This window comes from Trachypithecus francoisi, unplaced genomic scaffold, assembly GCF_009764315.1.
Source record: "Trachypithecus francoisi isolate TF-2019V2 unplaced genomic scaffold, Tfra_2.0 Lachesis_group2, whole genome shotgun sequence".
Classification (NCBI taxonomy): domain Eukaryota; kingdom Metazoa; phylum Chordata; class Mammalia; order Primates; family Cercopithecidae; genus Trachypithecus; species Trachypithecus francoisi.
In genome coordinates, this window is record NW_022681465.1 from 123,029,546 (window position 1) to 123,317,903 (window position 288,358).

General features: G+C 46.4%; 2 protein-coding genes and 1 long non-coding RNA gene across 13 annotated transcripts in view; 1 reads left to right on the forward strand and 2 right to left on the reverse strand.

Moving 5' to 3' along the window:
- Positions 1 to 1,302: 1,302 nt before the first annotated feature.
- WWC1 (WW and C2 domain containing 1) lies at positions 1,303 to 181,217 on the reverse strand. Of its 11 annotated transcripts, none has more exons than XM_033180352.1 (23): positions 181,012 to 181,217; positions 105,162 to 105,271; positions 90,466 to 90,669; positions 78,359 to 78,435; positions 76,243 to 76,322; positions 69,060 to 69,189; positions 67,052 to 67,198; positions 65,701 to 65,774; positions 61,471 to 61,713; positions 48,307 to 48,396; positions 46,326 to 46,861; positions 41,980 to 42,088; positions 41,337 to 41,417; positions 39,619 to 39,705; positions 38,399 to 38,591; positions 27,964 to 28,116; positions 25,538 to 25,629; positions 17,921 to 18,053; positions 16,501 to 16,665; positions 9,766 to 9,858; positions 5,749 to 5,982; positions 3,110 to 3,231; positions 1,303 to 2,125 (listed from the first exon to the last, which is right to left on the reverse strand). In XM_033180352.1, the coding sequence occupies exons 1-23, from the start codon at positions 181,128 to 181,130 to the stop codon at positions 2,059 to 2,061; spliced, it is 3,339 nt and encodes a 1,112-aa protein (XP_033036243.1). In that variant the 5' UTR covers positions 181,131 to 181,217; the 3' UTR covers positions 1,303 to 2,058. The 11 variants fall into 11 exon arrangements, with proteins under 11 accessions (XP_033036243.1, XP_033036242.1, XP_033036239.1 ...); XM_033180351.1 differs by having other exon boundaries at positions 3,110 to 3,234; XM_033180348.1 differs by having other exon boundaries at positions 5,749 to 6,000.
- A 28,365-nt stretch (positions 181,218 to 209,582) lies between these two features.
- The window catches only part of TENM2 (teneurin transmembrane protein 2), a 526,850-nt gene continuing 448,074 nt past the window's right edge, over positions 209,583 to 288,358 (reverse strand). The window contains exons 13-27 of the mRNA XM_033180356.1: positions 283,516 to 283,726; positions 278,740 to 278,859; positions 274,899 to 275,160; positions 273,876 to 274,143; positions 270,219 to 270,362; positions 269,446 to 269,695; positions 258,836 to 259,068; positions 257,167 to 257,321; positions 255,094 to 255,968; positions 247,915 to 248,090; positions 246,052 to 246,287; positions 228,639 to 228,935; positions 224,944 to 226,558; positions 213,333 to 213,463; positions 209,583 to 211,697 (exon numbers count right to left, since the gene is read on the reverse strand). Of these exons, the coding sequence (XP_033036247.1) occupies positions 210,936 to 211,697; positions 213,333 to 213,463; positions 224,944 to 226,558; positions 228,639 to 228,935; positions 246,052 to 246,287; positions 247,915 to 248,090; positions 255,094 to 255,968; positions 257,167 to 257,321; positions 258,836 to 259,068; positions 269,446 to 269,695; positions 270,219 to 270,362; positions 273,876 to 274,143; positions 274,899 to 275,160; positions 278,740 to 278,859; positions 283,516 to 283,726 (5,735 nt within the window). The 3' untranslated portion in view covers positions 209,583 to 210,935. The remainder of the gene's footprint in view (positions 211,698 to 213,332; positions 213,464 to 224,943; positions 226,559 to 228,638; positions 228,936 to 246,051; positions 246,288 to 247,914; positions 248,091 to 255,093; positions 255,969 to 257,166; positions 257,322 to 258,835; positions 259,069 to 269,445; positions 269,696 to 270,218; positions 270,363 to 273,875; positions 274,144 to 274,898; positions 275,161 to 278,739; positions 278,860 to 283,515; positions 283,727 to 288,358) is intronic.
- LOC117065500 lies at positions 244,550 to 247,327 on the forward strand. The gene is made up of 4 exons (XR_004429945.1): positions 244,550 to 244,664; positions 246,106 to 246,297; positions 246,380 to 246,445; positions 246,736 to 247,327. It is a non-coding gene; the product is annotated as an uncharacterized LOC117065500 (long non-coding RNA).

Genomic DNA, 288,358 nt, shown 5'->3' on the forward strand with positions numbered 1-288,358 from the left:
TGTGGTGGCTTCCACCCAATTCGAGCTTCCCCACGGCTTTGTTTACCTACTTAAGCCTCAGCAATGGCGGGTGCCCCTCCCCCAGGCTTGCTGCCACCTTGCAGTTAGATCTCAGACTGCTGTGCTAGCAATGAGGGAGGCTCTGTGGGCATGGGTCCCTCTGGGCCAGGTGTGGGATATAATCTCTTGGTGTGCCATTTGCTAAGACCCTTGGTAAAGCGCAGTATTAGAGTGGGAGTTACCCTATTTTCCAGGTGTTGTGTGCCTCAATTTCCTTTGGCTAGGAAAAGGAATTCCATTCTCCCTTGAGCTTCCTAAGTGAGGCAATGCCTTGCCCTGCTTCTGCTCTCGCTGGTCGGGCTGCACCCGCAGACCAGCGCCAACTGTCCGACATGCCCCAGTGAGATGAACCCAGTACCTCAGTTGAAAATGCAGAAATCACCCGTCTTCTGTGTCGCTCACGCTGGGAGCTGGAGCCTTGAGCTGTTCCTATTCGGCCATCTTGGGCATGCCCTTTTTTTTCTCTTTTTTTTGAGAGTCTTGCTCTGTCACCCAGGCTGGAGTGCAGTGGCACAATGTTGGCTCACTGCAAGCTCCACCTCCCGGGTTCACGTCATTCTGCCTCAGTCTCCCAAGTAGCTGGGCCTACAGGTGCCCACCACCACGCCCACCTAATTTTTTGTATTTTTAGTAGAGACAGGGTCTCACCGTGTTAGCCAGGATGGTCTTAACAGTCCGCATTTTTAATAGGCTGCTCCAGGTGATTCTGATATAGCTGGTGCAACATGCTTTGCTGAGTGGTGCAACAGACTTTGAGAAAAGTTGCACAGGGTAATGTCAGAGAGAAAGGAGGAAGAGATTTGTGGCTGTTGCTATTTGTTAGAAGCTGACTTCTGATTGTCTGCAATAGACCCTGCAAAGCTCTGAGCTGGGTAGGGAGAGGGGCCACAGGAGTAGCATGAAGCACAAGCTGTAGCACCTACTACCCCTGGGTTGGGGATGACACAGAATGGTGCTCATATGAAGAAATGGTGAAGTCAGCTCTCATTGGGTGGGGTGGAATTCCACAGAAGGAGACAGAACAGAGAGCATATCCCCAATGTAACTTGGGCATGTAGATTCCCAATGAGCTGAGCCGTCATTTTAATTTAATGAGCAAATGAAAACAGTGGGCAAAAGAAAAAAATAAATGTTTCCAGGACTGGGGATGGGTGGGAAAGAAATGACTGGAAAGGGGAGAGTCAAAAATCAGGGAAACAGATGAAGTGAGGGGTAGGAAAGAAAAAGAGAGCAAGAGGAAGATTCTTTTTGAAAGGCCACTTTATTGATGGAGATAAAACTTAATGGAGCTCCCCACAGCCCTCCCCTCACTCATGTTAGTGGCTTCACTGGGCATCTGAGACCAGCGTGGCCTGTTACCCACATAGACTGGGCTGCTTAGCCCGCCCAGCCTATCACACCGCCCGCTCCACATTGGGCAGCCACATAAAAACACGTCACAGCTCAAGAAGATCCATGGATGCACCTCTGAATCCCTCCCCCCCACAATGGATTCTGTGCATTTTTTTAATATTGTACAAAATATGTTAACTAGGAAAAGTTAGCTGTACTGTGACAAGTGCGGGGTGTCCTATTAGGATTACCGTCCCCCAGGCATTACTTCTTATTGCAGTAAGACCTCTAAAAGGTGGAGCTGTACAAACTGAAAAAAATCTAAACGATTTTAAGAAGAGCAGCAACTCAATACTGCTTTAGTTCATTTAAATTTTCTTTCCCAAAAATACACTCCTAAATATACAAACTATACAATCTTATTATTTTAATGCTGGTTTTTTTTTTTGTTTCTGTTTTTTTCGTGTGTGTGTGTGTGTTTTGTTTTTGTTCTGTTTTTAATAGCAACAGTAGGACCCAAACTAAAAAATCAGTTCATCTTCAAACCAACAAGAGCACTAGAGGACTTGTGACTCAGTACCTTCATATAACACCACATAAATAACTTTAGCCACAGTCAATGTTCACAGCCTGGTCAGTGGAACAAAAGAAATACTTTTCTGGCGATTAGACGTCATCTGCAGAGAGAGCTGGGATATTCATCCGAGGCCGGGTGAAAAATGCCATCTTCTCCCTGTAAGAGAGACCATCCCTTTAGAGCAGGAGCAGGGGTTTTCAACCTTACTGTGCAGAGATTCTGGGCAAGATAATTCTTTGTCATGGGGGCTGTCCTATACCTTCACTGTGGAATGTTTAGCAACGTCCTTGGCCTCTACCCTCTAGATGCTGGCCATATCCTTGACCTCCAGTTACGACAACCCAAAATGCATGCTCATTGCCAAATGTTCCAGGGGGAAGGGGAGAAATCACCCCTGGTTGAGAACCACTGCTTTAAAGACCATTAGCATGAACAATGACCCTTAGTTCAAATCAAATCAGAGGCTTCTCAGAGTTTAAAAGGATCCTTGGGCCACTTCCAATGTTTGTTTGTTTCAGATTCTCAATTTGTTAAAAAGTTAAGAGATGCCCAAAGATAGTTGTACAAATGTACATTTTAAATGTTTATATTCCACAAAGGAATTTTTTTTTAGCACATACACAAACGTGTACCTTATCTGAGAGGACATCAGAAGTCTAAATGCTAGGGCCTCCGTGGATGGAAGGCCCAGGCCAAATGGCATTCAGGACTCTCCAAGAATACATCCGGGTCCAGCATGGCAAGAAAGCACCTCCCTGGGATCCTAGCAGATGGCAGGCAGAGCCAGGGAGGCCCAGCGAGCATCCATTACCCACAGGCTTATTTATCATTCAGCCAACCCTCCACAATTACCAGTGATGAAAACACTACGAGGAAAGGCTGGAGCAGGTGGCTCATTCATTAAACAAGAGGATCTAACAAATTAGCTTGAGTTGTGTGGGGACCGATAAAGACAGCTGGGGGAAGAGTGCTGCAGAGCTCATGGATCGCCAGGGATGGCTTGGCGGAGGATGAACATCTGTTACAGAGAAAGCCAGTGCTCTGTGAGCAAGGGATGGGAGCAGTAAGACCACAGACAGAAGACTAAGGCCGTGGGTTGGCTGAGAAAGGGAGAGGGGGCTGTTGGGGCCCTCTGCTTACCTGAAAGACTGCACTTCTGGGGGTTCCTTACAGCTCTGGCCTCGGAGCCTGTGCACATCCTTGGCAGCTGCCCTCATCATCTTGTCTGTCTGAAGCTCACCCTTGTGCTCTGCTTGGTCCATCTGCTGGGCAAAGCAAGCAGGGCCCTGAGTCAGTGGAGGGGCCTCCAGAAAGGGACAAGGAGAACTCCCTATCACAACAGAGGGGGCTCCTGCAGGGACGGCACCCTCACTCCTGCTCCCCGTGGGATCCACTTCTTTCAGAACCATAATGGGAAGGGCTCAAATCATCTGTTTGAGTGACTAGATTTTTGGGGCCAGGAAACAGAATACCTGTGTGGATCTGAGGAATTGAGGAGATGAGGGCTGCTTGGTGAAATGTGCACTACCTCTAATCCTCAGGCCACCCAGGAAGGTAGACGTTATTACCTCTATTTCACCCAGGGAACTGAGGCTCCAGCATAGTAAGAAATTTCTTTAATGTCAGACAACTAAGAAGTGGTGGAAACCCAGTCCCAAGCCATGCAGTAGTTCTTAAGAGGCTTGGGTATAACACTATGCCCCTTCCTCCTAATGTAAATGTATGTAAACACTTTTGAGAACAAACCACAGATAGCCCTAAAATATCCATGTACCATATACTTGAAAACATTGCACAAAGACAGAATTTTGGTAAATAAAGCCATCATTTCAATGGTTCTTTGTTAGAAGTCATAGATGTTACTTTTTTTTTTTTTTTACTATTCGAAAGGTCAAGTTTTCTCAGTTTGTTTTTCTTAAGTCAGGGCATGTATTACTTCTCAGTCTTTTGACTAAGATCAAGTGTTAAGGTGGGGCACATAGGCACTTGTTTTCTGATCTCTTTTTGCCCTGGCTACCAGGAAGCTCAAAGATAAATATAATACCTAACTATTATTAGGTTACTTTAGGTTTGGGATATATTTATTTCCTCTCCTCCTTCAAGCCTTCCAATTTTCTATTTTCCCCTCAATGCTCTTGTTATAATCCTGTTTATAAGTAAACAGGGTATAAATAAGAAAGAAATAAACTTTTCTGGAACTTCAGAGCTGCCAGAGTCAGTCTGAAGCTCCCACATCAGTCCAGGCCTAAGAAGTCCAGCATCATCTTCCTGCCGTAGGGCATCACCACCTGCCCTGAGCACTGAGATTTCAGCTGATGGTCCTGACAGTTTAGGTAGGCACCCTCTATAAGGTACTCTCAGCGAGTCTGGCTGTGTGCAGAGAGAACTAGCAAAGGTCTTTCTTGCCGTGGGTGGTGATCACAGAGTGGCAGGTGTTATTTTTCATAAAGGAGTAGAGAATGGCCCTTGGATATTGGCCCTATATTGTTTGTTTCTTCATGGCAGTCTGGGACCTGTTGGGACCTTAAAAGCCTGCTGGTGCCAAACTCAAATTTTTACCCTTCCAGTTGTTTTACATATAGCTCAAATAAGCAACTTTTAAATATACAATCTTCCAGTTTTGCATACCCTGTGAAATTGTACCCAACATTTGCTAGCCACAGATAAAGCCTGGGCCTGTAAGAGACCCCAAGCTGCTGCTGTGCTTTGGAGTTCCCTGACCCAGAGACTCCCCATCGTGCTGCAGAGCTACCTAACCTAGATGGCCCCTCTTCCCCAGCTCTCCCCTGGGGGTTCCCTTGCCTTCCTCCACACTGGGCAGTAGCCCCCAGCACCTTTGGAAGGTCTCATGCTGTGAGGGGCTTCCCCGGCATGCAAACCTGTCAAAGTGCAGCGCAAGCCAGGCACACCGGCTCACGCCTGTAATCCCAGCACTTTGGGAGGCCGAGGTGGGTTGATTGAGCCCAGGAGTTTGAGACCAGCCTGGGCAACATGGTGAAATCCCATCTCTACAGAAAATACAAAAATTAGCCAGGCATATTGGTATGCACCTGTCATCCCAGTTACTCAGGAGGCTAAGGTGGGAGGATTGATAGAGCCTGGGAGGTAGAGGTTGTAGTGAGCCATCATGCCACCACTCTCCAGCCTGGGTGACACAGAGAAAACGTGTCTTCCAAAAAAAAAAAAAAAAAAAAGCACAGCCAATATAAAACTTGTGTGCTAACACCATTTGGAGGTTATATTTTTCTCCTTGATCAACCCCTAAATCCCTTAAACTTATTATAGCAGGGCAGAGGTGCCAGCAGACTTGTACTCCAGGGCACCCTTGTTAGCAGAAGGCCCTGGTGTGACCAGCCCTTCTCCTCCTTTGGCAAGGGCTGCCCTGTGGGATTTCCTGGGCAGGCACCGAGGCAGGTCAGTGTCCTATTGTTACTCTGTTAAAGTGTGTGCTGTGGCATAGATTGGGTCCCCAATGTATTTCATGAAGAGCTGCATGATGAGTACATGTGTGAACAGTAAGGGCTTGCATACAAAAACACATCAACAAATGCAGTAAATGGGTCTTTCAGCCAGGTGAAAGGTTCATAACATTAAGTAGGCAAAGGGATTCCTGGATCCCTCTGCTGATGGGAACAAGGGATGGGTGGAACCCCCTCAGTGGAAGCTGTGGTGGGAATTGTAGGATGCATCATGAGCTCTGGCCTCTCTTCCCTGGGGCAGTGGCCCCTGACTCTTTGGGGCAGAGCGCAGGGCTCCCCTGCCTTCGAGGCTGCACTCACCCGCTTCTCCAGCATCCTCAGCAGCAGGCGGAAACGCTCGTCCTCACGCAACCACTGCGGCAGCTCCTTCTCCCCGTGGCTCTTAGCTTGTTCCAGCTGCTCCTTGAGCTCCTTCAGCACCGAGATCTCCTGGGTCAGTTGGCTGTGCCAGGTTCTTGTCGCCTGCAGGTCTAACTCCAGGTCCAGCGAGGTGCGGATCAGACGCTCGGAGCGCAGGGACTTGACCGAGGAAGGCTGTGGGGGTGGGGATGGCTTCTCTTGTTATTAGAGCTCTGCCCAGTGAGCCCACCCAGCCCCTTCCTCTGACCCTCAAATACCCTGTCTTTGTTTATCTGTAGGCATCCACTCCCTCCGAATGGGGCTTCCCCTTCCCTGGGAAGCCTGTTGTGAATTCTCCCGTTCAGCTCATGTTTACTGGGCATTTATTATGTCCCAAGAATGGTACTAAGCACTTCATTTCCATAACCTCGTTCCATTTTCACAAACCTAGGAGGTCCTGAGGGTTATCATCTGCACCGAGGAGTCTTGCAGAGGTTAAGTCTCACAGGGCATGTGTGGTGGAATTGAAGTTCCACTCCAGGGAGCTGGCTGCAGTCCCCACCCGCCCTCTCTATACACTGTGCCAGCTTCAGTACTCTCAGCACCCTCCATATGTACGTCCTCAGTTATTGATTCCTGTCACTGTACTGTTCTGACGTTGTTTCCCCAATACAGGTCTGTTCCCGCTTGAGGGCAGAAGTCATGTCTTCTTGATTTTGTGTTCCTGTAATGGGCTCCTATTGTTTCTGCTTGTCCAGCATGTGTTTCCCCAGCCTTAGAGTAACAACGCCCTCACCTTCCCTTGGAGATCTCCTCCTCTGCACTCAATCCATCTGGTCTGTGTGGGGCATCAAGGATAGGAATGTGACCTGAACCTGGCCAATCTGAATCTCAGTGACAGATTCAGAGGTGAGTATGTTATCAAAGCCCAACCATTAATACTCCATTCTGGCACTTTGCTGAACTACTTGGAAAAGAGGCAGTGTCTTTACACCGATGTTGCTAAGCCTTTAAGATATAAATCTGGGACTAACCATGATCGTCTTTACTTGTGGGGTGACCTGTTTGAGAATTAAGCTGTACAGAGGGAGCAACGCCATGAGAAGGGGGCTCAGGCCTGATGACATCATTTCAAACTTTGGATCAAGCCATGCCTGAAGGCAGTCCAATATCCTGGATGTTTTCATTAAATTAGACAATAAATTCCCTCTTTCATTTTTAAGCTGTATTTGAGTTAGTTTCTTCAGTTATCTATACGTAAAAGACCCTGATTAATTCGACCATTAACTCTCCTCCCATCACAAATCACTAATGATTAAAAAACAGTAATTCATGACTATGGGAGTCAGAATTCTAAAATGGTTTCTCAAATCCCATTCCTAATATACATGCCCTGTATAATCTCCTCTCCTTCAATTCCAATGCGGCCTATGAATATGAACTATCACTCCCACTAATCAGTTGCCTTTGAGTTAATCAAAAGGAAGATTATTCCAGGTGGTCCTGACTTAATCAGGCAAGCCCCTAAAAGATGGCCTGGGCTTTTCCTGGCTGGGCTCTTCTGCTGGCCTTGAAGAAGTAAATAAAGCATGTTGTAGAGACGGCCACAGGGCAAAAACCTGAGAGTGACCTCTAGGAGCTGAAAATGCTCCCCCAACCCCCCAGCTGACAGCTAGTAAGAAACTACAAGGCAATAAATTCTGCCAACAACTGGAGGCAGTGCCTGGATGCAGATGTTTCCTTAGTCACGCCTCCAGATGAGGATGTGGCCATTTAACACTTAGAGGTTTCAGCCTGCTAAAACCCTGGGTAGAGGGCTCAGCTAACCTGTGCTTGAACTCCTGACCTGTGGAAACTGTGAGGTAAGGCGTTTGTATTATTTTAGGCTGCTAAAGTTTGTGGTGATTTGTTATGTAGCAATAGAAAACAAATACAATGACCAATAAAGAGATCTCAGACACAGCATAAGAAGTATTACCATAAAACCTAGTCTCATTTTGCAAGGCTGGCAAGCATACTATTAGGAACATAAGACAGCTCTAGGAAGAATTTCTAGAACGCTCTTCTAGGTTGAACGTGGTCTGCTCTGTGCTTAAAAACGAGCAGGATCAAGGAAATTCAGCTGAGTGATCTACATGGCTCAAGCACTCAGAGCAACAAATAAAGATTCTTTTGCTTCGTCTGACCCATGTCTAGTCTCAGAAGCTGGGCAGGCTGTAGTAGAGAGAACATAGCTCAGGCAGTGCATGGAAGCAAGGAGCAGTGCCCAAGGGCCCAGGCCCAGCCTCTGGACTCTCCCAACCCGAGGGAAATGTGGGCTCAGACCTACCATCAGGGGCTCCCTTAGTAAGTCATCCTCTTGGTTAAGGGGAACAGGGGGGGATGAAGGGGGCCTGCTTCTGTGGGGCCTGCCTTAAAAAGGAGCTGTGGGAAATGCAGGGGGAGCAAGTAGCAGATCAGTGGCATTTCTGCAGGGGTGGATCATGAACATCTGCTCCAGAAGCTCCTGAGGAGCTTTGTTAAAATGCAGTTTTCAGGGCCCATGCCAGCTGCCTGAATTAAATGGTCAGAAGTGTGGCCTTGCAATCTGCATTGTCACCAAGCTCCTCAGGTAACTTTTGGTGCTCCAGAGACTGCAGTACAAGTCAGCTACAGAAGAGGGGGTTGGGGTGGGGGACCCAGAGTGGGCAGTTGGTTGTCTCTGTCACCTGAGGCCACGTCCACTTTCTCCCACACCCACACACTCTCCCTTCCCTGTGTAGTCTCTCCTGCGTTGCTGTCTCTCTCTTGTCTCTTCAGTTCCCCCTCAGACTTGTTAGGGTGTAGAATGTCAGGCAAAGGACCAGATTCTGGCTGTCAGCAAGCAGTGCAGGAGAGGGGGGTGCCTGCCCCTACTGGGGGCTGTTGGCACTATCTTTTCCCTCCATGCTCTCTTTTGCTTTGCTTTCTTCTTTTTTTCTTTCTGACATTCTGGCTCCTGGTTTCTTCCAGTTCTGCAAACTCATTAGACAGAACAGCTTTAAACTTGTGTTGAAAGCCCAAAGTAGGGAGGGCCCCCTGCATCTGCTGCAGCCCTTAGTGGTCAAACACAAATCAGGGGTCGCTCCTTTGCCTACGCCCACCCCATCTGGATCGCTCAACTCAGTCTCCACTAGGAAAAGCCAGGAGGCTTCTGCAGGGCAAATCTGCAGCCTTTTCCCTGTGGGCTTCCCTGCTTCAGGCTGGTGTTCAGAGGCACCCAGCTTCTCTGTCAGCAGGAGGGTCACCGGGACCTGGATGACAGACACACTGAGCAGAGTCTTGCATGAGGCAGGCTCCTGTCAGATGATGCTCTCTGACTGATGACTGTGACATGTTGGGTTGGTTAGTTCTTTTTTTTTCTTTGAGACAGAGTCTCACTCTGTTGTCCAGGCTGGAGTGCAGTGGTGCAATCTCGGCTCACTGCAACCTCCGCCTCCTGAGTTTAAGCGATTCTCCTGCCTCAGCCTCCCAAGTACAGCCTGGGACTACAGGTGCGTGCCACCACACACAGCTAATTTTTGTATTTTTAGTAGAGATGGGGTTTCACCATGTTGGTCAGACTAGTCTTGAACCTCTGACCTTAGGTGATCGATCTTCCCACCTCGGCCTCCCAGACTGTTGGGATTACAGGTGTGAGCCACTGCGCCCAGCTGGGTTGGTCAGTTCTTACTGACTTTGATTTCTATCTAGGAAGGCAAGGCCAAGTGTACACACTCCTCTTCTAACCTATTTGTCATAATAAGACAAATACATTTACCTTTGGCACCTTCCCCAGTGGCTACACAGGCCTCATAGCTCACAAATATCTGTTCGCAAATACCACCATGCTTGCGAGAGCAACATTTTTCAAGCCAGTGGCTGAGGAGAAATGGCCAGACATCAGGAGATGTGTGTGCAGGACACAGGGCTTGGGGCAATGGGGGAGGAGCAGAAAAATAGCTTCGAGGTGACTCTTACCCGCTTCATCCGGACGCTGCGTCGCTCCAGGGAGTTTCGAACAAAAGGTGGCTTTTTGGACAGAGTGGAGCTGTCACTATCACTCCGATTCAGCTGCAAGAGAAAAGTCACGGAATGTTAAACAGGGTCAGAGTGCATTCCGGAAGGTGCACTGAAGCCCAGAGGGAGGTCAGGTTCCTCCGCTCAGCACAGTCCTTCCTGTCCTTCCACAAACACCCAGACTTTCCTGTTCCAGGTTTCATTCTGACTTTTCCTTTCTTTATAAGTGAACATTCATTGAGCATGTAGTATGCATGATGCACATTGCTTCATCTCCATGCTAGTATCTGCACGATGCTAAATGCCACGAACATCCCATTGAACCTTTCCAACAACCCCATGTGATAGGAGCAAATCCATTTCACAAATGAGGTGACAGAAGCTTAGGGGCTGCAGAACTGGCCCAAGGTTGGCAAGCTGGTCAGTCGCACAGCAGGGCTGGACACTAGGCAGTGTGACTTCAGTGTATCACTGCCCTCTTGACCTACTACACAAAGGGCATTTTTGCATCAACTCTTCCCTGGTGTCTAGAGACTGCCTTTACTGACTCAAATGGAGCCACTGTCAAGATTGATATTTACAAAAGAAAAGGGCAGCTTAAAGGCAAAGCCTCAGGGACCATATCCTTAGAGATAATGGGGCAGATCGTAACTTTCCCGTGGGCATCCCCTCAATCACTGAGTTATCTATACTCCCCCCAGAGGGCTAGTAGTCCCCATCTGAGACCGGAAATCAGGCCTACAGTCAGGATGGGAAGCTTCTGTATTGAGTGTGTCCCGCCCCCCTAGGAGCACAAGAGAGGGTGGGTAGGATGACAGCACCCCTGGGAGGTGGGAGCAGGGTGGGGAGTTCTTTCTGAGTCCTATTTCCAAAGTCAGTGGGGTTGCCAGAGACCGATGCTATTGTGCTTGTGTGCCTAGCAGCTGTCAGTTCACTGCTGCAGGTCTCTTGAGAAGCTGTTTCTGTGGTTATTGATAATTACTTGTGATAATCATATTAATAGTCCTGCTAAGCTGACAAACACAGCAACTCCAGGGACAGACTGATGAAATAGCCACTGGGCTAGGCAGGGCCTCAACCAGAACCAGACGCTGAATAGTAAAAATAATGACTGCCACATGGATAGAGCACCTTCTGCATGCCAGGTGCTTTAGTGACAGTTTCATTTAATCCTCAAACAATTCTAACGTGATAGGAACTGAGGCCCAGAGAGATTACGAAGCTTGTAAAGTTGAATAGCTGGGGAGCATCAAAACCAGAGTTCAAGGCCCAGTCTGTTTGGTTCCAAGGCCACCAGCTCTCCTGGCTCCAGCCTGCAGTTAGGGCTCAGAGATGAAACTAATGTGTAGGTGGAAGGGTGTGCCATCTTGACAACTGGGGTAGATTCATGTAAACTGGTTGCATGGGTACCAGAAGGGGGTTTTTTCTTTTCTTTTTTTCTTTTTTTTTGTTTTTGTTTTGAGACAGGGCCTCACTCCTGTCGCCCAGGCTGGAATGCAGTGGCACTATCTCGTCTCACTGCAGCCTTGACTTCTCGGGCTCAAGTGATTCTCCCACCTCAGCCTCTCAAGTAGCTGGGACTAAAGGCACACGCCACTGTGCCCGGATAATTTTTGTATTTTTTGTAGAGACAAGGTTTCACCATGTTGCCCAGGTTGGTTTCAAACTCCTGGGCTCAAGTGATCCTCCCACTTAAGCCTCTCAATATCCTGGGATTACAGGTGTGAGTCACTGTGCCCAGCCTTTTATTCTACATGGTTTTTTTTTTTTTTTTTTTTGAGACGGAGTCTCGCTCTGTCACCCAGGCTGGAGTGCAGTGGCCGGATCTCAGCTCACTGCAAGCTCCGCCTCCCGGGTTTACGCCATTCTCCTGCCTCAGCCTCCCGAGTAGCTGGGACTACAGGCGCCCACCACCTCGCCCGGCTAGCTTTTTGTATTTTTTAGTAGAGACGGGGTTTCACCATTTTAGCCAGGATGGTCTCGATCTCCTGACCTTGTGATCCGCCCGTCTCGGCCTCCCAAAGTGCTGGGATTACAGGCTTGAGCCACCGCGCCCGGCCTATTCTACATTGTTTTAATCCAGTGGTGGCACTTGAAGGATATGTGTCCTACCGACCAGAAATGGGTATCGGGATAATTGATCCTTAAGTTGTAGTTGTTTATGTGTTAAAGACTATATTATATAAAAGAGAGACAGAAGCTACATTAAGTCCTTGAATTTAGCTTTCTCTAATATAAAGATACTTCAATGCATACTGATGCAGAGAGTAGTGAAATCATTTAGAGTCACAGGAAACTAGTTCAGGAATGAGAATTTAGGACGGGCTGTGTCCATTTGGTCAAAGTCGATCAACGCAAAAATGTGGCAGCACTTCAGATGAAGACACGGGGGCTGAGGAGAGCTGTAGGAAGGGTAATTCATGGTCCCTGGACTTCAAGTTCAGTGGGGGAACTCAAGACAGTGAAACTAACCCAGTGACATAGGCAAAGATGAAGACCAAACAAGGGAGCCACTCAGCAGGGGACGCCTTTTGTGCAGAGGCCAGCAGAAGGGGCTACTCACAATCAGACCCAAGAAGGCCAGAGGAAGCCCCTCAGGAGGTGGCTCTGAGCAACAGAGAGGCTGCAGGCTTTGGAGGTGGACTCCCAGCTTTGCACTTAGTAGCTGTGTGACCTAGAGCACAGTGCTTTGAGTTTCTGAGTCTTAGCTTCTGTGTCCATAAAATGGTGTTCACACAACTCACCTTGCAGGGCTATAAGATTAGATGACACAGAAAATATGTTTTTTGGCTGCAGGGGCTCGAAGTGTTGCTGTTTAGCATTTGAAATCCCATCCTGTGGGTGGGAAAACCCCATCTTATGACTTGGTGGAAAACAAAGCCCACCCCTCAATGATGAAGCTGAAAGTAGCAGAACCTTGCTTTTACTGCCTCCCTTGCAGCTAGAGGCAGGCACAGGACTAGCCTCTGTCAGTTGGATGCAAATGCTCCAGGCCTTGAATCACAACCTGGTGACTTGCATCCAAGTCTGTTACTATGCCTCTTGAATTGAAACAGGCCACTCTTTCTCTCCTTCATTCTACAGATGTGCCAGGTTTGTTGTTATCTCAGGGAAAAGCCATTAATGGTAAGTAGTGGCAGTGGCAGCAGTCACCAGAGCTTCCATGCCAGCTGGGACAGGAAACTGGTGGAGGCATAAATATTGAATGCCAGGGGCAGCAATGGGGCTGGCTGGGACCAGGTTTTGTGGCAGCATGGGTGAAGGTGTCACCTGATTGGCTTTGTGGTGTGATTTTGGCTGTGGTCTGGCCTTTCTAGGTCCTGATTTCTGAGGCTGGTTCTACAGCCTTATCATGAGTGTGTGAGCTCCTCAATTTACTTTCCCCCAAATTTTCCTGCATATACTGCTCACTGTCCATTTCCATTGCTTGCAATGAAAAACCCTGACCTGTATAGGCAGGAAGTAGAATGCTATCAGTTACAGACTGAGACACGTGGAGCTGGCTGTGGAGGGGGCAGGGTGGAGGCATAGCACAGCCCCAGCATGTCTCTGTTGGGAATTTGGTAATGCTCATCTTGTGGCTGCAAAACAAAGGGTTAAATTGTTCCCTGCTATACCTCAGCAGACAGTCTTCATGCCTGCAGAGTTTTAGAGGAAATGATAGAAAATCTTCATGATGTTGTACTCTTGGCTACAGTAAGCCTTCAGTAAGTTTTATAAAAAAGTTTTATAAAAAAAGACATAAGCTTAAGCTGAAGTGGGCCAGCTAAAAAGCAAAGAAGGAAAAATATATGACTTTGCTAAAAAAAAAAAAAAAAAAAAAAAAAAAGGCCCTTTCTACCTGTGGTGTGTGATCTCCATTGACTGGGAATCTCTTAATTTGTGCTCTTGCAGGGTTAGAAACGGTACAAATAATAAAATATGGGAAGTGGAAGCATAGTGCTTGGTGTGTTACAGATGTTTATTTAACTAGGACAGGTGTTTTTTGTTATTTGAAGATGCCAATCCTAGAAAAGGGTCACTTAAAAGTAAATCCATTTAAACAGGGAACCAGAATTTTACAGAAAACACTGGGGAAAAATGTTTGAGGTTGAGTCTATAGGTGGAAAAGATAAACATTTCACCAAAGTTATTCTATTTTATATTTCCCATTTCACAAAATTACAACCACATTCTAATCCTGATGAAAAAGAACGAGTGAAACACTCATATTTTTTGGTGAGATTTTTCTAATGAGTGACATTCTCCTCTTTGTGTTTGATTTCTACTGCACGTTCATAATGGTAGTCATTTCCCCCCCGCCCAAAAAAAAAAATGCAGAGGGTTATCCATTTTCTTAAGGGCTTTTCTAAACCATTCAAATTATTCATGTTTTCTTTTTGAGACAGAGTTTTGCTCTTGTTGCCCAGGCTGGAGTGCGATGGCCCGATCTTGGCTCACTGCAACCTCCGCCTCCCAGGTTCCAGTGATTCTCCTGCCTCAATCTCCCAACTAGCTGGGATTACAGGCATGCGATGAGCCACCACACCTGACTAATTTTGTATTTTTAGTAGAGAAGCACCGATTGGATTTTTCTCTCCTGCAGTTGTGAGCCAGCTTCATTGCAGCATCTTCTACCTATGATTTAGGAAGCCCAACATCACATTCAGTGACTTCAGGAAATCCGGCACCTTGTGCAAGATACGAAGCCAACATGCATTGTTACCTGCATTCTCTTTTCAGCTGCTTACAAGTTCAAACAATTAGCTAGAGCTCTACCACAGAAGGGAGAGGTTTAAGTTGCTCCTGGGAGGGACTGCAGGGAATGTTTCCATGAAGACTCGTTTGACAAGCAGCCAATCAATTAGTAAAATTTTCACATTATAAAGAAATGAGCTTCTCTAATCAATCTTATATACTTGTAGGCCTTGAACACTGAATACTCAGATAATGAGACCCCTCGCTTCCTCTTCCCTTCCCTCCATAACAATAGTCACATAAGTGGCAGACAGAGAACCAAGTGTGGACTCCACAGGCCTCCCCTTCTGTGACAACTTTTTGGATTAGGCAGGAAGGTTCTGTTGAGGGCCTAGTTATTATTCAGTGGTTCTATATGGTGGGGGAAGGAAGGATACTGATATCACTGGAACTCAGGACTCAGGTAAGGTAGGCACATGTCTTACCTGTGCTGCCCCATGGAAGGTCAGGAGCAAGGGCTGGTTCTGTAGCCCCAGCAAAAGCATGACCCCTCAGACTCAGTAAACACTCAGACCCCCCATGCAGGGTAGAATGGTAGAATGAAGGAAGGTGGGCTGGCCTAGGCAGGGGAAGGGTTAGGGGGACTGGAAAGCAAGGAAAGTGAGGGTATGAAGGAACAAAGATCACGGCAGGGCTTGTACATTCCTCTGGGTATACAGGAGCTGGTGGGCAAATGTAACAGGTAAAGAGGGCCAGGTAGAGGCTAGAGTGGACTGGAAAGCTCCCCATCTCCATCAACTAAGGACAGCTGCCCCCACCTTGGTGCCAGCCAATTGCTGCCAATTGTGTGTGGTCTGTGGTGACATACAGTCTCTTTTTTTCAAGAAGAACTGGAATTTTATGTCAAACTCTTCCTATTTTATTGTATTTATTTTATTTGTTTGAGGCGAAGTTTCGCTCTTGTGGCCCAGGCTGGAGTGCAATGGTGCGATCTCGGTTCACTGCAACCTCCGTCTCCCGGGTTCAAGGATTCTCCTGCCTCAGCCTCCCAAGTAGCTGGGATTACAGGCATGCGCCACCATGCCCGGCTAATTTTTTGTATTTTTAGTAGAGACAGGGTTTCAACATGTGGGCCAGGCTGTTATTGAACTCCTGGCCTCAAGTGATCTGCCCACCTCAGCCTCCCAAAGTGCTGGGATTACAGGCACGAGCCACTGCGCCCGGCTTTATTTTTCATCGCCCTTTAGGTTAAAAATAATTTTTTTTAAAGACAGGTCTTACTCTGTTGCCCAGGCTGGAGTGCTGTGGTGCAAACATGGCTCAGGGCAGCACTGGCCTCCCGGGCTCAAGAAATTCTTCTGCCTCAGTCTCCCCACTAGCTAGGACTACAAGTGCATGCCACCATGCCCAGCTAATTTTTAATTTTTTCTTAGGTGGAGGCAGGGTCTCACTATGTAGATGAGGCTGGTTTTAAACTCCTGGCCTCAAGTGACCCTCCTGCCTCAACCTCCCAAAGTGTTGGGCTTACAGGTGTGAGCCACTGCATCTGGCCACCTTTTTAAAGTTTTAAATGTTAGCAGCAGGTTCAATTTAAAAAATAAAACAAACTAGAAGCCAAATAATAAGATCTGCTGTAATTTGGCAGCCTCAGGCTGCACCCTAGAATTGCCCCGGAGGTGGGAAAGAAACGCCTGTGTGTCTCGGGGACACTGAGGGGTCCCCCTCTGATCTCAGCAAGTGGTTGCAGGAGGGCAGGGCAGAGTGTGAACACGGAAGAAGTGAGTTGGTTGGAATTATAATAACATTGACCAAGTACTAACTACCAAGCCTTTTCTATTGCTTGTCTAAAACAATCCTATGAAGTAGGCCCGTGAACTCCACCTGAGGAAACTGAGGCTCTGAGGTGTTAACATGCCTGAAGTCACCCAATAACATGAGAATAACGGGATTTGCACCCAGCCCTGTGTGAGGCTCTCGGCTACTCTGAGGGGAGCAGAAGGGGTCTGCACGCTCACTTACCCGGCAAACGTACTGGCTCTGGGGTCCCGGGGAGAAGGTCTTAGAGCGGATGATGGTGCTCCCTCGAAGAAATGGCCCCGGGGACGGAGTGCCCACCCTCCGGTCCTTGGGTCGCACCACTGTGGGGGATGGGGCCGGGGTCTCCGTATTGGTCTCTTTGTCCACCTGAGGAAGAAGTCACACCTTGAAGCCACTAATGTTCACAGAGTCTCAGCCACCTACCAGAGACCGCTCAGCTGCTCCTCCTCCCTCCTGTCACCTCACCTTTCCCCACAGACACACCAGGGTTTCCTTGGCATTAGCCCTGCTAGATGAGCTCAGCCTGGTGAAGTCAGGACAGTACCCAAGGCTGGGTGCAACGACCCCCACCCCTCTGTGGCACGTGAGGTTGGGGGCTGGTGGGAGCACATTCAGCCTCCAAACAAACTCACATTAGCAGCAGAGGTGTCTCAAAGTTTTGAAAGTGTGATGTCCAACGTCCTGGACGTCACACTCTCAAAACCTATAAACCAAGTGCATTTTGAAAAACCACACCCAAGGCTTCCACAGCCCTGGCAAAGTACTACAGTTGCTTTCATTGAATTCTGAAGGCAACCAGCTAGTCTTGTTTTTAAAACCAACCCATCAGGTTTTTTACTGCCCGTGCACAGTAGTCATCAGGAAAACATAAACAAACAAAAACACCTATATGCAGGACCTTTGTCAGCCTAAATACTGCCTTTATACAATTTTAAGAAAGGGCATCCCCTCTGGCTGGAGAAATTGCAAAATGATGCCCCCTTGGTGTGGAGGAGTTAGAACTGGGGCCCAGATCCCACTGCACCCGCCGTGGCCAGGCACCTCTGTGCGGTACTCCAGCTGCAGCCTCGCTCAAACACGGCAGGTGCTCTAGCTCCAGGAGTCCTGGAGCCAGCTGTCTATGGAGAGTGAATCCTGCTATAACATGTGACCCTAGTGCAGCAGGGGAGCAGGCAGCAAAGGGAGTCTGGCCTTTTTCCTATCGCACTGTGGGCAGACCCACATAAAGACATACATTTTGAGAGCCTATCTGCAAGGTTGGTATTATTGTGCCCATTTTAGAGATGAGAAAATGGAGGCTTGAGAGGGATGAAGTCATCTGCCTAAGACTACACAAGGGAGTATCAGAGCCAGAATTCGAACCCAAACCCATCTGACTGTAAGGCTTGAATTCTTTCCAGAGAAGTCAGGGAAAATGCAGAAGGCAGAAGAAAAGAGATGGGTGAGTTGGTCTCTCCTGGTTTACCATCACCAGAATGACCCAAAGGTGACTCCATTGTGAGGGCTTGTGCCCTGATGCTGGAGGCCAAGACTTAGCTCTGCGTCTTTTCTGACTGCTTCAGCACAAGAATTGAAGGCTCTTCCTCCACAGCAGCCCTTCCATCCCCCCAGCCCTTCCTACCTTTAATGCTGGGTACCCGTCCATATCAGGTGAGGCTTTCTCAGTGAAAACATCCTCTTCTTCCTCCTCCTCTTCCACCTCCTCCTCCTCTTCCTCAGCTACTGCCTCATTTTCACTGGTCTCCTCATACCTCCTGTGATGACAAAGCACTTTGGTTACCCACCCAGAAGCCACTCTGCCTCTGTTCACCTGCCTTTAAGTACATCCAAGGGAGGGCTTCCAATCCTTTTGATGATTGAGGATACATTAAAAAAAATTTTGGGGGGGCCAGACGCAGTGGCTCATGCCTGTAATCCCAGCACTTTGGGAGGCCAAGGCAGGAGTTCAAGACCATCCTGGCCAACGTGGTAAAACCTCGTCTCTACTAAAAATCCAAAAATCAGCCGGGCGTGGTGGTGGGCGCCTATAATCCCAGCTACTTAGGAGGCTGAGGCAGGAGAATTGCTTGAACCCAGGAGGCGGAGGGTGCAGTGAGCCGAGATAGCACCACGGCACTCCAGCCTGGACGACAGAGTGAGATTCTGTCTAAAAAACAACAGCAACAACAACAACAAAAACACGGACAAATGGCTGCTCCAAAGTGATTTTGCCATTTTATGTTTCCCCTGAGCAATGTTCTAAGAGTTCTAGTTCCTCACTACACTTGGTGTCGTTCGTCTTTATAGTTAGTCACTCTACTGGGTGTGTACTTGCATCTTGTTGGGTTTTAATGTGCATTTTCTTTTTTTTTCTTTGTTTTTAGAGACAGGGTCTTGCTCTGTCGCCAAGGCTGAGGCTGGAGTGCCATGGTGTGATCATAGCTCACTGTCGCCTCGAACTCTTGGGCTCAGGTGGTTGATTCTCCCACCTCAGCCTCCCAAGTAGCTAGTACTACAGGCACGTGCCACCATGCCTGGCTAATTTTGTAAATCTTTTGCAGAGATGGAGTTTTATTTTGTTTCCCAGGCTGATCTTGAACTCCTGGCCTCAAGAAATCTTCCTGCCTCAGCTTCCCAAAGTGTGAGCATTACAGGTGTAAGCCACTGAGCCTGGCCTAATTTGCATTTTCTTGTTGAGAAACTCGTCATACATTTATGACCATCTTCTTTGGTGAAGTGTCTGTTAGAACCTCCAGCCCCTTAAAAATCGGGTTGTTGGCCAGGCACAGTGACTCACGCCTATAATCCCAACACTTTGGGAGGCTGAGGTGGGTGGATCACCTGAGGTCAGGAGTTCGAGACCAGCCTGACCAATATGATAAAACCCCACCTCTACTAAAAATACAAAAATTAGCCGGGCGTGGTGGCATATACCTGTAATCCCAGCTACTCAGGAGGCTGAGACAGGAGAATCGCTTGAATCCGGGAGGTGGAGATTGCAGTGAGCCAAGATCGCAGCCTAGGCAACAAGGGCAAAACTCTGTCTTAAAATAAACAAATAAATAAATAAAAATAAAAATTGGGTTGTCTTATTATTGAGTTGTAAGAAATCTTAATATATTTGAGCTATGAATCCTTTGTCAGGTATGTGGACTGCATGATTTTCTCTAAGTCTGTGGCTTGCTTTTCATTTTCTAAGTGGTGTCTTCCAAAGATCATAAGTTTTTGATTATGATAAAGCCCAATTTACTGGTTTTTTTCATTTATAGTTTGTGCTTTTTATGTCCTAAGAAATCTTTGCCTACCTCAAAGTTTTGAACAGTTTCTTTCTTACACTTTCAGAACTTCTATAATTTCAGTTTTTTTGTGTAGCTCAATAACCCATTTGAGATTATTATTATTATTATTTTTTGAGATGGAGTCTTGCTCTGCCGCCCAGGCTGGAGTGCAGTGGTGTGATCTCGGTTCTGCCTCCCGGGTTCACGTCATTCTCCTGCCTCAGCCTCCTGAGTAGTTGGGACTACAGGCATGTGCCGTCACACCAAGCTGATTTTTGTATTTTTAGTAGAGATGGGGTTTCACCATGATGACCAGGATGGTCTTGATCTCCTGACCTTGTGATCTGCCCACCTTGGCCTCCCAAAGTGCTGGGATTACAGGCTTGAGTCACCGCGCCCAGCCACAGATTAATTTTTATACATGATATAAGTGTCCAAGTTTATTTTTTTCCATATGAATACCTAATCGTTCCAACACCATTTGCTGAAGAGACTTTTGGTGATAGTCCTTAAAACTCTCCATTTCCCTTGGACTCCAAGGTTGGAAGGATTTGGTGTGACAAATAGGCTGCATTTGTTAAGTAGTAATTTATCTCTATTCCCATCTTGACTTCTGAAAGACATACAGAACTGCCCGGCTTCTGATCAGCATGAGGCAGTGTTATCATACTGAGCCAAAAGAATCCCAGCCAAAAGCAGAGAATCCAACATCCAGCTAGCTGGCTCGGTGAGCGTGTGGGGAAACACAAAATCTCCCTGAGGATTTTCCCAATGGGGAGAATGCATTTTGGATCTCTACTCACAAGTCTGCAATTCAAACCTCTTCTGTACTTAGATGAGGACTGCACTGTGGAGGGGCCTTGGCTCTCCTCCTTGGCCCCAGCAGCCTCTCTATCTACAAATGAAAGAGCTGTTGGTCAGGCGCAGTGGCTCATGCCTGTAATCCCAGCACTTTGGGAGGCTGAGGTGGGTGGATCACCTGAGGTCAGGAGTTTGAGATCAGCCTGACCAACATGGAGAAACCCCATCTCTACTAAAAATACAAACTTAGCTGGGTGTGGTGGCACACGCCTGTAATCCCAGCCACTTGGGAGGCTGAGACAAAAACAAACAAACAAACAAACAAAAACCCAACTTAATTTTAATTGTAAGGAGAAAAATAATTAAAATCAACAATATCTTTTCATCCACTGGAGTGGCAAAGCGGAAAAAAAATCTGATAATATCAAGTGCTGATGAAGGTACAGAAACAGGCAAATCCCTGTGGGAAGTGTAAAGGAGAGCAGTCAATTTACATTCTGAAGGCAATTTAGCCTTATCTGTTAAAACAAAAAATGTATATATCCTTAATTAAGTTACAGCAGTTTGATTACATTGAGTGTCAGAGAGGCTGTAGATTAGGGTACTCAATCACCGCTGGTGGGAGCATTTATTAATAAAATCTTATTTGAGAACTACTCTATGACGTCTATTAAAACATAAAAAACACACGCCCTGGGATCCAGCAATGCCACTTCTCAGCATCTGCCCTAGACAAATACAAGTTCCCAAGGAAGCAAATACAAAGATTTTTCCCTCTAGTATTGGTTTGGTGTTATATTCTCCTGTATTTTCTAACACTCTTAGTTTTATTTTGCTTGTGGATTAAAAAAAAAAAAAAATCCAGTCTTCTGATTATATGATTTAAAGACATAAAAAAACAAATAAAATAAAAAGAAGGAGGACCAGTGACGTGCTGGGTACTGGGTGCCGAGGAAGGACTGTAAATTGGAACAGATGGACAGCCTTTTGCAGACCAGAACCCAAGACTCCAGAGATGAGCAGGCATGGCAAGGCCAATTAACATCGCAGGACCAAGAGAAGCTTCCAGTCTTGGGGGAGGGGGCTGCAGATGGTTTACCCCACTACAGCAGCTCTGGGATCCCCAGCCCTCTTTGTAAGGGAAGTTTGAATGGCAGGGGGTGTGGAGACAGGGGGCCACAAAGGGAGAAGGAACAGAAGGCAGTTGCTAGGAGACGGCTTGAAAAGTCTCAGCACAAGCTTGGAATTTGGTGGAAACCACTGATCTTGTGCCAGGGTTTTGGGAGATAGGTCCTGGGCCTATTTCTGGCATCAGACCTTTGCCTGTGTGATCCGTAGTAGTGTGGCACAGCAGTGTGCCAGGGAGAAAGAGAGAGAGGCAGAGAAAGAGAGGGGAAAGGAAAGAGAGAGGGAGATGGCCAGGGGTCGGTGGGGACAGACAGACAGACAGAGAGAGAGAGAGAGAGAGAGAGAGAGAAAAGGAGGGGGGGAGAGAAATTGAGACAATTTAGAGAGAACCCTAAACTAACAAAGGAACATACAAAAATTCCAGGAACCTTGCCATCCACTTTATCACATGAAAAAAATAGTAAGGGAGAAGAGTAAAACAAGGATCAGCAAACTATAGCCCGTGGGCCAAATCCTGCCTGCTCCTTTGTTTTGGACAGTCTAAGCCATGAATGGTTTTTATATTTTAAAATGGCTGAAAAAAAAAAATCAAAAGGGGAATACTTGGTGTAAAGGTGCAAATTATATAAAATGCAAATTTCAGTGTCCATAAATGACATTTCAGTGGACCACAGACACTGTCATTGGTTTAAATACTGCCTACGGCTGCTTTCACACTGCAACAGCAGAGGTGAGGGGATGCAACAGAATTCCTATAGCCCACAAAGCAAACAATATTTACCATCTGGCCCTTTCCAGAAATCATCTGCTGACCTCTGGAGTAAAAGACATTAAGGAAGGACGCCTTCTGAGACTAAATATATAATTTGGGGCTCTGAGTGAATAATAATATGGAAGCGTTACTGAATGCTTCCTCTAGGTCAGGGTCTGTGTTAAGTGCTTATCATGCATAATTTTACTGAATTTTGCAAAATACCCCATGACATAGTAGTTGTTTTCTAAATCTCTATTTCACAGATGAGGAGATGGAAGTTTACAGCTGTGATATTCAGCCTAGGCTGCACATTAGAATCACCCAGGGAGCTTTTAAAACTTACTAATGCTCAGTAAGGTCTTACTGATCAGAAACAGAATCCCAGAAGGAAGCTGGCTGAGCTAGACTCCAGATCCATATCTGTCTGAATTTAAAGCACAGACACTTAAGACCAACTTATTCTTCCTTCCAAATGGCAAGATTCATAGGCTGTGGCCATTTCCTACGTGGGATTTACCGTATTTCCAGCCAGTAGTGAGGAATGTTCCTTCTCTTTTTCCTAACAATAATTTCGACCACGTATTGAGGGTCCACTGTGTGCTTTGCACTTGATCTTCATTAGTGCCTTTCCCTTGAGTCTCTTTCAGTAACCTTATATAGTCAGTATTATTTCCTCAGTTTTCAGATAAGGCTCAGACAAGGTTAGAGTGACTTGCCCGGCAGTGACACAAGGTGTCGGCTTTTGGGGTGCTGGTCACATTCTGCTTCTTGATTTGATGCTAGTTACAGAGTTTTGCTTTCCGAAAATTCACTGAGCTCTCTGCTTAGGTGAATTTTCTGTAAGAATTTTACACTACAGGCCGGGCGCGGTGGCTCAAGCCTGTAATCCCAGCACTTTGGGAGGCCGAGACGGGCGGATCACGAGGTCAGGAGATCAAGACCATCCTGGCTAACACGGTGAAACCCCGTCTCTACTAAAAACACAAAAACTAGCCGGGCGAGGTGGCGGGCGCCTGTAGTCCCAGCTACTCGGGAGGCTGAGGCAGGAGAATGGCGTAAACCCGGGAGGCGGAGCTTGCAGTGAGCTGAGATCTGGCCACTGCACTCCAGTCCGGGTGACAGAGCGAGACTCCGCCTCAAAAAAAAAAAAAAAAAAAAAAAAAAAAGAATTTTACACTACAATAAAAAGTTTTGAAAATACTTTGCCTAAGGTGACACAAAAACACGAAGAATCCAAGATTCAAACCCTAGTCTATGTCACTGTTTCTTAAAGTGTATGATGAGAACTTTCTCATAATACAAGGAATTAAATAGCACCGAATCACAAAGTGAGAAAGTTGTCCCCTTTTCAATTCTTGTTCAGACATTTTGATTACAATAAGGAGAAAGTCTCTGGCAATAGCATGTCTTCAACATTGCTGAAATACTTGCTAACCTTTTTTTTAAATTTAATAACGGGAGAGAAGGCTCAGGCTTAGCAAGCAATATCTCTAACTAGACTTTAATAATATTGCTTTATTTTCATTACATTGTGTTTTCCACAGTTACCTTTAGAAGCAGACTTGGCTCTTGGTCTACCCAGTATCCACTTTTTCCCTTAGTAACAGAAATTTGATTTTTGTACCCAAATAACAGATCTCATTCTCCAGTCTCCCCGCAGTTAGGCAGGCTAAGTGGCTAAGCTTGGCCAATGAGAAGCAAGCAGAAGTTGCTGTGCGGGACATTCAGGAATGCTTCTTAGTTAAAAGGTACACAGGCACGCTCTCTTTTATCTTTCCTCTTTCCTGATGGTTACCTGCCTGATGGCTGGTGATCCAGCAGCCATCTTGGGCTATAAAGCAGCCTCGGTGATGGAGGTCACATAGTAAAGACAGCAAAGCAGACAGAGGAAAGGAGCCTGGATTCCCAATAACCCCGTGGGGTTGACAGAATTGGATAGCCTTGGATTGCTTCCTCCGTTGTTTTTTTTTTTTTGAGACAGAGTCTCACTCTGTCACCCAGGCTGGAGTGCGGTGGCGCAATCTTGGTTCACTGCAACCTTTTCCTCCTGGGTTCAAGCAATTGTCCCTGCCTCAGCCTCCCAAGTAGCTGAGACTAAATACATAATTTGGGGCTCTAAGAGAATAATAATATGGAAGAGTTATTGAATGCTTCCTCTAGGTCAGGGTCTGTGTTAAGTGCTTATCATGCATAATTTTACTGAATTTTGCAAAATACCCCATTACAGGTGCCCACCACCATGCCTGGCTAATTTTTGTATTTTTTAGTAGAGATGGGGTTTTGCCATGTTGGCCCGACTGCTCTCAAACTCCTGACCTCCGGTGATCCATCCGCCTAGGGCTCCCAAAGTGCTGGGATTACAGGTGTGAGCCACCATGCTCGGCCTCACCCATTATTTTTAAATTGTTTTTGAGATGAGGTTTCATATGGGTTCAAGCAATCCTCCTGTCTCCTGAATAGCTGGGATTACATTTTTCTTCTTCTTTCTCTTTGCCCCTCCCCTCCTCTTCCCTCCTCTCCCCTCCCCTTGTCTCTCTCTCTCTCTCTCTCTCTCTCTCTCTTTCTTTTGAGACAGAGTCTTGCTCTATCACTCAGGTTGGAGTACAGTGGTGCAATCTCAGCTCACTGCAACCTCCCCCTCCTGGGTTCAAGTGATTCTCCTGCCTCAGCCTCCTGAGTAGCTGGGATTACAGGCGTGCACCACCACGCCCAGCTAATTTTTGTATTTTTAGTAGAGACGGGGTTTCAACATGTTGGTCAGGCTGGTCTCGAACTCCTGACCTCGTGATCCGCCCACCTCGGCTTCCCAAAGTGTTGGATTTACAGACATGAGCTACCACGCCTGGGCCTCTTATTCTTAAGTGAAGAAGAAGTAAACTTCTATCTTATTTCTGTCTAATATTTCTGCTCTCCATTCCTGAAAGTCAAATGCAATTCCCAAGGACTCTTTACTTTATGGCAAACTACACAAATTTTCCATTTAGAGTAACATAAAGTTTCTTCTTCCTTTTTTTTTTTTTTAGCAAAATAAATGTCACTATATCAAGATAAAGAATAACATTAGGTGTGAACTAGCATAGGTGATCCATGGGAAACAAAATGGCAAATTCGAAAGGAATTCTGGGAACCATCGTACTAGGTTACATTGCCTTTTTGCCTGTAGAGAACCCATGAGGAGAGGGGTTCTCAGTCTTCCCAGTGGAACCCTTCTTTTAGTTGCACTGGCATTTGGGGATCTCATTGCTGGGCCTAGATCCAGGCAGGGCAGCTCCTGGGGCCCAAGGGTGTGCTCACTCACCAGCTGTCTTCCAGCGTCTGTGTGCTGCTCCTGCCCTCCTGCCTCTTCTCCAGCTCCACCGCTGTCTGTTCCAACAGAGCAGACACAGCGTCCTATAGAGACAAAGGCTACTGGGTCATTGGGTACAATGTAGGTGCCACCCTACCTGCCAGGAATCAGAGCATCTCAGACCTGTGACCCTCCCAGTGAATTGATGGTCAAACCAAAGACCAGAGTGGTCAAGTGTCTTGCCCAAGGTCACTGATAAAACTGGAAAAATTGTCCTTAATTTCTCCAACGAGCAGTTCTCCAGAAAATAGCTCCTGTATATATGAACTTACTCAGCATCGTGGTGGAAGACAGTCAAGTTTAGCAGTGAAGTGAGAGAGAATTAAGGTCTCTGACTGTAAGGAGACCACAGCATCAACAGACCAACATGTGAACCATCAATAACATAATGCATAATGCACTATCTCTTTTTGGAGTGAGAGACCTGAGTTTGAGACCTAGCTTTGCTGAGGAGATGTACATCTTAAAGTAATTTGGTTATCTCCCTGAGACTTGGTAAACTGTACATAATAAACGGAATAGTGCCTGATGCAAAAGGAAGTACAGAAAATGATGATGATGATGATGATGAAAAAGAAGGTGGGGGTGGGGAGGGAAAGGACAGGAGGAGGAGAAAGAGAAAAAGAGAATAGACTTAATTTATCTATTTGCTACCCTTATCTTTACCTGTATGTCCCAACCCATCCCCTGCATAGAAATTCTAGGCAGTGGCTGTCCAAACTAACCAAGTACCAACAGAAGGAGCAACCTCTACAGAGAGGAAAGGATCACTATAGAGAACTACAAGAAAATCTGAATCTAAAACACTCTCTATTTAACTTTTTGATGTGGTCAGGATCCCATAGGAGTCCAATACCCTATATGTAAGACTAACTTCACTGCTCAACTGAGTCCTGACCAGTCTGTCTGGCCAGTAGGTGTGGGCTTTCCAAATGGGGGAGACAGTTTAAGTATATTTTAATACGTTAAAGCGTACTGCACTAACTAAAATGAAAAAACGTATTTTTTCACTGAAAATACGCAAATGTAAGATTTTTTTTTCTTTTTTTCTTTTCTTTTTCTTTTTTTTTCTGAGATGGAGTCTTGCTCTGTTGCCCAGGCTGGAGTGCAATGGTGTAATCTTGGTTCACTGCAACCTCTGCCTCCTGGGTTCAAGTAACTCTCCTGCCTCAGCCTCCCTAGTAGCTAGGATTACAGACGACTGCCATCATGCTTGGTTAATTTTTGGAATTTTAGTAGAGACAGGGTTTCGCCGTGTTGGCCAGGCTGGTCTTGAACTCAGAGATCGACTCAAGAGATCCTCCTGCCTCAGCCTCCTAAAGTGCTGGGATTACAGGCGTGAGCCACCATGCCCGGCCAAGATTTTCAAGTTACAAAGTCATAATGGAACAGTTACCAAGTGCTCTTTACATGTATTTCTTCAAAGCATCATAAAAACTTTTTTCTTTGTTTTAAATAATTAATTATTATTATTTTTGTAGAGACAGGCCTCACCATGTTGCCCAGGCTTGTCTTGAATTCCTGGCCTCAAGAGATCTTCCTGCCTCGGCCTCCCCAAGTGCTGGGATTATAGGCATGAGGCACCGTGCCCATCCTCATAACAACCTTTTAAGGCTCATGTTAGACATTAAAAATTGGGGCCGGGCGTGGTGGCTCAACCCTGTAATCCCAGCACTTTGGGAGGCCGAGACGGGCGGATCACGAGGTCAGGAGGTTGAGACCATCCTGGCTAACATGGTGAAACCCCGTCTCTACTAAAAACTACAAAAAACTAGCCGGGCGAGGTGGCGGCGCCTGTAGTCCCAGCTACTCGGGAGGCTGAGGCAGGAGAATGGCGTGAACCCGGGAGGCGGAGCTTGCAGTGAGCCGAGATCCGGCCACAACACTCCAGCCTGGGTGACAGAGCGAGACTCCGTCTCAAAAAAAAAAAAAAAAAAAATTGGATGCTCAGAGAGGCAGTATGACTGACCTAGCCCTCTGATTCTCTTCCCATGACTTCCAGCTGCCTCTTATACAAAGCCTCCACTATGGACCTTGAACAAAGTAGGGGTCCAAGAAAGTTCATCTTTTACTTTCCACAGTTTTCTATCTCCATTTCATTTGTGAAAAATCATGAATTAAGTTTTCGTTAGCCAAGTGGTATTAGGTAGAACAAAGGACAGAAGGAGGAAGCACAGATGTGGAAGAGAGCAAGTTGTGGAAGGGGAGCCGCCTGCCCCTTAGTGGAGATCTCTCCTTCCCTGTCTTTTTCTCCTACTTCCTCCACCCCATTTTTCTCCTCTTGTGATGCCCGACCACCTTCAGTTCTGGGAGAGGCTTTCCCTTCCAACATCCAGGTGCTGTCTTGTGGGAGGGTGGCGCACCTGGTCCCAGCTCACCGTGCTTGCAGGCCCTGGGGCAGGGGCCGTGACTCCCACTGGCTTGAGCTCCCTGCTCTGTTTCTTCAAGTATTTGTAGCCAAGGAGGTTGTACCAGCGAGTCGACCTCTCCCCAGACCGGCAGACCTCCGCCAGGCTGATCTGGGCACCTCCCTGTCGGGGATGGAAACAAGGAGAACATAAGTGGGGCAGAGGGGGGAACCATGTGTCAGGGAATTTGGTTCACGGGGACAGTATGGAGAAAACACCACTCCAGATGAGAGGGAGGCAGCCTGGCAGGAAGACAGGCCAAGTTGTTAACATTTCCAATAACTCATTTGTCGTTCATTCACTCGTTGATCGGTTTGATCATTTGCCAAATCTTTATTGAGGACTTATCCTATGAATTTTTTTTAAATGAAAAAAACTATTATAAAAAAACCTTTAGTTTACCATCTTTGCTGCTTTTAAGTGCAATTTCAGTGGTATTAAACATTACGCACATTGTTGTAAAAGAGATCTACTGAACATTCTCATCTTGCAAATCTGAAAGCTTCGCCTCCTGGGTTCACGCCATTCCTGCCTCAGCCTCCCAAGTAGCTGGAACTACGGGCACCCGCCACCGCTAATTTTTTGTATTTTTAGTACAGATGGGGTTTCACCATGTTAGCCAGGATGGTCTCGATCTCCTGACCTCATGATCTGCCCGCCTCGGCCTCCCAGAGTCCTGGGATTACAGGTGTGAGCCACCACACCCGGCAACTCTACACTTACTAAGCAATAACTTCCTTTTTCCCCTTCCCTGCAGCCCCTAGTAACCACCACTGTATTTTCTGTTTCTATGAATTTGATGACTTTAGATACCTCATATAAGTGGAATCATACAGTATTTGTCTTTTTGTGACTGGCTTATTGAACTTAACAATGCCTTCAAGGTCCATCTGTGTTGTAGCGTATATCAGAATTTTATTCCTTTTTTGTTGTTGTTTTTTTGGAGGTAAGATCGCACTCTGTTGCCAGGCTGGAGTGCAGTGGTGTGATCATAGCTCACTGTAATCTCGAACTCCTGGGCTAAGAGATCACCCTTTCTTTTTAAGGCTGAATAATATTCCACTGTATGGGCATGCTACATTATGCTTATCCAGTCATCTGTTGATGGACATTTGGGTTACTTCTACCTCTTCACTATTGCGAGCAGTGCTGCCATGAACATAAGTGTACAAGTAATTCTTTAAGAACCTGCTTTCAGGGCGGGCATGGTGGCTCATGCCTGTAATTGGAGCACTTTAGGAGGCTGAGGCGGGTGGATCACCTGAGGTCAGGAGTTCGAGACCAGCCTGACCAACATGGAGAAACCCCATTTCTACTAAAAACACAAAATTAGCCAGGCGTGGTGGCATATTCCTGTAATCCCAGCTACTCGGGAGGGTGGGGCAGGAGAATTGCTTGAACCCAGGAGATGGAGGTTGCAGGTGAGCTGAGATTGTGCCAGTGTACTCCAGCCTGGGCAACAAGAACAAAACTCTGTCTCAAAAACAAAACAAAACAAAACAACAACAACAACAGAATCCTGCTTTCAATTATCTTGAATATATGCCCAGAAGTACAATTGCTAGGTCATATGGTAATTACATTTTAAATTTTTTAGTGGAACTACTACACTGTTCACATCAACACTTGCTAAGGAAGTGCTTATAATCTCACCAACAATGCACATGAGTTCCAATTTCTCTACATCTTCACCAACACTAGTTATTTTGTGTGGTTTTTTGATAGCCATCATCCAAATATGTGTGAGGTGGTATCTCATTGTGGTTTTGATTTGCATTTGTCTGATAATTAGTAATGTTGAACATCTTTTCACATGGATGTTGGCCATTTGTATATTAATTTTGGAGAAGTGTCTATTCAAGTCCTTTCTCCTTTTCAAATTGGGTTATTTGATTTTTCTGTTGTTGAATTCCCATTCTGTGTTAGTTATATTAAGCACTAGGTTCTATGTTATGTACTGAGCATAATGATGGTCCCCACATGGTTCCATCTTCTGGGAGCCAGCACTCTCCCAAGGAACTCAGGAACTGAACAAGTAATTAATTCCAAGTGAGGTAGAAAACTGCGTTATCATTTCTTCTCCACTAAATTTGCAAAAGTTTAAAAAATGGACAACAAATGCCGTTGTTGGGGTTATGGGAAAATAGGCCCTCTCTCACCTTGCTCGTGGGAATGTAAAATGGCAGAAACCCGATGGAAGGAATTTAGTCATATCTAGTAAAAACATAAATGCATTTTACCCTTCGACCGAGTAATTCTCCTTGTAGCTGTCTATCCCACAGATACACCTGCAGAAATCTGCACAAGTACAAAATGACCCACAAAAAGAGTCTTCATTCTGACCCTCTTTGTAATAGCGAAAGTTTTTTTTTTTTTTTCTTGAGACAGAGCTTTGCTCTTTTTGCCCAGGTTGCTGGAGTGCAATGGCATGGTCTTTGCTCACCGCAACCTCTGCCTCCCAGGTTCAAGCGATTCTCCTGCCTCAGCCTCCAGAGTAACTGGGATTACAGGCATGTGCCACCACGCCTGGCTATGTTTTTTTTTTGCTTTTTTTTTTTGTATTTTTAGTAGAGACGGGGTTTCTCCATGTTGGTCAGGCTGGTCTTGAACTCCCAACCTCAGGTGAGATGCCCACCTCGGCCTCCCAAAGTGCTGGGATTATAGGCGTGAGGCACCGTGCCCAGCCACCCAGCCCAGCAAAAGATTTTAAATGACCCAAAGTTCCAGCAACAGGGAACAGACTGAAAGAACTATAATCTGTCTATGCAATAGAATATTATGTAGCTGTGTAAAAAAGAGAAAGATCTCTTTATACTGATGCAGAGAGATGGCCAGGCTATACAGTTAAGAGAAAAAATAGCACGGTGCAGAAAAGAGTATATATGCTACCTTTTGTGCAAGAGAGAGGGGGATAAGTATATGTGTCCATAGTCTATGTATATATTGCACCATGTTTGAGGTGCAAGGGGGAGTGAACATGATCATACGTGCACAAGAAATAATGGAAAGATGAAAAAGAAATTAATCAAAGTGGTCACCTATATAGGACAGGCGGTGAGGCTAGGGTGGGGAGAGAGCATGATTTCTCTTCAGTAAACCTTTCCATACAATTTTTCTTTGAGTTATGTAAATATATCCCTTAAACTGAAAACAAATTATAACAAACTAACCTGACTATAAGCTCACAGAAAAGGGAATTATTTCAAGTGACTTAATATTTTTACTGTTTTGTTTTTCCCCCCTACATCCTCCCTAGAAATTACTACAAACTAATTAATCATTCCTCAGAGGCTTTATTGTTTTGACATGTCCAAAAATGAGCCCTGGTCAGGTTTGGGAAGGTGGTCAGCTCACCTTCCCCTAACATACCAGTGTCGGTGGGTGGAAGGGGCTACCCAGACTCTGTGCTGATGGGTGGTAGAAAGACCAAATGCCAGTTTGCAAAACGGACCTGTAGCCAAGTGTATTAATCCGTTCTCATGCTAATAAAGGCATACCCGAGACTGAGTAATTTATAGAAGAAAGAGGTTTAGTTGACTCACAGTTCAGCATGGCTGGGGAGGCCTCAGGAAACTTATAATCATGGCAGAAGAGGAAGCAAACACTTCCTTCTTCACATGGTGGCAGCAAAGAGAAGTGGCGAACAAAAGTGGGAAAAGCCCCTTATATAACCATCGGATCTCATGAGAACTCACTCACTATCATGAGACTAGCAGCATGGGGGTAACCGCCCCCATGAGTCAATTACCTCCCACCAGTTCCCTCCCACAACACACGGGGATTATGGGGGCTACAATTCATCAGGATGCATCGGAACGTGGCAGAGCTGTGCTAGGTCTGGGACAGTGAAAGGTGGTTTCTGAGAGCGCAGTGGTGAGTGGGGAGAGGAAGAAAGCACGATGTTGACACTTCACTTGTTTAGCACCAGCTTCCTCATCTGGAAAACAGGGAAAATAACTCCTACCTACCCGCCTATTGGGAGGATCAGAGTGAATTAAATGCTTGGCACACTTCAGGCACCCAGAATAAATGTACATATATATAAATATTTGTCTATTGCTTATTTATTCGTTCATTAAAAACTCCCTAAGCCCTTCGCAGACTCTGGAACCACAGAAGCATGTAAGATATGATTCTTCCCCAAAATGGCTCATGGTTTCCTAGGGAGATAGACAGCTATGTTGGATATTACAGTTCAGAACATGCCAGGCCATGTGTGAGGTATGAGGGGAAAGGACCAGGATCACAGCTTTGAGATGTAACACTTCCAGTAGATTATTATTAATTCTAACAAGATATACTGTTTATCTGGGGCCGGCTCCCAGCTTTGAGTATCGTCTACCTCAGTAAACTGGACGCACTTTTGAAGGCATTTACATATTCATTCATTCATTTATTCAACACACAAAAATGTGCTGAGAAGTCTCATGTGCCAGGCACTGTTCTGGGTGCTGGAGACAGAGCAGAATTGAAGGCAGATAAATATTCCTGCCCCATGACTTTATATTTGCGTCTAGGGGAATCAGATAACAACTCCATAGGTAAACTCCTTACTGTGTTTCATCGAATCTAAGATGCCATCATTTAAAAGTGTACTATTATTTTATGCACCAAGAAAGAGAAATAGTTGCCAATTAAACTATAACTTGTCATCTAGTACACAGTGCATCTTGATTTCAGAAATAAAATGTAAAGATAACATGTACCCTAGAATCTATGAGGTACAGTGAAATGTTAGGTGATAAAAGGTGGTGTAGAGAAAAATACTACAGGGAAGGGGGCTAGAAGGGGATAAGAGAGCAGAGAGGGTAACGGGATTTACATAGGGTGGAAGACCTCGCTGAGAAGGTGACATCTGAATAAAGTCCGGAAGGAGGTGAGGGAACACCTGGGAGGACAGAATGCCAGGCAGAGGACACAGCAAGTGCAAAGGCCTGGAGGGGAGCACATGTTGGCGTATTCAAGGAACACGAGGCTGGAAGAAGAGTTTTGCAGATATAATCCCAGAGATAAGAAGTGGCCGAATCCCAAGAGGCCTTGGAGGCCAAGCAAAGGACACAGGTGTTGACTCTAGGTGGAGACACAAGCCATCATAAGGTTTTAGCAAAAGAATGGCATGCACTGATTTACATTTAAATAGGATTAGTCTGGCTATTTTGTTGAAAAAAGAGGAAGGGGAAAAGGACAGAAGCTGGGAGACCAAGTAGGAGATGGCTGCCATCATCCAAGGAAGGAAAGACAGTGGCTTGGGTCTGGGGAAGTGGTGAAAAGTAGGATGTAGGGTTCTTTTGAAGGTGGAGCTAAGAGGATGGGGTAAGGGAAAGAGAGGGGTTATGGATGACTGCAGGGTGTCTGGCCTGAGCAATGGAAGAATGAGATTGCCATTGCCTGAGACAGTGGACACACAGGATGAAAGGTCATGGGCATTCTTGTGGCCATGTTAGTTTGAGGTCCTATTTTACGTTTAAGTGAAGATGCAGAACAGGCAGTGGAGATACGAGATTCGAGGGGTGTGGGGAGGCCCAGGCTGGAGCCCTGCACTTGGAATGGGTTTGCAACTGGGAGATAAAATGAGATTACCAAGGAAACGAGTAGAAAAGGGGAGGATCAAGGACCCAGCCCTGGGCCCTCTGACATAGGGAGGTCAGGGAAATGAGGAAGAACCAGCAAAGGAGACCAAGATGCTAGAGGTGAGGGGAGAACACTGGAATAGCGAGGTAACCAGGAGGCCAAGCAAGGGCAAAGGATGTTGAGGGAGGTGGAGTCAGCAACTGCAGCAAGTGTAGCTGGCAGGTCCAGAAGGAAGATGGAGAGCTGGCCTCTGGTCTGGTAACAAGGAGCTCACTGATGAACATGATGAGGACACCCTCGGTACAAAGATGAGGGCCAGGCTAGGCACGGTGGCTCACACCTGTAATCCCACCACTATGAGAGGACAAGGTGGGCGGATCACTTGAGGTCAGAAGTTTGAGACCAGCGTGGCCAACATGGTGAAACCTCACTCTACTAAAAATACAAAAATTAGCCAGGTGTGGTAATGTGTGCCTGTAGTCCTAGCTACTGGGAGGCTGAGGCAGGAGAATGGCTTGGACCCAGGAAGCGGAGGTTGCAATGAGCCAAGATCATGCCGTTGCCCTCCAGTCTGGGTGACAGAGTGAGAATCTCTCTCAAAAATTAAAAAATAAAAGTAAAAAAATATAAAAAAGAGAAAGACGAAGGCCAAAGTCCACGTAGATTGGGTTACAGAGAGGAAGGGAACACCTCTTTCAAGTTTTTCTACAAAGAAAGCGAAAGAAACAATGTAGTAGTTGGAAGTGGAAATGGGGCGAAAAAGTTTTAGGTTGGGTGTGGTGGCTCATGCCTGTAACCCCAGCCCTTTGGGAGGCTGAGGCGGGAGGACTCCCTGAGCCCAGGAGTTCAACCAGCCTGGGCAACATAGTGAGACCCCATCTCTACAAAAAATACAAAAATTAGCCAGGCATGGTGGTATGGGCCTGTAGTCCCAGCTACTGGGGAGGCTGAAATGGGAGTATCACTCGAGCCCAGAAGGTCAAGGCTGCTGTGAGCCGAGTTCACAGCACTGCACTCCAGCCTGGGCAACAAAGCAAGATCCTCAGTCAAAAAAACGTTTGTTTTGTTTTGAGCATGGGAGAAATAATAGCAGGATGATATACTGATAGGCTGGATCCAGTGGAAGAGGGAAAACTGAAGACAGAGGAAAGAGCAGAATGGCTGCTGGAGTAATGTCCTTGTGAGAAAATGGGGGCACTGGCCTCAGACAGGAGTGCAGAAGGCCCATCCTCAGAAGCCAGGGAAATGGCAGAATTTACAAGAACAGCTAGATATGGTATGGGGGCCCTCTTCTGAGTCTGTTCTGTCTTCTCTCCCTGAGAGAAGTATGAATTAGTCATTGTGATGAGTGGGTGAGTAAATCATCCAGGGAGATACAGTATAATTTCTGGGCAGCATTCAGGGCTCATGGGAAGTGAGTGATTACCATTTCCAAATGACACCATACAGCGTGGTTGTGTGCATTTTTTTTCCAGTTGCTCAGTTGGAGAGGAGGGGGTGGAGAGCTCGCTTTGACAGGGCTGGGGTTTTGCCAAGTTAGTATGCCAAAGTGAGAGGGAGCAAGGGAACGGTTGTAATGGTGAACCATGGGACGTAAGTGGGGCCTGAGAGGCAGGCTAGCTTGAGAGAGCCTGGGCAGGGTGGCACTGAACGAAGCAGTAGAGCAGTGGGCAACAAGGCCCCCTGCGATGTCATGCTAGGGCATTTGGTGGTACTGTTGCCTGCAATATTGGGAAGGTGGGCCGTGTAGTCCTCCAAACCTGTAATCTGGGTCTGGGGACATGAGAGACACTCATAGTAACCCCCTGAGAAGTGGCATCGTGTGATGGCCACACATAAGGAAGCCGGAGTCTCTGTTCAAATCCAAGCTTCGCCATCTTCTCCTTGGATGACCTGGCAGGTTACTTCGCCTTTCTGGGCCTTGATCCCTTATCTTCCTGGGGCCATCGCGAAGATTAAATGAGATACTGCACACGAAGTTCTTAGCTCACTGGTAGACACATAGACTTGGCTCAGTACAGATGCTGTTGCTGCCCAGCTGAAAACGGACTGGGGATTCCACACACCCTGCTGCCCGGCGTCTCTGCGTGGGAGCGGACAGGCCCTTTTCCTTCCCATCTCACTTCCTCTGCTCCTCCAGCCACCAAAATACGACAGCCTGACACTCCATGTCCCCACCGTATACGGGAAAGGAGGTTTCCCATTGGCTGCAGGCAAAGACAAGCCACAGTGAGATGAGCGCTTTGGCTGCTGCCATGGCAACTAGCAATGACCAGACTTCAATTAGGAAGGAGGAATAAAAGGCATCCAATTAGGAGAAGAAAATAGGATTTAGCCTCTTTTCGTTTAGGAATGCCCAGAGCCAAGGGAATGCTTCGCTGGAGGAGACCAGGCTTGCCAACCCCTTCAAGTTACCACCCCCACCTCTGGGTTCCAGGGAGCCCTGTGCTGGCAAAAAGACAGCACAGAGGCACTGACGTGTGTGGACTTCAGAGGTGGACCCGCCGGGGTTCAAATATGGCTTCTGCCACTTTCCTAACTGTCTTTCACCTCTTTGTGCCTCAGTTTCTCCACTGGAATACGCTACCTATTTTGCAAGGTTGGAGTGAGGATCAATAGAGATAATGGGCTGGGCGTGGTGGCTCACACCTGTAATCCCAGCACTTTAGGAGGCAGAGGCAGGCGGATCACTTGAGGTCAGGAGTTTAAGATCAGCCTGGGCAACATGGCGAAACCCCGCCTCTACTAAAAATACAAAAATTAGCCAGGTATGGTGTTGCACGACTGTAGTCCCAGCTACTCGGGAGTCTAAGGCAGGAGAATTGCTTGAACCTGGGAGGCGAAGGTTTCAGTGAGCCGAGATCACGCCACTGCACTCCAGAGACTGAGAGTGAGACTCAGTCTAAAATAAAAAAAAAACAGAGATAATGCATGTAAAGAGCTTAGCTCAGTGCCTGCCACATAAACTGCATCCTACTGGCATTAATTATTGCATTATTGTCAGTAACAACATCATTGGCCTCACCTGGGAGCTTGTTAGAAATGCAGAATCTCAGGTTCTGCTCCAGACTTGCTGAATCAGCATCAGCATTTCAGCCAGAGCTCCAGGTAACTTGTGTACATGGCACAGTTTGAAGCTCTGCTTCAGCGCCTTGTTAGTCTTCAGAGAACCACCTCCAGGAAGGCAGTATGAGCCAGATTTTACATATAAGGGAACTGAGACAGAGAACTGAAGATTGTGAGGAGACACAGCTGGAAGGGCAAGCCTGGAGACAGCCCCAGGCCACAATCCAAAGATGTGGCCCCACAATGCCATGATAGAGAAGGTTTTACAGAGCATGAAGATCAAGGCAAGGATGGAGAGCAAAGAGATTCCCTTCTCTGGGCAAACGCCTGTGATTTACAGCAGGAGAAAGGGGTGAGCCCTCCGAGAAGGCAGTGAGAAGCTCCACATTCCAGCTTCCAGACATGGAGGCAGGAGAGGCTTGGAGAGGTGTACACATCTTGTTTCTTCCCTTTGCACGCATCCCACATTTTCCTCCATCACTTCAACCCATCCGTTTCCAACACGGCCCTCCTCACAGTTTGTTTACATCTTAGCCATCAATGCTGGTGCCTTGTCTGTTTGGTTCCCCATTGAATCCCCAGCCGCAGACACAGGCTGGGGACACAAGCTCCCAGTGCAGATGAGTGGAGCAACCTTCTAGGTATAATGTCCATGCTTGGGCTCCTTTGTGCTCACAGTTGAGTTATCAATGAAATACTCTAACACTAAATGGCATCAGGGTTAACAAAGCCCTTTACTTCTTTTAATTCACTTGTACATCGTAAGCCCGAGTTAGCTATTATATAAATCCCCCTTCTACAGACGGGAAAGCTGAGTATCTGTCTGCACTTGGGTCTGCCTGTCTCTTAGGATACAATGTACCTGGGCTACTTCATTCCCAGTCCTGACTCCTGCCAATGCAGTGACAGATGGAAGCCAGAGGAGGTCAGTTTCAGGGAGGAGACTAGCAATGGCCCCATTCAATGACAACCCACTGTGGGTCAGACACTTAAATGGTGCTTTACGGGTGCTATCTCAATCCTTATAAAGATTCTTCCAGTGGGCATGATGGAGGCATTATCATTTGCATTTTATAGATAAGAAAAATGAGGATCAGAGATGTTAAGTACCTTGCCCAAGGTCATCCACCTATACAGCAAGTGGTAAAGGTGGGATGTGAAGGCCTATGTGTTTGTTTTCATTATTCTGTGCTTTTTTTTTTTAACACAAGGTTCTGCTGTTGCCCACACCAGAATACTGTGGCATGTCAGCTCACTGCAGCTCAAAGGATCCTCTCATCTCAGCCTCCAGAGTAGCTAGGACTACAAGCATGCACCACCAAGCCTGGCTAATTTTAATTTTTGTAGAGATGGGGTCTTGCTGTGTTGCCCAGGCTGCTCTCGAACTCCTGCACTTGAGCGATCCTCTGGCCTTGACCTCCCAAAGAGTTGGGATTACAGATAAAAGCCACCACACAGCCATAGTCTGTGCTTATCTAATCTCTCATGCTGTATAGTAAAGCTGCGGCATGCGGCTTTTTCCAGGTTCTGGCAGTTTTAAAAGGCACTTTCAGGTCCATTATTCTTCCTCTCGTGAAAGACTTCCTTCCCTCCTACCCTAAGTCTGAGAACAACATTCACCTGTGGAAGCCTTGCTGCCTAGACTCCAAGATGAGCCTCATTGATAGCACAATGTGTCTCCCTCAAGCCTTCTTCCTGAAGCTCAGGATGGACCAATCTCCATAAACACAGAAGGCCAGCCAGCCAGCCAGACAGACACAGCCCTTACCAGGCACTCTTCCAGATGGCTCCTGTCGGTGGTACAGACATCGACTCTTAAGGTCTTCTGGTGAAGGGCTGGGTAGGACATGGATACCCAGAACACCTCATTGAACACTAGAGTGTCTGAGGCGTCCAGGGGCCGGGTCCGGAACAGGCAGGTGGTGCTTTCAGAGCAAGGAAGGACAGCCACGCGGATATTCCTAGAGGGAGACAGAACCGCAGGAAACCTTGGGTCAGCCCATGTCTGGGGCTAAAGTGTTGGACTAAACAGCTGCTGAAATCCCTAAGCAAACACCAGTGGATGAGAGTTTGTAGAAGTGAGGAATCTGGGGAATCAGGCCCCATACACTGGAAGAAACTTTGACAAATAGAAAAAAATTCCAGATGCATTTGTCCTTTGGTCCAGACCCTTCACTTCTAGGCATCATCCCACAGATACCCCTGCCTGAGTACCAGTGAGCTATGGAGAAGGCTATTCAGCCTGGCACCATCTGGGTGGGCAAAAGACTGAAAACGACCTAAGCATCCCATCTTGTCTTCCTTCTGTTTTGTCCGCCTTCCTGCCCTTCCTTCTTCCCATATTCGCCACCCTCACAGGCTGGCTGGGTGTAGACCACAGACACATAAGCTTCTGTTGCCACCCTCTGGGCCTTATGATCCGAGAAAACTTGTAGGCAGATGAGTGCAATAAAGGATAAACCCATCTACCATGGGAGGAGCCCGCATGCGGACAGAGCAGGTGTTTGCATCCTATCAGCATCAAGGTAACACGCAGTCACACCCCTCCAAGAGAAGCACAGTGACTAGTGCTGACTCTTGGAAAGAGAAGACCCACCTCTCTCTGCAAGAAACACTTGAGCTTAGGAGAAGATAAAACAGACTGTGACCATTTTTCTCCACGAGGCTCAAAGTTCAGGAGGGTAGGGTCCAAGAAGGATCTGCTCACCACCCCATTCCTAGAGCTGGCATTCAGCAGGTGCTCAGCACGCAATGGGGCAGGAATTCACACAGTCATCTAGAGTGCTTGTCTTTACAGTTGCTGTGCTTGCCATTGTGCCTGTATTCACATGCACAGCACTGACATTTAGCATCACAGTCATATGCATTACAAACCCACAGTGTCTTGACATGGCCCATAACTGGATCAGGACAGGGCAGAAAAGTGACCCCCAGGGGTGACTCCGGAGGGTGAGAGTATGCTACACACCCATCCAGCTACATACTCACACTTTCTGGTCTTGTTGCTGCAACAGAGCAGAAAGGTTACTCAGCTGGATGATTAATATTGCAAATTGCTTATTCTTCTCATCATACCTGAAATGAAAAGGGGCATATGAAGTACCTATTAATAACACACTCATCTCTCTCATTCCTTCTCTCTGTTAAAAGTCACAGGACGTGGCTGTTGGCTGCCCTGGGGACTATGGTGAGCTCAAGAGCATAGGCCCAGTGCTTTGCTGCCATGCAGGGATGTAGAGCTAGGGCTGTCAATTGTTCAGGGTCTCACTCTGTCATCCAGGTTGAGTTCAGTGGCACGATCAGGGCTCATGGTAGCCTCGACCTCCCAGGCTCAGGTAATCCGCCCACCTCAGCCTACTGAGTAGCTAGGACTACAGATGTGCACCACCACATCCAGCTAATTTTTTGTATTTTTAGTAGAGATGGGGTTTCATCATGTTGCCTGAGCTGGTCCTGAACTCCTGGAATCAAGTGATCCATCTGCCTTGGCCTCCCAAAGCGTTGGGATTACAGGTGTGAGCCACCACGCCCAGTCAGTTGTCTGAATTTTTAAAAAGAACCCATAAATGTGGGTGAAATTTCATGATATGGTAATGTTGTCAACTAATTCCTATTAAAAAACACTGAAGGCCAGGTGTGGTGGCTCATGCCTGTAATCTCAGCACTTTGGGAGGCTGAGGCAGGCAGATCATTTGAGGTCAGGCGTTTGAGACCAGCCTGGCCCAACATGGTGAAACCCCATCTCTATTAAAAATATAAAAGTTAGCCGGGTGTGGTGGCACACGCCTGTAATCCCAGCTACTTGGGAGGCTGAGGCAGGAGAATCGCTTGAACCCAGGAGGCAGAGGTTGCAGCGAGCTAAATCACACCACTGCACTCCAGCCTGGGTGACAGGTGAGACCCTGCCTCCAAAAAAAATAAATAAATAAATAAAATTGAGATCATCCCCCAACAAGAGAAAACAAAAAGAGCAACCATGTGTGTATTGACCCAATCTGGGCTGCAGCCCCCAGTGATCAACTTCCATCCCAATCAATGAAACCTAGATGAGATGGAAAGACAAAAGCCACAGCAACAACGAACAAACACACTGAGAGGCAGGAGGTCTCAGTCCCGGTCCTGGCTCTGCCACCAGCCAGCTCCGTGAGTTGGGTCAAGTCATAAGGTCTTTTAAAACCTCATTTCTCCTATCTGTAAAGCGGACGGCTGGGAGGTGAGGAACGAATCGGCGTCCCTTCAGTTAAGAAGCTGCAATGGGCCGGGCGCGGTGGCTCAAGCCTGTAATCCCAGCACTTTGGGAGGCCGAGATGGGCGGATCACGAGGTCAGGAGATCGAGACCATCCTGGCTAACACGGTGAAACCCCGTCTCTACTAAAAATACAAAAACTAGCTGGGCGAGGTGGCGGGCGCCTGTAGTCCCAGCTACTCGGGAGGCTGAGGCAGGAGAATGGCGTAAACCCAGGAGGCGGAGCTTGCAGTGAGCTGAGATCTGGCCACTGCACTCCAGTCCGGGCGACAGAGTGAGACTCCGCCTCAAAAAAAAAAAAAAAAAAAAAAAAAAAAAGAAGCTGCAATGGCCAGCAGGTCCTGCTGCTGCTGCCTTCCACCCTGGGCGGCTGTGAAGGTAAATGCAGGGGAATGCTGCGGATGAAGAAGGGACCCCACACAGACCGTTCCTTCTATCCTCATCGTCCTTGTCACTTACTTCAGGGCAATCTGAACTCGGGCCGCACCCAATGCTTCCGATTCGTCACTGTCAAAAGCAGCAGCTTCTGAAGCACCCAGTCTGAAAGGCAACAGGGGAGGAGGAGTTAGGCTTCCTTGCAGTGAACAAACTGTTTTGGGAGGCTGGGGTTACATCCCCAGGAAGGAAAGTTGGGGTTTGCTCAGCTTCCCTCCAGGTCCTTTTTAAAATTTTAAATAAAAAAAATTTTTAGAGATTGGGTCTCACTAGTTTGCCCAGGCTGGTCTCGAACTCCTGGTGTCAAGTGATCCTCCCATTGAAGCCTCCCAAGTAGCTGGGATTACAGACTCACACCACTATGCCCAGCTTGGACTCCTCTCTTAAGGTGCCTGGCCTTTCTCTAGTGCTTACTCCTTAGCCATACACCTTTTTCGTAGCTACCACAGAACTAGCACTCCCCTAAACTCGAAGCATCTCTAACCCCAGGAGAAGTTATGCTGTCTGTGCCTTGGTCTGCCAAGAGGAAGGTGGGGTCACACCTTCTTGGGGCTCCTCCCACACACTGTAGGGGCCAAAACCTAAGCCACCCCACAGGCCTAGGCTCTGGATATTCAGAGTTCATGGCTTACATGGCCACAAAGAGAGCCAGCACCCAGACACCCACCTCTGCACGGAAGCCTCGTACACACCACTGTCCCCAGCCACTGACTCGTCCGATACTGCAGCAGAGACACAGGCCACTTTCAGGCCACACCCCTGGGCCGTATTCACAGCTAGAGAAGGAAAATGGAAAGTCAGGTTCAGGAACCAGAAAACTGTCTTTGCAATTCCCAATTTTGTTTTGTTTTTGAGACAGGGTCTCACTCATCCAGGCTGGAGTACAGCGGCATGATCATGGCTCACTGCAGCCTCAACCACTCCGGGTTCTGGTGATCCTCCCACCTCCGCCTCCCAAGTACTGGAACTACAGGCATGTGCCACCAGACTCAGATAATTTTTAAATTATTATTATTTTGTTGCAGAGATGGGGTTTTGCCATATTGCCCAGGTTGGTCTTGAACTCCTGGTCTCAAGAAATCCTCCTGCTTTGGCCTTCCGAAGTGCTGGGATTACAGGCGTGAGCCACTGTAATCCCAACACTTTGGGATTTGGGGAGCCTGAACTCCCAATTTTGATACACTATCTATGGATGAAAGATGGTTCCACCAAATTCCAACCACCTCTAAACGCTAAAGCAAAAAAAAATTTTTTAAAGTTTGCTTTAGGGTGATGGAAGGAGTCACATGTGATTTTGTGTTTTACCATCCCAGGCTCTGGAGTCGAACTGCCTGGATTCAAATCCAGTTCCACCACTTACTGCTTCATGACCTTGAGATACTGACTTAATCCTATTAAGCCCCAGATGCCTCATTTGGAAAACTTGGATAATAATACCTACTTATTATTATCCAAGTTGAGAGGACTCAGTGAGACATTATAGGGGAAGTCCTTAATATAGAGATTGGTGCAGGCAGGCAAAGTGCTCTACACAACTCATTACAGCTATCCTTATTGCCACTACTGTTCCTATCACTGTGGATAGCTATACTTTCAATGGCAAAAACTGCAATTACTTTGCACCAACCTAATAGATCCATCCCTACCCACCTAGGGCAAAATAACAGCCCCTGGACTCTCAGGACAGAGAAGGGAGAGATTAAGCACCCGTTCTTCCACTGCCTATCCCTTTCCACTCCTAATTCAGCTCCTCCTCTTCCCTATCCTTAACAGGGGCCCTTGAAAGTCTCTGATCTGAGGCTCATAACTAAGCACTCAACACGTGCTGCACATTCCTTCCTTGCCCAAGTAATGAACACCCACGATATGCCAGGCCCATTGCCATGTTTGGAACTACAAAGATGAATAAGACAGTTCCTGCCCTCCTTGCAGGGGGGAAGGCCAGATCCAGATCTTACAATCTCACAGCTAACACCTCTGAGCACCTGGGGACAGACTGGAGAAGGGCAAGCATTGAGGGGCACAGAGTCCAGGGCATGGCAGGCTGGGGATGGCGATGGGTGACAAGACAGGTCTGGGAGACGGCAAGTGCTGGCGATGGGGAAGCCGAGCCTGCTGAGCCCGTGGAGACCTCCTGCTTTCAGACCCACGCATCTCCACCCTCCACTAAACCACTTAAGGAGATTAATTTGTCTGCTGACCGAACAGCAGCACTAATCACATAACCTGCTTAGCGTCTGAGCTCTGCCTGGCATTGCTCGCTGTAGGGAAGGCTTCTGGAGATGGCATGAAGGAAATGCCATCCCAAGACCTGTGTGTACCCAGCCTAATGTGCTGTCTTAGGCCCACAAGCCCCAAGGACACTGTTGGGGAGGGAGAGAAGGGGGTCACTTCACAGGACATAGCTGGGGTCTGAGTGTCCTGACTTGGCTTAATATTGCCATTAGAGGCACGCTCCTTGAGCCTCGTTAGAGATTCCACCTGTACCCCCTCCTCTCCAGGGAACAATTTTCTGAAGCTTGCCACCTGCTATAGTAGGGCGCTTGCTTTTATTTTGAGAGCACTCAGCAAGACTCCCTTCCTGATGAGTGAAATCCAGGGATCTCCTGGCTCCTCTTCTAAGGAAACCACCGGCACTCAAAGCCTTTGTTAACAAGGAAACCTCATTTCCCTACCGTGCTCCCCCTGGCCCTTGCACACAAATGGACAATTCTGGGCACAGCAGCAGCACTCCTGCCCATGCCTGGAGCCACAAGGCTAATATGGGTCTGGCTGCTTCTAGCTGGCCTCACCTGGAGCCAGGAACACAAGCTTTTTGTAGACAGAACTCGGCACATGGATAATAGTGTGCATTCTGAGCAGGCGGTCCTTGTGCCAGTTCTGGTCTTGCCATTTCACTCTGTGGGACTAACCTCAGACGAGTCTTTTAACCTCACTGTGCCTCACTTTTTTCATCTTTAAGACGGGGATAAAAGGGACAGGGCTTGGTGGTTCACGCCTGTAATCCCAGCACTTTGGGAGGCCAAGACGGATCAACTGAGGTCAGGAGTTCAAGACCAGCCTGGTCAACATGGTGAAAGCCCGTTTTTACTAAAAATACAAAAAATTAGCCAGGCATGGTGGCGTGCACCTGTAATCCCAGCTACTTGGTAGGCCGAGGCAGGAGAATCGCTTGAACCCAGGAGGTGGAGGTTGCAGTGAGCCAGGATGGCGCCACTGCACTCCAGCCTGGGTTACAGAGTGACACTCCATCTCAAAAAAAAAAAAAAAAAGAAAGAAAAAATCGCACCCACTTCCCAGAGGTGCTGTGAGGCTTAAATGAGTAAATATGCACAGAAGGACCTGAATCCTAAACACCTGTACTCTATATAGCATAGCTATGATTACTGTGAGCTATTATTACTGTGGCCAGGAAAGCCGAGGCCCAGGTGAGTTTACTGAGCACCCTACTCAGTCCTGACCTTCACACCCAGAGCCAGATGGGGTTGGTGGGGCCCCAAGTACCAGGAGTTGTCATGAATGTGCATGCTGAACTGCCTCTCAGCCTAAGGCATGACAATAAAGGGGTTGGGTTCTGGGGCCAGAAAGACTCAGGTTCCTATGCCTGCTTCCTCGCTTGCTGGCTGGGTGACCTAAGGCAAGTGACATCACCTCTCTGATCTCCAATTCCTCATCAGTGAAATGGACAGAATAGAAATAACCAATTTCACCATATATTAAGCACATTGCCCAACTCATAATACATCCCCAATATAAGTTAACTATTATGATTTATTATGTGGTTGCTGCTAAAGATAAAAAGGTTTTCTCCTAATAAATCTTAGCTGTCAATGTCAGCATCATCTTCTGTTTTGAAGATTCCAACTTAAATCCCGACCAACATCCACCAAAGTGTTCTTTCTGACCCCATGCAGAATGAATGGGAGTCAGCTCATATCATTACCAGCTTCAAACAGTCACATGGGTCCCCAGTGCAATTAGGATAAAATCCAAACTCCTTAGCATAGCCCACCAGGCCTTTCAGGATCTGGACTGTGCCTAGTTCTCCAGCCTTGTTGGTAACCCCTACCTCTGACTCACGGCTTCCTGGCTCCCCTTCTATTTCCTTGCTCTGACCTCAGAGATTTTGCTCTTGCTTTTCTCAAGGCTGGCTCCATCTCACCATTCGAGATACCCTCAAATGTCATCTTCTTTCACAACCCAAGCTGCCCCGGCAGTCCCACCTCCAACCTGAAAGCCTGGATCACATTCCCTGTTTTATTTCCTTTGTAGTACTTGTTTGGTTGCAGGTTCATTCCCTGTGCCTCCATCTGAACATAAGCTTCATGAGAACAGGGACCCTGTGTGTCTTCAACACAGAATCCTTAGTGACCAAACCAGTGCCTGACACACAGAATATCTGTTGAATGAATGGATAGATGAATCCATGTATATCCATTAGCACAGGATGACCTGACACGCAGTTTTTTTTTTTTTTTTTTTGAGACGGACTCTCGCTCTGTCGCCCAGCCTGGAGTGCAGTGGCCGGATCTCGGCTCACTGCAAGCTCCGCCTCCCGGGTTCACGCCATTCTCCTGCCTCAGCCTCCCGAGTAGCTGGGACTACAGGCGCCCGCCACCGCGCCCGGCTAGTTTTTTGTATTTTTTAGTAGAGACGGGGTTTCGCCGTGTTAGCTAGGTTGGTCTCGATCTCCTGACCTCGCGATCCACCCGTCTTGGCCTCCCAAAGTGCTGGGATTACAGGCTTGAGCCACCACGCCCGGCCGACACTTAGTTTTATAAGGTGCTAAATGTCTGTTGGAGGACAGAATCTACTACCAAAAACCCTTCGCACAGGACCTCAAAAATACTGAGTTAATAAATATCCCACTGAATAAATATACTTGCCATACAAAGACCCAGCACACAGAAACCAATCAGTAAATATAGACTAGAATGATCACTGGGGGTTCTGAACACACAGTATTTCTTTCCCTCTTCCCGGTTCCCACCCTCTGGGCATGGTGCTCTCTACCTTGGCCCAGCTGCTTGCCCTCCGTTCCTGGTTCCTCCAGCCGGTATCTTTCTTGGGTGCTGTTACCAAGGCTCAGTTCACAAAGAGTGGCACTCAGCTCCGGGTCTTCAAACTCCAGGGAGTTGAGGAAAGCATCACCAGCCAGGAGGGGGTCAGCCATGAGAGGGGAACAGGGTGGGGAGGGGGAGGAGAGAGAGGAACGTGGGGACAGGGAGGTCATGGACTTCGGGGTGCCAGACAGGGAACGCAGAGCCTGCAGGCGGCCACCTCCCTCTGCCTTCTGGGTCTTGGCCACCTCGTCCTCATGGATGGTGGTGATGCAGCCCGAGGGCCGGAAGCCGGTGGCCCCCTCCAGGAGCAGAAACTCCACCTTGCTCTGCAGCTCTGAGTCCAGCTGCTCAAAGGGGTCATAGTAGAGGTCAGTGAAGCTGGCTGAAGTGGAGGAGTCCAGGCTGGATGCAACCAGGGAGCCCCGGCTGGACGTGAGGGATCCGGGGCTGCTGCCTGAGGACAGGGACTGCATGCTGCTTGAGAGACTGGGATACCGGGAGGGGAAGGACAGTGAGATGCACACAGTGAAGTGGGCCCCTGAGACCCTCTGCTGGGCTCTGGAAAGCACCATGATCTCACTAGACTTGCTTGGCAATCTCTAGGCAAGCTTGGAAATGCTTGGCAATTCCCTTCACCCCCATTTCATGGAAAACTGATACCCCAAGAAGGCCATATAATCAAGACATGGCAGAGCTGGGCTTTGGACTCAAGTTAGCTGCCTTAAAAGTTCAGTTTTTCCTCTAGATCTGTTTCCCAAAGCTCCAATTGGCTACATTGCATTTGTGTATTTTTTCATAGTTGAATCCACTATGAAATAAAAATTTCTTAATGTCTTTCTTGAAATCAACTCACTTTTTTTTTTTTTTTGGAGATGGAGTCTCGCTCTGTCGCCCAAGCTGGAGTACAGTGGCACGATCTCGGCTCACTGCAACCTCCGCCTCCTGGGTTTAAGCAATTCTCCTGCCTCAGCCTCCTGAGTATCTGAGACTATAGGTGCCCACCACCATACCTGGCTAATTTTTTGTATTTTAGTAGAGACGGGGTTTTACCATGTTGCCCAGGTTAGTCTCAAATGCCTGAGCTCAGGCAACCCACCCGCCTCGGCCTCCCAAAGTGGTAGGATTACAGGTGTGAGCCACTGCGCCCACCCCAACTCACTGTTTTAATATTTTAAAACATCTATCTTAAAAGAAAACTTTACATCCTAAGTGTAATTTGAAAAGCAGTATCACTTACTACAAAGAGAAGGCCACCATTAGAAAAAAATCTAATGAAACAAAATGTTGTTATTAGATTCCAGTGACGCACTGTTGTTTATGGAGGCCCAGGCCTGAGGCTACTTTCTCTGCGTTGTACAGGCAGGTGGCAGTGTGAGTTTCCTAAGTCTTTTTTTTTCTTTTTGGAGACAAGGTCTGGCTCAGTTACCCAGGCTGGAGTGCAGTGGCACGATCTCGGCTCACGGTAAGCATCCTCCCAGGCTCAAGTCATCCTCCCACCTCAGCCTTCCGAGTAGCTGGGACCACAGGCATGCACTGCCACACCCAGCTAATTTCGTAGTTTTAGCAGAAATGGGGTTTCGCCATGTTGCCCAGGCTGGTTTCAAACTTCTGAGCTCAAGCGATCCACCCACCTTGGCCTCGCAAAGTGCTGGGATCACAGGTGTGAGCCATGACACCCAGCCGAGTCTCCTAAGACTTCCTAGTACCTGCCTGGGGCCTTCTTTGTGCTATCCGTCCGGAGAGGTCAAGACCCCTATTCCTAGCCACACCAGGCCACGCCCGAGTCTGCTGACAATCCACTTGCTGTGCTTCTAAACGTCCACACTCAAGCCACGGAGGACAAGCGAAGGGTAGAGCCTGGGCTAGGACACTGGGGACACCCATGTCTGGCCATGCCCAGGGGATCAGTGGCCTCACCGCCCACCACTCACCTTTTCAGCTGAGAGTGCAGAGTTGCCACCTGCCGAGTGGCTTCCTCCAGTTCTCTCACCAGCTGGTTCCTCTTACTGTTTAACTTTAACCTGGAGGGAGAGAAAGCATGAGAGGGATGCCCTGAAAGGAAGCACAGGCATGCACTCTTACCCATGTACACCCAGACCCACAGGCACAAGAACGTTCTGCAAGCATTTGACCATGGCAACCAGGGAGCTAGAGCATCCACATACATTATAATCCTATGATAACTGCAGTATCACTCACCCACTATATATATATCAGGCACTCTGCTAGGAACCTTAGGACACTGCCTTAATTCAGTCACACAATAATGGTGCATAGTAAGAATGATTTCTACCACTTTACATAAGAGGAAATCGAGGCCCTTAGAGTTGTATAATTTACCTAAAGCTGTGGAATTAGTGGCAGAATTAGGATTTCACCCAACCATACCCTCCTTCTCTTCCTTCCTCCCTCTTTCATCTCATATTTACTGAGTGCCCATTTTGTACTGGACCCTTCCCATGGCACTGGGGATAAAGTAGTGAGTGAGCACAGTAGGACTTGTTTCTGTTCTGATGGGGCTTACACTCTACTGGGGAGAACCGATATTAAATAAATACTCAAATACCTAATTAGCATAGTGTATGACAAGGTCCATGAAGAAAAAGTACACAAAGGTAGAAAAGAACACAAAAGGAGAGGCCCAATTTGAGCTGGCAGGTAAGCCTTTTCCAGCCAAGTGAGTCTGTGGCTGAGACTGGCAGTGTGTACCCCGCCCTGTCCCTGGACCATTTGCCCAGCCTTCCCTGCAGCCGGGTGGGCAGGGCATATGACCAAGTTCTGACCAATGGGATATGAGCACAAGTAGTTAAGAAAAGTGGGTGTGTTTTCTTCACTGTCTCCTGCATGGACTCTCGTGGACTCAAAGGGGGAGGTGTCACACATGGAAAGAGTCTGGGTTCCTGAATGACCACATGGAAGGCTGCCTGTTAACCGGACATACCCAATTAGACATTATACGAACAAGAAATAAGCCTGTTGTGTGAAGCCACAGAGACTTTGGGGGCTATTTCTTGCAGCAGTTAGATTCCTGACTAGTAGAGAAATTTAAGGGTGGATAATGGACAGCAGTTTGCTAGGAAAAGTGCAGGAGGAAAGAACATTCCAAGTGGGGGCTTTAGCAGAGACCTTGTCATCTTGAGGTCACCATGGCTGTGGGGAGGACAATGGGCAGGAGGCTGAAGACTGAACACAGGAAGGGTGGCTGTGAGGTGTAACCGAGATGGGGGAGGCTTGAGCAATGCAGAGACAGAGACAGTGCCTAGGCCGCAGGAGCGGGTGAGGCTGAGGGAGTAAATGGGAAAGACTCTGTGGTTACTGCTATGAGCACCCAAGTGGACCTGCAGATGGCATCTGCTAAGAGGAGAAGGCTGAGGCAGGGGAACCCGGGGGACGAGAAGAGCTCTATTATGGATATGTGGGTATGAATGCTGAACAGGTGGGCTGCTATGAAGGTCAGGGGGGCGGTCCCTATCAGATGGATCACCACCTGAATGAGATTACCATCTGCTCTGGTTTGATTTTTGTTCCCCTGAAATCCTACTCTGAAGTCCTAAGCCCCAGTACCTCCGAATGTGATTGTATTTGGAGATAGGGCTTTTAAGGAGTAATTAAGGTAAAATGAGGTCAGTAGGGCAAACTCTAATCCAGTATGACTGGTGTCCTTCTAAGAGGAGATTAGGGCACAGGCACGGGGGAAGACCATGTGAAACGGAGGGAGGAGGAGGCCATCTACAAACCAAGGGAAGAGACCTCAGAAGAAAGCAACCCCGCTGACATCTGATCTTGGACTTTTACCTTCCAGACTGTGAGAAAATAAATGTCCACTGTTTAAGTCACCCAGTCAGTCTGTGGTACGTTGTTATGGCAGCCTTAGCAGACTCATGCACCATCTTAGGGCAAAATACAGAATCGAAAACAAGGGAAGGTCTAGGACCAAGCTCTGAGTACATACAACATTCCAAGGTTGGGTAGACTGGCAACAGTCAGCAAAGGAGCTGGAGAGAATGGGACCAGAGAGTCGAGAGAAGTTAGTGGATGTGATGGAATGTCACAGAACCAGAAGCAAAGATTTTCACCCAGGCATGCCTGACACCAAAGCCCAATTCAGTAAACTATCTCCCTGGAGGCAAATCCTTCTGTTTGGAAGAGACCTCTGGCTTTAGGACCATATGTCAGCCCCCACCTCTCCTGAAATCCCCCATGGAGGGCAGCTTGGGTGGACTCCAGGTGTCTTTGTCCCTGGAATGGCTCTCCAACCCCTGGAGTGGGTCCACTACAAAATAAAGGACCCTATCAAATAAGCCCGTGCCCTCACAAACTCATGACCTGGGCTGCTCTCGTCTGTCTACTAGACTAGTCTTTCTCAGCTTATGGCCCACAGACTATCTGCATCAGAAAGTGGGGAGTGCTTATTGAAATGCACATTCCTGGGCCCTACTCTGACCTGCTGAATCAAGAAGCCCAGGGGTAGGGCCCAGAAATCTCTCCTTTCATTAAGCCTCCCAGGTGATCTTTAGGCACACCAAGGTTTGCAAGCTGCCGCACTGTAGGGAGATGGCAGAGAGGCAGAGGCTGTGTCTTGCTCACTCAGCACCTAGCACCTAGTATACTGCCCACCATGTAGACAGGCTCAATATTTGCTGAATAGATGACTTTTTCTCCAGATGAAGCAGGCAGAGTTTATGAGCTCTGCTGAAACACCTGCATGTTATTATACATTCCATGGACAGGTGTGTACCACTGTTGGCCTCCATCCCCTCATGTCAACCTGCTGAAGAGGGGATGACTGACTAGCTGGTCCCTGGACTGGGAAGTGAACCTAGAAAGGGCTCATTTCCATGGAAAAGCCAAGTCATGCCATCCATCTACCCACACACCCAAGCCCCCAGCATACGCCCTGCAGTAAAGACCAGAGCTTGCTCTAGACACAATGGAAAAGTGTTGAGGGGTGGGTCGGGCTTGTTACTGGGCAACTGAATCTGTGAAATTACAGAAAAGACAACAGGAGCAGCAGGCAGAGTGGCCTTGGCATGGTTTTTGGTCAGCTCAGTCCCTGGCACTGTTCTTCTAGAGTCCTGCCTGAGGCTGGGGTGGGGGTGCAGAGTGGGTTGACAGACAGAACCCGTAATGAATAAAATCCTTGACTTTCAACAGAATGAACAAGGCTGTGGAATCTCTTGACCCAGTATAAAAGGAAAGCTCAGGAACAGTTGAGGTCCAGGATCAAGGAGCTCATCATTTTTACCTTGGTTTTCCTCTTCTCTGTGGGAGAAAAGCCACAGAGGTGTGGGCTGGGAGCAAATGTGGGTCCCCAATGAAGCCTCAACAGGATGATGAGGGGTCTGCAATGCACAGGTGCCGAGGCCACCTCCCAGTGGCGTTGGGTTTTGCAGGATAGATGGCACACATGTGTGATGCCTGGCACACGCTGGGAGGCCAAGAACGCATCAAGCATGGAGGCAGGCAGAGGATCCAGAAGGTGGGGCTGGAGTCCCCACAAGCTGTAGCTCAGCACCTTGGGTGGTGGTTAAAAATGTAAGAACCTGGGCTGCATCTCAGGCCAGAAGAATCGGTCCCTGGGGTGGGGCCAGGGAGCCCGTGCACTAATGAGCATCCTGCATGACTGCACACCAGCTCTGGGGAGCAGTGGGGAAGGCCCTCGGGAAGGAGGGGGAGGCAGAGGGTAGGATGAGGTTTGTTCGGATGCCTGTGAGTCTGACTGATTTGTGAGCGGGGTTTGGCAGGTCCTGCAGTCAGCCTCTCCTGGATGTGTCTATTCCTGTCCTCAAAGGCACCTTGAATGCGAGGCTGTCGTGTAAAGATGAGGAGCATAATAATCTCATTTTGAGAGAGAGAGAATAGAGAAAGAGGAGCGAGGGGAGAAAGAGAGAAACAGAGACACTAAAAATAAAGATACACACACGAGAGAAACAAAGAGAGAAGGGAAACAGAATACCAGAGTCAGAAGGATGAACACAGACAGACACACATGGAGCTGGAAGGAAACAGCTGCAGACACAAAGACAGCTGGGGCGGCTTTCCAGTCTCCCCACTGTGGGAGACCCACAGCCATGAGCATGGTATGCCATTCCTGTGGGCTTCCTCCTTAGACTCCTTTTAGGGCACACGTGGCTGCCTGCCTGCATGCGCTCCAGCTTCCCTACCACTGCATTTGCCCCAAGTACTCTCCTACCAGGCCCTCCAAGCTGCCCGCTCAGCAGCTGCAGTGGAGTGGAGGTTCTGGCCTCCCTGCACTAGCTATGTGAACTCACTACTCCGGAGGAGCCAGCAGACCTTTGAAAGATGGGGTTGAAGGTACAACAGAAGGCCTTCTGAGTGGCAAGCACCCTAAAGTGAGCACAGCCTCTGGGGCTAGCAAACCTGTGGTCTTCTAATCCCAGCTCTGGCAATTAGGGATCTCGGGTGAGCCTCATCTTTCCTCATTTGTAAAATGGGGATTAACCTCAGGGTTCCTGGGAGGTTTAAATGAGATTTTAAAGGCTACCGCCTGGCACAGGATGGGAGCTTCTACATGTGGTATATCTTAGGGGTTCCTAAGAGCCTCCAATTCGAGTTTCAAGAAACCAACAATTTTACAGAAGGGAAGAGCCTGGTCTAACTGCCTGCCTTCAGACCATACATGTATTTAATGTAATTACAGTAAATCCTCAACATTGTAGATAGGTTCTTGCTAACTGCAACGTTAAGTAAAATGATGTACATCAAGTTATCAAATAATGTCATTTTTTAATAAAGTTGAGGGGGCGGAGCAAGATGGCCGAATAGGAACAGCTCCAGTCTCCAACTCCCAGCGTGAGCGACACAGAAGACCGGTGATTTCTGCATTTTCAACTGAGGTACTGGGGTCATCTCTCTAGGGAGTGCCGGACAATCGGTGCGGGTCAGCTGCTGCAGCCTGACCAGCGTGAGCTGAAGCAGGGCGAGGCATCGCCTCACCTGGAAGCGCAAGGGGGAAGGGAATCCCTTTTCCTAGCCAGGGAACTGAGACACACAACACCTGGAAAATCGGGTAACTCCCACCCCAATACTGCGCTTTAAGGAACAGGCACACCAGGAGAATATATCCCACACCTGGCCGGAGGGTCCCACGCCCACGGAGCCTCCCTCACTGCTAACACAGCGTCTGCGGCGATCTATCCGCAAGGCAGCAGCGAGGCTGGGGGAGGGGCGCCCGCCATTGCTGAGGCTTAAGTAGGTAAACAAAGCCGCTGGGAAGCTCGAACTGGGTGGAGTCACAGCAGCTCAAGGAAGCCTGCCTGTCTCTGTAGACTCTACCTCTGCGGACAGCGCACAGCTGCAGTCCATTAGGGGAAAGAGCGGGGCGGTGCAGACGCGAACGACTCTGTCTGACAGCTTTGGGGAGAGCGAGGATCTCCTAACGCGGAGGTTGAGATCTGAGAACGGACAGACTGCCTGCTCAGTGGGTCCCTGACCCCTGAGTAGCCTAGCTGGGAGACATCCCCCACTAGGGGCAGTCTGACACCCCACACCTCACAGGGTGGCGTCACCCCTGAGAGGAAATTCCAAAGAAAGAATCAGACAGGTACACTCGCTGTTCAGCAATATTCTCTCTTCGGCAACCTCTGCTGCTGATACCCAGGCAAACAGGGTCTGGAGTGGACCTCAAGCAATCTCCAACAGACCAACAGACAGTCCTTCTGACTGTCAGACGGAAAACTATCAAACAGGAAGGACACCTATACCAAAACCCCATCAGTACGTCACCATCATCAAAGTCCAGAGACAGAGAAAACCACAAAGATGGGAAGAAGCAGGGCAGAAAAGCTGGAAATTCAAAAAATAAGAGCGCATCTCCCCCTGCAAAGGAGCGCAGCCCATCACCAGCAACGGATCAAAGCTGGTCAGAGAATGACTTTGACGAGATGAGAGAAGAAGGCTTCAGTCCATCAAACTCTCAGAGCTAAAGGAGGAATTACGTACTCAGCGCAAAGAAACTAAAAATCTTGAAAAAAAGTGGAAGAATTGACAGCTAGACTAATTAATGCAGAGAAGATCATAAACGAAATGACAGAGATGAAAACCATGACACGAGAAATACGTGACAAATGCACAAGCTTCAGTAACCGACTCGATCAACTGGAAGAAAGAGTATCAGCGATTGAGGATCAAATGAATGAAATGAAGCGAGAAGAGAAACCAAAAGAAAAAAGAAGAAAAAGAAATGAACAAAGCCTGCAAGAAGTATGGGATTATGTAAAAAGACCAAATCTACGTCTGATTGGGGTGCCTGAAAGTGAGGGGGAAAATGGAACCAAGTTGGAAAACACTCTTCAGGATATCATCCAGGAGAACTTCCCCAACCTAGTAGGGCAGGCCAACATTCAAATTCAGGAAATACAGAGAACGCCACAAAGATACTCCTCCAGAAGAGCAACTCCAAGACACATAATTGCCAGATTCACCAAAGTTGAAATGAAGGAAAAAATCTTAAGGGCAGCCAGAGAGAAAGGTCGGGTTACCCACAAAGGGAAGCCCATCAGATAACAGCAGACCTCTCGGCAGAAACTCTACAAAGAAGAGAGTGGGGGCCAATATTCAACGTTCTTAAAGAAAAGAATTTTCAACCAGAATTTCATATCCAGCCAAACTAAGCTTCATCAGTGAAGGAGAAATAAAATCCTTTACAGATAAGCAAATGCTTAGAGATTTTGTCACCACCAGGCCTGCCTTACAAGAGACCCTGAAGGAAGCCCTAAACATGGAAAGGAACAACCGGTACCAGCCATTGCAAAAACATGCCAAAATGTAAAGACCATCGAGGCTAGGAAGAAACTGCATCAACTAACGAGCAAAATAACCAGTTAATATCATAATGACAGGATCAAGTTCACACATAACAATATTAACCTTAAATGTCAATGGACTAAATGCTCCAATTAAAAGACACAGACTGGCAAACTGGATAAAGAGTCAAGACCCATCAGTCTGCTGTATTCAGGAGACCCATCTCACATGCAGAGACATACATAGGCTCAAAATAAAGGGATGGAGGAAGATCTACCAAGCAAATGGAGAAAAAAAAAAAGCAGGGGTTGCAATCCTAGTCTCTGATAAAACAGACTTTAAACCATCAAAGATCAAAAGAGACAAAGAAGGCCATTACATAATGGTAAAGGGATCAATTCAACAGGAAGAGCTAACTCTCCTAAATATATATGCACCCAATACAGGAGCACCCAGATTCATAAAGCAAGTCCTTAGAGACCTACAAAGAGACTTAGACTCCCATACAATAATAATGGGAGACTTCAACACTCCACTGTCAACATTAGACAGATCAACGAGACAGAAAGTTAACAAGGATATCCAGAATGAACTCATCTCTGCACCAAGCGGACCTAATAGACATCTATAGAACTCTCCACCCCAATCAACAGAATATACATTCTTCTCAGCACCACATCGCACTTATTCCAAAATTGACCACATAATTGGAAGTAAAGCACTCCTCAGCAAATGTACAAGAACAGAAATTATAACAAACTGTCTCTCAGACCACAGTGCAATCAAACTAGAACTCAGGACTAAGAAACTCAATCCAAACGCTCAACTACATGGAAACTGAACAACCTGCTCCTGAATGACTACTGGGTACATAACGAAATGAAAGCAGAAATAAAGATGTTCTTTGAAACCAATGAGAACAAAGATACAACATACCAGAATCTCTGGGACACATTTAAAGCAGTGTGTAGAGGGAATTTATAGCACTAAATGCCCACAAGAGAAAGCAGGAGAGATCTAAAATTGACACTCTAACATCACAATTAAAAGAACTAGAGAGGCAAGAGCAAACACATTCAAAAGCTAGCAGAAGGCAAGAAATAACTAAGATCAGAGCAGAACTGAAGGAGATAGAGACACAAAAAACCTCCAAAAATCAATGAATCCAGGAGTTGGTTTTTGAAAAGATCAACAAAATTGACAGACCGCTAGCTAGACTAATAAAGAAGAAAAGAGAGAGGAATCAAATAGACGCAATAAAAAATGATAAGGGGATATCACCACCGACCCCACAGAAATACAAACAACCATCAGAGAATACTATAAATGCCTCTACGCAAATCAACTAGAAAATCTAGAAGAAATGGATAATTTCCTGGACACTTACACTCTCCCAAGACTAAACCAGGAAGAAGTTGAATCCCTGAATAGACCAATAGCAGGCTCTGAAATTGAGGCAACAATTAATAGCCTACCCACCAAAAAAAGTCCAGGACCAGATGGATTCACAGCTGAATTCTACCAGAGGTACAAGGAGGAGCTGGTACCATTCCTTCTGAACTATTTCAATCAATAGAAAAAGAGGGAATCCTCCCTAACTTTTTTATGAGGCCAACATCATCCTGATACCAAAGCCTGGCAGAGACACAACAAAAAAGAGAATTTTAGACCATATCCCTGATGAACATCGATGCAAAAATCCTCAATAAAATACTGGCAAACCGGATTCAGCAGCACATCAAAAAGCTTATCCACCATGATCAAGTGGGCTTCATCCCTGGGATGCAAGGCTGGTTCAACATTCGCAAATCAATAAACGTAATCCAGCATATAAACAGAACCAAAGACAAGAACCACATGATTATCTCAATAGATGCAGAAAAGGCTTTTGACAAAATTCAACAGCCCTTTATGCTAAAAACGCTCAATAATTTGGTATTGATGGAACGTACCTCAAAATAATAAGAGCTATTTATGACAAACCCACAGCTAATATCATACTGAATGGGCAAAAACTGGAAAAATTCCCTTTGAAAACTGGCACAAGACAGGGATGCCCTCTCTCACCACTCCTATTCAACATCGTGTTGGAAGTTCTGGCAATCAGGCAAGAGAAAGAAATCAAGGGTATCCAGTTAGGAAAAGAAGAAGTCAAATTGTCCCTGTTTGCAGATGACATGATTGTATATTTAGAAAACCCCATGGTCTCAGCCCAAAATCTCCTTAAGCTGATAAGCAACTTCAGCAAAGTCTCAGGATACAAAATTAATGTGCAAAAATCACAAGCATTCTTATACACCAGTAACAGACAAGCAGAGAGCCAAATCAGGAATCAACTTCCATTCACAATTGCTTCAAAGAGAATAAAATACCTAGGAATCCAGCTTACAAGGGATGTAAAGGACCTCTTCAAGGAGAACTACAAACCACTGCTCAGTGAAATCAAAGAGGACACAAACAATGGAAGAACATACCATGCTCATGGATAGGAAGAATCAATATCGTGAAAACGGCCATACTGCCCAAGGTGATTTATAGATTCAATGCCATCCCCATCAAGCTACCAATGACTTTCTTCACAGAATTGGAAAAAACGGCTTTAAAGTTCATATGGAACCAAAAAAGAGCCCGCATTGCCAAGACAATCCTAAGTCAAAAGGACAAAGCTGGAGGCGTCACGCTACCTGACTTCAAACTATACTACAAGGCTACAGTAACCAAAACAGCATGGTACTGGTACCACAACAGAGATATAGACCAATGGAACAGAACAGAGTCCTCAGAAATAATACCACACATCTACAGCCATCTGATCTTTGACAAACTGAGAGAAACAAGAATGGGGAAAGGATTCCCTATTTAATAAATGGTGCTGGGAAAATGGCTAGCCATAAGTAGAAAGCTGAAACTGGATCCTTTCCTTACCCCTTATACGAAATTAATTCAAGATGGATTAGAGACTTAAATGTTAGACCTAATACCATAAAAACCCTAGAAGAAAATCTAGGTAGTACCATTCAGGACATAGGCATGGGCAAGGACTTCATGTCTAAACACCAAAAGCAACGGCAGCAAAAGCCAAAATTGACACATGGGATCTAATTAAACTAAAGAGCTTTTGCACAGCAAAAGAAACTACCATCAGAGTGAACAGGCAACCTACAGAATGGGAGAAAATTTTTGCAACCTACTCATCTGACAAAGGGCTAATATCCAGAATCTACAAAGAACTCAAACAAATATACAAGAAAAAAACAAACAACCCCATCAAAAAGTGGGGAAAGGATATGAACAGACATTTCTCAAAAGAAGACATCCATACCGCCAACAGACACATGAAAAAATGCTCATCATCACTGGCCATCAGAGAAATGCAAATCAAAACCACAATGAGATACCATCTCACACCAGTTAGAATGGCAATCATTAAGAAGTCAGGAAACAAACGGTGTTGGAGAGGATGTGGAGAAATAGGAACACTTTTACACTGTTGGTGGGATTGTAAACTAGTTCAACCATTATGGAAAACAGTATGGCGATTCCTCAAGGATCTAGAACTAGATGTACCATATGACCCAAACACCGCATGTTCTCACTCATAGGTGGGAACTGAACAATGAGATCACTTGGACTCGGGAAGGGGAACATCACACACTGGGGCCTATCATGGGGAGGGGGGAGGAGGGAGGGATTGCATTGGGGAGTTATACATGATATAAACGTCATGCACATGTACCCTAGAACTTAAAGTATAATAAAAAAAAATAAAAAAATAAAAAAAGAAGTTTTGTAAACCAAAAAAAAAAAAAAAAATAAAGTTGATGGAGCTGGGTGCAGTGGGTCACGCCTATAATCTCAGCACTTTGGGAGGCCAAGGCAGGTAGCTCACCTGAGGTCAGGAGTTTGAGACCAGCTTGTCCAGCATGGTGAAACCCCATTTCTACTAAAATACAAAAATTAGCTGGGTGTGGTGGCGCACACTTGTAATCCCAGCTACTCGGGAGGCTGAGGCAGAAGAACTGCTTGAACTTGGAAGGCAGAAGTTGCAGTAAGCCGAGATGGTGCCACTGCACTCCAGCCTGTGTGACAGGGCAAGACTCCATCTCGAAAAAAATAGAAATAAAACATAAAGTTGATGGAAAAAAATTGGTTTCATTGTACGTAGTTTTGCTTAAAGTCACAGTTTTCCAAGAACCTACTAACAAATGTTAAGTGAGGACTTAATGTATCCTGCTTTTTCCCTATTAGGCAAGTGAAATCCAAATTGGTCAACGACTTGCTCAAAGTCAGCAAGTGAGAAGCGTGTTCGTTTTGACCTAACAAAGAGGGAAGCTGCCATAAGTCTGTTCTCTTCAGCTGCTGGCTGTGGGGACAATGAATAGCTAAGGGCTTCCCAGTGGCAGTTATAGGGTCTGGGAGCAAGTGAGCGACCCAGGGAATGGGTATAAAGACCAGGAGATATGCACAGAGGCCTAGTAAGGATCTGCCTAGGCCAGCTAACCATTTATTCTTTCAACAAACACTAAAGGCATGTGGGCATATAGACACAGGCCTTATCCCCAAAGCACAAAATCCCAGAGAAAGCATAATGGAGTCGTGGTGCTAAAGAAGACTTCTAGCAAGGTGCTTCCTAGGACTGCAGAACACCAATTATTCAAGCTCTGTCCTTCTCCTTCTCCCACCAACGGGTAGTGGGTCAGGGCTAATCAGCTGCTGCTGCCAATGAAGAATGGAAGAGAGGAAATGGATACACTTTGGACATCACTGCTAGCAGTTCTAAGCAACTAGTGGGGAGAGATTCCCGCCATCAACGAGTCACGAGAATCTCTGAAGCCATGGAAAGCTAGGCGAGAACTTGGTGAACCTGATCCACCTGGCACCATGCCATGTGCAAGTGGGGCTCACTCAATTGCTAGGATGGTACTGCAGGCTGAGCGCCTTAGAGCTCGAAGGCTCCCTGGAAGACCCATGGTGGGGTGACAGAATGAGCACAGACAGGCATCTCTAGGACTCCCGACTGCTTCAAATGAGGCACTAGGCACGTTTACTTGCTTCATAAGCTGGGCTTCTTCCTCTGATTTCACTAGAAAAAGGAATTCCCTTGCCCATATTCCAAACACACACCACACACATACACTTGAAAATCACCAGCTTCACTTCTAAGCTCCTTAGGGGCAGGGACCTTGCTGAATAAAGGCTCCTGGGGAAAAAATGGTGAAAATAACTATAATAGATTTCAAGGTCATGGGGCAGGGACCATGTCTTGTTAATTTCTGAATCCCCCAAACTGCCCTGTACACCCAGTCTGTGCAGCAAAGGGTTTCTCACATGAATGAGTAAACATTGGCTGATGAACAGAACGAATGAATGAACTTGAAGCGGGAGAGCGTAAAGCCTATGGTGAACACAGTGTTGCATTTGGTGCAGTGTGGGTGTGGAGGTTGGTGGGAACACTGAAGGAAATAAACAAAGACAATGTCTATGATAAGGTCTAAATTAGAGAATATAAACCAGTGGCTTTTAGGTTATATCAGGCCCATAGATGAGGCTGATTTGCATTTTTTGAAAAAAACTTCTGGATTAGTTCCCAATATTTAAAAATAAAAAATCCAAACGACTCTTTTGTTTGAAGTACAGGCAGCTCTGGCAGCCCGAGGCCTGTACTCCCATTTGCTGCAGCAGACAGACAGCACCTGCTCTAGATCAGTGGGGTCTGTGCACTCTGGTCTGACACAGACCACTGCCAGGTGGGTCTCCAGCATTTCTGTGACCTGCTTGGCTCCTATAAGCATGCCAGTTTGCAACTCCCACCCAGAATAGTGTTTTTCAAACTGCAAACTGCAACCCCTTACTTAGCATGGGGTGAAATCAATTTGGTGAGTCATGAACTGCACGAAACAAAATGCAATAGAAGAGAGAAAACATCAGAGGAGCATCACAGGTAGAAAGAGCATGCACTATTTTGTGAACCTTGTATCAGGTCACAGTATAAAATGTGCATCACTGTCAAAAAATTGGAAAATGACTGCTTTAAATTATTTAGAGTTATGTGGCTTAATTGAGTCAGAAGATACATTTTTGAACACCTGCACCTAAGCAGACTGTTTGGTAGCATGATTCACCATGCAAAGTACCAGGGTAGCTGGTGCACTGGATGGCGAATCATCTTTCCTGATTTCCTATGTCGGCAATCTGAGAGATTTCTGAACTCAGCGTGCTCAGGGTGGAGCCCAGGGACCTGGGGCCCCCTCATCCTTCCGCCATCTGGGGGCTGAGGACAGACTGCCAGTGAGAGAAGGGTCCTACACTCCCTGGGACCCCAGCCCCACCTCTCGGTCAGTGCCTTGCTCTGGGTGTCCCGGGCTGCTTGCAGGTCCTTTTCCAGCCGCTTCCGGGCCATCTCCAGCTGCTCCACCTCCCCCTGTGTCCACTTGCGGGGGCTGATGAAGCGCATCTCCTTTAGCAGCTCCTCCTTCTCGTTGATGAGGATCAGCCGGTCCCTCTCTGAGTCCAGCACCCCAGGCCAGGCCTCACTGTCAAGCTTGGCCAGCTGGATCTTCAGGTTGGCGATCCTGGGGGCCAAGAAAGCAAGCATGACTGGTGTGCCTAATGGCGCTGCGGGAACAGGAGATGTTATGAAGAAACAGACATCTCAGAGCAATCTTTGACAGTTGCTGTCTTCCTTTGATCAGCACGTCATCTCAAGGAACCTATTTTTTTTCTAAACAAACACATGTGGGTGTCTACCATGTGCCAATGAGGAAGTAGGCTCTGCAGGGATGGGGTGCAGACATGAACAAGGCAATGTCCTTGCCCTGTTCCTGGTACAATAGAGATGTGAATTCATCACCAGGCACTAACCTCTTACCACTGGCTGTGTGGCCTTGGGCAAGTTGCTCAGCTCTCTGAAGGGAATAACAAAAGCCCTTTCCTCATGCCATTTTGGTTGAAAGTTTTATGATATAATCTGTAACCTGCAAAGCACTGTACTTGGCACATAGTAAGTCCTCGCTACTGTTGTTATGACCTGGCGTGACCACTTATTAGGTACGTTAACATTGGGCCAATTCCCTAGGCCATACAGATAAGAAAAACGCATTCATCAGAATGATTGGGAAGGGTGTCTGGCACATAGCAAGTACTGAGTCACTGGCAGTTCTGGACCACTAAGACTACAACTACTGACCACGTATTCTCAAGTCAGAGAGAGGTAGTGGCACTGTGTGAACAACCGTGGATTTGGGGTCAAAGGCCTGGAGTTGGAGTCCTGGCTCGCTCTGGCCTTCCTGATGGAAGGGACCGTTTCTCAAGAAATCATTTTGGTATCACAAGCTTCTAGCACAGTGACTGGTATACTGCAGGCACTAAATAACAGTTAAAGGAAAGAGCTGGCAGCCTTATCCCTTCACTGCTCTAAGACTCAGTATCTTCATCTATAAGGCAGAGATGATATGTTACCTATAGGGTGGGTTATGTGAGAACACAGCATTAAGAGCCCTTTATACATTGCCAGGTGTTACATAGACCTTCGGTATTATTATCATTGGGTCAAAATAAGATTCACAGTATAACAACGAATACTGCTACAAATAGCTAACAACAATCATGACATCATCCTTTAGGACTTGGCCTCTGCAAAGTACCATCAGCTCTCATGCCCTGGCCACCCCACCCCTGAAGGGTAAGACAGGAGTTTGTTCACCCAGTTGGACAGATGCCCAGGGAGGATATGATGCACCTAAGACTGCAAATCATAAACGTGGCCCATACTTGTTAAGACCAGAGGACTCTGAACTCCCAGTTCAATCTTACCTGCAGACAATGTGGCCCGTTTCTTACTTTATCAGAACACTGCTAGGGACAAAATTCACCATGATATGTAGCAAAAATTCCACGTAGAGAAACCTAGCTAGATTTGCTTGTTCCCCAGCCAAGTATCCCAGGAGGAATTCTTACACACGTGACCCTTGACTTCTGCAGGGGATTGGTTCCAGGACCTCCCCCAGATACCAAAATCCATGGATGCTCAAGTGCTTTATATAAAATGGCACAGTGTTTGCATATAACCTATGCACATCCTCCTGTATACTTTAAATCATCTCTAGATTACTTATAATTCCTAATTCAATGTAAATGCTATATAAATAGTTGTTACACTATATTTAAAAATTTGCATTATTTTTAATTTTTTTTCCTGGATACTTTTGATCCTTGGTTGAATCCCCGTGGGTAAGAGGACTGACTGTAGTTAGTTATTTAAATTTATATTCATGTATACAGTAATCTATTAAGATTGGCTTTGAGACAACTTTGTAGCTGCTGTTCTCCAGTACTTTGAGAATGAAATGGTATGGTAAGGCCTGGCAGAGGTTCTACCATATGCAGGACATTGGGAAGTGACGGATGCTTTATTGGATGTACTTTCTCTTTCCCTATGCCAATGCTCCTTAAATTTCGGGCCTTACATCCTTTTAAGAATCTGATAAAAACAACTAGTCTCTCTTCTCAGAAATGCATGTGTGACAAAACTTGACATCCAATGATCAGACTCTCCTTGCGTTACTGACACCTCCCTTCCCCTCTTTCAAGTCCTGCAGCTTGCTTTCCCATTGAGCAGGCTGCTCCGTCCTTTACACTAAAATGAGCTTCGGCAGAAGGGGGAAGCAAGAGGCTGGATAAAGTCAGATGAGCTAGGAAGCTCTGTGATGAGAAGTCTAATGGCTCAACTCCAGAGGGAACACTGCAGTCCTTTAGTGTCTCTAGGACTGACCATCTAAGATAGGCATTCCTGCAGGATAGAACAGATCCAAGGTTCAGAGTGGTCCCCTTCAGAGAGGACAAGAAGTGGCTGTCTAAATACAGAGGTCTTGCTGTTTTGCTGGACCCCTGGGGGAGCTGAAATAGTACATAGGACATCTGTTTCTTTCTACCTGACCAGTATTCAATTCGTTCTTCTTTTGTTAATAATATTCCAATTTGTCTTTGGGAAACCACTCCTTTCGTACTTTCAAGTCACCTGGTTCCCATACAGCTGACCCTTCACAGCACTGGAAACATGACACATGCCTAGATCTTTAGAGAATTCTAATTTTGCCCACCCCCAGCTGTCCTGTAACAATGCTTGGTTCACCCAAAAAAGGCAGGGAGTCTCAAACCCAAGGCTAGTTAAAACTATTGGGAAAGGTAGGCCCCCTTTCTGCAGGGATTGCTAACCTGGTAGTGTGTAAGCTCCAAATTGCTGGGAGTTGCAAAGTTGTCACTTTGACAGGAAAGTCTGCTGTAGAGTAAAGCCAACATAAAGGCAAGCAGGGTGAAGAAAGGGAGAGAGACTGAGTCTGTGTAATATCATCTGAGTCTCTGGATCCAGCTGTGCCTGAAACTAGGTATCTCAGGACTTTGGAGTTAAATAAGACAATACATTCCCTTTTTTGCTTTCTCTGGTTTCTATCAGATTTCTGTCATTTCCACAAAGAGTTCTACTATTCACACAGAATTGGCAGAGGGGCAGAGCTGGGCACTGCCATACTTCACCTGGCCTGGCTGAGAAGGTCCATAGGCCAGACAACTTAGTCTAGGAAGGAATGGATGCAATGTGCCTGGCTTCCATCCACACCACAATGCCCAGGGCATTCTTTGCCAGTAACGCTGGCTCAGAGTACAGAAAGATCATGAACTTGAAGCCCGATTGTCCAGGGTTCAAATTCTGCCTCTACCATCTGGAATAGTCATGAAATGTCTTGGTCTTACCTTTTTCCTCTCTAACATGGAGATAATAAGAGAGACCCTGTGCTATAAGGTTGCTTTTAAAATTAAATGAGAAGATGTATGCACAAATGTTTTAGTACAATAAACAATCTCAGCCAAGTGTAGTGGGGCATGCCTGTAATCCCAGCCACTCAGGAGGCTGAGGTGGGAGGATCGATTAAGGCCAGGAGTTCAAGATCGGCCTGAGTAACATAGTGAGACCCTGTCTCTAAAAAAGAAAACAAAGTAATTTAAAAAAAAATTTGTTTAGGCCTATAACAGATGCTCTAAAAATGTCAGCTTTGATTATTATTTTGATTTTATTTGTGGTAGTGGAACCCGACTGCTTAGGGTTCGGCGAAGCCACAGGTCATCTAAATCCCAGAGGTCTATACTGCTTAAAAGCCCAGCTTGCTCCCAGCTGTGCAGGAGACACTGAAGCGGGTAGTGTCCATAATCTTTTTAGCCTGTTGCTGAAACTCCAGTTGTGCTCCTTCAAACCAAAATGCTTACAGGATCATGGGAAAGCCTTGGTTACAGAAATCAAGACAGGCAAGTGGGAAGATAACTCGGCTTTGCGATTAAACAGATCTGGGTTCAAAGCATAGTTCCACTCTCTATCTTGTGAAGTGTCCTGGGTGAGTCATTTCCTCTCTCAATTTCAGAGAGGATGAAAATATAAAGATGATAATAACTATCTTCATAATCTTTGTGAAGATTAAAGAAGACAAAGTGTGTGAAAAGCCAAGCACAGAGCAGGCATTCTACAATAGTAGTTATTATTTTTGGAACCATCCTGCCCCTAGCCCAATTACCTTCTTTTAGCCTCTTCATATCGAAGGCGCAATCTGACCTTCTCTGCCAACTGATTGTTGCTGTTGATGCTGAACTGGAGGAGAAGAACGAAGTCAGGAATTATATGGCTGTTGTGGCCGGTGCTGAGTTGGTTTCAAGGGCTCATGAGAGACTTGGCAGCTTGAGGGGGCAGTAGCCAAGAATAGCCCCCGCTGAAGGGGCTGGCGGTGCAGATCGCAGGGAAGCTGGTGAAGCAAAAACACTTTCCTCCCTTCAGGCCACGGGAAGAGCCGTACACTCAGACATCGATCACTTTGAAAACAGAAGCCAAAGGCCCAGAATATCATCTTGCAGCCCCCAATGGCTTGGCTTGGTGCCAATTCAAGCCACAGAAGCATGGAGGACAGTGGTGAGGAGGAAACAGGGATTGCCAATATCAAGAAAGCCATTCTGGGGGCACTGGGGCGGGGATCCATAGAAAACTCAGAGAGGCTGCAGTCAGGAGTAAAACACTGGGTAGGTGGGGAGAAGACCCCAGCACTCACAAAGAGGGGTACAGTTCCTTTACGAATACTTTGGCCTGCAGATGGCTAGTAGCTGGACACATGGTGGTGTGGGGAAGGAAGGGACAGCCTCTTTTGCTGTGCTAGTCTGTTAAGAGCAGCAAGAGGCTACAAGGCTCACCGGTCACCCTTGGACAAGTGGGAAGACAGCTATGGAACTCAGGAACAGCATTTAGAGGCTGTTTGCCACAGAGGCTGGAAGGCGGATTTGTTCAATGTTGCTGACTCTAGTAAAACAAAAGCTCTCCAAGAGTTACGAGGCACCGTGGGTCAGCCCTACTCTAACCTTTTCCTGAGCCACATCTGGACAGCGCTTTCACTATTCATAACTAGGACTGGACTGAGCTTAGGAACTGGGAGTCAAGCAGCTGCCTGAAAGCTGCACGCATTGTTTTGAGACTAACAGGAGGAAAATATCCTCTGCTGTCCAGTTGGGGAAAGAAAAATGGAAACGGAACTGCAAAATAGTATGAAAAAAACCAAACCAAAACAGAACGCAGAGAAAGACATTTTGTCCTTTAAACATGCTTTCTGTGCAGCATTAAGAGACACTAGCACCTGGCCAGGCAATATTAAGGGCCATAGTGTTCGTCACTGCAGGCTTTTCCTCCACGGCATCACATCATATCCTCCTGGGGCCAGGAGGTCTGTAAGAGAACAGAGCTCCAGAGGGCTGAGGCAGCAGCCAGCCCCGCAGACAGCCCCTGGCCAGCTCCCTGGTGAGCCATGAGAAGGCAGGTGCCTACTACAGCAGCTTCACAGCTGCCATCCTGTGGAAGGCCCCCAGCATCCTGCCCTGTCTACTCACGCTTCCTGAGATGTCTGTCTGGGAGCTCACGTCCAGGTACTGTTTCGGCAGCGGGAAACTCGAACTCTCCAGAGAGCTGCTGCTGGACCACAGGTCTGAGTGAGACCCCCTGTCGGTGCGGAAGCCGTCCTTCAACATGGCAAGGCTCTGAAGGAAGGGAGAGCAGGGTTAGTGATGCGCCTTCCCAGGAGGGAGCTCTGGGTCTGCCATGCTCCCCGTGCTTCCCTCTCTACCCTCCCTTAATTTAGGAACCCATGCCCTCCCCAGACATCCTACTGATCCTGTGATAGAGAGCTAGCACTGAGTGGGTCCTTGCTGTGTGCCAGGCTCTGTGCTGGGCCTATGACGTAGGAGAAACTGGTGTGGATGCCGACTCTGGAGCCACACTGCCCTAGTTGGAACCGCTGCTCTGCTGCTTCCCAGCTGTGTGACTTCACCTAGCTGAATAATCTCTCTTTGCCTCGATTTCCACTCCTGTAAAATGAGAATAATTGGCTGGGTGCTCATGCCTGTAATCCCAGTGCTTTCAGAGGCCAAGGTGGGAGGATCACTTGAGGCCAGGAATTCAAGATCAGCCTGGGCAACATAGCGGGACCCCCATCTCTGAAAAAAAAAAAAATTTTGCTGGATGTGGCGGTGCATGTCTGTAGTTCCAACTACTCGGGAGGCTGAGGTGGAGGATTGCTTGAGCCCAGGAGTTCGACGCTGCAGTGAGCTATGACTGTGTCATCGCACTCCAGCCTGGGCAATAGAGCGAGACCCTGGTTCTTAAAAAAAAAAGGGGGGGGGGTGGGAGAATCATAGGTCCTATCTCACAGGGCAATCATTTTGATTAAATGAGATTAAACGAGATGACAAGTGAATACAGCCCATACTCAACAACTGTCAGCTTTACCAGAGTCTCACTGAATCCTGACAATAATCATGCAAAGAATGACCTATGATTATCCCCAGTTTATTGATGAGAAGCTGGCAATTGACCGAGGTAAGATTTGGACCTGGTCTATCTGGCTTAAGGCTCTGCGATCTCAACCACTAATCAGAACAGGAACACGACTCACTGTCCATGAGTTCCTCATCTAAATGTTTTCACTCGGCTGCTGTCCTGGGCGGGAGCTTCAAAACTGTTCTGTTTGTCATAGAGCATACAGCTTCCTCCACTAAGTCATTTATAGCATCTCTGAGGACTCCTAATCTGCCAGTGAAATATCTGAGGTCAGGGTGGTTCCTGGAAGGGGAGGTGATATGTATAGGGGATAAGAGAATGGGTCTGTGAGTCAGGGGTTCACAGGTTTGAATTATGGCTCTAGCTTCCTCTCTGAGTTGTACAGTCTTTTTTCTGTAGGATGGGGATAAACTCGGGTTGATTAAGAGATGAGACATGATACATGCAAAAGGCTTGGCATAATCACCTGGTACATTACATAATATCTATTATAATTTGTTCATTTCCCAGCATAGAGGCAGAACACACAATGATAATGCTTATAGAGATGCTACATTTTGATGTCAAAGGTTAATGATGTTGAAACCACCTCTCTCCATTTGATTCTTTGAAAAATAAGTCAGAGGCCAGGTGTGCTGGGTCATGCCTGTAATCCCAGCACTTTGGGAGGCTAAGGTGGGAGAATCACTTGAGCCCAGGAGTTACCAAGACCAGCCTGAGCCACACAGCAAGACTCCCTCTCTTAAAAAATAAAAGTTTAAAAAACAAAGAAAAAATAAGTCAGGTAATTAGAGCTAGCGGCAAGGATGTGGCCTTTGGACTAGGCCAGATGACTTCCATTCCAAGTCTGCCATTTACACTAGCTGTGTGACCTTATGCAAGTCACTTAATGCTTCTGAGCCTCCACGTCCTCCTCTATGAAATGGAACCAAAACCCCAGGAAGACTGGTAATGAGAACTCAGCAATGTGTGTACCATGTAGAAATAGTCCACGTAAGACTGGCATACAGGAATACTCAGGAGAAACCAAGATGGCACCCACATCAACAGGAACTTGCATACCTTAATGAGATCTTGCTTTTCCTTTTCCCCACAGGTAATAGCCTTTTTGATGGCTTTTGTTTCTCTCAAGACAGCCTGAGCTTCATCCAGTTTGTAGCTGCCCTGAGCATCAGACATTTTCTTATCGATTCTAGGAGACAGTTAATGGGAAAGGTCAGCCTTAGATAGGGTGAGGGACAGGGTCTCCCCAGGGGAAAAGCACAGACCACAGGACTTCAGTTCCTTAAGAAGGCTTCTCCCTCTGTCCTGCTAATCCTGCCTCCCTAGGTCCCCACTTGTGGGATAAGGCATAGAAGGTCCCAGGCTGGGCATGGTGGCTCACACCTGAAATCCCAACACTTTGGGAGGCCAAGGCAGGTGGATCACTTGAGGTCAGGAGTTCAAGACTAACCTGAGGAACACGGTGAAACCCCATCTCTACTAAAAGTACAAAAATTAGCCGGGCATGGTGGCACGTGCCTGTAATTCCAGCTGCTTGAGAGGCTGAGGCATGAGAATTGCCTGAACGCGGGAGGCAGAGGTTGCAGTGAGCCAAGATCACGCCACTGCACTCCAGCCTGGGAGACAGAGCAAGACTCTGTCTCAAAAAAAAGAAAGAAAGAAAAGGAAAAAAAAAAAAAAGGCAGAGAAGGTTCCTGTTATACAGCCAATGCGTGGGGGTGCAGAAGCAACATTGCTCATGAAGTCAGTGTCCTCTAAACATCAGCTCTTACGGGAAACCTTTCCTGATTACGTCCCTGGCTCCTCCAGGCTGGGTAGCGGCTTCCCATATACATCACACATAGCTGTGACTCCGCAGTCGTTACATTGTGTGACAGTTTATGTATTACAGTTTATGTGGTAGCATCTTTGACGTGACTCTGGAAGGCTTGGGAACAGGAGGCAGAGTTGAACATGTTTGTCTCATTCTTTTTTGGAGGGAGGGCAGGCTGTCCTGTGCATTGTATGAAGTTTAGCAGCCTCCCTGGCCTCACCCCACAAGATGCTGTTGGTACCCTCACCCTGAATGGTGATGAGTGAAAATATCTCCAAGTATTACCTAATGTCCGTTGAGGGAGAGGGAGCAAAATCATGCTGGTCAAGAACCACTGTCTTTAATAAGCATGTGTTGAGCTAATGAACACAATGACGAAAAGGACAGAAGGATGAAAAACTCCCAGCCCTACTACCCATTAGTAGGATGATCCTGGGGTCGTCTCTCAAATACACAGAGCCTCGGTTTCCTCCTCTAAAAAGCCTGGAAAACGTTATCCGCCTAACCCATATTCATGGAGTTGTCAGGAACATCAAATGGAATACGGGATGGAAAAATCTTGTGATAAACCAGGAATTACTGTACAAACATAAGGGATTAAGACGCTTCTAGCCTGGAGAGCTTATTGGCTTATCCAGGCCTTACATACAGGTTCATTTTGATGGGGGAAAAATTTAAAAAAAAAAGTTGGGGGGGGGTCTCCTGATGTAGTTTTCTGAAGGCCAGACCAAACCCGACAGGCAGGGGTGAGCTTCTGAAGAAGGAGGGCCCAGGTGTCAAAAAGGTTCTGGGGGCAGAGATGCATTTTAACTACATCACACTTTCGCCAAAGGCTAGGCCTGAGGCTTCAGTCCAAGGTGGAGAAAAAGGAGTTTTACAGTCTGCGGGAACACCACAAACTCATTATTTCAGCATGAGAAACTGCTCACAGGCACTCCTTTGTGGTTTTCTGCTACAGGCCAAACTGTCCTGGGCTAAAAATAACCCTCATGGGGAATCCTGAGCACGAGCAGGTTTTCATCCTGGCCTCATCGTCTGTGCCTCCAAGCAGAGAAGAGAGCAGGCATGGAGCGAGGTCTCAACACAGCCTCCCTCTGCGGTTACTTCAGCCTCCATGGAGAGAAAACAAAGCCCCGTTTATGTCTCCCCACTAAAAATAGCCTCTCTATTCCTTTCCAGGACTCAGGCCTGGGCAGGCCTATCAGGTCGGCAAGGACTGGCCCCAGATTTAGTCTGAAAAATTAGTCTGAGGGAGCTTAGAAGATGCTCCGTGGCAAGGAGGCTCCCCAGAGCCAGTGTCCGGGACAGGCAGTGGCCCTGCTGCAGATGGGCACAGGAGGGGCAGGGAGACATTGTTTGCTGGAGCATGTCCGAGGGCTGGGGACTCTGGGGAGGGGGCTGTGCCCAGCTGTCCTCTGTCAACAGGGCGAGAATGGCTTCGAATCCCTGGCAGGATGAGACAGAAGCGGTTTGTCTGCTGGGCTTCCGACAGCCTCTACCTGACTTCTTCAAGGGCCTTAGCAACCTGGCCTCTGGAATTTGGCTCCAGACAGCAGCTCTGAGAGGGAACACTCTTGGGATGAAGCTGGGTGGGGAGGGGGTGGGGGAAGAACAAAGGGTCACCATTATACACTCGGTGAATGAATCTTATTTTTTTTTTTTAAGGGAAAGAAAAGTGTGTGTGTGTGTGTTTGTGTGTGTGTGTGTGTGTGTGTATGTGGGGATGCATGTGTTTTAGGATTTCCAAATCCCTCAGCTGTCCTCTCTTCAGGCCTTTAGAGATTTACACACCCGGCAGCCACAGAGAAGTGGGGCAAAGGCTGACAGCAGCCGACTCCTGGTCCTGTCCAGACACCTCCTACCTGGGCACGGCAGGGCGAGGCGCTGCACTGGCCTCCTCCCATAGGGGGAGATGCCTGGTCTCCACTCTTCCCTATTAGAAAGGGAGCTGACAAGTCAAAGTCCCAAGCTTTCATCTTGATTTTTCTTTGCAACCTCCTCCAAGAGACAACCTTTAATCCTCATCAACCTTTTCCCTTCTCTCTTTTTTAAACAGGTTGCTGACTATGAATTGAACCAATATGGATTCGTGGCCCAGAGTAACTCAACTGCCCAAGGAAGCTTAACTGGTATCATCACAGTCATGACAGGTGACATAGCTGCTCTTGAAAAACAACAGAGCTGGCCGGGCATGGTGGCTCACGCCTGTAATCCCAGCACTTCGGGGGGCCTAGGTGGGCAGATCATGAGGTCAGGAGATTGAGACCATCCTGGTGAAACCCCATCTCTACTAAAAATATAAAAAATTAGCCAGGCATGGTGGCATATGCCTGTAGTCCCAGCTAGTCAGGAGGCTGAGGCAGGATAATCGCTTGGACCTGGGAAGTGGAGGTTGTAGTGAACCGAGATTGCGCCGCTGCACTCCAGCCTGGGTGACAGAGTGAGACTCCGTCTAAAAAGAAAGAAACAAACAACAGAGCTTTTGGCTGCTAAAGAGAAATTTTCTAAAAGGGGAAATTACATGTGGTCAAAGTTATCCTGGAAATTCCTTAAGGATAACTTGTACCTTTCCCCATGTTCTGCCGTAAGAGTAGGCACAGACAGAAGTAGAAGTGACTGGATAGCATCCCTCTTAGACTCTGAAAAAGAGGCCTTACATTTTCTGGGAATGAGGAGGGAGTTATCTGGGATGACACTGGGAAGAGAGGTATTGAGACATGAACTTCAAAATCCAGTAGTCCTGGGTTTCAGCCCTAGCCCTGACACCTGCAAGCTGGGTGGCTCTGGGCATGTTTTCAACCCTGCCAGTGCCCTCATCTGTAATATATGGCAGGACAAAAACTTCTCTTAAAAGGGGGTGAAGAGAAAGAAATGAGGTGGCTGGTGTGAAGTGCTTCCCCGGCACACTCTCTAGCCCAGGGCAGACGTAGAGTTCATCCGAGTTCCCTTCCCAATGCAAGCAGGCAACCAGCTAGAGGTCACCACCCCAGCCCACTCTCAGGGAGCTCTTCCCTCATGCCAGACACTACCACACACTTGACATGGATTTTCCGGTTCAATCTTTACAACCCCTAGTTTTTCAAATGAACTCAAAGCTCACAGGGGTTAAGTCACTTTTCCAAGGACCCAGGGAACTGGGATTTGAACCCTGACCACCTGCCTCTCAAGACTCCATTCCTGACTCTCTCTGCCAAGGTGTACATTAAAGGAGGCATCTTCCTCCACACTGGATGCAGAGCCCGGCTTCCGGCTAAGTAGTGTGCGCAGCTGGAGATGCCATGGAGTCTTACCTGGGCCTGATATCAAACATGGGGCAGACGGAGAGGGGAAGAAAGGAGGCTTGTCTTTGGGGTTTCAGCATCAGCTTACCAAACAACAAGAGTTTTCAATGCTGCTACAGGGTGACAAAGTGGTAAAACAGGTTTGCGGTGGCTCAGAGAATAATGGGAAGTGTTCTAACCAGAAGCTCTTGAGGACTGCAGGAGCCAGGAGGCAGGGAGAACCCATTCAGTAAGATGACGGGAGTGAGTAGCCCTTAAACTGTGTGCTCAGAAGCTGTTTTGCTGCAAAGTGGAGGAAGCAGGCTATTGCTTTAATAGATCAAAAATAGCATTTTCTAAGCTTATAACTATTGCTCCAAACTGTCATTGGTGCTACTGAAGATTACCAAGAAGCATAAAGCATGGTTCCAGGTCTTAACAATTCAGAATCTGGTTTGAGAGACAAGATTGGTATATGTATATACACATATATGAATAACATGTATATAACAAAGATGTAAACATATAGAAAGCCATACTTTGTAAGACACAAAAATTACAGACAATTTGTAATAATATAAAGCTATATACATATTTCTTATAGCATGTGTATAGACATCCAAAGCCTTGGGGCTATGGCCACAGAATGATGAGGGTAGATTTGAAATTCATGGAATGAGGAAAAGGTAGAGTAGTCAGGGAGAGACAAAAAGCAAGAAATAGCCATCCATGCAGGTGTGGCCTCCCTGGGAATGTCAGTGAGATGGCCCCTTGGAAGGCAGAAATCTGCCGAGTGTCCTGCCTAGAGCTTCTGAGAGGGTTACCAGTGACCTTCGTAATGATTGTCCAGTAAGCCCATTGGATACACTGAATACAATTCAATGAATGAGTCTGAGTTACATGCTGTAGTTAATAATAACAATAAGCTAACATCTTTCTCTCTCCCTTTCTTAATTTCTTTCTCTCCCCCTCTCTCTCCTTTTTCTCTTCCTTTTTTTCCTTTTCTTCGAGACAGGGTCTCACTTTGTCTCCAGGTTGCAGGGCTTTCTTTCTCTCTCTCTCTCTATCCTTCTCTTTCTTTCTCTCTCCTTCCTTTCTTTTTTTCTTTCTTTATTTGGAGAGAGGGTCTTATTTTGTCACCCAGACCGGAGGGCTTTTTCTCTTTCTCTCTCGTTCTTTCTTTTTTCTTTCCTTCCTTCCTCCCTCCCTTCTTTCCTTTCTTCCTTCCTCCCTCCCCTCCCCTTCCCTCTTCTCCCCTCCTCTCCCCTCTTCTCCTCTCCCCCCTCTCTCTCTCTCTGTTTCATTCTTTTGAGGCAGGGTCTCACTTTGCCACTGAGTGGTGTGCAGTGGTGCAATCAGCTCACTGCAACCTCCAACTCACAGGCTCAAGCGATCCTCTCACCTTGGCCTCCCAAAGTGCTGGGATTACAGGCCTGAGCCACCATGCCCAGCCACGATAAGCTAACCTTTCTTGAGTACCTGCTAAGTGACTCAGTTTTCTCATCTATAAAATGTGGGTAGTTAGATAACAAAGCATTCCTTATAGTGTTGCTGTAGGATCAAAGAGCACACTTGCATGGAAACATTGCAGGGGTTCTCGGGCACAGAGTAACTGCTCGACAAAGCTTAGCTAGTATAGTCACAATTAGGACAGGTAACACAACTACTCTTTTTTTTGAGATGGAGTCTTGCTCTGTTGCCCAGGCCAGAGTGCAGTGGCACATTCTCGGCTCACTGCAAACTCTGCCTCCCTGGTTCAAGCGATTCTCCTGCCTCAGCCTCCTGAGTAGCTGGGATTACAGGCACCTGCCACTGTGCCTGGCTAATTTTTGCATTTTCAGTAGAGACGGGGTTTCACCATCTTGGCCTGGCTGGCCTCGAACTCCTGACCCTGTGATCCACCCGCCTCAGCCTCCCAAAGTGCCAGGATTAAAGGTGTGAGCCCTCACGCCTGGCCACAACTACTCTTAAGAAACAACAAAGTGCCAGGTGCAGTGGCTCACGCCTGTAATCCCAGCACTTTGGGAGGCCGAGGTGGGAGGATCACGAGGTCAGGAAATCGAGACGATACTGGCTAACATGGTGAAACCCCATCTCCACTAAAATACAAAAAAATTAGCGGGGCGTGGTGGCGGGCGCCTGCAGTACCAGCTACTCAGGAGGCTGAGGCAGGAGAATGGCGTGAACCCAGGAGGCAGAGCTTGCAGTGAGCTGAGATCGCGCCACTGCACTCCAGCCTGGGCAACAGCGTGAGACTCCATCTCAAAAAAAAAAAAAAAAGAAAAAAAGAAACAACAAAGCTACTGCATGTTCTCACTTGTAAGTGGGAGCTAAATGATGAGAATACATGGACACATAGAGGAGAAAAACACAGACTGAGGCCTCTGGGAGGGTGGAGGGTGAGAGAAGGGAGAGGATCAGGAAAAATAACTAATGGGTACTAGGCTTAATACCTGGGTGATGAAATAATCTGTACAACCAACCCCCAAGACACAAGTTTACCTGTATAACAAACCTGCACACGTACCCCTGAACTTAAAATAAAAGTTAAAAAAAAAAAAAAAAAGGAGAAGACACAACAGAGCTGTATTTTACCTGGCCACAGCTCAGCTTCTAAAGGTGAAAATTACATTTGGTGAAAGTTATCCTGGAAACTCCTTAAGTCACCCATAGAGCACAATGTACATGGATGGTATCGTGCATACTTTTCTAGTAATTGGTATTTGCTAGAAGAGATCATTATTCCTTCAATGAAGCACTTAGTGAGTGCTTTTAGGGGATGTGGAAAAAAGGAGTGTGTTTTGTTTGCGTGCATATGGGACCCTACTGGATCGACTAGAGATGATTGGTGTGCACAGAAATTCTCGGCAATGCTTGTTTCTGTGACTGGATAGTAACACTCGGCTGAGTGGAACAGATCTTAATGGCTTCAGAAGTCCACAGAACGATGAGAGTTCTGTGGTCTGAAATGACTCCCCTTTCCTCTTTCCAAACCCCACTCTTGGGTGGCAGTATCTTCAGGAAATGCCAGTGGAATAGAACTTGAATGATGAGAGAGCCACATTTTGAGAAGGGAGGAAAAGGACTGAAGGAGAGAGAGACAGAGAGGGCAGGAGGGGAGCCTGGGTGGGGAGCAGCCCCCATGCTCTGCGACGCAGGGTGCACTTACTTCTTCAGGGTCTGAAAGCCACGCTCTTTGAACTGCAGCTCGTGCTGGAGGTGAACCATCTCTCTCTTCAGCTTGTTGACCTGGAGGGCAGCAGACCATACACGGGGCTGGGTCAGAGGCTGACTGCAAGGTGCAGGCTGCCTTCTCCCTAGAAGGGGAACGCAGAGCCTCCCACTGCACCTGCATAATGACTCAGGTCAGCACCCATTGGGCCACACTCATCAGAGCCCCCTCCCATCACTGATGTTGGCCTTGGTCTCTGCAGATGCCCATTCAGTCAGCATCCCAGTGTTTCTGTAGGTCATTCCTAGCCAGTCCTTGCTCCAGGGAAACAGGAGGTGGACAGGAGCTGACCTGGGATGGAGTGGGCCTTCCCACTTCCTTGCTGTGTGACCTCTCTCAAGCCATCTTGCCCTCCTGAGCCTCCCTTTCCTGTTCTGATGGATGCGGACAATGGCAATTCCCAGGGCCGTGGATCACTTAAAGCTGGCAGAGGCTATGCGAGTGCTTCACGTGGAGGCAAGAGGCAATGTAGTAACTTTAGTGGCAAGACGTGCCCTAGGAGTTAGGCTCGGTCTGCTGGTTTGTGTGGCTTACACTGTATTACTCAACTTTTAAAATGAGTTGCTAATAATCAAATCTTCAGAAAGTTCACATAATAAACCTAGACACATAGTTCCTTTCTGAAAACACCTGAAGATCTGGTAACACTGAACTCACATTCCAGCACGGGCACAACAGACCAGAATTCACATGCAATTACCTTTAAGACTGGGCAGACCTCTCCTGGTTACACAGTCACCACGACTCTCTACTGCCTCAGCCCCAGCCCGCATCCCTCATTTATGTCTTCTTGCAGGCATTTGAGTTTGTGGAAACTGTTAAATTCTTTGAGTTTAACTAAACCACTTTTCAAAATACTGACTTTGCCATGAGCAAATAATTTCACTGCTGTGCCTCAGTTTCCATACTGGTAAAAATGGAAATACTAATATTTATTCCCTAAGGTAATCATGAAGTAATTAAAATAAGATAATTCAGAATAATCAGTAGCTAGGAAGACAGTACACTATATTAGAAACTTTGGAGTAAGACTTGAATCTCTTGTGACCTTGGGCCAGTTTCTTAGCTCCCCTAAGCCTCTGTTTGCTCATCTTTAAAATGCAGATGACAGCTTGGTGGTGGCTCATGCCTGTGTTCGCAGCACTTTGGGAGGCCAAGGCAGGTGGATCACCTGAGGTCAGGAGTTTGAGACCAGCCTGACTAACATGGCGAAACCCCATCTCTACTAAAAACACAAAAATTGCTGGGCATGGTGGCATGTGCCTGTAATCCCAGCTACTCGGGAGACCAAGATAAGAGAATTGCTTGAACCTGGGAGGGTGGAGGTTGCAGTGAGCCAAGATTGCACCACTGTACTCCATCCAGCCTGGGTGACACAGTGAGCCTCCGTCTCAGAAAATAAATAAATAAAATAAAATAAAATAAAATAAAATAAAATAAAATGCAGCTGAGTGCGGTGGCTCACGCCTGTAATCCCAGCACTTTGGGAGGCCAAGGCGGGTGGATCACGAGGTCAGGAGATCGAGACCATCCTGGCTAACATAGTGAAACCCCGTCTCTACTAAAAATACAAAAAATTAGCCAGGCGTGGTGGCGGGTGCCTATAGTCCCAGTTACTCGGGAGGCTGAGGCAGGAGAATGGCATGAACCCAGGAAGCGGAGCTTGCAGTGAGCCCAGATCACACCACTGCACTCCAGCCTGGGCAACAGAGCAAGATTCTGTTTCAAAAAATAAATAAATAAATAAAAATAAATAAATTTTAAAAATGCAGATGACAGTAGTTACTTTACAGAGTTGTTGCAAGGACATGGGAAAATACACATGAGGTATTTCGCACTGTGCCTGGTATATGGTGACTGCTTGTGAAATGGCAGCTGCTACAACCATTACTATTACTGGGACTACTGCTTCTACTGTTATTATTTAGGGCCTTCCTAGCACTGGCTGTCATAGCCTGGCTGAAGCATCTGTTCTGGCCTTGTGGGTGGGCTTGTGGTCTAAGACCTCAGTGGCACCCATCACTAGCACATAGCATAGGTGAAGAGGTCCTACCCGGGATTTTGCAGTGGCAATTTCAGCTTTCAGGATCTCAGGGTCATACTTAGAGCTGGATGATGAACCAGAGACCACTGTAAGGAAAAAAGAAAAACAAGAATATCAGTAGAAGAAACAGATTTCAGCAAAGTTGACTCATTCGCCATCTAAATAAACCTAGAAAGGAAGGACTAAAAGTGAACAACCTGAATGTTCAGCAAAGGGGGATTTATTACATACAGATGGTACACGCGCAAATGGGGACTACACAACTTAAAATGAGGATGAAGAATATTGAATGACAAGAGAAAATGTCGAAACTCATTATGTGAAAGCAAGTTTACAAAAAAAGTGTAAAGAATAATTTATATTTGGGCCCACGCATGGTGGCTGAAGCTTTTAATACCAGTCCTTTGGGAGGCTGAGGCAGGGGGATCACCTGAAATCAAGAGTTTAAGACCAGCCTGGCCAATATGGGGAAATCCTGTCTCTGCTAAAAATACAAAAATTAGCTGGGCATGGTGGCAGACGCTTGTAGTCCCAGCTACTCAGGAGACTGAGGTATGAGAATTGCTTAAACCTGGGAGGCAGAGGTTGCAGTGAGCTGAAATCTCGCCATCACATTCCAGCCTGGGTGACAGAGCGAGACTCTGTCTCAAAAAAAAAAAAAAGAATAATTTAAATTTGGAAAATATGCAGTTTCCAAATATACACACACATACGCATTTTAAAAAGACTGAAAAAAATACCAAAGAGAACACTGATATCTAGAGAGTTAGATGGTAAATGATATTATCATCTTTATATTTTTATCTTTTCTTTTTAAAAAAAACAGTAAACACATGCTTTAACAATCAGCAAAAAATAACTAAAAGTATTGTTGATTATACTTTATATTAATGTCCATTCGAAAAGGAAAATAAATTACACATAATCTTACCACCCTAATACAATTATCTTTTTCCCAGGTTGCCTTCCAGTATATACCCATGGTTCTATCATGTAGTTGTAACCTTACTGTATTTTAAAAACAGTATTTATTTATGTCTTGAAAAAGGATTTTGAGGCCGGGCGCAGCGGCTCAAGCCTGTAATCCCAGCACTTTGGGAGGCCGAGACGGGCGGATCATGAGGTCAGGAGATCGAGACCATCCTGGCTAACACAGTGAAACCCCGTCTCTACTAAAAAATACAAAAAACTAACCGGGCGAGGTGGCGGGCGCCTGTAGTCCCAGCTACTCGGGAGGCTGAGGCAGGAGAATGGTGTAAACCCAGGAGGCGGAGCTTGCAGTGAGCTGAGATTCGGCCACTGCACTCCAGCCTGGGCGACAGAGCGAGACTCTGTCTCAAAAAAAAAAAAAAAAAAAAAAAAAAGAAAAAGGATTTTAAGGCTTATGAAAGTGAACACTACATAGTAAAATACATTTAAACTAAGGAAAAGGAGACAAAGAGAAAATAAGGATAAGGAAACAAACTGGCAACAGGCTCTGAGCCTCATAACTGGTAATGTGAGGGGGAAATAGGACCAGATATAAGATTTGTGGTGTCCTTAAGGTAAACACAATCCCACTGTTCAGAAAAGAACAGTTATTCTTGGTCAAGAGGCCAGAGAAGTATTTGTCCTGTGAGTCCTTAATCACACTGTAGGAACCATTTCATCATCTCCCCTGTCTACCTACTAGCATCTGAACACTCTTTCCTGTTCACTCGTAGCCAAATCACCTGCTGAGATCTGGGTTTTTCTTTTCTTTTCTTTTGTATGTTTTGAGATGAAGTCTTACTCTATCGCCCAGACTGGAGTGCAGTGGCACAATCTCAGCTCACTGCAACCTCTGCCTCCTGAGTTCAAGCTGTTCTCTTGTCTCAGCCTCCCTAGTAGCTGGGATTACAGGTGCGCTCCACCATGCCCAGGTAATTTTGTACTTTTAGCAGAGACAAGGTTTCACCATACTGACCAGGCTGGTCTTAAATTCCTGACCGCAGGTGATCTGCCCACCTCAGCCTCCCAAAGTGCTGGGATTACAGGCATGAGTCACTGTGCCTGGCTATCATCTGAATACTCTTTAATGTTCACATGTAGCCAGATCACCTGCTGAGATCTGGGTTTTTCTGAGGATAGAGAAGCTTATTTGGTGATTGCTGACAATTTTCAGTGTCTGGAGGTAGGCATGACAGTCATGAGGGGAATGCTACTGTTTGGCTTTGTTTAAAAATATTTTAATAGGCCTTTTGGTTATGCATAAGGCATTAAAATGTAACATTTGGAAGTTTGGGGAAAGAGAAAACGGCTCTGCATAATAACATAAAAGATGTTTGGCACCATGGGAAGTGTCGTGTTTCTATTGAATTTACAATGATAATGATGATGGAGAAGAAGACGACCAAGGTTTACCAGAAGAGATGAGTGGGGACAACGGTGGGGTGGCAAGGGCCTTGTAGCCTTTGTCTCAAGCGTGGAACAGGGAATCCATGTACAGAGATGTTTTATTGCCAATTTAAAGTTTTCATCTCCTGGTGTCTAATTCCTTTGGTCTTTGCTAGACTTGGGGATTTCAGGGATAGAAATCCCTTTGCTGGTTGGATATTTAGCTGGAGGTATCACCTTAAGCACACAATGTGGGGAGGTTATAATATTATAATGTTATAATAAAATGACCTTGAACAAAATGATGTTATTTGAGGACCTGCTGTATTTCCCAAATAGATACTTTCAACAAAATATTAAGACAGTTAACACCATTTATCACTCACTGATCAACAGTAATAACAGGGTGAAAGAAGACAGGAGTTGTCAGGGTGGCAATAACCTGGGAATACACACAGAAAGGTCCTCAAAGGGTATGGGGTGGAGCGGGGGATGTCTGTTCTACGAGCACCCTGTCCTGCCAACCACCCTGCTCATCAGGCTGTGCCTCTGGACGTGGGTCTGTGCTGTGGGACAGTGTTGAGGTGACTGTGGCAGCAGCATGGAAGAGCCTGTAAAAATGGCAAGACATGACTCAGACAGGGAGAGGTTGGCTGTGGGGACCAGTCATGCCAAGGCTGACTTGAGGCATGCATCGTGTTCCTTGAGCATGCCCAGAAATCCTGGAGACAAAGGATGCCAAAAAGAAGAGATTCTCGCCAACTGGGTCACCAGGAGCTTTAATGTTTACACCCTGGAGTACCACTGTGAAGTGCACAATTTGTACCTAAAGCCGCTGACACGAGATGTAGCCTGTTACTTATCATTTTGTAAGTAAATGGTTGAGGTAAAAAATACATACATAGAAGTGCACACATCATATATGTACAGCTTGAGGAATTTTCACAAAAGAAACACACTCAAGCAATCAGCACTCCAATCAAGAAAACAGGTCATTAGCCTCTCCTTTGTGTCTGCATTCCTTCACTATCCTTTACTATGAGAACTTTTTTTTTTTTCTTTTTTTAAATTGAGATGGAGTCTCCCTCTGTTGCCCAGGCTGGAATGCAGTGGCGTGAATTCGGCTCACTGCCACCTCTGCCTCCCACGTTCAAGCTATTCTTCTGCCTCAGCTTCCCGAGTAGCTGGGATTACAGGTGCCCACCACCATCCCCGGCTAACTTTTGTATTTTTAGTAGAGACAGGGTTTCACCATGTTGACCAGGCTGGTCTCAAACTCCTGACCTCAAGTGATCCACCCGCCTCGGCCCCCCAAGTTCTGGGATTACAGGCATGAGCCACCGCGCCTGGCCTACTACAAGAACTTTATATCCAACAGGACTTAAAATACTGTCTTGCCCCAATGTTTAACGGTTCTTAATTTTTAGTTTTTATTAAAGTTATATATAAACACAATTCATATGAACAGTCCAACATAGGACAAGGTTTGCTATAAAAAAGAGCATTCCACAACCCCTATCCCCATAACTCACACCCTAAAAGAAAATCATTTTCAATTTCTTGGGTGGCTACCTCTATGTGTCTAATAATATGCATGCATTACTGCTTCTTGATCTTTTCTGTTTTTGGCATTACTTATTTACTTATCTCTCAGGAGGATGGGGACTTAGCCTCCCTTCTTTCCCCACCCCCTACAGCACACACATGCACCTCTCCCATCTCCCCATCATCCTAAAAGCAATAGCATACGTTTGATGAAAGTGATCTTCAGTATTTGCATTATTTTTACTCTGCAAACACTATTCAGGGTAGAATCAGCTAGCTGACTTTGCTTACTTTTACTTTTCAGCACTTTTTTTTCCCCTTGAGTTAATTATTGTCACTTTTACATTTGCTTAGTTTCTACAAACTTAACACTAATTCAACCTCACATTCTGCCGGTTACCTAAATCTCATCTCTTAAAGTCCAGACCAGTGTGAATCTGGTGAGTTTTCTATTTTGGGATCTGTTCTGCCAGGGCTTCTGCCCTGCTTCAGTGTGAGCGAGCTGCTGTCTGTGCTCGGCTGGCTTCCTGAGATCCTCCTTTGTGTTCCTCTGCGTGTCTTCTCACCTCTCTGTATACCACGTCTTCCTTTTCGTGGTCTACCCCCTCATTTTGGTAGAACATCATCTCCAGTAGCTTTCTGAGAAAGAAACCATGAAGGAAATGAACTTTCTGAAATCTCACATGTCTGAAAATAGCCTTATTCGGCCCTACACTTGATTAAAGGTAGTTTTGCTGGATATAGAATTCTAGGTCAGAAATAATTTTCCTTAAAACCTGAAGGCATTGCACCATGGTCTTTTAGGTTTCCATCACTATTAGTGAGAAGTCTGGAGCTATTCTGAGTCCTGATCATTTCTGTGTGACCTGATTTATTTTTCTCCGAAAGCTTTTAGGATCTTGAATTATCCCAGTGTTTGAAGTTCCACAGTGAGGTATCTTGGTGTGAGCTGACTTTCATCCACTGTGTTGGACACTCAGTGAACCCTTTCAGTCTAAAAATTCTCCTCCTTCAGTTCTGGGAAATGTTTCTGAATTATTTCAGCGATGCTTTTTCTCCTCTGTTTCCTCTGTTCTATCTGGAACATATTTTCCTCAGATAGTAGATTTCCTGTCCTTGTAGTCTATTTTTTTTCCCACTTATTTTCAATCTTGTATTTTTGCTCTGATTTTTAGAAGGTTTCCTCAGTTTTATTTTCCAGTCTTCCTTTGGAGTTTTCGTGTCTACTCTCATATTTTAATTTCCATGAGCTCTTTTTATTCTCTGAAGGTTCCTTTTTAAACAATGTAGGACCGTGCTCTTGTTTCCTGACCACGTAGCTTCTCCTAATGTTCTCTTCTTCATGTACACTCCTTGTTTCCTCCAGGCCCTCCCTTCACCACATGTTGGTTTGAGTCTCTATTTTCTCTGTTAGAGGCTTTCCTCGGATATCTGGAATCTTGGTTATCTGATCACATTTAAGGATGGGAGCCCAAAATGCTGACTGGAGCGGGGTTTGTGGACTGTGAGTTGCATAGCACATGATTTGTTTTCCATTTTTAGAATTTATTTTATTATTTAAGAGACAGGGTGTCTGTTGCCCTGGCTGAAGTGCAGTGGCACAATCATAGCTCACTGTAACCTTGAACTCCTGGGCTCAGGGAATCCTCCTGCCTCAGCCTACTGAACAGCTGGGCCTACAGGTGCCTGCCACCACACTCGGATAATTTTCTTCTTTAAATTTTTTGTAGAGATGGGGTCTTACTATGTTGCCCAGGCTGGTCTTAAACTTTTGACTTCAAGTGATCCTTCCATCTCGGCCTCTCAAAATGCTGGTATTACAGGCATGAGCGCCTGGCCACAGCACATGATTTGGCTGGACATGATTTGGTTTCATCCAGGAATCCTCAATGTCAGTGTCTTTCCAGCTTTTCTCTAAAGCTCTTCCCTGGTCAGATTTCTAGTAGAGTTCTCTACTGTCCACTCTAGAGGGTAATGACCTGGCACCATTCTGGGCACCAAGTGGTATATGAGGGCTAAGGTCTCAAAACCCTTCACTTACTCACTGTGCTTTCAGGATAGTGCACTCTGGCTCTGAATTTGCCTTGTGTCCTGGAGTCCAGAGACTCTATTTTACCCTCTCCAAAAAATAAACTTCCAGTCATTTGCCAGATTGAAGATGGTGGTTGCCTGACTGTATCAGTTTAAGGAAAAGATTTCATGGTCTAATTGTCTCAGAAACAACTTTTACTCAATCCTCTTTGAGACCCTCCCCGCTTCAGTCTTACTTGCAGAAATAGCTGCTGCCACCAACATCCACGGTTTTTGCAAGTGCTCTACAGTGTTGTGAGCCTTCCTCACTATCAGCCCATTTTCTCTTTTCTCAGGTCTGCTACATAGGTTGCCACCTGTCTGTCTGCTGTCCAGCTTCCAAATTTTATTGCTGCTCCTTCTCCAATTTTCTCTAATCTTATATATATGTATGCCTTAAAAAATATATTCTATCTCATATACTCCTAGTTTTGCAGTGAGTAAAATCAAGTGAGTGGTTCAACTGGCATTTTTTAGTTTTTAGAGATGAGATCTTGCGATGTTGCCTGGACTGGAATCCTGGGCTCAAGCAATCCTCCCACTTCAGCCTCCTAAGTAACTGGAACTACACGTGTATGCCACCATGCCTGGCTTCAACTAGAAGGCCCCCAATGATTTGCCTGGCTTCAACTGGAAGGCCCCCAGTGATTTATTTTCCAAATGGCAAATCAAGGCCTAGGGAGGGGAAAATATGATAAGGTCCCAAAGAATCCAGTTCTCCTGAGTTCTCACCTTTTAGAGGGTGGTGGAACCAAGTGTAGCTGAAGAACCTTAGTATTTGACTGACTGACGTGGCTTAAATTAAGAAAATTGATTTTGAGATCAGATATATCTGGTTACAAAGGCTACCTTGCCACTCTTTACCAATGTGCCTTTGGGGAAGCCACTTCCTCTTTGGAGGCCTCAGTTCCATTGTCTGTAGAATGGGAACAACATTGTCTCAGGGACTGTGTGTGTGATTCAGGAGGGAGGTTACTTAGAGTGCCTAACACATTGGCCTCCAGGCTTACAACAGGTGCATATTAAATGTTAGTTCCCTTCTTCCCCATGGAGCTAGAGATTATACCAGAGAGTCGACAGCAAAGTCTCCATCCCCAAGGCAGGGCCCCATCCGTGTCTGGGACCCAGAGCAGCCAAGTCCAGGCGGCAAAACCCTCACAAGCCCTGGCAAGCCATCTGAGTTAGACAACAGGTATGTGACTTCATCCATCTGTCATGCCAAGAGCTTGACTTGGAAGGCAAACTTGGCTTGTAAAACTTGAAGACAAGAGTCATGATGAGGTTTGGGTCACACCTTGTTTAACTGGGATGCTTGGGCTGGGGGAATCCCGGTTTCTGTGTGGTTTGAATCTCAGATCCAGTTGCCTGAAATGACCCCAGTCCTTTCAGATGGAAGATATTTAACACTGAAAATGGTGATGATGCCTCTGAGGCCAGTGAAGCTCTTGGGAGTGTCTGGAAGTCATATGACAAAGATGAGGAACTGCATTGTTTACTTCCTACCTTTGGTCATGGATTTATTCTTATTGGTTCCAGAGATCTGTTAAAAAAAAAAAAAAACCCTCTTTTTCATTTACAATGCTAATGAATTAATAATAATAATTTACTGAGAGGTTAAGAATATGAAAAATACTATTCCAAGGACTTTACATTTGTTAACTAATTTAGGCCCCATAACACGCCTGTGAAGATTATCCTAAGAGTGGACCAATTTTATAGATGAAGAAAACTGAGGCACAGAAGTGGCATAACTTGTGCAAGGTTACAACAGTTAGTAATTTGCATATCCTTGATTTGAACCAAAAAAGTCTGGTTCCAGAGTCCATAGCCTCAAAATATTATGTGTTTCCTATCAATAGGACTATTTATTGAGCCATTAATATGTTCCAAGGAAACAGTACCAAGTGTCTTACCTAGACCAGTGGTTTGGGCAGTTTTATCCCCTATGACTTATGACAAAATCTAGAGACACTTTTTGTTATCACAACTTGGGTGGGGGTGCTACTGGCATCTAGTGGGTACAGAACAAGGATGCTGCTAAACACCCTATAATACACAGCCCTCACAAAGAAGAGTTACTCAGACCGAAATGTTAATGGTGCTGAGGTTAGGAAACTCTGACATGGTCCCATGAGATGAAGGTACTATTAACATTTCTGCCTGACTGGCCTAGTCAGTAGAGAATGAGACTCTTAATCTTAGGGTCATAGATTCATGCCCCATGTTGGGTGCCAAGAATTTAAAAATTAACTAAAAAAAAAAAAAAAAATTCAATAGTTAAACATAAAGATTCTGAGACTTAAAGAGGGAGTATGCTCCCCTAGAGAACACCCAGGCTGTCTGACGTCAGAGTCCAGCTGCCACCTCCCACTACAGTGCTTTTTTTTTTTTTTTTTTTAGGGAAGGAGTCTCACTCTGTCTCCCAGGCTGGAGTGCAGCGGTGCTGTCTCAGCTCACTGCAACCTCCGTCTCCTGGGTTCAAGCAAGCAATTCTCCTGCCTCAGCCTCCCGAGTAGCTGGGACTACAGGTGTGAGACACCACGCCCAACTAATTTTTGTATTTTTAGTAGAGACGGGGTTTCACCATGTTGGCTGGGATGGTCTCAATCTCCTGACCTCATGATCTGCCTGCCTCAGCCTCCCAAAGTGCTGGGATTACAGGCACAAGCCACCGTGCCTGGCCTCCTACTACAGTGCTTCTCATGTGAATGTTTCATTCTCATAGTGCCCAACTCTGGTTTTTAATTTTGGAAACTTTTTATCTATAGACAATTTGAAAGAATAATATAATGAATCTCAATATATCCTTCTCTTAGAGCCACGAATTTTTAATATTTTCCCAAGCTTCTTCTTGCCATACCTCTTCCCACCCCAGTTCTTTCTTCCTCTCATTAGGGTGGTTCACAGTAAGCCCTCCATTAACCATGATTAGAAATGGTGGCAAAAGACGAAAATCTGGACCATATTGAAAGCCATCAATGTGTCATTGACAATTATTTATTTATTTATTTATTTTTTTAAGATGGAGTCTCACTCTGTCCCCCAGGCTGGAGTACAGTGCTGCATTCTTGGCTCACTGCAACATCCGCCTCCCAGGTTCAGGCAATTCTCCTGCCTCAGCCTCCCGAGTAGCCGGGATTATAGTAGCTGCCACCATGCTTGGCTCATTTTTGTATTTTCAGAAGAGAGAAGGTTTTACCATGTTGGCTAGGCTGGTCTCAAACTCCTGACCTCAGTTGATCCACCCACCTCAGCCTCCCAAATTGCTGGGATTATAGGTGTGAGCCACTGTGCCCGGATGAGTTTTTCCTTTTTTCTTTCCTTTCCTTTTTTCTTGGACGTTTTTTGGAATAAACTGCAGATATGCTGCCACATGCATCTTCATAAAAATCTATGTAGACATTCTCCTACATATTCATAACTCCATTATCACAACTCAAGAAAGTCTCCAATTGTCTGAGAATGTCTTTTAGGGCTGCTTTTCCCCCATTTTATGCTCTAATTCAAGGTACAAACATTTCATTTGGTGATATGCCTCTTTAGACTTAAAAAAAAAATCTAGTCTAATTGTCTTATAGAAAAATCCATTTTATGGATTTGTCTGGCTGTGCTCTTGATTAGATTCTGATTAAATATTCTTATGAGGGATCCTCCATGATGTCTTTATTGCATCACATCAGAAGGCATTGATATCACCTGGTCTCATTACTGGTTATGCTAATTTTACCACTATGTAAAGTGGTGGCTGCACATCTCTCCAATGTAAAAGTACATCCTTCTGAAATTAGTGAGTGATCTGTGGGGTAATTCTCATTACCTGACATGTAATTATGAATCCATGTAAATATCTTGTCCCCCAAAATACAAAGGTTTGTTTTTATTTGTTTTTATATACACCTGACACTTTTTCAAACTGTGGGACTTTAGAGAGAATGAGAGAAATCACTTTGCTCCTTTAAACCTGAGGTTCAACAGGGACAATAACATCTCCCTTCCAGGACTGTTTTAACAATAATGGTATGAACTGAATTGTATCTTCCCCCCAAAAATATAATACATTGATGTCCTAATCCCCCAAGTGACAGTATTTGAAGATGACGCTTTGGGGAAATAGTCAGGCTTAAATGAGGTCTTGAGGGTAGGGTTCTCATGATGGGATTACTGCCCTTATAGAAAGAGGCACTAGAGAAGGCAGTTGTCTGCAAGCCAGGAAGAGAACCCTTGCCAGAACCTGACCATGCTGGTACCCGAAATCTCAGACGTCCAGGCTCCAGAACTGTAAGAAGATAAATGTCTATCGTTTAAGTCACCCAATCTACGGTATTTTGTTATGGCAGCTCAAGTTGACTAAGACAGATTAAGTGCTAAAACCTTCCTAAGAGTCTCCAGAACATTACTTGACACAGAATAGCTAATGAATGTAATACAGTTCTTTTCCACAATCACTGAGATTCCGGGGGTTTTCCTGAGCTGCTAAGGAAAAAGGCAGGGCTGGGACAGTAAGTGCCCTGGCCGAGTTTGTCCTGTCTTGGTAGCAGACAGAACTTCTCAAAGTGAGGGCTTCACACTAGAGGAGAGTTCAATGGCCCAACCCAGCCATGGCCACCCTGACACCATGCCCTGACGCTAGTCCCCCTGGCCTGGCCCACACTGAAAACACTGTGGGGACAACAGAATGGATTTGCAAGTTATCACTATCTCTCACCAGCTCTAAGACCCTGGGCACACTGTTGATCCTAAGCCTCAGTTTCCTAATCTGTTAAAAGGTGACATTAATTGTTCTTGCTCATAGAACTGTTATGAGGATTAACAGAAATAGCATATTCAGAGTACAGGAGAGTACCTAGCATGAAACAGAGACTCAATAAATACAGGAACAATTTGGTTATTAGAAATAGTGAGATTTGGCTTGATGGCTTATGCCTGTAATCCCAGCACTTTGGGAGGCTGAGGCAGGTGGATCACCTGAGGTCAGGAGTTCGAGACCAGCCTGGTCAACATGGGGAAATTCTGTCTCTAATAAAAATACAAAAATTAGCTACTTGAAAGCCTGAGACAGGAGAATTGCTGGAACCTGGGAGGCAGAGGTTACAGTGAGCCAAGATTGCGCCACTGCACTACAGCTCGGGTGACAGAGAGAGGGTCCACCTCAATAAAAAGAAAAAAGAAAAAAAAAAAAAGAACAAGGGGCTTTTGGTGTGCTTTCTCTCCTCCTTTGGGTACCAGGAATAGGATAGAAGCCCCTCCTTTACCAAGTTTATGTTCTGGTGAAGGAAATACCGATAACATACAAGCAGATGTACTGTGATATGTGCCATGAAGGAAACAGACAGCCATGGATGGCTGAGACTAGAGTTGAGGAAGAGAGGCTTCTGATAGAGCTGTCAGGGCAGGCCTCTCAGAGGTGATGACCTGAAGGATGAGACTTGAAGACTGAGAAGGATTTAGCCTTGCAAATGGATGGGTGACAAAGCATTCTAGGAAGGGGACCGGCAAATACTAAGGGACTGAGGTGGAAAATTGCAGGGTGGGGTACGGAAGCAGAATGGGGGGCTGGGGACTCAGTGCATCTGGAGCCTAGTGAGGAGGGCATGAGATGAGGCAGGAGTGGCTGGCAAGGGCCTGACCACGGAGGGCTGTGTAGGCCATGGAAAGAGTGAGGGGAAGCCACTGAAGGGTATTTGACTGTTTTGAAAATTGTGGTAAATATATGCAACATAAAATTTACCATTTTAGCCATTAATTAAGTGTACTGTTCAGTAGCATTAAGTACATTTACACTGTTGAGAACATACTACCATTCACCTCTAAGACATTTTTCTTCTTCCCAAACTGAAACTCTGTACTTGTTAACTAAGAATTCCCCACTCCCAATTCCCCTAGTCCCAGAAAGTTTTTAAACAAGGAGATATGTAACCCGATTGGCATTCTGAGATGATCACAAATGAAATAAAATGAAATGCAAACAGCAAATGAATCACTGCAAGGCACAGGTAGGAGCAGGAAGAGCAGTAGACAAGATGGTGGTTTGGACAAAGAGTAGAGGTGAAGAAAAATGGGCAGACTTGAGAAGTAATATTGGCAGAACTCAGTGTGGCCATTCTCTGTTGGTGGTGGCGGGGGTGGTGGTAGTGGGAGGTACTCACAGCTGACCTGGGAGCCCAGTTTATGCTCCCAGACGGCATGCAGTTGCTGGTACTCCTGCTGTGCAAGCTCCAGGCGCTGCTGCTTCACCTGGTAGATCTCTTTTTGAGCACTCAGAGCCTCCTGGGCCACCACCAGGTAATCCTTCAGCATATGTTCCTGTTCCCGCCGCCATTGTACTCGAGGATCCTCAATCTGAGTGGTTTCTGGAACAGAGATTCTAGGTCAGCATCTCACAAATATCTGTTGGGCTGGTGGCCTGTGGAATCCACTAACAGAAAACAAAAAGCAAAATGCATAGACAAATCACAATAAATATAAGTGGGGTAAACTCATTTACTAAATGACAGTGATTCTCCGTTTGGAGTAGTCAAACAAATAATAAGCCAGGGGGCTGGGTGCGGTGGCTAATGCCTGTAATCCCAGCACTTTGGGAGACTAAGGCAGGTGGATCACTTGAGGTCAAGGAGCTTGAGACCAGCCTGGTCAACATGGTAAAACCCCGTCTGTACTAAAAATACAAAAAGTAGCCAGTATAGTGGCAGGCACCTGTAATCCCAGCTACTCAGGAGGCTGAGGCAGAAGAATTGCATGAACCTGGGAGGGGGAGGTTGCAGCAAGCTGAGATTGTGCCACTGTACTCCAGTGAGACTCTGTCTCAAAAAAAAAAAAAAAAAAAAAAATAAACCAGGATCAATTTCCAAACCCAATGTCAGTCTCTGAGAACAGCCTGAATAAGGATCCGGTTGGAGTACTAATCTAGACAGAGAGGCTAAAGGTAATATCCCTTGGTGAAGACTAAAGGAAAGAAAAATAACTAATGTTTCAGAGAACATGGAGAAATAGGTACCCCACAGCCAGCTGGAAATGTAAATTAGAATAGCCTTACTAGAAGACTACCTGACTACGCAAATTAAGAGCCTTAAAATGTTAATACGCTTTGACCAATAATTCTCCCTATAGTAATTCATTATAAAAAGTAATTTAAATTCAGTCAAACGTATATTTGTACAAAACCATGATAATAATAATATATTATGAAATAGCAAGCACATGTCATTCATTCTACGGTAAGTGCTATTCTAAGTACTTTACATATGTTTACTTCTTAAATCCTTACACTAACCTTATAGATTCTATTACTATCCCCATTATACCAATGAGAAAACTGAGACATAGGTTAAGTAACTTGCTCAAAGTCACATAGGAAACAAGTGTTCAATAAGTAACTTGCTCAAAGTCACGTAGGAAACAAGTGTTCAAATATGTATGCTATATTCACAGAATGCACTATTATAAAGATAATGCCTTTGAAGAAAAATTAATAAAATGGAAAGGTGCTTATAATATGCAAGTCATAAAACTGAACAAATAACTGTATCTATCAAAATCAATATGCACATTCTCAAAAAGATGAGAAAATAGGAAAATATCAATAACTAACTAGGTGGCAGGATATTTTAGGATATTTTACTTTTTACAAAATTATGTATACAAAAAACATACACAATAATGATCTGAAAAAAAAAGCAGCTGACTAGCTATGGAAGAGGTTAAAATAATGTCAAAGAGTCAATGCTCATGGACTATTAACTCCTCAGTCACCCCCACTTGTTGGGTGGTATTAGCAGTGATCAACAAACCAGAAATTGTACAATCAGGGCAATGTGGTGAATCCAGCCACCAGATACATATTGCTTCTGAATTGGTTACTGGTATGTAAAAAATAGAGAGATATATTCATTTAAATCTTGTTTTATGGCTTTTCTTGATCATTCAGAAGTTCTGGCCACCTTGGGTTCACAATTGGCCAGAAATTTCAGCACTCCATCTGTCAAAACCTGGTCAGCTTCATTCACTTATGTCATATGCCTAGCCCTGGGAACACTGGAGTTTATGCCTCCCAATCTAGGCCCTTTAGCTCTCATTCCACCTAAACAGGTCCAATGAGCATCTCCAGTGGAAGAAAGATCAAAGAAGCAGCAGAGCCAAGTTCTCATTCCTGCCAATAATCGCTGTGTTACAACAGAAAGGCTGTTTCACCTCTCTGAATCTAGTTTTGTATCTGTTAAAGGGTAATGAACCCTGCGTCACTACTTCCCAGGAAACAGGAAACGAAAGCACTTGTGCCAGTTAAAGGAAACAAATGATAGAGAAAGTAAAACCCAAACTATTGCCTAGGACCAGTTTTTGTTGTTGTTGTTTTCTTTTTCTTTTTTTGAGATGGAGTCTTGCTCTGTCTCCCAGGCTGGGGTGCAGTGGCACGATCTCGGCTCACTGCAACCTCTGCCTCCTGGGTTCTAGTAATTTTCCCTGCCTCAGCCTCTCAAGTAGCTGGGATTATAGGCACCCGCCACTACGCCCAGCTAATTTTTGTATTTTTAGTAGAGACAGGGTTTCACCATGTTAACCAGGCTAGTCTTGAACTCCTGACCTCAGGTGACCACCTGCCTTGGCCTCCCAACGTGCTGGGATTACAGGCGTGAGGCACTGTGCCCAGTCTAGGACCAATTTATAAATCGTGTATGAAGAGCAATTCTTCAAGCTTTTCCTCCCTTTTCTGAGAAAAAAAGTGAGGTCTGAAGACTGCTGACAGTGGCTACAAAAAAGTGCCCCTCATGAGGAAAGCTTTCCATCCCTTCAAACCAAACGAGAGGCAGCGACGACTGCAAAAGTAATACAAAGACAAAACAAAAAAACAAGGGGGAGGTGGAATTTGTAAAACTGGGCTACAGAACCGCTGCTGTGGGTTCCCATCTCCCATCAGCAGCTGTGGATTCCCTCGGCGTTCAGGACCTGTGTGTCCCCCTGAGGGATCTGCCCTACACCTCCAGCTGGTACAGGTCACAGAAAAAAGCAGCTCAGCCTGTCTTGAGCAGGTTGACAATGTTTCTTAAAGTTTGTAACTTTTAAAAGATCTGATTTTTCACTGAAAAATAATGAAAAATACAAAAAAGAAAAATCCCACAATTCCACCATGACAAGTTTGTGAAATAAGGAGTTTGGGCCGGGCGCGGTGGCTCCCGCCTGCAATCCCAGCACTTTCGGAGGCCGAGGCGGGTGGATCACGAGGTCAGGAGATCGAGACCATCCTGGATAACACGGTGAAACCCCGTCTCTACTAAAAATACAAAGAATAAGCCAGCGTTGGTGGCGGGCACATGTAGTGCCAGTTACTCAGGAGGCTGAGGCCGGAGAATGGTGTGAATCTGGGAGGCAGAGTTTTCAGTGAGCTGAGATCACGCCACTGCACTCCAGCCTGGGAGACAGAGCGCAACTCCGTCTCAAAAAAAAAAAAGTTTCCATCTCTCCAATCCCATTGCCCAGAGGTAACTGTTGTTGAGCCTCACGCAGATACTGCCTTCTGATTATATGTGAATTTTTGTTTATACATACGTGCCTATATAAACAAGGGTTACTTTAATGCAACATGGACCATGCCATACATATTGGTCTGTGACTTGTTTTCATCTCCAAACGATATAGCACGATCATTTTTGCCTGTAGGTGCACCATCTTTTAAACAGCTGTATAGTGTTCCATGCTATGGCATTTGGGTTTATTTAACCTAGATCTCAATGGGAAATATCTGAATTGTTTTCAGTCCTTTTGCTACTACATTCAATGCTGCAGTTAAGGGTTCTTAAAAACATATGTCTATGAACTTGTGCTATTAATTCTGTGGGATAGGTTTCTTAAAGAGAAACCACTAGATGAGAGGGTACACACACTTACAATTTTAATAGATATTACCAAATTACCTTCCAAAGGTAGGTAATATCTGTTCTGAAAAACAGCACACAAGCATGTCTCTCCCGCCACATTCTCAGTGAAATTGCTTTTTTTTTTTTTTTTTTAAAGTCAATGCCTCATCCAGTGATTCTGGGTCTTTGCTGCATGTTAGAATTAGCAGAGAAGCTTAAAAACAAACAAACAAACAAACAAAAGAGAACCCTACCCCTCCTGCCCCAGAACACTTAAATTAGAATTTCCAGGAATGGGGCTCAGGTATTGAGAGTTTTTAAAGCTTCTCTGGGTGACACTGGTGCAGATATAGCTGAGAGTCCCTGGCTGAACGTTAGAATTACCCGGGAGAAATTTTGAAAAATCTCGATCCTACTCTGGACCAATCAAATTCCAGTCTCTGGGAGTGAGAATAAAACAATGATGATTTACAAAGCTCCCCAAATAATTCCAATGTGCCACCCAAGGTGAGAACCAGTGTCTAAGAGATGACAAACACATGGGCCGATTGGTCACTGAGGCCAGCAGGTGTGACGCGGGCTCCGGGTGGAATCACCTGCCCAGGTGCTGGTTGAAATGCTGGGCCCGTGTCAAGTCCCCTAAGCGACACCTAGGTGGATCCTCCCACAGTGTTCTGGATTTCATCTGGAAGGGGCACCCTCCCTTTGGCCTTAGACCTCAGCCCCGCTCTGGAAAATTATAAAGGTATGTGAGACCCTTACCTGAAGGTCTGGCCAAAGCAGATGGCTTGGCGACCATTTTTGGTGACTCATGGTCTCTTTTGTAAACCAACAAGAATAGATGGGTGCACAAACAGACATAAACAATGCACAAACTCACACCAAAACTGGTTCTCTAACTGGGTGCACACTGGAATCACCCGAGAGATTGCCAGTGAATTATCTATAGTGTGAAGTGGGCATCAATTTGTTACATTTCTAAGAATATTTCCTTTACCCCAATGATCCCTTAGATGCTCCCAAGCAATCTCCTCTACCCACCCCTTCTCCCAGTTTACCTGTTTTAGAACTTCATATGCATGGACTCACACAGTATTTGCTCTTAGGGCCTTGGTTCTTTCACTAAGCAGAAGGTTTTTGAGACTCATCCCTATTGCTGGATCTGTTGTACATTTCTTGTTATTGCTGAATAATATTCTATTGTATGAATATATCACATGGACTTTGTGATAAATTGTTAGTTTGCTTCCAGTTAGGGATTATTATGACTAACACTCTTAAGTCTTTGTGTGGGCATGTTTTCATTTCTCTTGGGCAAAAATACCAGGGGTAGAATTGCTGGGTTACACTTGGCAAGTATATGTCGAATTTCATAAGAAACTGGCAAACTTTTCCAAACTGGTTGTACCATTTTACATTCTCACCAGCAGTGTATCCGAATTCTAGTTCTTCCACATCCTTGCTAGCAGTTGGTATTGTTATTTTTTCCTCATTTTAGTCATCATAGTGGGTATGTAATGATACCTCGTTGGAGTTTTATTTTTTATTTTTTGAGACGGAGGTCTCACTATGCTGTCCAGGCTGGTCTTGAACTCTTGGGCTGAAGTGATCCTCCAGCCTCAGCCTCCCAAGTAGCTGGGACTACAGACATGCACCACCATGCCCCTGATTTTGCATTTTTATTTTTGTAGAGATGAGGTCTCACTATGCTGCCTTATGTTTTGCTATGGCTGGTCTTGAACTCCTGGGCTCAATGACCCTCCACTTTAGCACCCTGAAGTGCTGGGATTACAGGCATGAGCAACTGTGCCAGCTGCTTCTTACTATTAAGTTGTAGGACTTCTTTACATACTTGGAATATGGGTTCTTTGTTAGATACATGTATTGCAATATTGTCTCCTTATCTGTGGCTTGTCTTTTCAGTTTCTTAATAATGTCTTTTGAGGAATAAAGGTTTTAATTTGATGAAACAAAATTTATCAATTTTTCTTTTCTGGTTAGTGCTTTTTATGACTTGTCCAAAAAAAATCTTTGTCTATAATAAAATCTTGCAGATTTTCTCCTATGCTTTCTTCTAGATGTTTTATAGTTTTAGCTTTTATGTTTAGGTCTACGGTCCATTTTGAGTTTAATTTTACACATGGTGTGAGGCAAAGGTAGAAGTGGAGGCGTATTTTTTTTCCATGTGGATACCAGTTGTACCAGCAATTGCTGAAAAGATTATCCTTCAAGGGCATTGGGCCTTTTAAAAGTTCTTTACCTGGTTCTAAAGAGCTGTATTGGCTGGGTGCAGTGGCTCACGCCTGTAATACCAGCACTTTGGGAGACCGAGGCGGGTGGATCGCTTGAGTTCAGGAGTTCAAGACCAGCCTGACCAACGTGGCGAAACCCTGTCTCTACTAAAAATACAAAAATTAGCTGGGCGTGGTGGCGCGTGCCTGTAATCCCAGCTACTTAGGAGGCTGAGGCAGGAGAATCACTTGAACCTAGGAGGCAGAGGTTGCAGTGAGCCAAGATTGCGTCATTGTACTCCAGCCTGGGTGACAAGAGTGAAACTCCGTCTCAAAAAAAAAAAAGAAGAGTTGTGTTAATGCTGTTGGTTCTGAACTGTCACACCCTGAGGGGGTCCTCCCACAGCCCAGCCCCTTCTGCTGACGCTACCCTTCCTCAAGTCCGTCTTACCAAAATAGCTAACTTTATAACTGGCAGGCCCTTTGAGATCGCCTTGGCCACTACGTTTTAGTTCTTGTTTTAATTAAAAGTATACATAGATACAGCTTGATAATTCAGTGCACCATAAAATTTCCCACATAAAACATCTCCCTCATATCCCTCTTTCCAAAAGCAGCTACTTCCCAAGCTTGTATCTGCTTTAGTGCAGGCATCATTGAGAACCACTTCTTCACTTTCTTCTGCTCCATGCTCTAAACCTCTCCCTACAAACACACTCCATACACATTCTCCATACAGCACACATGGCAGTACGCTCATGAGCTCTCCATACACCCACCCCTTCCTACACTTGCCACACACCTGTTTTCTCCACACTGCATACACACCCACGCCACTAACAATACTGCATTTTCCAAGGGCCTTAGCAACAACAAAAGCAACTCTCTTACAAACATCTGGAGAATATTCAACCTTGTTACTATGCAAAGGAGTGTAAATTCGAAACAATGAAGTAAGAGTTTAAACCCATGATAAATGTATCAGAAGTCAAAAGAAATGATGATAGCCCCATACTGATGAAGGTCTGAGGAAAACAGTACCCTCATGGCTTGTGGCAATACAGGCTGATATAATCTTTTGGAAATATTCACCAATCTAGGAAAGTATACTAAAAGCTCCCAAAGTATTTATAACTTTGACTTAAAAATCCTATACTTGGAAATGAATTTTCAGGAAATTATCACAAAGAAAGTAACATACACAAAGAATCTTCCCTGAGTGCTATTTGAAGTAACTAATAAATGAAAATAAACCAAAAGGTTGGCAATAGGGGCATTACGGTACTTCCATTATATGTTTTATTTTTTACTTTTTCAAAAAATTTAACTTTTAAATTTTAGATTCAGGGGGTACATGTACATGTTTGTTACACAGATGTACTGTATGATGCTGAGGTTTGGGGTGTGATTGAACTGGTCACCCAGGTACTGTGCATAGTACCCAATAGGTAGTTTTTCAACTTTTGCCCCCATCTCCCTGCCCTCTCTAGTAGTCCCTGCTATCTATTGCTGCCATCTTTTATGTCCATAAGTACCCATTGTTTACCTCCCACTTATAAGTGAGAACATCTGATATTTGATTTGTCTGTTCTTGTGTTAATTTGCTTAGGATAATGGCCTCCAGCTGCATCCATGTGGCAGCAAAGGACATGATTTTTGCTTTTTAATGGCTGTATAGTATTCCATGGTGCATAGGTACCACATTTTCTTTATTCAATCCACCACTGATGGGCACTGAGGTTGGTGCCATGTTTTTGATATCAGGAATAGTACTGTAATGAACATATGAGTGCATGTATCTTTTGGTAGAATGATTTCTTTCCTTTTGGATATATAGCTAGTAATAGGACTGCTGGGTTGAATGGTAGTTCTAAGTTCTCTGAGATAGCTCCAAATGCTTTCCACAGTGGTTGAACTAATTTACATTCCCACTGACAGCATATAAGTGTTCTCTTTTCTCCACATCCTCACCAGCATCTGTTGTTTTTTGACTTTTTAATAATAGCCATTGTGACTGGTGTGAGATGGTATCTCACTGTGGTTTTGATTTGCATTTCTCTGATGATCACAGATGTGGAGCATTTTTTCCTATGTTTGTTAGCCTCTTTTATGTCTTCTTTTGAGAAGTGTCTGTTCATTCTTTTGCTCACTTTTTAATGGGGTTGTTTTTTGCTTGTTGATTTTTTTAAGTTCCTTATAGATTCTGGATATTAGACCTTTACTGGATGCATAGTTTACAAATATTTTCTCCCATTCCATAGGTTGTCTGTTTACTCTGCATAGCTTCTTTTGCTATGCAGAAGCTCTTTAGTTTAATTAGGTCCCATTTGTCAATTTTAGTTTTTGTTGCAATTGCTTTTGAGGACTTACGCATAAAATCATTCCCAAGGCTAATGTACAGAATAGTGTTTCCTAGGTTTTCTTCTAGACTTCTTATAGTTTGATATCTTACATTTAAATCTTTAATCCATTTTGACTTAATTTTTGAATATGGTAAAAGGTAGGGGCCCAGTTTTATTCTTTTGCGTATGGCTAGCCGGCTATCCCAACACCATTTATTGAACAGGAAGTCCTTTCCTTACTGCATATTTTTGTCGACTTAGTTGAAGATCGCATAGCTGTAGGTATGCGGCTTTATTTCTAAATTCTCTGTTCTGTTCCATTGGTCTATGTGTCTGCTTTTGTACTAGTATCATGCCGTTTTGGATACTGCAGCCTTATAGTATAGTTTGAAGTTGGATAATACGATGCCTCTGGCTTTGTTCTTTTTGCTTAGATTTGCTTTGGCCATTTGACTCTTTTCTGGCTCAAAATGAATTTAGAATAGTTTTTTCCAATTCTGTGAAAAATGATGTTGGTAGTTTGATATGAATAGCATTGAATCTGCAGATTGATGTATGCAGCATGGCCATTTAAACCATGTTGATTCTTCCGATCCATGAGCATGGAATGTTTTTGCATTTGTTTGTGTCATCTGTGATTTCTTTCAGCAGTGTTTAGCAGTTCTCCTTGTAAAGATCTTTCACCTCCTTGGCTAGATGTATTCCTAGGTATTTTTTGTGTGTGTGTGTGGCTACTGTAAATGGGATTGCAGTCTTGATTTGGTTCTCAGTTTGAACATTATTGGTGTATACAAATGTTATTGATTTTTTATATTTATTTTGTATCCTGAAACTTTACTGAAATCACTTATCAGTTCTAGAAGTATTTTGGCAGAATCTTTAGGGTTTTCTAGGTATAGAATCATATCAACAGTGAAGAGAGATATTCTGACTTCTTTTCCTATTTGGATATCTTCTATTTCTTTCTCCTGCTCTGGCTAGGACTTCCTCCATTATGTGTTAAAATATATTGACACATCCTTTTGATGTATTAAAAATGACAAATTCGGGCCAGGCATAGTGGCTCACGCCTGTAATCCCAGCACTTTGGGAGGCCCAGGCAGGAGGATCACCTGTGGTCAGGAGTTTGAGACCAGCCTGGCCAACATGGTGAAACCTAATCGCTACTAAAAATACAAAAATTAGCTAGGCATGGTGGCACATGCCTATAATTCCAGCTACTCAGGAGGCTGAGGCAGGAGAATTGTTTGAACCCGAGAGGTGGAACGGTTGCAGTGAGCCAAGATCACACCACTGCACTACAGCCTGGGGACAGAGCAAGACTCTGTCTAAAAAATAAAGAGATGAATATGAAGATTATATAGTATCCCTTAGATATCTATGATATAGTATGAAGAGAAAACAGACATACAATATGATCACTGATTAAAACCATCCAATCATGGTATATGTAGATAATCAGTGGGGATACTGAATACTGACATGAAATAATAAAAATGGCTTATGTTTTAGAAACAGTCGTCTGTAGGCTGGGCATGGTGGCTCACGTCTGTATTCCCAGCACTTTGGGAGGCCAAGGTGGGTGGATCACCTGAGGTTAGGAGTTTGAGATCAGCCTGGCCAGCATGGTGAAACCCCATCTCTACTAAAATTACTAAAATTAGCTGGGCGTGGTGGCAGGCGCCTGTAATCCCAGCTACTTGGGAGGCTGAGGCAGGAGAATCGCTTGAGCCCAGAAGGTGGAGGTTGCAGTGAGCCGAAATCCGCCACTGTACTCCAGCCTGGGCGACAGAACGAGACTCCAGAGACTCCATCTAAAAAAAAAAAAAAAAAAGGAGCCAGGCACGGTGGCTCAAGCCTGTAATCCCAGCACTTTGGGAGGTCGAGATGGGCGGATCACGAGGTCAGGAGATCGAGACCATCCTGGCTAACACGGTGAAACCCCGTCTCTACTAAAAATACAAAAACTAGCTGGGCGAGGTGGCGGGCGCCTGTAGTCCCAGCTACTCGGAGGCTGAGGCAGGAGAATGGCGTAAACCTGGGAGGCGGAGCTTGCAGTGAGCTGAGATCTGGCCACTGCACCCCAGTCCGGGCGACAGAGCGAGACTCCGCCTCAGAAAAAAAAAAAAAAAAAAAAAAAAGGAAAAGAAAAGAAAAAAAGGAAAAAAAGAAAGAGTTGTCTGCATTGCTGCTTCCAATTTCTCCCGTTTTATTTTAGACTCACTCTAGTCAGGCTTTTGTCCCCAGTCCTTGTCCAAAGCTGCCCTCCAAAGTCAGGGTCACCCAGGTTGCTACATCTATTGGTCTATCCTTGGTCCTCTTTGTATTTGCCCTGTCAGAAGCATTCAACACTGTTGGCAATTCTCTGCTTGATACGTTTCCTTCACATGGCTTCCAATACACTCGGTTTCTCTCCCTCCTTTCTGATCACTCTTTCTCAGAATCATTGCTGCTTTTCCTCTTCTTACCACCCTCTGTTGTCTGGAGACCCATGGCTTATTCCTTGGTCCTCTCCTCTGCTTCATTCCCAACCAACTTAATGTCTTTACATACTAGCTATATGCCAGCAACTCTCAAATACTTATCTTCAGCCCAGATCTCTCTCCTAAACTCCAGATTGGTATATCAAACTGTCAAGCCACATGTCCTCTCAGATAGGTAATAGGCATCTAAGTCTCAGCGTGTTCAAATGAACTCCTGCTCTTCCTTCCTAAGTCTACTCCCCCTGCAGTTCTCTCCACTTGGTTGACAGCAACTCCATCCTTCTAGTTGCTCAGCTCCAGAAGTTACTCTTTCCTTTTTCTCTCACACTTTGCATGCACTCTATCGGGAAATCCTGCTGTCTTTACCTAGAAAATGCATCCAGCACCTGACCAATCTTCATCCTGACCATTGCTACAGCCCTGGTCTAGGGTGCCTGGACTGTGGCATCTGTCACTCACAAGTGCCTCCGCCCTTGCCCTAGTAAGGTGTATTCTCAGCATGGCAGTCAGATTGGCCCTTTTAAGGCATAAGTCAGATCATGTTATTCATCTGTTTAAAACTCTCCAATGGCTCACTCCCATCCCACACAGAGCAAGAGCTAGGCCTCTGGGGCAGACCACTAACCGACCTCTACTCTGCTGCACTCTGTCCTGATGTCCTTCTCTCCTCTCCTCACTCATTATGCTACACGTACACTTGCCTCTTTGCTATCCCTTGACCAAGCTATATATGTGATCACACTCTGGAGTGCTTGTTCTATCTATGCTTTCTATTTGAAATGCTCTCTCACCTCATTCAAGTCTTAGCTCAATCTCATTTTCTCAACAAGATCTTCTTCCCTGAAGACCATATTTAATGGTACTCTTGGTCATCATTACCACTGCCCTTTCTTCACCACCCCCAAACACACCTGAGCTCCCTCACTTTGCTCCTTTTCTGTGTACTGAACATTCTCTAACATACTACGTAAGCTATTTATTTATTTTTTGTCTCTCCTGCCAAAATGAAATTTCTGTAAGAGCAAGGATCTTTGCCATTTTGTACTCTCATGTATCACAAGCTCCCAGAACATTGGCCAATAAACATTTGCTAAATGAACGAATGTTCGATGGTGAATGTATGAGCAACCTGTTGTTTGATTATATTGTGCCTATACCTCTTTTTTTTTTTTTTGAAGAGTCTTGCTCTGTTGCCCAAGCTGGAGTGCAGTGGCGGGATCTCGGCTCACTGCAAGCTCCACCTCCCGGGTTCACGCCATTCTGCCTCAGCCTCCTGAGCAGCTGGGACTACAGGTGCCCACCACCACACCCGGCTAATTTTTTGTTTTTTGTTTTTTTTTTTGAGACAGAGTCTCGCCCTGTCGCCCAGGCTGGAGTGCAGTGGCGCAATCTCTGCTCACTGCAAGCTCCGCTGCCTCCCGGGTTCACGCCATTCTCCTGCCTCAGCCTCCCGAGAAGCTGGGACTACAGGCGCCCGCCACCACACCCGGCTAATTTTTTTTTTTGTATTTTTAGTAGAGACGGGGTTTCACCGTGTTTGCCAGGATGGTCTCGATCTCCTGACCTCGTGATCCACCTGCCTCGGCCTCCCAAAGTGCTGGGATTATAGGCGTGAGCCACCGCGCTCGGCCAATTTTTTGTATTTTTAATAGAGACAGGGTTTCACCACGTTAGCCAGAATGGTCTCGATCTCCCGACCTTGTGATCCACCCACCTCGGCCTCCCAAAGTGCTGGGATTATAGGCGTGAGCCAGTGCGCCTGGCCTTTTTTTTTTTTTTTTTTTTTTTTTTAAGAGACAAGGCCTTGCTATGTTGCCCAGACTAGCCTTGAACTCTTGGGTTCAAATGATCCTCCTGCCTCAGCCTCCCAAGTACCTGCGACTACAGACACATGTAACTGTGCCCGATATTATGTCTATAACTCTTACGAGAATTTCAGTCCGTGAACGACGCACACACAGAACTGGTCCAAGTGCATGGCTCTGAATGCCCGGGCCTTGGTGCTCATATTCCTACGATATTGGTATCAATGGCTCCATCTACTGAGGTGGTCCCCCACATCCAACCAGACTACCTCAAATCAAGAGGAAACCAGTAGCCTGACAGTTTATGAAACTACCAGATAGAATTCTTCCTGCTATGGCCCCATTTAATCACCCCCATATACCCCATTTCTGCCTTCATTCCCTCAAGAATAAAGTCTGCCACGGCCTGCTACTTTCTTCCATTTCTCCAACAGCTCCCAGAAGCACCTTGAAATTCCACTCCCGCCATGAGATTTTAATGAGGGGGATGCACTCAGCAATTAGAAACAGGAAAAGACTGATTAGGGCTCCTGCACATCAGTGTTTAACCCAGCATCCCATGCAGCCCTCCAAGCATTAACCTCATTCCCCGTACACACTCAATTAGGCATATTTACTTCTCATTATCCAGGACGCAATCATGAGTGCTAATAAAAACCTTTGCTACCCCCAACAATGCAATTAATGCCATTAGCTGTCTCTCAGAAGCTCTTCTACACTTTGGTGCCAACAACAGTCCACTCATTCACTCATTTATTCATGCATTCATGCACGTATGCCCTTTTCTATTTAGCACAGGTTAAGTTCACACCTACTACGTGCCTTACCAGGCAAAGGCCTGGGACTAGAGAGATGAATTAGACACAGTCTCTGCTCTAGGAGACCTGTAACAACAGGCAAATGATCATAATACAGGGTGATGAAGGGCACAAGAGAGGTGTGGCTAGGGTGCTACTGAAACCCAGAAGAGGAAGTAGATGGAGAAGTACAACTTCATTCTCCAGGACCAGTTCAAATCCCAGCCCTGCCACGTTTTAGCTGTGAGTCTTAAGTAGTCAATTAACTCTAAATCCCATTTATGACATGGGGATGATCATCTCACCGTCCCACCAGGAATTGGGAGGATTAAAAGAGATAATGCCTATCAAGTGCTCAGCACAGGACATGGCACAGAAGGTGTGCTCAGTAAACAGAGGCTATTAGGATTTGATGCCCTAGCCTCAGCCTTCAGACTTTGCCAGGCACATCCCATTTCATTCCATTTTCTTCTTGCCTGAGAGGATTAAGGGGATGCTACAGTTCAGAAGGCTGAGAGTGAGGCAGAAAAATCCCTTTCTTCTGTACACATGGACAAGTGGGACAGCAAATTTCAGAGAACGGTCCTGGCCAACAGGGTGCTCAATGGATGAGACCCAAACACATATAAAGTCTCCCCTGCTGGAGGACTGCTCCCTGGGTTTCTCCACCTGTCAGACAACCTGCTCCTTTTCTCAAGTCATTCCTCCATCATAGTCTGAGACAGAGGTACTAGGAATCTTTGTAATGGATCAGGATACTTGGATCACAGATATGAAGTGAGCATGGGCTGACTGGTATGACGGGCCAGACATACACACACACATGCACACACATACACTCTCTCTTGCCAATCCACTACGGACATATATGCATACGTGCTGTGGGGGGCCTGCTAGGGCTCTGGCTGCTCTAAGATGGTCTGGCAATGACAATGACACATCTTTCTTTTAGCGGGAAAAAAAGCTATGCCCTTAAATTTATATATGTAAATATATATGTGCATATGTACACATACACACACACAAACACACGATTAGAAAATTTCTGGAATGATACACAAGAAACTGTTCGCAATGGCTGCTCCCATAAAATTGGGGAGATGGATTGTGAGAGGAGTTTTAGATTCTATTAAAAACCCTTCTAAACTGTTATTTTTACACGAGCATACATTATCTATCTATATCTACATCGACGTTTCTATCTACATCTATATAAAACAAAATACAATCTGGCTCCAAGAGTCTGCAAGTGGTTCTTCCAGACTTGGAGGGAGGGTGGGCTTGGAGGTAGAGGGATGAAGAGGGCACGGGGAAGGGAGGACCATCAGGAACTTACTGGTGTTGTGGTCTATGAAGTAATCTCCAACCTGTGGGTCATATGCCTCTTCCCATCCTAGCGGCAACTCATCACTAATGCAGTCAGCAAAGGTGAGCGGTTTGGTGTACCTGGCAAGGGAGAGGAGAAACAGACTCCATCAGCCTACAATCCCCAAACGCCTACGACTTGCTGCTTCTCTGGGCCTCTTGCTTTTCTGGGCTGGCTCAACAGATCCAGAAGTTTTGCACTGCAGCAGCACCAGGTCTGTTGTCCCCTTTGTTCCCGGGAAGGTGAACATATAGCTGCAGCGGCAGGATAAGATCACCCTGTAGGGGAGGCAGGGAATCTGTGTTCTGGTCCCAACTTTGCCACTCCTTTGGAAGTGACTGGAGCAAGTCACCTTCCTTCTTTGGGCCTTTTTTTCTGCATCTCTGATTGAGGGTTTGCAGGAAAAGGGTCTAAGGTCAAGTCTTGTTTCTTGACTTGGACTTCAGCCCCCCTTGGCTCTTCCACCTGCAACTCACTCAACCACCCCACCTCCAATCCTTATCCTGGCTCTGTCTCACGCCTGTCATGCTCACTTGCCCTTTGGAAGGCTGGCTTGCCGCAACATCAAGAACAGCAGATGTTCCATTCCTGTGAGTTTGGCCAATGAGCAATATTTATTTTCCTCTTGAGCTGATTCCCAAATGCTTGCACCCACAATGGCGCTTCCCTAGACAATCCAGGCCAAACTGACCTTTTAGTAATAACCGCTCTCTACGTCCCCATCTTGTGGGGAGTGAAATGGTAGTAATCACCAAGTCTCAGTGGCTAAATCAAATAAACAAATCACTCAACTAAACTAACAAAGGCTTGTCAGTGCTGGAAAACGATCACAAACAATTTGTCAAGTATTTAAACCAGAGTATGGGAAGCTCAGAATCTGGGTATATGAGATTCAGCCTGGGTGGCCCCTCCAGACAGTCACTTTGGTTTCTTCCCATTGCTGCCTCTGCCTAAAATACATATTCTACAACCTCCTTCTCCTGTCTGCTTCCTACCCGATCCCAATTCTGGAAGCCCAGAAGGCTCTGCTTCAGATTCTTTCTTTAGATTGGCAAAGTGAAGTACAATGGGACGGGATGGGAGATGACTGGGCTGGGGTCTAGGTATTTCTCATCAAGGGCTTCCTTCCAAGGAAGAGACTTGCTAGATATGTCCCCTCCCAACAGCTCCCCTGCTGCTGCATATGGATCATCACCTTTTAAATTCCTTCCTGTGGATTAATTAAATGATTTTAATCAATGGTGCAACCAAGCTACAGAATCCTGTGTCCAGCACAATTGGTGCTCAATAAATATTTGTGCAATGGGGCCCAGCACAGTGATTCATGCCTACAATCCCAGCACTTTGGGAGGCTGAGGTGGGTGGGTCACTTGAGGTCAAGAGTTTGAGACCAGCCTGGTCAATGTGGTGAAACTCTGTCTCCAGTAAAAATGCAAAAATCAGCTGGGCGTGGTGGCTGGTGTCTGTAATCCCAGCTACTCAGGAAGCTGAGGCAGAAGAACCTGGGAAGTGGAGGATGTAGTGAGTCAAGATCGCACTATTGCACTCCAGCCTGGGTGACAGTGCAAAACTCTGTGTCCAAAAAAAAAAAAAAGCGCAATGGGTGAATAATGTAATGAATACACAGGAAAAACCAAAAAAAGGTGAGGCTTACACTCTCCTGCCCTCTAAAACCTACTCCAAATCCAACTTAAAGAAAAATACATGAAGAAAGGAATGCTGAAAGAGCCCTGGCTGGATAGGACCTGGTGTGTTCATGTACCACTACACACCCAGGGTCTGGCAGGCTATGAAAAATATCTTTTGGTTGAATGAATGAATACCCAGAAGCTTCTGACAGTAATTTACTGCTGCACTGTGGAAGGCTGCTGGTTCCATGAGGATGAGGCCAGAGGTATGTGATGTGCAACACACTATGTGCTAAATTAGCCGGGTATGGTGGTGCACACCTGTAGTCCCAGCTACTCGGGAGGCTGAGGTGGAAGAACCGCTTGAGCCCAGGAGTTGGAGGCTGCAGTTAGCTGTGATGGCACCACTGCACTACAAATTGGGCAACAGAGCAAGACCCTGCCTCTAAAACACAACCACCACCACCACCAACAGCAATAAAACAAATAAGGGTTTAGTAGGCATCACTTACTGGCTGTGTGAATTAGGCAACTTACTTTACTTCTCTGAGCCTCAGTATTCTTATCTGTATAATGAGGACAGTACTAACTCTCCAGTTGTTGGGTGGGTTAAATAAGGCCTGTTTGTGAGTACTTTTAGCACAGGTGCCAGTGTGAATGGGCACTCAAAAATCATTAGTTATCCTTACCTCCATTACCAGAAGGAGAAACTGAGACAAAGAAAGACTAAATAACATTCTCAATGTCAAAGACAAAGCTGGGATTTCAAGCAAGATGGCTGGTCTCTAGGGTCCCTGCAGGGAGCTACCAGATTCTCTTGAAAGTTGACACCTTCAATGCATCTCCTAAGCCCCATGGGAAAACATAAGCCACCGTTTTGGAGCAGAAGGAGGGAAAATGGGCTCAACACAGGAGATGGGGACTTTCCTTAGCTCAGAATGCACTTGGTTCAGGAGCACCTGCTCCAAATGACCTGGATGAAGTTTCCCCAAAGCCATCTCCAGGCCACCTGCCACCGCCCCCCACGCCCTGCCAGATGTCAGAAACAAAAGGCCACTTCCCTCAGTGTCTTGCTCAAAGTTCTTTAAGTGGTTTGTTCCCTCTTCCTTATGGAGAATGAAGACCAGCGACCAAGAGCAAAGCCTCATCTAACATCACCTCATCTAACAAAGCCTTGAAAGGGGCTCTGAGGGAAAGCTCCACACACAGGTATGCCTTCTATGGGGAGTGACTCCACGGCTGATGACAGGTCAATCTGTGGGGAAACAGGCATGGTCAGGCCACCAGTCAGATCATTCTTTCTGGCTCATTCCTCCACCTGCACTGTGCCCAGAGAAGTCCCACCTACCAGCAGAGGTATGAATCTTTTTTTTTTTTTTGAGGCGGAGTCTCGCTCTGTCGCCCAGACTGGAGTGCAGTGGCGCAATCTCGGCTCACTGCAAGCTCCGCCTCCCGGGTTCCCGCCATTCTCCTGCCTCAGCCTCCCGAGTAGCTGGGACTACAGGCGCCCGCCACCTCGCCCAGCTAGCCGCTAGTTTTTTGTATTTTTAGTAGAGACGGGGTTTCACCGTGTTAGCCAGGATGGTCTCGATCTCCTGACCTCGTGATCCGCCCGTCTCGGCCTCCCAAAGTGCTGGGATTACAGGCTTGAGCCACCGCGCCCGGCCGGTATGAATCTTATATAGACAGTCTGCAACCCAGAAAACCATGAAGATACGTCCCCTTCCCAACAGCTCCCCTGTTTCTGCATATGGATCATCACTTTTCAAAATTCCTCCTTGGAGATTAAGTGATTTTAATCAGTGGTGCATCTAAGCTACAGAATACTGTGTCTGGCACAATTGGTGCTCAATAAATATTTGTGCATCGGTGAATAAAGTAATTAATATGTAGGAACAAAAAAAAAAAAAAAAAATGAAGTGTTCTGGCCAGGTGTGGTGGCTCATGCCTGTAATTCCAGCTACTTGGGAGGCTGAGGCAGAAGAATTGCTTGAACCTGGGAGGTGGAGGTTGCGGTGAGCCAAGAGCATGCCACTGCACTCCAGCCTGGGTAACAAGAACAAAATTCCATCTCAAAAAAAAAAAAAAATGAAGTGCTCTTTATTTTGCTAACATGAAAGATGCTCTCAATATACTCTGAGAAAAACAACACTGTTAAAAGATAAAAGCTACAGGATAGTGTTACAGTATGACATTTTGCCTGAAGAGTGTATATGTGTGTGTTAGTAAAGAAACTGGAAAGAGACACATTAAAATGCTATCTGAATGTAGGGATTTCAGTGTAATTTTCTTTTCTTTCTTGCTTTTTTTTTTTTAACTAATGTATTTGCTGTGTTCATATATTAATTATAACTAAAATGTTGACTAATGGCTAACTCTAGGCCTAGAAAGCAAGCTGTGTATGTGACATTCCCTTTCCAGGCAGCAGGTCCTCTTACTGTTTTGCAAATAAGAAAACATGCTTGACATCATACAGTTAGTAAACACCAGAGGTATAACCTGAAGTTCCACTGCCAGATTCCAAAACTCGAGCTCTGCTAATAAAAATTAACAAGATGAAGTGAGTCTCAGAACAATCTGGAACACAGAGCAAGCTCTGCTAGAGGTACAGACGGTGAAACGAGACCAGAGGGACACCTGAAGCAGGCAAAAGGCATGGGAGCTTTAGCATATTTGGGACCTTCAGTTATCTATGTGTTGGTGCAAGGATATTCAAAAGACCTGGGAAATCCATGGCAGCTTAATAAAAAGGCAATTAAGTGTTTCAAAGTCAGCTGGATGCAGTGGCTCACTCCTGTAATCCCAGCATTTGGGAGGCTGAGGCAGGTGGATCACCTGAGGTCAGGAGTTCAAGACCAGCCTGGCAAACATGGTCAAACTCCGTCTCTACTAAAAATACAAAAATTAGCCGGGCATGGTGGCAGGCACTTGTAATCCCAGCTACTTGGGAGGCTAGGCCAGGAGAATCGCTTGAACTCGGGAGGCGGAGGCTGCAGTGAGCTGATATCATGCCAATGCACTCCACAGCAATATTATATCTCAAAAAAAAAAAATAAGTGTTTCAAAGTCATTAATACAAATGATTTACTGAGCTTGCTGGGTGTGAGGATGGAGATGGGGTTAGGAGGATGGGAATGAAACACTGAAAATGTGTCACTATCTGGAAAACCATTAACTCCACTGATTGTTCCAGCCTTACACATTGAGAAGTCAGAGCTAAATACGTTTGTTAGCTCCAAGCATCAGTAATGTGACAGACATGTGGATACTCTACCAGGGCACAATGCTGACTCCACTTGCAGTGAGCCTAGACACTGTGCCCAAGAGCAATAAAGCAGAGGGAGGCAAGAGGACCCAAAGCTAGATGGAGAGGGTAAAGGAAAGAGAAGCACTTTGGGTTTGATATTCTCATTCTCCTTTGATGCAGTCACGGGGGAAATGCCAGAGGGCTGACTGACTGATATCCTGACTCCCAGAGCTCTTCCATGGGGAAACAAGGAAGCTCCTATGGAAGGCTATGCAACTTACAAGAAATCTGGACAGCAAGATTCTCTCTGGAACAAATGCCAAGAGGGAGATGAATTATTCAGTGTGTAGAGATGTGTCATTCAGGATGAAGAGATGTGTTTTTGGCTGCACAAAGATTTAAACAGACACACTCACACATATATACGTGCACACACTCACTCTTCCTGCCAGTTAAGGAGAGGAATTGTCCATTTAAACCAGCCACCCCCACTCCCCCGGAGAACTGTGGGTGCTCCTCTGGCCTGAAATGTTTCACCTTGGGCAAGTGCTAAGGATGCAACCTGGGAAGAAATGTCCGCTTTCAGATGTGGCCAGGACTTGGGGGCCTGCCTGGAACTTCCAGCCCCCACCCTCGGGTGAAGCAATTCACCACCATCCAGCTTGCTTCAGTCGGTCCCTGCTTCCAGCCTCCACATCTCAGGCTGCCGAAAACCCCAATTGTGAAATCAAATGACCCAGATGCTGGAGGGGCAAGAGGGGAGGGTGCCAGACAAGAACGAGTTCTGCCTCTTCTTAATTACAAATCTCTAAAGGAGTACAAACATTCCTGAATATTTCTCAACAGGCCCTCCTGGAAAAAACGGCCGGATGTGTCGCCGTGGAGACAGGTAGGTTCTGCCAGGAGCACCCTACAAACAGCACACAGGCACACCTGTCGGGGAGAGCCGCCTGGGGGGGCTGGAAGCCTCCCTTACCCTCCTCTCAGGGGCAACCACCAGTGGGTAACTGGTAGTCACTTTCCTACGGGCTGTGGGGACATGAGACCACGGTGGGCATTTGGTATTCTGACAATGTGCCTTTTCTAAGGAGGCGGCTCAGAGGAGGAGAGGAAAGCCTTCTGCCAAGTCTAATACTGGGTGGTGATTCTCTCGGGACTGAAGAATGCATACCCTATCTTTCATGTTCCTAGTGTTTCCCGAGCAAGCCCCAGCTTCCCACAGTAACCTCTTTATTACCGTCCAGCAGGATGCTGGCCTGCTCTCTCTGAGGGCTGGCTGGGCGGGATCACTTTCTAAAGGGCTCTCCAGACTCCAAGCCAAGAACTGTCCAAACTCAGCCGAACCTCTCCTCCCCAGCCCAGGCACAATGGCCAGGCTGGTTCTTCCCGCCCCGGGCTGTTTCACACGCATCGTTCCCATAGCTGAGGTTGCACAATTCCTGATAACGCTTCTCCACCTGGGGCTGCTGAAGAGCACCATTTCTTTTTTTTTTTTTTTTTTGAGACGGAGTCTTGCTCTGCCCCGCCCAGGCTGGAGTGCAGTGGCCGGGTCTCAGCTCACTGCAAGCTCCGCCTCCTGGGTTTACGCCATTCTCCTGCCTCAGCCTCCCAAGCAGCTGGGACTACAGGCGCCCGCCACGTCGCCCGGCTAGTTTTTTGTATTTTTTAGTAGAGACGGGGTTTCACCATGTTAGCCAGGATGGTCTCGATTCCTGACCTCGTGATCCGCCCGTCTCGGCCTCCCAAAGTGCTGGGATTACAGGCTTGAGCCACCGCGCCCGGCCGAAGAGCACCATTTCTAAGCAGTCCCTTCACCTTTCGCTCCGGGGACACCAGAGTGAACAGGAAGAAAGGCAATGTTTGAAGTCCTCCTTCCTTTCATTCAGTTTGGTTCAGACGCTTTTATTCATTGTCTAACAAATCTGGGGATGATAAAAATAACCATCTCTCAAGTTTGTTAGGAGAGCTGAACACATGACACACAGCAGAGCCTTCGTTAACACCAGCTACAGAGGAAAGAGACAGATAGGGCCTTGCCCTTACAGTCTAGAGGGCAAGATGCACCCTGGCCAGAAGCAAATCAACAGGGCCATTTCAGAGAGATCCACGCTATTCAGGTGAAGTGGAGGCGGAGGTTGGCTGTGGGGGCTCTGGGGCCTGGGTATGCACTTTGGATCATTCCTCTGAGCACTGCCCTTGTGTTGAGCTGGAGGGTGACCCAGAGACACTCTCTGTCTCACGCTCCACTCTCATCCTTCCACCCTCATTTCAGTCGATCCACCAAACAAGAATTTATCAAGTGGGTATGGCACCCCAGGCCCATGCTAGGCACTACGAGGGCTCAGACACTTGAAGAAGCCATGTTTCTGCCTCCAGGGGCTGAGGGCCTGGCCGGGGAACAAGACTCACACTCCAAACAGGCAGGGAGTCATCCCCACAACATTCCATGGGAGTGTATGTGGCTGTAACGCTACCCGCGGCCTGAGCCACGGGTAATTAGAGGATGCAGAGATATTTAATAAGGCGCTAGGTAAGCAATATAGATGTGAAAGGCCAACGGGCCAATGGACAGGGAGAGAATGCAGCAATGGGGTGTAGTCAGGGAGGGTTGGGGAGGGGAGGAGGAAAGAGAGCTGTGGTCAGCTCCATAAGGAGGAGGCAGGGTAGATGTTACCCACAAAGGCTCAGGAATGGGATGCAAGGCTGAAACCCAGGCTCCGCCTCTTCCAAAACTGTGGGTGGGTTATGTAACCTGCTTGAGAGGAGTTTTCTTCTCTTTGAAACTTACACGGGAAGTCTCACTCTAGTAAGAGTGTTGTGGGGATTAAATGAGATAACCCATACAGTATCTAGTGCTGGGACAGGCACAAGACAAACCCTTGATAAATGTAGGTTGTAAACATAATCAGAGAGTTCTGTGCATCGTGAAGAATCACGTCACCCTTCATCTCAAATCCTTAACACGTGAGCTATCGTCACCACCATCGCCACCCCCACCATTATCAGTCTTCACCCTAAGAGATACACGGTGGTGGTTAAAACTCACAGGTCTGGAGTCAGACATTTGGGTCCCAATGCAGGCGCTATCACTCGTTAGCTCAGTCCCCTTGGGCATTAACTCTAACCTGTGTGGCTTTGTTTCCTCATCCATAAGATGGCGGTGCTCAAAGTCACTGCTGCGTTAAAATGGGCTGTGCTGACCACATGGCATTCAGGGCTCAATCTACATCGGCTGTTAGGATGAGTTAGGTTTTATACCCCTATTTTCATGATGGGGAAACTGAAGCAAAATAATTGTCCTGGCTTGCACAGCTAATAAACCTTGCACTGTACTCTATCACCTCCCTTCCTGGAGGAGCTGGGACTGCTTAAACCATCTTTTTTTTTTTTGAGATGGAGTCTCGCTCTGTCACCCAGGCTGGAGTGCAGTGGCGTGATCTCAGCTCACTGCAGTCTCCACCTCCCAGGGTTCAAGTGATTTTTCTGCCTCAGCCTCCTGAGTAGCTGGGACTACTCATGCTATCATGCCAGGCTAATTTTTGTATTTTTAGTAGAAGTGGGATTTCCCCATCTTGGTCAGGCTGGTCTCAAACTCCTCCTTGGAAGGTAATTGCCTAAAAGTCCCACACCACAGTAGAATGAAGACCCTGGAATAGCTGTCTGCTCCTCACCCAGCTCAACCCCAGCTTCATCCTCATTCCTGAATTAGGAGTTAGGCTATGGAAGCTCCGTGCCCTAAAGAAAAAGCCAACAGAACCAGAGAGGACTCCCAGTTCAATCCTTCCTAACTGTGTAATCTCAGCCCATTCCTCCCTCAGTTCTGAGCCTCAGTTTTCCTGCAGGTATAGAGCAGACAAGAAAACCTGCTTCCCAGGTTCTTGTATTCATCAGTGCATGGAGAAGACTCGACACAGCACCTAGCACACAACCCCAGGCAGGCCTACAGCCCTCCTCCTTTCTGTGTTTAGGACTCTGGGGACACTCAAACCCAAGCCTTAATCCTTCCAGCCTCATAAGCTGGGTTCCCAAGGGCTCTTCCCAGGTGCTGGGCTGTCTAGAAGCCTTGTCAGCAGGAACTGCGGAGGCAGCAGCTCACCCTGCCCTGGAATTTGGCCATTCCAGAATCTTCTGCTCCTTGAGCTCTGACCTTTACCACACAGCTGGAGGAGCTGGTCCTTCTAGAAATGGAATTGACCATGAAGACTTTTCTGGGATCCTGTCTGACTTAGGGCCCCTCCCATGACTGCATGGTTTAGACAGAACACTGGAAGAGGAATGATGAGATCTGGGTTTGAAGCCTGACAATGCCCTTGGGCAAGGCACTCCTCTTGCTGGACCTTAACCCTCTCTCTCTGGGTCTTTCCCACCTACAAAATGAGGAAGCTGGAATATAACACCACTAAGGCACCCTCTGCAGCTTTAGTCTAATATCTGGTCAACCTGTCCCAAAGGTCAGGGCAGCTTCCACTTAAGGCCAGTGAAGCACTAGGCATGGGACCATATGCTCCATGTAAAATAGATTGTTTCCTTTATTCTAACAATATTTCTGTGAGGCAGGTACCATCACCCCAATTTTACCAACAGGAAACTGATGCTTAATAGTAATAGCAATAATAATAATAAAAGCAAAATTTCATTGAGTATTTGCAAAGTGCCACTGCCCAATGTCCTTTACATAGACCCTGTTTCACCAAAAGATGCACATTTTAAAACACATTCAGCATTTTCTGAAACTCTGATGTATGCTACTACTACTGACATCCTACAACTGCCATCAGCTAGGCAGCAGTCCTGATAGAGCTGTCACTGTCTGTGTGTGCACGTATATCAAAGACACCAGCACTGCCACTGGCGGAATGGGTGCCACAGGCTTGGGATAAAAATCCCACAGACAAGACACTGAGGAATTCAAAAATTCCTCAATAAAGTTGTAAGCACTTTTAACCCCTAAGAACCAAATGGTTGTGGAAAGGTGTGGAGAATGTAGTCAACAGACCTGTTTAGCAACATTCCCAAAGCAGGACTCTGAAGCTGGCTACCTCTACAGAATTGCCAGGCTTTGAGTCCCTTTGTGGGTCCTTATAACAAGGCTGCACGGCTAACACTCTTAAGGGCACAAAGGACAATAGTAAAAGCACAGACATTAATAACTCAGCTAAAAAGCTACTCCAAAGAACTGGATTCTGAATGGGAAGACACTGTAGGAACACCAGAGCTTTATTTTGCTCATGTATTCCTTTGCGGGTTTTTTGAACACATAAAAGTGATATGTGAGTTAAAAGAGAAAAAAAACCAAAAAAACTAAGTTTGAAAGATTTATTTCAACAAATATAAAATAAATATTCTAATTACATAAAAAATTTGCGACATAGTTTAATTGGCACAATTTCCCCTTCTTATGGCACATACAATAATGGTGCTTCTTCAAATCAATATTTTCTTTATTTATAATAACCTCAAGCTAGAAACAATCCATATATCCATCAATAGGTAAACGGATAGATAACTGTGGTATAGCCAAACAACAGAATACTACTCAGCAATAAAAAGGAATAAACTATTAAAATACGCAGTAACGAAGATTAATTTCAGACACACATTAGGTAAAAAACTCCATAGTGTAAAGGCCAGATGTGGCGGCTCACGCCTCTAATCCCAGCACTTGGGGATGCTGAGGTGGGTGGATCGCTTGAGCTCAGGAGTTCAAGACTAGCCTGGGCAACATGGTAGAACCCCGTTTCTACAAATACAAAAAAATTAGCCAGGCATGGAGGCGCGTACCTGTAGTCCCAGCTACTTGGGAGGTGGAGGGGAGAGGATCCTTTGAGTCGGGGAAGTAGAGGTTGCAGTGAACCCAGATCGTGCCACTGTACTCCAGCCTGGGTGACAGAGTGAGAGTCTGTCTCAAACACACACACACGCACACACCCACACACCCACACCCCACCACCACCACCAACAGCAACAAAAACCATATACTGTGTGATTCCATTTATATAAAATTCTAGAAAAAAAAATTAATTACAGGGGCAGAAAGCAGGTCAGCAGTTGCCTGGGGAGGAGGGTTAGAGGGAGAGGATTACAGAGAGGCACAAGAAAAGTTTTGGAGATAAGAAGGTTTGTTATACTGATTATGATGAGGAGTTGCCACATGTGTATGTATACATGTATGTGTGTGTATGGCACACATATATATATGCGTGTCAAAGCTCATAAAATTGTTTAAACACATACCATTTAGAAGACTTCAAAAATTCCTCAATAAAGTTGTAAGAAAAAAGAAAATCGTCAATTCAATGCAACATATTAACTGATTTAAAACAATCTTATACATAGTATTACTAGCTCCATTTTATAGATGTAGAGACTGAGGCACAGGGAGGTTAACTGGTTCATCCAAGGACATTCAGCTAGTTGAGAGGCAAATCCAACTGGTATCAACCCTCAGCTATACCACTGAGTGACTGTGGGCACCTTCCCAGCCCCTGGGCTGCTGTTTTCCCATCCCTACCATGAGGTGACAAAGTGATGGCTACAGGACCTTTCAGTGCTGAGTTTCCATGACTGCGTCCCAAGGACGTGTTCGGGGTCATGCAGCCAGAGGAGTGGATCCTTCTGGACACTCAGGTTCCCTGACACTCACTGAGCTCTCCTTGCCCATCCTCATTCATTTTCTGAACACACCTCCTGACATCTCCTTATTGTATAGAACAAGTCATCCCTCCAGGACCACTGTGTGAAGCCTTTTCTAAACCAAGCTGTGCATTGCCTACCAAAGTTGTCCTACCAGGGCCCCAGGGAGACATGACACTGTTTCTCCAGGTCACCCACCCAGATAGACAGGGCCTTCCTGAGACCTGTTCCGGATGCTGCAGCTGACATGTCTGGAAAACCACAAGCCAGCATGGCCCACCATATGCAACGATCCCAAGTCTGTGGATTCCCAAGTGTTCGCACACTCAGATTCCCAAGTGAACACACCACAGTGGGCAGACTGATCTAGCCAGAAGCTCACCTTGTCTGCAACTCGACTGCTATTTCTTTGGTTTTTAGGACCACAGAGGCCTATGGTAACTGATTACAAAGGAGCTCTGCACAAGAGTTGAAAAATGGTTTTCACCTCTGAAAAGTATGACTTGCTTTATGGGTTTATTTTTCTCCCATCATTTCTTTTTAAAGAAGAACATAAATAGAATGTTATTCCCTGAAGGGAAGCCCTACCTGCAAGTCAACATGAAACACCGAAGTGTTCTGAGCTGAAGGCGGCTGGATTAAAGTCAGCAGTGAAACAAATAAGCAATTAAAACAGCTATTTTGGGAAGGCCTAGAAAGAGGCAGATACAATATGAATTATTCATTCATACTGCTAGGATGACTTCTGGGCATTGTCCTCTTTGCCTTTGCTCTTTCTCTTGTTCATTCAGCCGCTCAAGCACAGAAAGGGAACACAATACCCTGGCATGCACGCGTGTGCGCACACATGCACACACACACACAGAAGGCAGGTTGCCACTCCAGATGGTGAACCACACGGAAAAGAAACCCACAGGTTGGCAGACGCTTTCAGCTCCAGTGCCGGGGAGAATGTATGAATTTCCAATTGGCCCAATAAGTGTGTGCGTGCGTGTGTGTATGTGTGTGCACGTGTGTGTGTGTAATAGAGAAAGAGGAAGAAAAAGACAGTATCTTAATATCTTATTAATAGTTGTAACCTCAGCATCTTATGAGTGGGTACCAAATGAATGTTCACTGAATGAATAAATGAACTCACAAAGAAAGAAAGAAAGAAAGATCTCATTGGAATTCCCAGCAGGGTTCACAGCTAGGTCCTCCACTTTCCAAATTTTGCTTGTCCCAACAAAGAGAAACTTGTGATTGAAGAAATATTTAAGGTTCTCAAAGTGCTTTTGGATTCTTGACCTTATTTGATATTCAAATAACCGTCACAACAGTGGCATCATGACCATCATGATTATTCCCCTGTTTTACAGATGATCCTCAGAGACTTTGTACAACTGACAGGGCTCCTGGGGCCCTGGGTAGGGCTAGGATTATTGGACATGAGCCACCTGAGCCTTGGCCCACTGCTCCATCTCGTCCACCAGGAACCGTCTCCATGGGCTTCCCTCGTTCCCAGCTGGTAACTGGAGAAGTGCGACAACAGCCAATTCCCTTCCCCCCGGGAATGCATAGCCCACTGGGTAGCAAACAAGGCCTCTGTCTCCTACTCCTGTTTCATTGTAATTAGTATAATCATCATCATGAAGAAGCCAGCTCTCTCTGGCATGTGCGTTCTGCAGCCCTTGGATAGCTCTACTCGAAAGTCCTGGGGGAAGAAGGTGACACTGAAGGTAGAAAGGATCCTTGTGGATTGTCCACAGGTTTCAGTGATTTGAGAGACAAGGTTGACTCCATTATCACATTCGATTCCCAGATCAGAGCAGGGTATGGGCCGGGGAATTCTCCCAGCTCAGCTGACTTGGAAGACTTTTGCCTGACACCAATGTATGACAGCTTTTTTCCTATGGACACACAGGAGCCTGGAGGCCAGCAGACGGGGCAAAGGCTTTGGAACTCCAGGGACCCAGGTTCGCAGGCACGAGAGCTTGGGCCAGACACCTCGCCTCCATGGGCCTCCGGCTGCACCAGCAAGCTCTGGCACTGAACAGGGCTCAAGTAGTGTGTATTCCTTTGCTTCCTGCTACTTTCTCTCCAGAATGAAGCCTTACAATAAACACACTCTTCAGCGACATAATGAATCTAGTCGGCAGAAATCATGTTGCAGCATTCTGCCATGAATTGGATAGAGCACTAGACAATGAACCAAGATCCTTCCCTTGCTGCTCACTCTCCATGTCCTACCTGGATGGGAGAACCCATGCCCATGCTCTGCACGTTCACAGGCCACAGACTGGACCTTCACCTAGGGCTTTCCAGAAGCCCCTAAGTCACAATAGCTTCTTCTCATCACAGCCCCCAAAAGAATCACTGACATCTCTCTTGGTCTCTCTGGCTCCCCGTCTCTGTCTCTTTCTCTCTCTTGTTCCTTCCCTCTTTGCCTCTCCCTCTCTACCCACTTTGCAGCGCCCTTTCCTCACTTCTCCAGCTGTTTATTTTCTCAGTTTTTCTACCTACACTCCTTCCTGCTCACTCCCTTGCCCACCCCCATAATAAAAACAACAACACGTTAATCCAGTCTTGTCACTCTGTTGCTCCAAACTTTTCAAAGTCTTACCACCAAAATGAGATGGAATAGAACTCCTTGCCCCTGGCCTGCCCCTCCAGCTTCATCTTTCTCAATACTCAGAATGCAATAGTAACCTCATTCCCACCTCAGAGCCTTTTGCTCCCACAGGTCTCCTGCCTGTGACACTGTTACCTGTCCCTGCCCATCTACTTTTTGCATGGCTGGCTCTCAGTTGAAATGCTGTTTTCTGTTTTCGTTTTTGTTGTTCTGTTCTGGTTTTTTTTTTTTGAGATGGAGTCTTGCTCTTGTCACCCAGGCTGGAGTGCAGTGGTGTGATCTCAGCTCACTGCAACCTCTGCCTCCCAGGTTCAAGCGATTCTCCTGCCTCAGCCTTCTGAGTAGCTGGGATTCCAGGCTCCCACCACCATACCCGGCTAATTTTTGTATTTTTAGTGGAGACGGGGTTTCAACATGGTGGCCCTGCTGGTCTCAAACTCCTGACCTCAGGTGATCTGCCCACCTTGGCCTCCCAAAGGGCTGGGATTACAGGTGTGAGCCACCGTGCCTGGCCTGAAATGCTGTGTTTTTTAGAGGCCTTCCTGAGCAGACCTGAGTGCCACCCTCCCCCAATTACTTTCTGTCACTGTATTTGTGTGTTGATATGTTGACTGTCTGTCTCTCCCATTCCAACAGAGCCACGCCTGCAGAGTTCACTGTTGTCTTACTATGACCAAACACAGGCCCTGGCAGAGTTGAGGCTCCCTAATATCTGCTGAATGAACACAGCAGGCTTGTGGCCATTTCCTCCTAAGAGGAAAGCTCTGGGGGCATTTTTGGTCTTGCTTTTTACCTCCTGAAGCAAAGTCCCTGAGCCTATTGCTTACAAAGCCAGCCTAACAAAGACTTCCAGGGATACAAAGCGTACAGCCCTACTCCAGGGCCTGCTGCAGGCCACAAAACTGTTCACTCTGGAAGCTCAATGCTCTCTACACACCCCACAGCAAACTGGAAATGACCAAAGAAGGGGTCTTGAGAACCCTCCCTGGGAAGACCAAAATGATGGAACCAAGGCAGGTCCACAAAGGAGAAACTTATCAGTGGAGTGGAATATACATATATCCAGATGGGCAACAGTCAGACCTGGGACCTGTGTCCATGACAAGGTCTTATAAACCGCAGGAATCATGACTTTTGTACCTAGGACAGCACTAGTGGCTAGGCATATCCCAGGTTCCCCAAAAAGATAGAATGGAGGAGTAAATTAGTTTTTAAAGTAAGCTAAAATATATTTTTAAAGTATCCAAATAGTTTAAATTTTGCTTTTCCTTAATGAAAATACAAGCCAATGAGAAGAGATTCAACGAGCTCCTGATTTAAGTCTGTTCCAGTGCATCAATACTAAAAAACAAAAAATGAAAAAGCACTCAGGCCGGGGTTTGTTTGATCACGCCTGTAATCCTAGCACTTTGGGAGGTCAAGGGGTGCAGATCACCTGAGGTCAGGAGTTCGAGACCAGCCTGGCCAACATGGTGAATATCTGTCTCTATGAAAAATACAAAAAACAGCCGGGCGTGGGGGCAGGCACCTGTAATCCTAGGTACTTGGGTGGCTGAGGCAGGAGAATCATTTTAACCCAGGAGATGGAGATTGCAGTGAGACGAGATCGTGCCACTGCACTCCAGCCTGGGTGACAGCAAGATTCCATCTCTTTTTTTTTTTTTTTTTTTTTTGAGACAGAGTCTTGCTCTGTCGCCAGGGCTGGAGTGCAGTGGCCGGATCTCAGCTCACTGCAAGCTCCGCCTCCTGGGTTTACGCCATTCTCCTGCCTCAGCCTCCCAAGTAGCTGGGACTACAGGCGCCCGCCCCCTCGCCCGGCTAGTTTTTTGTATTTTTTTTAGTAGAGACGGGGTTTCACCGTGTTCGCCAGGATGGTCTCGATCTCCTGACCTCGTGATCCGCCGTCTCAGCCTCCCAAAGTGCTGGGATTACAGGCTTGAGCCACCGCGCCCGGCTGCAAGATTCCATCTCTTAAAAAAAAAAAAAAAAAAAGAAAGAAAAGAAAAGAAAAGAAAAGAAAAGAAAAGGCATTCATTTTTGGAAGAGCCTAAGCTTATTTTCAAATATCTTTTCATAGCTATTATATGTCCAGCACCAAGTATGAGCTTAAACTCAGCTGGAAGTAAACACATAAACTATTCATTCATCCATGATCATGTATATGGAGGAATGAAAACAATGAAGACATCGTTCCAAATGAAACTTTCACAAAAGGTGACACAAGATTCCCAGAAAGGTGAAATCCGTGCATGCTGGACTACTCCCAGGAGGTTCTGTAGAGGAAGCAGGAAGTAGCTTGGGCCCTGACTTGGCAGTGATTGGGCCAAATAAATAAGGCCTTGCATTTAACCTTCCCAACCACATACCAGACAGTGGAGGACACTCAGGCTTCAAGAGGCGCTTGATTGGCCTGATGGCACACAGTGAGCGATGGAGGAACAGCCCTCTAGATCATGGTCCAAGTGCAAAGAAGGCTCCCTGGGTGTCAGGTGAAGGAAGGACAGCAACTCTAACTCTTTGGGGTGGAGATGAGAAGGATGGGGCTGGCAGGCCATTGAGGGGCAGCAGGAGGCCTGAGAGAGGTGGAGGGTTGGCAAGATGATGTCAGGAGTGGCTGATGCCAGGGGCAGGGCTGTCGTGTGTTTGCACACTAGTAGCATCTTGTCTCTTTACTTAAGAACATCATATGCAAAGGGCAAGGACTGCCTCAGGGTCTGGAAGGACAGCTGAGACTGGAAGAAAAGTCTGGAAGGAAGAGTCAGGCCAGTCACAGGGTACCTCCAGGGAAGCCTAGGGAGTAGGGGAAAGGTCAGCTGTGGCCTTCTCTTAGGGAATGCGGGGCTGGGAGGTGAGTAACCTGCTGAGGAGAGTGTGGGAACCTTCCCGGGCCCCCTGGAAGGACCCAAAATACACAAAAAGGGGTTCAGAGTGGGAGGGAGGCTGCCTGTGAGGCAGAAGGAATGTGGGCTTTGGAGCATGCAGGTCTGGGTTCGAACTAGAGTTCAGCCAATAAAGTAACTTCACCTCATCAGTAACAATAATAGCAACAACCAGTTCTCATTTACAGCGCATTACTATGCGACAGGCATTGACCTAAGAGTTACCCATATCAACGCCATTTAATCCCCACAACAATCTTGTGAGATGGTACTATTTTGTATAATTAAAAATTATTATCTGGGCCAGGTGCAGTGGCTCATGCCTGTAATCCCAGCACTTTGAGAGGCCGAGGTGGGTGGATTGCTTGAGGTCAGGAGTTTAAGACCAGCCTGACCAACATGGTGAAACCCCATCTCTACTAAACATACAAAAATTAGCTGGGCGAGGTGGTGGGCATCTGTAATCCCAGCTACTCTGGAGGCTGAGGCAGGAGAATCGCTTGAACTTGGGAGGCAGAGGTTGCAGTGAGCCAAGATCACGCTACGTACTGCATAGGCGACAGAGTAAGACTCTATCTCAAAAAAAAAAAAAAATATATATATATATATATACACACACACACACACACACATACACATACACATGTATATATATTTCAGATGAAAACTGAGGCAAGGAGAGGTTAAGCCACATGCCTTAGGTCCTACGGCTGGAAGGTGGCAGAGCTGGGATTTGAACCAGGCCAATAGGTTCAGGGTCTGAGTTCCTAATCACCATGCACCATGCAATTAATAAAACAGGAACGACAACATCAATTCTTTGTGGAGTTATTCTGACAATCAGGAAAAAGTGCAGAGCTCAATGAATGATATTTGAATAATTACTGGATAAACCCAAAGCACAGCAGAAGTCACCCAGGCAAAGGAAATATTTGCCAAAGACACAGTAAGTGGTTCTTACTTTGTAAACATTATTTGACCATCTGATGGTCATCCCATTTTTCAGATGATGACACTAAGGCTCAGAAAGCTTGAAAAGCCAAAAGGCCCTCAATAAGCACATGTGGGCGGTATTTAAGACTCGTGCTTGTTAGTGTTTATTGAGCTCTTGCTGTGGGCCAGGCCTTGGCTCATTGGATGCTCCCAACCGCCCTTTGAGGTGGGTGCTCAATGACCTCTAAGGAATGGGATAGCAGGTCCTACAGCTGGCAAAGCGCACCTCTGAGATCTGAATCTGCTGCTTCTACCACATCAGCTGCCATGGCAGGGTTATTGCACAGAGAATGTGGGGCAAACAAGGGTGTCTCGAGTGGAGAGGGTGCAGAGAAGCAGCCAGTCCCTGGGCAGACACCAGTCTCAGTTCTGAGTGGAGTCTACTCACCACCACCATTAGGATCCAAGGATAAACAGGACACCCAGAGTGGGCAGGTGGCATGTGGCGCAGAAACAGCCTGGCTGCAACAGGACTGGTTGCTGTTCTCCACCCACCTCCAATCTCCCTGGTCTTTCTTGTTTCCCCTTTGCCTGGGCTGCCCAATCCCTTTCTCTGGAAGTCAAATCCTCCGTAGGCATCCAGGCCTGCTGTAAACACCATCTCCCACCTGCAGCCTTTGCCAGGCCCCAGGACAGCAACCTCTTCTCATCTCCCACAGCCCTTCACCTGCACCCCTCCTTCCATCACATCCTAACTCATGGCACTTCCATTTGTATCCTGCTCTTCTCTCACCTCCTAGAGACAAAGTCGCTTCGAGACAAGGTCCGAGTTGGATTCATTTCTGGATTCCATGAGTATTTTACATTTCCCATGTGTATATGATGCCTTTTGGTGGCACACAGGATGACTTTATGAGGTGCACTTCCAAGGCAGGAGAAAACATTGGATCTCTCAGTGAGAAGGCTATTCTCTTTTCAATTCCCCTTCAGCTTTTCAGATTCAATCAAGAGTGGAGTCGACAGTCTGGAGCTACTGTGTCTTTAACTCCTTCAACCTCTGCCATTGTTAACTAAGGGAGATTGGACTCCAGGCTCATTGTCTTCTCATGTGCTATCCAGCTGGTTTTTTTTTTTTTTTTTTTTTTTTTGAGACAAGGTCTCACTGTTGCCCAGGCTGCAGTGCAGTGGCATGATCTCGGCTCAATGCAACCTCTACCTCCCAGGTTCAAGCAATTCTCCTACCTCAGCCTCCCAAGTAGTTGAGATTATAGGAATGCACCACCACACCTGGCTAATTTCTTGTGTTTTTAGTAGAGACAGAGTTTCACCGTGTTGGCCAGGATGGTCTTGAACTCCCGACCTCAAATGATCCACCTGCCTCGGCCTCCCAAAGTGCTGGGATTACAGGCGTGAGCCACCACGCCCAGCCTCTAGCTGGGAATTGGTATCATCATTTTACTTCTATTGGCAAAAATTGCGAAGAGGGTGCCTCAGTGACTGAAGTTTTGGAAACCCTCATTTAGTTCATTGTTTGCAATGTCTTAGATGCTCAATAAAAATGTGTTAAGCACATAGTTGAGCAGAAGAATGAATGAATGAATGATCATGACAACAACAGGTTTTCCTCCACGTCCTTTTCCTTCTGTCCTGCCCTTGGACAGATGCCCTTCATGTTGGGGTGGAGAAAAACAGAACAATGCTTTAGAGTAAGGAGCCAAGGGAGAGCCAGTCCAGAAGAGGCATGCCCAGCTTCAGTTCAAGCACCCTCCTGGCCCACACCAAACAGCCTCCTGGACTGTGACCTGGGGACCAGCAGGGGAAGGGATGGGGAACAGTGGGATTTTTGCCACCAAGCTCCCATTTGTGCCTCTTTTGGTGACAGCATTGCAAATTTCCTGAGGAACCCACCTCTCTAAAGATTCTCCATCCATGTGCTTTGGTGAGCAGCTGATTTTACACCATTCCTGGACCCCAGCTTCCGATGACCCACTATAGCACTATAGGCTAGTAAAAGTCAACCTCAGGACTTCCATCTGAGCCATGAATAGAAAGACCTCTTTTTGCATTTTTCTTCAATCCTAGAAGATCATCATGTGCAAACTGAGAATGAAACCAGTACGGCAGCAGGCAGAGTCAGGAGGAGAGAAACTAAGACCTGATGATACAGCTGGAGCCCTGTGTCGAACAGTGACCTTTGGACTTTCCCAGTATGTGAACCAATTCATTCCTCTAGTATTTAATGTCCAATTTAGCTGAGAGCTTTTCCATAGGATCTCAGAGGAATGACCTGGAGCTGGGAGGTGAAGCAGGTGTTTTTAGCAGCAAAGGTAAGCTGTCCGCATTTGGAGGGCCCAGAAAGATGGCACCCATGCAGATAACCATCCTTGCTAGGAGAAAGGTGGAGTGCTATTTTGAGGAAACAAAGGGTTACTCAGGAGGCCACTGCTGGTCATAGAATTGGGGTTGGTGGAGCTGCCGCTCCAGACCAATTCTTCCAAAAACAGGAAGGCCTGTAAGCCTTCTGCCCAGTGGCCCAGAGCAGCCAACCCCACTCCCAGCGCCACTCTACCTTCTGTCTGCAAACAGAAGCAAAGGGAAGGAGAGCCAGCCAAATGAGGGAGAAAGAAGGAAGCACTCCTGAGGACCTACTGTATGCTGAACAGCAGACCACGATATAGGTCCCAGCTTGACGTGGCCACTTGCCGACTGTGTGACCTTAAGCAAATCCTTGTTACGGATGCTCAGTAAATATGAGAAGGTGACAGAGCCAGCCTGCAGGGCTGTGCCGAAGGAGAGGATGAGGCTGCTTGGCCAGGATGAGGCCCTGCAGAGTGGGATGGAAGGAAGAAATCTTTTACAAGGAAGGAAAGAAGGCATTTCCTGAGCCCCAAACTGGAAAGCATTAAAAAACAAACAAAACCTTTGTATAGTTATAAGGTGGGGGGTGTCATATACAAAAGATTTCAGGAGGCTTGCTGAGAAACAGGCGTGTCAGAGGGGTGGGAAGAGAACTGGTGCGGGTATCAGAAACCCACATGCCCAAGAGGCCTACACCTGCATGGCTGAATGACCTTACAGGTCTCTGGGACACAATCATGGGAATTTGGTAATGAAAGGACTTTTGGAAATCACTGTGTCTGGTCATCTCATTATGGAGATAGGGAAACTGACACACGGGGAACAGAAGGGACTTGGCCATGACCATTCAACAACTCGCTCTGCCACCTGCCAGCTCTTGAATCTTGGGCGTATTGGTTAACCTCGCCGTGCCTCAGTTTCCTCCTCTGTAAAATGGGGATAACAATCGTCCCCACCTCACAGAGCTGCGAGGAGGTTTATAGGATGATGTGTGTACAGCATGGGGCATTATGTCTGGCATATTGAAAGCAGCTGACACGTGTTAGCTTTGGAATTTTCAGACCACTCAGGAACTTTTCCACCAGAAGAGAAACCCCTTTCTTCTCATGCCCTCAAGCAAAGATCCCAGGCTGCAGTGTGGGGGCTGGATACCCCTGGCCCCACCCCAATCAAATTCCTTCTGGGGAACCTTCAGGATGGCTCTGCTAGGGCCCTTTCCTAGGCTGATAATTTCTTTCTTTGTATTTCTCCAGTGGACCCTGCCTGGACAACTACTTCTTGATCCTTTCCGGATGGTATCTTTGTATTTCCTCATTGGAGAAGTCCTTGTTTGTGATGGCCGCACCCCCAGCGGGCAAATGTCTGTGGCTCTCCTCTGGCTTGTCTGAGGTCGAGGTGGGATAAAGGGAGGCCTGTGCTCACAGCCAAGCTTCCACCCCACCCCGGAACTTCTTGAGAGGTATGCTTCAGGGAGAGGGACAATGACATGTGGCCCTTCCCTCTGCCAGCAGCTCTTCCCATCCGGCTGTGGATTAAAGGAGCCTGGGTCACTGCCCAGGCAGAATAAAGCCTGCAAACATCCTGGGGACATGCCCCTCCTTGGCAGGAAAACAGTAGAGAGGGTGAGGGTGAGGGCTTGGGTCTCCCTGGGCTTCACTCTACCTGAGCCTGTGCACACACCTGTGCACACGCATCACAGTCATGTCCCCCGAGCTCAGGAACCAGCTCTGCCACTTGCCAGCTGTGTGGCCGGTGCACATCACTTCTCTTGGCCACGTTCAGGAAAAGGTGTACATCACATCCTCTAACCTGCCAAATGGGGCTGCCATTAACACCCATCTGGGGAATAAAGGAGCTCAGGTATGCCCAGTGTTTGCACAGTGCTTGGATACAGTAGGTGCTCAATACTCTGTTATCATAGCAGATATTCTAATTACACTGCCATCTCCTGAGCATGACTCCTCTGACCCTTTCAACAGGGCAGATAGATCCCAGCTTAATAAGCCCATGGCCCACCTGCTTCTCCTTCTCAACTCTTCACGATGACTTACAGTCTTTCTCTGGAGATGGTGACCTCTGCAAGGGCAGCGATCAGGACTGTTTAGAGCACTGCAGTATCCCCAGTGGACGGAATCATTCTTGATACATAATCATAAATACATAGGGATTTTTTTTTTTTTTGGACTGACCTTGCTTGACAATGACTCTGTAAAAGAAAAGAGGCCTCCAATTTCACTCAGGCTAATAAATGAAATAGATCGTCACACAGATTACTTACTCTTCACCTTCTCCAGGGCCTTCCCTTACACCAAGGGGGAGGGTACAAGAGGGAACCCAGGGGCTGTGCCCAGATGAAGCCATGAGCTGACAGAATGACAGAAACAGGGTTTCAGTTCTGCCTAAGCAGGAGACCCACAAACACATCTTAACAGAGTGAGCACGGACTTCACACGACCTTTCCTTCAGTATCAGCATCTTCCCAAAAGGTCTAAAGAATCAGTCAGGATTAGGGCACAGAATTCCAAATTCCCTCTCCAGGCAAGGCCAGGGTGATCAATTGAAGGTGAATCAGAAGCGGGGAACGGACCCTTGCGAGCCTGGTGGGCTGAATAAGCAGTATACCCGGAACTGCCTCCTTCCTGAGGTCTGCCCTGGAGGGCACATGACTGATAGTAGTTAACTCGAGAACTCAGGGCATCCCAGGCCCCAGGACACAGCACCCATCTACAGTCAGTGCAACTGAACTGGAGAGATGCTGGCTTTGGCCTCTGAGGAGGACCCTTGTCACTCAGTGGGTTGGGGGCACTGCCAATGCCTGGGGGTGACATCCAAGGACCCTATTAGAAAAGTGGGGAGCAGCCCAGAGTGCGAGCCCAGTGTCACAGACTCAGAATGATCCAGGAACCATCACAATGCCCGCAGAAAACAGCAGCTGCAGGTGTATTTCCTGCCCTGCTCAGTACTCCTGCCCTGCATGAGAGCAAGACCCTAAGACCCTCAAGAGACCCTCAGAAAGTCTGTCCAGTGCCCCAACATCAGAATGAAGGCATCTGGGGAACAGGTCGAAACACAGTGCCTGACATTAACCAAATGGCTCCTCCTCTAACTGTTTTACATGGAACCAAACATCCATTGTCACATTAAAAAATAAGACATGTCTATCATTTCTAAGCCACCACCAACTTACGGAACAACCTCACTCAGAGCATACCAAGCATGGGCCCTGGGAGGTCCCAGCTTTTACTTTTTAACTAATTCTAACTAGTCACACAGGTTTCTCAACAATGGCTCACCTGAATTCCTCTGCTCCTAGCCAAACAGGAGGTATTCAAATGAGTCTTGTATTCTGCATGCACTTATTTTCTCAACAAGCATTTCAGGCACGCCTACTAAGGGCACTGGTGTGTGCCAAGTATCTCGTATCTCCTTACAGTGTTTGTACCTGCAAAACACCGATTTTCAGCCTAACTTCAGACCTGCTGAGATCAGTCTGCAAGAACCTGCCCTCCCCAAACCCTTCTCTTCCTTCCTTTTGACATCAGACTTAAGGCACCCAATTAATCTCGGTGGGCTTCAGGTGGAGGGAGAGCCAGGGCTGGGCATCCCAACCCCAACAGCGTTAACTGGGGGTGCTTCCTGGACCATCTGATTCTGTTATGAAATGGGGTCAGTTCTTTCTCCCTGCCCATGTGGTGTTGGACAGAGCCTCTCTCACCACACAGAGTCCCTGCAGGCTGGCATTGGAGAAGACTGAGACTCCAATAATTTATCTTATCAAGGGTCACACAGATTGTACAAGTAAAAGCTGGGATTCTAACCCAGCCACTCTTGACTCCACAGCCTGCTCTCTTAATCAGGGGAAAGTCAATGACTGGATGTGTATCTTGATTCCTGCACTTAGATGATCACTTAGAGAAACAAGAGTCATCAAAATATAAAAACTATGAGTTGTGTTAAAAAATTAACCCATGGGCCGGGCGCAGTGGCTCAAGCCTGTAATCCCAGCACTTTGGGAGGCCGAGACGGGTGGATCACGAGGTCAGGAGATTGAAACCATCCTGGCTAACACGGTGAAACCCCGTCTCTACTAAAAATACAAAAACTAGCTGGGTGAGGTGGCGGGCGCCTGTAGTCCCAGCTACTCGGGAGGCTGAGGCAGGAGAATGGCGTAAACCCGGGAGGCGGAGCTTGCAGTGAGCTGAGATCTGGCCACTGCACTCCAGTCCAAGCGACAGAGTGAGACTCCGCCTCGAAAAAAAAAAAAAAAAAAAAATTAACCCACAAACTCAGTACTTGTAATGAAATCAGTACCTATACAAATACTGCTCCCCACTTAACATTAGTGTCTAGCCCATGCCATCAGTATTTCCTGTCAACATCTTTATGGGTCTGCTGGATGTCTTAGCATTTGACAAGGCAATGCAAGTACAATCCAAGTCAACTGCAAGGGAAATCACTAATACTCTAAAAGAGGCAGGATTTCATGAAGTTTGTGAATGTCATGTTGAGTAAACTACTCAAGCACACCCAAGGAGTGGTTGAGTTACTCAGGTAACAACTGAAAAGGAGAAAATCCATTAAGATAAAGAAGAAACAACAACCCCATCTCTACTAAAAATACAAAAACTAGCCGGGCGAAGTGGCGGGCGCCTGTAGTCCCAGCTACTCGGGAGGCTGAGGCAGGAGAATGGCGTGAACCCGGGAGGCGGAGCTTGCAGTGAGCTGAGATCCGGCCACTGCACTCCAGTCCGGGCGACAGAGCGAGACTCTGCCTCAAAAAAAAAAAAAAAAAAAAAAAAAAAAAAGGGAAGGATTTCAGGCTGGGTGCGGTGGCTCACACCTGTAATCCCAGCACTTTGGGAGGTGAGGATCACTTGAGGTCAGGAGTTCGAAACCAGCCTGGCCAACATGGCAAAACCCTGTCTCTACTAAAAATACAAAAATTATCCAGACATGGTGGTGCATGCCTTGGGAGGCAGGAGAACAGCTTGAACCCAGGAGGTGGAGACTGCAGTGAGCCAAGATTGCACCACTGCCCTCCAGCCTGGGCAACAGAGTAAAACTCTAAAAATAAAATAATAAAAGAGAAGGATTTCAGTGATACCAAGGGGTTAAACAAGGCCATTAGGAAAACTGATAAAGCCTTCAATATGTTGCAAAAATGACCTTCCTTACGAGCCTGGTGGGAAAGTCAAACAAGAGAAAAATGTCCTTTTCTGCAATGGCTCATTGTATCCAAATAATTACACAAAAAATAAATCAACGCTTTGTGAAAACTAGGAACTGGGGCATGGTTGCAGCACGTTGTTAAATACAGTATAAATATACTTTTAAATTTTTAGTTTTGTTTCTCAAAATAAAGGCCTGATCAAATCTTCCCCCCCAATATTTACTATAAATGTTTGACTTCTATTTTAAGTCATTTCTCTTCTAAATAAAACCTCTCCTTGGAATATGAACCCCCTGCACTGCTTTGTCAAGCAGCCCCTGCTTCCTGCTGTGACAGATGCATTGCTAAGGCTTGAGCAAGAGCACCTGCTTCAGAGATGCTCAGAGTTTCTTCCCCTCGCAGAACTTTCCCATTTACTGTTTCATCTGATGTCTTCAAGAACTCCATGGGTTAGTTCAGGAACCTGTGTACTATTATCCCACACATGCACATCTACTTTGTAGCTTACAAAGCTCTTATCACATTTGCTATCTCATCTTGACCCACAGGACAATTCTGGAGGAGAAAAGTAACACTCACATTCTACAGATGAGAAAACTGAGGCTGAAATGTAAACAATGTGCCCAAGACCCCATAACTCACTGTTGGAAGCTTTAGGATTAGAAGCCAGTTTTCACCACTTATTCTTTCCTATGGGCTACCCAGCTCTCTCAAGCACAGGGAAGACAAATGAAAGTTCTGCAGGCTAGGAATCATTTTTTCAGGCCAGTGAATTCTTTTTAGAAGCTATCTGCAAGGCTGCCTTAAAACACTCAAACATATCTCCTTTTGCAGAAACAGTCCAAGGTATATAAGAAAAACAGCGACAATCAACACATTTCCATTGCCCCTTTATGACTGTTCTAAGTGGAAAATAAGGATCAGAAGAGTTCCATTCCAAATGTTCAGAATGGATACGTCTTGCAAGCTGCTGTTTGGGTGAGCTGCATAATAGCTTGTCAGCTACAGTGGTTTAGATGCAGCAGTGTTCTCCAATGCATAACTGAGCCAAGGGGGAAACACATGAATTACTAAGAAATGTCATCAATGGAAGACTGAGTGGAGGTATGGTGGGGGAGACATCTGAGAGCCCTGAATCCCTGAAGACTAGGAAAAAACATAAACATCCCAGAAGCAAGAGTTCAACTCTTTTTTTTTTTTTTTTGAGACGGAGTCGCGCTATGTAGCCCAGGCTGCAGTGGCACCATCTCAGCTCACTGCAACCTCCGCCTCCTCAATTCAAGTGTTTCTCCTGCCTCAGCCTCTCAAGTAGCTGCGATTACAGGCACACGTCACCACGCCCATGTAATTTTTGTATTTTTAGTAGAGATGGGGTTTCACCATGTTGGTCAGGATGGTCTTGATCTCTTGACCTCGTGATCCGCCCACCTTGGCCTCCCAAAGTGCTGGGATTACAGGCGTGAACCACCGCACCCAGACTCAACTCAATATATATGTCAGCCCCTCCTTTGCAACCAGCTCTGTGTGCTGCTGCTGACAAGCAGCATGTGGTAGAGGCAAGGGATGTCCCAGAGTCCAGCCAACCTGAGCTCTGTGATCTTGGGCAAATTATTTCCCTTCTTTGAGTGTCAGTTTTCTTCATCTATAAAATGGGGTCGTCATTTTCACTTGTCTTGAAAAGTATACGAGATAATGTACAGTTAGCACAGTGCCTACTGCACAGTAAACACTCAGAAAGTTGAAGCTATCATGAATAAATTCAAATGCAGGGCACATGAAAGCACCTAATGAACATTTGTTCCCGTCACCAAGAAAGTATTTCTGTATCTCCTAGCACAGTGAACTTTATGACCTTCAAAACCATGATTGCATGGTCTGTGCAAATGTGAAAGGGAAGTAAAGTTGAGAAAATTGGGAGGTCCATCTGTGCAATGAAAATGCATCCAACCCCCCCAGGCTCTTAGGGCTGGATGGTGGTCATAAAACAAGAACTCCAAGCTTCTGAGAACCCAATCCTTCCTTGGAACATATAAATTGGAAGGAATTGTTTAACACTGGAATTGGAAACACCCTTTGCTCCCTGCCTAGTGCCCAGATACGTGGTGGTGGGCACTTGGATAAACCCTACTGCCCAGAGTGTGGAAAAGCTTGAGGGGCCCCCACTGTGCCCTCAATCCATCCACAGTATGGTCTGTTCTCTGCAGCACTTGCATCCTCCGGTTCTTTGCTCAAGACTTCCCAGTGGCTACCAGTTGTTCATGGGTTTCCTTAGCTGGGTCTTCAGGGCTCTTCATCTACCCTTTGGGAGTTCTTACCCTTTCCATGAACCCCCTCCTCCACACAGTGTGGTATAGTCCCTGCATACCTTCCCACCTCCATGTCTTAGTGAGTCATTCACGACTCTTCAAACCATCCCCCACCAAATCTGTTTCTGCCTTTCTAGATCCTATAAAGCCTACAGCGCCTCCATGAAGTCCACAGAAATCCGGTCAGCATGAATTCAACCTCATGTCTAATGTTACTGCTTCAAACTTCTATGCATGCATCACTGGCTGAACTGTGAGCTTCCGGGAGGCACGGAATATGCACATACTTGTGGGTGTGCATTCTCCCACAGTACCTAACACTGCCACTTGGATCCAGCCAAGTGCCTGCCTTCCTAGAGGTTGACGGCCTAATTTTTGCTCAATAGCCCTACCTTCCATGGTCCCTCCCCTGTTCAACTCCATCAGCTCTGTCAGTTCCTAGAACCTATTACCCTGATCTTTATGTTTTCCCGCTCCCATGCTCTGCTCCAAACAATTCAGAATAAAACCAGGCCAGTTGGAGGTAAGCTGTGCCAAATACTCCCTGCATCTGGAATTCTTTCAGTAAGTCCCCCCAGTGCTCCCCATTCACTTCCAATGAAACTTCCCCATGCCTAAGGTGCCAATTTCAGTGCCTGAAGATGCCCTTGGAACCAGCGCTCTGCACATGGAAGCTCTTTCCTCCCATTACACATGCTGATGTCTGACACAGGACGCCCTTGGAACCAGTGCTCTGGACACAGAAGCTGTTTCCTCCCATTACACATGCTGGTGTCTGACACAGGCTGCAGGCTTCACTCTGGGCACTGAAGCCCACTGGCTAGGGGAAGGGGCAGTACAGCTCTAATTGTGTGGAGTTATCATAATTAGCTACCAATGCCACCTGGGGAAATGGGGTGGACACAAAAGCAGGTATCAAGAGGTAACAGAACTTTCTTCCATTATCTGTGGGTGAATCACCAGGTCCTTTTCACGGTTCACTTAAGGGGCCAGGGAAGGACCAGCATCTGAACACCTGGCAGGTCTGTATCTGGTGACCCAGGTCTTACTTTTTCCAAAATCTTTTTTTTTTTTTTAAATCAGCAAATGACACCTACACCACTTTGAAGAGGAATGATATTCTCCCGCATTTGAAAGGCCAGCTACCTAGAGGAGAGGAGATGAAAAATGCCATCCTGGGTTTAGATCTAAAGCACATCAGCCTTTTGATGTTGAAAATGAGAGGCAGGGATGGGAATCTGGGTCTCTCAGACTGGGACATCAGTGATCTCTGACAGCAAGATGTGCTCCTGCCTGCTGCTTGGGCTGGAGAGATTTTTCTCAGTTAGCAGTGTCCCTAGGACCCATTATCCATGGAGCCTTGTGAGTAATTGCTGAGTAAATGCTTGACTTCAGAAGCCTGCATACTATACTGGCCCTACCCTCGAGTCTTGCACTCTTTTTTTTTTTTTTTTTTTTTTTTTTTTTGAGACAGAGTCTTGCTCTGTCACCCAGGCTGGAGTGCAGTGGCCGGATCTCAGCTCACTGCAAGCTCCGCCTCCTGGGTTTACGCCCTTCTCTTGCCTCAGCCTCCCGAGGTAACTGGGACTACAGGTGCCTGCCACATCGCCCGGCTAGTTTTTTTGTATTTTTTCAGTAGAGACGGGGTTTCACCGTGTTAGCCAGGATGGTCTCGATCTCCTGACCTCGTGATCCACCCGTCTCGGCCTCCCAAAGTGCTGGGATTACAGGCTTGAGCCACCGCGCCCGGCCAAGTCTTGCACTCTTTAAAGCTGCTGCTTTCCTCCATCTCTGCCTGGTTAGCACTTACGTGTCCTACAGATCTTAGAGCAAGCACCTCCTCTCCAGGGAAGCTTTCCTTCCCTGGCCACTGTGATGATAACAAGTCCCAGGGCCCACCGGTCTACCTGCCAGAACCTTGCAACTCTCCACTGTTAATCCTTAACACAGCTTGGCCGGGCGCGGTGGCTCAAGCCTGTAATCCCAGCACTTTGGGAGGCCGAGACGGGCGGATCACGAGGTCAGGAGATCGAGACCATCCTGGCTAACACGGTGAAACCCCGTCTCTACTAAAAAAATACAAAAAATTAGCCGGGCGAGATGGCGGGCGCCTGTAGTCCCAGCTACTCGGGAGGCTGAGGCGAGAGAATGGCGTAAACCCGGGAGGCGGAGCTTGCAGTGAGCTGAGATCCGGCCACTGCACTCCAGCCTGGGAGACAGAGCGAGACTCCGTCTCAACAAAACAAAAAAAAAAAAAACAAAAAAAAAAACAAAAAAAAAACACAGCTGTCACGGTGATTATTTCCCATGTCTTCGATTACTGCACCGTGGTCTCCCTGTAAGTTTCACAAGGACAGGGACATGTCTGCTTTGCTCTCCCCAGTCTCTCTGGCTCCTGGCACAGTAGCTGCTATAAGGAAGTGTTCAGGAGAGGTACTGATGAACAGCACAGACTTTGGAGGCAGACTACCTGAGTTCTAATTATGACTCTGTTACTTATTTGCTGTGTGCCCCAGGCAAATAACTTAATCTTTCTGTGCCTCAGTGTCTTTATTTGTAAAACAAGGAGAAAAATAGTCCCTACCAGATCTCCAAAAGAAAGAAAAATGTTATGTACATGCAAAAGTTTATACGTGAATGCTCATAGCAGCATTAATTCATAATAGCCTAAAAGTGAGAATAACCCAAATATCCACAAACTGATGAATGGATAAACAAATGTGGCATATCCATACAATGGAATATTATTTGGCAATGAAAAGCAATGAAGTACCGCTACATGCCTCAACATGGATGAAAGCCGAAAACATCATGCTAACTGAAAGAAGCCAGACACAAAAGGTCACGTATTGTATGACTCCATTTATATGAAATGTCCAGGACAGGCAAAATTATAGAGGCAGAAAGTAGATTAGTGGTTGTCTAGGGCTGGGGGGAAGTGAAGATTGGGGGATGACTGCTAAGGGGTGCAAAGTTTTTTGTGGGGAGGTGATGAAAATATTATAAAAGTGATTGTGGTGATGGTTGCACAACTCTGAATATACCAAGAGCCACTTAATTCTAAGCTTGAAATGGGTGAACTGTAATAGCAGCACTTTGGGAGGCTGAGGTGGGTGGATCACCTGAGGTCAGGAGTTCAAGACTGGCCTGGTCAACATGATGAAACTCCATCTCTACTAAAAATACGAAACTTAGCCAGGCATGGTGGCGCATGCCTGTAATCCCAGCTACTTGGGAGGCTGAGGCAAGAGACTCACTTGAACCCAGGAGGCAGAGGTTGCAGTAAGCTGAGATTGCGCCATTGCACTCCAGCCTGGGCAACAGAGTGAGACTGTCTCGGATAAAAAAAAAAAAAGAAAGAAAAACAAAAAGAATGGTACTTGTCTCATACTGTCGTTGTGAGGGTTAAGTTAAACATCTATTATCTGCCAAGTGTTTGTTACCTAGACTACATAAGCAACTGAATACTCATTAAACCTTGACTATGGGCTGGGTACTCTGCTAAGTTACAAACAGTACCTTATTTCGACCTCACCGCCCAGGGAAGGAAGTATTGTATTTTTCCCACTTTACAGATGAAGAAACTGAGGCTTACAGAGGGTAAGTAACTCACCCAAGGTGACAGGGCTAGTAAATGGCAGAACCAGGGAAAGCCACCCTTGTCCGAGCCACCACATATAGAACAATGTTCCCCAAACCCAGAGACCGACCCCTTGACTTGGAGTCAGAACCACTTGGCAAAAACAAACACGGCATTTTCCTTAACATTAAATGACTGCACTCCTCACAGCCCCAACAGCGCCTACACTGGCATTCTTTTCCCCAAGGCAACTAGCTAGGGGGAAAGAAGAGCTCCTTCCCTCCCCAGATCCCAGAAACCCACCCTCATCCCTCTGCTTTTAGAGTCCGATTTCTACCAGGAACCCAGCTGGAAAAGCTCCTTGTCATGTCATCCCATTTGTCCTTACCCCTGCTGAGGGACCAACAGCTTCCCTGGGGCCTTCAGTCCCTGTAATAACCAGACACAGACTCCTCTCTCCCCTTAGGGGGAGGAAAGCAAGGGCTTGGTGGGTAGAGAGAGCTGTGTTTGTATCCTGGTTCTGCTAGTTAATTTCTCTAAGCCTCAGTTTAGTAATTTAAGAAATGAAAGTAATCATATCTTTCTCATCAAGTTTTATAAACAATTAAATGAGCGAATGAATGGGACGTGCTAAGAAGACTGGAAATAGTCAAGTGCTGGCTGCTAGGGCTACTTGGCGGTGACGCAGTGGTCAGAACAGAGGTTTAGGAGCTACTAGATGGATGGATCTACATTCCATCCCAGCACTTCCACTTCCAGCTATGTGACTATAGGCAGATCAGTTCAGCTCCTTTAGTCCTAATTCCTCTTCTGTTTAATTAGCATAATAATTCCTCAAGTACAGGTGTACTGGGAAGCCCAGCTCATCCGAGACACATAAAGTGTTTAGTACATTGTCCAGGACATTCTGGATGTTCGTTCATTCTTTTTTTTTTTTTTTTTTTTAAGAGAACGGAGTCTGGCTATATTGCCCAGGCAGGTCTCAAACTCCTGGGCTCAAGCTATCCTCCAGTCTCTGCCTCCTAAGAGCTGGGATTACAGGTGTGAGCCACCACACCTGGCCTAGATGTTCAATAAACACTTGCTATTATCTTCTGTGATTAGGAGAACTGCTCCTGGGATGTCTCTGCTAGCGCCCAAGAAGTACCCACCAGGAATTTCAACTCCTCTAGGGTGTGCAATGCCGAGAAATCTTGGAAGATGCACCTGCACCAGCAAAAAGCAGGCCTGGGTGATGAGTGTACTTAGAAATGATTTATGAGTGACTTAGAAGCCCTCACCTCACAGCTCCCTCAGAAAGAATGTGTTGCATGATGGCACCTTTTATCTTAATTTTTTTTAGAGTGGGAAAAAAAAAAAATAAAGGCTAGAACCTCAAGGTCAGGTTCACTTCCCTGCAGGCTCCTCCTAGGCTGCAGTGAAATTTCAAGAATTCAGCCTCCGGGCCCAGTTTACATTCCCACCCTCTCGGTATCCAGGATACCAGAGAGACCTGTGGCATTCCATCCCACCAATCAGCTTCTTCAGCTGGGTTCCAAGCCCTCAAGCGCTCAGTCACATCCTCAGCTGCCTCCCTGCTGGAAGTTTGGCCTAACCCTTCTTTTGGGAGAAGCATTGCTGCTCAGCAGGAGAGTCACTGATTCATTCAGTTGCCCAAAATATAAGTTCAGAACTCACTAGAGCCAGGCACTGAGGATACAGTTTTGTGGTAAACAGCCAGAGCCCCCTGTCCTTAAGGAGCTTGCAGTGCAGTGGAGAAAGCAGACACAGAAATAATTTGGGCAATTCTACAAAGCAGCAACACACAGGAGTAGGAGACTGTAAATGGGGGTGGAGTGGGGAGGGTCTGATCTTACTCCTCACGGTTAGAGAAGGCTTCCCGAGTGAGTGTGATTAAAGTCAGGGCTGAAGGATGAGTAGGTGTAAGTATGTGAAGAGAGCAGGAAAGAGAACTCCTGTTAGAGGGGTCTGCATTTGCAAGTCTATAATGCACAAGGTTGCAATGTCTCTCAAGACCTGTTGCCAGAGTGTAGTGGGGTGGGGCAGAGAAACAGGATGGGGCTGGAAAGGCAAAATCAGGGTCAGTCCTATGTTGTTGAATGTCCCTTGAGCCACGTTAGGGAGAGAAGAGGCTTTTTTTTTTTTTTTTTTTTTTTTTTTGAGACAGGATCTTGCTGTGTCACCTAGGCTGGAGTGCAGGGGTATCACCACAGCTCACTTCAAGCTTGAACTCCTGGGTTTAAATGGTCCTCCCTCCTCAGCCTCACCAGTAGCTGGGACCACAGGTGTGTACCACTACACTTGGCTTTTTTTTTCTCCAGTAAGGATGAGGTCTTGCTATGTTGCCCAGGCTGGTCTCCACCTCCTGGGTTCAAGGGATCCTCCCCGGTCTTGGTTTCACAAAGTGTTGTGGATTATAGGCATGAGCCCCCTTGCCAGGCCAGGGAAAGTAGACTTTAAGAGCCATGACAGAGCCGGGCGCGGTGGCTCAAGCCTGTAATCCCAGCACTTTGGGAGGCCGAGACGGGCGGATCACGAGGTCAGGAGATCGAGACCATCCTGGCTAACACGGTGAAACCCCGTCTCTACTAAAAAAAATACAAAAAATAGCCGGGCGAGGTGGCAGGCGCCTGTAGTCCCAGCTACTAGGGAGGCTGAGGCAGGAGAATGGCATAAACCCAGGAGGCGGAGCTTGCAGTGAGCTGAGATCCGGCCACTGCACTCCAGTCCGGGCGACAGAGCGAGACTCCACCTCAAAAAAAAAAAAAAAAAAAAAAAAAGAGCCATGACAGAACATTAAAGTATTCTTTGCAAGGAGATGATCAGGCTCTAGTCCTATAAGAATCTTGTAATAAGTTCATCTTGAAGGAGTGGAAGGGGGCCGGTAAGGGATAGCAATTTCTGAGTCCCCAGCATAGAAGGGATAGCAATTTCTAAGTCCCTAGCATAATGAACCTGGGCTGATAAATGGGGAAGCTGTGCAGGTAAAGCCTGGGCGGGGGGATGCGCTCTTTCCAAATGTCCCTCTCCTGGACTCTCTCCTTCAGGACAGACCAACAGTCACACCAGTACAGAACTCAGTGCTTCTGGACTAATAGCACTTCAGAGCAGCCTCTCCAGGTTGCAAAGGTCACAGAGGTGCTGCCCATCATTACGAACCTCTAAACCTACACCTGGCCTCACAATGAGGTCTTGTCTGGGAGAAGAAGTCGCATTCTCCACAAAGGGCTCACAGCACCAAGGTGCATTCTCAGGCATAAAGGTATGAAGAGATGGCCCAGGGTTATAAGAACGCATGTTTTCCATGCATCTCAAGGGTGCAAAATAGGCACCATCCACTCCCAGTTCCTGAGAGGAAAAGAAGGTCTGTAGATGCATGCTTGACATTATACATAGGGGAGGTACTCAAAAAATATTTGAGGAAGGAGAGAAGAAAGGGAAAGAGGAGGGCAAGGAGATACGAATTGGTTAGTAAATTCACAGTTTCTCTGAAAACGCTGTGAGCTTCATGGAGTCCTCGGTCCCCTAGAGATGCCAGTTGGCTTTCAGCCTGGTTAGACAGAGAACAAAATCTGGCTGCCTGGCACCGGGGGTGCCATCCCCAGAGATGCTGAAGTCAGGAGTTCTGAGGTGGGGCTTGAGACTTGAAGGGTTCCCCCACCATTTTTTATAAAAGTGAAAAATGGCCATGCACGCTGGCTCATGCCTGTAATCCCAGCACTGTGGAAGGCCAAGGAGGGTAGATTACTTGAGCCCAGGAGTTTGAGACCAGCATGGCCAACATGGTGAAACCCTGTCTCTACAAAAAATGCAAAAATTAGCCTGGCGTGGTGGCGCACGCCTTCAGTCCCAGTTACTTGGGGGGGCTGAGACAGGAGGATCGCTTGAGCCTGGGAAACAGAGGTTACAGTGAGCTGAGATTGTGCCACTGCACCCCAGCCTGGGCGACAGAGTGAGACTCTGTCTCAAAAAAAAAATAATAAAATAAATAAATTAATTAATTAAATTTAATTAAATAAAAAAGAAAAGAAAAAGAAAAAACCAAAAACATACAGAAGTAACCCACAAATACAAGTAACAAGAAACTTTTCCCTCCTCACCTACTATGCAAACCCTTAAGTTACAGGGAAGTTACTATTTCCAGTGTGCCCTCCCAGAAATGTTTTCACAGACATATCAGCAGGTACACTAACCCAGCGCACATGCATGTGCACACATAAACACATACACATGCTGATCAAATACACACACATACACTCTACTTCATTACTAAGAAAGCATCACTTATAAACGGGATTATTCTAGATGCAATCAGGAAGGTAAACACTACCAATAAGTTATGACCCAAAGCTTTCTTTAACTTAGAATATTTATATGTACTGAAAAAGCTCAGACTTTTTTAGATATGGACTTTATTATATGACTCTCTTTTCCACTTATGACAAGGAAGATAAGTGAAATGAATGAACTAAGGTATAAGATTGAGTCCCTTCTCAGCTCTGAGGCATGAGCCACCGGCAGCATTTCTTGAAAGAGAATTCTGATGATGTTTCCGTGATTCTCTTCCAAGCCACTGACAATTACTTTGAATTTTGATTCTAGCACTTTCTTGACTTCACCAGAAGATGTCAAAGAAAGTTTTTCAGTAAGAACAAAGACCTGTTTGCAAATGGTTTTTCCGTGGTTTTTGATGAAAACACAGAGGGGCCACAGCTATCTCGTTACCTTAACAGGAACGACATCATTTGTGCATGTGCAAGCAACGATAGCAATGGCCAACAGCATTGATAAGAGTACCCACAGACGGTGGCTCAAGCCTGTAATCCAGCACTTTTTAGAGCAGGATCACGAGGTCAAGATCGAGACCACTGGCTTCGAAACCCGTCTCTACTAAAAAATACAAAAAACTAGCCGGGGACGAGGCGGGCGCCTGTATCCCCTCTACTCGGAGGCTGAGACAGGAGATGGCTAACCCGGGGCGGAGCTTGCAGTGAGCTGGAGCCCCCACTGCACTCTAGTTGTGCGGCATAGCAACTCCATCTCAAAAAAAAAAAAAAAAAAAAAAAAAAAAAAAAAAAAAAAAAAAAAGGTACCCCACATTGAAATGTTCTCAGGCAAAACAAGTTCACCTTAAAACTGATCAATTACACTGTAGGACATATACAAATTTCCCTCAGCTCACTGTCAGTTGTCTTGGGGTTGCAAATTCAGATTCCAGCACAACCCAGGCAGGTAACCTAGTGAAGTAGGAAGGGTGGACTGCAGTGAACACAAGCTTTCAAAGGGTGGTCCTGGATCAGCAGCTATTTCAATACCTTGTGGGCCAAACATTTCTATGGAACAGATAATTCCTTGAAGCCCATCTGTAAAACTCTAGTTGATGGGAGTGTATACCTTTAACTCCATTCTCTAAACATATACCCTACTGTTCTGAATCTTGCTGAATGCTCCATCATGTATCTTGGACTCCTTTCCCTATGAGCACTTGTAGCTCTACCTTAGACTTGTCAATGTCCACAAGGCATTCCATTGCATGGATGCCCCAAAACGTATCCGCACAGTCCCCAGGGAGAGAGATTTGGGCTGTTTTTGGGCCGGCGCTCTTACACACAAGGCTGAAGTGAGGAAGTGGCAGGGCTGCAGTTCTGAAGCATGACCCCCTCGAGGAGTGGGGAAGGGGCGGACATTCTGACATCCCCAAACTGGAGAATGGCTATGTTGGTCACCCAGCTCGCGTCTTGGCAGCTCAGCATTGAGGGTTCGAGGCTTCTGGGAAGGTCAGGGGAAGGACTGGTTGTAGAGGATTCTGAATGCACCAGCTCTTCTTACAGTCAGAAGATTCTGCAGCTTTAGGGGAGAGGTGTGGCCAACTCTTCACCCACCTCTGGCTTCCTCAATTGCACAGCCCTGTAGGCCCCAAACCCGACTGCTGCCTGCCAACAGTCCCAAACACCCTCACTGCATCCTTCTCTCTGCTCCATGTCCCTTTTCCTCCTACAGCCCCAACCTCTTCTAGAGGTTTCTTTCTTTCAGAGGAAAGAGAAGAATGAGTGCATGTGGGATGGAGGGAGGTCTTAGCTGTATTGCCCCAGGATCACCTCCCACAACCTCTTCCCCTTCTAGTACATTCCATGCATATATGGTGGGTGCATAGAAGTAGGGGTAACAATAGTGACCTCAAGAACAATTGATTGCCAAACACTGTGTTGAGAAAACACGAGCCAATTAATCCTCATAATTCTGAAGGTGCCTATTGTTAGCTCCATTTTATTGATAAGAAGAAAACTGAGTCTCATAAAAGGTGAATGCCTTTGCCTAAGTTACACAACTCATGAGTAGCCTCCCTCCACAGAACATCCCAGTTTTTCAAGGACTTCTTCCAACGGGATGTTGCTCAGACAGCACAAGGAAACCAGAAGTTTCTTTCCTAGACAGTGTGGGTCCCAAGCCAATTGCCGAGACCCTCCTGTCCACTGCATTGCTGCATTCCTGGTGAGTGAGGGTAGCAGGGGAATGGGACCATTTCTTTTAGTAGTCTTTTTTGGAATTTACATTTTTAACCAAAGCCACAGCTGCTTTTTTTGGAGACAGGGTCTCACACTGTCATCAAGCCTAGAGTACAGTGGTGTGATCTCGGCTCACTGTAGCCTCCACCTCCCGGGTTCAAGCGATTATCGTGCCTCAGCCTCCCAAGTAGCTGGGATTACAGGCGCCACCATGCCTGGCTAATTTTTGTATTTTTAGTAGAGACAGGGTTTCACCACGTTGGCCAGGCCGGTCTCAAACGCCTGACCTCAGGTGATCCGCCTGCCTCCGCCTCCCAAAGTGTTAGGATTACAGGTGTGAGGCACCACGCCCGGCCAAAAGCCACAGCTTTTAAGTAATACTGCTTTCTATCATTTCACTTTCCCCTTTATCTTTCTACCCTTTGAATTACTGTTTTGCTCATTCCTTCCATTTTCATGCACTGACCTCCCTGGCAGGGGAAGAAGCAAGGCAGGCTTTCCTAAACTCTCTCTCATTCCAGTGGGTCCAGGAATTTGCAGAACCTGGCAAAAAGGTTCTAACTCCAGGTTCATTAGCATGGCTTGTTAATTATAAACACTCCCCTTCCTCCCAAACGCCTAAAACAGCAGATTAAGTTTTAACTTTTGCTGGCAGGACACCTGCTTCGGACATTCCTTCTCCCCTCACCTCCTAGGATTTACAACACTAAAGTAAACATTTACACTGGTTAAGATTTACCAAAAGGAAGTGTGGTCTGGAATGCTGCCTTTGAAGTCCTGCCTCACGAGAAAAAGGGAACCCTTTTAAATACATAAAATAAGAAAAGAAGCTCACATTGCTTTTCCAAAACCTCAAAGCCTTCTAGATGATATCCCACTTGGGCTCAGCATAACCAGGCTTTCTGTTTGTCCCTTGGGCCTTGAGGGCAGCGTATGTTAAATCCTAAGAATAACACAAAACTACAAGTCTCTGCTCAAGGTAAATTGGGTTATTAGTCAGCAGTGCAATCAAGTGGTCTCCTGGAAGCTCTTGGAGAGGACTTTCTTCCTGACCGAGATATCACCAAGGGGGAAGGAAGAAACCAAGTACCTAACAGAGGGGGAGCCACTGGGCAAGACCAACTTATCAGGACGGAAAGAGCAACAACGTACACCTGTTCGCGCCAGAAAAAGCTGATTATCTCAAAGAGGTTTTTCTGCTTTATTGCAAGTGGATGAGGGGTGGAGCCCAGACAGCCTATGGTAGATGCCAGCTGTGCTGACTGAGGGCATAACAGACGCTTTTGCAAACAGGGACACCAGACACTGAGGTCATGCAAGTACTTTTGGGGAAAGGGAAGTGAAAAAACTCCCCACAGGCCAGGCGCAGTGGCTTATGCCTGTAATCTCAGCACTTTGGGAGGCCGAGGCAGGCGGATTATGAGGTCAGGAGTTCGAGACCAGCCTGGCCAATATGGTGAAACCCCGCCTCTACTAAAAATACAAAAATTAGCCGGGCGTGGTGGCGCGCCTGTAGTCCCAGCTACTGGGGAGGCTGAGGCAGAATTACTTGAACCTGGGAGGCGGAGGTTGCAGTGAGCTGAGATTATGCCACTGGACTCCAGCCTGGATGACAGAGCAAGACTCCGTCTCAAGAAAAGAAAAGAAAAAAACTCTCCACATCCACTCTAAGATTGCAGGTCAGTGGCAATGCTCTAATAAGGAAAGGAGGAATGACTACAGTTGCGTGGCATTCCTATCCAATCAGACTCTTCACCCTCTAGAGATAGTGCCTCCACCACTATATACATCTATTGATCAAGATTAACCAAGAATCTTGACCATGGGGAGCAAGTCCCAAGTGCTTGTTGTTCACCAGCAAGTGAAGAAGGGGTGCACCAGGAAACAGCATCATTCATAACCCATTCTGTTCTAGCCCCTGCTGACTACTTTACCTGATTAGCTCGCTGGTCTCTATGATGGCCCAGTGAGGCAAATGTTATTATGCACACTTTGTGGGCGAGATCACTGAGGCTAGTTAATGCTCCCAAGGCTGCAACTTATGCCAAAGCCATCCAAAAGGCAGATGTGTTAGAGGCTGCACTGAACTTGGACTCCTAAATTGCAAAAGGCTCAGCTCTGCTTTCTGTTAGCTGGGAGACCTTGAGCAAGATACTCAACCCTGCAGGTGTTTCTGGTCCCACTCTGTGTTGAGCAGCAGCGTTTCAATGGGTTGCACATTTGAGGGAGAAGGCCACATCCACCCACGTGTTCTAACTTCCTGACCCACCCAGCTGAGTGTTCAGGATTTATCAGCATGAATGCAACAAATTTTGGTAAGGCTTTCCCCTCACTCCTGGGTTCCCTGTAAAGTGGGGAGAATATTTCTGCCAACATGAGCTTATATTCTCATTCGATATCCTTTCAGAGTGGAGAAAGCAGCCAACTTAATGCTATACCACACTCAGGCTTTTGTTAAGGGAATATCTACAAGCACTGGCCTTTCATTATTCTTCAATCAAACTGAGCCCCAGCAAGGTCTCACCTTTACTTGCAGAGACAAAGCAGATCCAGAGCCCCTGGGCATTTATTCTTGCTACCTCCAGCTTCCTAGTGTCTCAAAAAGCCACAATCTTACTCAGAGGAACACCGCGGTGCTGGTTCTAAATTTGCTCCAAGGACCATAATTGCAAACCCATTTCTCTGAACTGTGGAAGCTCAATTTCCTAACTTGCCAATTGGGGATGAAACAATTTGCCTTACAAGGTTTTAATGAAGAGCTAAGAAGACCCCCCAAAGGTAAGATTCTTTCCATCATAAACATTCCTGCTCTTAAGTCCTGGGCCCCAGAGCACACTATCCGAGTGAGTCAGTATAAGACATACATGTGAAAAACAAATACAAAATACAGATCACAGGGTGAACAAATGAACCAAGAGGTAAATGAAAGAATGAAGGAAAGGAGAGTCGGAGAAGACTAGGAAGACCAATGGGGGCCCTGAGTCATGCTAAGATATTTTGGGGTTTTCTGTGAGCACTGGAGAACCAAGAGCAATTTCTGAGAAGGAGAGCAATTTGCTCTGGAAAGCCCTGTGGAAGAAAATTCCAAAAGTAGTTGCAACAAGAGATTGCTGGAAAATGATCTTGGAGCCTGGTTACCGTTAGCTGACTGTCGCAATAACCAAAGCAAGAAATGACACCTTAACTCAGACACTGGCCTGCATATGGCCAGTGCATAGTAGGGTAGGAATGAGTCAAGAGACCTCAACCACCAAAGGCTCTCAGCAGCTCCGTCCCTTCAAAAATGCAGATTTGCAAGAATAAACTTTCCCAGATGCTTATTTTTGTTCTAGGTTTCTACAAATGTGAAATAAGACTATTAGGTCTGGCTGGGTGCAGTGGCTCACACCTGTAATCCCAGCACTTTGGGAGGCGAGGCAGGCAGATCATGAGGTTGGGAGTTCAAGACCAGCCTGTCCAACATGGTGAAACTCCGTCTCTACTAAAAATACAACAATTAGCTGGGCGTGGTGGCGTGTGCCTGTAATCCCAGGTACTTGGAAGGCTGAAGCAGGAGAATTGCTTGAACCAGGACCCAGGAGGCAGAGGATGCAGTGAGCTGAGATCGTACCACCGCACTCCAACCTCGGCTACAGAGCGAGACTCCATCTAAAAACAACAACAACAAGTAAGACTATCAGGTCGGTGTCCTGAGCCACTAATTCCTGTCCCTATATTCACCTTATTACCTTAAAACAAAACAAAACAAAAAATCATTGCTGTCCACTCACATTTATAGCAGCATTATTCACAAATAGCCAAAAGGTGAAAGCAACTCAAGCGTCCATCGACAGATGAACAGAAAAACAAAATGTGATATCAACATACAATGGAATATGATTTGCCCTTAAAAAGGAAGGAAATTTTGACACAGGCTACAACATGGATGAGTCTTATGTATGACTTCACATAATGCTAAGTGAAATAACCTGTCACAAAGGACAAACACTATGGGATTTCATTTATATGAGGTATCTAGAGTAGTCAAATTCATAGAGCCAGAGATAGAAAAGTAGTTTCCAGGGGCTGGGGGCAGGCTGGAATGGGGAGTTGTTTAATGGGTGTAGGGTTCCCGTGCAGGAAGATGAAAAGAGTTCAGGAGACGGATGCTGGTGATGGTTGCACAATAACAATATACTTAATGCACTAAACTCTACCGTTGAAAATGGTTAAGATGATTAATTTTATGTTATGTATATTTTACCACAATATTTGAAAAAGGAAAAATCATTTCTCACATGGAATGTCAGTGCAAATGGGACTGCCTGTAAATGATGGAATTCTTTGCCACCAGACACAGCCTATCCAGGAACCTTCTCCTCCTCTTCCAGGCAACTTTTCATTATTGCTTAAAAATTCCCCTTCCCACTGCCCCACCTGGTGCTGACTCAGCTGCTGTCAGTATCTGAATGACAGGAACCAGCCTGAGGGCAGACACTGCCACCTTCTTCTGTGTCCTAGGACACCTGGAGTTCCCAGAGACTGACAGTGATGCCATCCACAACTCCAGGACCCCAGCCCCTGCCAACTTCGGTGAGCATGGCCCCAAGTCCTGACTGGCATCACACGTGAGCTTGGCAGGTTCCAGAAAGCTCTCTTCATGGCAAGAAGAGCTAGGGTGGAGTACCCTGTGGGAGCTGTTGGTAGGGGCTCCTATCAGAGGGTCCCAGGGTCTGCCATCTCAGAGGACAAGGAGGACACATGTGGTCTCAATGCTGAGCACAGAATGAGGCCATGGAGGTCAGCTTGCTTCTGCCCACTTCTGCCCTTGCCAGTGACTCAAAGGAGATGAGGACAGGAATGAGGAAATGGCTCCATCTGTCCTCCCCCCTGCAAAGAGCTGGAAAGCCTGCTCTACTGGATCCAGTCATTTATTCAGGTATTTGAACTCAGCCACTAGGTGTCCACACATTTAGGATGGTCATGTCTTTTTGATGAATCACCCTATTATTGTAAAAGCTCTCTGTATGCCATGCTGACAGCCATTCCAATATTCTTGTGATTAGTATTGGTATGGTATATCCTTCATATCCTTTTACCTGTAATCTATGTGAGTATTTATATTTAAAGTGAACCTGTTATAGGCAGGCTATACACTTGAATCTTGTTCTTTTTTTCTACTTTTTAATTAAAGTATTTAGTCCATTTACTTTCACTGAATTATTGATATAGCTGGTTTTAAGTCTACCAACTTGCCATTTGTTGTCTATTTGTCTTATCTGTTTCTTGCTTCCTTTTCCTTTCTGTTCCGCTTTAAAAAAAAAATCATCCACAATACACCATTATTATGTTTGCTCTAATCAGTCAACTATCTTTTAAAGAAATGAAGACATTTTTAGTTTTTTCTATTTTTGATGCTCTTAATTTCTAATGTAGATCTAAGTTTCCACCTGATGTCATCTTCCTTCGGCCTGAAAAATTTATTTTATTTTATTTTTTTGAGACAGAGTCACGCTCTGTCACCCCGGCTAGAGTGCAGTGGTACAATCTCAACTCACGGCAACCTCTACCTCCTGGGTTCAAGCGATTCTCCTGCTTCAGCCTCCTGAGTAGCTGGGACTGCAGGCACGCACCACCAGCCTGGCTAATTTTTGTATTTTTAATAGTGACAGGGTCTCCCCATGTTGGCCAGGCTGGTCTTGAACTCCTGACCTCACGATCCGCTCATCTCAGCCTCCCAAAGTGCTGGGATTACAGGCATGGGCCACCGCGCCCGGCCCTGAAAAATTTATTTTAACATTTCTTATTGTTAACCGTGATAGTTATACTTTCTCTAAGCAATTTATTTTATCTGAAAATGTTTGGATTTTATCCTCATTTTAAGGATAGTTGTGGTTGGATACAGAATTGTAAGTTGACAGTATTTCTCCCTTTCAGCACCTTAGAGATGTCATTCAGTGATGTTTTGGCTTGTATTGTCTCATCAGAGAAGTCAGCAGTATTCTTACTGTTCTCCTGTATGTAATTCCTATTGTTCTCTTGTATGTTATTCCCTGGCTGATTTTAAGGTTTTTCTCATCTTTTGTTTTCAGCAGTTTGACTATGATGTGTCTAGGTGTGGTTTTCCATATGATTTTCCTGGATTTATTGGGCTTCTTGGATCTGTGGGTGGTATTATTTTCATCAACTTTGGAATTTTTCAGCCATTATGTCTTCAAATATATTTCCTAATCTCTCTATCTCCTTTTTATGGGAATGCAAATACACATTTCTTAGACTGATTAATATGTCCCACAAATTGCTAAAGTCCTTTTTTTTTTTTTTCAACCTTTTTTTCCTTCTGTGCTTCAGCTTGGATACTTTTTATTTTATTTTAGACAGGGTCTCACTCTTTCTGTTGCCCAGGCTGGAATACAGTGGCACAATCGTAGCCTTATTGTGATGTTTTGACCTTGCAGATCTCCTGAGAGGATCTCAAATATTTCCAGGGATCACACTTTGGGAACTGCTGCACTAGAAAAGTTCTAGGCTTCCTAGAATGGAAGGGGCTTAAAAGAGAAAAGAAAAACCTCCTGAGCTGACATCAAGCAGAAATAACAAGAGGTATTAACTAATTACAACTGAACAACTGATTCAAAAGAAAAGGATATTGCTGGGCTGGGCACGGTGGCTCACACCTGTAATCCCAGCACTTTGGGAGGCCGAGGCAGGCGGATCACCTGAGGTCGGGAGTTTGAGACCAGCCTGACCAACATGGAGAACCCCCGTCTCTACTAAAAATACAAAATTAGCCAGGCGTGGTGGCACATGCCTGTAATCCCAGCTACTCAGGAGGCTGAGGCAGGAGAATCGCTTGAACCTGAGAGGTAGAGGTTGCAGTGGGCCAAGATCGTGTCATTGCACTCCAGCCTGGGTAACAAGAGCGAAACTTCCTCTCAAAAAAAGAAAAAGAAAAAAGAAAAGGATATTGCCCTATAAGAGAAGGCAAACACTGAACCTGTCCCTGAAATTCTACAACTTCAGGGAGTTGGAGAATGATTTCTTGAGGAACTAACTTTTAAGCTGGGCCCTGAGAAGCATGTTAACCAGATGAAGGCAGGAAGAGGCAGAAGTTCTTCTTTCCCTCACTACACCTGACCTTCCTGCCTTGCTAAGGAAATTGGATTAGGCTTTAAAGAAGGATCAGAGATGGAGATTACTTTCTCCCATGACATCTTCCCTAGAAGAAGAACCTGGTTCTTCCCAGACCAAGTTGGAAATCTGCTCTGGGAAGAAAAGGGGAAGCTGTAACCTAGGGTCCTTCTGATGCTCATGGAATTAACCCCAGTAGCAGAGAAGCCCAGGTATCTCTGGGATCAGGGGGCTATCCTACCAAATATGGCACTGTATGGAGGCCCAAGTGCTGAGACTCAGGGGACGCAGGCCTGAGGACAGTTATGCACGCCCACAGGGTGCAGCGGCCTACGGTAACCCATGTAGCAACAGAAACCCTTAGCTAACTGCCGTAATTTAAGGCAATTAGGAGGCATTCATCATCCAGATGGCTACTTGCTCTAATCGTTACTGGCTGAAGGAACTATATATAGCAGCTACCTTTCCGCTCCATTCCCAGGCCTTGTTCCTGTCTTCTGGTGGCCAGTTCTGCAAACACTCACTCTTGAAACCAGACACGCCAAGTTCCAGGAGGGACATCGGACAGACACTGCCCGTGTTCTTCTTCCCCTTGACACACCCACCTTTGTGGTATGAAAACCCACCAGGTTCCAGCCACCATCTCACTTCAGCCTCCCAAGGCCTTTGCTTTACTTGAAAAAGACTAAGCAGAAAAGAAAGCCATCCTGGGAGGATGGAAGGCAGCAGATTCTGCTCTGTTCACTGACAGTACTGATGCCCAGCACTTACCAAACACACAGAGTCTTACACATGCTATGGGACTTATCTCTATTAATTCATTGAGTTATCCTGGTAACCTGATGAGATTTGGTCATTTATCCCATTTTACAGACAGGAAACTGAAGCAGAGAGAGGTCTTGTAACTGACTCAAAGTCACCAAGTTAGTAAGGAGAGCAGACAGGATTAAAACCAAGGAATTTGGCTTCTAAGATCAGTTCCTTGAACGTTACACTCTACTGCCTCTCTAGCTTTGAAGTGGCATGAGGAGTTGGCTTTTTAAAAAGCGTATGGGCTGGGTTGAGTGGTTAACGCCTATAATCCCAGCACTTTGGGAGGCTGAGCCGGTGGATCACCTGAGGTCAGGAGTTTGAAATCAACCTGGCCAACATGATGAAACACCGACTCTACTAAAAATACAAAAGTTAGCCAGGCATGGTGGCAGGCGCCTGTAATCCCAGCTACTTGGGAGGCTGAGGCACGAGAACCACTTGAATCTGGGAGGTGGCAGTTGCAGTGAGCTGAGATCGTGCTACTGCACTCCAGGCTGGGCAACAGAGCAAGAAAACGCCATCTCAAAAAAAAAAAGTGTATCTATAAATGCTCAACATCACTCATCACTAGGGAAATGCAAACCAAAACCACAATGAAATACCACTTCACACCCATTAGGTTGGCTACTATTAAAAGCAAAAACAAAAACAACAGTAAGTGTTGATGATGATGTGGAGAAATTGGAACCCTTCTGCACCGCTAGTGGGAATGTAAAATAGTGGAAAACAGATGGCAGTTTCTCAAAAAAATTAAAAATAGAATTACCAGGCCAGGCGCCGTGGCTCATGCCAGTAATCCCAACACTATGGGAGGCCAAGGTAGGTGGACTGCTTTGAATTCAGGAGTTCAAGACCAGCCTGAGCAATGTGGCAAACCCTTTGCTCTACTAAAAATACAAAAATGAGCTAGGTGCAGTGGCTCATGCCTGTGGTCCCAACTACTTGGGAGGCTGAGGCTGGAGAATCACTTGAGCCAGGAAATAGAGGCTGCAGTAAGCTGAGATCACACCACTGCACTCCAGCCTGAGAAAAAGACCTCGTCTCAGAAAAATAAATAGATAAATGACCATGTGATCTAGCAATTCTCCTTCTGGGTATGTACCTAACAGAATGGAAAGCAGGGGCAACGAACACTTAAAATTTTTTTTATTTTTTATTTTTTATTTTTTTTGAGGTGGAGTCTTGCTCCGTCACCCAGGCTGGAGTGCAGTGGCGCAATCTCGGCTCACTGCAAGCTCCGCCTCCCGGGTTCACGCCATTCTCCTGCCTCGGCCTCCCAAGTAGCTGGGACTACAGGTGCCCGCCACCACACCCAGCCAGTTTTTTTGTATTTTTAGTAGAGACAGGGTTTCACCATGTTAGCCAGGATGGTCTCGATCTCCTGACCTCATGATCCGCCTGTCTCAGCCTCCCAAAGTGCTGGGATTACAGGCATGAGTCACTGCACCCGGCCATATTTATTTATTTTTATTTTTTTTGAGATGAAGTCTCACTCTGTTGCCCAGGCTGGAGTGCAGTGGTGTGATCTCAGCTCAATGCAACCTCTGTCTCCTGGATTCAAGTGATTCTCCTGCCTCAGCCTCCCAAGGAGCCGGGATTACAGGCACCTGCCACCACGTCCAGCTAATTTTTGTATTTTTAGTAGAGATGGCGTTTCGTCATGTTGGCCAGGCTAGTCTCGAACTCCTGACCTCAGGTGATCTGCCCACCTTGGCCTCCCAAAGTGCTGGGCTTACAGGCATGAGCCACCACGCCCAGCTAACACATATTTATACACGTATGTTCGCAGCAGCATTGTTCACAAGAGCCAAAACGCAGAAGTAACCCAAGTGTCCACCAACAGATGAACTGATTAACAAAACGTCATGTATATGTGTGTATGTATCTGTATATATTGCAACACATTGTATGTATATACATCTCACATATATTCATACAATGAAACATTATTCAGCTTTAAAAAGGAAAGAAATTCTGACACAGGCGACAACATAGATAAACCTTGAGAACATTATGCTAAGTGAAATAGCCAGTCACAGGCTGGGCATGGTGGCTCATGCCTGTAACTCCAGCACTTTGGGAGGCCAAGGCGGGCAGATCACCTGAGGTCAGAAGTTTGAGACCAGCCTGGTCAACATGGTGAAACCCCATCTCTACTAAAAACATAAAAATTAGCCAGGCGTGGTAGCAGGTGCCTGTAATCCCAGCTATTTGGGAGGCTGAGGCAGGAGAATAGCTTGAACCCAGGAGGTGGAGGCTGCAGTGAGCAGCCCCCAATTTTTTATAAGATTGTATAATTTTTACCAACGTACAGCTCTGTGACTTCTCATTGAACTCCAGCCTGGGCAAGAAGAGCAAAACTCCATCCCCCGCCCCAGAAAAAAAGCCAGTCACAAAATGACAAATACTATAAGATTTCACTTACATGAGGCAGTCAGAGAAGTCAAATTCATAAAGACAGAAAGTAGTTTTCAGAGTTTCAGTTTTGCAAGATGAAGAGCGTTCTCAAGTTGGATGGTGGTGATGGCTGCACAACATGAATGTAGCTAACACCACAGAGCTGTACACTGGAAATGGTTAAAATGGTAAACCATTTTATGTTACATATATTTTGCCACAATTAAAAATACATTTTTAAAAAGTAAACTAAGAAAAGGTATCTGTGTAAAAGATCTCAGAACCTTTATTATTGTAATTAAGGTAAAAATTATACAATCTTATAAAAAATTGGGGGCTGATTACATTTCTGAACTTCTGGAACCGAGAGAACATTTGGAAACAGAGTAAGTGCTGTGGACTTTCCATGATCCACACGCCAAGCCAAAGAGGTGATTAGCAGGGTTAAACTACTGATTTCTAATCAGAAAGTTAAAAAAAAAAAACCCTACTTTGTCAAAGAGAACAGCAACAAACGGCCAATAAACCCAGGAGTTACACAATAGAAGCTGAATTGTGCAGCATACCAAGACCCTCCGGTCTCTCCAGCACTGCCTTCTTGACTGCGAACATGTTCTCAGAAAGTGAGGATTTACATGACGTCACCGGGCTATTGCATTGCACTGATAACGCATCATTCAACACTGTATGACCCCTCACAAAGGCACACAGTGCCTCTGAATGAAACTGAGGACATCTGGAAGGACATATTCTAGGAGTCATTAGCAATTAGATCTAAAGTGTCCCAGTCCACTTGCCTCTCCTTCCCACGTAATCCAGCCTTTTAATCTCTCCGGTAAGCTAGGATCCTGGGAATCCTGAGGAGCAGGACTTCTTTCTCTCTGAAAAGGCCTCTGTGCTCACATTTCTAAATAGCTATAGATCCTAAGAGGGCAGAAGGCAATGGGGGAAATAGGACAGGATGCCTTGGTGGGGGAAGTCCCGGGCTCAGTGCCTGGGAACCGACAAGAAGCATGGGCCTGGAGAGTCATCGCAGCCCTGTCTACTCTGCACCCCACTACCATCCAGCCAACCCCTGGGCCACACCTCCTGTCCTCACTGTCCAACAGAGCAGGATCTGTGGGATCCGGCTGCGGGCTCCAGGAAGGAGGCAGGAACTTCCTCCAGTGCCTGAATTCCAAGCACTGCACCCTGGAGAGTGCGAGAGCTTGACTAATTCTCAAATCAGGACACAGAGACAAACACTGAGAAATGGCAGAGAACTCAAGGAGGGTGAGTGATGTTGCATCAACACGCGCCAAATACCTTGAGACAACGCAGCACTGGCAGGCACTTGGCTGCAGAGTCAGAGAGCCCAGACTGAAACCCCAACCCTCTTGCCAACTTGCTGTGTGACCTTGGTAAGTTCCCTAACCTCTCTGGGCCACAGCTGCCTCATCTGGAAGGCGAGGACAAGGGAAAATGTGGCAGCTGTCACTACTGCCAGGTGAGCTTTCCACAGCATCTAACAAGATTCACTTTACTCTTTTTTGAATATGAAATCTTGACCAAATGATAACAATGTACTATTTTCCTCCTGGAGGCAAATCAAGTATAATTTGGTGAGAAGGGAAGAGAAAGGGAGTGGATTCAGAAATAACATTCTCATAAAGAAAAAAGCACAAAAGAAACTCAGTAATTGACAAAATCTTGTAATACCTGACTCCCTCATGGAATCCCAGCAAATGTCAGAAGGATTCGGATATAGCCCATGTTGAACTAAAGCTGGAGTCTCCCCTTGCACCAATTCAATTCCAGAAGCATTTGCTAGGGCCTGCTGTGTACTTAGCCCTCAGCTGCTCGGCGCTGCTGCCTACAACCCAGCCAGTCCTTTCTTTCTCTTCAAGGAACCAAGGGGTTCTGCACCTACTGCAGATGTAGAGGGCAGGCTGCCCTCACCCAGACCTCCTGGGCTGAGTCCCCTGAGGTCACAGCAGTCTGGGCTGACCCTAGAGTCTCACTAGGTCAGGCCTCTCCTTTCCAAAGCCACCCTGCCCTGAGTCAGCCCCTCAAAAATACCCCCAGCCCTCACATACATGCAGATAAGCGAGCCAGCTTCCAGGAGGCACCCTGGACTGGTAAAGCAGGTTTCTGGTGCTCAGCTTGTTCAGAATAAGGAAATGCATTTTGTTTTTCAGAGCCAGGTGATGGGCAACGTCCTTTCGATCGCAGGCACCTGCTCTCCCTTCACTGACGCGATGAAGATAGCCTGTCTGGGGCTTCTGGTATCTTTGTTTGATTTCTGTTGGGTCAACAGTTACCGGTTTGGCAAATAGCAATTGCGAGCCTCACACAGAAAATCGTGGTCGCAAATTCTGAGAAACGCTGAGGGGGAAGGACTCTTGGGAGTTTCATGGTCCAATAGTTCTATTCTTCAGCTTCTCCTGCCTGAAAAGAGGGGGAGGCCTGAACATTCTAGCTGCCCTGGGTTTGGGGTCAGCCCTGGGGCTGGAAAACTGTTCTTTCATCTGTTTTTCTATAGCAGGAAGAATGTCAAGCTATGGAGTCTCCCTGAAATACAGACAGGGATCTGGACACCTTCCACCAAGGACACCACAGTCCCAAACAGGTGGGCTGTGCCTCCTGCCAGCCAGAGCCTTGGCCTCTTCTTGGGTCTGATGCTCGCCCTCTGGCCCCAGACTTGACCTAGGAGTTCAGACTCACCAGGAGAGGAATCAGAAGGTAAAAGCTTCTTAACGGGAAGCGACCATTCGTCATCCCTATTCTGTGGCCTTTCAGTTGCCGCTCAGCGCTCTTCACTTGCACTGATTCCTTTCTTAGTACCAATTATAGGCAAAACTTTGTGCTGGGCCTGGGGAGACTGGGCAGGATGCTTCCCCATTCAGGGGAGCAGTCAGGCAGAAAGAAACTACTACTTTGTGGTAGATTCATGTTAGGAGAAAACACATATACAAGCCCCTATACAAGGTGGGACAAAGATGGCAAGGAAGGCTCCCAGGGAGAAGTGGCCCTTTAGCTGAAGTTTGCCAGGTGAGGCAGCACAGGGAGGTAGTATCAGAGTGCAGGGGGCACATAGGGTTGACACAAAAGAAAGATTAAGCGAGGGGACAAAGAGAGTGAGAGGTTTTCAAGATTAAGGTGTATTAGAATCATCTGGGTAGCATATTAATAATGCAGTTCCCGGAAGCCCCTCTGAGAATTCTGATTCAGTAGGCTTAAGATGGGGCCCAGGAATCTGCATTTTACAAGCTCCTCTGTAGAGTCTAAAGCAGGAAGTCTGCGGACCACACTCTGAGAAATCCTGCTTTGAAGGAATGGAAAAAAAAAAAAAAAAGCTATTTGTGGCTTTGATGGAATATTGGTTTATTTTCCTGGAATGTTCCCAAAGGGACTTTGGACAGCTCACTAATGACTCGTTCTTCAGTCATGCTACACACACATACATGCCAACGTCAAACGAACTGGAAATGAATCTGGGGGGTGTCAGCAGCCTCCCTCACACTGATGGACTGAGTGTCTTCTGAGACAGGCGGGGGAGTGTTATCTCAGGAATGTGTTGGGGCAAGGTCCGTGCTTCCAATAAAATGCTGTGCACAGGTGAGCCAGGGCCTGGCGAGGGCAGTGTCCTAATCCCTGACGGGAAAGCCCTCTGGAATCTGGCCACACCTCCTTGCCACTCTCATGCCAGGAAAGGTTAGGCGCTTCCCTGGCCTCTCAGACTCTCTGCAGCCTGTGGCTGGCTCCCAGTCCCACACCTGGAGCCTACCTCTGGCTTCCCAGGACTGCTCCAGGCTCAGGTTTCCCCTGGCTGGGGTCAGGGTTTATGTTCAGGGGCCCCGGCTCACCCAACCAAAGCCTTGGCCCAAAGCATCATTGTGCTAGTCCCCTCACAGCAATATTTCTTTCCTTTTTTTTTTTTTTTTTGAGATGGAGTTTCACTCTTGTTGCCCAGGCTTGAGTCCAATGGCGATCTCGGCTCACCACAACCTCTGCCTCCTGGGTTCAACTGATTCTCTTGCCTCAGCCTCCCGAGTAGCTGGGATTACAGGCATGCACCACCACACCTGGCTAATTTTGTGTTTTTAGCAGAGACGAGGTTTCTCCATGTTGGTCAGGCTGGTCTCGAACACCCAACCTCAGGTGATCCACCCGCCTCAGTGTCCCAAAATGCTGAGATCACGCCTGGCCCCCTCACATCAATATTTCTCCCAGGCAGCTTGTGACTTACTTTGCCAGCTCAACTCCCTGCCTGGGAAACTTATTGTAGACTCCAGTTCCTCCTTGTCTTGTTCTTGCCTCTGTTCTCTGACAACTGGAATCCTGCCTCTGTGCTCGCCACCAGTGTCTGCCAAGCCACTCCTCATTGCTTATTAGAGCCAACAGGCACTACCCTGCCACGAGTGCTCCCACCTGTGACTGGCCCTCAGCCCCTGTGCCGTGTTCTGCAGCCCTGGTGACCTCCTGCCTAGCCTGAGACTGCTCTGATCTTTGGCACCTGACCTTCTTGGTAGATGCACTGAGACCTCAGGACCTTGCATTTTCTCTGCAGGTGTGAACCCCTATCAACTGAGCTCCAACGCCCCACCCGGCTTCATCTCTTATTTCACATGGGGCTCTGGGAATGAGCTGTGAAGCTCCTTTCTCTAGATAGTATTTATAGCTGGTTGTAAAAGTCCACTGTTTATTGATACCACAAGTATGTAGTGTGCCCTAGATCTGAACTAGAAAGAGGCACAGGCAGCCACCAAAGCAAAAAAGAAAAACAACAGAAGTAGTATTGAACGGTCAGTGCTACTCAGTGTTAACATGCGGAAGTACCTCTGGGGATCTGGTTAAAATTCACATTCTGATTCAGGGGATCTGGGGTGCAGCCAGGGATTGTGCATTTCTTTTTTTTTTTTTTCTTTTTTGAGACAGTCTCGCTCTGTCACCCAGGCTGGAGTGCAGTGGTGCAATCTCCTGGGTTCAAGCAATCTCCTGGGTTCAAGCAATTACCCTGAATCAGTCTCCTGAGTAGCTGGGATAATAGATGCCCACCACCATGCCTGGCTAAGTTTTGTATTTTTAGTAGAGACGAGGTTTTGCCATGTTGGCCAGGCTGGTCTCAAACTCCTGAACTCAGGTGACCCACCCATCTCGGCCTCCCAAAGTTCTGGGATTACAGGCGTGAGCACTGTGCCTGGCTGGGATTTTGCATTTCTAATAAACTCCCAGGCAATGCTGATGTGCTGGTCCATGGCCCACACTTTGAGTAGCAAGAGGGTAGGAATCACACAGACACACAGGAGTTTGCAACAGGGGGTTGAGGCAGAAACCACCAGGCCCTGCGAACTGCCATGAGCATTCAGAGCAATTTACTTTTGAAGTTCTGAGAAAGAATGTCCTTAGACTGGGCACAGTGGCTCATGCCTGTAATCCTTGCACTTTGTGAGGCTGAGGCGGGTGGATCACTTGAGGTCAGGACTTTGAGACCAGCTTGGTCAACACGATGAAACCCTGTCTCCACTAAAAATACAAAATTAGCCAGGAGTGGTGGCATATGCCTGTAGTCCCAGCTACTCGAGAGGCTGAGACAGGAGAATTGCTTGAGTCTGGGAGACGGAGGTTGCAGAGATCATGCCACTGCAATCCGCCTGGGCAACAGAGCAAGACTCTCAAAAAAAAAAGAATGTCCTTAGGATGCCAATCACCCATGACCTACCCTGAGTGGGCAGCTGCTGCGGTTGGCACCACGTGACCCCTGATGTCTCCCATACCAAGTGAGTCCAGCTCAAGGCTGGTTCTGTGATATTTTCAAATCAGCGTCTCTCATGAGTTGTAGTGGCTGAGCTGATGGGTTAGGAGGCACAGGCTGGGGCCATGAAGTCCACTGCGGTCACCTGCAAACTAATGCTGTGATACTGTAATAACTGTTGACATTTTAAAGTATTTACGATGAGCCTTGCTTCTTGGCTAAGTGCCTTAAATAGATAATCCATGCTTAATTCTCACAACAACCTTTCAAAGTAGATGGCAGTTTAAGAGCACAAGCTCTGGAGCCAGACAACTTGAGTTTGAATCCTGGCTTTGCCACTTTCTAGCTGTGCGACCCTGGGCACATTACTTAATCTCCCCTATGCTTCCATGTCTTCATCTCTAAATGATGATAGTATTAGTACCTTTCTCAGAAGGTTGGTGTGATGGTTAGTTGAGCTACTAAATATAAAACTTAGAGCAGTGCTTGGCACTCAATAAAATCTTGGTTATTATTACTTTTTTTTTTTTTTTTTTTTTGAGACAGAGTCTTGTTCTGTCGCCCAGGCTGGAATGCAGTGGCATAATCTCGATCACTGCAACCTCTGCCTCCCAGGTTCAAGTGATTCTCCTGCCTCAGTTTTCTGAGTACTTGGGATTACAGGCATATACCACCATGCCCGGCTAATTTTTGTATTTTTGTATTTTTTTTTTTTAGACTGAGTCTCGCTCTGTCTCCCAGGCTGGAGTGCAGTGGCGTGATCTCGGCTCACTGCAACCTCTGCTTCCTGGGTTCAAGTGATTCTCCTGCCTCAGCCTCCTGAGTAGCTAGAACTACAGACACCTGCCACCACACCCAGCTAATTTTTTATATATCATTTTTAGTAGAGATGGGGTTTTGTATGTTGGCCAGGCTGGTCTTGAACTCCTGACCTCAGGTGATCCACCTGCCTTGGCCTCCCAAACTGCTGGGATTACAGGCATGAGCCATGGTGCCTGGTCTATTATCACTCTTAGCCTTATTTTTACAAAGCAAAGGAACGGGCTCAAAGTGATTAAGCAGCTTGCCAGGGTCTTACTTACTAACTCTTACACAGTTAGTAAGAGGCAGAACTGACTCATAAATGAGGGTTTTAGGAGGCAGAGGAAACCATGACATGGGTGGGCAGATATAGAGGGAGGTGTGGGGAGATGCTGCTGCCTGGGTTCCTCATGCCTCCCTGTTGCAGCCCCCACCTGCCCAGCAGCAGGGGCCACTATTCCTTGCCTCGGATTCCTTTCCATTTGGTCTAGGAAATAATTCCTTGGAGGGATTTTGAAAATCCGAAGAGCTTCTTTCTAGAGCCATCTTGTATGGGTCTCTGGAGCCTTTGACCAGAAAGGGCCTGACTTGAAGTAGACCCCTTCCTGCTGGAAGTAGGGAGGGAGGCGGATGACGAATATCTCTTGGAGCAGGAGGCACTAGGTGCTGCCTGGTAGGGGAGGGGAGCCATCAAGGCATACAGGTAGGGCTGGGGAGCTTCAGTCCAGCGGTAAGAATGGCAAAGTGCAGGGCATGCTTGGGAACTGACACCAACCCAAGGGGGCTAGAAGCCAAGGACCAATGAGGAGAACTCAGCAACCATGGCTACCAATTATTGGCACCTGCAAGTGTGATGGGCACTCTGCAAAGTGCTTACTTTATTTATTCAGTTTAATCCTCATAAAAACTGCATGAAGTAGTGTGGTTATGTAAGAGAACAACCTTATTTCTTAGGAAATTCAAAATAATGTATTCAGCAGTAAAAAAAAAAAAAAAAAAAAGTATCTCCAAGTTATGTTTTTGTTTGTTTTTGTTTTTGTTTTTTTACGACAGGGTCTCCCTCTGTCACCCAGGCTGGAGTGCAGTTGCACAATCACGGCTCACTGCAGCCTTGACCCCCTGGCTCCAAGCGATCCTTCCACCTCAGCATTCCACAAGATGATGGAACCACAGGCATGCACTACTATGCCTGGCTAATTCTTTTATTTTTTTGTATAGACGGAGGTCTCCCTATGTTGCCCAGGCTGGTCTTGAACCCCTAGGCTCAAGTTATCTTCCCACCTTGGCCTCCCAAAGTGCTGGATTTACAGGCATGAGCCACTCTGTGCCCAGCCTCCAACTTACTCGTAAATGGTGTTTGTTTATACATAAATATTATATATATATCTGTAAATGATATACATTATATGTGTATATATATATATTTGGATACATTATATATACTCAGAGATACAGAAATGGTGTGTGTGTGTGTACATATATATAAACACAATTTAAATTGTTTATATATATAAATAATTATATGTAATATATTCAGAAAGAACAAGAGAATATAAGGTAAATGGTCAACACACACAAAAAAACTGATAAATCTGAGTAAAGGGCATATGGAAATTTCTTGTACTATTTTTGAAATTTTCCTATATGTTTGAAATATTGGCCAGGCGCAGTGGCTCAAGCCTGTAATCCCAGCACTTTGGGAGGCCGAGACAGGCGGATCACGAGGTCAGGAGATCAAGAGCATCCTGGCTAACACGGTGAAACCCCGTCTCTACTAAAAAATACAAAAAACTAGCCGGGCGAGGTGACGGGCACCTGTAGTCCCAGCTACTCCAGAGGCTGAGGCAGGAGAATGGCATAAACCCAGGAGGCAGAGCTTGCAGTGAGCTGAGATCCGGCCACTGCACTCCAGCCGGGCGAGAGCGAGACTCCGTCTCAAAAAAAAAAAAAAAAAAAAAAGGAAATATTAAAATTAAAGAGACACAAAAATGTTACCTGGGAAGGTCTTCTTAAGACACTTAAAAACAGGATGAGGTAAACACTATCATTCTCATTCTTATAGATGAGGAAAGTGAGGCAAAATATGAGGTGCTTAGAAGATGAGGGTGAGACCAGCTTCGAGAAGGTCAGCAGTGTGTACCCCAGCACCCCAAGGGGATAGGGAAGTAGGAGGGCTGGTCAGCGCTGGGTTGTGTTATACTGAGCTGGTACCTTCTCACGGTAATGGCAGAAAAGGCAAGAGGCAAAGTTGTTTGAGACCAGAACGGGATTCAGTTTTCGATTTGTTGTAGTTTGCCGTGCTTGTCTAGACACAGAAATGATGTCCAGTGGGTACCTAGAAATAGACACCTGTGGCTGCATGGTTGAGGGCTTGGGGACACTGGACACCCCTAGGGAAAAGCAAAGAGGGAGAGGTGTCTATTTTCTACTCAGACAGAGGGAGAGGTCTCTGTTTTCTAAGACAGAGGGAGAGGTCTCCGTTTTCTAAGACAGAGGGAGAGGGGTCTATTTTCTACTAAGACAGAGGGAGAGGTCTCCGTTTTCTAAGACAGAGGGAGAGGGGTCTATTTTCTACTAAGACAGAGGGAGAGGTCTCCATTTTCTAAGACAGAGGGAGAGGTCTCCGTTTTCTAAGACAGAGGGAGAGGTCTCCGTTTTCTAAGACAGAGGGAGAGGTCTCCGTTTTCTAAGACAGAGGGAGAGGTCTCCGTTTTCTAAGACAGAGGGAGAGGTCTCTGTCTTCTAAGACAGAGGGAGAGGGGTCTATTTTCCACTAAGCTTCTATAGGAGTAAACAGAAAAGGAATGAGGTGTCAGAGCTTGCAAAATAAAAGGTGGCAGAACTTGGCAGCTAGATGAAGGAAGATGGAATGGAGATGGATGTTTCTGGAAACAGGGGTTGCCTGTGGAGAGGGGGCTGGGTAGGTGGGGACCAGGTGGGAGGAAGACCTACATTCCACTATGTACCCTTTGGACCTTAAGCATGTGAACCATGCCTATGTTGTAATCATTACAGAGGTACCTTCTAACGGTAATGGCAAAAAAGGCAAGAGGTAAAGTTGTTTGAGACCAGGACTGGATTCAGTTTTTGATTTGCTGTTTGAGGTGCTTGTCTAGACACAGAAATGTCCAGTAGGTACCCAGAATTGGGCACCTGAGGCTTCATGGTAGAGGAGGTGGTTGAAGGCTTGGGGACACAGGACACCCCTAGGGAAAAGCAAAGAGGGAGAAGAGTGCAAAATGCTCCACCTCCTTCAGATGAGGATGACCCTGTAAAGGAAGGGAGTTGGGAGCACTGCTAGGTGCTACAGGCAGGAGGTCAAGGAGGATACCACTGTGTGGCCCCTGGTGACACTTCTGAAACCTTGCTCTGAGGCTGGGGTGGGAGAAGGAGGGATGGAGGTGCTGAGGCATGAATGGGGGTGGTGGAGGCAGTGGGTGTGGGACTCTTCTATGTTCTTCAGGTAAAGGGGTACCAGGTGGGGTTTGCACATTGAAGACTTATTCTTGGAGAGGGAGTCCCTGAGCATATTGGAGAACTGAAAGTCTGTGAAAGCCTGAAGAAAGAAAGAGATTGTTTTGACGTGAGGACCAAGAAGTGGGCCAGATTGTGGAGGAGGCTGAAGGAATTCTAGCTGGGTCTCTACATTGATTTGCAATTTGGCACAAATCTATTCCCTTGCTCAGTGGTTCTCAAACTGAAGATTCCATCAAAATCACTTGGAGGTTCTCTTTACAAATGTGGGGTCTGGGTTCCACCTCCAGAGACTCTGGTTATATTGACTGGGATGGGGCCTTGCAACCTGCATTTGAGCCACTCCCTTTAGAGGTTCAGATGCACGTGGCCAACAGATCACACTGCCTTGAGAGCTCCTCTGCCAAGGTCAAGAAAAAAACATTGCTTGTTGCCAATAAAGTGCCATGAACTCCTGCGCAAAATGATGAAAATTCCAGTTGAAGAGGCAGAGGGGTGATCACTACAGATGTATTTTATTTAAAGCTAAAAGCAAACTCAGTTTTTCTGACTACATAACTTTCTAACTTTATCCTTTGACCTCTGGAATCAGTGACAAGGCCTATTATTTTCCAATCCAGCATCCTCTGAGTTTCCTAATCTGTAATTATTTTGCTTGTTTTTATTATTTGTCTATAAGCTCCATGTAGGGTGACAGCAATCTTCATTCACTGCTGTGCCTTTTCCTAGCACAGTTCTCAAAGAAGGGACTGCATTCTTTGGTTTCGGTTTTAACCAGAGTGCAGCAGAAATGGAAGGTAACCCACGCATGGCTAAAGCCACTTCCTGCTTGCAAGGCTCAGCCTGAAGACCCACTTGACTTCTAGCGAACCCTAAACACACATTCTGAAGGATGTTCTATTAGGCAAGCAAGAATGCTGCAGACGAAGCCTACAGGCCGTTCAGGCACCAAACAAAGCAAACTTGGTTCTCACAAAGCCTTTCCTACCAAATAAGCAGATGGAGACCCCTTGAGCAGAATAGTCCATAAAAAGAAGGGTGAAATTGGCCGGGCGCGGCGGCTCACACCTGTAATCCCAGCACTTTGGGAGGCCAAGGTGGGCAGATCACGAGGTCAGGAGATCGAGACCAGCCTGGCTAACACGGTGAAAACCCATTTCTGTCTCTACTAAAAATACAAAAAATTAGCTGGGTGTGGTGGCATGCACCTGTAGTCCCAGCTACTCGGGTGGGTGAGGCAGGAGAATCGCTTGAACCCGGGAGGCGGAGGTTGCAGTGAGCCAAGGTCACACCACTGCACTCCAGCCTGAACAACAAAGCGAGACTCCATCTCAAAAAAAAAAAAAAAAAAGGGTGAAATCAAAGATGTTGATAGCCACCACAGATGGGAGCATTTGGTCAAGGAAATAATTCCTTGGAGGGATTTTGAAAAACCAAATGTACTCAGAAAAAGAGCTCACTCACCTTGTTCATGGAGAGAGGGATATCTGCTAAAACAAGGGTAGAATAAGCAAAGACCAAGCAAAGACAGACCCTGGACAACTGGAAGAAAGTGCCAGTGAAGGACTCACAGCAGTGAAAGAAGCTCTAGTCTAAATCACCAGGACTAATTCGGTGTTGCTCTCCTTGACATCCTGGCCTGACCTACGTGGTGGTAAAGAACATGCTTCTGTGGGGGCAGACATGGGTTTGCATGTCAGTTCTGCCACTTATTAGCTATCCAACCTTGGGCAAGTTTTCAACTTTCTAAGCTTCAGTTTCCTCATCTGCAGAATGGAGATGGTTCTTACCTCATAGGGTTGCTATGAGAATTAAACTGGGCGATGTATTCCCAAGCACACAGCCCAGAACCTGGCACAATCTAGAGTCTTAATAAATGTTAGCAATTATTAGTTCCTGTCCATAGGCTGTGATCTATATGGTGGCAGTGTCTGCAACCCATTTTCTTGGAGTCCCAAAGATGCAGGTTATGTGCACGAAATCCAAACCAGGTTCAGCAAATGAAAGGATGGCCCAGCCCCCAGGCTTACAACTCTAAAGTAGCTTAGACCAGCCGGGCGTGGTGGCTCACGCCTGTGATCTTGCACTTTGGGAGGCCGAGGCGGGTGGATCACCTGAGGTCAGGCATTTGAGACCAGGCTGGCCAACATGGTAAAACCCCATCTCTACTAAAAATACAAAAATTAGCTGGGCGTGGTGGTGCACGCCTATAATCCCAGTTACTCAGGAGGCTGAGGCAAGAAAAGTGCTTGAACCCAGGAGGCAGAGGTTGCAGTGAGCCAAGATCGTGTCACTGCACTACAGCCTGGGTGACAGAGCAAGACTCTGTCTCAAAAACAAATAAATAGAAAATAAAGCAGCTTAGATCAATTTATTCAAAAGCATTACTGCTGCAATGGGAGCTGAAGATTTTCACATTATGGCAAAGGAGCCCAAATATCTTTGATTCTTCACCCATCAGGAAAAAAAAGAACAAGACAGGTAGGCATAGAAGAGGGGAAATTATCAAACAGCAGGCTAATGACATTCCCCCAAATATTTATGTACTTTTTTTTTTTTAAGACGGAGTCTCGTTCTGTAACCCGAGCTGGAGTGCAACGGCAGGATCTCAGCTCACTGCAACCTCTGCCTGCTGGGTTCAAGCGATTCTCCTGCCTCAGCTTCCCGAGTAGCTGGCACTACAGGAGTGTGCCACTATGCCTGGCTAATTTTGTATTTTTAGGAGAGGCAAGGTTTCACCATGTTGGCCAGGCTAGTATTGAACTCCTGACCTCAGGTGGTCTGCCCACCTCGGCCTCCCAAAGTGTTGGGATTACAGGCGTGAGCCACTGCACCTGGTCGTCCCCCAGATATTTACTTCTCTACCTCCTGCAACTATTTTTTAAATACTTCCTGAATCATCTCAATTTTTCCGAGTAAAACTATAAATATTAGATTTTAAAATATCTCATGTTCCTATGGCACTTGTCACCTTTACAAAGTACTTTCATTTAATCTCATTCAAACTCTACAAATGTTTGTAAGGAAGGCAGGTATTTACCTACAGCTATGCTTCTCCAATCTGGCTGCAACCTAGAATCAACTAGGGGCTTTCTAGAAATTCCCTGCCCAGGCCATACCACAGACCAAGTAAACCAGAATCTTTGGGGGTGGGCCAGGCATGGGTATTTTTAGCTGTTCCCTCTAGTGATCTGATGAGTCTAATATGTAGCAGAAGTGGGGAACCACTAACTGTTCCTTTTGTTCTCCCAGCTCCAAAGATACCTCCTCATCTCCTTGTAGAAAGGAGATTAAAGTTCCTTATTCGTCCATTGCAGAGCTAAGGAAACCAGGGCTCAGAAAGGTTAAGTGATTTGCTGCTGAGAGGAAGGGTCAGAAACAGAATCCAAAACTCCGGACCGGGGAGCATTCAAGCCTGGCTTAGTGTGCTTCTACTGCATGCCAGCCATTGAGCTACCCATTAACCAAGAACAGAAAAGATGCTGGAAATCATGCCGTTCTATTACAGCGCAGGATGCTATGGAGCCTGGGCTGAGGTGGGGAAGGTGTTTCTAAACTTCATTTGTAAGCTGAATCTTAATGCCAAGAAGATGTGAGGCGATGGTGAGGGCATGGAGAAGGGAGTGTGGAGATTCAGAGTGGCTAGTAAGGGTTGGGGAATGATATTAAAAATGTTCCTAAGTTGGCCAGACACGGTGCCTCATGCCTGTAATCCCAACACTTTGGGAGGCCAAGGCAGGCAGATCACCTGAGGTCAGGAGTTTGTGACCAAACTGGCCAACATGGCAAAACCTGACTCTACCAAAAAAAAAAAAAAAAAAAAAAAAAATACTGGGCCAGGAACAATGGCTTACGCCTATAATTCCAGCATTTGGGAGGCTGAGGCGGGTGGATCACCTGAGGTTGGGAGTTCAAGACCAGCCTGACCAACATAGAGAAATGCCATCTCTACTAAAAATACAAAATTAGCTGGGCATGGTGGCACATGCCTGTAATCCCAGCTACTCAGGAGGCTGAGGCAGGAGAATCACTTGAACCCAGGAGGCAGATGCTGCGGAGAGTCAAAATCACACCATTGAACTCCAGGCGGGGTGAGAGTGAGACTCCATCTCAAAAAAAAAAAAAAAAAGTTCATAAGCTAATTAAGACTATTTCAACTGGCTACATGTACCTGTGCTCAGAAGAGTCTGCAATCCTGGTCAGTGTCTGCCATTCAACCACTAACAAATATCTGAGGTCTTTCTGGGTGCAAACACTTAGCCAGCAGTTTACAGACGTGAGTGGGCAGCAGAGTTACCCAGAGAGCTCATGAAAACCCAGATTGCTGGGCTGTACCCCCAGAGTTTCTCATTCAGTCGGTCTGACACGGAACATGAGAATGTGTTTCTAACAGGTTCTCAGGTGAAGCTGATATGCTGGTCTGGAACCACACTGAAGAACCGTTGTACAAGTGCAAAAACCTTGGAGGGCCTGGTGACCAGTGAAGAGGCTGAAGAAAACCCCAAGGTCCTCCACTGGCTGCTGGTAAATGTTTTATATCAGCAACAGAAATAAGCCACTTAAGTTTGTTTTGAAACTCCTTGAGCTATTAAGACACCTCTTAAGCCGGGCGTGGTGGCTCACGCCTGTAATCCCAGCACTTTGGGAGGCTGAGGCAGGTGGATTGCCTGAGGTCAGGAGTTCAAGACCAGTCTGGCCAACATGGTGAAACCCCGTCTCTACTAAAAATACAAAATAGGCCGGGCGCGGTGGCTCAAGCCTGTAATCCCAGCACTTTGGGAGGCCGAGACAGGCGGATCACGAGGTCAGGAGATCAAGACCATCCTGGCTAACATGGTGAAACCCCGTCTCTACTAAAAAAAAAAATACAAAAAATTAGCCGGGCGAGATGGCGGGCGCCTGTAGTCCCAGCTACTCGGGAGGCTGAGGCGAGAGAATGGCGTAAACCCGGGAGGCGGAGCTTGCAGTGAGCTGAGATCCGGCCACTGCACTCCAGCCTGGGCGACAGAGCGAGACTCCGTCTCAAAAAAAAAAAAAAAAAAAAAAAACAAAATAATTAGCTGGGCGTGGTGGCGGGCGCCTGTAATCCCAGCTACTGGGGAGGCTGAGGTGGGGGAATTGCTTGAACCAGGGAGGTGGAGGTTGCAGTGAGCTGAGAATGATGCCACTGCACTCCAGCCTGGGCAACAGAGCGAGACTCTATCTCAAAAAAAAAAAAAAAAAAAAAGACACCTCTTAATATTCCTGTCCAGAAAAAGTCATTGTCTACTGGGAAGAAGTCTATCTTCTTAGGCATGACCAGTTTTTCCAGGGGACATTTTTCTCAGAGAGAAACAAGAAGTAGTTTACGTCCAAAAAATCTGGTCCTCAGAATAAATGAATTGAGCAGTAACTCTGTAACTATAGAGAAAGTTATCAAATACATTACGGGGACTATAATGGCTGCCATTAGAACTGCCCGGTCAGTGGAACTTGAATATAATGAGAAATGTCTAATATGATTATTACTAACTCCATGAGATGGCTTCTAATTTATTCTCATTTTGCCAATGAAGAAATGAAGGCTCAAAAAGACATAAGTAATTTTGACCAAGGTCACAGAACCAGCAAGCGACAAAGGTATGCAAAGCTGAAGCAGTGGTCTAGGGGAATAGCAGTGGGTAAGACCTCCCTAGAGGGCTGAAGTGAGGATTCCACAAGAGGAGGTATTTGCTTTTCCTCAAAACCACCTCCCTGTACTTCCTGGAGATGAAGTAGGGAAAGTTTCCTGGGGTGAAGGAGCCCAGGGACCCTTCCTCTCCCGAGCAGATCAGTGCAGGGGAGTCCTGGCTCAGTTCCACTGAGAAACAGGGAGGGCAATTTCCTCTGATCCTGCCGTGGCCATGAAAATTCAAATTCCATACATTCTAATGAAAGAGAAGTCCCTTCGGTCTTCTGGAATCCGCTTAGACTGGCTGCTTCCCCATGTTTGCCTGCTTTCTTCTTGAGACAGGGTCTCACTCTGTCACCCAGGCTGGAGTGCAATGATGTAAACATGGCTCACTGCAGCCTTGACCTCCTGGGATCAAGCGACTCCCACTTTAGCCTCTGGTGTAGCTGGGACTACAGGTGTGGACCACCATGCCCAGCTCATTTTTTGAATGTTTGTAGAGATGGGCAAGAAAGTGAGATCCCATCTTACTTTCAAAGTGGGATCTCACTTTCTTGCCCAGGCTGGTCTCAAACTCCTGGGCTCAAACCATCCTCCTGTATCAGACTCCCAAAGTGCTGGGATTACAGGTGTGAGCTGCCATACCTGGCCTCCTGTGCCTTATCTTTTAATGAACAGGAAAAACCCACAGGATTTTGCTACTGGTCAGGCTTTGGTCAGCAAAAGAAAAGAACATGATATATGGTCCTCATAAACACAGGTAGACAGTGTTGGCTCATGAGACCATTTCCTTTAGCTCTCTTAGCATAGGGAGGACGAAGTTACTTCATTTGTCTTCAGTTTCCTCATCTGCAAAACAGGGATAATTGAGTACCCTCTCCTAGATTATTATAAGGAGTCAATGAATCAGTATATTAGTTGGTCGGTATGAGTGGGGTCAAGCCAGTATCATCATCTGGGGACCTGCAGGAAATGCACATTCTTGGGCCCCACCCAGATCCACTGACTCAAACTATTTAACAAGCCCTCCAGGTAGTTCTGATGTTTCCTCAAGTTTGACAACCACTGCACTTGAAAGTAAGCTCCATGAGGACAAGGAGTTTTGTTGGTTTATTCCCTGCTGAACCCCCAGTGCCCAAACAATGCCTGACGTATTACAGGTACACTATCCAATAAGTATTTGTTAAATGACTGAATGTGTCCAGATGAGACAGGAGAGGAAGAAAACAGACTCAGAGAACCTGGTATTTCTACTATATTTGCACAGCTCCATGACTAGCTGTGCCTCTCACTAATTTGTAGTAAATTCTGTGAGTTGGAGACTCTATTGTGTATCACCCTTGCATTCCCAGCAATTAGCCTACCTCACCACAATAGGCTCTTGATAACATCCTACTAAAGGCCCCAAGGTCTCCCGGCTTCAAATCTAGGTTCGCACCACCACTGTCAACAGATGTCACCAGGTCTGTCCCTCCACCTTCCTAAAAGAGCTCTAGAAGAACACCAAATCCCCAGTCATAATGCGATTTATCTATTTAATTATTTCCCAGTCTCATCACCCGTGTGCACACCCCACTGCAGCAGGGACTTTGCTCTGATCCTCCGCTCTGGCAACAGAGTCTGAGCACAGTAGGCACTCCATAAATACCTGCTGAGTGAATGTCCAACCCCCTGCTGGGTGGGACGTGATAAATGCCAATGCCCTTCCTGCAACACTACCATGCTCAAATCAGCAGGTCCTCAAACAGCTCTCAAACAGCGCAAAAGGGAAGACTGAGTGAGGGGACAAGATATCAAAGCAGTTACAAATGAGTTCCAGAGACCTCCAGTTCCTGCATCAGCCTTTTTAGCTCTGCCATGACAACTGCAATTCATTACCCTGATTCACACACAACCCTGGTGCCAGCTCACTGGCAAGAGTCGCTTCAGTCCAGAAATTCCAAAGAAGGGCTTGCCTCCGATAAGACGGTGGGAGGAGGGGAGTTTATTGATTCACACAATGAGTGCTGCCAAGGTGGTTTGCGAGCTCTAATGTCAACGTGGCTCAGGTGAGCCATGGCCCACCAGGAAGAGACTAGAGTTGGCAAGGAAGAAACAAGGGTTTTAGTTCCTCTACCATTACCAATGCATAGGAGGGTAGGTTGACCTAACTGGAAAGAGCTCCCATTTGAAGGCATGATGTGCACTAAGCATTGTGCTAAGACTTTCTGTGTTGGATGTCATATCCTCACCATGACTCTCAGCAGTAGGTAGGTTCTACTTTTTTTTTTTGAGACGGAGTCTCGCTCTGTCGCCCAGGTTGGAGTGCAGCGGTGCGATCTCGGCTCACTGCAAGCTCCGCCTCCCGAGTTCAAGCCATTCTCCTGCCTCAGCCTCCTGAGTAGCTGGGACACAGGTGCCCACCACCACACCCGGCTAATTTTTTTTTTTTTTTGTATTTTTAGTAGAGATGGGTTTCACTGCGTTAGCCAGGATGGTCTCGATCTCCTGACCTTGTGATCCGCCCGTCTCGGCCTCCCAAAGTGTTGGGATTACAGGCGTGAGCCACCGCGCCTGGCCAGGTTCTACCCTTATCCTTGTTTTACAGCTGAGAAGGAACTGGTTCAAGGTCACTTACTTTTTTTTTTTTTGAGACGAAGTTTCGCTCTTGTTGCCCAGGCTGGAGCGTAATGGCACAATCTCGACTCACTGCAATTTCTGCCTCCCGGGTTCAAGTGACTCTCCTGCCTCAGCCTCCTGAGCAGCTGGGATTACAGGTGCCTGCTACCATGCCCGGCTAATTTTTTTGTGTATTTAGTAGAGATGGTGTTTCACCACGTTGACCAGGGTGGTCTTGAACTTCTGACCTCAGGCAATCCACCTGCCTTGGCCTCCCAAAGTGCTGGGATTACAGGCATCAGCCACCGTGCCCGGCCCCACTTACTATTTTAAAGTGACTAAGCCAGACTTGACTCAGTGTCCTCTAATGATCTTTGTGGAGAGCTTATCTACTACGGGGAATCGTGAATCGTGTGGTGTGCAATCCCGTGTTTGGGTGGAACCACTCACACACATACATTTTTTTTTCCATGGTGAAAAAATGAGCTTGTCACTTGAGTTGTCTCTCGGCCGCAGTTTCCCCATTTGCAAAATGCCAGAAAAACATGATGAGCAATAGTGTTTGGCATGTGACAGACACCGGATAAGGATCTTTAAAGACAACCATGATTATTAACCACCATTATCACCAGGTGCCAGTTATTGTTCTCACTGTTAGTGATACAAAGTCAAAGAATGCACTTGTAAGAAATTCCTGGAATACACAGCGAAATGCTCACGGCGCGACTCTCCAAGAAAAGCCACGACAGATGTAGGACTGGAAGGCTGTCCCAGGGTCATCTCATCCTAGCAGCCACCTGATGCCTGCATCTTGACATTTCATCCTTCCAAGTCTGTTACCCGTCAGTGGATCCCAGGGGCTGCCCCAGGGACGAATCCAACAAGTAACCGCCTCTGGGCGGGGAGGAAGCCATTGTTGGGGCTGCTACCAAAACAGGCCCGGGCAACAGCAGGCAGCCGACTGGGGAAAGTCAGCAGCTGCAGTTGGCCTGGTGTCCTCGCTGCCAGAGAGTGATGAATGGAGCAAGAGAAGAAAAAAAAGCCAACAAAGGTGTCCCTAATCTTGATGCAGCTTCATTTTTTTTTTTTTTCTGGCTGACCATTGAGTGAGAACTTAAGCCTCCATCCCTTTTCTTTGGCAGACATTTGAAACTGAAAGATCCCATTTCTTCCCAACAGAGAGATGTCATGGGTAGAAGCATTGAGCAGGCAATTGGCAAGGGGTGGGGGGTGGGGAGAATGGACATGTGACCCACCACACTTGTCCTTTTTCTTCCCCTCCTCCTCCACTCTCTGCTCCATCCCCTTCCCCATGCTGCATCTTTAGAGAATATTCTCCCCCACACAACAGTGAACGCCTGCCCCCTCCTCCCGCCACCCCATTATTTATTTATTTTTTTGCTGCTCAGGAACTAAAGGCTAAATGGCCTGCTGGGGAAGGTTTAATAACAAAATGTCACTGTATCCAGTTTCTTAGTTTTCTCTTTCTTTATCTCTCTCTGAAACCGATTCGAGGCAGCAGCAACGGAGCCTTTCGCTGTTCTACCTAAAGGTGTGCAGCTGGCTGGCCATCTCCATGCTGGGAGAGGCAAGACGGGAGTTTTTTTGCCCAGATCCAGCCCTCAGCTCTGTCCAAGTAGAAGTGCTTCCCGTAGCAAATAGCCAGGAGCTGGTGATAGGGATGTCACCAGGCCACTTCTCCAAGTGAAGTGGATTCCTCTTATCCAGGGCCCCTTGCTGAACTGGAGGCTGCAGAGCCTCATCACCTAGCACTACATGTTACTGGAGAGAGCTCCTGATACATGTCATGGAAGCCGCCTGACATTAGGTCGGCATTCCCTGCAAATGCCACTGAAGCCTGATCAAGCCTTCTGTCACTGAGGGAACCGTGCAGCAAGACAGTGGCCACCTTTGACTCTCCTATTCTAGCCTTGTTTCTCCTTATGTGCACCTGAACTTGGCATGCCAACCTTCCAGGTAACTAAGGCAACCTGATTCTCTTCCCTTCAAAAGGGCAGTGTTTTTCTCACAGCAATCTGGGACCCCAGGGAATTCGAAAATTGGGTCAGTTTGGCTAAGCCCTCTTCCCGGGAGGGGGAGGGATGGCAACAGAGAGGAACGGCCTTGGCTACTCATTCCCTGGCTGTTGGGAGCATTTACCCAAGCGACTTGGAAAGGACTGTGAACTCCCTATACACACTGCATCCTTCAGAGTCCCTCTGCCTCCATCTCTCTTCTCCCATCCCCAAAGCTCTGGTTAGCCAGCTGCTCCCAGAAGGTGGAGTTTATGCCAAACTCCTAAGCTCCTAAGCTGCCATGATCTCCTAAGATGCCATGAGGATCTCACTGGCTTCTCTGGTTAAGGCTCCCTAGCAAAGTCTCTCCCTGAGATCCACTTCAGGTTCACCCGTTTTAAGAACAAATGGTAACTCTCAAGCCCAGCTGTCAACAGGGCACTTCTGGGGCCCTGAGATGGATTAATAAGCCAGGACAGAGCCAGACCAGGATACAGCTAGTATGAGTGTAGATGCCAGTATCCAGCTAGGTGGGCTCCAGTCCTGGATGCAACACCTGTTGGTGATCTTGAGCAAATTACTTAACTTTTTTTTTTTTTTGAGACAGCGTTTCATCCTTGTTGCCCAGGGTAGAGTGCAGTGGTTCGATCTCAGCTCACTGCAACCTCCGCCTCCCGGGTTCAAGGGATTCTCCTGTCTCAGCCTCCTGAGTAGCTGGATTACAGGCATGTGCCACCACGCCCAGCTAATATTTTGTATTTTTAGTAGAGACGGGGTTTCACCATGTTGGCCAGGCTGGTCTTGAACTCCTGACCTCAGGTGATCCATGCACCTCGGCCTCCCAAAGTGCTGGAATTACAAGAGTAAGCCACCGCGCCCGGCTGGTTACTTAACCTTTCTAAATTTCAGCTCCCTCATCTGACATACTTACCCCATATGGCTGTTGAAAAGATAAAATGAAGTCACAATACAGAATGCTTAGCTCAGTGGACAGCAGAGAGTAAACACTCAATAGATGTTGGTATTGACTATTATTTTATTCCTCTCTGGGTTAGCAAATCTCTTACTTCTCCCTATTATCAATCCTAGTGTTTTTAAACCTCATTTCTTTCTTAATAATTGACATAGGATGTTCCAAGGCAGGGGAGACTCCCATGGAATACGTAGATCTTAAACTCAAGCCTTGGAAAGAGATAAAAAGCCCTCTAATAACTTGTATATAAGTATTAGTATTATATGTCTACAAGTATTAGTGGATCATTAAGAGCAGAAGCATGGAGAATAGAGAGGTTCTGGGTAATTTCCCTGGCAGACTGGTTTTAACTCTCATTTAAGAAACCTTGTTGGGTGGGGCACAGTGGCTCATGCCTGTAATCCTAGCACTTTGGGAGGCTGAGGCGGGCGGATAATTTGAGGTCAGGAGTTTGAGACGAGCCTGGCCAACATGGTGAAACCCTATCTCTACTAAAAATACAAAAATTAGCTGGGCGAGGTGGCATGCACCTGTAATCCCAGCTACTTGGGAGGCTGAGGCACGAGAATTGCTTGAACCCGGGAAGTAGAGGTTGCAAAGAGCTGAGATTGCACCACTGCACTCCAACCTGAGTGACTGAGCAAGACTCAGTCTAAAAAAAAAAAAAAAAAAAACTTGTTGGAATATGACATTAGACTGACAATAACTCTAAATCCATTTTAATTGACTATAAAAATAGGAATTCACTTGCAATCACTGGAACTGTAATCATTTGACATATAGCAAATTCCTATGACACAACTCACAAATGATTGTGACACACCATGAATGCAACTTCCTGGTCTATACAATCAAAACGGATTATGGAGAATAAGGCAGCCATACACATAAAATATGTGTGATTATCATTGATGAGAAGGACATAGATCTAATTTTTAGTAAAAAATGTGTGTAAGAGAAAGAGAAAAAGAAACTTTTACTAGACTCAAGGTTGGCATTTATTTTCTGTGTGACCTTGGGCAAGTCACTTGTCTCTGGTTCTCAATTTCTTTTTTTTTTTTTTTTGAGATGGAGTTTTGCCCTTGTTGCCCAGGCTAGAGTGCAATGGCACGATCTCAGCTCACTGCAACCTCCGCCTCCCAGGTTCAAGTCATTCTCCTGCCTCAGCCTCCCAAGTAGCTGGGATTATACGCATGCACCACCACGCCCGGCTAATTTTGTACTTTTAGTAGAGACCGGGTTTCTCCATATTGGTCAGGCTGGTCTCAAAACTCCCTACCTCAGGTGATCTGCCCGCCTCAGCCTCCCAAAGTGCTGGGATTACAGTCGTGAGTCACCGCACCTGGCTGATTCTCAATTTCATCAGTGAAATGAGAGGCCTGGATTTCACAAACAGAGAGGTCCACTCCAGCTGCAAAACTGGGTAGATATGCAGCCTCCATTTGATGCTGGTGTTTCACAGGTACTTTCTAGTAAAAGTTAAAGGAACTGGCATTCCTGAATGTCCCCTGCACGTCAGACTTAATGCTTGCTGCCCTACCTACCTTCACTTACTTATCACCCATAACTACCCTTGATGGTTAATGGACATCTCCCCATTCATTAGAAGATAAACCCAAGGGTCAGGGAGATTATGTCAATTGCCAAGGTAACTCAGGTAGCAAGTGGCAGATCCAAGATTCCAGGAGCCAAAGACTCACTTACTCATATTTGCCCTCTAGGTGCCCATGACCTGGCCACACCCGAATGGTCACAAGTAAGTGAAATCATGCCTGTCTTAGCTCCATTTCCCAAGGCCAAATTCCTTAGGCACTGGAGCAGTGGTCTTGATTCTGCAGGTAACTCAGCAGGAAGTAAAATGAGACAGTGGTTAGAAATGTGTGTTCTGGTATGAGCCTGCCTAGTATTCACATCTCAGCTCCACAAAGGTCGAGGGGCTTTACCAAGCCTCCCTGAGCATTGGGTAATTCAGGTAGGTAATAGTTGTACCTAGTCCCAGGGTTGTTAGGAGGATTTAAAGAGATAGCCCATATAAAGCTATCAGCAGACTGCCTGAATATAGTAAATACCCAATCATTATTTGCTACCTAGCTAAACAGGAGGGCTTTTGATGGTGGCAAGCAATTTCCAAGCTTATCTATGGCAGGAGTTATGAACCTGCGGTGCAGGAGGTCCCTGAAATTATTTAAAAACCTTTTCTCTAGGAAGAGTTCTGAACCTTTATCAGTCTCATAAGGGTCTGTGACCTGACAGAGGTTAAGACTTTTTGACTGTTGTAGACCTGACTTCCTACCATATATATTATTTCTCAAATAACAGGGTTAGCAAAAGATCCTCAAGTCGTGGGAGAAATTGCTGGATCCTCTCAGCATGGCCTCTCCAGCCATGTGTGCCTCTAGTATTTATCACACAGTCCCAGAAACTGCCCAGAATTCCCAGGTGGTTCCTATGAGAAGGTCTGAATACAGATCGCACAACAAGAAGGAATCAGGCTGCAGGAACCTTCTCTGGGAGGGCCAGCCCCAAAGATCTATTCTTCCTCCGAGAACAATCGGTGCATTTGTTTTGCATACCATGAAGTGAAATACACAGGACACTGGCCCCTTTTCTGGGAGCTCACAAAAGCACCCGGAGTTACTCCGCAAAAGGAGCATGGCTCCAAGGTGCTGTTCAGACGTGATCCACAGCACCTGATTCCCGAAGGGCCTGTCACCTTCCCAGTCTGGCCTTGACTCAGGAAAAGCCTGTGGTGCTGCTAGAGCCTTTGGCCCAGTGGGCAGGACCCAAGCTGTCCACTGGACCCTCTCCGGTTGTTGGGACAACCATCCTCAGGAATTTCGGCCTCCCAGTCTTCCCCTGGGTGAGAAGGGGAGAGAGTTGGCAAGGCTGGCTGCTTGGCTGCTCTTCCAACCCCCTGGTGAAAGGGGAAGCTGAAAACTGGATTCCCTACCCCCAGCAGCTCCTGGCCGGCCAGCACACAAAACAGCTCAGCCCCAGAGGGAGGAATGTGCCAAGACATTCTTTAGGGTTGGTAACCAGAGACGCTATTTTGTCCTTGGTGGCTAAGAAATCAATTTTCTGACTGCAGGACCATTTGACTTACTTCTTTTAAATTCAGGGGAATGGGTGGGCATCTCCATGATTCAGGTAAGGAAAAATCCAAGGCAAATACACACGCACGCACACACACACACGGAGTGCAATTTTTAGTTCAATTTTTTGTCTCACAGCATTAATTAATTGCAGGGATATAACTACCTTGGCAGAACTTTTTCTCCCCAACCCACCACCCCCAAAATAAGTTTGGTTCTTTTCAGCTTTGTTAAATTTCTTCTTCCTTTTTCTCATAGCCAATCCCTGTTCCCCCTTCTCCTCTCATGGAGTCTGGAGAGGTAAGAGAGGCAGAAGGGTTTGAAATAATATCTAAGCGCTGGCAGGCCCGTGAAGACCATCTAACCAACCCACTTCTCAAGCACTCAAACCTCAGAGAGGTCAAGTGATTTGCCCAAGGCCATACAGACAGGACTAAAAGGCAAAAATGAGGTATGCCAGAGGGAAATTCCAGAAAACCACAAGTGGATATCCTCCAATTAGCTCTTTTCCAAAACGTACAAAGCTGTAGTTGTTTTTCCAAAACAAGCACAATAGTGACCCCCAGAGTTGACCTGAGACCCCCCCCAGGATCCCAAGTTCAGGGGCCCAACACCAGCCCAGTGCAGGTGGGATGACAAGGAGGTACAGAGATGAAGCTTATAACAGTGACACAAGGCCAAGCGTGGTGGCTCACACCTGTAATCCTAGCACTTTGGGAGGCTGAGGTGGGCGGATTGCCTGAGCTCAGGTGTTGGAGACCAGCCTGGGCAACACGGGGAAACCCTGTCTCTACTAAAATACAAAAAATTGGCTGAACGTGGTGGCGTGCACCTGTAGTCCCAGCTACTGGGGAGGCTGAGGCAGGAGAATTGCTTGAACCCAGGAGGCGGAGGTTGCAGTGAGCCAAGATCTTGCCACTGCACTCCAGCCTGGGCGACAAGAGAGAGACTCTGTCTCCAAAAAACAAACTAAAAAACAAAAGCAAACAAACAAAAAAACCAATGACACAAGATGAAGAAGGTGAGCTGCTCACCTAAGTGCCGCTATGTTTCTGCCTCCTCTCCATGGCTTGCCAATCTGCCTAAAAACAAAGGCTGGGCAAGCAAGGCATTGGGGCCTTAGGCTGGCCACAGTACCTAGCTAAAATATACTAACACTATTTGTTTTTTTGTTTTTGTTTTTGCCTATCTTTTTTGTTTCCCCTTTATGACAACAGATATAACTAGTTTCCCATTTGTGAAAATGGTACACAAATTTTTTAAGTGAGTTGATCTAAAGTCAAGGAGTAAGTAAGCAAGAGCACAGGTGGATATAGCAAAAAAAAATCATGGAGGTGGTCCATGTAACACTAAAATTTGGGAGATTGTGCTCTAGCCAATCAGTTCTTGATAGAAGCTACTTGCTTGCCCTTTTCCAAGGGTAAAGAATTACTGTTGAGAGGAGTCTCCTATTGCTGTATTAGAAGTTCCCAGATGCATGATTATCAGTGTTGGCAGGGGCGGTCCTTTCCCTCCAACAGGACGTCCAATTGCTAACAGCACACAGGTCTCAGTAAACTACAGGGACCTAAAGTGGGGCAGGTCACATACGCTTGAACTTGTGTCTGCTCTGAGAAAAGGACAAGAGAAAAGATGCTGCCAAGTTCACCAACACAGTAACAGAGCCGGCAACTGACCTGAGTAGGGGTAGGGAAGCAGCGTGTCAGGGTGACAAGTTTGAAGGTTAGAACTTCAGAGCTGGTGAAGAACTGGTATGCAGAATGGCAGAAAAATAAAAATATTTGAGCAAATCACACCTCCAGGCTTCAAATTTTCTCTTATGTTTCAAATGGGAGTTGGGCTCTGATCTACATCCCTTCCAACTTTTAAGCATCCCAATATTCCCTTCCAAGCAAACCTTTTAAATTCAGGGAAATGGTGGGGCCCCCACATCTGACAAACAGGGAAACTGAGGCTCAGAGGTTGAAGTAGCTTGCCTAAGAGATGCTCTCTAGCACTAAATATTTACCTTCCAGATTACATTCATGAGACATTCAGCATGGTGCTGAGTGTAGAGGAGACATCCAGGAAGTGCTGAATGAATGAATGAATGAACGAATGTAAGTGCTCCCAGAAGCTACCGAGAATCTCAACTCTCATTTTCTTTCTGCTTATTTTCTTTTTTTAACTCACATCTTGCTACATACACTTCTGGGACACCTCCACCCCAACCACACAAGATGAAGAGTCCAAGAAATTCACCTTGGTTGCTTTACAGGGACCTGACCCCCAAGGTCACAGACAAGGTTTAAAGTCCACATTCCCCAAGACACTCTGCCCACAGACCGTGTCAACAACACCGTGGTCCGGGAACTTCAGGACACACGTGGAGAGGGTGTATGTATCTGTGTGTGTAGCATGTGAGCAAAGAAATGCCAAACAACCAGGAGAAAGTCTGGAGAGGTAAGAGCCACACCGAGCCATCTCAGGCTCCACCTGCCTCTGCACATCATCTCAACCTACAGCGGCCTGGTACCCACCAAGGTCAGGTCCCGCTGGTGCAGGGCTGAGGAGCCTCGCCGCCCCCTCCCCCGACCAGGAAAGAAAGAGGCGAGGGGCAGGGCTTTCCGGGAGGCCTCTCACCTCCATCTCCATCCTAACAGCTTCCAAGTTGCTGCCAGATTCCTGGATAACCAGTCTCCCTCATCTGCCCTCCCCCGCTTCTTCACTTCCTCCCCACCCTCGGGTTCCAGGGCCCCCTGGCTGCCCCAGTGCTGTTCTCAGCAGCTTCCAAGGCACCTGTCAAAAAGCACACCCCAGGATGCCTTCCCCTGAGCCGAGTGCCCTCTCTCCAGTGGTCTCCCACGGAATCCTGGGGTCCTCACCACCCCCTCCAAACTGGACACTTCCCCATCCCCATCCGCCCACCCCCACGCTGGGTGGAAGCGTCCCCGGGAAGACCCGGCTTCACCCGGTTAGGTCGCTCCCCCAACCCCCGTCCCCGCCCGACCTCTCTTCCCAAAGGGGGCGGGCGGGGCTAGAGCTTAAGGTCAAAACTCGCGGCAGGTGCCGGCTGGGGCCTAAGTCCTCCAGCTGGGGATGGCAGTGGGGCAGCCTGGGCCAGCTCCCCTGCAGGCGCCTCCTCTCAGTTGCCCACTGAGGCGGGAGCAGCGCTCCAGAAGGTTGCGGGGAGCAGGAGGTGGCGAACTGAAGAGAGCTCTGGAGGCACGCAGAGCTCCCCCGCCCCCGCCCAGTCCCAGCCGGCGGCTCCAGAGGCAGGTGGGGGCCCGGGGGAGGGGTGTGGGGGCACGGAGGAGGGTCCCGGGGTCCCACCTGTCCCGCGGGTCGATCCAGCTGGTGGTGCGGTTCGTGTGGTCTATGTAGTAGACCTTGCCGTCGAAGTCGCGCGCCTCCTCCCAGCCCTCCGGCAGGGGCAGCTCCGGCCGGGGCATCTTCCCGAGCGCTGCCGGCGCTCCCCCATGCAGCTCCCGACCGCAGCGGGGGCTCAGCGGCTCCAGCCGGCCGCTTTTAGCCCGGGCGGCCGCCGAGGCACCATGATCGGGGGGGTGGCGCCCGCGGATGGGGGGCCCTAGTGGGGGCCGGCCGGGGTGGCGCCGCTGTCCATGCGGCCCTGCGTCCCCGACCCGGCGCCGTCCGCTCCTCCCGCCGCCGGCCTCTCACGCTGCCATGTGCGTCCGCAGCGGCGCGGTGCGAGCCCGGGTGCGCGCCCAGCCGGCCGGGCAGAGCTAGCCGAGGGCCGCCGCCGCCGTCTGCCCTCCTCCGCCGCGCGGCGCGCTGCGCCCTCCACGCCGCAGCTGCCGCTGCCGCCTCCCTCTCCTCCCTGCAGCCGGGTGCCGTCCCTCCTCTCCGCTACGCCGCTCTGAGCTCGCTGGGTTTCTGACTTCTGCCTCCGCCAGGTGCGGCTCGGGCGGTGCAGGTAACCGCGCTGCCCCGGAAACGGGAGGTGGAGCGCCAGCCGCCTGGGTTCCCGGGTCCCCTCCCAGCGCGCAGCGCCACGAGGGCGGGTCTTAGGGCCCGAGACGCGCCCCCTCGTGGGACAGCCCCAGCCGCCGGCCACCCCTACGCTGCCCCTGCCAGGGGAAGGAGAGACCGCCCCTCACCTGCGTCCCAGACCTAGGGGGCTGGGCCAAAAACCGCTCTTCCTCTACTTAAAACGCTCCTGTCTCTCTCCACCCAGAGTAGCCAGGCTCTTGGCACAGGTGGCCCCAAATCTTAAAGCTCCCTGCTTTTCTGTGGTGTAGAATCAGGAGTCAGGCAAGAAGTGGTTAAATGGAAACATTCTTGCGAATTGGGAAACATAAGTTTTCCAGGATCTCTGGTCCCTTCCCCCAACACACGCACCATCTGTCTCCTTCTATTCAACTCTCCCTACGACGTTTCGCCCACCCTCCACCCCTCCCCACCATTTGGAAATGTAGCTGGCTCCCCTCAGGGCCCCTAAAATTAGGAGCGCTGTGGATCCGCTTTCCTGGGCGGACTTCCAGAGGGTGTCAGGGAAAACACTTCGTAAAAGTAATAGTAATGCCATTGTTATTGTTAGCTAAATTGAGGACTTACTTGTGACAAGCTGTGGCTAGCAGCTTCAGAACAGGTGTTCTTTCTTGTGATACCTTGAGGTAGGTGTGTTATGGATTTGGGAGAAGTAGGGTTATGAAAACGAAAAAAGTAAGCAAAGCAAAATTCCATCTTGAAAAATGTTCAAGAGAATAAAATAATCAGAGTTTCTTGAGAAATTAAAAATGTAGAATTAGCTGGGCGTGGTGGCTCACGCCTGTAATCCCAACACTTTGGGAGGGTGAGGCAGGCAGATTATCTGAGGTCAGGATTTGAGACCAGCCTGGCCAACATAGTGAGCCCTATCTCTACTAAAAAAAAAATAATAATAATAATAAAATTAGTTGGGCGTGGTGGCGGGCACCCGTAGTCCCAGCTACTCAGAGGCTGAGGCACGAAAAATACTTCAACCTGGGATGTTGAGGTTGCAGTGAGCCAAGATCTGCACTCCAGCCTGGGCAACAGAGCGAGACTCTGTCTCAAGTAAATTAATTAATTAATTAATTAATTAAAAATGTAGCATTAAATACAAAAAGCAAGCTTACATGATTGAGTGAATGATCAGTCCCCATCTCCTCTTACGTCTGTGTACTGAGTGGGAATTTAACCCTTTTTTGCACTAGGCATTTGGCAGGAAGCTGAACTGGTCGAAGGAAGCCCAGTTCCGTGTCTTCTCTTGCCTGAGGCCCACAGTCTTCCAGAAGAGCCAGCACCTTGTGCTGTATGGGCCAGGGTGTTGCCGAGCAAGAGAGGGAATCATATTTGTGGTCTCATCTCCTCTTGACAGAAAAGACCCACCAGAGTGAGCCTCGCCTGCAAATGCCTTCTGCATAGTTAATTCCTTCCCTGAGGCCAGGCCCAGGGGCTCAGTGCTTGGCCCTCCTTCATTCCATAAATACCAGGCACCAGAGTCCAGGGACACCAGCCTCAGACTGGCCCTCAACACCCAAAAGATGGAATTTCCCATTCCTTTATGGGGGAATTCCCACAGCCCTCTACACTTCCTCTGTGTGGGTCAAGCCTTCGCTACATAAAAACCCACTATGAATTAGAGCAATAGCCCCAAAGCAAAGCCAATCTGGTGCTAGGTTCTTTGAATACATGATCTCAATTTTCATAACAACCCTCTGGTGTAGGGAAGGCAATTTATTATACCCATTTTACAGATGAGGCTCCAAGATGCTTTGTTGTTAGCCCGGGATACAGAGCTCATAAAACAGACCAGGTCTGGCTCCAGTGCAGTGTTCTCAGTCATTAACCTATACTTTCTTTTTTGAGATGGAGTCTCCCCCTGTCCCCCAGGCTGGATGGAGTGCAGTGGCATGATCTCAGCTCACTACAACCTCTGCCTCCCAGATTCAAGCGATTTTCCTGCCTCAGCCGCCAGAGTAGCTAGGATTTCAGGCCCGTGCCACCACGCCCAGCTAATTTTTGTATTTTTTAGTAGAGCTGGGGTATTGCCACGTTGGCCAGGCTAGTCTCAAACTCCTGACCTCAGGTGATCTGCCCACCTCAGCCTCCCAAAGTGCTGGGCTTACAGACGTGAGCCACCGTGCCTGGCTGACTTTCTTTCTATTTTTGAGACCGAGTCTTGCTCTGTCACCCAGATTGGAGACTTTCTTTCTCTTTTAAATCACTCTGCAGCCCCAGAACCTCCCCCTGGTTGGGATGTGGAACATGACCAATACTGACAAATGTTCGTCTCTGTTGATGTTTGCTTCATAGTTTTTTGGCTGAGAAGCAAGAGCTATAGAATCAGGCTGTTTGGGACCCAAGCCCGCCCGGTTTTCTAGCTGTGTGACCTTGGGCAGCTTGCTTCACTGAAGTCTCAGTCTTTGATTTGAAAAAAAAAATCACATAACAATATGGACTCCTTTGGGCTTGTGGTTAGGGCAAACAGGAGGAGAAATGTGAGGGCTTGGCACTCAGCAGCACGCCTTCATCTCGGGCTGCAGTGCGGTGCATTCAGAGCACCGTGCCTGGCAGCAGACACACCTCTATGAAATGTGGACCAATTGAAGTATTTTCTGTTCAAAACACAAATCCACGTCCTTTCCCCTCCTGAAAATTATGCCTGGTTGCTTGCAACAGTCCTCCTAATTGGTTTTTTTTTTTTTTTTTGGCCTTATTTTTCAACCAAGGCTTTTTACTGGTTGGCATTGATTATGAAGAGAAAACACCTTTTAGACTGCCAAGTCCCGCTTTCGTTTTAGTCCGGCCGCCCAAACCCTGGCATTTTCCAAATGGCTTGCTTCTTTGGACCTTTTGACCTGGCCTGGGAAGCAGGAAAGAGAGACCAGAGCAGGAATTGACTCCTGAATTAAGACCTTGGTCTGTTCGCTCTTTTTACCTCCCATCCACCCCCAGTGAAAGAATCCCAGGTTATCTCGAAGAAGCTGCAAGCAGGGTGAGGTAATAAAACAGATGACTGCCTGCCCCATGTGATGGCGCGTGAATCATCCTGGACATTCTGCGAGGCTGAGGGCAAACGTGGAAGAGATTAAAGGTAAAACCGACTCAGCCACGTGATAGGCTGAATTGGGTGTTATTCTACAGGTGACTGAACTGTAGGAATCCGAACTGAAGACAAGAAGCCCAGGTCTCTCCTGGCCATCCTCCTGGGGCTGTGTCTGACTGCCTGTGTGTGAAGTTGAAGGAGACAGGCTTGGGCAGTGCAGAGGTGACCACAGGCCAAGCCTTTCTAATGACAAAGGCCACATCCCGGTGACCCAAAGGAATCATCTGAGCCTGGGACAGGCTGTCTTGTTTTTAAAAACGGTGCCCACTTAAACTCTTTTCTCCACTGCAACTGCAAGGAAGAAAGGCCATTTTCCACACGTGTTTTAGAGTGTTTCAGGGAGCTAGAGTCACATATTCCAAGAAGATGGTAAAGAGGAGAAATTAAATGTAAAAAAAAAGGAACAAATATGTCAGCAGTTGAGTTTCCTGTTAGCATCTGTCTTCTTCAGCGGAAATGGAGGCTTTGAGAACCTCTGCTGAGATTTTGCTTCCTGCTCCATAACTGTGTCTCCCTACCTCATGCCGTCCCTCCCACACATCCTGGGGAATGCACAGTTATGTTCTATGATGGAGCCAATAATGTACCCTTTCTTGAGTCATGCATTATTTGAGGTTCATAAATGTGCTGTGGACTGTTTTTTCCAATGATGGGAAAACACATCCTAAGCCCGAGAAGGTGGGGGTGGAAGAAACCTTGGTAACGTGAGAGCCGAGGCAGAAGAGATGGTTTTTTATTTACCTCTAGGTCTTCCATGCTTCATTCAGTGCTGGGAAATGAGCTGAAACAAGTCTTGCACAGCCTACTCATTTTACAGACAGAGAAATGGAGTTTGTATGAATAATGATCTACTGCCCTGGTTCCTGCTGGTTCCATTTCATAGATGAGCAAACTGAGATTCAGAGAGGCAAAGTGACTTTTCTATAGTCACGCAGATATCAACTTAGCTGCTTCTAGTGGCTTTTTGCTTCTGACTCCCAGTGTGGGCTTTAGAATGCCCGTGAAGGAGAGACTTCAGGGCCTTGGTCGGGTTGGGAAAGGAGGTGGGGTGGCCGGGAGACTCTCCTTAAACTGCTACTTATGTTTGGGTTATATGTCTATTTGGAGTGGATGGAGGAGGCCATGGAGGTTGATGAGGGCACACTAAAACTGGTCATAGCTGAGCTGACAATGAGAGGACAGAGTTGAAGTGGGGGTTCTCAATTCTAAGAGGAAAAGATAGTGCCCTGATCCTCCATCACCTGCCCAGTGCTGTCCGCAAGACCCCCAAGGGGATTGGCGTCAGGGGATTTCACAGGCTCAGCTGTCTCTGTGGAAAGAGGGGCACTTTTCTCCCTTTGTTGCCTTTCTTTCCCACTTGTTTCCTTGCTGGTTCTTTTTTCTTCTTTGTTTTTTTTTTTTTTGTTGTTGTTGTTGTTGTTGTTTGTTTGTTTTTTAAGACAGAGTATCACTCTGTCACTCAGGCTGGAGTGCAGGGGTGCGATCTCGGCTCACTGCAACCTCTGCCTCCCGGGTTCAAGCAGTTCTCCTGCCTCAGCCTCCCGAGTAGCTGGGATTACAGGCGCCCGCCACCACGCCCAGCTAATTTTTGTATTTTTAGTAGAGTCGAGGTTTCACCATGTTGGCCAGCCTGGTCTCGAACTCTTAACTGAGCTGATTTCTCCTCTGTGAGAGGCTGAAGCTGGCAGGAGAGGTTGAGTCCATCCTATTTCTCACTCTCTTGTCAAGGGATTCTCTGGGTACTGGGAGCTGTTGTGTCTTTCACTGAAGAGGAAATGAATTATGCACCAAAGGAGGCGGTGGTGATGAAATCTCAGTTTCAAGAGTGGGGGTGTGGAGAGGAGAGAGCAAGTCCATGAGCAGAGGGCGGGAGTTCTTGCAAAGCAGTGCTTTCCTCTGTTCCTCTACTCAATAGCAGAAGCGGAGCCCTGGTGGGAAACGGGGATGGGGGTACAAGTGCAGTCACCAGCAGACTGGCTGAAAGAAGCCTCTCTCTCGGTATTTATAGAGCTTGCATCGCCATGGTACCCAGGCGCTTAAATTAAACTCTAGCCCAACTGCTTGGAGATGCATGGAATGAAATGCACTTTACCTGTCCACTGTACGTCGTCTCACACCTCATTCTCAGAACGTCACCACTGCAAAGATAAGCAAATGGAGTGAATTTTACAAATCACCTGGCAAGAAGGGTATAGGATTGGGTTTACACAACAACCTGCCTCAACAGGGTGGCTGGGTGGAGTAGTAGAAAATACATGGGCAGAAAAAACAATCCAGATCTGAAACTTGGCTCTGCATCAGTGTGTGACTGTTGACATGAGACTGCATCTCTCTGAGCCTCAGTTTCCTCACCTGTAAAATGACAGCACCAACATCTTAAGAAAAATGAGGGCGACGATGCTGCCTCACTATTGACTTGTGACAACTATATGAGATGATACAAGTGAAGTGCTTAGCTCAGCTTCTGAAATGCAGAAGCTCTGTTAAATATAGGTCCCCTTCCCTGCTCAGCTCTGTTATTCATTTATTCCACAAGAACTTTTTTTGTCTGCCTATTGTCTGCCAGACAAGTATTGAGACACAAGGGTGATTTCTGGTCCTGTGGAGCTTACAGTTTAGTAAAGTAACATATAATAAACAAGTCAACACATGGAAAAGTAATTGCAAGTTGTTGTTAATAATATGAAGGAAGGAGCGTGCTGTGAAGAATTTGGTAGGGTGTGGATTGGTTGAGAATCTACTTTAGACTGGGCCAGAGGAGAAGGCCATTCTCAGGAGGTAACATTTAAGCAGAAACCTCAAGCAGCCCGCAGTGTGAAAAACCAAAGATCATGCATTGCAGGGTAAGAGAACAGCAGGAGCAAAAGCCCTGAAGACAGTATGTTCACACCCAGGGCGCTGTTCCCATTCCACTGAAAACCATGGGAGGCTGCTCTTGATGGGGGCACCCAAGCTAGAAGGTGGTAACCCTAAAATGCCACAAGATTCTCTGACCTCAAACCCATGGCTTCCTGTACCACCATCTCCATCCTAATCCAGGTGAACAGAGTCGTCACTCCACAGCCCTAGTTACTCAGCTGCAGTTGCCTCAAAGGTCCAATAAAGCCTAGTGAAGGTTGGATATTTTGCTACTTTGTCTTTAGTTTTCAGATATTTAAATATGTGTCTTGGCATGGATTTCTTTGGGTTTATCTCATAGTTTGGTGCGGGGATGGGGGCCTCAGCTTCTTTAATCTGTAGTTTCATATTTCCTGTCAAAGCTGGGTTGTGTTTGTCCATTATTTCCTTGAATCCTTTTACAATCGCATTGTTTTCATCCTCTCTTCTGGGACTCTCATCTTCGTTATAGTCCCATGGGATCCTGGGGCTCTGTTCATTTGTTTTCAGTCTGTTTCCTCTCCATCATTTAGACTGGGTAATTTTGATTGTTCTGTCTTCCAGTTCATGGATTCTCTTCCCTCTGTCCCCTCCATTCTGCTCTTGAGCCAATCCATGGAGCTGTTTATTTCATTTGTTGTATTTTTCAGTTCTAACGTGTTGATTTGGTTCTCCTTTATGTCATGTATTTCTTTGCTGAGATTTTCTGTTTCTTTGCTGAGGTTTTCTGATTTTTCATTTGTTTCAAGTGTATTCAGAATTGTTCATTAAAGCATTTTATTATGGCCGCTTTGCAATCTTTGTCAGACAATTCTAACAGTTCTATCATCTCAGTGTTGGCATTTATTGCTATTTTAATTTGGTTTGAGATATCTCTGGTTCTTGGTATGATGAGTGATTTTGAATTGAAACCTGGACATTGGCCTTCTTAGGTTGTCTGCTTCTCCAGCACTCAGCCTGGGATATGTGAAGCAAAAAGAAAAACCAGGGAACTCACCACCATGTCATTCCTCGGATTGTGAGTTCCCTAGCCATCTGCCTTCTTCTTTGCACTGTTCTGAGTCGTCTCATATTTGTTTTATATATAACATCCAAGGTTTTTAGTTGAACCACTTGGAGGAATAGGGGAAAATGTACCTTCTCCATTTTCCTGGAAGCAGAAGGTCATTGCTTACTCTGAGCCAACAAGCCAACTCCAGCTTGTGTCCAAGCTAGAGTTCACCTTTTTTCCTCAAGGTGGCTTCTTCACCCCACTTTCCCCTCCACTCTATTTCATATTGCTTACAGGTATCTAGGTAGGAATTGTCAGCATTCTGCCTTCACAGACTCCCTCATGTCTCTTCCTTCTTTTTGACCTAAGCCCTAGCTCAGGTCTGATTCTTTTGTCTGATTCTTGGCCATTTTAATGATGTCTTCACTCATCTCAGAAATTGTATGCTCAGCAATCTTCACCCCTCCAGTGTACCTCTTCTACCTCCTCATCTTTCTTTCTTTCTTTCTTTTTTTGAGACAGCATCTCACTCTTTCACCCAGGCTGGAGTGCAATGGCACCATCCTGGCTCACTGCAACCTCCGCCTCCTGGGTTCAAGCAATTCTACTCCTCAGCCTCCCGAGTGGCTGGGACTACAGGCGCATGCCACCAGGCCCGGCTAATTTTTTTGTATTTTTAGTAGAGAGAGGGTTTCACCATCGTTAGCCAGGATGGTCTCCATCTCCTGACCTCATGATCCACCCTTCTCGGCCTCCCAAAGTGCTGGGATTACAGACTTGAGCCGCTGGGCCCAACCACCTCCTTATCTTTCTTTCTTTCTCTTTTTTTTTTTTTTTTTTTTTTTGAGACAGGGTCTCACTCTGTTGCTCAGGCTGGAGTGCAATGACATGATCTCGGCTCAGTACAACCTCCACCTCCCGAGTTCAAGCAATTCTCAACCTCCCGAGTAGCTGGAATTACAGGTGTCTGTCACTATGCCCAGCTAATTTTTGTATTTTTAATAGAGACGGGGTTTCACCATGTTGACCAGGATGTTCTCAAGCTCCTGACCTCAGGTGATCTGCCTGCCTCGGCCTCCTAGAGTGCTGGGATTACAAGTGTGAGCCACCGCGCCCGGCCTACCTCCTCATCTTTCTAAAGCAGGCATCCACAGGTGCATTCCTCAGAGTTAAACATAAACATAGTCTGAGAGCAATTACATTGGGGAAATACTGGTTTTAATAAAGTAAATAGATTTCTTTCCTATGGGACTTCTCAGCACTCTCAGGGTACCTCCATCTATGGTGAGTAGCCAAGAAAACAACATAAAATACAGAATGGCCCAAACTTATTTGCTTAAATATTCTTTTTCTCCCTGAGGCATCTCTGGAGTACAATGTTCTAAGACGAGTGTTCACAAACTTCTGTAAAGAATCAGATAAGAAATATTTTCAGGCCAGGCATGGTGGGTCACACTTGTAATTCCAGCACTTTGGGAGGCCGAGACAGGTGGATCACCTGAGGTCAGGAGTTCAAGACCAACCTGATCAACATGGAGAAACCCCATCTGTACTAAAAATACAAAATTAGCCGGACCTGGTGGCGCATGTCTGTAATCGCAGCTACTCGGGAGGCTGAAGCAGGAGAATCATGTGAACCCGGGAGGCGGAGGTTGTGGTGAGCCAAGGTCACACCATTGCACTCCAGCCTGGGCAACAAGAGCAAAAATCTGTCTCAAAAAACATAAAATAAAATAAAGAAAAAGAAAAGAAATATTTTCAGCTTTTGCAGTTTATGGTCTCTGTCAAAACTTCTCAGCTCTGCTGCTGTAGGGTGAAAGCAGGCATAGACAATATATAAACAAATGGATGTGGTTGTGGTTGTGTGCCCATAAAACTTTATCTATAAAAACAGAACACTGGCCCTGAGGTTGTAGTTTGACCACACTTCTTCTAAAGCATCATTTTAATTAAAGAGACCTAGGTGTCTTTAATTAAAGAAAGAAATCCTGGATTTCTTATTTTATTCACTATGTCTGTTCTAACTAGACATAGTTAGAGATAGCCTCGGCTCCTATCTCCAAAACACATGTTACATGTATTCCCGCCTCTTCATCTCCTAGCTTCTAGCTTAGATCCAGGCCATTGTCTGCACCTTATGAAGCCTCCTGCTGGACTTCCTCTGTGCACGTGCTCCATCATTCCACATGGAGCTGGGATGGTTGTTGTGAAACCTCAGTGGCTCTTCGCTGGTCTCAGGAGGAAGTCTAAGCGTCTCCCCATGTGTTGTAAGGCCCAGTGTGGGCAGCCCTGGCCCTGGCCCAGCCCTCTAGTCTCAGCTTTCATGGCTCCCCCACTCCTGCTACACAGCTGAGCTCGTGCATGTGGTTTGCACACTCAGTTCTCCTCACTTCTGGACCTGCACATGGGCTGTTTCTCCTGCTGAGAATACTCCTCCTCTGTGTTTAGCTGGTGAATTTTCCTTCAGGCTTCAGCTTAGGTATGACTTCTGCCCTCCCAAAGTTAAGTTGCATGCCCCTGCAGCTACTTTCTCCTTCAGCAATCTAATCTTGTTTTAGTTCCCTGTTTCTCTCTCTCTCTCTGTTTTTCCCCAGCTATACTGTAAACCCTGTGAGGGCAGCTTTTCTTTTTTTTTTCCTCCCTCCTTTCTTCTACATCTCCAGCGCCAGCACAGACTGGCCTTCAGAAGACATGGGCCTCCCAAAGTGCTGATCAGGGCCTGAGACTCCCTTGACACCAGCTCTTAACCAGTTTTCCTTCATGTGGGGAGCAGATGGCATTAATCTATTGGAATAATTGGAAGCCCATATGCCCCTCTAAGAAATAAGCTCCCCATCTGTAGTGAGGGTGAGTGCTATGCAGCATCCAAGGGTCTTTTGTGGAAAGATTTTTGCTTTTTGGTTTGAGGCCAAAGGTTCTTTCTCAAAAGTCGCTAAGAGCTCTAGATCTTTCTTTGCAGAGCTCTATTTTTTTGGGGGGGACTCTGTTGCCCAGGCTGGAGTGCAGTGGCATGATCTCAGCTCACTGCAACCTGTCTCCCGGGTTCAAGCTATTCTTGTGCCTCAGCCTCCAGAGTAGCTGGGAGTACAGGCATGTACCACCAAGCCTGGCTAATTTTTGTATTTTTAGTAGAGGTGGGGTTTCACCATGTTGTTCAGCCTGGTCTCAAACTCCTGGCCTCAAGAGATCTGCCCACCTCCACTGACCCAGAGGCTGGGCATGGTGGCTCACACCTGTAACCCCAGCACGTTGGGAGGCTGAGATGGGCAGATCTCTTGAGGTCAGGAGTTAGAGACCAGCCTGGCCAATATAGTGAAACTCCTTCTCTACTAAAAACACAAAAATTAGCCAGGCATGGTGGCAGGTGCCTGTAATCCCAGCTACTTGGGAGGCTGAGGCAGGAGAGTCACTTGAACCTGGGAGGCAGAGGTTCAGTGAGCTGAGATTGTGCCACTGCTCTCCAGCCTGGGTAACAGAGCAAGACTCTGTCTCAAAGAAAAAGCCAGAAAAAAAAATTAGGAAGATGCCAAATGCAATGTGGGATCCACGAGTGGATACTGGGTTACTTTTAAAAAACAAAGAGCTACAAAGTACATTCTTGGGAAAACTGGGGGAATGTGACAATGTAACGCCTTTTGGATAATATTATTATATCAGCGTTACCTGTCTCGGGATTGATAGTGGTATGGTAGTTCTATTAGGAGAATAAACCTTCTTCTTAGGAGAGATACACTGAAGCATTTAGGAGTAAAGTGTCATGATGTCTGCAAATTAATTGAAATGGTTCAGAAACCATTTGAGTATTTCAGAGAGAAGGAGGGAAGGAGAGAGTGTAATGTGGCAAAAATGTTAACAACTGGTGATATGGGAGGTTATTTCATCCTCTCCAAATCTCATATTGAAATGTGACCTCTAGTGCTAGAGGTGGGCCTAGCGGGTGGTATTTGGGTCATGGAGAAGATCCTGCTTGAATGTCTTGGAGCTGTCCTGCCTGTAATAAGTGAGTTCTTACTCTGTTAGTTCACGTGAGGTCTGGTTATTTTTTTTTTTATTTTTTTTTTTTTTGAGATGGAGTCTCACCCTGTCACCCAGGCTGGAGTGCAGCAATGCAGTCTTGGCTTACTGCAACCTCCGCCTCCCGGGTTCAAGCAATTCTCCTGCCTCAGCCTCTTGAGTAGCTGGGACTACAGGCGTGCGCCACCATGCCCGGCTAATTTTTATATTTTAGTAGGCGGGGTTTTCACCATGTTGCCCAGGCTGGTCTCGAACTCCTGACCTCAAGTGATCCACCCACCTTGGCCTCCCAGGGTGCTGGGATTATAGGTGTGAGCCACTGTACCCAGCCTTTGTTGTTTAAAAGAGCCTGGCACCTCCGCCTGTTCCCAGTCTCTCTCTCTTGCTCACTCTCCCCGTGTGATATGCCAGCTCCCCATTTGCCTTCTGCCATGATTGAAAGCTTCCTGAAGTCTCACCAGAAGCCAAGCAGATGCCAGCACAATGCTGCTTGTACAGCCTGGAGAACTGTCAGCCAAGTAAGCCTCTTTTCTTTATAAATTACCCAGGTTTTTTTTTTTTTTCCTACAGAATCTCGCTCTGTCACCAGCCTGGAGTAGAGTGGTGTGATCTTGGCTCACTGCAACCTCCACCTCCCGGCTTCAAGCAGATCTCTTGCCTCAGCCTCCCAAGTAGCTGAGACTACAGGCGCATGCCACCACACCCAGCTAATTTTTGTATTTTTAGTAGAGATGGGGTTTCACTATATTGGCCAGGTTGGTCTGTATCTCTTGACCTTGTGATCTGCCTGCCTCGGCCTCCCAAAGTGTTGGGATTACAGGCATGAGCCACCACGCCTGGTTGGGGATTTCTTTATAGCAGTGCAAATGGACTAATACAACTGGTAAATAATAATAAAAAAATGTTCTGTATTCAATATTTTACTCAACCCTCATCTCACTCACCACAGTGTCTCACATGGAATATCCTCAGTGAATGTTGGCTGAACAACAACAATTAGTAAGTTGCCTAAAAATGTGCACTGAATTGCTTAGGATGCTCTATTGACTTCCTGTCTTTTAACTTCTGATATGGGGGCTTTGAGCAGCTTTATAACCAAAGAGCCCAGCAAATAGCTATCTCTTTCCTGTTGAGCCATATGGCTTGAGTTCCAAATATATTTATAGAGCTTATATTTCATATCGCCTAACATTTTTACAGTAAAAGTCTCCATAAAGGAGAACAAAGATAGGAGAGAAACTTGGTATATTCCAAGTGAGGTAAAATCAGTCTGGGTTTGATGTCACTATGGATCATAATTTCTGTCCTGATCTAAAATCAGGATGGACACACTCTCCTGTTTATCCTTCTAAACAAGTCCTATGATGTCCCTGCAAGAACTCAGCTGCAGGTGGCTGCTGTCCACCCCATTTTCAAGGACCAGAATTTCCTGGAAGGCCAACGACCTGCACCTGCATGGAATGGCAGGGGTTCATGGGCAAGCGGAGCCCTTTACCTGACCTCTGTCTCTTGGTGTTTTCTGCTTCCATTTTATCATGATCCAAGAGACTCTTGCATTTGGCAGGCCTTAAAGCAGTGGGTGGACTTTAGAGATTAGCCTGCCCTCTGACATGAGCCATGGGCCAAAGGATGGGACTTGATGGAGTGGGCATTTAATGGGTTTGATCACTTCTGTAACTAGGGGCTTCTCTTCAGGGCAGCAACGAGGCAATAATGTAATGAGTGGTGGCTGACTGAGCACTTACTCTCCACTGTGCACTGATGGAGCACTCACACTATACCATGTGCCAAGGTGGCACTTCCCACATCTAGCATTCATTCCAGTCTTAAAAGTTAAGGAATCTTGGGGATCCAGACCCAGGCCTGCCTGGCACTAAAATCCAGGCTTCAGGCCAGGCGTGGTGGCTCAGGCCTGTAATCCCAGCACTTTGGGATGCTGAGGAGGGCGGATCACTTGAGCTCAGGAGTTTGAGACCAGCCTGGGCAACATAGTGAGGCTGTCTCTACAAAAAATACAAAAAACTGCAGGGCTCAGTGGCTCACACCTGTAATCCCAGCACTTTGGGAGGCTGAGGTGGGCAGATCACTTGAGGTCAGGAGTTCGAGACCAGCCTGGACAACATGGTGAAACTCTGTCTCTATGAAAAATACAAAAATTAGCCAGGCATGGTGGCGGGCACCTGAAATCCCAGCTACTCAGGAGGCTGAGGCAGGAAAATCACTTGAACCCAGGAGGTGGCGGTTGCAGTGAGCCAAGATTGCGCCGCTGTACTCCAGCCTCAGTGACAGAGCGAGACTCCATCTCAAAAAAACAAAAAATTTAGCTGGGCGTGGTGATGGGCAACTCAAGTAAGAGGATGGCTTGATTGAGCCCAGGAGGCGGAGGTTGCAGTGAGCCAAGATTGTGCCACTGCACTCCAGCCTGGGTGACAGAGTGAGACTCTGTCTAAAAAAAAAAAAAAAATCCAGGCTGCTGAGTGGCAGATGTAACAGAACCGTGCCACACCCCTGGGAAGATGGAAGACTCCAGTGGCATACGCAGGTCTCGCCTCTGAGTGTTTAGTGAAATTCTGGATTAATCTAAAGGATAATCAGGAGTACTTCTCTTATTCTGACTGACCACATACTCTCAGTCAGTAAAAGTCAATGTCCATGCTCCACTGCAGCACCTCAGAAGAGAAACTAATTTCCAGTCAGCAAGTTGACAAGTAACACGGTTGCCCCCAAGGTGGGGCAAGGTTTGCCTGTGTGCTATCAGTGAGCGTCCAGATTGGGCAGGGGAATGACTGGAGGAGGTAAGAAGCAAATTGGCCTCCACTTAGAAGCATGCAGTGTGGACACGGTCCACTGCCTGGAGTTTGTTCAGCAAAGTCCTCCCACTGGCAGGGCGGCCAGGAACTCCCTTCTTGCAGGTGGTGGGGAAGCTCGCCATCTGTGCGGCCTCCTCTGGAGGAGAGTGAGCTGGGGCGCAGATCATAAATGGAGTTTCTGAGCCAGAAAGATGGCAAATGGGATGAATTCATTTGCTGAGGCTGAGGCCAACCAGTTCTTGCATCCAGGATCCCTGGCTTGTCCCTTTAGAACACATGATGAAGTCAGGTGGAGCCAGCATGAGCTTGAAGTCAGGAGACGGGCTGCACATGAGTCTGGCACCTAGTACAATGAGCGTACATCTCAGACTCCCAGTCAGTATTTGAGGAATGAACGAATGCACGTTGTGAACTCTGAAGGATTATGGAAAGGTGAGCAGCAGAGTGTAGAGCCTTTGACTGTGTAGAGGATTTGAGTGTGCAGAAGATTTGACTGTGAGAAGGAGCTGACTCCAAGGGCTGAGACTGATTCTTCAGCATCACCTCTTCCACTAAAGGTCAGTCGGGCTAAGTTCTTCCCCTCCTCACCCAAGAACCAGGACCTAGAAGGTGGGTGCATGTTTGGGACAGCATGTGTTTAGTGCCTGGAGGTAGAAAGGATGTATGTATCTGCATGCTCACATCTCTGCATAGATAACAACAGCACAGGTGGCTCTTGCTGCAGAGGTCCTGTGTGTTGCTAAATCCAACAAGCAGGGTTTTTTTTTTTTGTTTGTTTTTTGGTTTTTGAAACAGAGTCTTGCTCTGTTGCCCAGGCTGGAGTGCAATAGTGCAATCTCACTGCAACCTCCACCTCCAGGTTCAAGAGAGTCTTCTGCCTCTGCCTCCTGAGTAGCTGGGATTACAGGCATGTGCCACCACGCCCAGCTAATATTTGTATTTTTAGTAGAGGCAGGGTTTCACCGTGTTGGCAGGCTGGTCTCAAACTCCTGACCTCAGGTGATCTGCCTGCCTCAGCCTCCCAAAGTGCTGAGATTACAGGCATGTTGCACTCAGCCAACAAGCAGGTTTTATTCTTTTGTCTCCCTCCCCTTGCTATAGCCTGGAACACAAACACCAGCTCTCTCTCTCTCACACACACACACACACATTCACACACACACACACACAGTTCATTCTGTTTCTCCCCAGACTCCCTACACCCCCATCATAGATTGCTTGACATCCCTTTTCCCCAGCAAAACACACTGTGTTGCACCTGTTCTGAGGAAGCACCCTGCACCAGCTATCTGCAGGTACCCGGCATATTACAACTCGCACCCCCACCCCTCTGCCATTACAGAGAATGACATGGTGTGGGAATGGGGAGGGTGTTAGGTCTCCTGGGCAGGGGGTCTCTGCAGCACAATCTCCGGTCAACATCATTTTCCCTTCTTACAGGAGGGGGGTAGAGGGTGTCTGTGTCTTGGGTTTCCCAGGAGACAGACTTCGAGCTGGAGAGTTGCATGCAGGAGGTTTTTTAGAGACAGCAGGAACAATGCTTGGAAGGGAAAGAGTGAGGGGTGCAGGGATGGGCAGAGGGAGACATTGAGCTGTGATGATGTAGTGATAGTGGCCTCAGCCAATCCCATGGTGAGCTCTGGAGCTGGGACAACTCTTCAGAGATGCCACAAGCAGTCAGGCCTTTGCCTGACTGCTTTAGTGGAAGACTGACCTTTAGTGGAAGAGATGATGCTGAATAATCAGTCTCAGCCTCTACACTCTGCTGCTGTGTGGACAAGGCATTGGATGTGGGCTTTCTCTGGGAAGGGGGTGTGACTGTGCCCCAGGCAGTTCCCTTGCAGAGGGTGGTGTGTGGTGTCAGCACTCAGCACTATTGGGTAGTGGGGAGCTGAGCACCCCAGGTGTGAAGAAGGGTATCTGCATCCCCACTGTGTCCCAAACAGGCTGCTGTGACCTGGCCCGACACCCTGGCAGAGTGGAAGAATGCAGAAAACGTTCTCTCACTGCTTCTCCCACAGTTTTTGAGGGTATTTTGGCTTTTTGTCTGATTGTTTTTCATGGTGCCAGGCCTGAGTCCCTTTTTTGGAGACGAAGTCTTGCTCTGTTGCTGAGGCTGGAGTGCAGTGGCATGATGTCGGCTCACTGCGACCTCTGCCTCCCAGGTTCAAGCGATTCTCCTGCCTCAGCCTCCCAAGTAGCTGAGATTACAGGCACCTGCAACCATGCCCAGCTAATTTTTGTATTTTTTTTTTTAGTAGAGACAGTGTTTCCCCATGTTGGCCAGGCTGGTTTCGAACTCCTGACCTCAAGTGATCCAACTGCCTAGGCCTCCCAAAGTGCTAGGATTACAGGCGTGAGCCCCCGCGCCCATCCAGGCCTGAGTTCTTGAGCCTTGGGTGTCAAAGTCCCCATATTTCTGAGATCAACAGAGAACACTTTAACCCATGGCCATCCTTTCTCTTCTCTTCTCCCAATGGGTCTTTGACGTTTTTATTCTCTTTTGTATCGACCCCCAACTCTGCCAGTCTCATAGAAATTTGCCAATTTTCCTGGTGTAAATGCTTCCACCTTGGCTGATTTCAAGCTACCAGTGTGATGTCACTGAACATGGGGCTGGGAAGAGACACAAATATCGGTTTTATGGGTGGGTTCCAGCACACCCCTGAGTGCAGGTGGGTTTTTTGTTTTGTTTTGTTTTTTGAGATGGGGTCTCGCTCTGTCGCCCAGGCTAGAGTGCAGTGGCGCAGTCTCGGCTTACTGCAAACTCTGCCTCCTGGGTTCACGCCATTCTCCGGCCTCAGCCTCTGGAGTAGCTGGGACTACAGGTGTCCACCCTGCCCCTGGCTTATTTATTTATTTATTTTTGTATTTTTAGTAGAGATGGGATTTCACCGTGTTAGCCAGGATGGTCTCGATCTCCTGACCTTGTGATCTGCCCGCCTTGGCTTCTGAAAGTGCTGGGATTACAGGTGTGAGCCACCGTGCCCAGCCAGGGTTTAAACCCCAGGAGAGGGATCCTGGGGTGAGGACTGGAAGCAGCCAGTAGGGCTTGTGGAGTCCCTGGCAGGGACGGGCTTGCCTGCCTCCCTAGGTTCTCAGGGCCTGCATCTATCTGGGTATGGAATGGCTTCAACTGTGTTTCCATCTGTTGCCCCCTGATGCTTTTTTGTCCATGGGATGTGCCTCTGGAAGTGAATCTCATTCATATTGCCCTAGCTCTTCCCCTCTGTCAGGTTCACTGGAGGTGAATGCAAGGGCTTAGAGAGGTGGGGTTGCAAAGAGGGGAAAAGGTGCCTTCCCGGCAAGGATTCTGCCCTTGGGATACAGCAAGACTTTGGAAGAGCCCAGCTTCTCTGTCCTGCAGGACTCTTTGAGATGACGCAATAGGATGTCATTTCTGCTCTCCTCCGGTTAGCACAGAGCTGACATTTGGGAATGTGCCCCTTTATGTGTGTGATTTACTCCTGGATCTTCTCTAATTACCATAACCACCACAAGCGGTAGGTAGCGTTCCTTCTCCCCATGTTGCTGATGAGAAAACTGGGTCATAGGGAGGTTTAAGATTTGTCTAAGACTTGTAGCAAGTACATAGTAGAGCAGGGTTTAAACTCAAATCATTGATTCTAAAGCTCATGCTAAAAACCGTTTCACCATATATCCTCTCAGGAATATAGACCGGCATGTGTTTTGTCTTAGGAGTTCAAAAAAAGAGAGTGATTAAAGTGGTCCTTCAGTTGTACTCTTCTCTCTCTCTCTCTCTTTTTTTTTGAGACGGAGTTTCACTCTTGTTGTCCAGGCTGGAGTGCAATGGTGTAATCTTGGTTCACCCCAACCTCCACCTCCTGAGTTCAAGCGATTCTCCTCCCTTGGGTAGCTCCTGCCTCCCAAGTAGCTGGGATTACAGGCATGTGCTACCATGGCCAGCTAATTTTGTATTTTTAGTAGAGATGAGGTTTCTCCATGTTGGTCAGGCTGGTCTCGAACTCCTGACCTCCAGTGATCTGCCCGCCTCGGCCTCCCAAAGTGCTGGGATTACAGGTGTGAGCCACCGCGCCCAGCCAAGCTGTGCTCTTATACATATAATGCTGTGGCTTGAATGTGTCCCTCATAAGTTCATGTATTGGAAACTTAATGGTCGTTACAATGGTATTAAGAAGTGGGACATTTAAGGGGTGATTAGCCAGGAGGACTCTGCACTCATGAGTGGACTGATGCTGTTATTGCAGGAGTGAGCTCCTGAGAAAAGGATAAGTTTGGCCTCTTTTCTGTCTGTCTCTTATGATGGGCATAGATGCCATGTGATACCTTCCACCACAGGATGACTCTCACCAGATGCCAGTGCCATGCTCTTGGACTTCCCAGCTTCTAGAACCACGAGCCAAATAAACATCTTTTCTACATAAATTATGCAGTCTGTGGTATTTTGTTGTAACAGCAGAAGATAGAGTGTGACACAGTGAATGTCACATGCTGAGTATTATTCTACCCGATCCTCCCGTCTCTCCTTGGTACAGAGAAACACAGGTATGAATATGAGAATGAGTAAGAAACCTCCACTCAGTACTTGCTGCAGTATTGGGTGCAGCTCCTGCACACACACATCTTTGCTCTGCATGTTCCATTGTTCCAACATTTCCACTAATTACACATGATGCATCACCCACCGCCCCTGCCCCACCACCAACCTGCCCCCAGTATGTGTCTCTAGTCCTCACACTCTGTGTTACACCTTCAGTTATACCTCGTGTCTTTGCACCTGCACGCATCCTCGCACCTGGTGCCTTTACACCTGCGTGCATCTCCTTGAAGCCTGTGCTATACATTACCCTTGATATTTGTAATGTGTTACAACACACACACATTCTTCCTCTCCCTGGCAGATTTATGCTACTGAGAAGAATACCACCTCCTCCAAGCAGCCCCTTGAAGCCTTACCAGTTGGGGACTGATAGATATCAACTCATATTATCTCTAGAAAAGCTATTGAGCTCTGTGACTGCATCCCTGGCACCTGTCTAGAGAATATTATTTGGGCACTATCAATTACCATGAAGTTGCTGTTTCAGGGGGCTCTGCGATGACTGGCACAGGAACAGGACAGGAAGAAGGAAATAAAGTTTTACCCTGTCATCTCAGGGCCTGGCATCCCTCCCCCAGGTACCAAGGGAGGTTGCTTGGAAGTCCCCAGGCTCCTCTCACTTGTCATTTTCTCATGTGGATCACTCTGACGCTCCTCATTGTAGCACACACACAGGGCCACTCCTTACTGCACATAGCCCATCGCTCCTGTCTTAGGATTATCAGCATCTCTGCCTTCCTCCAAGCAGTGGCAGCTCCTCAGGAGGTCTGTGGGGGGTTGGGGCAGTCAATTCTCTTTTTCACACTCATGCAGTCAACTGAGGTAGTTGAAGAGGAGAAGACTCGGGGTAGAGACCTCAGAGAAGAAGAGGAGGATCAGGGTAGAGACCTCAGCCTGTAGTTCTAGAACCCTTGGCTTGGGGAGTGTCAAATGGATGAACATAGGAAGTATCGATAAATGTCTCCTTAGGGAGAAGAGGCTCCTTCCTTATGAATGCTGGGATCTTGAGTAGGGGAGAAATGAGGGAGAAGTGGGTGGAGAGGGAATGCATTAGAGCAGTGGCTCGCTACTGGGGTCCATTTTACCTTTCAAGAGGACATTTGGCAACGTCTGAGAGGCTGTCACGAATCGGCAGGGGTGGGGTGTGAGGTAGGTAGAGGCCAGGGATGCTGTTAAACATCTTCTGTGCACCGGATGGCTTCCCACGACAAAGCCATCTGGCCCAAATGTCAATGGTGCCACAACTGAGAAACCGGTACTAGCACATAGGATGGCCCCATGGGCAGGACCACCTCTGCAGAAAGTGAAGGGAAGTCCTGCTCCCCATGTGTGGAGGGAGGGAGTCGGGATCCAGAGTGAAGGAGCAGCAGACTTCCAGTCCCACACAGACCAGACCGTTCTTCCCAGGGGACAGGCTCTCCAGGCTGGTGTTGGCTGGTGGCTTCCTGCATTCCCAGAAGAAGGGAAAGGCCATGGTATCCTCAGGGCGGGTAGCTGAGAAACCCTGCAGAGCTGGGTGACTTTTGGCTATTCAGATTCAATCTAGATCCTCCCAATGCACTATCTGTGCACTCATCCAAGCGCTTTCCACCAAATGCCCATCAAAGCGGAGCTAACTGCCCTTCCCCAGTGTCCCTGCCATGCCCGTCTCTTCCCAGCACTTCCACATTATTATTATTTTGTGAGACAGAGTTTCACTCTTGTTGCCCAGGCTGGAGTGCAATGGCATGATCTCAGCTCACTGCAACCTCTGCCTCCTGGATTTAAGTGATTCTCCTGCCTCAGCCTCCCGAGTAGCTGGGATTACAGGCATGCACCACCACGCCTGGCTAATTTTGTATTTTTAGTAGAGATGGGGTTTCTCCACGTTGGTCAGGCTGGTCTCGAACTCCCGACCTCAGGTGATCCACCTGCCTCGGCCCCCAAAGTGCTGGGATTACAGGCGTGAGCCACCACTCCTGGCCACTTCCACACTATTATTATATTATTATTTTGAGATGGAGTCTTCCTCTGTTGCCCAGGCTGGAGTGGAGTTGCTCCATCTCAGCTCACTGCAACCACCTCCTCCCAGGTTTAAGCGATTCTCTTGCCTCAGCCCTCAGAGTAGCTGGGGTTACAGGTCCTCACCAGCGCACCCAGCTAATTTTTTTTTTTTTGTATTTTTAGTAGAGATGGGGTTTAATCATGTTGGCCATGGTTGGCCAGGCTGGTCTCGAACTCTTGACTTCAAGTGATCCTTCCGCCTCGGCCTCCCAAAGTGTTGGGATTACAGGCATGAGCCACCGTGACCGGTCCACTTCCACATTATATTGCTTATTTGCTTCTTGGTGTTTCCCATTAAACTCCTCCTGAATGGCTGTGTTTTATTCATCCCTCTGTCCCCATCACCTGGCTTTGTCCACTGAGCACCTGTGGCATGTCAGGCACCATTTGTGGACAGAATGGACAGAAGCATGATTTCAGTAGATATTGGCAATTAACACTTTTTTGTCTAGGCAGTTATTTTCCTTGTAAGAACCACTCCTTTCCCACTGTTTATGGTTCTGGAAAGGCTGATGGGGTTTGGGCCAATTCATGGTCTTCTGTTGATAGAGGGAGGGTCTCTTTGCCCTTCCCATGGCTGCTGCAAGGATATAGGTTTGGGCCTGTTGGCAACCATTTGTCCTATATATGGAATAAATCAATGTGAAAATAAGGCCACATCCCAAGGGAAGCAGCATTGAGAGGAGGAGCAAAGACTGTACCTTGTGAACATCTTTGTGCCCCTGGATCTGACCACATCTGAAGCCAGTCCTGCCTTTGGATATCCTGGTTTTTGCTTTGCTTTAGGATTCTGTCACTGACCTCTGCAAGTCTCCTGATTAATACAAAGATGCTGCCTGGGGGCAGAAGCCAGCCTGTGTTCACTTTCTCCATCTTCACTGCAGCATTCTACGTAATACATGTTTCCTAAACATTCACGTGGTTGACTAACAGCCAGTGGGGCAGATTCCTTCTGGCCAAAGGCTCTAGCCTGAGAACAAAATCTATATGTATGTGACCCAGATAAGACCACGATAAGGGATTGTTGAGGGAGTGGCCTGGGAATGGAAACAGCCTGAGCTAACTGAGAAGCGAAGATTCCCAGCCACATGGGAGGGGCCTGTTCCTGATCCGCAGTGTGGCCTCTCTAAGCCTCAATTTTCACACTGTTTCACAGAGTGGCTGGGAAGTTCAAATAACAGCAATTAATTGGGTAGAAGGGTTTTATGAATGCATGAGTGTAAGGACATCCCTTTTACTGCCCCTGGAATTGGGCTCAGTTCGGGGACAGGGATCATCTCTGGAAGAGCAGCTACTGGGTAGACTGTCCCTAAAAGGGTCTAGGCATTGCTTCTTCTGTCCTGTCTGCCCTGGAGGCTTCTAGGAGAGCAAGGCCCCAGGGCTTTATGCAGCTCTTGCAGTGGGAGGATGGGGTGGGTGGAGCTCCTTACTCTTCAACAGGTCAAGCTTCAGGCTGGGATCACGCTTCAGCTCCCACTGAAGGCTGAGAATAAGAAAAGTTAGTCGCCAATCAGTAGACATCCTCTTGAGGCAGGCTGAGTGTTTACAACAGCAACCCTGCCCGATGGCAGTATCATCTCCACTTCACGGGGGAAGAAACCCAGGCTTCGGAGGTTAGATAAGAAGCCCAGGCTTAGCCAGAAAGGAGAGTGGTTGGGATTGAAAGTGAAGGCTTTTTGTTTGTTTTGCTTTTTTCTTTCTTTTTTTAAAATCTAAAGACGATAACCCCCAAATTCCACTATTTTCCTTCAATAATAGCTTACCATTTAATATGCATTTGTTAAATGCTGGGCCTTTGCCAAGGACTTTACATATATTATTTTTATTAGGCTTTTCAAATAATCCCATGCAGCAGTTATTTTTGTCCCTGTTTTACAAATGGGAAAGATGAGGCTCAGGAAGGTAAGTCCAGGTGGAAATGCACTCAGTGGGCAAATGGTGGAGGCAGGTTCGCAGTCCAGTCTGGTTGGTCCCGGGACTGGTCTTCTTTGGAATCTTGTTCCTGGAACCGATTCCAGGGGCCTCTTTCAGGAACCCAGGGCTCTCCTCGCAGTCTCTAGCTGCCCAGCGACTTCCCTAAATCCCTTTGAGGCGCCGTGCGCGACTCCAGGCAGATTTCATGGGAAAGGCTGCCACCTTGTGGCCAGATGGCAAACCCAACATTTGCCGGGAGGAGGCGAGGGCAGGTGAGGGAGGGGCTTTGCGGAGCAGCTGGTGCGGCCTTGCTTTCCGAGAGCGGCGCGCAGCCACAGTGCCCGTTGCGGGTGCTGGGGGACGGCGCCTTACGGGTTGCCCAGCTGCCACAGGGTGGAAGGCGGGGCTTGGGTGTGAGCGTGCTGAATCAGAACTTTCCTGGCAAGTCCCCATTTGTACTGATCAGAGGATCACTGAAGTAAGCAAGTAATCAGAATATCCCTTCCCCCTAAATGTTCCTCCCGGGTGTTTCACCTGGGTGGTCGTGGAGGAGGGAGAGGCGAAGGAGAAGGAATGGTGCATGCCCTGGAGAGAGGATCCTTGGCCGGGATCCTGTTCTCGGTGTTCCACCCTGTATAGAACCTGTCCCCAACTCTGAGCAAGTTACAGAACCTCGTCTTCATTTCCCAAATCCAAGCCGGTTTGAGGAGCTCACCCTCTGTTCTGACCGCCCCAGCCTTCCTTCAAGCCCTCAGTCCAGACTGTTGCAGGCTCCCCGGGCTCTGGGCCTGCTGCCACTCTTCTCTCTTCACTTTGCAAACCCAAAGATTCCCTAATCGTGTTTCTCCCTATATACAAGAGCCACACTGAGGTTCCTCACGACCTGGCAGGAGAATACCCAACTTCTTAGCCTGACTCTTATTCCTACCTCATTTCCTCCAACAAACCTCATCTCTGGCCTTGCCCTTCCCGCTGAGCTCCAATCCCCTCCTCCTCATTTCTGGCTGCACGTGAAACTCACCTACTCACGATCAGACCTTTCTTCCAGAGGTCCTGATCTCATTGGCCTGGGACCCGTGTCTAGAACGCTTGCTGGTGGTTCTAATCCTTAGCACCTGTCCCGGCCTCTCTGAACTTCTCACTTGTCTCTTTGCATATTTTTTCTCCTTCCTGCTGCCCTCTCCTGCCTTGTCTGCCCGGCGTTCTCTTACCTGCCAGTGCCCAGCTCAAATGCTCATGGAGGCCGGGCGCGGTGGCACACGCCTGTAATCCCAGCACTTTGGGAGGCTGAAGCGGGCAGATCACCTGAGGTCAAGAGTTCAAGACCAGCCTGGCCAACATGGTGAAACCCCATCTCTACTAAAAATACAAAAATTAGCCGGGTATGGTGGTGGGCACCTGTAATCCCAGCTACTTGGGAGGGTGAGGCAGGAGAATCGCTCGAAACTGGGAGGTGGAGGTTGCAGTGAGCCGAGTCTGCACCATTGCACTCCAGCCTGGGCAACAGAGCGAGACTCTGTCTCAAAACAAAAACGAAAACAAAAACAAAACAAAAACCAAAAAATACTTGTGGAGAGAACTCATACTCCTGTCCTCTGGACATCACGTGCTTGCTCGTCACTTGTGTGCCAGCCCTGAGCCTCCCGTGTTCTAGTGATTGGCTTGTGAGTTTGTCTCACACTTTAGACCATGTTTTATTTACCTTTGTCTTCCCAGCTTCTGACAGTGCCAAGGACAAAACTGTGCTTGGTGATTCTGAAAGTAGAATGCCTGAACAGATGTCCCTTGTTCACATGGCCAGTCTTCACGTTGCTGAGACCCTCAGCTTTCCAGATGTCACCCTTTCTGAAAAGCCCTTGAAGCCATGGAGAAGGTCCACACACTGAAAGTACTTGTTCAAGTTCCTCAGGCCTGGGAGAGGGGAGAAGCAGAGATTGCTCTTGGGGACATGAGATTTGAGGGACAGTCTTTCTTCATCTCCCCAGCCGCCACATACAATTCTCTCCCACTGTGAAAATTGTCGTGCCTCAATTTCTACTCTTAGAAAAATCAGTGTTCAGAAGAAAGATTTTAAAATAATAAAAATGAGGTTGGGCACAGTGGCTCACGCCTGTAATCCCAGCACATTGGGAGGCTGAGGTGGGCGGATCACTTGAGGTTGGGAGTTCGAGACCAGCCTGGCCAACATGGTGAAACCTCATCTCTACTAAAAATACAAAAAATTAGCAGGGCATATGGGGGTGGGCTCCTATAGTCCCAGCTACTCAGGAGGCTGAGGCAGGAGAATTGCTTGAAATCATGAAGTGGAGGTTGCAGTGAGCCGAGACTACGCCCTTGCACTCCAGCCTGGGGAACAAGAGCGAGACTTCGTTTCAAAAAAAAAAAAAGAACATTTATTGAGTACCACATATCCATGATGCAGGCAATATCTCATTTAATCATCAAAGCAGCCATCCTCATCCCTGACCCATGATGGATTATTATATAAATGAGAAACTTTTCTTCTGCTAACTTGAGTTTATCTCTTAATGCAGCGAGTGATATTTACCTTAATTAGCACATGTAACCTACCCAAGTTTCCATGTTCATTTAGTGAGCGGTAGAGTCAGGACTGGTTCCTAGGTGGTCTGACTTCAGAGTGCACGATCTTCACTAACCCATAGGCTGTACCACCTTTCCAGAATTCTGTATCAGACAGTCTGTCCTGGTCATGCTAGGACTGGGCCCAAGGAAAGGCGGGAAAGGATTTCTGCCCCATGTCTGTTTCCTTCTCCCTTAGTATGCGTTTGTGTAGTGTGTTATAAGAGCCTGGCCTGGGTGTAGCAGAAAAACCATGGATAATTCAAAGATGGTTAAACCAAAAGAGGAGAGTTTCAGGCCTGGGTGGCATTCTGCTGACATGTGGTTCCCTCTGTGATACACTATTTGCTCACCCTTTGGGTCTACCACCCTTTGGGTCTACCTGAGAGGCTAGATGGGGCAGAGAAGCCACGGGCTGAGTGAAATCCCCTGGCTTCTGGCCTGGCGTGCACACCCTGTCCTGGTGGGCTCTGGTGGCTGTATCTACTGCAGGAGGATAAAACACAGTGACTGGTCCGCATGAAGTTCCCACCAAACCAAGATTTGAGTGGTCCTCACGACCCACCGGAAGCTGTTCTGTGAGCTTTCTCCAAGTAGTCCTGACACCAGCCAGATTAAACAAGGCAGGCAGCAGCTGGACCAAAGCAGCCCAAAGACAGAGAAGCTGTCTCCTGTTTCCCATCCTCCTCCTGAAGGGAAACAGCCCAAACTCATGGCCCTGGGGAGATACCTGTTCACACGTGCATCCAGAAGGAAGTGCTCTGGGCCATTTCTGTTGCCTGCTTGCTTTATGAAGTCATCACTGGCTCTGCTAGTGACGCTGGGAGGGCTTGTGAAGCCCGGTACCTGGGTTCAAGCAGGCCAGCCCTGCCTCTCTCTTTCTTTCCTTCCACCTGTGGGTGATGGGACCTCAGGAGGCCTCAGACTTCCTGAAGAGGGTTTGGAATTGGCCACAGCTGAGCTTGAATCTGATTCCACCACTTACCTGCTGGGTGATGGTGGCCTGGGATTTCTCACCTCCAAAGTGACTAGGAGCTCATCCGGGGCATGCATCCAGTCACTTTTTTAAAAACTAGCTTTAGCTTAGGGTGACGGCCTCCTTGGCCTCGTCCTTCATCTCACCTAGGTGACCACATCGGCTTCCCCTCCCTGTCCTCCACACTGCAGCCACAGCACTTTTTATGAAATCAAAACTCAAAACTTTCTGTTGTTTTTCATGTTAAAAAAAAAAAAAATCAAACCTCTAACTGTGTATTGTGAACCCTGCCAGCCTCTCCTGTGCTCCGGCCTAAGCACCCACCTTCTGTGTCCTTTTTTTTTGTTTTTTTGAGATGGAGTTTCGCTCGTTTCCCAAGCTGGAGTACAGTGGCATGATCTCGGCTATCTGCAACCTCCGCCTCCCAGGTTCAAGCAATTCTCCTGCCTCAGCCTCCCAATTAGCTGGGATTATAGGCATGTGCTACCATGCCCGACTAATTTTTATATTTTTTGTAGAGATGGGGTTTCACCATGTTGGCCAGGCTGGTCTTAAACTCCTGACCTAAAGTGATCCGCCCGCCTTGGCTTCCTCAAGTGCTAGGATTACAGGCGTGAGCCACTGCGCCCGGCCCATTTTCACTTCTTGATGCCATGCTTTTCCTACTGTCTGTCCCCTCCTGCCCATAGTTTCATGAGGCAAGGGCCCATGGGTGTCTACTCACCTCTCTTACCCAGAACTTAACTCAGGACCTGGCACGAGGGAAGCTCTCAAGAAAATGTGAATGAAAGGTGAGGACAAACTAAAATATTGCATGCCGAGCCCTTAGCATTATGCTGGGCACCAAGCAAGCACCAACAAATATCAACAGTTAATGATGGTATTATTCTAACTTTAGGAGTGATGTAGAACAAAAATTTTCCAAACCAGCAGTGCTTTTCTTATTGGGTTGTCCCAAGTATGCAAGATTTGGGGTAAGTTGATGTAGTCTGGAAAGAAATATGAAAACACACACACGCACACATTTCCCAATGTGGTGAATGTTCCCCTTTGATTTCTGCTAGCATCTCTCAGAACTAGAATGTGGTTGCAGGGAGGAGCCTGAATGTCCCAGGAGTGCTGGAGGGATCCATTCATGCTTGGGCAGGCTCTGAGGGTCCTCACTGCCCACCCACACCACATGCAGACTGTCCACTTCTGCTCCATGCAGAGAAGGGGCTGCAGATGCAGGCAGAGTTAGCTATAGAATTGGGGAGCACTAAGATACCTCTAATAAAAGCTCCTCCAGGCAGGGCTCAGTGGCTCATGCCTGTAATCCCAGCACTATGGGAGGCTGAGGCGGGTGGATCACCTGAAATCAGGAGTTCGAGACCAGCCTCGGCAACATGGTGAAACTCTGGCTCTAGGCCGGGCGCGGTGGCTCAAGCCTGTAATCCCAGCCCTTTGGGAGGCCGAGACGGGCGGATCACGAGGTCAGGAGATCGAGACCATCCTGGCTAACACGGTGAAACCCCGTCTCTACTAAAAACGACAAAAAACTAGCCCGGCGACGTGGCGGTGCCTGTAGTCCCAGCTACCCGGGAGGCTGAGACAGGAGAATGGCGCGAACCCGGGAGGCGGAGCTTGCAGTGAGCTTGCAGTGAGCTGAGATCCGGCCACAGCACTCCAGCCTGGGTGACAGAGCGAGACTCCGCCTCAAAAAAAAAAAAAAAAAAAACTCTGGCTCTACTAAATATACAAAAATTAGCCAGGCGTGTTGGTGTGCCTGTAATCCCAGCTACTCGGGAGGCTGAGGCGGGAGAATTGCTTGAACCCAGGAGGCGGAGGTTGCAGTGAGTGGAGATCACACCACTGCACTCCAGCCTGGGCAAGAGCGAGAATCCCTCTCAAAAAAAAAAAAAAAAAAAAGCTCCGCCAGGTGTTCAAAATACCAGCTCAGCCTCTGCACGTTTGGGCAGCTCCTCTTTTTCTCCAGTAATGCTTGCCTTTTTCTCTTCTCAAAGCATTTCCACACAAGACCAATGTCCACAGGAGTTTTAGAGACTTTATTTATGTATAAACAATTTAAACACTTTGCCATAAATTATCTTTGCCTGTCCCTAGTCTTTGCTTAGCAGCAAATTAAAATTAATATAAAAACTCGATGAACAATTCATACATGTATATTACAAAAAAGTTCCTGTACCAAAGTTCTTATTAGACTTTTTTTGTTTTTGTTTTTTTATTTTTAAAATTTTTTTTGTTTTTATTTTTATTTTTTAAATTTTCTCTCCTCGTGGTGACTGTCATGTGATTGTCTCAGTTTCTGGACCAAACAAACACACTAATAATTTTAAATCTGAAACAGTGATTGTGCCTTTCGGCTCATGTATGTACAGGGTGATCAGAAGTGGTACCTGTTAGCAAAAGTGTCACGATGCTGCACCTCTACCGAAACTGATACCCACAAACTACGGAATCTAAACAGACTACACCCTGTAACTGTGTATTACTGTCCACAATGGAATCTCCAAAGACGAAAGAGTATGAAATTTATCTGTAGTGATTATAGCCACCATTTTGAATTAAATTTTACACTCTGCGCTCAAATAAATTAGCTCAGGCCAGACTTAGTTGGGACCTGAGAGTTAAGTGCTGGATGGTATTATTTCGCTTTGATTTTTGATAGGAATTTCTTTTATTCCTTCATGTTTTTTTTTTTCTTTAAAAAGTATTTCCAGTGCTCACTCCTCCTCTTTTATCCCCCCCTCCCCAGGCGCTACACACACATCACCCCCAAAGTCGTGTTTTAAATGCACCTGTATTTGCTTAAACGAAAATGTCGGAAGGATTTGTCCCACAAGCAGTCTGCGGGGTTTGTCCCGCAGCTGGTCTGGTGACGCTGGCCCTGGTGGATGTCTACGTGTCGCTCACGTGTGAATGAGTGAGGTAATTGGATATGAGGCCTTCTTTCTCATCTTCGTTTCTTTGTTTATCGGTCCGTGTGTTTGTTTTGTTTTGTTTTTATTTGTTTTCTTCTTTGCTTTTTCGTTTTTGTTCTTTTGTTCCTTTCGGACACTTGGCATCTCTTTTCTGCGTAGACCCAGAACAAGTGGGTCATATTTTAGGGGAACTTGGAACATCGTGTGCGTCTGTTCATTCATTTGTTTGTTTTGTTTTCCTCAGAATTTTCAGCCGGGCTTTAGTCTACTTCAGGATGAGGGACTTCTCACTTGGACAGTAGCATTTGAACTCAAAAAATGTGAGCTTTCTTGCCACTTGGTCTCCTAAAGCAGCCCAGCCTCAGTGCCCCTGTTAGGTCTTCATCTCCTTAGGAGAGGAGATAACAGTTACTCCTGCTGAGCCATTCAGACAAGGAATGGCAGCAGATTATTTTGTTACCTCTTTCCCATCTCATTCTGTCTTAAAAACTGGATGTTGCTGCTACTGTCTGCAAGCTCTGGGTATTGCTCCACGGGAAGCACGTAATATCCCTCATACCCTTGCACACGCCCGGTGCTCAGGAGCTGCTGCTTCTCGCCCTCAGTCCACAGGCGGCTCCCCTCTCTCCCGTCCCTGGCTTTCTGCTGCTCCTTGGCCCAGGCCGTGCCCAGGGCCCTCTGTCTTGCCTGGTCCAGGACGCGGGCCTTCTCTTCGTCCAGGGTGTCGGGGGTGAGGCCATAGCGGATGCTGAGCAGCAGCGTGGAGTACTGGAACTCAATGTTCGTGAACCTTCGAGTCCTGCCGTTGACCAGCAGCGTGGGCTGGGACACGGTCACGTTCACCCCACTCTCCAGCACCTTGCGGCCGATGGTGGTACCCAGCGTGACCAGGTCGCCATCGGCTGAGCCAATCTTCACAAAGTAGTGGGTGTCCTTGCCCTCAATGCTGTAGTGCATCTTGTCCAGGTAGTAGGCGTTGTTCAGCACAGACGCCACCTTGCGGCTGTCCTCGCTGGCAATGCTGGACACGCCCGTGGTCACCCGCCCTTCTTTGATGGCGAACATGATGCCTTTGCCAATGATGGGCGTGGTGGTGGCAAACCAGTGACCCGCTTTCTCTCGGATGCTGGCGTGGAGCTTTTTAGTAATGACCTGCCCTTCCAGAGCCATGAAGGCCTGGTTATGTCTCTCTGTTGTCTGTTGGACACCTGTAATGAGCTGTGGGGATAAGAAAACACAGAAGGCTGAGAAGATGAGCTGGGCAGCTCACTCAAAAGGAGTCACAAAGAGAAAGGCTTGGAACTCTCCTGCAAGAACTAGTGTTGGGTCTATCCAGATCTGAGCTGATGGAGTCCTACTTTTTGGAACTATGGATGGCTGGTTGATTACCAGTGCTCTGAACTATGGATGGCTGGTTGATTACTAATGCTCTGATGGTGTGGCCTGTCCATCTTCCAATTGCCACTAACTAAAAAAATGGTTAAGGAGATTTGCCCCTTGCTGGCATGGCCACCCAGGCCTACACACTTACCAGGTCAAGCCACCATTTGGGAAGAGACCCGTTCTGCACTCTGATGGTTGACAACTGCCTTGCCAGCTTCAGACCCAGGAACGTCCTGACACAAAGGGCAGGATGCTGATTTGAACAGCCTCGAACCCCACCACTGTAACCTAGATTTCCTGGAGGCCAGTGACTTGGATATTCATTAACTTCCTTGGGTTAAAACCTTGCCACTCAAAGTATAACCAGCTGCAGAGGAATCACTAGGACCTGTCCTGTTCAAAAAGCAGAATCTCAGGCCTTACTCCAGAACAACTGAGTCAGAGGCTACGTGTGAACAAGATGCCCTGGGTGATCTGTGTGCATAGGAACATTTGAGTAGCATCAGGCTGAGAGATTCAGGCTTCAAGGACGAGAGGGAATATCCCCCGGCTTTGAGGCAGTTGCTTTGGATCCTCGCCCTGGTTCTGCAGGGGATGAAATCACCATTATCTCCTTGGCCTTGAGCTCTCCACTCGCAAATTACAACTTGTCTCAATTGGTGGTTGGGGGACAGGCTGGGATAATGGGAGAGGCTGCGTTTGGGAGGTAACAGCACTTAGATAAATGAGAGAAATGATGGCTATTCATCCACTGAGTGGTCCCCAAGGGGCAGGACTGAGTGAACGCTGTTCTCAATTACCCAGCAGCTCCTCCTTGCCTCTCTATAGTTACACAATCTGGACAATTATTCAGAGCAGCTGAGGCCTTTCAGACTTTGATAGGGCTGAGTGCCGGTTCTGTAGCAGGGGTTATCTGAACCCCTCCCATCCGATTGCAGCAGAGGTCTCAGCTGCACCCAGATGGAAACTGACCACCCCTAGGTCATCACAGAAAGACCCAAGCACAAATTATGTTCTGAAAACTCAATCCATATACGTTTGGCCATAAAGCACCGAGGTTTTATGTGGGGCATAAAAATGTTCTTTAATGGGACGGAAACTGCAAACCACAGTTTTATGATGTCCCATAAAAGCTGAAAGGGTTATGATCTTATAGGCAGTGCAGATGGTAGGTTGCTGCTAGATTTCTCTGTGCTGTTGTTAATCAAGGAGTGACTCAAGGGTATTCTACTGAACAGATAATGATACCACAATTAAGGCAATAATTGAAGTTGGTAAGAAATATGTGCTGTGCCAGACAGGTGACAGCACTGACATTCGCTTTCCTGGAAAGTCTCAATGTGTCCCGCACCTTTTATACCCAGCTCCAATGTTTTCCTGCACTGGCATGCCCTTCGCTCCCATGAGGTTCTGTTTGCAAAAGGGAAATGATGACAATCATTTGGATTCTTGGCAGGAACCTCCGCTTACCTGTCCATTCTCACTTGCTTGACTCTCTGACAGTTCATAGGGAGGAGGCACGAAATACATTTTGGCTCTTGGGAAGCCAGGAATGATGTTGCTAAGCTGAAATCCAAACATCACAAGCCAGCTTTTCACATCTATGGTGGAAACACAAAGAAAAGTTTCTGAAATCACGATGGATGGAGAGCAGCAGCGGAGCTTAAAGAGAGAACAAAATAAAATGGGTGGTTGGGTGTAGGGGCCAAATGGGAGGGAGGAAGAGTTCGTGACTGTCTCCTGGGTCCAGACCCAGGGCCTCCATACATGGGTTTTAGGAAGTAGATGTCTTTCCAAACTTGGTCAGTTGATAACCGCCATGTGGTAATTAAGAAGGCCTTTGCTCGCATAAGACAGATCTAGCTTCAAATCCCCTGGCTGTGTGACCTTGGGCAAGTCCCAGCCCCTCTCTGAGACTCAGGTTCCTCAGATATGAATTGGGATAATAACTGTGTCAGTCTCATTGGGTTGTTATGAGGATCAAAGGAGAAAATCCACATAAAAGGCTTTTCACAGTGCCTGGCACATTAACTGCTCGATAAATATCAACTCCTTTATTTAGCAAGTATTTAAGGGAGCATCTGTAACAGGCCATGGAACATCTATTACAGGCCACACAGTGTGTTTAGAGGCTAGAGATACAAGGGTGGGCTGGAGGGATAAGTGATGCTTATTATCGGTGTGCAAGCCTTTTGGACGGGGGCTGCTGCACTGAGGCTGGCTCGCTATGGAAAGGGGTTTCGAAGAGCTGGACACAGATGGAAAGCAGAGTCCTCTGGATCCTGAGAGCCCTTTTCTCCAGCCTTCCTAGTCTCTCTCTCTCTTTCTTTTTTTTTTTTTTTTTTGAGATGGAGTCTTGCTCTGTTGCCCAGGCTGGAGTGCAATGGCACAATCTTTGGCTCACTGCAACCTCTGCCTCCCAGGTTTAAGTGATTCTCCTGCCTCAGCTTCCCAAGTAGCTGGGATTATAGGCATGTGCCACCACACCAAGCTAATTTTGTATTTTTAGTAGAGATGGGTTTCTCCATGTTGGTCAGGCTGGTTTTGAACTCCCAGCCTCAGGTGATCTGCCCGCCTTGGCCTCCCAAAGTGCTGGGATTATATGCGGGAGCCACTGTGCCCGGCCCAGACTTCCTACTCTTTAAAGAGAAACCAAGAGAGGGCACTGGCTGCTCAGAGTAAAACCACCTGCCAGAGGTCAACATCAAGTCCTTGCATTGGGAATTATGCCACCTGCCCCAAGTGTTCTGCCCTCTGCTGAATGATCCAGGTCCCTAGAATAAGACTCCTTCCACACTGATCAATAGAGAGTCCTGGATGTCTGTGCCTTGAAATGCTCACATCTTCACCACCACCACCACCATGGAGTCCAGCAGGACTAATCTCCTTATGCTCCTTATCCCTGTTTATAATGGGCATCCCCGAAATCATGCCCAGCACCCTCCAATCCCTTCCTTTCCTGCTCCAGCTTCACCTCTCCCCAGTTCCCCAAATATTTCCATTGGGCCCTCTGGAATTCACATTTGTATCAGAAGCCACACCCCTCCCCACCGCCCCCACCACCTCATGTCTTCAATCTGTTTTCTCATGGTTCCTTTCCCTTTTTGCTCTTACTGAAACTCTCTCTGCCAAGATCATTGGTCTCCCTGCTTCTTCACCTACAATCACTGGACCTGGAGGTACAAGTGCATTTGTAATACAGGAGGCACTCGCTTGCATTTCTCAAAGCTTTTAGCTTCTGCTCCACTGTCATTCCCTCCATCTATTTTCCTGAATTAATTCTTAGTGATTTCATTATACAGGTAGTTGCTCCTTCCAACATTCTGGCCTCTTGTTTCCTTGACCTCCTCTCCTTTGATGGTCTTTTCCCCACTCACTCTCATGTTTATACTCTGGACCCTGTCATCCCTAATCATTTTCATCCCTCCATCATCTCAATTTCATGCATATCACCCTCTGACCACTGCCTCAATGTTTTCGCACCTACCCTTTCTTGTAACCGGACAACCTTAATCCTTTAATCTCTCCCACCCAACCCCTAGTACCTCCAATCCATCCCAAACTCCTTTCCCCATCCATCCCTCACCTTCTTGGTTTTTCTTCTCTCCTTATCTAGCATATAGTCACTGGTATCATTCCCTTGGTGACATTCTCAGATCCCTTGCCCCTTTCTCACCTCACCACACTTGCTTGGTGAAATCACAATGTTGGTTACATCCAAGTCTTTGCCTATTCTATGTTTGCACCTGTGCAGCTGAATGTGACTGGGGTAAAAATCATAACCATGCTGACCCGTGTCACTTTAAATTCCCCAGCAGGAATTTAAAGCATGCTTCCCTGCTGCCTGGTGAGCTTACTAAGTTCCTTTACTCCATTCAACTATCCTCTCATCCTCCTGGATGATTTTACTCCTTCTTATCTCTTAAAATCCCCAATACCTGCTTCTCCTTCCTCCCAGTAGCTGACCTCATCTCTTATTCTGAGATAACTGATGCAGCCAGGAGACAATTTCCCTAAACTCCCTTCACATTTGCCGATGGTGATGTGGCTACCAGCACTTGTACTCATATTTCCGGCTTTCTCCTCTTACTCTAGATGAGCTGTGCAAGTTCAATCCTCCTCCTGTGCACTTGGTCACACTCTTTCTTGCCAACTCATGGACATCACTCCAGCAATTTTCTCTCTCACCCCACATCATTGATTTGCTCTCTCTTCCAGTGGATCAACCCCGTCAGCATACAGATGTGCAGCTTAATGTTTAAAAAATTTCCCCTCTTGCCCCCGACCACCCATTTCTAATTCCCCTTTGCAAAAACTTCTCCAACTCAAACTAATTTTCTATTCTCATTGTCTCTCATTCTTCTCCCCTTCTCCTTTGAATCAGGCTTTTGCCTCCACGACTTCCCTGAAACCACCCTTGTCAAGGTCATGAGTGATTTCCGTTTGCCAAGCCCAGTGTTGCTCTTGGTTCTCATCCTGCTTGACCTATCAGGAGTGTTTGACAAGTGGAACTCTCCTGCCTTTCTTTTTTCTTTGCTTTCTGGATAACACATTCTCTTGTTTTTTTCTTCTCCCACATTAGTAGCTGCTCTCTGTCTGTTTTTGGTTCCTCTTCATCTCCCTGATCTCTTAATGTTGAGATGCCCCAGACTCAAGTCAGTCCATGAGCTTCTTCTCTCAACCATCTCCACTCAACAATCACGGTGATCTTAGCCAGGCTTGGTCCCCAAATGCCATCTACATGCAGATACTGACTCCAGAATTCGTATCTCCAGCATGGACCTCTTCCGGAATGCTAAACTTGGATAGCTAATTGCATTTCAAATTTAACACGTCCAAAACTGAACTCCTGATCTTCCTCCAAACTTGCCCCACCTACAGTCTTCTCCATCTTGGCTAATGACAACCCCATCCTTCCAGATATCATCCTTGACTCCTTTCTTTTTTCCACTCCCCACATCTAATCCATTAGTAAATTGTTTCCTTTTTTGTTGTTATTGTTGATACTGAGTCTCACTCTGTCGCCCAGACTGGAGTGCAGTGGTGCCATTTCAACTCACTGCAGCCTCGGCCTCCCAGGGTCAAGTGATTCTCGTACCTCAGCCTCCTAAGTAGCTGGGATTACAGGTGCCCGCCACCATGCCTGGCTCATTTTTGTATTATTATTAGTAGAGGTGGGGTTTCGCCATGTTGGCCAGGCTGGTCTCGAACTCCTAACCTCAGATGATCCCTCCACCTTGGCCTCCCAAAGTGCTAGGATTACAGGTGTGAGCCACTGTGCCCGGCCTAATCGTTTCCCTTTTTTTAAAAAAAGTAATGTAAAATTCATATAAAATTCACCATTTGAAAATGCACAATTCAGTGGTTTCCAGTACATTCACAATGTTATGCAACCATCATTACTAATTTCAGAACATTTTCATCACCCCCCAAAGCCCCTCATACCCATTAGTAGTCACTCTGCATTACTCCTCCCACAAACTGCTTTCTGTCTGTATGGATTGACCTGTTTGGGACATTTGACAAGAGTGGAATCCCACAATACATGGCCTTTTGTGTCTGGCTTCTTTCACTTAGCATGTTTTTAAGGTTTGTCCATGTTGGAGCATGCAGTGTGCTTTGTTTATCCATTTACCAGTTGATACATATTTGGGTTGTTTCCGCTTTATTTTTTTGAAACTGAGCCTTGCTCTGTCGCCCAGGCTGGAGTGTAGGGGCGCAATTTCAGCTCACTGCAACCTCCACCTCCTGGGTTCAAGTGAGTCTCCTGCCTCAGCCTCCTGAGTAGCAGGGACTACAGGCACCTGCCACCATACTCGGCTAATTTTTTGTATTTTTAGTAGAGATGGGATTTCACCGTGTTAGCCAGGATGGTCTCCATATCCTGACCTTGTGATCCACCCACCTTGGCCTCCCAAAGTGCTGGGATTACAGGTGTAAGCCACTGCGCTTGGCCTGTTTCCACTTTTTTACTATTATGAATAATGCTGCTCTAAACATTCCTGTACAAATTTTTTGTTTGAAAGCCTGTTTTCCATTTTTTCCTGAGACAGAGTCTGGCTCTGTCACCCAGGCTGGAGTGCAGTGAAGCAATCTCAGCTCCTGCCTCAGCTTCTTTAGTAGCTGGGATCACAGACACGCACAACCATGCCCAGCTAATTTTTGTGTTTTTAGTAGAGATGGGATTTTGCCATGTTGGCCAGGCTGGTCTGGAACTCCTGACCTCAGGTGATCATCCTGCCTCAGCCTCCCAAAGTGCTGGGATTACAGGCGTAAGCCACCGCGCTGGGCCGAGAAGTCCTTATCTTTAGAAGACTCTCCCCATCGGGATCTTTTCCCCCCAGGGATCTCTCTCTCCCTAGCTCAGGATCCCTTGAGGAGGCAAAAGTGATGTTAAAAGCCCTCCTGCCTCTGTGACCAGGAATTTCAGTGGCCATTCCCATGAAGAGCAATGCCTTATGTCCTAGTTCGTATAGTTCTTCTTCCTCCTTCCTCTTCCTTTTCTTCTTTTTTTTTTTTTTTTTTTTTTTTTTTTGTTGAGACGGAGTCTCGCTCTGTCGCCCAGGCTGGAGTGCAGTGGCCGGATCTCAGGTCACTGCAAGCTCCGCCTCCCGGTTTACGCCATTCTCTCGCCTCAGCCTCCCGAGTAGCTGGGACTACAGGCGCCCGCCATCTCGCCTGGCTAATTTTTTGTATTTTTTTAGTAGAGACGGGGTTTCACCGTGTTAGCCAGGATGGTCTCGATCTCCTGACCTCGTGATCCGCCCGTCTCGGCCTCCCAAAGTGCTGGGATTACAGGCTTGAGCCACCGCGCCCGGCCCTTCCTTTTCTTTCTATTCTTCCTCTTCTTCCCCCTTTTCCTCTTCTTCCCCTTCTTCTTCCTCTTCCTCCCCTTCTTTCTCTTCCTCTCCCTCCCCTTTCCCTCCTTCCTCTCCTTTAAATTTTCTAACATGGCTGGTTTCTGAGTCTCAACCCCTTTGGAAATGTTTATTCTAGTGATTCCTCCTCCACGCTGCGGAAGGCATTTTTGAGACAACACAACACGTCTCCTCCTTTAGAAGTAATTGGTGTTATCTGGTAACAGGCTCCCTAAACAGTCTGTCTAGAGGGAATTGCTTGGGCAGGAGCTGGCACTGTGGCACCACCTAATAGCTCATGACTGTCTTCTTCTCACGTTCTTCACAGCGTGTGATTATCCACTGCCAAAGCGCGTTCTCCCTCTGAACACACTGTCAGCGCGGCATCTTCAGGTGTTAAGTGTAAATATGAGAAGAGGATAATGTGAGAAGGAGGTTGTGCCTTCCTCCTCACTTAGATAAATTAAACTCCACAAAATCTGACTTTAAGCTAAAGTGTGCCTGGGCTTCGTAAGCCAAAGACCCACCAGGGACAAAGGGAGGGGGGAAAATATGCATCATCGTGGGCCACATCTAGGAGGGTCACTGAACTCAAATTTTATCTGGGGCTTCCGGTTTGCTAAAGCAATGCCATTCAGAGCAGGGTTGGAATCTATTTCAAGGTGGATATGGAGACCGTTTCCCACATACCCCAGAAAATAATACAAAGACAGTGTCCTCACTCTTCATCTATGAACTCTCCACCTCCAAGTCCATAGCTGCGTATAAATAACGAGTGCGTGGCTGGGCGCGGTGGCTCACGCCTGTAATCCCAGCATTCTGGGAGGCCGAGGCTGGCGGATCAAGAGGTCAGGAGATAGAGACCATCCTGGCTAACATGGTGAAACCCCGTCTCTACTAAAAAAATACAAAAAGAATTAGCTGGGCCTGGTGGTGGGTGCCTGTAGTCCCAGCTACTCGGGAGGCTGAGGCAGGAGAATGGCGTGAACCCGGGAGGCGGAGCTTGCAGTGAGCCGAGATCACACCACTGCACTCCAGCCTGGGCGACAGAGCGCGACTCCATCTCAAAAAAAAAAAAAAAAAAAAATATATATATATACATATATAATAATAACGAGTGCATTTATTAGCCTTTGCTCTGTGCTTTTGTTAGTCTTTGCTCTGTGCTAGGCACTTTACATGTCATGATGCGTTTAGTTTTCGCCACCCCATAAGGTGAGTGCTATTATTACTATTTTGCCGATGAAGAAACTGTGGCTCTGCAAGGCACGGTGGCTCACGCCTGTAATCCCAACACTTTGGGAGGCTGAGGCGGGTGGATCACGAGGTCAGGAGATTGAGACCATCCTGGCTAACACAGTGAAACCCCATCTCTACTAAAAATACAAAAAAAAAAAAAAATTAGCTGGGAGTGGTTGCAGACACCTGTAGTCCCAGCTGAGGCAGGATAATCACTTGAACCCGGGAGGCAGAGGTTGCAGTGAGCCAAGATCATGCCACTGCACTCCAGCCTGGGCGACAGAGTAAGACTCTGTCTCAAAAACAAACAAAAAAACAAACAAACAACAACAAAAAACTGTGGCTCTGAAGGGTTATTTGTCCAAGTCACACAGCAAGTGATTGGCAAGATTAGAAGTGGTGCCTTTTTCCTTTTCTTTGTTTTTGAGACCAAGTTTCACTCTTGTTTCTCAGGCTGGAGTGCAATGGTACAATCTCAGCTCACTGCAATCTCCGCCTCCCAAGTTCAAGCGATTCTCTTGCCTCAGCCTCCCCAGTAACTGGGATTACAGGTGCCTGCCACAACACCTGGCTAATTTTTTTGTATTTTTAGTAGAGACAGGGTTTCACCATGTTGGTCGGGCTGGTCTCAAACTCCTGGCTTCAGGGTGATCCACTCGCCTCAGCCTCCCAAAGTGCTGGGACTACGGGTGTGAGCCACCGTGCCTAGCCAAGAAGTGGTGTCTTGAGATGGACTCAGGTTCTAATATCAGAAAGAACTGACCTCAGAATAGGGCAGTGCTGGGGGCAGGGTATAGATCCCAGTGTGTCCAAGACAGAAGAGTTTCCTGGGATGCTAAAACTGGAAAAGTCTAGGGTATTGCAGGTTGTTGGGAGGTAGTCTCCCAGTCTTTTTTTTTTCTTTTTTGAGACCCTGTCTCAAAAAAGAGTGCCATTGCACAATCACAGCTCACTGCAATCTCAATCTCCTGGGCTTAAGCAATTCTTCTGCCTCAGCCTCCCAAGTAGCTGGAACTGCAGGTGTGCACCACCACTCTTGGCTAATTTTTAAATTTTTGGTAGAGATGGGATCTCTCTATATTGGCCAGGCTGGTCTCAAACTCCTAGACTCAAGTGATACTCTTGCCTTGGCCTCCCAAGTGCTAGGATTACAGGCATACCTGGCCTAGTCTTTCTTTTACACTCTTTCTTCTCATATCTTTTCATCACAGATATGTCAATTATCAATATATTACCTTAAAAAGTAACTGTTCAAAAGGGTGCTGCTTTGGAGCCTGTGAGTGAGAAGGAACCACGTCTTGCCCCCTCTGCCTGCTCCTGGAGGCTAACTTGTGTTCCTTCCCAGATGTCTCTGAGCTCCTACCCAGTCAGTAGTATTCTGGGTTGCTTTTCTTTGTCCTTGCATTCTTGGGAAGAACAAACGACCCTTCTCCAGCTTCAGGAGCTGCCACTTGCATTCAGAGAGTTCTGTTTCTAAACAGCCACCATTCTTTTGCTGCTACTGGGTACCGGAGAGAAAAGGTTCTGTTCTTTGTGTTTCTCCTGACTACATCTTAATTACCTCTTCTGCTTAAATTGTGAGCAGCGAGTTCAGCCACTCTGCTAGTCTCCTAAGTGGCAAATTAAGACTAATTTAGATGGGGCTTACAGATGAGCCAACATGTGAACAGCAGAGAATAATTTGGTGTTCTTCATTCGGATCCCCACTCCCAGGTCACTGCCCGGGCGTGGGCTGTGCCTGGTCTGGCTCCTTCTCTCCTTCAACTCCCACTGAAGACATCCACCCTGTGCATGCCGCTTCTCTGACACCACCCTTTATTTTAGACTCTCTAATGGTTTCTGGATTCAATTTTGCTGGACTTAGTTCAACTTGATTTGATTCCCATTTATTGAGTCTCCATGAAGCACCAGAATGAGAAAAGCAGCATTGCTATTCAGAAAACCCTGCTAATTATTTTTTTTTGGCCTTTTCTGGAGAGCCACGTAAGTAGCTGAGGGGGTCAGTGAGGCTGACTGTGCCCTGTGAAATGATTTTGTTTGGGTCTTGGCAGCGGGACATGTCCGTACAGCCCACACTGCGGTTTCTCTTTATTGCCTCTCTGGCTGATTCATTCCCAAGGTGTCTGATACCAACCGGGCTTCTGGAAGGGACATTCTGTGTGGGGCAAGATTCTCTCCTATGGTTAAGGGAGGCCTAGTCAACCTCCCCATTCACACTGTTTCCTGTCTCTGGAACACTCCTTCCGTCTCCCTGCACTTCATAAATGTCTGATCAACACTACCTGCTCAGAAAGGCCGTCCGTGAGCCCCTCCATAAAGGAGACACTTCTCATCACTCTCCATGCCCTCATCCTATTTCTTTCATCTTTATATCATGTATCATTACCTAATATTAATACTATATGTGTGTGTTTTCCCGAGACTTATTTTAATTTGCAGCTGCAGTAATTCCGGAGACAAAAGTCATGCTGAGCACAGGGTAAGCAGGGAAGCCCTAGCAGGGCCTCTGATGAGGCACGGGAGAGGAGGACAGGAGGGTTTACAGATGTTAGCCTAGGTCACTTGGCCATAGCTTCTGGGCCCAAAAAGTCCCAGATGCTTTTGGTGTTTGGGGATTCTGGGTTTGCCTTCAAAATGTCCAGGGCTTGTCAGTGAAGCAATGCATGGTCACGGTTGATCTTTAAGGTTGTTCATTTCTGTGGCATGGGGCTTAGAGGGCAGCACTGTGTTCCAGGTAGATGCTGCTTCCATTCCTGCCTTGGGGATGGACAAGTGGCCCCGGTCACCTAAATGCCTCCTTGGCCCATGGAAAAGAGCTGTGAGTTTTCTGGAACTTGGGGGTTCTGGTCTTGGGTCCTCATTATTGTTTCTCTGTACAAAGCATAAACAGTGAGATGGTCCCAGCCTGCTTGCTGGAAATCAGCCCTTTGGAGCCCTGGTCTCTTTGGATCTCTCTCTCTCCCCCTCTCTCTACCTACCTACCTACCTACCACCATCCATCTATCCATTCATCCTCCCATCCACACACCCATCCAACCATTCACCCACCCACCAACCTACCCATCCCTCAATTTATCCGTCTATTTATCCATCCATCCATCCATCCATCCATCCATCCTCCATCCATCCATCCATCCATCCATCCATCCATTCATCCATCCACACAGCCATCCAGCCATCCACCCAGCCACCCAGTCATCCACTCAGCCATGCAGCCATCCAGCCATCCACCCAGTCATCCACCCAGCCATCCAGCCATCCACCCAGCCATCCAGCCATCCAGCCATCCACCTAGCCATCCCACCATCCTGATTTCCTTGCTCATTTCCCTAAAGACAGGGACTTTATCTTGCTTCCCATTGTATCTCTAGTATGTAGTACATGTTAGATACTGTACAAATATTTGCTGAATGGGTGAATGGATGGATAGAGAGAGACTCTCATTTCACCAATTTCTTTTTCTCTTCTTTTCTTTTTGTGAGATAGGGTCTCACTCTGTACCCAGGCTGGAGTGTAGTGGCATGATCACAGCTGACTCTAGCCTCCAACTCCTGCGCTCAAGAGATTCTCCCTGCTTAGCCCTCTGGGTAGTTTGGACCACAGGCATGTGCCACCACACGTGGCTAATTCATTTCACCAATTTCTCACTTATCACAGAGAAGTAGATAATCTGCCTTTCTTGGCCCCTCTTTCATACTATTCTCCAAACTTTCTATGTTGTTATGATATTTGTTCATAGCCTTCCTTCAGCCTTGAGCTCACTTCTGCTGGCCAAGGTCCCATGAATTCTTCAGGTCCATTTTGACATGGGCCCTTCTGTATATGCCAATCTTGAAAATCAGATTTAATCTGCACACACACACACACACACACACACATCTTGAGATAATGGTATTTGTCTTATTCACCATTAAATCCCCAGAACCTAGCACAGTGCCACTTTATAAATGTGTTTTGATAAATAACTAAGCAGACCCCTATATGGTGGCAAAGACTTAATTCTACTTTGCATTATTGTTGGTTATTTGTATATATCTCTCACCAGATGAGCCTCCGGAGGTCAAGAACTGGGTTACAGTCATCTCGATACTTACGCTCACTCATTGCATCTCTAGTAATGACAATGTTAATAACATGAGCAGATACCATTTCATGAACATCCACTCTCCACTTGCCAGGCACTAAACTATAACTACACACGTTCAGTTACTTCTTCTTCTTCTTTTTTTTTTTTTTTGAGACAGGGTCTTGCTCTGTTACCTGGGCTGGAAGGAGTGCAGTGGCATGATCTCAGCTCACTGCAACCTCTGCTTCCTGAGTTCAAGTGATTCTCTTGGCTCAGCCTCCTGAGTAGCTGGGCCTACAGGCATGCACCACCACTGGCTAAATTTTGTATTTTTAGTAGAGATGGGGTTTCACCATCTTGGCCAGGCTGGTCTTGAACTCCTGACCTCAAGGGATTCATCTGCCCCAGTCTCTCAAAATGCTGGGATTATGTGAGTGGCGTGAGCCACCATGCCCAGCTGAGTTCATTTACTTGTCATGATCACTCTGTGGGATGGTTTTATGAGTGTCTTTCACAGGGAAGGAGACTATAGTTCAGAGAGCTTGGACAACTAGCCCAAGGTCCTTTGGCTTATAAATAGAAGAGAGAGAATTTGAACGAGATATTTCTGACACCAGAGCCCTATTCTCTCTCCGCTTCTTACTGCTTTCCTCTGTTGGGGTAGGAAGGGCTTTTAGAAAGTTATTTCAACTGACTAGACATGAAAGTGGCTGGGACATCTTCAAACAGTCCTCAGGACTGCTCTGTACTGCCGTCTCTCTACTTTTCTAGACACTGTAGTGCTGCCAACCACATTGCCTGGGCTTTATGGCCCGTGGGCTTCTCCTACCATCAGATGGGAGATTTTCCTGCCAAGTTCCCTATGGCAACAACCACCCTGCAGGGAGCCACTGCCCATCTTTGGTGGTAGAATCCTCACCTGTCACGTAGTTCTTCAAATCTAGCTCACTGCTGAGAGGATTGTTGCTCTTGAACATGTACAGGTTAAATGGGGCCGGCTCCTTGCCCACGTTTTTCCACATGGTATAGTCTGGAGAGGTCCATCGTCCTGCCAGCACATCATAATCACGCTGAGTGAAGTGGACCAGCTTGGTCAGGGGGTCATAGAGTCCCCCGTGGAAGCCAATGACCATCTGGAAGTCGGGGTTGGAGTCATAATAAATCTCCCCATAGGCCGTGTACTGCAGCTGTTTGATCATGAGGCCATTGATGCTGAACACAGCCAGAGGAGTCCCTGTGTTATCAGAGGCAACATAGTACTCCTCCCCACTGCTGCTCTCCATGGCAAAGAGGTGGCCCTGGAGGTCGTAGTACAGCGAGGTAATCTCTGAGTTGGAGTGATTGTAGACATGGGTGATGCGTGTCGGGTTGTGGAGGTCCGAGTAGAAGTACTGCAGGTGGTGGCCCAGGTTGGTCTTGTAGGAAGCCCGCCGTCCTACACCATCATAGCGGTACTGGACACTCCACCCGCTGGCCTTGTTGTAGGCTCTTGTTAGGAGGCCCTTGGAATTGTATTCGAAGATGTCAGACCCTCTCTGGCACAGATAGCCATCATCGTCAATTTTGTACTGCACATCCCCGAGTCTGGTTATCCGATCCCGGAGGTCATAGCGCAAGGGCATGAGGCGCACACTGTTGCCTGGGTTCAGTAAGTGGAGATTCCCATTAAGGTCATAGCTGTAGCGCCAGGTCGGGCGGTCATTGACGGCCACACTCTGGAGCTGCCCGTCCCCATCGTAGTCATAGGTGTACTTCGTGGTATTGGCATAGGGCCCCAGTTTTAGCTCTCTCTTGATAACCCTGCCCATGCTGTCATATTGCACCGTCATCCAGTACATGAGGGACCGGAACATTTCATACTGGACCTCCTTGATCCGTCCATGGGTGTCAAAGTGTTTGCTGAGGGTCATCACGGCAGTGGTGATAATCTGGTTGATGTCATAATAGATGACTCCAAACTTACCGAAGTGTTCCACCTTGCCAGAAATCTCATCATAGCGGTAGAGGTCAACGGGGAGGGGAGTCTCACTTATGACGGGCTTGATGCTTGCAATGCGGAAGCTGTTGTCATGATAGGTGTAGTCAAACCTGGCGTTGACCATGCCTTCCTCAGAGAACCTGTAGATCTGCTTGTCCACCAGGGGCCCAATCTTCCGGTACCTGATGGTGCAGGAGAAGCCCCCGCTTTGGAGGTTGACCATCTTCAAGACACCGGTGGTCTCGTCATACCCGAAGGTGACGGCGGTACTGTCGTAGACAATCTCTGATAACTTGGAGAGTTTCCCATACTTGTAGAACACCTGGCGTCCAGTGCCCAAAAAGGAGGTCTTCAGGATGCGGCCGTCGTCACTGTAGTCGAAGATGACCGAAGCATTGCTTTCAGGCGGGTTGTAAATGTTGCGGATGTAGCCGATGGAGGTGTGTGTGGACATGCTGTGCCGGGCCACGCTGGGCATGGTGACGGCAAGGAGGCGGTCGGAGGAGTCATACTCAAATATATACTGACGTTGGCTCTGAAGCAGGAGGACCATGGACTGCAGAAAGGAAAGGGGAACAGAACATATCAGTTGGCTTTTGAGGACCAAGCATTCAAACAGACAGAATTTAGTCCATTTCCCCACATGTCAACTCAAAAGTCATGAAGAATGGGAAGCTTAGACCAGATTAAACAGACAATGGACATGCCAATTCTGATGGATCATGGTGGTTGCCTTGACCAGTGCTTCCCAAATTTAATATGCATGCAAAATACTCAGGATCTTGTAAAAAGGCAGAGTCTAATTTGGTAGATCTGGGGTGGGCCCTGAGAATGTGCATTTTGCAACAAGCTCCTTGCAAATACTGATGTTGCTTGGATGATACTTTAAAAATTGAGGGCTTGGATAGCTGAAGTGAGAGGCATGAGGTTTACCTCCACGCTCAATAACAAGGAACCCCAAGATTGCTTAGAAATGACTGCCACTGGGTCCAACAGGGGAGCTGTGTGACACACATACCCTGATTAAATCTAAAAAAGAGAAAACACATCCTGTATTTTTTTTTTGAAACAGAGTCTCACTCCATCACCCAGGCTGTAGTGCAGTGGTGCAATGTCAGCTCACTGCAACCTACTCCACCTCCCGGGTTCAAGTGATTCTTCTGCCTCAGCCTCCCGCGTAGCTGGAATTACAGGCATGCACCACCACGCCTGGCTAATTTTCATAATTTTAGTAGAGACGGGCTTTCACTATGTTGGCCAGGCTGGTCTTGAACTCCTGACCTCAAGTGATCAGCCCACCTGGGCCTCCCAAAGCGCTGGGATTACAGGTGTGAGCCATTGCACCCAGCCACATCCTGCATTTTGAAGCTACTGCAAAGATGAAATAACCTAGAATCACTGATTCTTTGGGAAAAAAATGACTTCAATTAGAGGCAATTGGGAGATTCCTGCTCCCCTGGTCCATCATTCCTGTATTTCAGGCATAATGAGGACAGCATTCAGGAAGGACCGAGGAGACAGCAGTTCTGTCTTGCAGAGAGGTAACATCTTTGTCTGTGGGTCACCGCTGTAATGAGTTGGTGAGAAAGGAAGGAGCGGACCTGCACCAAGGGGAGTCTAGGTGAGAGGCCCAGGCTGAGCAAGCCCCTATCTAATGACTACATGGCCAGGGCAGCCTTCAAAAGTCTTGACACGCGCCCAAAGGGACCTTTTTTTTTCATACCGCCACCCCAACCTGACCTTTTTCCAGCACGAAGACCTGAATTTGGCACTTTCAGACACAGGGAATTATGTAGAGAGAATTCATGGGCTGTTTTTGGGCACTGGACACCAGGTGTTCTACAAGTATAGGACAAGTAGGAGAGGGTTGCTCTGTGTGCTTGAATTTTAGGCAAAATTCCCCATCCTGATGGCTTAATTTAGGGTAAGGCAGAAATGAATCACTGCATTTCCAATTCATAAGTAATGATGAGCCGTGCTGCCAGTGGGATGATTCTGTCCGCTTCAACGGCACTTTTTTCTTTTTCGGAATAGAATCAGACAATTCGTCCTTTTTGCCATTACTGAGTGTCTAGCACCCCCGCCCCCTACCCCAATGGTAATAGTGCTGAGCTATGAATAACATTTGCCTTCAGATTTTCTTCCCCCTGTGAGGGTGGGAGCAGGAGGGAAGTCCTTGTAGAGTTGAAGTAAAGATGTTAAGATGTCTCATGGCAAAGCGTATCAGGCTAGCTTACAAGAGCAGCAGGAATGGCTGGGTGCGGTGGCTCATGCCTGTAATCCCAGCACTTTGGGAGGCCGAGGTAGGCGATCACCTGAGGTCAGGAGTTCAAGACCAGCCTGGCCAACATGCAGAAACCTGTCTCTACTAAAAATACAAAATTAGCTTGGCATGGTGGCGGGTGCCTGTAGTCCCAGCTACCCAGGAGGCTGAGGCAGGAGAATCACTAGAACCCATGAGGAGGAGGTTGCAGTGAGCTGAGATCGTGCCACTGTACTCCAACCTGGGCAACAGAGCGAGACTCCATCTCACACACACACACACACACACACACACACACACACACACACAAAGAGTGGCAGGAATAATAGTAATAACAGAAAGCCCTTGCTGTCATGGCAGCATGTTCACCTACCTTGTCAAGGTAGGAGTAGCTCCACACTTTCCCATCAGCGAACATGCGGGATACGATGCGGCCTTGCTTGTCTATGTCTGTCCTCTCGCTCATGGCCCCACGCTGAAGCCCAGCCAGGCGCCCATTGAAGAAGTATGACACATTGACGGCTGCCAGCCCGCTGCTGGGGAGCCAGAGGAAGGGGCGGCCCACCTGGTCATAAATGATCCTCAGGGTGAACTTTCGGTGGTCATCATAGATCTTTTCAGTCCGAATATTTCGATCATAGTCGATGGACAAGAGATTTCTTCCATGGACCTAGGAAGACACAACAGGCCTGGTTTGAAAGACATCACCCAGGCATGCTGGCTCAGGCTTCTGTGGAGGACATGGCTGGCATGGCCAGGGCATAAGTGTTCATTGGAGGAAGAAATAACCCCAAAGTTAGAGTAGTGCTTTCTAAACTCCTTATCATGGCACAGATAGAAAATAGCAATATTTGGCCAGGCGTGGTGGCTCACGCCTGTAATCCCTGCATTTTGGGAGGCCAAGGTGGCTGGATCACCTGAGGTCAGGAGTTTGAGACCAGCCATGGCGAAACCCCATCTCTACTAAAAATATAAAAATTAGCTGGCATGGTGGTGTGCACCTGTAGTTCCAGCTACTGGGGAGGCTGAGGCAGGAGAATCGCTTGAACCTGGAAGGTGGAGATGGCAGTGAGCTGAAATTGTGCCCTATCTAAAAAGAAAAAAAGAAAAGAAAAGAAAAGAAAATGGTAGCATTTGTATGGTGCAATAGAATATAAAAATAAGGCAGCTTATGGACAGAGACGACTAACCTGGGCATGGCTGCGATGGACAGGTAGGCTGTGCACTGCACAATTACAAAGGGTGCCATAGGATTGTAGAAAGTGTGGATGGTGAAACTTGTGCAGTGTGCAAATTATACAGCAATATACAATAGACCTGAACCCTGGAGTTTGCCTGGGCTGCCTGGTCACCCTGGGGGCAAGAGAGTTTGCATATTTGCACACTTGTAACTCTTTTTGGCACATCATTAGCTGAAAAGCTAATGATCTTTAAGAACAGGTGCCATGATTTCTTATGAAATTTTTTTTTTTTTTTTAGACAGAGTCTCGCTCTGTCGCCCAGGCTGGAATGCAGTGGCACGATCTGGGCTCACTGCAAGCTCCGCCTCCCGGGTTCATGCCATTCTCCTGCCTCAGCCTCCCGAGTAGCTGGGACTACAGGTGCCCACCACTATGCCTGGCTAATATTTTGTATTTTTAGTAGAGACGGGTTTCGCCGTGTTAGCCAGGATGGTCTCGATCTCCTGTTCCTGTGATCCGCCTGTCTCAGCCTCCCAAAGTTCTGGGATTATAGGCGTGAGCCACCGCGCCTGGCCCTCTTATGAAATCTTAAGTAAAGTTACCTAGAAGAGTGGAGAACAGGGCTTAGAAATCCATATTTTACAAAGATTTCGGAATACGAAGCCCCATTCCTATGTGAACTTCTTTCCTTCTAATATCTAGAGAAAAATCTTGCCACTGTCAAGAATGCGAGACATCAGTGGGGAGGCCTCACCAGGGCCAGGGGATTTCCGACAAAGGGATGAACTGATTTACTTAGATTTGAAAGGAATAGGGGAACACATCAGACATAATTTAATATTTATTTAGAAGTGGATCTGATCAGAGAAGAAAGCCTATCCCAGAAGGCAGAGCTGGGAGACTAGACTCTGGTGAGGGGCAAAGGAGAGGGACTCCTGAGATTCAGCTAGCCCTGAGTGGGTGTCTGGAAGTGAATGAAATGAGCCAGATTCAGCCCAGACTCTCATAACTTCACTGACTGCAAATCCAGATATCCCTGGGGTGGCTGCTGAAGGCAAGGGACAATGTAAACAGGCAGAAGGAAGAGACTCGAGAGATGTCTGGTACCTCCTCACTTTACCCTAATAATTCAACAGCACTTACTGGTAATAATGATGATAGTGATGGTGATGATGATAGTAATAATAACTTTTTTTTCTTTTTTTTTTTTTGAGATGGAGTCTCGCTCTGTTGCTGAGGCTGGAGTGCAGTGGTGCGATCTCAGCTCATTGCAACCTCTGCCTTCTGGGTTCAAGAGATTCTCCTGCCTCAGCCTCCTGAGTAGCTGGGATTACAGGCATGCACCATCATGCAAGGCTAAGTTTTGTATTTTTAGTAGAGACGAGGTTTCGCCATGTTGGCCAGGCTGGTCTCAAACTCCTGACCTCAGGTGATCCACCTATCTTGTCCTCCCAAAGTTCTAGGATGACAGGTGTGAGCCACGACACCCAGCTGATAGTAATGATGACTTTAATATATGCTGAGGACTAATATACACAGGCATTGTATTGGGCATTTTGCATCCATAGTTTGAGTTGTTGCTCACAAAGACCATTTGACAAATGAAGAAATAGCTTCAAACAGAGAGGTTACAAAACTTGCTCAAGGTCACACAGCAGTAAAGTGGTTGGGTTGGTCTGGAACTTAGGCCTTCAGACTTTAACCAGTTAACCTCTTATACACTTCACCAGCTTTACTGCTTCCTGTATTGTATGTCTACTGAGTGCGCTGAAATGTGTCAAATGATGGACAGACTGTGAAGCATTTTCACAGCCCTTGGAAGCTCCACATTGCAGCTTTGCAGGGGGTCCGGGGGTGGTGGTGGGACAAGGAATAATTCTAACACCACAGACACTTGCATTCTGGGAAACAGCTTTGTGCTCAGGTAAAGAAACACATTTTGCAGCTTCCTTCAGAGACAGGGGTGGCCAAAAAAATGTAAGTGGTTGTTGTTGGCTGGTCTTCTGGAAAATATTCTTGAAGGAAATTGACTCAGCTGAGAGGTAGGCAATCTTTCATTCTTCCCTTTCCTCCTTTTCCTGGGTGAAATGTGTATGTGATGGCTGGAGCTCCAGCATTTACTTTGTGACTATAAGGTGACTTTGGGGCTGGAGACCTCCAGGATGACGGCCTATCCAGAGAAAAAGAGTCTAGATCTCTGTTGATCTGGATGTCATCAATGTTAATCCATACAGCCATGGATTGCTTTCCCTAAGCTCCTTTTAGATCATAGGAAAATAACAAGTGTAAATCCTTTTTAAACCCTTGCTATTGCTAATCTCTGTTACTAGCAGTGGAAACTAATCTAAATTGATACAAGCCCCGGATACTTTGGCAGATGCTATGCTAGGTGCTTTACACACCTGATCCCATTTTCATTCTCATGACATAGAAACCATTTTACAACAGAGCAACTGAGGTCTACAGGAGTCACATAAGTAAACAAGTGGCAGAAGTGGAATTTGAATCCAGTACCACAGATTCTCCAAACCATTGCTGTTTCCATAAGGCTGTCTCAGAGAGAAGATAGGATATTTATCATAGGACAATTAGAAAAGAGAATGTATAGGCCAGGTGCGTGTGTCTCACGCCTGTAATTCCAGCACTTCAGGGGGCCGAGACAGGCGGATCACCTGAGGTCAGGGGTTTGAGACCAGCCTAGCCAACATGGTGAAACCCTGTCTCTACTAAAAATAAAAAAAATTGGCCGAGCATGGTGGCGTGTGCCTGTAATCCCAGCTACCCAAAAGTCTGAGGCAGGAGAATTGCTTGAACCCGAGAGGCGGAGGTTGCAGTGAGCTGAGATCATGCCACTGGACTCCAGCCTGGGCCACAGAGTGAGACTCTGTTTCGAAAAACAAACAAACAAAAACAAACAAACAAAAGAACAAAAAGAAAAAGAAAAGAGAATGCATCAAAGCATGGGGAGAGGAATAAAGTTGGTGAGTTCTTGGGATTATAAGGAACCCTAACTTCAACTGGAAGATTCCTATCAACAACTTGCAGCAACTGGGAACAGTCAAGACGGCAAAGGCTGAGTAGTGGGACTTTTTTTTTTTTTAAACAGGTCCAAAATTTAATGCCATCTGAATTATTGGGGGTTGGAGTCATCATTTTCAGAGCAAAACACACAGTGGGGGTCAGAAAGATAGATCATCTCCTCTGCCAACAGAAGCTTGGTGACATTGGGTTGGTTCATCTGGGACAACTGCGGAAGGTCACCATCATTCTTAAACCTATGGGTTTCAGATTTTGGTTCAAGACCTCTCCAACATTGTGTTAGGCAGAATGAATGATGCAATAACAATGAGGAAGGATTTTCAGGGTTTTTGACTTCCAATCATGCCTACTTATTTCCATCCCCTTGGCCTTCCTTAGTTTTTCCTCCTTCCCTTTCCTTATTTTTTTTTCCTTTTTCCTTCTTTTTGCTCATATCATAGGGCCCCAGTGCGTTTATTAATTATTGAACATTGAGTGTCGGCTAATGCCAGGCTTGGTGTCTGCTCTGGTATACAAGGAAGAAAAACCCCAGCAATAGCAACATGCTGAGCACTTACATAGGCTGAGTGTTGTTCTCAGCATTGCCTTTGTTTTATCTAATTTACACAACACTCTCAGGCAGGCACTATTATCATCCCCATTTTACACACAAGGTATAGACAGGTTCAAGTGACTTGCTCAAGTCTAGATAAATACTAAGTGATAGAGCCAGGGTCCCCATACGGAGCTTGCTGTCTTAACCTCCAGGCTGTACACCTCTAGGATTGAGGGGTGCTGGACCACGGACTTTCCATCAAGCGTGCAATTCTAAACCACATGAAATGCTCTCTTAAAGCACTGCTGCTCGGCTGGCTCCGTGCCTGCTGAAGCAGCTCCTCGGGGAATAGGGGTTTGGGGCTTGTGGATTTTTTTTTTTTTTTGAGACAGAGTCTCACTCTGTCATCCAGGCTGGAGTGCAGTGGCACGATCTCAGATCACTGCAACCTCTGCCTCCCGGGTTCAAGTGATTCTTATGTCTCTGCCTCCCGAGTAGCTGGGACTACAGAGGTGCACCACCACACTTGGCTAATTTTTATGTATTTTTAGTAGAGATGGGGTTTCACCATGTTGGTCAGGCTGGTCTCGAACTCCTGACCTCAAGTGATCCACCTGCCTCAGTCTCTCAAAATGCTGGGATTACAGACATGAGCCACGTGCCCTGCTGGGGATTTTTGATTTTTAAAAGCTCCCTGGGTGATTCTGACATGTACTCTTGGTTAAAATACACTCAGTGTGATATAAAGCCTTATCTTTAGTTACCTGGGAAAGACCAATGGGAAAATCACATATATAAACATAATATAATCATATGTGTGTATAGATATATATATGTGTGCATAATACACTATAATATGTAATCATGGGAAAGGCTAACATGTAAATAATATATGTGATCTTGACTATCATATTAGTGTGTGAGGATGTTTAGATTATAGAAAGAACCCTGAACATTCCTGATCTCATCAGCTAAGCAGGGTCAGGCCTGGTTAGTGCTTAGATGTGATTACAGAAAGAACTAAATACTGGTAAACAAAGAAGGGAGTCCCTAACCTCTGACTGCCACCCTGGGATTTGCTGCTGTTACTTAGAGCTGAGAGGCCTCTGACCATTGACTCAGGTGCACCAACTATAAAGAAGTAATGATAGGTGCTAGCCATTAGCCATGGATAACTTAGGGTGGGTTTTTACTTGCAAATTTACCATGTCCCTGGGACAATGGGATTTTTTGATAGCACAGGTTTGAGTTAACTTTGAAATGTGAAAATTTCTATTAAAATGTCCAATCCTTCTAATAATTAAATCTGAAAAATTCACTGGAAGGTGAGCCAAGGAGTTCAGGCTAGTTGTGTAATCTAATCAAATTTCTTTAATTATGAGGGTGCCATTTATAAAGGGGGGTGCTCCAGCTGTGGGTGCGAGATGCTGGAGGGTCCAACAGGCACGATCGGCCCTTTGAGGATATCTGCCCCCCAGTTTAGAGCATGTGGGAGCTTTAATTTAGTTGCAGTGTTCTCTTATTCCGAATTAAATTACCCGGCTAGCAATATTTAAATTCACCTTGAGGCTTCCTGGAGAACATAAAAGTTATTTTGAATTATTTTCACTGCCGGGATCAGCACGATTCCCTTCCCAGTCGGCTTGGTAGGAATTTAGTGATAGAGAAACCAATTTTTAAATTAATACAATTTTGTGTTTGTAAGGAAGCCATTATTTTTAATTATCGGGCATTTTCCTCAGCCTGGCTTCCCCAGTTAATAAAATTCAGCTATTTAGCATGCTTTTTTATTTTTGCAGAGGGCAGACTTTGGGAGGTGGTTTCCCCTGTGGAATATCCCCCCAGAACGTTTTGATCTCACCAAGCATACGCCTGTCACAAGGAAGCTCATAAAAAACCCAGAGAAAAGGAAACGCTGTCGTCAAAATGGCCCCGCTGGGCCTATAACCGGTGACTCTAACTCAGCTCCAGGGGCAATGATGGGAGCTAGTGATTTGAGAAACATGAGGGAGGAAATTACACTGGGCTGGATCCCCTCCAGGAAATGGAATTGTAACGCAGCAGGAGAGATTTCAGTTAGACGTAGAGAAGAACCCTTTGCCCATCCTGCTTTGAGTATGGGAAACCCAAAAAAGATTAGTAAGGGAGGTCACGAGAGTCTCCCTAAACTTCTGGCGATGTTTAGAAACAGAAGTGTTTGCCTTGGAGAGTTTAGTTATTTACCTACCCAGAGGTAAAGCCTGGCCTAGAGGACATGTTCAGTTTCTTTCTGGGTCAGTCCTCTGGGATTTTATGTTATTTTATTTTATTATTTTTTATTTTTGAGATGGAGTCTCGCTCTGTCTCCCAGTCTGGAGTGCAGTGGCGTGATCTGGGCTTACTGCAAACTCCGCCTCCCGGGTTCACGCCATTCTCCTGTCTCAGCCTCCCGAGTAGCTGGAACTACAGGCGCCCGCCACTATGCCCAGCTAATTTTTTTGTATTTTTTTAGTAGAGACGGGATTTCACCATGTTAGCCAGGATGGTCTCGATCTCCTGACCTCATGATCCGCCTGCCTCGGCCTCTCAAAATGCTGGAATTACAGGCGTGTGCCACCGTGCCCAGCCTGGGATTTTAAAAGTAGCTATCCCCAGCTCCCATACAACAAGACTCAATGCTACATTGGGATCAGTGCTTGTGGAGACAAAACAGCTTGCTATAAATTTAATATTAGCTTAAATAATGCATCATTAGAAGGGTGAGCCTCTGCAAACACATTAAATAATGTATTCCCCAAGCAAACATTATTTTTGGATGATTTGCTGTTTTGGATGGAGGTCAGGTGGAAAGGTGGAAAGACCCAAGTTTGAGTGGCAGTTCTGACACTCATCAGTGCCACTGATCAGCTTTGCCATACCAAAACCATACCTTCACCACTCATGCCTCAGTTTCCTCATCTGTAATGGCCTGTGAACTGGTGAGTCGGGACTTTATCTTATTTTTCTTAGTGTCTCTATTTTGTTTTGGAAAGTGCTTGGTGCTCAATGAACATTAGTGAATAAGCACACTGAATCAGACTGGGTACAAGAACCCTGCTAACTCTGGTGATCTAAAGTTCCAACATGGAAAATCAAGAATAGAAAATACGATTAGACTGGGCATGGTGACTCATGCCTATAATCCCAGCACTTTTGGAGGTTGAGGCAGGTGGATCGCTTGAGGTCAGGAGTTCAAGACCAGCCTGGTCAACATGATGAAACTCCTTCTTTACTTAAAAAACACAAAAATTAGCCGGGCATGGTGGTGCATGCCTGTAGTCCCAGCTACTTGGGAGGCTGAGGCAGGAGAATGGCTTGAACCCGGGAGGTGGAGGTTGCAGTGATCCGAGATTGTGCCACCGCACTCCAGCCTGGGTGACAGAGCAAGGCTCTGTCTCAAAAAAAAAAAAAAAAAAAAAAAAAAAAAAATATATATATATATATATATGAGATTAGGACATCTGTGGTCTCCAAATATCTGAAAAGCTTCATTCCAAAGACCTATTAGAGTCATTCTGGAAGGCCCCTGGGACCTGGAATTCACAGGCAGAGGTGGGAGGGAGAGGGTTTTCATTATGTCAGTGGAAAATCTCATTCATTCATTCATTCATTCATTGTTTCATTCAATATTTACTGAGCACCTACTATGTGTTTGTTACTGGGACTGTCACTTAAGATAGAACAAGACAGTTATGACTCCTGCCCTAGCGGGGCAGGCCACAGGCCAGAGGGGGATAACTAACAACAGGTGAGCCAACAACAAAAACCATTTTTAGTGTGGTAATGGCAGTAGACATAGGGAAGGAACTGTGGCAAATGAGGAAGGACACGGAGCCAGAGTTGGGACTGACGAGGATGATTTCCCAGAGAAAGTGCTACTTGGTGGGGGCCTGGGTATGAGTAAGGCTTGGACAGGTGAGGGTGAGAGAAGAGTCAGGGAGAATATTCCAGGTGGGGAGGATCAGCAGATGAAAGCACAGGGGATGAGCAAGGGCCTTGCACAGGCAGAGCATGGCTGTTTTCAGGTGATGCTGTGAGTATTCTGGTGCAGGTGGGTGGTCCATTGGTAGGGATGCAGTGAGAAGGGGCAGGGGGTGTCTGGTATGGAGGCTCAGTTCAGATGACCGGAATAAACTATATTTGTTATCCTTTGACCTGAACTTCCAGGAGTCAGGTATGTTGTATATTTTCTAGTGTCCAAGAAGGAGGCTCCTGATAAGGGCTCATTTGCATGTACCGGGTGGATAATCTGCAGAAGACTTCTGTATTTCTAAGATCCTTAAAAGGGCCAACAAGATAAGGCTCTACCCCTTGACCTTACCCTCAGCTGGTTTACTCTAGCCACACTGGAGCTATCCTCTTCAGGATACAGGCAGAAGTCTCTTCTGCCTCAGGGCCTTTTGCACATGCTAGAGCTTTAGCACAGAGGCGTTTCCCCTCACTCCATGCCTGGGAAATTCCTACCTACTCTTCATTCAGTTCTCAGTTCAAATGTCATTTTCTCAGATATGCCTTAACCTATATCATATATTCCATATTATCTCCACCTTACATTTTTCCCAAAGCACCCATCACATTTCCATTCCCTTGTTTTTCTTTGAGAAAGAGTCTCACTCTGTCACTCAGGCTGGAGTGCAGTGGTGCCATCTTGGCTCACTGCAACCTCTGTCCAGCACATTCAAGTGATTCTATTGCCTCAGCCTCCCAAGTAGCTGGGATTATAGGTGCGCGGCACCACGCCTGGCTAAGTTTTGTATTTTTAGTAGAGATGGGGTTTCGCCATGTTGGCCAGGCTGGTCTTGAACTCCTGACCTCAGGTGATCCACACCCCTGGACCTCCCAAAGTGCTGGGATTACAGGCATGAGCCACCGTACCTGATCCACAATTTCTATATATTGTTTGTACATTTATTTGATTATTATTTGCTTCTCCTGCTAAGGTGTAAGAGCTAAAGGCATAAGCTCCATTAGGGTCTTTCCACTTTTCCACATCATCATCCAAAACAGAAGCCAGCCAAAATTAATGTTTGCTTGGGGAATACATTATTTAATGTGTTTGCAGAGGCTTGCCCTTCTAATTATGTGTTATTTAAGCTAATATTAAATTTATCCCGAGTTCTTTCTGCACAAGTGCTGCTCACCATGTAAGGTGAAAACTTGTTCACTAATGTACACTCAGTGTCTAGCATAGTGCCAAGAACACAGGAGGTGTTTGAAATATAAAATATAAAGTATTAGTCACGTGAAGAATGAATGCATTGTGGCAGGAAGGAGCTGTGAAAATTCAGGCTTTCATAATGATTTGTGTGTGTTAACAGACCTGTTTGAGTGGGCTCCACGCAGAACTGAGTTCATGTGTGTGTGTTCACACGCACATAGGCACGCCCATCCCCCCACCTCACTCCTCTGTCATGGTGATTTGCCACATAAGTAAAAGTAACACATGTCAACACATAATTGCAATGTCATATTAATTATATGGGAGCCAAAACAAAATTACTGACTCCCACTTCTTCTTGGAATACTAATAACACTAATACTAATATCATGATGGAAGATTATCTTGGAAGCAATTTTTCTTTTGTTCTGCTACCTACACATGTAGCTGTTTCTTGCTTCTGCAATCTCTATGTAAATCATAATCAGAAAGAAATATCCTAGAGCATGGTTATATGCTTTCCTTTACAAAGAGAATCATCCTGCACAAAATCCATTTTGGGAAAGAGTAGAAGTTTTAAATCTTAATAGAAGGGGTTGATTTTAGCTCTCTCTTCCAAAAGCCTAGAAAAAAGGCTTGTTGGGGTGGGAGGCAATAGTGCCTCAAGAGATCCTCAGGGCCAGGAGTTTTGCCTTATGATTAGGCTTTGGAGGGATGGAGGATGTAGAATATATTTGGGATATTTGTATTTTAACCTTGTATCTCTTTCTTTCTCTTTTGGGTATGGCACCTCTTTTCTCTAGGGCTTCCCTGTCTAGGTACTTTTACTGAGATGTCTATTGTAAGATACAGGTATGGTCATGTGACCTGTGCCTGCCTGGCTCATCACAGATCCCCATCTCCCTGACCAGTGATTGGCCCGGGAATGTGAACTCCCTCTGCCAGGTCAATGTTTCTTCCATGAGATATTTTATGAAAAATAAAAATGCTGGGGGAGATCCCTTCCTTTTTCCTCTGGGTTCACTTAGCTGTGATGATACAAGTCTGGAGCCAACTTTGGCTAAGTCTGCCTGACCACCTCCCTCCCCTGCAATGTGAAGAGGACATTAGTCTACTGTAGGAGAAAATTAGGTCAACTGCTGAGAGAAATCCTGCCATGGGATGGAAGGGGGCTTTGAGAAAGAGAAAGAGACAGACGTTCATCTGATATGGGTTGGCTGTGTCCCTACCCAAATCTTGACTTGAATTGTATCTCCCAGAATTCCCATGTAATGGGAGGGATCCAGGAGGAAGTAATTGAATCCTGGGGGCCGATCTTTCCTGTGCTATTCTAGTGATAGTGAATAAGTGTCACGAGATCTGATGAGTTTATCAGGAGTTGCCACTTTTGCTTCTTTTCATTTTCTCTTGATGCCGTCAGGTAAGAAGTGCCTTTCGCCTCCCACCATGATTCTGAGGCCTCCCAAGCCATGTGGAACTGTAAGTCCAATTAAACCTCTTTTTCTTCCCAGTCTTGGGTATGTCTTTTTTTTTTTTTTTGAGACGGAGTCTCGCTCTGTCGCCCAGGCTGGAGTGCAGTGGCCGGATCTCAGCTCACTGCAAGCTCCGCCTCCTGGGTTCACGCCATTCTCCTGCCTCAGCCTCCCACGTAGCTGGGACTACAGGCACCCGCCACATAGCCCGGCTAGTTTTTTTGTTTGTTTGTTTGTTTGTTTGTTTTTGAGACGGAGTCTCGCTCTGTCGCCCGGGCTGGAGTGCAGTGGCCGGATCTCAGCTCATTGCAAGCTCCGCCTCCCGGGTTTACGCCATTCTCCTGCCTCAGCTTCCCAAGTAGCTGGGACTACAGGCGCCCGCCACCTCGCCCGGCTATCTTTTTTTGTATTTTTTAGTAGAGACAGGGTTTCACCGTGTTAGCTAGGATGGTCTCGATCTCCTGACCTCGTGATCCGCCCGTCTCGGCCTCCCAAAGTGCTGGGATTACAGGCTTGAGCCACTGCGCCCGGCCAGGTATGTCTTTATCAGCAGCGTGAACACAGACTAATACAACATTTAATGACATCTTGGAGTCTCTAAGGCCAGCTTCTCCCTTGTGGTGGCCCTGTTAGGTGAGACAGCATCTACCCTTTTAAGTTAGTCTGAGTGCACTTCCTGTCTCTTGCAGTGGAAGGATTCCAGACAGACATAGGGGCAATGTATTTGTGAATTTATACCCACTTTGGTAGGGGAGCATTTACACATTAAGAAGAAGCCTATAGAAGGCACAGTTATCACATCTTTCTTTGTCACCTGTTGTCTGAGTACCCACCACATGGCACTTGTCACCAGGGATACAGGGGCGACCTGGTCCCTGCACTTATGGAGCTTACAGATGCCATGATGTAACTTTCTTTTTTTTTTTTTGAGATGGAGTCTCGCTCTGTTGCCAGACTGGAGTGCAATGGCACAATCTGGGCTCATGGCAACCTCTGACTCCCTGGTTCAAGTGGTTCTCCTGCCTCAGCCTCCCCAGTAGCTGGAGTTATAGGCATGCGCCACCACGCGCAGCTAATTTTTGTATTTTTAGTAGAGACGGGGTTTCACCATTTTGTTCAGGAGGGTCTCGATCTCTTGACCTCGTGATCTGCCTGCCTTGGCCTCCCAAAGTGCTGGGATTACAGGTGTGAGACACCGCGTCTGGCCTGCTTCATGTTTTTGCAAGGCCAGAGTGAGTGAAGAAAGGAGTGGAAGACAAGGCAGGCAGGACGGGGAGGAGTCTTTCAAAGGAGATTATTTGAGGAGTTCTTGGGAGGCATAATGAAAATCTTCCCTGCACTGAGTTTGGGCAGGAACGAAGGGACTAACACTCTATTACAAAGCTTTTGGTGAAAGGATGTGGTCCTGGACTATCCATCTGCCATCATCTTACATTTCCCCAGGCTGTAAGGAAGAACCACTGATACTTTCCTCCAGTAAGAGATGCCTCCATCTGGAGGACTGTGGGAAGAAATGATACCTTGGTGGGTTGGAATTTCACTGGACACTGTTCTATCATGATGGCTTCACTGAGATTTTTGGTCTTCTCTAAACTCCAGGAATGTTCAGAGCCTTGGGCCCTCACACCCCTCAGCTGACCAGGCTCCCAGTAGCTTGCTGGTCCCAGGGAAGGTCAGGCCATTTGCTTCATGCATGATACCCACACATTCTCCCCAAATTCCCTGCTGTTCACATGGGGAGCAGTGATTACATGGTGCTGGTTAAATGGCTACATTTCAAAGTTCACTTAGTTTCTTCCCCATTCCAAGAGGCAGGGCTGGGGCCAGCAGAATCTTACATCTCTGGCTTGGGTTTCAGCTCCCAGCCACTCTCCTTTACACAGCCCTCAGAGTGTGGATGGCCACCCAGCCTTCCTGGCCTACATGATCATGGGGAGAGCCTGTCAAAAGGTGAGTATGACACAGCAACCCTGCTAGTTGCCCAATCCTCGTGTGCTAGACATCTCTCCAATCTCTCCCCCACCTTCTTTCTTTCCTCGCTGCTAGTGATTTAGTTTCTTGCTTGGACCCTCCTTACTGTCCCTTTCCTCCTATCTTGTCCCCTTCTCACCTGTCTTCCTCCATACCTGAGGAAGTCAGAGAGATTTTTTTTTTTTTTTTTGGAGACAAGGTCTTGCTCTGTTGCCCAGACTGGAGTACATTACAGGGCATGATCATAACTCACTGCAGCCTCAAACTTCTGTGCTCAAGCAGTCCTCCTGCCTTGGCCTCCCGAATAGCTGGGACTACAGGCATGTGCCACCATGACAGGGTCTCCCTATGTTGCCCAGGCTGGTCTCCAACTCCTGGGCTCAAAGGATCCTCCTGCCTTGGCCTCCCAAAGTGCTAGGATTACAGGCATGAGCTACTGTGCAGGGCCATGGTCAGCTATTTAATTATTTTTGTATGGACAGGGTTTTGCTATGTTGCCTAGGCTGGTCTTGAACTCCTAGCCTAAAATGATCCTCCCGCTTTGGCCTCCCCAAGTGTTGGGAAAACAGGCGTGAGCCACTGTGCCCAGGCTGGAGACAGCTTTCTAACGCTACACATCCCAGCAGATCACTCTGCTAATGAAGTCCAGGTAGGGCTCCCCATTGCCCTCAGGATAAATGTTAGCCTGGCACCATGTTCCCTTCCATGTGCAGTCTCTGGCTGCATCTTACTTTTCTACCCCACTCTCTAACACATCCACTGCCACACTGAATTAGTTTTCTGAAATGCCATTCCCTTTTTGGCCTCTTGGCCTTTCCATAGGTGATAGTCTCCGTCCTGTCACCTCTGTTCCACATCTCTGCCTGGCTGATTCTTACTCCTCAGAACTGATTCCAGATCCTCTGTGAAGCCCTTCCTGATCCCTTGTCAAACGGGAGACCTGATCACTCTGCTACGTGTTTAACAAGTCTTTGTTCATCATCTTCTTCTTAGGCGCTCAGAAAAGACAACATTTTCCAGGCTTCCCTGCAGTTCATTTGAGGTCCCCTGACAGTATTCTCACCAGGGTGGGGGAAAGTGAGGCCTGCCGTGTCCAGGCTGGCTCATTAAGCTCTTGTGAATCACCCAAGCTCTCTTCCCTTGCTGCAGCAACTGCATAGGCCCTGTGCTTAAGATGGCAGGATCGCAAGGCAGAGCAACTGGAGCGAGTCCTCATTAAGAAGAGCTGCCTGATGCATTTGGACCACAATGTGTTAAACCCATGAGATTTCAGGGTTAATTTATTACCCAGCCGTGACCTATCTTCTTCCAGCAGATACAATTAAGTATCCCTTTCCTTGTGCTTTTGGCCTATATTATAGCTTACATCATACCTACTAATATTGCCTTCTCCATGAGACTGTTAGCTACTCGGTGGCACTCAATTTTGTTTACCTCTCTAGAGTCTACTCATTTCGTGATACTGAATGTAGTGTTGGCACCTAGTAAATATTTTTTGAATAAATGAGGACTTTCATGCCCTCATTTGACAGTGGAGCAGCGATGAAAAGACACAGCAAGACTAACACAGGGAGAGAAGAGCCCATCTTGCCGTTGTTGAGACAGCCTGCTAGCCTAATGGGGCCAATGGGTACCTTTGGCTTAGGGGCTGCAAACTCCCTGCCATGGGCTCACGAAACGTCTGATGAAATGACCACTCCCCAGTTCCCTCAATCCACATCACACCCAACCTTTCCCTTATACCTTCTTCCAATTGTTCTCCTGCAATTTCCAGGAGTTGCTTTTATTTCATTCACTAAACAGTTTATGAACTGAATTAAAATAATGAGATGCAAATAAATTCCAGGCTTTCTCCCTCATTTTCAAATTACATTTTCAGTCCACTCAACCTGTTATAATCTCATAGTGATTTTCATTTAAGAGAGCTAAATGGATATGTGATTGTTGTTACAGGAACTAACACCAGACAATTAAATGTTGAGGTGTTGATAGATAAAGCTGTGTTTTGATTTGCATAAACACGATGCCAGCAAATCTAACCCTGGCAGAAATTCAGTTATAAGACTTGTGTGCCTAACTTGGGCTAATTACCACAAGTACCATTATTAAGAGTTTTAATATTCGGAGTTGGGATTATAGCCACTTTATTTTAGGGCCACATTTATCTTTATTTTGAAAACTTAGTCAAAATGCATAACTGATTTATCAGAGAAAAGGCACGATTACTACTTATAATCAACTTCTACAGTGCAGCATATCAAAAATCAATTACAAAAAAAGGATGAGTTTGCGTCCTTTGTAGGGACATGGATGCAGCTGGAAACCATCATTCTTAGCAAACTATCACAAGAAGAGAAAACCAAACACCGCATGTTCTCACTCATAGGTGGGAACTGAACAATGAGATCACTTGGACTCGGGAAGGGGAACATCACACACTGGGGCCTATCATGGGGAGGGGGGAGGAGGGAGGGATTGCATTGGGGAGTTATACATGATATAAACGTTATGCACATGTACCCTAGAACTTAAAGTATAATAAAAAAGAAAAAAAAAAAAAAAAAAAAAAAAAAAAAATTAAACCCATCAGAATTGGTAGTAAGACACATAAAGACAGGAACCATGTCTTATATTTCTTCACCTAGCACAGTGCCTCATACATGTAGGCATTTAATAAGCATTTGTAAAATTATACAATGATTAGTGATAATATATCATTGTTAGGTCACCTTGTCTTATTCATTATCTCATGAACTTTAACAGTCTTACCCTAAAAGAAAGTTGCTAATAAACACATTGTTACAAAAAAAAAAAAAAAAAAAAAAAAAAAAAAAAATCAATTACACAGCCCTGAAATCCAGTCATTAAGGATTTAACTACTAATCTCATTCCATTTTTGTCTTTAGGAAGATACTGCAGTTTGCAACTTTGCATATACCAGCAGAGGAAGAAAAACATGAGAGACTGCTGATAACCTAATGTGGAGACTCAAACTTCAGCCAGACAAAGGCGGAATCTTAATATGGTGGGGCCTGGGTCTGCAGGGAGGTCACCTGGGCTGGCTGGATTTTAATCCAGTTACACAGCAAAAGTTATGACCCAAGCTTTGCCGATGCTGAGCCTTCTGTTCTCAGGGATTCCAAAGCATTTGATAAACTCCTTGTTCCATTGTTTACTGACTTCCTAGTGCTTGTCTTGTTCTGCAGTTATTTTTATTTATTAGTTTACTTATTATCCGCCCCTCTCTCCCATCTCCCCTCAACCTGAACATAAGGTGCAGGAAGTTAGGGCCTTTGCTTTATACGCCATTAGGTGCATAGCACAGTGCCTGGCTCATAGTAGGTGCTCAATAAATATGTGCTGAATTTGATGAAGATTGGGATCCCCAGTATTCATTCCCCCTCCCCAGGGAAGGGGTTAGCATGATGGTAGGAACTGTTCCCTCTTGGTGACAGATAAGTGACTGGAGCAGAATCCACTCCTGTCAAGATGATCTGGATGACCATGGATAAGCAGGAAGGTGTGTGACATACTGGCAAATGAGTCAGACAGAAAGAGAGACCTGGGGTCGAGTCCTGGCATTGCCCTTTCTAGCCATTGTGTCCTTGGACAGGTAATTTAGCTTCCCTGAGTCTGTGTTTTCTCATCTGAAAAATGGAGGTAGTAATAATTATCCTCATGGAGCTATTGAAAAAGTTAAAATAAGATAATACAAGCAAAGCATTTCACATAGGGTTTACAGTATAATAATCCTCAATTAATGTTATATATTGGTTTTAAAAAGATGTCATGTGGGGCAAGTTGCCTGGTCTGGGAAAACTAAGGTTGGCTAAAACTCCCCACTGAGGTTCAGTTGTTACTTCCTCTTGGGAAATCTTCCCTGAACCTCTCAAGCGGAGTGACATCCCCTCTGGGATCCCATCAGGCCCTGCATGTACCTCTGTCTTTTCACTTAACCTGTGATCATCCTATGTCTGCATATTTTATCAGACTCTCGATTCCTTGAGTGCAAAGAACATACTTTAAAAGTTGTGTTCTTCCAGTACTTAGCAAATTACTCGGCACATAGTAGGCACGAACACCAGTTCATTGGTTGACTTGGCCAGACAGTGAAAATTGAGGAAGAAGACAGCAAGTGTGAAAAGCAGACCAAAGCCGTCTCTAGTTACAGCATAATGTAAATCCCCATAGCAGGAAATGGCCGACTTTTTCAGTCCTAGGAAATGGAGAATGTTTTCCCCAAGGTATGAGTCCCAAAGGGAAATGGATTCCATTTTCTGAGCGAAGAGTTTGCCTTTTCTAGGGAATAAAGGAGTATTAGAGGCTTTGAAGCTGGGAAACTTTCTCAGCTCTGTGAGGAAAGGGTGTATCCCCTCCCACTCTGTGGTAACAGATTGGGTGGAACCACTTACCCGGAGCTTCCTGCCAAAGATGGTGACTTTGCCTTTTATCTGTTCCTTTCTTAGGCGCCACTCAATGGAGTTTAAGCCATTCTCCATAGGCAGGGAGATGTTGCAGCGTCCAATGGTGGGGGTGATGGTGCCTGCTAGGACATGGGGCTCACTGTGGAAGCTGACACCCATCCCATTAGCATACATCACCCGCAGGGTACCATTATTACAGAGCTGGTAGCTGTTCCGCACTTGATCTGGAAGAATGTAAGTGGGGGTGGGGATAGGGAAATAAATTATCCACTCTATTAGTCAGAAGAGAATAGAACCCCCTTTTTTTTTTTAATAGGCTTCCATGGTACTTTGCAGTCATCAGTCTAAGGCTGCCTTCAATTAGCACACATACCATGTGAAGGTAAGTAGCAGAGATACTACTGATCCATGTAAAGAAAAACATAATATGTGGCACTCCAGAAATAATTATGCCATGATGTTTCTTTTACTCACTGAAGACTATTAATAGCACGTTTAAACATTTAAAGATGTCTATTGCCTACACAATTTGTGTCAATCAAATTCCCAAACCTTAACATATATATTTTAGCTTATACCAAAAAAAAAAAAAAAAAAGAAAAAAAAAGAAAGGTAAATGACTTCAATTTTTTCCCCCTTTGCCTGCCATCTAACCCAAGGTTGCTGGTCTAGTCACAGGTCAGATCCACTGCAAATCAAAGCCCAGGATTCTTCAAGAAAATCGAGAGAAGAATCAACCTTCCCCATCCTCATGCTTTTACTGCTGACTGCATCTGATACCACCTCCACTCAAGAGAACTCTGAAGAGACTCAAACACATGAGGGAGATGGAGCCAGTGGATGCCAATAATGTGTTTATCTTCCCCAGTGGAAACTACACGAGTCAATCAGACTTCTGACCTTTTCCTTTATCAAAAAGTTACAGGAAGCAAATGTGAGTCAGAAACTCCTTTTACAGATACACTGCTTCCTGATTGTCTGGGCAAAGGAGCTGGCCTGGGCTGGCCTCTGAGATGTCAGCTTTTGGGGCAGTGAGCAAGTGTGTACCTGTCGCTCCTGCGACTCCAGCCATCATGCAGAAGGACAGAATCTACATCATTAATCATTTGGCAGAGCAGAAATAGAGTCATTGAAACAGGCTCTGCTGTGGGATAATAGTCCAGAAATGTCACCATTTATCTACAGAGAGGACACTTTTATCCTCTGACAACAGGCTAGCCCACCGACATTGTATCTTAATTAAAAGAAAAATTAATCGGCACAATTCATTTTCTTGCCAGCCCCAGTGCTTGCCCCGGACTGCAAAACATGTCTAATAGAAACAGTAACCACGGGGTGGTCAGAGACCTTTGAGATCCCAGTCTTGGGGAGAGAATGTTAAACAGCTCCAGTCCCAGGACAACCAACTCATCAAACAAATGCTTAAAAAAAAGAATCAGAATGGAACAAGAAAATATGAAATCTAGTGGTGGGCCAGGAGAATAAATGGCCTTTGAGACGATAACTATGTGTTTCGGGTTGGTGGGGAGAGGTGGTGATGGAAGGATAAGAGGTAGGGAGAGAGTATGTGGGGGGGAAATGGACATTTTCAGATAACTATGTAGATAGTTCAAATATCCAGACATTTGGTTGGGTGTAGTTGACATTCTGCTGTATCTTATTAAGTCATTTTCTACTAGATAGACCTCTTATAGAGTTAGTTTGCTGTGGACACTTGAATAAAACAGAAAGCTGAGGGGTACGCTGGGTCTCTGGAAGTCATCCCAGGCTGGGTAACTCACACATTGGGCTTGGCTGGGTTCTGGGTCTGTGGGTGAGTTTGGCGGTAGGTTGGTACGGGTGGAGGCTCACCTTGTACCACTGTGTAGGAGGCCTCTACTGAAGACAGGTTGGTGATGACAGTGACATCATCATCACGGTTGGAGTTCTCAATGTCAATGGTAATAGATTTCTCCATTTCCCGATGCAGACTGGTTACCACCCCCGTGGGGCGTGTCACATTGGTCAGGCGGCCTTCGTGGTCATAGCTGGGGGGAGATAAACACTGGTTAGCAGCAGTCTTTGGGGCTGAAAGTATTCCCAAGACTCATAGGGCCAGGGAAAGAGAGAGCTGGAAAGGTAGGTTGGCGGGGTGGCGCATCTCACTGAGGCCCCTTGTCACAGTCAAAACCCCATTATGCCCTGAGAAACAGCGGTGATGCTTTCTTCTACCCGCTGATATAACTGACTTCAGATCCTGGAAAACATTTCACCTGGTCTCAGACTTCCTCTAGTTAAAGAGAACAGCCACTTGTGAGCTTCTCTTGCTTTTCTTTTTCTCTTCTTACCTTGAGATGGAGTCTCACTCTGTCCCAGGCTGGAGTGCAGTAGTGCGATCTCCGCTCATTGCAACTTCCACCTCCCGAGTTCAAGCAATTCTCCTGCCTCAGCGTACCAGGTAGCTGGGATTACAGGCATGCACCACTATGCCCGGCTAATTTTTGTATTTTTTTGTAGAGATGAGGTTTTGTCATGTTGGCCAGACTGGTCTCGAACTCCTGACCTCAGGTGATCTACCTGCCTTGGCCTCCCAAAGTGCTGGGATTATAGGCGTGAGTCACACACCCAGCCTTCTCTTGTTTTTTAATTTAGGTGTTCTACAAAGCCACCAAATTAATATTCCCAAAATATCAGTTTCATCATGTTAGTTCTCTGCTGAACAAACCACACTCTTTTCCCATTGGTTGCTCAATCAAATAAAAATCTGGCTATTTGAGACCTTCCATGCCCCGAGTCTTCTACTGGGGTCCAACCTTGTCTCCCTCATCACCTTCTAGGCCTCTGGACAGTCAGCCTGTGCCAAATGCCACCTGCACATGTTAGCTCAGCACAGAAGGCCTGGCTGCATGGAACCTGTTCTTTGGTCCCCAAACCACCATGGCTCCACTTCCCATGCAGCCTTCTTAGACAATTTCCCAATGACCATTAGTTAGCACCAAAGTCTAGGGACACCAGTGATCATGCCCTACTGCTTGCAAATGGCCTGACATTGGGGCCTCCTTCTTTATGTATATGTGTCATCTGTCCTCTTTTCTTACACTGTGGAGTTTTCTCCCTGCATCACCTCTAGCAAGAAGCCTGGTTCTATTTGGGACATCCTTTCCCCACTTTGGAAGATCCACTGTACTCTGAGAGCTGGGCCCTTCTCACATCTCAGAAAGGAAAGCAGGCTTGTTTCCAGGTCTGCATGTAGAGGCCTTTGAGCTCTCCCAGATGAGTTTTGTTACTGGAGGAGGAAGGGGAGGAAGAAGGGAGAGCTCTGAAGACATTTTGCTTGGAGGGTGAAAAAGAAGGAAAAGTGGCTCGACCCCTGGGGGTTACTCCCTTTGGACTGGGGAGAGGGAAAAAGCTGGCAGGTTCTGAGGGATGGGAACTGGAGCTTGTGCAGCACATGGGGATGGGGGGTCCTCAGAGAAGCATCCCTGTGGGGACGGCCTGTGAGCAATGGAAAGGACCACTGTGGCCTGTTTGACGTTGTCGCTTAGGGCTTAGGATGACAACATCAAAGACAGCACTCAGGAAATGTTTTTGGAATAAAGAATTGCAGACCTGGCTCAGGCTTTCAGGGATCTGAGAAACTTTGCTTCTGGGAAGAACTGGAAGCAGTGAAGCTCTGCAGAAGTTTGAAAGCTGAGAGTGCAATCACATTAAGCTGGACACTGGGCTGTGTAAAGGTGCTGGGGGAGAGAGGAGGGAGATCTTGGAGCAGGAATCTCTGTGAGCTCAGAATCCACCCCTATCACTTGCCCAGAGCCCCAGGCAGGGGGTGGCGCAGACCATGCACTCCCTGGAAAGCCCTGGTGTTGTAACCAGGGATGGGGACTCAGGTCTGCTAAATCGACAGGGCTCCTCTGTGTTTTCTTACCTGCTAAAGAAATCACTTCTCAGGCAGGGGGAAAAAGATGCTATTTACAATAGTGACTAATTAGAACAACCTAGATGTTCCTTGATGGGAGTTTCATGAAATAACTGATGATCAATCCATAAAGTGGAAACCTACGAAGCCATCAAGATTGGCAACATGGGTTTCTATTTATTGGCATAGACAATCTACACACGTTGAGTGGAAGAGTAGGGTACCAAATATATTCCCCTGACAGTAGCTATTTTTTCAGAGAGGGGTAAAAAGTATCAGTATCTATATGGAGCAGAAATTCTCTGAAAATATAGACATTTAAATGTTAATGGTGGTTTTGCTGTGTGGAATTTTGACTAATCTTCATTTTCTTCTTTGCATTTTCTCATAATTTAGAAATTACTTATAATCAGCCGGGCGTGGTGGCTTGTGCCCGTAATCAATCCCAGCACTTTGGGAGGCTGAGGCAGGTGGATCACGAGGTGAGGAGACTGAGACCATCTTGGCCAACATGGTGAAACCCTGTCTCTACTAAAAATACAAAAATTAGCCGGGCGTGGTGGCACGTGCGTATAGGCCCAGCACTCAGGAGGCTGAGGCAGGAGAATCGCTTGAACCCGGGAGGCAGAGGTTGCAGTGAGCCGAGACTGCACCACTGCACTCCAGCCTGACAACAGAGCAAGACTGTCTCAAAAAAAGAAAAAAAAGAAATTATTTGTAATCAATACTTTCATGTTTAATAAGCAGAAACAAAAGGTATTTAAAATCAGAAAACAAAGCAATTCTAAGTATTTGGGTATGGAGTGTCTAGTGCGGTACTCAGTAACAGACAGTTTCTCCTCCTGCTGACAAGTACATTCTCTGGGACCAGGTCAAGGATTTTAATTCCAATCCACTGTAGTTTGGGGACACTTACAATGCATAGGCTTGCTGAGTTTCCTTATGAGAGAAGTAGTAGGAACTGGAGTTTCTACTTTCGGGAACAGAGCTTTAGGGTAGGGGCTAGAATCTCATGGACCAAAGGGAGAAAACCAGATTTTTCTTTAGCTTTTAAGAAGATTCGGCTGCCTCCAGCTCTACTTACTTCCCCCAAGGAGCGTCTTCAGATGTAGGTCTTTTTGCAAATGACTACATGTAGGAGTGAAGCGCTCTAAGTTCCAGCAATGGGATCTCAGTGCCAACCCAGTGGAACTGGCCCAGCTCGGCTGGAGTGGGGCTGGAGGCTGCCTTTGAATTATGTAGTCAATAAATATTCATCAAGCACCTGTGATGTGTCAAACACAGTTCAAGGCACTGGATATATGACTGGGAAGAAAATGGAGCAAAATTCTTGCACTCATGCTAGCTGAAGAGGGCAAAACTAAACCAAGGTAGAAAATAGACAGCATGTCAGATGGTGAGTAATAGGTGCTAGGGACTAAAATAAAGAAGGGAGAGAGTGGAGAAAGAGAGAGTATAGGGAGTAGAAAGTGTAATTTTAAGGACAGTACTGTTCTTTTCAGGAATGCAGATGGACCTTCCCTAGTCTGGGAACTTAGCAGGCATGATAGCGTTTCCAAAGAGCATTCCGTATCAGCTCCATTTCTGCCTAACTCTTCACTTCCCAGGACAAAGACGAGAGAGAAAGGCAATTTTTAAAGGGGCCCATTCCAGCCTTCACGAGTTGCATGGCAGCTTATTCTGTAAAATCACTCTTGAACCCCACACCATGGGAAGTCAACTTCCATCTTTTCCTTTGATCTGACATTTGCCCCTTCCCCAGTTGTTGGATTGGGAGAAGTTGAACATGACTAAAGAGGCTCTTTATCATTTCTCTCTTCTGGAGGACCTCTCTTTAAGGGTGATGTGTTTTCTGCCCCGCTGATGTGTTTTGCTATGGCAGACTCTGCTCCTGCAGGGGATGGGAGACCAGCAGGCAGCACTGGGAGGTGGGAAGAGAGCGGGAGAAATGCAAAGTGAGGTATTAAAAAAACCTAATGTGCAAGCTGCATTCTTTAATTCTGCTTTTCCAAAATAAGTCTCTATCTGTCTGACTCTTGTAACCGCTATACAGTTAGTTGAGTGAAACCTGAAGTGTAGGAAGGAGACAGAGGTGTGCTTAATAATTCCTCTAAAATCCCATTAGCCTATACTCTGAGTTAAACTTCTATATGACAAGTGCTTTGCTAATTTCTAAAAACATATTATCTCAGTGGATTAGCATACGGCTCCTGTTAATCTGCATTTTTATCCCCATGTGACAGATGAGACATTGAAGCTCAGAGAGGTTAAATAATGTGTCCAACGTCAATCAGTAAGTATACAGCAGAGAAAGACTCCTCACCCCGTCATCCTGATGCTAAGACCCAGGAGCTTTCTGGTATAAGATGCTGCCTTTTGGGGAAGACTATGAAAACCTGAGTTCCCTCAGGGATGTAACTAGATCAGGATACTTCTTCTATCAAGACCCAGTGGCCTGCATCTGGGGAAATCTTAATTCCAAGGTTGGATGTCCTAGAAGTTTCTGGAACTGGCTGATCATAAAATGGGTCCAGGAAGATTTGATAGGGTTATTTTTTCCTACCTCTCTCTCTCCTGCTTCCAGAGTCATTGATGGGATGGCCTTATTGAGTTACATCTTCCCAAAAGTTCAGGAACAGTTCCCATGTGGAGTCTGAAGGTGGAGTTACAAATTCCATTCATAGCCCTGCTTTATGATGCTGGTGTGCAATACAAAGAAAGCTGGGCTTGGAGATCTGGATTCCAGTTCTGCTTTACTACCGACTCCCTGTGTGGTCTCAGGGGAGTCGCTTCAATTCTCTGAGCCTCAGTTTCTTTAGCCATAAAATGGGGATAATCGAATCCATATTTAGACAGTCATTGTGACAACAGAGTAGATACATGGCTTCTCTACCTCATGTTCTATGCAGAAAAAAAGATATGGCCACTCTTCCCACCTACAGGGGGATTTGTTACCCGCCCCCATAACAGAGTGGGAAGAGAGGAATCCCCCTAAGGAAGCTCTCATTGAAGGATAAATCGTTTTCTTTCTTTCTTTCTTTCTTTTTTTTTGAGACAGAGTGTCCCTCTGTCACCCAGACTGAAGTGCAGCTGCGTGATCTCAACTCACTGCAAACTCCACCTCCTGAATTCAAGTGATTTTCGTGCCTTTGCCTCCTGAGTAGCTGAGCCTACAGGTGTACACCACCATACCTGGCTAACTTTCGTATTTTCAGTAGAGATGAGGTTTTTCCATGTTGGCCAGGCTGGTCTCAAACTGCTGGCCTCCAGTGATCCTTCTGCCTCGGCCTCCCAAAGTGGAGAGATTACAGGCATGAGGCATCGCTCCCGACCAGGACAGACTGTTTTCTAGTAGCCTCACAGCCTCTGTGTGGTTTTCTTCATCACGCTTTCTCTAAAGTTTTGGCTAAGGCTATGCAGTGTTGGTCTTGACTGCACTGCCCTGACAGGAGGTGAAGTTGTGTCTAATTTTTAAATTGGCTGTGCGTCTGCCAGTTGGCTGATGATGTGCCGAAAGTGCCATCGAACAAAAAGAACTCACCATCTTTTTAGGTAGAAAAGAAAACCTTATACATTTGAACCCCACAATGGAGAATTTGTGGTCACTGGATTTATCAACATTCTGAAAAGAAGGGCAGCTTATCAAATTAAGATAAAAAATTATTCAGTTTCAATGTAACTTCTGAACATTTTAAAACACATTTATGAATCATGCCTATGTTTTCATTAAACTAGGGACACTTTCTGGAAAATACTTTCCGTTTTAGACTTCAGACCTGTGGATGCACTTGAGCCCAAGCTTCTTTATGGCAGTCTCTAAACCAGGCCCAGTTCAGGCTGGCCTCCCTGAGAATGATGTTTTTTCCCCTCTTTCAGGAGAACCAACAAATTGTTTCTGAAATGTATTAGGTCTTTGGGTGAAACTGTCAGAAAGAGGTTTCCTCGGAAGAGGAAAATCCCGGAGGTGTTTGGGTGAGTGTATAGCTTCAATCTAACTCGGTGTGAGAGCCAAGGACGACACTCAGATGGTACCCCTCGAGGGCAGAATCACTAGCTGGTGAAGTCTGATCAAACCCCCAGTGTCCCGAAGGTATTAAGATGCTTCAAAAGTCTGAGAAAGAGTTGCCCCAAGAAGAAAGTCAGAACCAGGGAAAGCAATTCTTCTGCAATGCAGCAAATATCCAGCAGGTGGCAACAGCTTCCTTTTACATTCTCCCAAGACCATTGGCATACAATCAGGAAGTAAACATTGCTGGATTTAGGAATGATCAACAATGAGGTTTTCTGTTCTCCCTGTTGTCCCCTTTTTTTCTCTGTGCCAACTCTCCCTAACTTACGACATTATCTGCTAGCAGCAGCATCCAGACAAAAAGCAAGCAAGGACTCCAAGTACGTAGGGGTTAACACACTCCTTCATCACCTAGGAGAGCCAGATATTTATAAATTCTGCTCCAGTATCAGCCAGCCATTGGGAGAATCATGCCTAGTAACTTCCTCCAACCAGCATCCCACCATTAGTACTTACAGCAGCAGGCACTTTGACCAAGAACTGCCTGCAGGAGCTAGGAAAAACAGCTTTTTGCAAAATAAGCGTCAGGACTATTAAGTATGAGATAATTGTTAGGGGAAATATGACCAGCTCTCGCATCTTTTAATATACCTAACGCTTTATCTGTATCGATCTGCTTCTGCTAAGGAGGAAATTCAGAGTTTATCTACCTGTCTGTGCAATCAAGTGTGTTGCTGGACCTATTGGCAAATTACAGGAGCCCCACTGGGATCTTGCCTTTTAGGTTCTAATTTCCGCACCCATGGCAAACATGAATAATCAGCAAAGTTAATCAACGCTTTACCTCCTAGGTGCTGTGCGTGTCCAATATCCTGAAATTTGAACGGCAAGCAGGCAACAGGAGTTCCCAACTCTAGTAGGGAGGATGCTCAATATCAGAGACCCAATAGAGCAAATCATTTTAGAGTCAGGGAGAGGGGACATGAATATCTTGAGACCATAAGACATCATTAAAGTTAGAAAGACAACATGACAAAGCAATTTAAAAAGCTACACGAATGACCAGTCCTGATGCCAGCTAGAACAAGGGAAGGGCTCTTCAGAGATGCTTTACAAACCCACTTACTCATAGAAAGTCGTCCATCCTGTTTCATCGCTCTTGGTGGCCAGGAGCCCAGTGTTCCCATCATAGGTCATGAGGCCAAGCTCCAGGTTCTGTGTGGACACGACTTTGAGGCCTCCATTGGTGCCCAAGGTGAGGGTGATGATCTGATTGTCAGGCATGAGCAGGTGACGGGGCATGCCACTGCTGTCCCGACGGATCTTCAGGGAATTCCCGTTATTGTCAATCAATTCAGTGACATCATTGTCAGCACTATATGTGAAATTGTACAAGTACTCCCCTGTCACCAGGCTTACAGTGTATTGGTGGATGCCATCAGCATTGAAGACATATAACTCCTGCTCTCCGGGGGATGCAGCCTCATACTGGTTGAAGGCATTAAGAATGGGCTTGTTCTTGCTGACTGCCCTGATCCGAATATTTCCAAGGTCTGCAATGTAGATGGTACCATCTGGAGCTACAGCTAAGGATGATGGGGAATTCAAGATGGCATCAGTCGCATAGGCATCATCTCCTGAATAGCAGTTGCAGTTGACATCGTTTTTGCAGTCGCAGTCTGAGGCTGCCCCAGCTAAAAGGCAGATCTCCCCATTGGTTGTTACCTGGCGTAGACGGTTAATCTTCTTCTCGTCTGTCTCAGTGATATAGAGGACCCCAGTGTGAGAAATGGCAATGGCGCTGGCTGACTCCAGGGCAGAGTGAATGGCTAGTTTGCTGAGTGAGTAGTCAATGCCAGGAACCTGGCAGTGCATGGGGCGTCCTGCAATGATGCTGACTTGGTGGTTCTCGGTAATTCGAAGGATGACATTGTTCTCTAGAACATACAAGGAGTTATCCATGGGATTGACAGCAAGGTCTGTTGGCCACTCCAGACGAACCTGTGGATGATATGGTATCAGACTAAAGAACAGCCTTTAATATGTCCAACATTTAACTGTAGGGCACTTACTGGTTTTATGTATCTAGGAAAAAAGTCAGCTTTTTAATAACACACTGTAATAGAAATGTTCTTCATTGAACCAGCTGCTCATTGCCCATGATGAGTGGGTGTGATGGAGAAGAAGAGATAATGTAACATATATTTCCTACCATGTCACCTGCCATGACCAGAACAGGCCATCAGCTCTACCTATGATGCTGCTTCTCAGCTCCAGATGGTTGGACCAGCATCAGAGCTGTCATATATGGTTGCACAGGTAGTTCACTACAAAAGAGACCATGCCATCCAGCCCATACTCTGCTCTCCAAGCAGATGCCGGGAAGCTATGTTCATTTGGAGGTGGCACCTGTATCTAATTCACAAAAAGGAGCCATGTGGCTTGGAAGGTGGCTCTGATCAAAGGGGAGCCAAAGTGCAGGCTCGCCAGCAAACTACAACTTGAGTATCTGCGTTAAAAAATAAACTGAACCAAACACATCTTTCCTCTGTGGAATTTGAAATAAAAATCTCAGTAGCAAGTTGTCTGTTGTGGAACTTGAGCTGAAATTTATGAGGTTGGCCAAGGGTTGAAAAGGCCGTTGTAGAAAGGCTGAACGTATATTCCAGGCTGTCTGAGAACAAATGCTGTACATTTGAGTGAGCCTCTGTTCTCTGCCTCTGTAAGAGCCCAAACTAAACACACACTTTGGGTGATATTGTAGAGGGCTCTGCTTTAGTTACTACTGCACAAAGTAAAGGTTTATATAGTGAGGATGCAATCATTTCAGATTAACAGGGAAGTTCTGATTGACATATAACACTGTACAGTACATTCTCAAACCTGCAATAATGATGGAGAAGGGAGGTAATTACACAGCAACTTCTACCCTGTAATTTGCCACGGCTGGAGTATGTCACTGGCTCCACTTTTCTTAACAGAATTTTCCCTCTCTCTTACTCTCTCTCTCTCATACCTATCTGACATTTTCCATTCCATCTTACTGTTTAGCTCATCTCAGGCTTTCTCCAAACAACCCTGTGATCTGTATCTGTATCTCCCCTTCCTATTCCACTTCCAAACCAATCAGGAAGCAGGTAAGAAGCTCAGGCCAAGAGGCAGGTGTTGTTTAGTGAAGAGAAGTAAGAAAGAGTCTCACCTGGGCTACATCCATGCTGGAATCACAGCTCAGCGGCCGGACAGCAGTGAGGTCATTGGAGCCCAGCAGGGTGGAGATGATTCCATTCTGGTCGACCTTTCGGATCATGGTGGCATCAACAAAGTACATGAGCCCGTTCTTGTCTACTGCAATACCTGAGCAAGACAAGCAGTGTGGATTTATCTCTTGGAAAGGGGTAGGATTGTGGGGTAGAGGTGGGAGATGAGATGCCTTGCTGAGCACTCTCTGCTTAGACCAGAGACCCTACTGGAACTGATTAGGACCCTCAGAGCAGTGGTTCTCAGCCTTCTAAGGCAAGATCCTTTCTCATGGGCACTGTGCTGGGATTTGTAGAGTTCCTGGGGTGCTGGCTACATCACCACCCTCTTCCCTGCAACTGATGAAAGCATGCTTCTTGGACTGTAAATGAACCAAGGCTGCAAATGAATGAAGCAGGAAATAACTTTGCATCTGCTCTCTTTAGAAAAGAAGTTATTTCTGAAGTTCATTACCCTAAACATTATTAGTAGTAACTGACTTAAATATACTTCACAACTGATTGCAGCAGTAAGGTTGAGAAACTATGATTCTTGTGGTTACAAACTCCTAATTCAAGGTGTATGCTTCAGGAAGTATTCCCAGTTAAGCCTGACGCCAATCAGCACTTCAGTGCCCCAGGAGGACACTGCGGCCTAGCATTCCCTTGTTGCAGCAGGGCTGGAAAGGCACAGATATGGCTTCTATTTATTTTGTGTCTTTGCCCCAGTGCCCAAGAACAAGGCTTTGCCTCCTTAATCCATGCTGCCCTGCTGCTTTCACAGTAGCTAAAAATGCTAACAGGAGTTGGAGTCTCAGATAATTGCTCCTTAATGTTAAGTGTTTTTAGTCCTTTTCAAATAGAGACCCATGGGTTCCCAGAACTTCTCCATCCTGGACTCCTGGAAATTATACCCATTCTTAATTACTACCATTTATTGGGCATTACAACATGTGAGGCAGTGCACTTTAGACTTCATACACATTTGCTGTCTATCACGAAAATCTGGGCGTGGCCAGAGGCCCCCGGCTGGGCTTTGTTTTGTCTCCAGCCCACACAGCTGGCACTCTGGCTCATGGAGCCAGGATTTCCTCTGATTTTCTGTGACTGGCAGCCGTCAGAAATCTCCAGGCACAATCCCCTTCACTTTCCATTTGGAGCCTATGTGCATGATAAAGTTTACTTCAAATAAATAAATAAGTTTTTCTTTTTCTTTTCTTTCTTTTTTTTTTTTTGAGATGGAGTCTCGCTCTATTGCCCAGGCTGGAGTGCAGTGGCGTGATCTCGGCTCACTGCAAGCTCCGCCTCCTGGGTTCACACCATTCTCCTGCCTCAGCCTCCCGAGTAGCTGGGACTACAGGCGCCCACCACCATGCCCGGCTAATTTTTTTGTCATTTTTAGTAGAGATGGGGTTTCCCTGTGTTAGCCTGGATGGTCTCGATTTCCTGACCTCATGATTGGTTTTCTTTTTAAACACCCATCCACACACCAAAGCAATCTATCTGAGTTAAATGATTATAGGGAAAGCGATGTTTTGGACTGCTGGGCTTAGTTACGTTCTGATAAAAAGAAAGCCAAGATGGTGGCAAAGCTTTATCTGGGGCGTGGTACTCTTCCTTCATGGCCTTTACCTCTCGGGCTCATCAGGGTTGCATCTATGGCCTTCCCTCCGTCCCCACAGCGGGCTTCATCAAAGGGCAGACACTGCTCTCCAGTCCCTGCCACAACTTCCGAATTCCCAGCCAGGTCTTTGGCTCCACTCAGAGACTTGACGCGGTAGATTCTCCTGCTGTTGGTGTCGGACACGTAGAGCGAGCCGGACACGGGGTCCACTGCCAAGTAGTACTTGTGTGCTGGGTTGTTGCTTTAGTAGGAGAAGCACAAAGAGAAATGAGGAGGGGGCTATGGAGCTGGCTTCTTAGATCAAAGGAATGACAAAAATCCTAGCAAGACGCTTACCTTCTCTAGTGTCTTTCCACTTTAGTGAACTGGAAAGAATCTAACATCAGACTCAGTGTTCTAACACATCATGGTTCTTAGCTACTTCTAATTGGACTTATGCTCCTTATGCTATCAGAGAATTCATTTCCCACCATACTAAACAACTGTTGCTTCATTTAGCCAGTACGAGAGCTCCCACTCCGATCCCGTTTTCGTTAGCAGGATAGTTATTCAAGACCAGTTACAGTCCATGTGTGTGCAGTCTCCTTAATTTCCCCTTAAGGACTTAGTGTATTCTCAAGTGGGATAGAGGAACACTTCCATGTGACAATGTTCTCGTTTTATCCTATGCCTCCAGGGTACTAGACCATTAATACTAGGGCAACCTGGAGTTTTCCTAATTTTATCATGGGAAGCACCCCAGAAACACTCCCAATCTCCAGGCTCAGAGCTTGCTTCTTTACTGCTCTTCAGTGTGCATATGGATAAATTTGGCATTTAGTGTAAAGACATGTGGGTATCTTGCTGGTACTGTGTCTGGAATCTGAATTACTGGGAGAGGAGATGCACTTTTCAAATCTGGGTAACAGTGAGGTCACAGGCATGAGTCCGGGTCTGCCAGGGCCCTCAGCCACACTAGGGGATTAATACCTTTGTGTGTGTGAAGTGTATTAGGAAGGCGTGAGCCTCCGAGACCTGGGCTGCTTCCACTGCCATGTGTCTAGCTGCCCTGTGTGAGGCTAACTAGGACAGAGTAAGACTTGTAGAAGTGGCTCAGGGCTAAAACACAGGAAACTCAAAACTCAATTCTGACCCAGCTGGTGGTGACCTTGGTTAAGTCACTTGACAGTGTCAGGTCTTAGCTTTTTTTGGGGTAGGGTGGGGCTGGGGGATTAAATCAATCATACTGGATATTGCTAATGTTCCCTCTGGCTCAAAACCCTGCAGTTCTTCCCTTTGTAGTACCTGTCACTGGTTTGAGGTTGGGACCAGAATAGGTATTTATGTTATTCCTCTACTGGTTGTTACAATCACCACCTCTAGACTGCAAGCAGTAATTGCCTTTCTGCCTCAGTGTGGTAGACTATGTTTTGAAATGAGCACAGTCCCCCCCTTTTTTCCCCTGCTATTTTATTTTATTTTTCTTAGAGACAGGGTCTCACTGGAGAGCAGTGGCACAATTCTAGCTCACTGCAGCCTGAAATTCCTGGGCTGAAGTGATCCTCCCACCTCAGCCTCCCGAGTAGTTGAAACTACAAGTGCATGCCACCACGGCCTGGCTAATTAAAAACTTTTTTTGTTTGTTTGTTTCTGGTACAGATGGGGTCTCACTATGTTGCCCAGGTTGATCTCAAATTCCTGGCCTCAAGAGATCCTCCTGCCTTCGCTTCCCTAAGTGCTGGGATTATAGGTGTAAACCATGCAACCAGCCTTTTCCTATTATTTTTCAATTTTACTTTGGGGTGATGGGAGAACGGGCTGGGAGAGGTGGAGGGAAGGCGAGAGAGATGACAGTGTTGGATGCATTTGTCCTGTTGACATTAGCTAGTAAATTACTAATTAAAACACCACCATTTGTGTTCTTCTCTGATTTAAGGAAAAAAAAAAAAAGAACTAGGAAGCTATTTTTAGGAACAATCTGTGTTGAGTTGTGACCACCTTTCACTCCAGTTTCTATTCAGGTTGCTATTAAGACACATCCCTGAACTAGAAGTCAAAGTTTTTCTGAAATTCCAGCCCAGATAACTAAAACATAGACTACCTGGGTTCCATTCCTTTCCTTTCCTCTTTTCTTCTTGTTTTTCGGCTATTAAGTCATTAGAGACTATCCATATATGCAAAACAAATTAGGGCAGAAAGGGAAAAATTCGTGCCATTTTTTAATTAGATGCTGCACTCTGTTACTGAATGAACAGTAGCTGGCATGATCAACAGAAGGATCAAGGCATTGCACATCTGTGCCTATCTATGAGAGAGATAATTAATTTTGGACTTTCTAGGGAGCCTGATTTGAGGAAGCTTTTCAAAAGCTCTGGCAGAAGAGCAGGCAATGGAGGGTGTGAGGTCAGTTCTTGCTTGGGGAGACCATTCTTCCTTACGGTCTCATACCTATTCTCACTAAGATGCTTGCAGAAAAACTCAGGTCAGAGGGACAGCCATGCCTCCACACCTGTGGCTGTGGCAAAGATCACATGAGGTTGGTGAATTTCCTGGAAAAATGTCCTTCCAAGGCATTTCCACTTATTTTTAAAATTGGACTCAAATGGGGTGCCTATAACCAGCCAGTTTTGGGGTGCCTGAGGAGAAAGCAGAGGACTTTTCCAATGCATGGCCTTCCACTCACTGTTATGATCTTGTGCAATTTCACTCTACTTTTTGTCTAATTTTGACCTAATATCATGAAGGAAAGCTGTCCATGTTTCATTCCAAAAAGTGAGCGAAGCATTCCGCTGAGTAGTGGTATAGATTGCTTTGCTTTTTCTCTTCTTCTGAATAAAAATAAGGTGACTTTTCTTTAAGAAAGCTCATGCTATCTCCATTTCAGTGCAGTTCACGTGTGAATGCACGTGTATGTGTGTTTTACACTTTATCTGTGGTTTTAAATGATAACCTTGGATCAATATAATGATCAAGGCGGTTTTGACGAATAATACTTGGTCTCCATCCTTCAAACTATTCAAAAGTGATTTTACTCCATGAAAATTCTCAATGCATCTGGCTGTTGGATTCATTCTGACCGGCAGATTGGCAATTAACTTTTTTTTTTTTAAAGATGACCATATATCCAGGGGAAAAAATCATTAATGAGTTGAAAATGAGTTTTTAACCCGTTTCCAGTTCATTAAAGCTTTTGTGAACCCAGTCCAGCATTTACAAAAGCCAGGAGTTTGCCTCAACTGTTTAGCCCAATTATGGACCGCACTGAGCAGTCGGGATAAAAGTTCGCTGAGGGTTCATTATCTTGCACTTGAATCTCCCGGAAATTCTAATTACTGTCAGCTTATTTGGTTGCTTTTTGACTGCATTTCATAATTGCTAAAGCTTATCATATCCACAACACACAATTAGCACATAAAAAAGTTACTATATTTGGTACATAAAAATATACAACATTACACAAGAAGCACAAAACAAAAAAAGCAAACACAAGGAAGCAAACGAACCATATCAAATTATATGGGAAAGAGTTCTTCATCTTACCTATGTTTAAACTCTTTATTTCTTTATAGAAAGAAAACAGAAAGGAAAAAAGAACAAACAGTTAGCGGAAGAATTGATGATAAAGCAAACATAACATTTTTGTTTCTCGTATAAAGGGGCCCAAAAAAGGCAGTCTTTTTCTTTTTTCCCCTGTAACTGACAACTCCTGGCTCAATAGCTTGAGAAGTGCCCCTGATTTTGGACTCCTCCCAGACATTGGACAATCTGGACAAGAAAGCTTGAATTCTCTCATCAGCAATGTGACTGTCACAAGACACAGATTTCTATAGGTGAAATATGCCTCCTGACTAAGGAAGGGATGGCAAACACGTTATGTCTTGGGTGCCAACGTGTGTTGACCAGTAATGGCTACTGGGAGTGTGGTGGTAGAAGGATTTTGAAGCCAAATTTAATATCGGCTATAAAGAGTACTGTGACTCACTTGTAACGTCCACTCTGAGTGTGGGAGGGAGGATGGTGACACCTGTACCACTTAGTTGCCATTAGTGCATTTCAGGGTAGAATGAGTACCACCCAAGAGGGAGACCCTGCTCAGAGCCTACTGCAGTTGGGCAAAGGCTGTTGAACCCTAAGACTCTGAACCACTTCCTTTCCCTGCTCCATGTCACCTTCATTGTCCCCTTTTCACTTGGGGTGGGACCCCAAATATGCATTCTTTCTAAAAAGGTAACGTCCAATATTGCAATAACGTCCACAATGAAATTTATAGGTAATAATATCCTCTTGGAGTCAAAGACTCCAGTTATCGTTTCTTATCACAGAACTAGTAAAAATTTTGTTGTTGTTTTAAGAGAAGAAATATATTCAATTTCAATAAGAAAGTGGCTGAAAGTTAACATGCCAGAGACGAGAAGATGTTAGGGTCTCAAGTAAGGAGAAAGACTCCTGTTTTCGAGGCTTCTAGGCCAAGGTGGAAGAAACCCCTGACCCCTCTCTTCCTTTCAGTTGAGGAGAAAGGCTTCAGGGAAGGGACAAAGAGAGTTTAATGCCCTGATTTCTGCTCAGGTGTAGCTCGGTCCTCTGCCGGGGGCCATCATTAGTGGTGGGTTTGCACAGGGATTACAATTTTATATTTTATTCCAATGTGTTAGTTTTTGCAAAAAAAAAAAAAAAGTTAATTAAATGATGCTGATAACTCCTGAGCTCTGACTGACATAGTGCAATTTAAGATTCATTCTGCAAAGCCTGGTGTGTCAGGGTGGCAGCCGGGAATTCTTGCGTCTATTTTATATTGCTTAATGAAAGTGAAATGTTATCTGCCACCAGTGGTAGTCATATTTGGCTCTTAATTATTGCAATATCAATTTCACTTTTTAAAGTCAAGATTTTGTAAAAATACTGGATGGGATTTGGGTCTGCAGACCTGACCTACTTCTTTCCTAGGAACATCTGCTTTCAGTTGATTAATATAAGATCTATGTTGGAGGAAGGAGAAGGGCAGGGGTGAAGGATCAAGTCGTTGGAGAGTGTAGAGCCTGAATGATCATATGAATATGAGCTTTGAAGAAAGGCTGAGGTCACTGCTATTCCAGTCCAGGATCACAGCAGGCTGGGTGCTTAGCACGCAACAAACCAGAATAACAGCATCACCAAGTCAGTCTATGCAGCTGGGTTCAGATGTCCTACTTACAAGGGATAGGCCTAGGCTTTGTGTGCATGGTTTTAATACCACAGACTCTTTAGGTGAGCCCTTTGAGGAAAAAGTGGTATTTCAGATGGGAGAATTGAGATGCATTAGCTCTTCTTTACACTGCAGAGTCTCAGTGACGTCTCTGCAAAGCCTTCAGGGTCTCTTGTGGCATTCTCAGCCTGACTCTCAGGGCTGCCATCATGCTGTCTGGTGATTTATGTTTGTGTGCCTGTCCCCTTCACTTCTTTGTGAATAGGACATGACTCACTCATCTCTGAATTGCAGGTATATAGTAGAAGGCCCAGGAGAGAGTTAGGGCTGGAAAAATGGGTTCTTGAGTGAAGGAAGCAAGGAATGAGGCTGCTTCCCTTAGAGAAGGGGAGACCCTGCCTAGGACTAGCTCCAATCCCTCATGTTCTGCTCAGAATTACAAATCTACAATCAGTGGAGACTGTTGTCTTTTTTCATTCCAACTCTCTCTGTGCCACATTTTCCCTTGAGGAAGGTGGACTTGGAGCAGCCACAGGGTTTTTTTTTGTTGTTGTTGTTCTAACAAAAGAGAAGTTGACTTGGGGTACATTTGGTTTAGTTTCAGGAGGATGAGCTCATGTGGCTTGTAGTCCCTTTTGCACCCAGCTAAATGGTTGTTAGCCATTCTTGAATAGGAATGTCTTTCAGGAATGCTCCTTCCCTACCATGTTGATTTGTCTAGCATCATTGCAGAGAGTAAAAGGCCCCATGTAGCATTCATATTTCACTAATACAAGGACATCGATGACAAACTGGTTAATGAGCATCATTTCATATACTCCACAGGAAAACTTGAAATGCCCAGAGATATTACAAAGGAAACTTGATAAAGATTTTCCCCAATTTTATAACTCTAATGATTTCACCAATAATCAATTATGAACACAAGAGAAAGTTTTCTAATTTATCAATAATCTAAAACAAATTTTGATCAGCCCTACTAGAGGAAAGACTGAAAATCCCTCTGTCACTTCTATAGATAATGAAATTACAAAATGACTGTAATATTAAAAGATGATCAAAGATATGCAGCCAAAAAGTATAGAAAAACATGTATCATGGAAGTCTTACAGGAGTTAATTAATAAAAATATTAGGTTATTTGTCTGGATTTTGTGATGTTTGTGATAGAATTGGCTTTTCTAAACTTTGCAAGTTTTTGGGTTTCTTTTCTTATCCTAAATATTCCATTTCATTTCTCATTTCATATTTATAATTTTATTTGTTTCTTCTTAGGGAGAGTCTCTGAAATTGTCTTAGTGTTAGGCTTCATGAAATCTGGGTTCTACCCTTGGTAAAAAGGCTTTGAAAATAGTTCCAATCAGTCTCCAAAATTTTATGGGGACATTGTTTTTACTTTTATTCTGGATTGAGTGCTTCATGACTTTTCTTTCCTGACCCCCATTTTCAAAGCCTGACCACACAGGAAAAGCATTTCCAGTCTTTGAGTGGAACCACATAGTCTTCCCTAAGAGTCTACCTGGTCATCAAGCAGGGTCTGTCCTGGCTGAAACTCTCAGGCAGAGCTTGTCCTTGGCGACGCTTCCTTCCAATGTCTGCTGGCTCTGCCCACCTTCCCAGGCTCCCACTTTCACCCTACCGGGTACTAACATATCTGGGTTGGACAAGTCCCTTCTCTGAAGGTCTCCTCTAATGAATGGTGCCCTTGACTCCACGCTGAAAGCACCATCAGAATGTCAGCATGGAGAAGCGGTTTAGTTGGAAAAAAGCATGTTTAATATCATAATATTACTTTATGTTTAAAAAATAAAAAGAATTGGAATTTCAAAAATTACGGAAGATGTCAGAGTCTTATGTTTATTAAAAGGAGCTAAGCTAAAAAAAGGTAGAGAGATACTGTCCCATCCCATATAATTCACTGCCTTATACTGAGGTCTAATTCCTAAGATGTTCTAAAATTGGGGAGGGAGGGAAGATTTTTCTGTGAGAGAAATTCTCCCTATAATGTTAGTGACTGACAAATTTACTCTGCTCCAGGGGGCTTAGGTTTTCCTAAGACCACTTGGAAAGGGTGGTGGGAAATGGACTAGTAAAGATGGGATATCAGGCTTTTATGGGAAAGGAGTATGAAAAATGTCCTAAATGTCCGCCTAATCAGAGCACACAGATGATACCCATTTTACCTAAGAGAAGGCTCTTTGTAGCATCAGAAGTTATTTAAGTGTATAGAACTTGTCCCTGCATGTTTTGAGACAAAGGAAGGAGGAACGGGGAAGGATAGCGAGAGAACCATGGAAACATTTCAATAGGATCCCAATTCAGAGGCTCAGCTCTGGGGTGGGTAAGCGAGATAGGGACGGGCACTGACTCCTGAAATTGAATCATTCAGCTGCCAACTCACAATGGAGAAAAGACATAAGCAAGACAGGTCTCTTCCTCCCCCTCCCTCCCTCTGCTGGTTGCTGTTTTGAAGAGAGGGGATTGACAGCCCTTTGTTTTCAGGTATGTAGTGGGAAGAAAAGAAGAATAAAACCAGTGTTCTTGTAAAAGCTTAACTTCTAATCGGCTCTGGGTACCTGGCTGATGAAAGCAAGAACAAGGCTAAAGGCAGTTAAAAAAATCACTCAGCTGTCGAGGGAAATTGGGAGCCATATTCCGCCTCAAGCTGTCCTAATGTCACCACGTGGGTATGGCGTGACTTGCTCTGATTGGGCCCTTAGCTTGCACCACTGATGTTGTGACCTCCACAACTTGAGAGACATGGAGTCAGGGATAACTCCAACAAGAGGGAGGAGATGGGTCTGCATTTTCTTTAATTTAAGCAACCTATCTTGAGCACCTAGTGTGGGCCAGGACCTCCTCTAGGCATTAAAGGGACAAAGATGACCAAGGGGTGGTCCCTGCAGAAGTTCACTTGCTTGGGCCCTAAAGGCTTACATAGACATAATGACAACAAGGCATTCAGTGGCATCAACTCTAAGATCAGAGAGTGCAGTAACTCAGAGGTGGGTGAGAATGGCTTCTGCTGGGGAAATCAGGCTACATGGAAGAGGGGGCCCTGACGCTGTGCCTTGCAGGTGGGTGTGATGTGGTAGATTAGGTAGGGAAGGTATTTTAAGCAGAGCAAGCAGCAAGAGTGAAGGTTTGGAGGTGGGACTGTACCAAGTGAGGGCTGATTAGCCTCTGAGCAGGAAGAATGGTGACAAAGGAGGAAGGGCCTGATGTGGAAGATTACAAGGGCCAGATGAAATACTTCCACCCTTTATTCCTATAGGCAATGGTAAAGCACAGTGCTACCTCCCCCCTGCCCTGCCTTCTCCCATGGTTCTCTGATGCCCACAGGGTGCCTGAGAAAAGGAGACTTTCCTAGGATTAAAAAAACAAACAAAAACAACATCTTGGGAAGGGAATCTATATGGATGGGCAAGTCTAGGAAAAGTGATTTGTCTGATCGCCAGCTTGGCAGTGTGAAGGCTACCTGGCCTCCTCCCACGTGTCTCCTTCTTGCTCTCATTGTTCACCCTCTGGTTACCATGCCCCCTCCTCCACCCCAGGCCTGTCTCTGGATCTCCATGATGGTTGGCCTTTGGCCCTTCAGCTCAGCTTGAACTGCACTGACTTCCCCAGGTGCCACCTCTAATGCTCACATGGGTGTTTTCTGAGCCTGTGTTTCATCCCCTTTTGTACTGCAGAGCCCAGCACATGCCTGGCTCACCTCCATGCTCAATACATGCCCACTGGATCACTGAGGCTGCAACCTCCTCAGGGTGAAGCTCTTGTTTTCTTCTCTCTTTTTACTCCTCTCAGTCCCTGGAACACTCTCAGCTCCCAAGAATGTTCAGCAGCAGTTGCTGGGGGCAGGCCACTGATATTTCTCCCAGATGGGGCCTCAGAGACTCTCAAATGCAAGTGCAACCTGCAGCTCCTTCTAGGAGAGAGGCTGAGGCCGCTTCAGAAGATGCCATTATCCACTCATTTGTCAGGCCAAAATCCTAGGCAGGGCCCTTGATTCATTTCTGTCTTTGTTCATTCCTTATACCTGATCCATCAGCAAATCCTATCAGGTTTATCTCAAAATCTAATTGGACACTAATTGGAGGACTCCTCTCTCTTCTGCTACCATTCTGGTTCAAATCACCATTGCCCCAATCCTGGACAATTGCTACAGCTTCCCTATGGGTTTTCCTGCCTCCACTCTTGCAGTCCTACAGTCTACTCCATACACAATAGCCAGAGTCATCTTTAAAAAAAATGGAAATCAGATCATATCAATTCCACCCCACTCCCTACTTCAACCTCCATTGCTTGTTCATTGAAATACAATGTACTCTTATCTAAGTGGTTAGTGAGACTCTGATGCATTGAGGGACCCTTCCCTGAGCTCACCACCCTCCAGCCACATTGGGCTTCTATCAGTCCTTAAATTAGTCAGGCTACTGGCTGGTATAGGGCTTTTGAACAACTTCTCTCTGCCTGAGTGCTTTTCCCCAGATCTCCCCATGGCTGATGTCTATCACTCAGATCCTAGCCAAACATTACCTAGTACAAGAGGTTTCTCTAACTAATTCATCTTACATAGCCTCCTCATCCACGTACCCTCCCTGTCCCCCAGTTCCTGTTTCTTACTCTGTTATATTTCCCCTAAAGCAACTAAGGATACTGGAGATTATTATTTTTTATTTGCCCACATGATTTTGTCTGTGGCTCCTTATCAGAACACAAACACAACAACAGGTGCTTTGTTCGACCCCACTTTTTTTTTTTTCTAGTCAGAAAGCCCCTGGGACATGGTATACATTCAACAAATATTTGTTGAATGAAGTTTTGCCCCTTTCTTATAGATCTTATTTCTCTCTCTAATTACAGATCTCCTGAGTTGAGGGTCTGAAATCAACTTTCCTGGCAAGAGCATGTCTAAGAGCTTTTAGGGGTCAGTGTTTTCCCAGCACAGAGGGGTTTGGCCTTCAGAATTAGTAGCCAGCAATGGGCAGGAGGAATCTACCTAGGCTGGCCAGAAATTACACAGCAAAGCCTACGCAGTAAAGGGAGTGCTCTCCTAGTGAATGTGCAAAGACCCAGAGAATTTATGGAGAGCTAGCAGATAGAGGTGCTCAATACAACATTTTGAATTAGCAAATGAACATTAGTGGTTCTCAAACTTTGATGTGTGTCTACAGAGCTTCTTAAAAATAAAAGACGCCTTGGTTGTTCTCCAGTCTGGAGACTAAAAGCCTTGTCTGTAAGTCAGTTGTTGACTATTGTATCAAATCTGTGTGTGGTTTTTCATAGATACACAAAGCATTTCTCTCACCTCCTTATTTGACTCTGGGCCTAGGTTTTGGATCACAAGGACTATATCTTCTTCAGAGAACCCCAAATGCGGCCCCAATTACCCAATCAAACTCAGGAGTTATGGGGGGCAAGAGAGCAACAGAAGGTTGCCTGTATGGCCATTTACCGTAACTCCAAGATGCTGGTCACATTTCGAGAGGGAAAGATGCGTCGGATGTAATTGAAGTCACCCACATAGAGGCTCCCATCGATTCCAACAGCCAGAGCCACTGGAGCCAGCAGCTTGTTGCCTTCAGCAAGGCCGTTGCAGCTGGGACAGGAAATACTCCGGCGGCGACCGTTGCCCATGATGCTGGTGATGATGGCAGGCTGCTGGGTCAGGAACTGGTTTTCCCCAGTGCCCTTGTGTAGGATTCCTGCGGGGGTTGGAGAATGGGAGGGGTTACTGAAGCCCTCTGGAGAAGACACGTGTATTGGCCAACTGGGAGGGAGGGGAAGAGAAAAATTAGGAATCTTCAGTGCTTGAGGAGCTCTCTAACTTCTTCACGATGTGGAGAGAGCTGCAGTGGGAGAGGTGGACCCCACATGGTGTGGCATTGGGTAAAATGACACTTGGGAGGATAACTAAAGAAGCTTGTAATCCCAGCTTCCTGGTAGACTGGGGCAGGAGACCACTTGAGCCCGGGAAGTCGAGGCTGCAGTGAGCTATGATGGCTCCGCTCCTCTCCACTACACTCTGGATGACAGAGCAAGATCCTGTTTCTATTAAAAAAATAATAAAATAAAAGGAGAAGGTATGAAAATCTATGCATATTTTGAGCACTTGATGAAAAAATGACCAAGGGAAGGGGAGGTGTAACCACTTAAATGCTGAGAAAAGAGACAAGGTTCCAGAGAAGTGGCAAGGTTATAGCTGGGAAAGAAGACGTGTTCACGTACCACTTTTAACATTGAGGATGTGGTGTTTGTCCAGGGACCAGCCACCGAGGTTGGAGGGGTCCAGCTCGAATCCCTGAAGGAGGGCTGTCCTTTTCTCCCAGAGAATTAGACTGGGACAGGTCTCATATTCAAACCCGACAGACACTGAAAGATAAACGGGGTGGGGCAAAGCGAGAGAAAAGAGAGAGTTTACTTGATTACTCCAGAGCTCTGTAGCAAGAATGAGAAGCACGTGTTCGCAGTAATACAGATTCTGTTCCAAAAACTCACTCAAAGAGGCAGGCTGATTGCTTTTCTCCTTGTGATTCTACAATATTAAATTCAGATTTTTGAGTTGAACTCAACCTTGAAACTTTACACAGTAGTACTCTGTGGGGATGGAAAGACCTTTCCAATGAACGACTGGCTTTCAAAAATGACCCTGGTGACATGGAGGGAGGAAAGGAATCATTTGAAAACCTGACACAATTCCCCTTTAGAGATGGACAGGAGACTGTTTCTCTCAGCCTGCTGTTCACGGCATGCATTTATTATATTGTGTGTCATTTATTTCCACTTACTAGGAGAAAGCCCTTTGGGATGGTACTGGCTCATTGACATGGAGATTCTGGGAGCAATAGCTTGTGTAAATTAAGACACTTGATGTGTTCACTCAGGATTCCAGAAAGTGCCAGGAGAGGCAGGCACCAGCAGGGGTACAGCCTGCCAGTTACATGGGGATTCAATGGGGAACAGAATCCAAAAGCTGTTTGTAAAAATACTGCATTTGCCACATGGACACATGGGAGAGAGAGGTGGAAATGAAGGATATTAGTCCTAGCTTGGCTCCAAGCTCACGCTTCCTTGGGGCTCCATTTTCCCCACGTGTAAAATGGGTTAAGTGAAGCCTCAATTTCTCAGACAGATGTGGTAAGGAGAGATGAGATGAAGCGCTGAGATGCCATACATTTTTAATTGGAACGCTGGTCTAGAAATATGAGGCATTGTTATTATTGCTATTCCTACTGCATTAAACTCTTAACTATGTGTGTCACCTTTGGGGATTCTCTGCAGCTTTAAAAAATTCCTGAGATATAGAAGTGTCAATACGAATGGAGGATGCATTTTTATCTTTAAAAAAACCCTATATATTTCCTAGCTTGTCCTCTGAAAATGCCAAGAAACAAAGGCCAAATGACCAGCCCCAGCAGCAAAGAGAATTGCTAGTGCCTGGCTTGTGGCCTTGATGTATTATTTCTCATTAAAAGGGATCAGGGCTTCTGGAAGAAATGGCTGGAGTAAGAAATGAACACAATGACACCAGCCTACTTTATCATACTAGATAGCAAGGAAGGAATCAAAATCTATTAGGCTCATGTCAAAAGGATTTGGGAATGAGCTTGAAAAGGTGCCCACTGACCAAAGATGGGGCCATTTGGCCATTAGTGAGGATAATAACTTTAATAGATTGAAACATACTAGATGCGTTTTGGCCCACGAGTTCATAATGGTATTTAAGAAACATTAATTTGCCACCACTGGATGATGAATCAACTCATTATATTGAAAACTAGTAAATAAAGGGAAATAATCAAACATTTTATCTATTCTTTCCTATTTGAACTGTACTTTAAATAACCAAGTAGTTAAGGAGAAAGCATCTCTGCATAGAAGTATTTCAGCTAATAGATGAAGAAGGAAGTATAGAATTAAAATATCATTTTGCAATCCCTAATGATCGGACAGACTAGGCAATGAACATCAATGGCTACTGAAATCTCTAAAAAATATACAACTTGACTTTAGGTGCCTCTTGACAGAAGGACACAGCCCTACCTATCACCTTGTTCTGTCAAAACAAAAAATCAAAAAATCAAACCTGAACCTGAGAAAGCTTCAAAGCCCAACTATCAATGGTCGGGAGATATAGGGAACAGAGGAACAGGCCAAATATCCATAATTATGCAATTCTAGAACAAACCGATCAATCAACCAACCAACCAACCAACCACGCTATATGGGGAATTCTACAGGCACACAACCCAATTTCTTCAACAAGTAAATTATGAAGGTTAGAGAGAGAGAGAGAAAGATAAGGAAAGATAAAAGAACTTTAAAAAACAGTTTAAGAGAAATCAACCAATTGCAAAAGGTGGATCTTAATGGGATATTGAGACAAAGTATTAATAGTTTATGGTATTTGTCAGGCAACTGAAATACTGAACGATGATGGGCTATGTGATGGTTTTAGGGAATTATTGTGTTTTTTTGTTGTGATGATATAGTTTTTATATTTTTAGAGTGTTTTTAGAGATGCATTCTTAAATATTACAGATTAAATGATGTGATGTCTAGGACTTGCTTCAGAAAAATGCAGGAGAAAGGGGAGTGGACGGGGGTATGAAAAAAGAGGCCTCATCGTGAGTTGATAATGGTAGGTGCTGGAGTATATGGAAGTGCATTACAATATTTAGTCTACTTTTTGATATTGGCTGTCATTTTGATATTAGCTAAAGACAGATATAATATATATATATATATTTGATTAGCCAGTGTTGTATATTAAATGCACTAGTTACTCTGGGAACTTCTTACTATCTTGGTTAAGTTAACTCCACTTACTGATGAAGCAGACCACCAGGGCTGTATCCTGAGCAGGTGTAACCTGTCAGTGACACGATCTTGGGCAACTTTCTTACCCTTTCCCTGCTGCCCCACATGCACAATGGGATTATGAGAGTGCCTACTTGAGGGGTTATTGAGAAGTTACCCAAGACAAAGAATTTAGCACAATGCTCTCTACATGAAGGGAAAGTCTGATAAACTTGGCTGCCAATTATAGTGAAAATTTCTGAGTTGCTAGTTTCTTACTTTGGTAACTTACATTTGCAGTTCTTAAAATACACACAACTATTGGTGAAGAGAACACAGGATTCTGAATTTTAATTAATTCCTAGATAGCTTTCTACATGTAGGAAGATACAGGGTAGGTTAAGATTAATCTACAGCTCACAACTCTGATAACGGTAGGACCCTTCTCTTACGAAGATCTTTCATAAGGAGGGAATCGTGATTCCTTCAAAAGACAAAGCCCTGGAACATAGCATGTGGCTTTCTGATCTCCTCAAACCCTGTTTTCTGATTATTCAGGGGCATTCTGTGCCATTTACAAGTGCTCTGTCTGGAACATGAACTAGCCCCTGACCACCTCTCTCCCATCATCTTGAATATTTTCCTTTTCCACTGCACTCCAGCTACACTGGCCTTTTCTCTGTCTATTAAACACACCCTGCTCTTCTCTATGCCTGAAATCCTCTTTTCCTGATTTTCATGTGGTTCCTTCTTGTCATTAAAGTCTCTGCTTAAATGCTGCCCTGCGGAGGAGCCTTCCCTAAATACTTACCACAGTTGCCCCTCCTTCCCAATATATATCATTTATTTTTATTTTCTTATTAGCACTTAACCTTTTTGATATTTCTTTGTTTCATTTGTATTTATTATCTCAATACCTTACCAAAACGTAAAGCCCATGGAAGAGGAATCTTATCTGTCTTCTTGACCACTGTGTCCTTATCTACTGGAATGGTGCTTGGCATATCCTTGGAACTCAATAAATATGGGTCGAATTAACACACGACTAAATCCATTGATCAATAAGTGGCTGAAACCAAAACATACCAACAGCATCTGAGAGTCCATACACCCTTTGGCCATATGCATCTGTCTTGTCCCAGATAAAGGTGTAGGCCAGGTTGGGAGAAGCCTGGAATGACTTCTGGAAGAGATGCCCCTCGACAGCCACCATCAGGTGAACCCTGATGAGGTTCAGGGGCACTGTGGACTGGGTCATGGTGATCTTCAGCAGTGACTTGTACCCTGCAGTTCTGGAGCTCAGATAGCGAAGTTTCACACTGGAACCCGGGAGCTCGATTTCTTCATGAAGAACCTGGAGAGGAAACACGTGGCAGACACACACCTCAAACACACCTGTGCAGGTAAACTGTAACCCTGATACTGTCTGTCTGCTGTGTCTCTCACTGAGGCATCACATCTTATGTGGGTGCAAGAACCACTTACCACCACTGAGAAAGAACAAGGACAACAACAACAACAAAAACTTTATCCTCCACCATAGAGAGATGGGGCTGAGGTTATGATTTTTGGATTAATAATTATTCTTGGTCACTGTTGTGTTTCTTTTTGAAAAACCACACTGTTGGCAAAAGATGTAAATAAGAACAGCAGGCTTTATTGCTAGCTGCATGCAAGGAGGCCACGAGAGGCTGTAATTATATGAACCTACAACTTCCACTGACAATCCGTATAAAGCAACAGGGAGGCAATAATATAATATGCCCTCTATCGTAACACCAATGTAGATCATTAAAGCTCCTCTTATCATGTATCTCTGTAACTAACAGGAATAAAAAGCAATCTGCAGGTGGGTTGCACATATGTATGTTGTTTTTATTTTATTAAAAGCTTTGATGACTGCTAAAGTCTTGAACGACTATCTGCAAACATGCAGAACAGCCAAGAGGGATTCAAACTTTCATCTCTGGTGGCTATAAATTTTATTATGCTCCCACTTTGTTCACTCCCCTATAATATTAGTTTCTGGTCCACTCGGGGAGAGGCAGTGTCCAGTTGGTTTTGGTTAGGGAAGTCCTGAGAGTCCTGCCCTGGCACTGCCATTCCTACCTGGGTCTCAGGCACGATAGGATTCTGCCCAGGGGCAGCACTGAAGAAGGTGGACAGAGGGGAGGAGATGATGATTGGATCGGGCCGGACAAAGCCACTGAGGTCACAGCTGGGGATGGAGTTCTCCTCGGTCTTCATCACCAGGGTGTCCATGGCATAAAAGCTGTTCCACGGCAGCCACACAGTGCGCTCCTGGCTCATGAACGGGGCTCGCTCAAAGTGTAGAGTCAAGGAAGCACCTCCATTGGCGATCAGGTCGAACCTGGAGAGGGAGTAAATGAGCTGATGAGAGGGTAGACTCACCTTTAGACAAGGCAGGATGCCTCTGCTCCTCCCCTGATGGCCATGGGATGGGCAGAGCACAGAGGAGAACATGGGCTTTGGAGATAGACAGGTGGGGCTGGAACCCAAGCTCTATCACTTACTAGTTGAGTGGCAATGGGCGGGTTACTAACCCTCTCTAAGCCTAAGTTTCTTCATCTGTAAAATGGGAATAATTACACCAATACACATGGGATGGCTAAGAGTGAAACATCACGAATGTAGAGCAGAGCTCAACAAACTATGACCCATGAGCTAAATCCGGCCCACCACCTGTTTTGCTAAATAAAGTTTTATTGGGCAGGGCGCAGTGGCTCACGACTGTAATCCCAGCACTTTGGGAGGCTGAGGTGGATGGATCACTTGAGGTCAGTAGTTCAAGACCAGCCTGGCCAACATGGTGAAACCCTGTCTCTACCAAAAACACAAAAATTAGCCAGACGTGGTGGCGGGTGCCTGTAGTCTCAGCTACTCAGGAGGCCAAGGCAGGAGAATTGCTTGAACCTGGCAGGTGGAGGTTGCAGTGGGCCGAGATTGCACCACTGTACTCCAGCCTGGGTGATAGAGTGAGACTAAAAAAAAAAGGGTTCATCGGCATACAGTTATACCCATTTGTTTATATATCTTTTAGGCTGTTTTCCTGCTATAATGGCAGAGCTGAGTTGTTAGTGACAAGCCACATGGCCAGCAAAGCCTAAACTATTTACTGTCCGGCCCTTTACAGAAAATGTTGCTGGCCATTCATGTAAAGCACTTAGCACAGTTCTAGGCTAATAGAATGTTCAATAAATAGTGTAATCATAACAATACTATGTTAGGACACAGGGAGGAGCTCATTGCAACATTCTTCTAATCAGTCTCTGCTCTGTGGCTGATTTCTTTGACAATGGTTCTTAAGCTATATTTCTGTTTGTTCCTTAAGAGCTGGATAGAGGTGTACTACCTGTAAAGTAGAATAAAGGTAGCTTTTTCCCAATTAACAGAAAACAAGAATGTTAACAGAGACTAGTGTCCTAATTTTAAGCTTTATTTTACCTCACCTCTAGAATTTCATCTCTCTGTTTTTTTTGTTTTTTGTTTTTTTTGAGACAGAGTCTCCCTCTGGGGCCCAGATTGGAGTATAGTGGCACCATCTGGGCTCACTGCAACCTCCGCCTCCCAGGTTCAAGCGATTCTCCTGCCTCAGCATCCCAAGTAGCTGGGATTACAGGCTCCCACCACCACGCCTGGCTAATTTTTTGTATTTTCAGTAGAAACGGGGTTTCACCGTGTTAACCAGGATGGTCTCGATCTCCTGACTTTGTGATCTGCCCGTCTCTGCCTCCCAAAGTGCTGGGATTACAGGTGTGAGCCACTGCACCTGGCCTTAGAATTTCATCTCTTTGAGGGCAGTGGTGCTGTCTGTCTTGCTCCCTTCAGAATCCCCAGCAGCTAAGAGTACTTGGATCACAGTAAAAACTTGGTAAAAATATACTTGACTTGCTGGTTTCATCCAATCTTAGTAACACATTTGGTGTTTTTCAGTAAATGTGAATGAACAGGGAGCATATGAATATTACGATAAACATCAGAGCATGTACAGCACAATAGTTTACTTATTAATTACTTTATTTATGTGCTTATTTATTGGGCATGCACACTGCTGGGGATAGTTCTGCATAGAGTACAGAAAAGAGTTAAATGTCTTGAAGTCAAATTGTTCCTAGTTGGCACGGTAGAATCAACATGAATATTTAGGGCACATGCCACTATGCAACAGATTGTGGGATTCCTCAGAGCATTCCCAAGCACGTCCTGTGACTTCCACAGCTTTGCAACCTGAATAAGCTGAAGAGTAACTGATCCAGGAGGTTGGATAGATGATCTGGGAAGTGGACTTGGGGCATAATTACTCAGGAAGCAGTGGAGAGGGATGCAGAAGAAAGGGACAAATAGCAAATCAAGGACTCAGCAATGTCTTCTTCTGTTGTCTCACGGGACTTCAGAGCAATTGACTCAAGGATATCAGTTCTTCAAGAACACTGGCCTGGGTGTGGTGGCTAACGCCTGTAATCCCAGAACTTTGGGAGGCTGAGGTGGGTGGATCACTTGAGGGTAGGAGTTCGAGACCAGCCTGGCCAACATGGTGAAACCCGGTCTCTACTAAAAATACAAAAATTAGCTGGCCGTGGTGGTGGGCCCTGTAATCCCAGCTACTTGGGAGGCTGAGGCAGGAGAATCGCTTGAACCTAGGAGGCGGAGGTTGCAGTGAGCCAAGATCATGCCATTGCACTCCAGCCTGGGCGACAAGAGCGAGACTCCATCTCAAAAAACAAAAAAAAAAAAACAAAAAAAACAAAAAAACCCCCCAAAACACACAACAACAACAAAAAACACTGGCTTCTAAGAGTGAACAAGGGCCAGAGTAATTTTGCAAGGCACACATCTGCCATCCTGGGCTTTAAAATAATTAGATTTGGCTACAGAAATGTATGAGTGAGAGATCAGAAATTTCATGAATATTGAAGATTTGATATGAATCTTTAGACTCCTTGTTTGGGTTTCAGAGGTGGGAGAGTGAAGGTAGGGCTCCTGGGGGCTGGTAATTGTTGAAACTGCCTGTACGGCTACCTTAGGGCATTAGAAATAAAATCAGGCCAGACTCTTTGCCAGAGAAAGGTAAAAAAAAAAACCCTGTTCTTACCTCTGTGATATATCCAAGATTTTCCAGAGTGCATTTTACAGAAAGAGTGTTGGATCAGATTTGTAGTCACAGTTCCCTTCGCATTTAAAATAGAATGCCATAATTGTGTGTGTGTCTGTGTGATTTTTAGCCCAGAGTAAGTTAGTGTTTTTTCCCTCCCATAGATTTCTTTTCTTCTTCTTATCTTTTTCTTTAAATTTCTACTCTATGCCCAACTGGATTAAGGAAATGACAGAGCTTTCATCTTGATGGGGGCTGAACGGGTACATGTTTCCAATCAGAAGATAATAGGGAAAGGTTGCCTCCTTCACACAGCAGGGTGACTGCTAAATGTATTTAATTAGACTTCTCTGATTACACGCCACCCCCTCCAAACAGTAGTGAAAACAACGCAACTCCTAAAGCCACAGATGAAAGCAGAAGGGGATCACCACAGGACGCTATGTCATGTGGATTCCTGTCACCCTGCACTGCCTTTGATTTAAAACAGGAGTTCTTTTCTAAGAGCTACCTTCCCTTCTTTTTCTAGAATCTGCCCCCACCCCAAAACACACACACACACACACACACACACACACACACACGCACGTGCACTGATCTGACATTAAAAAAATGAGGTGGCTGTGAGCTGTACTAGGTAAGCTGGCTTTCCTATTTATTTTCTGTTTTTGATGCCACATCAAAAAGCATGAAATGTCTTTGGGGGAATCCTCACTAGGGGACTGGCCTGGTGGACATTCCAGTTCACCAGGGGGAGTCCTGTGGTTCTATGACAACAGCACCGTCTGTCTCTTTGCACACATGTGTGGTGCTGAGTAGGTCCGAGCCCCTACTTACGTGCCATCCTGGCGGGTGATGGTGTAGCCGTATTTTGGGTACTTGACAAAAGACACGTTCACACCGACCAGGGGAGTTCCATCTGTAGTTACTACTTGGCCTCGGATGAGAGAAACCAAGCTGAGAAAGAAAAAAACAGAGGTCTTTGAGCCACATGAAGGAGAACAAAGAGACAATTCCCCACTGCCTCTGCTCCCTCATCCTCATCTGGTCCCTCAGGCAAGGAGAAGGCTTCCAACATTAACTTCTGGTTTCCCACAACCACACTAGTGAAATTTTGGGGTGAAATCCGTGGGCAGCATCTCCTGTCACCGAGCTGGGCCATGGGGTCTCCTGGGCACCCGCCTTCCACTCTTGGCCTTGCTCTATTTCTTGACACTGTTTGGTTTTTGTTTGGCTTGAGCTTCAGGTTGTCCCTCACCATTCCCAGGTGCTCCTTAGCCTGGCACCAAGAGTGCCATACTCAGGTGAGAGCTTCCACAGCTGGCTACTTATTTCCATCTTTTAGCTTTGGAGGATGGCCATGTTACTCTTCTAGTGGCCAGAATGTCAGAAGAAGGGGTAGAGGGGAGCACAGAGAGTTTTATGGCTGGGAAATACATATGCATTGTCTTTTGCTGCCCTCTAAGAGCAAAATGTCTCATAATCCATGAGGGTCTGAGGAAAAGAGAACTTTGGAGATACATATAGCAAAACCCTTCAATACACACATCCAATAAATATACACATTTCTCCTAGGAATATATTGGATTCTGGATTCTATGTTACTACATATTTCTCTCATGTCAAGTTCCTGCTATCTTGAAGGGTTTTGAAATCCTACCAATTTATTTCCAGTGTTACAGAACATCTCTCTCTTTCCAGGCACAGTAACTAGAACTTTCCCACAAATCCTGGTTTCCAACCAGCTACCCCTGGGAAAGTCCTATAAAGCCAAAGAGATGCTACAATATTCTGCTCAAAGTCCACGGAGGGAGAACGCGCATGTCTCCTCTCATCTGAATTCTCTTGACTTCACAGAGAAATGGGACAATGAGAAGCTCCATTTCTGCACCGAGCCCCCAGCCGACTGGGCAATTTGGCAAAAGAAGAGAGGTTCTCAGGCTCCCAGGGTCCTGGACACACTCCCAGTTTCTGAACTAGGTGATCAACTGACCCGTCCTTTGCCAGAACCTTGTCAAAGTCGGCTCGATTTTTGGAATGCACTTACTTTTGCATTCCCAGTTGTCCTGAAAACCGGAGGGATGCTGTCTCTCGTATCTCTCTTTTTATTAGCAATACCCCCAGCTGTTCAACTCCAACCCTTTGATGATCTCAGGAGTGTTTAGACTGTTCCACTGACAGCTCTAATTGTCTGCTACTGGCTGCCTAACAAATGAATGTCATTTTTAGCTGGTTTTAACCACAAGGCTAGACTCTTTTAAAGTGGAAAACTAATTTATGAAAATAATCCTTTTGTTCAATTCCATTTTCTTATCTTAGCTCGGACTAAGATTTCTTTAAGACCTTACCAGACACTATTTTAAAATCAGTGATGTGTGTTGACGAACACAAGGTACACAGTGCTCATGATAAGAAAACAAAATTGAAAGTACATTCCTCGGTGGAGTCCTCCCACCCTTCCTTTTTTCTACAACCGCTATTTCTTTTAAATCATTCCTGTAGCAGAAGGCTTTGCAGCGTGCCATAGGAATAACAGGAGTAGTGCTGCCTGTGATTTCTATCCTCTATTTTTCAAATTCTTCCTTGCTGCTGGCTTCCTATCATTTCCAGGCAGTCAATTTGCAGAAAAGATTCAGCTAAGACATACGATCAGTTCATTTCTATTTATGATTATTGATGTGTAACAATTATCACATTATCTAGATAGTGAGATCTGCTCTATAAATTATAGTGGTGGAGTCAAGGCATTTCAGTTATTTTTGTATGCCATTATCTAGGGGAACGCCTTTTTAGAAGTCTTGAATTTTCAAGTTCTTTTTTACTCCTAGCTTTGTCCTTCGTTATTTGTCAGATGATAATGTGCTGGAATTCACATGCTTACTGAACTTCAACCTATGTCTTGGAGTTACATTTCATATTTCTGAATTATGTATCCATGCAGACAGCTGGAGAGCCTGGGCTCATTTGGGTGGTGCCATTTATTGTTTACATTCAAAGCTTCAGAAAGGCTTTCTCTAAAGCAACTTTCTTTCAGGTCTCCTGGGCTGGCATAGTGTACCAAATATTCTGGGGTTCCTGACTGTTCACCTGTATTTTGGCTCTACAAGCTCAAGGTGCCTTCTGGAAGTGGGAACCATTGATGAGGAGAATAAGATGAAATTAGAAGGGCCAGGTGAAGAAAGCGTGAAAGGGAGAATATCAGGAAATGACTGGATTTAGGGTAGAAACAATGAGAGGTTAATGAGGAAGCAGATTGAAACAGACCTTCAGAGGATGCACAGGCCTTCAGAGCATGCTTTTTCAGTATAAGCAAACTACAAACCCCACTGAAATGCTTATGGCCCAGTGCAAGCTCTGTCCAGTCACAGGTCTCTAGCAAGGTGAATTATTTTCATAATTAAAAGGAAGTATACTTACAGAATCTGTTCTAGAACTAGGATTTAACAAGCAGAGTAAATACTTTTTATTTATCAGAGATCTGCGTTTTTTTTTTTTAAATTTTCTTGAGAGATTCTTCTACTAAAAGAAACAGTAATAATACTGTGTATAGTATATGTTAAAGTCAAATAAAATAGAAAGATGAATCTCTAAATTTAAAACATTTTATTTGGGAAGCAAGAATTGCAATTCAGGGCATATGCATGGGGTAGTCTTCAGGATGTCTGAAGAACAAAGAGAAGTTTGGAGGTTTTATAAGGAGAAATGTTACTTACTCTTTTGAGAGAACGTTAACTGGGACTGGTAAAGTTTTGGCGATCTGGTGAGTTCTGACTGGTAAATGATGGTGGTGGGTACAACTAGTCTTAGAGTCATAGTAGGTTGTTTCAGTCACTATTAGATAACTGGTTTCAGGTTACAGCAGGCAGTTTCAGTAGCCAGGCCTGGGGAGAATTACATTTCTAGGGCAATGTTATGTGCCCAGAGTGCTTTTTCTTCCTGGTTTCTTGACTCTGCTTTAGTTGGGTATGACAAGAATGACCCAATTCGTCTGATCAACTTTTACATATTTAATAGTATTATCCTAATTTTATTAATCAAGAAAATGAGGTTTATGAGCCCAACACGATATCGCTAGGAGGTGTCAGGGCTGAAATAGAGGAGGGCTGAGATTATTTTTACTCTTCTATTATTTCTTTTTCTATTTTATTTTTAGTAAAATGAGAACAGAGAGAAGCAAAAGTTGTTGGCCTAAGGTGACCTTGTTAAGACACTCATATTCAAAGGAGCTGCAGGAATTGGGGCTCTCCAACTTTCCAGAGAGCTCTAACAGGCTGTAGAATTAGCTGTGCTGCCACCCATCTCTTCCCTGTCCCACCTTCACAGGGCTCTCTTGGCTGGGGGGCTGAGTCGGAGTCCAGGACCGATGAAAGGCTCATGAGGGGGGCTCCCAGATAATCACTTATAAAGTTAGGGGCTTCTGTTAGAAGGGAAGTCTGGTATTTCTTCCCTGCTTGGAAGCTGAGAGAAGTAGCATACTTCCAGAGTTGTTCCTGGGCCTATCTGAATGAGGATAAAGAGAAATAAGAGAAAGATGGCACAATGGGGGTCGTCATGGCTTCAAAGGGGCCAGGAGCATCCTACCCAAGTTCCTAGTACCTAGAAGTTTTGTGAAAAAGGACCTGACCAGCAGTGTTTATTTCTTGATGTGAAGGACCACAGAGATGGGATGGGGCATCCCCAAGTAGACCATGCCCCTCCTTCTTGCATCAGCATACACCATCGACATCTGGACCCAGACCAATTGAGAGGGAGATGAAGCATGGCCAAGCCATAAGAAGATCCCTAGCCTCTCCTACCCCTCCTCTCTACCCTCAGAATCATACATAGTGCATAGAAAAGAGGAGGGGATGGGATGGTGGGGAAGTGTCTCCAAGACAAACCTTCCCCTTGCTTTCTTCTCCAGGAGCACAGTTCTAACTTGTCCTAGGGTGAAGTTGAAGGCAAAATGAATCTATAACTTGACCCTAGAATATTCATAAGCCTCAAATTAGCAACTAAGAGCAATACTAAACTGGAGAGAATGAAGGGTGAAATGCAGTGGCACAATGCCTTGCACGCAGTAGGTAATCTGGAGAGGCAATAAATGGAATTATTGTGTGGATTAGAGATAATCTACACAAAGTCTCTGGCTCATCCTAGGTGCTCAATAAATCCTTGCAACTGGCATCATCTTGACTCTAAGATGCCACTGAATGATAGGCTATGTTATCAAGTTAATAACAGCTTTTAAAAATCCTCTATTGAATGAACTATTTCAGCAATGCTTGAACAAAAGCCACTATCAGAGGCATTATAAAGGGAGATTTAATATAACGACAATAACATCATAAAATAACAGATTTTAAAAATGATCTAAAAACCGGGGAATCAACAGGTTTCTCCAGCAGATTCTGGGTTAAAGATGGTGATATCCTGCAGACACTAGGGCTCTGTTCTGGAGCCCAACACAAAGTGAGGAAAGGGCACTTCTCTGAGGCCCCCTTGGAGGGAGGTGCCTCTAGAGGGTCAGATTCCAGGCCAATTGGGTCCCCAGGAAAGCTGGAGCACTTCCTCTGGCTCCAACAGGAAGAAAATCAGTGACTTCAGCAGCTTGCAGGGACAGAGGGTGCCTACCTGCTGTTGAAAGGGTTCTCTCCAGGAATGATGTGGGTGCTATCCTTGCCTGCCAAGAGCTTGATACGGTCATAGAAGGACTTCACCGCGGGCCAATCCGTCTGGCCCTGCTGAATGATGTCCAGTGGGTCCCGGGACCCCCGGCAGAGCAGGCTGTTCTGACAGGCTGACTGCAGGCAGCAGTCAGGGTCCAGGCAATCCACCAGGCCATCTGGAAGGGCAGAGGCAGAGCCAGAGTCAGCGGATTTCACGGCATAAAGCTGTTTGGAGACACTAACACCTTTGTTACCAGCACAGGCATGAGCAGCATCAAACGTACCCAAGGGCCTGAGGTGGCAGGTTTCACACAGCAAGCCTCATCCAATTCCAATCTATACACATAGAAAACAAAAGACTGAAAGGAAATAATTTAAAATGTTGACGAATGGTTATCCTCATGTAGCCGATTAGTGTGTTTCTCTTCTTTATTGTGCTTTTCTGGAATTTCTACTTTTTTTCTACTATGAACAAGTATTATTTGAGTGGGAAAATAAAAACAAAAACTTTGCTTTTAAACAACACAGCACAGTTAATTACCCACAGCCAGTTCCCAGGGGTCTGTGCTAATGGGTACATAAGAAATCAAAATGCATGGCATTTCTGGCTGGGCATGGTAACTCATACCTGCAATCCTAGCACTCTGGGAGACTGAAGGAGAAGGATTGATTGAGCCCAGGAGTTTGAGACCAACCTGGGCAACATAGTGAGACCCTGTCTCTATTAGAAATACATTTTTAAAAATCAAATTAAAAAAAACTCAAATGCATGGAATTCCTTAAATCTCACTTTAATGGAGAAAAGTATTCTATCCCACTCCCTCTAAGCCAGGAAGGGAACTGCTGACCAATTAGAAACCCAGGTGCTGTGAGTTTTACATTTTCTAGGAAATGTGGAGAAACAGCTTTGGCTTGGAAATCTGGAAATCAAGCCCTCAGTTTCCACAGTAGTTTCTGGTTCTGTCTTCCTGTATGCCCTTAGGACTCGGAACATTCTTATGTACTTGCCTAGAGTCCTGTGCCTCCATCCCTTTACCTGGGCTGATTCCTATTTACTCATCCACCATTCAACAAATATTTGAGTGGTGTCCATGTGCTGGCAACAAGAGAGACAGCAAAGAACCATGGAGACTGTCTTTAAGGAGCTCATGGTAGAGTGGGGGAAACTGACAGGACTGACTCATCCTTTAAGATCAAGTTTAGGTGTGGCCTCTTCTTCCAGGAAGCCTTCTAGATGATGCCCCTGGCCAAGTTATTGCTACAAACTGAATGTCTGTGATCCTTCAAAGTTCATATGTTGAAAACTTAACTCCCAATGTGATGGTATTAGGAGCGGGGGCTTTTGGGAGGTAATTAAGTCATGAGGGTGGAACTCTTACAAATGGATGAGTGTCCTTATAAATGAGACCCCAGAGAGCACTTTAGTACTCTTTCTGCCATGTGTGGACACAGCAAGAAGACTGTAGTCTATCAATCAAGAGTCAGGGCCTCACCAGACACTGAATCTGCTGGTGCCTTGATCTTGGACTTCCCAGCCTCCAAGACTGTGAGAAATAAATGTTTGTTGTTTAAGCCTTCCAGTCTATGGTATTTTTGTTGGAGCAGCCCAAACTGACCAAGACAGTTAGGAATCCCTGTTCTGTACATCCGTGAATCAGAGGTTCTCAAAGAAGCATTCTACATCAGAAGCCTGCAGGAAGAATAAATGGCCCACCCCACATCTCCTCAGGGAGAGCCTCCAGGAGCAGGCCCTGGAATCTGCATTTTCAACATGATTCTCAGGTGATTCTAATGCACAATACGATTTAAAAACCATTGTTAATGCCAACTTTCTTACACTAGAATTAATGATCTCTTAATGCTCGCCTCCCTATCTGGAAAATGAGCTCTTTGAAGAGAAGAATGATGTCTTATTAATTTTATATTCCTTCCTCTCTTAGTACCAAGTACAGAATTGGGCACTCAACAGACGTTTGTTGAATGAATAAAATGACTGCTTCCCATTCCTCACATGTCTGTGAGGGCTGAAGATGGGAATGTTTAGGGCAGTGTTTGCTCCTTGGAATTTCTGATAAGAACGAATTCATTGGCCGGGCGCGGTGGCTCAAGCCTGTAATCCCAGCACTTTGGGAGGCCGAGACGGGTGGATCACGAGGTCAGGAGATCGAGACCATCCTGGCTAACACGGTGAAACCCCGTCTCTACTAAAAAAATACAAAAAACTAGCTGGGCGCGGTGGCGGGCGCCTGTAGTCCCAGCTACTCCGGAGGCTGAGGCAGGAGAATGGCGTGAACCCGGGAGGTGGAGCTTGCAGTGAGCTGAGATCCGGCCACTGCACTCCAGCCTGGGCGACAGAGCGAGACTCCGTCTCAAAAAAAAAAAAAAAAAAAAAAAGAACGAATTCATTAGCCAATCCTTATTCACTCGGCTGGGAGCTGATTGAACACACAGTGCGGAATCTTGGAGGATAACTTGCTTGCACCTCCTGGATTTGATAGCAAGGCATTTTTTGGGACCATAATTAGAATCATGGAAACATGCACTCAAACCCTGGGCTGTGCCTTGACAAACACTTGTACTGGAACGCTGAATCAGAGGCCTGGCTGGGTGCTTTAAATTTACTACAATGTAATTTTTTGGCATTACTCTTTTCATTTGGTTCCGCTAATGAAAATGAAATATGTAATTTCACCAAAGTTCCACTGTAATTTAGCAATTAATGTGCAATTATTTTAATGCATTACTTTCCTTTTAGCAAACAAACAAATTAGGAGGTTGCATGTTTTGCTTGGCTTTAAATTACTAAAACTAGCCTCTCATTTTCCACATGGGCGAATGTTGCTCATGTGCCTCGTAACACATTTAGATTTACACAATTTCCTAGAAATGCAGACACAGGAGGGTGAGCAGGCATGCACACTTTAAATTGAGAGACTTTCGAAATCAAGGCTCTGAACATCTCGGGCTGATGTGCTAGGTGAATCAGATACTCCCCAGCTCCACGGAGCCTGGCAAACCTCAGACCCTAGAAACAGCACTAGAGATTGTATCTTAGTAGCAGGATGATATCCAGGCATTGTTTCAGATCCACATTCAGGCTGTCCAGTCTGGAGGGCCATTGGCAGAATAAGAAAAATAAGAAAAAAAGTGCTTAGAATTCTGCCTTGAACTTCACCTTCCATGGGCTGCCTTCACTAGACAGAAGGGCTCTACCATGGAATGCCTGTTTCAGATTTAAAAAATAACCTGCTGAGATAAGCTGGCAGGGCTTCATTTAGCAGCCACAAGAAGCTCCTCAGGTGAGAAGAAACCCACTGCTGTTAGCACTACAGGTTTCTTTAAGGTCACCAGCCTCTTCTGATTAGGAGTACCATCCATCTCTGGTGGCCTTTCCCTCCTGAAGCTGGGGAAGTGTTTCCTCCCCTCCAACCCATTCACCACCTGCTCCATGTAACCGCCTTGAAGACCTCTTTGGGCTCAAAGAATAACTTAAGACAGTTTTCCTATTAAGTGCTGAACATTTGCCTCCCCCTCCCCCTCCAGCCTGTCACTCTTTCTGGGCTTGTGACTTCTTCAGAACTGTGAACCTCAAATTTCCCCACTGTTTTGTTGATTCTGGGCTTTTGATTCAAGGGCCTGTCTGGCAGGAGATGGCCTAAACACATCAGCAATAGCAGATGACAAATACCAAAACAGAAAAAAAATGGTATACAAATGATTTCCTCCTACATATTTACATTTACCTGCTCCAGAGATTGTGCATTTGGGGTTCTACCCGTTATTAAGTAGGAGCTACGTTATGCCTATAATGACCTCATCATGCTGCGTGATTATGGGCTGCAGCCGCCAAACACTTTCAGACGACACTGTGAACTTTAAATTGGCACTTCAATCTCCCAGTGGCCTGTCAGTCATGAGAATCGCGTCTTTATGCCAGCAAGCCCCTTGGATGGAGTCTGACATTGCAATCTTCAGTAAATTACCCTGTCACTGACAATCTTGCAGTTATCTCGCAAACAATCAAGCAGGCAATCAAACTGTTCTGAATTGCCAGTTCAGGACCTGAGAGGTGGCCGATGTCTCCATTCAACAGCAGAGGGAAAGCGGCCCGGCCCTCTTATGACATTGGATGATTTCTTTATTTATTTATCTACCTACTTATTTGTTAGTCTGGTTGACTTTTTCCTGGGGAAGGGGGTGAGGATGGTGAGAGAGGTTTGCGGAGTCCTCAAAAAGGACCCAATACTGATTCAGCGGTTATGGGAAAGCGACTTAGGCCTTCCTGATCAGCCCATGCTGCGGGCGGGGCATCATGTCCGCTTAATCTTACTTCACTCAGTGAAACGGGGCCAAAAAGAATTATCTAGGTGTTTTCTGTCAGAACGGACACTAAATCACAGCTCTGGCTCTATTCTCCTCATACACGTCGTAAGCTAATTGTAATGACAATTTCAGAGAAATGTGATCACGGAGAAACTTTCTGGGAATGATACCAAGGCATTCTATTTATTGCTTTTGATAAAGCAAATCAGAGAGATTCTTCCATAACAGTTCTGGCAACGTGAAACAGGTTCGTTAACGCTGAATCGAAACCCTTTGATTAGAAGTCCCAAGATAAAAAGCCGAAAAGTCTATACAGCACCAGAGGTGAGAGACTGGCCTCTGGAATCAGATGGATTTGGGTTTGAAGCTCATCTCTGCTAGTTCCCTGGCTGTGTGAGCTTGGAAAGGTAATCGGTCTTGCTGAGTTGCGGTTTCCTTGCCTTCAAAACTGAGTTATAATTGCACATATGCCATAGGGTTATGTG

Excerpts from the sequence above, each read along its gene's own strand:
- WWC1 (XM_033180345.1), bottom strand. The coding sequence starts at position 181,130 with ATGCCCCGGCCGGAGCTGCCCCTGCCGGAGGGCTGGGAGGAGGCGCGC. Across the intron at positions 90,670-105,161 it reads CTTCATAGACCACAACACCA|AAACCACTCAGATTGAGGAT; the intron begins GTAAGTTCCTGA and ends TCTCTGTTCCAG. Across the intron at positions 9,859-16,500 it reads AGAGCCAGTACGTTTGCCGG|CTGAATCGGAGTGATAGTGA; the intron begins GTAAGTGAGCGT and ends TTTCTCTTGCAG.